The 288358-nt window shown below is 46.5% G+C and overlaps 1 protein-coding gene across 13 annotated transcripts; it reads right to left on the bottom strand.

Moving 5' to 3' along the window:
* Positions 1-94653: 94653 nt before the first annotated feature.
* LOC138300194 (fibroblast growth factor receptor 2) lies at positions 94654-221183 on the bottom strand. 13 transcript variants are annotated; one of them, XM_069239211.1, is made up of 18 exons: positions 220687-221183; positions 169566-169813; positions 152015-152281; positions 146332-146406; positions 143813-143982; positions 142019-142142; positions 132744-132934; positions 131357-131507; positions 126132-126331; positions 122020-122171; positions 118664-118785; positions 117155-117265; positions 116543-116733; positions 111445-111567; positions 103698-103768; positions 102038-102175; positions 98991-99096; positions 94654-98227 (listed from the first exon to the last, which is right to left on the bottom strand). In XM_069239211.1, the coding sequence occupies exons 2-18, from the start codon at positions 169729-169731 to the stop codon at positions 98063-98065; spliced, it is 2523 nt and encodes an 840-aa protein (XP_069095312.1). In that variant the 5' UTR covers positions 169732-169813; positions 220687-221183; the 3' UTR covers positions 94654-98062. The 13 variants fall into 13 exon arrangements, with proteins under 13 accessions (XP_069095312.1, XP_069095314.1, XP_069095315.1 ...); XM_069239213.1 differs by lacking the exon at positions 131357-131507 and adding an exon at positions 129376-129520; XM_069239214.1 differs by lacking the exon at positions 131357-131507 and adding an exon at positions 129376-129520 and having other exon boundaries at positions 126138-126331.
* Between the last annotated feature and the right edge of the window lie 67175 nt (positions 221184-288358).

The raw sequence follows: 288358 nt of genomic DNA, 5'->3' as shown, positions 1-288358 counted from the left end.
ACCACTGGGCCCAAAGATTCATCGACCTAAAACGAGTCCTGATGTGTATAAATTGACATAGACGAAATTCTGCTGTCAACAGTTTCACACACTCACTTTCGACTGCAATTTGAAAATAATGCACTTTTCTGTGAAACTTTACAAATACGGGCTTAGAGAGGATGATAACTGTTGGAGATGTGGGCTTGGGGAAGCAGATTTTCTGCATTTAGCTTGGTATTGCCCATCTGTCTTGCAATAGTGGCTGCATGTTACGCAGCCCTCACAAACATGGTATCAGAGAATGTTAGATGTGACCCAGCGGTCTGCCTTCTGTGATTGATTAATGACCTTCAATCTATAAACTGTAGATTTGTGTTAGTGGGCATCCTGCTAGCCAAGAGGCGAGTCACACTACATTGGGGCGGTATAGGGCCAGACCTACTCAAAAGGCCTGGCTGTCAGATATGGCCTACTGTCAGTCCCAGATGAAACTTTACTCAGAGGAACGGCCAACAGCATCGAGGCCTAAAGATAAATGGGGCCCTCTGACCACATACTTAATATCACTGCTGACTGACACTTATGCAGGGGAGGCAGAAGATGACATATAGCCATGTGAGCGGGGGAGCTGTGGGTGTTATGCAGACACTCTTAATGAGACAATGTTCCTCTTTTCATATGAGCTTTGAGGGCACAGGGGACAAGCAGTAAGTTCTTTTGACATTAACATGCACATCCCCTCAGTTACTGAGATACTGTGGCGTCAGTAGGGGAAGGTCGTATGGGGCTTGTCCCTCTTGCGCCCCACCAGAACAAAAACAAAAGACGTTGAATGTGCAAAGAGTCAACAGAGTCCATCTATCTTTCAATGTCTGTTTTAGGCAATGCATGAACCTTTTTTTTTTAATAAAGTATTTAAATCAGACTTTATATGCATGTGTGTTAGTTACAGAGACGTTATAGTTAGGTTCTGGATTTACTCGTACAAAACCATAAAAACTCTGCATTTACAATTAGAGTTATTTCAAGAAAGAGCGAGAGAGAGAGAGTGTGTGTGTGTATATATATATATATATATATATATATATATATATACACACACACACACACACGCGCTCCTTACGATTGCCCTTTGCAGGTGGACCCCCCAGTTTTGTGTGTGTGTGGTACAGCGTGTGCACCACCTAAAAATGACTTCTAGAAACGCCACTGTTGAGCTAGACGGGCAAATACGAGCGGATAGACGCTTACATTAGAAGCATCGGCCCGCCGCCGCCATGACGTAGTTGGCTCCTATCTGAAGAATCCTGAGACGCAGGGCGCGGGAGAAGGTATAGTGTGACGTGATCCCAGGTGGCCAGGCATGAAGTGAAGTGGCTGCATGCTGCCATTCGCCCCTTAGCAGGGCACCGATGGGTGAAGACTGTTTTCGAAGAAGCTGGCGTGCTAGCGGGGCCTCCAGCGCTGACATATACAACTCTTTCCATATGCTGGAGTCTATTTGAGATTTGTAAAGTAAATATTCCTGCGGCAGAGCCTGGCTGCGGCTCAATCCCACAGAAAGTGAGAATGTTCTCTGGGAGGAAGGCCCGCCGCCAGCGAGGCTCCTATTCTCGTGGGAGCGACAACCCGAGGCCGCGCTAGGCCAAGGCGCTTTGATCTGGCTGCAAGTAGAGAGGGGTCCAAAATACGGGGCTGGCACATGCGCCCCCTAAAAACCACAGGTACCCACCACCCACACACAACTACCTATTATATCTGCATAAACCACTGCCACCCTGCGATATTTGAACAGCCACAAACACCTATCAAAATACGACCCACCGCAGATGCGCATGTAAGAGAATAACACAATACAGGCAAGCAGGTCTCATACACGCAGAGCACATGTGTAGTCACAGACCCCGAGACGACGGACAGACTTCCGTATGCTATGCAAAGGCTGACACAAACATGCACACCTGCCCACGCGCGCGCACGCACATATACCCCCCTACCCACACACACACACACTCCTCCGTAAGAACATACAAACACCCATCGAGCCTTACTACACCAGACAAAAGCAAGAACTGCAGTCTTGAACATACATCCACAACTTCTTCTCACGGCATACGTGCAAACAGCCACGAGCACGCATAATAAGCACACAACTATACAAGAAGGAGAACAGACAAAACTTGCATCTGTATGCATGCATGTCGACTTATCTTCGACAGAAAATCCCCCCTCAGTACATAAACGAGGAATAAAGTTATAAAAGCCTGCACCACTAATCCACTACATATGTATAAACAGGCCGTCACAGCCATACATTCTTTTTGCCCTCACACGACCATTACCAGCAAACGAACTAATTCAGACACCCTGACTACAAACAAATGCGACCTGACCACGGATTAACAGGCATGCCTGCACATCTACATGCCAACGAATCCTCCGCACACAAGCATCCCTAGCACAGGAGCACCCACAGTCTGCCTCGCCAATCCATGCACAGCCGAACACGATATGCGCGCTTCCGGCACTCACACAAGCGGGGCCCGCTAGCACTCAGTTATGGAGACCTGCACTTTACTTTGGATCATCAAATTTGGACCCAAAACCAGAGCGAGAAAGGCAGAAAAGGAGGGGGAGGTTGTGGAGAAGGAACAAGGACATGAAGGAAGAAAAGTGCAAAGGCAGAAAACAGATGAAAAATAACCCGCAGTCGCGAAGTAAAGGGGCAGGAAGTGTTTTGACGGCTCGGTATTCGGCAACTCCGCCGAGCTGGCATCTGGTTTTTAAGAAAAAACTTAGGGCATGGAAGTGCGCACTGCATACAAGGGCCGGGTCCGGCCCACACACAGCTCCCAGAGAGACTTGAGGGCAGCCAGCTCTGGAACACGATGAACCAACAAGCCACCGCCACCCTGGTCTTAATTTCCCCATTTACACTAGTTCCCTTAATAAATAAGTACCCCACGCAACCATCTAAAAGTGTCTCCCTGTCACAGGTGTCGTGTCTGAATACATGATGCTGCGCTTCAATATAAACAAACGCAGTTGCTTTTTTGTACGAGCGCTCAAACGGATGGTCGTGGTCTCCGGCTCATCGGACCTATACTCTCTTGACCACACCTCTCGTTTGAGCCTCATTTATTACTTACATCACATGACCCTTGGGCCACGCTACAATATACAAAGGGAAAGGGGTTGCGTCCGCAACACCCCTCTTGACAGGTCATTAATAGTAGTGCCCACGTTCCCATTCAGTCCCGGGCGCAACACTACATCGCTCCCAAAATTGCAAAACAAAGCAAAACAAACTAATTCTGAAACAACAACAACATTCACAATTGTCACTTAGTTATTCCAAATAATCTCACAGCCTCGTAGGTGAGGGGTTGCTTCTCAACTGATATCATGACTGGGGCGCTCCCCCTTAGGTGATAGCACCTCACCCGGCTGATGACTGGCATATTGTCGGGCCTCAATGGTACCTGGTCATTATCACCGAGTCATTATCAGTCAGAGAATTCTCGTGTTCATTGTCTGCCATAAGGGAATCCTTTGCTAAGCCGTCACCAGGTGCCACCCTAGGAGGTTGAAACTTTTTAAACCAGGAGACATTTTGAGCAATCTGCTCCGATCCTCTTTCCGCCACCACTAGGGATCTTTGGCGCATAGTAACTGTCCAGGGCTTATCCTCAAACGGCAAATGAAATTTCCTACCAGGGAACCTGTCTCGGATAAGTACACAATCTCCAACTCGGACATTCGATGGCCGTGATCGCTGGTGACGGCTCGCCATCTCGTTAGATCGCTTCCTCTTAGAATATTCTCGATCTTCATTCATAGGGATGGGCTGTCAAGACTCATGATGTGGTATGACGTCTGTCACCACTCTGCCCATTGACATGTGACTAGGAGCTACTCCAGCCGTGGAAGGTGGAGTCATGCGATAATCACGGAGAAAGGAATACACTGCTCTCTCCGGTGTTTCACTTTTGGCTAGTGCAATACGGACCACTTTATTCAAAGTTCTCATAAATCTTTCGACCTCTCCATTGGCTTGAGGCCATCGGGTGTGATCTTTTGGTGTTTGATGCCCAATGACCCCAAGTATTCTGTGAATTCATTTCCATGAAATGGCGGTCCATTGTCAGTCTTAACCTCTTTGACCAGCCCATGGGTGGCAAATACCTTCTCCATCTTCGGGATCACTTCGGCTGCTGTCAGGGTTCTGACTAGTTCCACTTCCGGGTAGCGAGAATAGTCGTCAATCATTACCATCATATGATTTCCATTGGGTAAGCTTCCAAAGTCAAGACTAACTGATACCCAAGGCTTGTGAGGTCGTTTCTATATCTCTATTGGGACAGGCGCATTAGTTTCTCCGGTCGCTTGACACCAATGGCAGGAACGCACCAACTCTTCGACCCTCTCATCCATCATCGGAAACCACACTTTTGTTCTTAGTCTGCTCTTGGTCTTTATCATTCCTTGGTGGCCAGCATGAGCTAGCTGACCCACTCGGTTAGCAAGGCTGGAAGGGATCACTAACCGATGACCTCGGAGAAGGCACCCATCATCACTGACTGTCAATTCTTGTTGAACTCTGTGCAGCCCTTACATGGTCAACCGTGCTTCAGGGGTGAGAAACCGCCACTGTTTCTGCCAAGCGTGCCAAGCGTTATTCTTCACAGCTTGCACCGCTCGCTGGAGGTTGTCATCTGCCTCAGTAGCTTGCCTTATAGTTTCCATCGAGATGGGCAGAGGCCTGGACCTCTCTGCCACACACTTTATGTACTCTTCGGTCTCTAAGGCTTCACCTTCTTCAGCGGGGGTGGCAGGCCTGGGGTGTCTTGAGAGATAATCCGCCAGGTTACCTGTCCCAGGGCGATACTCCACCTTGCAGTTTTATTCTTGCAGCTGTAGCATTCGATGCGCGGTGGCAGTTTGGAAGCAGTGCCTTGGAATAACAGGATGAGTGGTTTATGGTCAGTGGTGACAATGAACGGGTGCCCATACACATACAGATGAAAATGTTTGCACCCCAATGAAAGGCGATCGCTTCTCGCTCAATTTGGGAATATCTTCTTACAGTATCTGTCAGTGACCTGCTCGCGTATGCTACTGGAGCACATTCTTCTGCTTGAATTTTCTGGAGGAGGACAGATCCTGTCGGACTGGCATCTACTGCGATTGTGGTCTCCCGTTGGGGGTTGAATTACTGCAGTGTGCTATCTGCCGACAACGCCTCTTTCATCGCTTGAATGGCATTTTCCTTCGCCGGACCCCATGACCAGGTCGTCGCAGCTTTGGTGAGGTCCCTCATGGGTTGGGTTAGTGACGTGAGGTCCTTGATAAAGCGACCACAGTAATTTACCATGCCGAAGAAGCTTCGTACCTCAGTCACAGTCATCGGCAGGGAGAGCGTTCTTTATGTCTGACACTTTATCAGGGTCAGGAGCAACGCCATTTAATGAAAATGTGTACCCAAGGAACTGTATTTTTCTTTAAAAAATTCACATTTCTCCTTGTGAAGGGTGAGACCAGAGTAATGGATGCGTTGAAAAACTTTCTTGCGCTGGGTATGATGTTCCTGAATGGTCTTAGCATAAATTAGAATATCGTCACTGACTTTGATGACACCTGTCAGGTCTCTCAGTAGCTCTCGTATGGTGTTTTGAAAAACTTATGCCGCACTTGAGATCCCAAAATTCAACCTCTTGTATTGGCAAAGTCCAATATGAGTGGAAAAAGTGGTAATATACTTAGACTCCTCTGCCAGGACTAACTGGTGATATCCAGACCTTAAATCCAGTTTCGAAAAACACCTTGCTTCACTCAACTCTCCAATGAGATCGTCAATAGTAGGTGTATTGTGTCGTTCTCTTTTTATAGCGGCATTTGGTAGTCTCATATCGACACAAATCCTGACCTCCCCCAGTTGTTAAGGTTTCTTGGCCACTACAATCGGGGATACCCATTGTGTGAGGCAGTCTACCTTTTCAATGATCCCTGCAGTCTCTAGTTTGGTTAGTTCTCTCTCCACGAGGGGTCTGAGGTGAAACGCTATCCGTCGGTGTCTTAGAGCCACTGGTTGGACTTATCGGTCAATATGCAAGGTGATTTCTTTGTTCTTTAAACACCCTATGCCTTCAAAGACGTGGGCGAACGACTCTAGAATGTCACTAACAGACCCAACATAGACCCAGAAGGCGAATGTCACAATACCTAAGGCTTCAGCTGTGTGACACCCTAAAAGAGTGCGCTGGCCTTCCTCAGCCACATATATGTACGCCTCCGTTTCTTGAGACCCATGTGATACGGTGGTGTGGAATCTCCCTTTCATGGTAAGTGGTTGCGCTTGTCCATATGCAAACACCTTGATATGTGTTGGCGTCAGTGGCAGTAGCGGTTTCAAAGTTTGGTTAGGTCACCTGTGACATGACGTTGATGGACGCTCCGGTGTCCACTATAACTACCACCAGACATCCTGCTACTTTCACCTTGCATTTGGGCAACCTTTCACGTCTCTGTGTGGCAGTGCTGACGGTGAAGAGTGAATGAACCACTTGTGTTTCATCTTCATCATCGTCCATGTCACTACCATGAGATTGTACTTCAATTGCAGTATTCACTGTGGTTTGGGTCACTACTCCTTTTGCTGACCGGCACACTTTGACAAAGTGGTTGAGCTTTCTGCATCCTGCACACTTCTTACCTTTAGCTGGACAACTAGCCATGGGATTAGTCAGTCCCCGGCATCTCCCACATGTTCTCCTTGACTGTATAGGCCTCTGAGGTCTCAGCTTGGAGGAGGTTAGCATCACTGCAGCTGCCTGTTCCGTTTTGATCGGGGTCTGGAGGGCAGCTTCCATGTGGGAAGCTTTTGTCCTTCCCATTGACAGGATGTCTGCAAGAGAGCGCCCTGATTCCTCGAGGATGCATTCTCTCAACTTAGAGGACGCACACTCCTGAATGATTTGGCCTCGGATTTCATCATTCTCGTTGTGGAATGCACACGTAGTCATGAGTTCTTTTAGCTTCATATAGAACATGTCAATTGACTATTCTGTGTTTTGGCGAGCTTGCCTAAATACGAACCTCTCATAGTCAACATTGACCACTGGCGCAAAGTGTGCTCGCAGCGCTCTAATGAGTGTTAAGTGCGTCTTCAGCTCTGCCTCAACTATTGTTTTGGATATGCAAAAGATGTCCTTTCCACCTAAGTGCACCAGCATTGCCCATTTTTGTTCATCTTCAGTCTATGTGGCCTCAAAGTAGAACACTAAGCGCTCCACCCAATCATTCCAACGAGAGGCTTGTGCAGACGGGGCCCCCTCCACTATGAATGGCTCAATGGGGGGTAGTGAGTTCATCATGTGGCCGGTGTGTGCTTGGTGGCTGGTAGTCTCTCTCTCATGAGTCCAAAAGTCCTCCTATATGCCTCTCTTACCGTGTGGGACAAGGCATCAGCACAGGAGTATTTCTCTATTGGCCTGGGACAGGTAATTAATGGATCAGGGCTCTTCCCAACTATGTGCCAGTGTTTCTGGTCCCAAAAGTGCACTGTGCCTTTAAGACAGGCCTGGGGGCGTGGCCAGCCACAACACAGCCTTTAATGAAACCGGCCTGTGTGCCTTTAAGAGAATCCAGGGGGGCATGGCTAGCCTTCTACAGCCGAGAGAGTTCCTGAACTAGGCCTGTGTGCCTTGAGGACGATCCATGGGGGCGTGGCCAGCCGGCCTGCAGTGAAGGGCAGCCTCCTTCCCTGGAAACGCTGAACAGGGAGTATGAGGGCGTGGCCTGCCGCTCCTTACCGGCAGAAGTTGCAGAGGACCGAGAGGCTCGAGACTGGAACCGAGGCAGTTCCCAAGTTGTCACATGCTTGGGAGCGAGCAGCAGGAGCAGCCGAGGCATGAGCACCACGCTACAGGAGCAACTAGCGGCTGCCTCGCCGAATGCAGGTGGGTGGTGACCTCCTCGACGCCAATGTCGTGTCTGAATACATGATGCTGCCCTACACTTCAATAATAACACACGCAGTTCCTTTTTTGTATGAGCGCTCAAACAGATGGTCGTGGTCTCCGGCTCATCAGACCTATACTCTCTTGACCACACCACCTCTCGTTCGAGCCTCATTTATTACTTACATCATGTGACCCTTGGGCCACACTATAATATACAAAAGGAAAGGGGTTGCGTCCGCAACACCCCTCTTGACAGGTCATTAATAGTAGTGCCCACTTTCCCGTTCCGTCACAGGCGCAACACTACAACAGGCACCCCTAACACCCAGACACCCATTAAACCACTAACTACAGAAAAGTCAGCACCTCAGGAGTACGTGTACCTGGCATACGACTCTGTCATTATATCCGGCTGAGGGATGCATAATTGTCCTCCGATGGTCACCGCATACTAAACCCGTCCTGCACAAATACCCATTACTCTCACTTGAACAGACACCAAACAACCTCCTTGCACACACAAATGTGATCCACAGACAACACACTATTTTTACTTGCATGCGCAGCACCCCAATACACAGGCTGCCTTGTTGACTTAGTAACATGTAAAGCCTCTGATACCTTTCCAGAACAAGAGAGGTCCCTCCTCCTCAAAGCCCTCCCATCAGGCGTTCATCTTTACTTGACCTCCCATCATCCTCATTGTTAAAGGCACCCACAATATAGAGGCCAGGCTTACGCTCCAACCCCAAGTGGCTCATACACTGGAATTATGTGACTGTGCGGTTGTGGCATTTTTCACAGAATTATAGATTTGCTGCATTTGCCATGTAATCCATTATCTGCTGCATGATCGGTAGATTTTAGCAAACGTTTCTAGCTCAACACACATTGCAACTCAGTAGAAGGCTCTTTGCAAATGTTGACTGGCCACCTTTCTGTTGCTTATTGCTATATTTGAGTGTTAAACTAATACTAATAGGGCGTAACCAATACCCATACAGTGTTAACATGTGTAAAAATGACAAAATAATGAACTAGTACTATTACAAAATGTGTTGATTACACTACATAATTTGCCTTTTCTTGTGGCATAATTTACTCAACCCTGCCACATAATTAGGCCTTCCCCTGCTACATAACTCCAGTGGCCCTGCTCATACCCCAAATAGGCAACGTATCCAGAATTCCGCAGCCAGGCTACTATTACATGTAAAGCCGCAAGCCCACATCTCCCCTGCCTTGAGAGCACTACACTGGTTACCACTTGCCAGAAGATGTACTTTCAAGCTGCTTTGTATCACCCACAAAGCTATACATGGAACAGGACCGCTTTTTATCAGAAACAAAATTACCAAATACATCCAACAAAGAAACCTCTGCTCAAGATTGGCACCTCGCCTTAGAACACCACCATACAAGAAAAAGACTATAGGTGGTACATCCTTCTCCGTCCAAGCAGCCAAACTATGGAATTCATTACCCCCAACTATAAGAGCCACAGATAACTTTCTTGTCTTCAGAAAACTACTCAAGAGTTGGCTCTTTCCTTCATAACCAGCATATTCAAACAACTATGAACTGCATATGCCTATGTTGATAAATATTTTTTACAGATTATGTGTATATTTCTATTTATTTATAGTTTCTTTAGAAAATATGCATCGCTACTATGTCATAACAATAAAATACACACACACTCTTTAAACCTGTTTGACTGAGTATATTTTACCCATGGTTCTAATTATGTATTGTATGTGCATATGTGTGTGTATTCATGTGTGTGTGTGTGTGTGTATATATATATATATGTGTATATGTTGTTTCTGTGCTTGGCATGTTCGTGGATCATTGCATGGCTCCTGGGTGGGTTGTTATACTAGATATCTATGAATTCCTGCTCTCATCTTATCACACTTATCTACTCATCATCATATGTCATGTCTCTATCAAACTATCCTCCATTCTCACTCTGACTCATCCCACATCCCTTCTACTACTTTCATCTCCTAAATAACTCTGCCTAAGCTCTTCCCTCCGCTTCCACATCTAACTCACCAAACCTCACTCTACTACTGTGACCTCCCACACAGACCTACTGAATTCTCCCACATTTATCTCACCCTGCTACTATGCTCTCCCTAACCCTTCCACATACTCTTCCCTCCTCCACCCCCCTTTACTCATCCCAAGCCTTTGGGTGGAGTAAATGAAGGATATACTCCCAATTAACACTTCTGGATTTCTTTCCTCCTCCACCTCTCCATTACTCCAGTCAATCTAACTAACAAACTCTCATATCCGCGGCTAAAGTTAACTCATAATAATACTAAAATCATTATCTCCCGATACTAATCCATCACTAATTCTTGTTGGGTTCCAGAGTAGCGTGCTACTCATCGAAAAGCGCTTCAACGCCTCATCAGGGGTAGTAAGCGCTATATAAATACGATTACAATACAATACAATACAATACAATAGCAATGACACAATGTGCTCTCCATAAATATGTGGAGCATAACATCTTCCTAACCACCAACAGCTCATGTCCGACCCTCCCCTCCACTATCCTACATACTTCATCACAGAAAGCCCACTTCACCACTATAACAACGTCACAGATTCCAGCATTTCAAGACATAGTAAACCAACAAAAGCACTCATCTAGGTGGTACAAGCTAACAAGACAGCTCAGTGGGTAGTGATCTATGTGTACACTGCAAGCCATGTGCTGCAGGACAAATAGGTGCCCAATAACCGTTCATCCTTCTGAAGTCGACAAACAGAGGTACCTTTGAGTTGGGTAAATATAAAAGCCCATTGTTTAAGAATCAAGAGACATTATGTTGGTTGATGTAAGTTGTACAAACAATAAACAGTACCATTAAACCACCAACAGCCAGTAGGTTCTCATTGCACACCAACACAATTCCCTCCCAAGAGGAGCACGTGGTGTTACCACAGCTCCACGCCACCAGGAACCACGTATCGCAGTTCTGGCCTTCTGTTTACACCCAGTGCATTTGGGTGGGAGGGGTGGTTAGTCATGTTAGTTTCACAAGCACCACATGGACCAGCAAACTCAAAAATAATAGTAGGAAGATTCAGAACTAAGCCACATTCCTCCCAGGAATTGGAACATGTGATTATTCTCGTGGAATTGGGCGTTATAGGTTGGTTATTATCAAAAATTGCAGTTTTTTTTATTGATTCCTACACATAGAGACAGAAGACATTGGTTTCCTGTCAGAATTTTTTTTTAACTTGAAAAAAAGACAATTGGTCTTCTTTGGAGTGAATCTCAATACTGTCAGTCATGAAGGCAAAGCCCATTCCTGTGCAGACTGACAGGAACAAGCGTTTAAACAACTACTGACAAAGCCAACAAGTTTGGCTTTAATGTGATAATGCATACAAACTGCATTTGTGCTTGCCTGGGTTAGAATACATTACCACATTAAAGCCAGGCCTACGAGCTTTGCCTCTGCTTCATTTGTTTTAAGCAGCTGGGTCGTGCTCCCTTTCACACGTGTGTGGCAAAGACTTATGTGTACATGTTTATGTGACTCGTATTTGCTTCCTGGCTAAAACATTAAAAACACCTACTGCAGTGAAAAAACAAAAAGTATTGCATGTGCGAGTTAGAGCGTTTCCCGTGTTACGATTCAGTATTTTTTGGCTCTAACAACAATCTCATGAATTTCTAAGCAGGCAGTCCATAGAAGACAGAATGAGACACAATACAGACAGTGGCATGATGAATGAGAAAAACCATCCTCTGGATGGAGCCAAACCAACTCTAGATCCATTTTAAAATATTGCTAAGAATAAGTAATGCAAACAGCTGTGCTGTCAAGCCAGGCCTTCTGAAAAGGCAGAGGGGGTTAAGAAGCTGCAGATCAGCACATATATGAACTACAGTGTGAACATTTTCAGATGAGTGTATTGCATATGGCTGCTTTTGTTGCTAGAGTTTGTCACAGCTCCAAGTGGCAGAGCACATTTACAGATCAAATAAATGTAAACAAATATTAGCTGTGGCTTCCTTTTTCCTCAAAATAAATATGGATGAATATAGATAAAATAAGTACAATTTTAGTTAAATGCATACACACGTTACAAAATAAGCACAATAAAAAGGAAGCCTTGCTTATTATGAAGGGTGCAAAGTTTAGGGTTTTCATGGAAACAGGATGCACAAACGTGAACCGCTGTGGTTATCGTGTTTTCATTTTTCATTACATACTTAAAACAATGGTTCACCTGGAATTAATTTGTAAATAAGCAAATAAAACATTCTAAGCATACAATTCATATAGTAAAACCACTAATGTACTCTACCCTTATCGGTACTTTTAATTAAACCAAAAAAGTATAGTAACTACATGTATAGTGTAGTAATTTGTAGATCACGTAGAAATTGTACAATGGCCACATACCAGGTGCAAAAACCAGACAAATCAACAAATGTGTACTGTGTCCCAAGGTGAAACAACACACAGAAGTGAAGAGGTGACAATTTTCCATATGTGTTTATAAATGCACACATATGTGAATCAATGGAATTGCAAATTCTTTTAAGATAGCAATAATTAGTGTGCTTTGATACGAATGATGTTTCAAACTCTTTAGAAATGTCAAGTTCTCTTCAGCACAGTGCGATAACGGGGATACCTGATAACAGGGAAGTCATGAGGTTGTGATTGGATGAAAGAACCTGTTGGAATGGTAGGTATGATAGATAAAGGTATTGTCACAAAGGGCGAACAATGAAATGGGCTTGTGACAACTGAGAACTCACCAGGATATGTAAGAGTTCCAGTGACACCCAAATTGAGATGGATAGAATGTACTCACTCAGTTGTGCTTTAAAGCGAGTGGTGTAATCACAGGCAACTGTTGTGTCCTATCACCCCTTCAGTCAGATAGTAAGGGACAAATGTCCTCTTAATAACAAATGTATCATTTATCATTTAGCTAGTGCAGAATCTGGCTGCTGCTGGCTAGATAGGTCCAAAGGCCGGAAGTGGGAAATCAGTGCTCCATCACTATCCCCGGCAGTGATTTCACAAGAGCACTGGCAAGCCCAGAACTGCAACCTTTGGAGTGATGTACCCAACAGCCGATGAATTGTGCCCCGGCTTTGCATGGGATACATTCATTACTAAGAGGACATTTGCCTTTTACTAACCGACCAAAGGGTTGTAGCGCACCTCATTTGCCCAAAGTTAGGTTGGGTGCCAAAAAATGCTGCGCACTGCCGATGGTAGGGTGTTTACAGGGGTTGAGTGCAAGGCTTGGTCTCACAGTGGAACCAACATCTTACTTTGTGTTTGAATAAAGCATAGAACTTCACTAAAAAAAACAAAGATTAAAGTGATGTTATAGTTGAGAATTTCTTCACATTTCAAAAAACCTAACAAATTCACAAAAAAACTAAAGGTTAAAGCGATGCTATAGTTAGGTGGAAATGTCAGCTAAAACATACTGTTTTAAACAAACAAAACCACTGGAATTCACAACCTATAGTTACCTTAAGTAACTATAACTTGTGCCCTAAAGTAACTGGTGGTCCCCTCCGTTTTCTGCTGAATTTGTTATTGTTGGCCTCAGGACTCTCTGTACTTTGCCACTGCTAACCAGTGCTAAAGTGCTTGAGCTCTCTCTCCATAAAACATGATTTGATTGGCTTACAACTGACTGGCATATTTAACTTACTGGTAAGTCCCTTGTAGAGTGGTATACCATATACCCAGGGCCTGTAAATTAAATGCTACTAGTGGGCCTACAGCACTTGTTCTGCCCCACACTTAAGTAGCCCTTTAAACTTACCCCAGACCTGCCTTTGCAGCCAGAATGCAGTGTTAAATTGCCATGTTGACATTGCATTAAAACCATCTTGCCAAGCACTAAGCTCCCCTTTTATTATATATGTGACCCCTAAGGCAGGCCCTAGGTAGCCCATAAGTCACAGGGCTGAGTAATTAAAAGACTGTATATGTACTTTTAAGTCTTACATGTCCTGGTAGTGAAAAACCCATACATTAATTTTTCACTATTGAAAGGCCTACCACTCCAAGAGGATAACATTGGGGATTCCTCATTTCCCTTAATAAGCTGTAATTTCCAATTGGAAGCTGGTAGGCATGTCATATTGGGAGTCTTGGGAATTGGGGTTAAGAGTCCTATTTAATAGTAAAGTAGGGTTTTTGATCATGATTATAAAGATGCCACTTTTAGAAAGTTGCCATATTTCTACTGTTAGCCCTTTTGTGCCTTTGGCCTGGCCTGGATCACATGAATGGGTGTAACTGGTAGCTAGACTTTGTGAATTCATCCCCAACAGTCACATAAGCAAGGATTAGGTGTGCCTGAATTGGCCATCTACTGGCAGGATGGCAGGAGGGGGCGATCTGAGCACAGATCCACTTGCAACTAAATAGCCTGTGTTCTGCCTTCACACAAAGGGCCTAATGTCCCTGCATTTTCACTTCAGCCAGCACGGAGCCAGGGCAGGGGAGGAAAGGAATTCCATGCACTTCAAAGCCTCAGTCTAGAAGTCTCTCCCATTTTCCAGAACCAGGACTCCAAGGTATGTAGAACCTCAGACACCAACTCTTCAGTACACTTATGGACCTGTGAATACTCTGTCAGGAAGCAGGACTGCTGTGCTGCTACAAGGACTGTCACTCTGCTGGACTGCTGCTCTAAAGGAACCTCTCCAATGCTGTGCTGATCCGCTGGCTGCTTACCTCATGCCTGGGGAAGAACTGGCCTTTCTACTTCATCTTGAATCGAGAAGCCCTGAGTGACTTAAAGGGCAAGTCTGCTGGTCTGATCTGAGCCTCAGAGACATAAAAGACTCCACAACGAGCTCCTGGACCCAGCTGCAGAAAATTCCTGACACCCCAAATGGTGCCTCCTGGACTCTTGGTGCAGCTCACAGGCTCATGAAATCAAATTCTTGTGCTCTTCGCAACCGGTCTCTTCCCACAGCAAGTGCCGGTCACCCGTGGAGGGCTACCACTGCGAAGCTCCAGCCCGCCTGTCTGTGATCCCAGCCTGCTCTTCACGCTAAACTGCCTACAACACTCTTCGTGCTCCTTGAAATCCTCTCCAATCCGAACTGAACTCTTGGCACAAAACTTGATAAGGTAAAACTTCTGTGGGATTAATCTGGAACTTGATCTGACCTGCGCTCAATTGAGGTCTGCCTGAATTTTTTACTTTGTCCAGGTCCAGCGCGACCAGATAGCCACGATTACGCTTTATGATTTTGGGCACTATATTGAAGTTTATTCTTTAAAATTCCTAACTCCAGTTCTACTGATTGTATTTTTGTCGTTTTGGTCTGTTTATATTTATTAAATTGAGCTCTATTTTTCTAACCTCACGTATTATCTTTTTGTTTGGTGTTTTCACTGTTTTGCTGTTTGAAGTGTTGAACAAATACTTTACATATGTCCTCTAAGTTAAGCCTGACTGCTCTCTGCCAAGCTACCAGGGGGTTGAGCACATATTAATTGGGATTTGCTAGTGCGTTACCCTGACTAGGATTGTGGTTGTTGCTTGACCAGGGCTCACACCCCAGTCATCCAGTAACTTAGTTTCTAACAATAACCATAAGTTGCATCCTCGCTATGCACTGCTAATTATCTCACATATTGCATAACTCATGACATGTTCTACGACATCATTGATAATATCACTACAGCAACTGAAATTATATCATTCTCAACAACACTATGCACATGCAGGGGCATGAGTTATAGTTAATTTAGGTGATGAATAATAGTTACATTTTGCTGTGCAGTGCCCCTTTCAGGTTAGATTTAGAGACTGGCCACCAAGGTGCACCCAATTCCAGCTGTGCAAAGCCTATGAAATTCACTGAAATAAAACACAGTCAAAAACTAGGATATGGGCATAACTGAAACAGTTAAACCACTGAAATTCACCCATTATGGTTACGTGCAGGCACATCGTGTGACATAACCACTGTGTAGTTATAGTAAGTTCAGATTTTCCATAGGAACAGCTTTTGTTTGTTTTGTCAATAACTTTGGCACTGTTTGGCAAATCTTCACAAAACTTTCCAAAAAAAAGTACACCCATCTCAGCTCCTTCCTGGAAAGTTTCAGGGTGATTTGTCAGGCGGGGACCGAGAATAGGGGTGGACCCAAAACACATTTTTCCCATGCAATTTCTCACAGGAATATTGGGAAGCAATACAGAAAAATTGGCTTAAAAAATTACACCAAATGTGGCTTAAAGCTAGATCTTTACTCTAAAAGACTCAGGAAGTGTGCTTATTGTGATTTGATGTAAATCTGTTCAGACATTTTAGAGAAATTCAGCTTCAAAATATAGTGATATCTGAACGATGATCCAGTGAGAGTCCTGCGGTACTCCAGTGGTACCACAAACTTAAAAAATAGAGCAATCAGATCCGGTGAGAGTTTTTCCTCCGTAAGTCCTTTTGGTCCCACAGGAACAGTACTGCTGGACCAAGAGATCTGATTGACCAGCTGCAACATGAAGAGAAATGTTGTAGCTGCCTTTTCAGGGCTTGGGACCCGGCTCCCATGTCCTGTGCTTACAAAAATATAGAGAGCACACAAGGAGGCAGGGTAGTGGTACTCTGACCCCCTGCCTGTTTTGTGGCCCAAATTAAAAAAAATCATGCTGCAGGTACCCTGGTACTCCAATGGCCCTTGCATGTGGTCCCGCTGGAGTATGAAAGTGAGAAAAAGTGAACTCTGCACCATCTTGCAGTAATGTAGAGTGCCAGTAATATGCCAGTTTCACAGGAGTATTGTAGGGGTAAAAGGAAAATGTGGTGTTGGTGTTCATGGGGGGTGCCCAACTGTGGGGGGTTGGTTAGAAATGGGGCATTGGCTGCTCCTTAGAACGTGGGGTACAGTGCTGGCCCCAGGCAAAACCCTATGACCGACCCGAGCTGCGCATGGCCAAAGGCAGTGCACAGAGGAGGGTTGGTTATTTGCACAGGTAGGTCCAAACCCCTACTGTGCACGATCAAATGATCAAAAGGTATGCTTAGTGAGGAGTTGGGTAAATATGATCAAAATCCCGAGAAACTCACTGAAAACACAAAGGTTAAGGTGACATTATAGTTAAATACAGTGATAAGATTTTGCTTTAGGTTAAAAAAAAAATCCTAGAATTTCATTGAAAAGAACCTAGGTTAAAGTGAAGTTGTAGTTTGTGTGTAATAATATCTTACTTTACGTTAAAAAAAACTCAGATATTCACTGAGAAGCAAAGGCTAAAGTGAAGGTATATTCAGGTAAAGTACTAAGATTTTAGCTTGGTAAAGTGGTGTTATAGTTATGTCTTGAAAACATCAAAAAATAAATGTTTAAAACACAAACAAAATAAATTTACCAGTTAGAGTATACTGAGCTAACTATAACGTGAGTCTCCACCGTGCACTTCTTATGGGCTCACTTATTACATCGCCTATGACATGTTAAATGATGTCATCAACAATATGTGCGTATATATATATATATATATATATGTGTATATATATATATATATTCAATTAAAAAAAACAAAGGTTACAGGGACTCGTGCCCTAAGGTAACTGTAACTCACGCCCTCTCCATTTTTCATCAAAACTTTTACTGCAAATATTACATTGATATTATCAATGATGTTATGAAAGATGGCATGAGTGCCATAATTTGTGGGGTAATTAGTAGTGCATGGTGAGGGCACGAGTTATAGTTACCTTCGGGCACGAGTTATAGTTACTTGAGGTAAAGCTTACCATAACTGGTGACTTTCTATGGATTTGTACATTTATAATGTGAGCCTAACTATAATGTCTCTGTAACCTTTGCTTTTTTAAGTGAATTTCTATGTTTTTTTTAACGTATAGTAATTTTGATTCCAGTACGTTAATCGAATCTCTGCCACGCACAACCCGGCCAGGCCTTGAGGCAAACCCCCTATAAGCACCCAACCTTGTGCCGTGCACGACCTTCACCCATGTGCAGGGTAGGTTGCCCGCAAGACCAGGCCTGCAGCCAGACCCTGCGCCCCAACACCCACTAACCCCCAAACCTATGCTGAGCACAGCCCTTGGGCTGTGCCTGGCGGGAGTTGGCCACGGCTACTCTTGGTGTGAGAATAGGTGTGAGAGGGTGTATCTGGGGGTGAGAGTGCTTGTCAGATTCTGTGTGGGTATGAAAGTGCGTGCATCAGTGTTTTAGTGGGTACGTCAGTGTGTGTGTGGGTCTGTGAGTGGGTGCATGAGGGTGTCAGTGGGTCTGTGAGTGGTTGGGTCAGTGAATGGGTTTGTGAGTGGGTGTGCGAGTGTCTGACTGGGGGAAATTGGTTGAAAGAGAGACAGAAAGAGAGAAAGAAAGCGAGAGCGAAATGTGAATTTTCTTAGGCTTTACTATCTCATATGCTTAGAGTCAGATATTTGTGTTCAATTGAAAATAAAAAATGTATTTGTTATTTAAAAAGAAAACTATAATAATTTTTTTTATTAAAAAAATAAAAAAGAGGGGAATTAGTCCAGGTGGACTCGAACATCCAAAGCTCAGTGGAAAGGTCTGCGACCTTCACACAGAGCTATGTTTTTTTTAACCCTTTATGGGCTATCTGGGACCGTGAGGGAGCCCTCAAGTGCTTCCCTCACAGTCCCTATATATTTATATATTTATTTAATTTAAAAAATATATATAATCTTTTTTTAATTAAAGTGGTCTTTACGGGCTATCTTGCACTGCGGGGGAAGCCTCAAGGCCTCCCCCGTGGTGACATTGCTTCAACGAGCACAAACCTGCTTTGACAGCAGCTCTGTGCTTGCTGAACCATTTGATCTCTGTTCCCTGCACGCGTGCAGGTGACAGAGATGAATGCTTTGGATTTTTTCAGCGGGACCTGATTTACAGGTCCCGCTGTCAAAACCCAAAGTGTTTGATGTGCTTGGCTATATAAATATATATATATATATATAGCCACTAGGCAGTTATAGTTAGGACCATGTTTCCATCGAAAAAGCACTTGACTTGCCTATATCTTTGGCACAGTTTGATGAACCTTCACAAAATGTTCCCAAAAAAAGTGTGCTTGTGATTCTTGTTGCGCATGGGAAGTTTGGGGGTAATCCGTCAAGTGGGGGCCAAGAAAAAGGTAGGGTCAAAAAACATCTGCTTCCCATGTTAATTTTCATAGTAGATTTGAACACAACGGCAGCCTGAACAGCTGGACGGAATTACACTAAATTTGCCAGAAAGGTAACATTCAGTACCCATATTGTGTTTTTGGTTACTTGGTGTAAATCCGTTCATTAGTTTTCAAAAATAATAAAGGGAATAAATTTGTATATCTGAGGTTGCAACAACTTTGGGAATATTAACAAGCTTGTGCAGGGAAATGCAGAGCTCTGATTGGCAGCCATCTTGGGAATCGGCTTCAGCCAAGTTACAGAAAAAAATTAAAAGAATAAGACAAGGGGCCAAGTTAGAATCACCCTGACCCCTTAGCTCTGGTGCTGGGGTCCCAGAGGCAACCCACCAGAACTAAAAAAGAGACTCCTGCACTTCTTTTTACGAAGCCCCAGGGTGGGCCAGGTCCCAGGGCTATGTAAAGAGTAAGGAGGGGGGCGCATAGGGCCCCCCTCCCAGGGCAGTTTTATGCCTGAGGACCGCCACCTCCCAGGGCTTATTAAAAATGTATTGCAGTGTGGGCCCACTGAGCCTGCCCACAGCCCTGGGGCAGCCACTTCCCCGAGGCCAATGTGATATGCTATGCAGGGGTTACGTGGCTCACCCGCAGCGTCGGGGACTGCCATCTCCTAGGGTCCAATGTGATATGCTATCAGGGGGGCTGTGCATACCCCCGCAGATCCGGGGACCATCACCTCCCCAGAGCAAAAATAAAACAATGAGAGGGGCCTGTTTCAGTCCCCTGGCCCCAGGGACCACCACCTGCCCAGGGTAAAACACATTGAAGGGGACCCATACGGCCCCCCTTGAGGAGCCAATGATGGCCCTCGAGACGGGCCGGCTCCTGCTATGTCCCGGGGTGCCCACCCCTGAGTCATAGCTGTTTGCTTTTGCTTGGTGAGTGCTAACGGCTCCTAGCAAACAAAGTCTGCTTTCTGCCAGCAGGAGTTGTCAAACAGCTCCCGCTGGCAGAAAGCAGAGTTTTCATCTGTTTCATCAAATATGCGTGCAGGGAAACAGATGAAAACATTGCTCCTGCAAGCAGGGAGCTGCAATTTGAAGCAGCTCATTGCTTGCAGGAGTAAAGCCAGCTCCCACAGGCCGTAAACTGTGGCATAGTGGTTAAGGTCTCAGACCGTCACACTAAAGGTTGTGGTTCCTAGTCTGGGTGTGACTAATGTAATTTCCGTATTACAATTTTTTTTCCTTCAAATACTTAAGGTACATACCGAAAGGTGATCTCACTCTACTTACTTGACAAATGCATTTATTTTCATTTTGTCTGGAAATATCTCATTCTAAGTATATCATTCATCAAAGCCTGAAAAAGCGCTTTCTCAATTTTTCTCTGAGTGGTTATAGGGTCTTGACCACAGGGTCTCGCTGCAGGCCAGGGCCTGTAGCCAACCCCCTTACTGCACGTCCAAAGGCCATGCTCGGCGCTCACTTGGGTGCCTATAGGAACGTGGCCGACCCCTGTTGTTCACAGTGCAGTGTTGGGTGGCTATAGGGGCTTGGCTGAAGGGACTGGCCGCAGGACTGGCCTTGGAAAGAAAGGACAACACAGGCACATCTGCACATTGTTGTATATTGTTAATGGGGTAGTGCTTATATACTTTTGGTATATTGTTAATGGGGTAGTGCAAGCAGCTATCAGCAGATCTATTATACTAGTAGTGGAGGCTACAAGTACTCCTCATAAGGGCTGCTATACTAGTAGTGGAGAGTACCAGCACTTCTCAGTAGGGCTGTGATACCTTTAATGGAATAGTGCAGGCAGGTCTCAGCAGAGATGTTATACTATTGGTGGAGAGTACCAGTACTTCTCAGCAGGGCTGTTATACTTTTAATGCTTCTCAATAGGGCTTTTACAGTATTAATGTTGAGTACCAGTATTTCTCAGCAGTGCTTATATACTTTTGATAGGACAGTGCATATATGTTTCAGCCGGGTTGTTATGCTACTATTGGAGAATACTAGTTTTTCTCAGTTAGGATGTTATACTAGTAGCAGACAGTACCAGCAGTTCTCAGCAGGGCTGTTACACGTTTAATGGGACAGTGAAAGCAGGTCTCAGCAGAACTGTTACACTAGTAGTGCGGAGTACCAGTGTTTCCTACCAGGACTGGTATATTAGTAGCGGAGACCAGAAGTATTTTTAAGTAGAGCTGTTTTAGTGGGGCAAAGCCAGAAGCTCTCAGTGGAGTGACAACACTTTTAATGGGAATTTGCCAGCAATTAACTGCAGTTAGCAAATATTTTGCGACTTGCACCAGCCTCTCATTTTTATTTAGCGTGGAAATCAACAAAGATATAAAATAATATATTAAGAGGCATGAATGAATAGGTCATTTGTAAAGTGGGACAGTTACTTGCATAATTGAAAGAATCACAACTAAAGATATGTATTGCAGACAGCCCCTTTGTACAACTAAATGTATAAATGCATAGTTGGCATGTCACTGTTGCTGAAGAAGCAGAAAAGAAAAGGGGTTGGAGGCCATCCAGAACTAGTGGGTGGGTCTTTACAGGGGTGTAACAAAGGTCCCTGAAGCCCCTGCAATGCGGGGCCGAGCTCCGCCCCCCCTCAGCACAGCACCAGTCCTGAATGAGTCTGGAGGGCCCCACTCCCTCTATGTTCTGTGCAGGGTGGTCCCCTTCCGGGTTTCCTTACACCACTGGGTCTTTGCCTGGGATTGTCAATCATTCCTCTAGCATGAAAGGTTCTGGTTACATGCTGTACGCATTCAGCTACAATGCATGTATAACCTGGCACCATTCGCCTTATCTCCCCATTCCACCCATATAAACCTGAACTATCCCTAATAGCAATATTGAGTTCCTTGTAGCCGCCCCCTATTTCAAACTTTCTTCAAAAGTAGGTCAGTTTTTCGGTTCTAGGAGCTAAAATCTCAAACAGCCTTCAGTACAATTTAAGATGTCTAAATTCTTGGAGCAATTGAAAAGACAACTAGAATGGTACTTATTATATATTGGCTTGCACAGATGTAGGTTGGAATTTCTGATGTTGACCAGCATCTACAGACTCCAGGGTATTAAACATTATACAAATGTAGTTAGTAGCCGCAGTAGTAGGGATGAACAAAAGGTGGGGTGCCGCTAAAAGTGTAACTAGAAATCCTTTCCAAGGCGCATGGGCAATGAAATTAAGGATGTGGTGTAAAACATGTAAACTAAAATCCATTGCTTCACATAGCGTGCCACCTCACCAGTATTTGGGTGCTTCTCTGTGATATTTCTGTTGTTTGCATCCAGACACATACCACAATAACGGACAGATGCCTAAAACAAGCCAGACCCATTGACTTTGCCAATGTTTCTTAAAAGTATCAAATAAATGAATAACAACAATGATTTCATTGTGAATAATCAGAATTTACGAGACTTCATTTCTGAAGCTGTGAGACTATTAAGTTCTATGTGTGGTAGTGTTCTTCAGGTATCTCAATCTTTCCAGTTTTTCCACTTTCTTCTGCAGTTTCTTAGTCTGTTAGGCACTTAAGCCCCTTTTTATCTCTACAGTTTTCTGAAGTTCTCCATCTGGATACTTCACACATCATTCTTTCCTCTTCAGCACCCTTTTTGTTCTCCCTTTCTTAATTTACTTTCCTTTATTTACTCCATTCGCCATCCCTCACGCACAACCCACCCACTCACCTATAAACAGTGCATTTTCTTTTCCTTTTTTGGTGTCTATATTTTGACATCTGTGTACCTTCTTCACACACTTTCCAATAATTAAACTTGGTACATATGGGACAATCGTAATATCTGCTCTAAAAAGAGGCCCGGGATCCGATGTGCATGTAGCCGGACTATCTTTATGGCCACTAAAAGGCACTGTGAGAAACTAGCATTGCCTTCAGCCTCGACTCCAAAGCTCTCAATCATGGCCCGTCATAAACACCACCCGCAACCTGAACTCACAGAGACTCCTATAGGCATTTCACAGCATGCACTACACTAGATTTATATGTTGCATGAAAAAAACTACAGAAACAAACATCTATAAGAAGCAAATATGTTAAGGGAATGCAAGAGAAAGCAAAATGTAAAATGTAAACATTCAAGGTATCGGTGACATTGATTACCTTAAGGGTTTTCAGTAAGTGTTGAGAAATTTATCAGTTTTTTGACATGTAATTTAAATTTAATGAATATAAAGACCTGTTACAACACGTTTCGAAATGAGTTTTTAATTCCTGCTGGGTCTAAAACCCAGTAGATCCCACCCCACATAAAGCTCTGACTGAAGTAGTGGCCTGCTGCTCAAAACCAAAGGCTCAGGATGCTTCAGGTCCTGGACTCCCATGATCTCAATCTAACACCATATTTTAGCCTGTTGAAGGGGCTTTGCTGGACCAGTAGAGAAGAAGCCACCCAGAAGGTCCCGTCTGGTATTCAATGACCAGCTAGCTTATGGCGGTAGGCCCTGTGCGCCAGTAAGCTTGAATGATGCAATAGAGTGCTTCGAGGACTGGCTTGACATATTTCCATCTCTATAAATGTAGCACACTTTGGATCCCTGGCCTTGCACTCTTTGACATCTATTTCTAAATTTTTTGGGTGATGTGGCATAGACTGCAGTGTAATAATCCTGGTGAATTACGTTGTATTTGTTCATATTTTAAGTGCTTACATTAAACTTCAGAATACAGGAAATGAGAGTTCCACCACCTCATTTCACATTCACACTCACTTGTTTATTGAATGAACCTAAAATAAAATCAATGTAATCAAAGCTATGTGCCAGCAGGTGCTGTTTTGGGCAGGGCCACCTACAGTGAAAACCAAGGGAAGGTCACAATATTTTGTGTGTTATGTTATATTGGTTCATATAGCGCACTAATCACCTGAGAGGGTATCGATGGCGCATGGGCAGGAGTGTAGTTTTATGGTTCCCCAAAATGCTTCTACGAAGAGCCAATTCTTCAGGTTCCTGCAGAACTCAGGAAGTGAGGAGGAAGCTCTGATGTGTAGAGGGAGGTTGATCTATGTCTTGGGTGCTATGTGGGAGAATAAGTGACCTCCAGTTTTGATTTTGCAGATGCAGGGAATGTGTGCGAGTGAGTGTGAGGCAGAGCATACATGTCTGGTGGGTTGGTGAAAATGTATGCAGCTGTTCATGTATTCTGGTCCTATGTTCTGTAAGACTTTTTATTTGTCCATGTAAAGTTTGAATTGGCTGCGCTTGTGATTGGGGAGCCTCCTGAGGTGCAGTATGATGTGGGTGTGGCGTGGGAGGTCAAGTATGAATCTTGCAGCGGTGTTCTGGGTGGTCTGGAGTCTGTGTAAGAGTTATTTGGAGGTTCCAGCGTAGTTCAGTTTGCTGGTGATGAGTGCTTCTGTGACATTCTGTCTGGTGTTCTGAGGCAACCATGTGAAGATTTTTAGTAGCATGCGTAAGATGTATTTGTGAGAACATCAGGTTTGAAGTGAAACTATTCAGATTTCACCAAGATAAAGGTTGTGTGTGCTCCATGATGCCCTAGAACACTCCTTGTGACACGAGTGCCCCCACCAGGTAGCATCAGGGTAGGCGCTACCGAGGACCTTTTACATCTCATAGTTGTTCCAGTCTCTGTGAGTGCCCGAGATGTGCCCTCTAAGCACACTGCACAGGGACAATTCGGGTCCGATGGATGCCAGCCCAGAGTGCCATTCTAGGAAGAGAACTAGGCCTCGTCCTGCCTGCCAGCTTCCAGTGTTTCAAAGTATTTCTTATGACTGATTCCGATTTCTGTACTAAGCTGTCCTACCCTCCTTTTGAAATACGGAAGGCTCCGAATACTCAGCATTAGCCCCTGCCATTCCATTTTAGGGTCTCCCAAGAATTGATATCACCTCATGCTAGTCCACTCCTGCAGCCTCATGGCTCTCATGGACATCATGATAAGGTGCTTGCCTCGTCATTATCATCACCTCCAGTCACATCTTCCTGTTCAGCATCTGCCCAGCTCAACCATCTTCTGCTCTAACAAGACCACGGCAGCAGCCTCCTGGTAGGCGCCGGCATTACTGTGTCATCCCCAGAGAATCCTTCACATACGATACCTATACACAATTCAACAATCCCAGATACACCCCACCCACAGACACCAGGCTGGCGTCCAGAGCTTCATGGGTCCCTTTACGAGTTCCTCGGTTGAGTCTTCAAGTCTGCCCTTGCTCTCACCATCTTACACTTTTTTAGAACTAGTCCCTCGAAGCAACCCCTTTAGCTCAAATGCAAAGCTCAGTTCTATTACAAAAAACCTGCACCTCTCTGGATCAGCACCTCCAAACTCATACACCACTGCCTTCATTTCAAGTCCCCACCACCCGATCTCCTGGCCCCCCAAGGAGAACGTTAGGCAGGCGGATTAGCCTTTGGTCAACCCTGGATTTGAATGTATAAAGTTCATTGTATCTGAGCGACTTGCCCTGCAATGCCTCACTCACCACCATTACTCTTTCCTAAACACTGGCTTTCAGTTACCAACCACCAATTCCTACGCAACCTGTTTAATGTAAACTCTATGCAGCATTTCAGTTAGAAACATTCTGCAAATAAATACACATAAGGCCCCTTTCAGTATCTGCTTGGCTCTGCTGTCAGCCCGACTGATCGAGCATCCTGTCTCCATCCACCGACATGCAGAGTCTGGAGGGCGCGGACACAGCTGAAGGGAGGAAACCTACTTTTCTTCACTGTCCACCATTGAAAACACTGATGAGGTCTGGGAAAGAGGTGGACCCCGACAGTGTATACTCGAGACACCGCTCCCCACAAGTAAGAGGCCGGACATCAGTCATGGGCACCAGGGTCCACTCTTTATTGGTGGGGCCAGGTCATGTCAGCAGTTCCTTGAAGGCGCAAGGCCGAGCGTGTCCTCCCGCATTCCCTCACTCAAACACACGATGGTCCAAGGAAAAGACCAGGAGTGAAGTAATTCACCCTGACTCAAGAACAATAAATAACGTATGAATCCATTTTTGTGCAGCATCAAACCGGTACTGGATGACTAAGCTTTCCATCCCTTGAAACCTGAAAGTAGGGACCAGGTCCCAGAACAAATAGGTAGTGAATAATTAGCTTACGCAGTGTGCATCGATGACATTTCACCATTGGAAGCGATGTCACAGTCTTATTGACACCCCCTTTAAAGTCATAGGATAGGTAAAAACGTAGCAGTGTTTATTATGTATTCAAGTAAATATACGGTTTCCGGGGTATATTTTCACATATGAATCATATGCAGGGATCTCAGAGGTTTATGATCAGATTTTGTTTTATTGGATCACTTTACGGACCTCTTTTTTAATTCTATTAAAAACAAACTAGTTATTGTCCCAAATGATAACGTTAACAGTTGTTAATTTACCTCTTGTAAGTCACACGCATATTTTCCACGTATTAAAGAGTTGAACTTGTAAGAAAAAATACATTTAAAAAAGGGGGTCACTTCTTGGTGCTTTGCAGTTTTTCAATAAGGAAATGCTCTGCTTCGAAATGAAAAGAAATAAGAGTTGGCTTTGAAACGCACCCTTAAGTTCGTCTCCCACACACCACCTCAGTCCCGTTGGAAACGTTGAATACTTGTTCATTCCTTGTCTGTCAGAAAGCAGGCGCCTGGTAACACACGACCCTTGGGTTCTTACTTTAAATGATTGACGGGCCTAAGCTCTGCAAGTCCCGATATCCTGGTGCCTCTGGGGCAAAGGCTGCACAAGCTGCACTCACACGTGCCTCTGACTTCACCACAACCGGCAGTGACGCAGGAGGGCTGGAGGCAGCACCGGCAGTGACGCAGGAGGCCGCATCTGCAGTGTCCCACCCTGAGAGGGGCATAGGTTGCTTGGCTGCTGGTGTGCAGGTGTTGGTTACTTCACTGACCCATTTAAAGATGCAAAAAGGTCGCAGACATCAGGCTCTTTGGATTTAGTACCATCTAGAGCTCCCCACCGATGTATCCTCCACTCCACCGCTAGCAGCAGTTAAAGGTTTATAGGCAAGACGAGGGAAAGAGGGAGGAGGCTTGCAAGGGCATCACTTTTAAGGGAATGGCTTGGAGAAGGGTAATGCGTGTATTATAAAGTCCACTCCAAAGCTTCTTTACTTCAAATTCAGACTTTATTGTTTCTTCTCCACTCTGTGCCTTCCTTCTCCTCCTTCATCACCTTCTCTCACAACTCCAACATTCTATCATGCACTCCAGATCCCAACCACCTACAGATCATTCCATCTTTAATCTCCCAGTAGGGGAAGGCGGATCATACCATTATGAACTAAATCTTATCAGTACCTAATACAGTTTGATGTCAATGATATTAATAACCAGATAACCATACTTATCTACCGACTATACCTTCATGGAACTACACACATATAATTTGGTCTACATACGTATAATTTGGTAAGTATAACATTGAATTAAAATATAACACATCTTCCCCTCACAATAAAATAACCAAAAACTGGAAGAGGAAGAGTTTACACTAACAAGGAGTCAATTAAATTTAAATTGTGATATTTGCAAGAATTTGAACATAGGATAGATCCCGGAATTCAGATGTGTTTCATGAGATTGCTGGACTATCTTACATAATCCTTGCTCCATGCAGGCGGCTTGGTCACTCGACTACTGGGTGATCTCTGTACGTTGTCCCGGACCTTTAACCGTGATGGTTCCTTCCAAGTTGGAACTTTGTCTGCAACCTTAACAGTGATCGGTACATATTTTGCAACTCTGTCCATGCTCCAGCATTGTCCATTTTCTAAAATAACAACATTTTTTTTTACTTTTGAAATGCAATATGGTCCCATGAATTTGGACTCTCTCAACCCCTTTCTCGAGCAACCTGCTGGTTTCCTGATCATCACATCATCTCCCACCCTCCAGCATTGTTTTTTAACACCGAATTTGGCGTTATACCTTTCTCTATACTTTTCCTGGTACATTGCTACTTTTGTTTTAGCCCCTGGAGATGTATTTTTGCATTGTCTTCCCCCCCCCAACCATGAGGGAAAGAATTTGGTACATGGTACTCTGCCTCGTAATGCTGAGAAAGGTGATATTTTCGTTATAGAGTTAGGAGAGGTGTGATAGGCCCATAGCATTTCTCTAATGGCATTCTCAATGTTCAACCTGTTAATACTTGCTAACTGGATACACTCCTTTATCATTCTGTTAGCTCGTTCTGCTAAGCCATTGGCTCTAGGACAATATAAGGCTGTGGTATAATGTTTTACCCCAATAGAATCCAAAAACTGTTTCATTGGGCTTGAAGTTAATTGGACCCCATTATCCGTTATAAGAAATTCTGGAATTCCTTCTATGCTAAACACATCTTTCAGGAAGTTGATGACTGATTTGGTAGTAATTATGTTAACTAATTTGGTTGTGATCCAGTGCGATTGATAGTCTATAAGTACAATTACAAATTTCGTAGGCAGACCAGTATAATTAAGGGGCCCAATGATGTCTAACGCTAACTTAGTCCATGGCTTGTCAGGAACCTGTACTGGGGAAATGGGTGTCTTGCGTGTAATCTTGGACTTGTCACTTAACGCACAAAAGGTGCATTCTTTAACTTCATTCTCAATTGTGGAATCCATATTGGGAAACCAAAATCTTTCTCTTACTCGGGCCTTCGTAAGACTTCTCCCTAAATGACCCTCGTGAGCAAGTTTTATTATTTTTTGTCTGAGATTCTGAGGAGGTATTATTTTGTCATTCCTGAGAATATAGTTGTCTTTTCCATTAATTTCCAATCTCACCTCCCAATAGTCTTTGATGATGTCCTCTAAGTCTTTTTTCATCTTAGGCCACCCCTCTCTCGCCTTCACCCTCAAAAGAGCTAAAGACTCATCTTGTTGATATGCAGATTTCCACTCCTCATCACTAATGGATGGTACGTCAACTGCTAAAATAGGGTGCTCTATGGTGTCAAAGTTTTCGATACAGTCAATTGGGCTTCTCGAGAGAAAATCAGCTGCACAGTTCTTATACCCTGGAAGATATTCCACTGTAAAACAGAAGTTTTCTAAGGCTAGAATCCATCTAGCTATCCGGGGTGTGCTACTATTAAACCCCTTTGTAGAAAATACATACACCAATGGCTTATGGTCAGTGCGTAATATGAACTGAGTGCCCCACAGTAAAAATTTAAAATGTTTCACTGCCCAGAAGCATGCGAGAGTCTCCCTTTCGATTACCGAATAATTAGCCTCAGCCTTGCTCAAAGTCCTCGATGCAAACGCTACTATTCTTTCCTCTCCATTGATAATCTGCGATAAGGTGGCACCCAAACCTAACTTGCTGGCATCGGTTGTAAGGAAGGTTTTCCTACGGTGGTCAAAATTGCACAAATATGGGGCATTCACAATGGCTGACTTGATATTCTTAAACGCTTCGTCCTGGACATCCTTCCATTCATAAGGAGCTTTGTTTTTCAACAGCTCTCTAAGACTCGCAGAGACCGCTGAGAATTTTTTTACATATTTTGCCATAAACTCGGCAAGGCCCAGGAAGGATTTTAGCTCATCTTTGTTTTTAGGTGCACTGGCATTCTCTACTGCGTCAACAAGAGAAACTTTGGGTTTAAAGCCATCTTTTGATATAACATGCCCTAAGTATTCTACCGAATTTACCTTCAGCCTACACTTTTCTTTCTTTAATGTGAGTCCTGCTGCTTTTAATTTTCCTAGGACAATCCTAAGTATTTTGTCATGCTCTATTTCAGTCGCTCCGTATATAAGTTCATCATCTTGGAAGTACAGAGTGTTGGACACATTGCCCAGAATGTTCTGCATAATTTTTGGGAAAACTGCTGCAGCTGATGCCAGCCCGAAAGGCATTCTATTGAACATGTAGGATCCAAATGGAGTGGTGAATGCTGTAAGCCATTTAGACTCCGGGTGCAGTTCCACTTGATGGTATGCACTCGAAAGATCTAACACAGAAAAGTATGAAGCTTCCCCCATAGTGCTCAGTATTTCGTGTATTCTTGGAAGAGGATGCCTCTCAACCCAGATATTCTTGTTTAGGTCTCTTAAATCCACGCAAATTCTAATTTCATTTTTGTTATTTTTCTTGGCCACCACAATGGGGGCCAACCATTCGGAGCATTCGATGGGTTGAATAATTCCCTGTAACTCTAGCTTTTCTAATTCTTCTTTGACTAATTGCTTCAGCAGGTGTGGAACAGGTCTGGTTTTATGCACCGTGGGCTTATTTTTTGGTTTGAGTTTGATTTTATGCTGGAAGTTTTTTAGTAATCCTAACCGCTCACAAAAAATATCTGGGAATTCTTGAACGAAAGCTTCTCCCAAATTAGAATTATCAATACACAGAACTTGTTCAGAATTGTTAGGATCTAATGTTATCCCCAGTTCTCTTTGGTGTTGCCAACCTAATAGATTGGAACCTTCCTCTACCACATATACTTTACCAACCGTGGATCTCTCCTTAAAGGAAATTATGCTTTTAAACATGCCTTTCAAGATTATTGGATCTCTGTTGTAACCTTTTGGACTTATATCTGGATTCTGTAGTTCAATTATACCATTCTTTTGAATTTTGTGAAAGTTCATTGCATCTATTATGGTGAATGGAGAACATGAGTCAGCAAACATTCTTATGTTCTCTTTATCAATTGCGATTGTACACACAGGGTATTGAGTATTGATTTTATCCTCACTGTTCACCTGTAGAATAATTTTTTTAATTAATTGCGGTGGTTCTTCAGATTTTTTGTTATCCCCATTCTTGGAACTATCTTTACACACCCTTGCAAAGTGACCTCTACGATTGCACTTCCTGCAAATTGCGGATCTAGCTTGGCAGGATGTGGAATTGGCAAGGTGATTGCTGCTGCCACAGCGATAACAAGTGAAATTTGTTTTGTTACTATTATACCTTTGGTTTTGTTTCTCATTACCCTTAATTTTTAGAATTTTCTCCTCTTTTACTTCCTCCACTATTTCATTTACCTGTGTTTCAGAGGAAGTGGAATTAATTTCCTGTAGACAAATAGCCCTATGTTCAATTGATTTGGCTAATTCAACTGCTTCTACCAACCCTGGTTGCTTCTGCAGAAGCTTTTCTTGTATTTTAATATTGTTAGTACAACGGACTAACTGATCCCTAATTAGAGAATCATTCAAATCTCCGAACTCGCATAACGTACTCAATCCTCTTAAAGCCGCAATATAGTTTATTACACTCTCCTGCTTGCCTTGACATCGGCAAAAACATTCGCAAAACATTCGCTTTGGCTGACGAACAATTTTGTCTGAGAGAATTCCCTCGCAAATTGCCGCGGTGCTGCTTCGCTTCCAAATTTCACCCCCGAATGCCGTTCACCATGGTTCTGTGTAAAATTACCAGAAACACGGCTTGACTTCCTGACACTAAACACACTCTGAACGCGCTTAGTTTCTTACTCCATATCTTTTCTTTGTAAGCATTTGCCGCTCCAAAACATTGCGGTGCAGATTACACTTAGTTTTTTAGTCAGATGACAGGACTTTCTACATGCGTGTTTACTGTCAATTATGAAGGTATATTTAACTCGAATACTTGAAAGAGTATTTACATTTTCGAGTTGTTTGTTATGTAGATTACTTATTCCAGAGTCAAATAGAAGGACACAGGATAGGTGGAGTGTCACCAACCTGAAAAAAGGGGTGAAGAAGAATGTGCCCCCTTACGCACTCCTCGTCGCCAGTATTATAAAGTCCACTCCAAAACTTCTTTACTTCAAATTCAGACTTTATTGTTTCTTCTCCACTCTGTGCCTTCCTTCTCCTCCTTCATCACCTTCTCTCACAACTCCAACATTCTATCATGCACTCCAGATCCCAACCACCTACAGATCATTCCATCTTTAATCTCCCAGTAGGGGAAGGCGGATCATACCATTATGAACTAAATCTTATCAGTACCTAATACAGTTTGATGTCAATGATATTAATAACCAGATAACCATACTTATCTACCGACTATACCTTCATGGAACTACACACATATAATTTGGTCTACATACGTATAATTTGGTAAGTATAACATTGAATTAAAATATAACAGCGTGTCTTCTGCGGCATCAAGGAAACTGCAATGTGTGTGAACTGAGCATCACCTGCAGACTGGAGCCTTCTGAAAGTAGCAACGAGCGTAGAGTGGGGCACTGTGGAAGCAGGCCAGGTTTTTAACGGTGGCATTATGTAAACTGTCAATGTGTGTTAAATGGGACACTTGGAAAAGTTGGGATGTGAGCGTCCTGGAGCATTAATGAAATGACCTCTCTGTGTATACCGCGGGCCTCTAAAATAAATCAGCGTGCGTACACACAGGAATCCTGAGCAAAGGCAAAGCATTAACATCTAACATTACGGAACCTAGCACAATGTGCCAATTGGGATGATTCGGAGATTGGCACTGGGCACAGGCTGATGCTGAATGGAACCTGGAAATGTATGTGTTCACGACAATAAGCAAAAGATGAAATGTACTTAGACTGGGGCACAATGGGGACTGGGCACACTACGGGTACTGGTGGGGATGGCTGGGGTCTGAGTTTATCCTACTCACGGTAGAACCTTTGTAGGAACTGATGCTAATCCTCCTCACTGTATGTGCACTTCAGTCCAGAGCCCTTTCAGTACTGCACAAAGCACTCTCATTTGATGCCAGGCACTCATGGCTATGAAATAAAACAGTCACTCTTCTACACTAAGCTCGCCATCCTTCCCACTGCTTTGGTCTACCACAGGCACACAGTTTGTTGAGTCTTGCACATGAGGCTGCGTGGGCCATCAATCCTCTGACTCACAAGAAGGGCTGTCATTCAGTTGTGGCTGCCTGTCCCAGGCAGCACGGTCCATTCACCGTCCCATCATGGCTACATTGTTTGCCCCCCAGTAGATTCTGAAAAAAATCATCTTTGCAGCTTTTAGGCCTGCGCCTTCCAGTCAGGGGCGTCTTGTTTCTCCAAAATACATGCAGCCTTGAAGCTGTGCTTCAGTGCTTTACAACGCCTTCAGCCTGCTCCCGTGAACCATCGGGTTTTAAGCTTCAAAATCTTTCTACATCTTCTGTCTGATTTCACCGACCAAGTGTTTACTTAATCTGTACTTCAGTAGAAGGGCTCTGTAAAAAGTCCACTGTTTTAAATTGTAGTTTTGCAATAAATTCTGCTTGAAGTGCAACAGCCAGGTCTGTATGTGGTATTTGTATAGTGCTTATGTAGCCAAAAGTAGGGTCAGAGGCAGAGAAGAAGTGCACTTGTGATTGAACAATTGCTGGTTTATAAGGGCAAGAGTGGGCTGTTCGTGTTCTTTAAAAAGGTGCATCTTTAACTCTTTACTAAACTGGAGCAGCTTTGGAGCAGTCATGGTTGATACAGGGATGTTGTTGCATATCCTGCGTGGATAGATTGAAAATGACTGCTGCTTGTTTTCAATTTTCATCATTTCTTGGTCTCCAGCCCGATGGTGTCCTGGCTGCTGGTGCCGAGAGCTACTGCAGATGGTGCTGACTGTGATAGCTTTGTAAATGATACAGAAGGTCTTGAAGATGGTGCAGGCCGGCAAGTGGAGTTCCATCAGGGTGATGTGGTTGTGTCTCTTCAAGCCTTTGATGGTGCTGGCTGTAGGGGTGGGATGTCCGGGGGTGAGGATGGTGCAGGCCCCCTGGGCTCACTGTGGCATTTCCGTCATCTAGATGTGAGAGCTCAAAAGCTTGAACGGCAATTCTGAAGTCACTTCTATAAGGAAGAGTTTTACTTTTTTAGTACACAAGTGAGTCTCATATTCTTACATCATACGGTTTTTACAACATAATTACGCCAATTCAGAACTGAGGGAGTAGCAATAATTTACTAATAGGAAATATCTTTGCAAGTGCAAGCTGTCAAACATTCAGTTCCCTGGTACAAATCAACTGGGAGTATGAAGTGAATCACACATCATGAATTAATGAAAAATATAGGGTGAAATTAGACAAATATGCCAGCAAGTTTAGTTTCATATACAAAAATGATGTAGAATAACTAACGTACTTTTTCTTCTCTAATTACTTATGAGCTCTGTAAAGGGCTGCACACTGCTAAGGCAACTTCAGAGCACTGGAAAAGAAAGAAAAATCAAAAACTCAAGCATACCAGGAACAGGGGAGTTGGCATCCAGCCAGATGCATAGAACTAGCTTAGATCATCTGGAATTCCTTTGACACTTGCAAAGTCGAATTTCGAGTCAGTTGAACGTCTGTGTGAAAGTCAATTTTTTGAGCAGTTTCCTAAAATCACTGTAACTAGCTTCAGTTTAGAGTCGGGGGCTAATGCAGCTTTATAGATTCGGAACCCAATGATCTTCTGCCATACGCCAGGCGTTTAAAGGGGCATTGCTGGACCGGACCATATGGGTCACAGAGGAACGCAGGTTTCGGGCTAGAACATAGTGGCGTGCCAGATTCTGAAGGTGACCAGGGCCTCTGTCCAAGTCTGCTTTGTGCAACATGTTGTGAATTCAGCTGAGAGCCAGTGGAGAGTGTAATGTGGCCACACCATGGGAATGTAGACACAAACTAGCTGTCTAATTTCCTGCACTTTGCAGTTTGAGGATGAGTTTTTACGGATACGCACATAAACAACACTACTACATTATCGTAGTGCAAACAGAGCATCTGTTTTTTCTATTCTGTGGTTGGCTTGGAGCCACGTGAGGCTTTTCTAAAAGGTTAAGAGTTAGTTAATGTGACAAATGCTATGATACATAAAGCAAAGTTGAGGTCCAATTCAAAAAAGGTGCCTGGATTAATGATCTTTTGAGAGGGGAACAAGTTTGGTTGGGCATTCCAAGTCGAGAAACCACGAGTCAAATCATCCTTCATTTCAGACATCAGTCAAATAAAAGATACTTTCTTCATCCAGAAGTAAACACAGTCACTGCACTCTAAAAAAGAAGTGTGCTTCCATAAACGGTTCTCTGGGTGGACGTGCCCTTGGGTAACATCTCCCAAGAGCTATTGTGGAAGGATCATTGCTTAATTTGTGCTTGTTGTTTCTGGTGCAGAGCACTGGCACTTTTTTTGAGGACCGGCACTTATTTTTCTGTCTCAAGCATTTACTGCAAGCAAAAGACACATATGGGAAAGATGGAGGAAGAGAAAAACGAAAAAGCGTCACAAAGGGAGAAAGCAGAAAGCTGCAAGAATGAGCTGAAGGGGAAGGGAGTGGCTGTAAATGAATTGAAGAGGTCCGAGATGACTTCAGGATTATGCTGCCTCGGTATTCTGTGTTTACATATTTAATTGCAGCAGCTGCATGTTTAAGAGGAGGGCTTTGGGTACCTACACCTTTTTATTTACATTTTGAGTATAGGGAGGGATGTATGCTACTCTCCTGATCACTTGTGTATCTTCTCCGTACAACTGCAACTTTACCTGGTGTTGGTCTAGTACTGCAGCCAATGGCTGCATGTTGATATTGGGGAGTAGGGAGGAAAAAGAGAGTCTCGAGAACAGGGAGGAAAAAGAGAGTCTTGAGAACTTCCACAGTACACTTTACGATAGGTTAAATCATAAGATCCACTCAGGCGCATCCCAGACACCTTGACCAATCCATATACCTGCTGAAGAGGATTTCTGGCTGTGAAGTAGGTGACCAAGAGGTCAAGAATCATCAGGCCTGCTTGTTGACCTTCATGAAGAGCAACGAGGAAGTCATCCTGAAAGTTTGCCAGAGCTGCTTCTGTCCTTCAAGAGGGCTTGAAACAGACTGGTGATTGTTCTGGATAAGGGTCTGCTCTACGTGATCCTCTACTTGATTGACTAATTGAGATATTTGTATAGCACTTGTACACCAATATAGTCATCATGGCACTAAGAACCAAGAATATAAAGGAGAAAAGAGTAGATAGCCAAAGCAAAGGCATACAAAAGTAAAGTTTGTAAAGTATCTCTAAAGGCATGGTGAGAAAAGAACATTTCTATTTGTAGACACAAATCATTTAAACCTTGGGATGAGATAAGGGAGAGAGCGACAGCCTAAACAAGAACATTTCACACACTGAAAACATAAACAGATGCGCTGTGGATCGATCTAGTGGTAACCTACTGAACAAAGTGTTGTAATTGGAGATTTCTCCGTTTCATAGAAAATAGTCAAACAGAGGGGTTTGAACATAACTATTTGTTTTACTGGAAGCCAGTGCAGCCCAATTTGGGGTTATGTGACATGATCAAAAAGTTTGAATACTTTGGAGTTTGGTCAACGAGGACTCTGTGCATCCTGGATCTAGAATGTTAGTATATTGTAGCCTGGAACCGATACAAGCAGAAACTACTTTGTCATGCAAGTTGCTAGATAAACATGGAAATACCTGTCTCAGCAACTGTAACAAATAAAAACAAGATGAGACAGCATTGGTTTGGGCTGAGAGGCAGAGACCAACCAAGTCCGACTTCTAAGCATTTTATTTTATTTGCAGGGGAATTTCCCAGCAGCTGGGCAACAGAGGATGGTGCCAATGATCTCTGTGATTCACACAGTTTAAGGTCTTTGTTTTGTTGACATTAAGCTCAAAAATTGCAAAAAACAATTGCTTTGCAAACACGTCGATAGGTATGTAGCTGAGATTGGAGCAGAATGATCTAGGCGGATAATCCACTGAGTAACATCAGCATAAAAAATGGGCGTACAGCAAGATGACCTGATTAAGGAGAGCAAAAGCTAGGTACAAAGAATAGGAGATAGAGACAATTCTTGGGGGACCCCAAATGTGATAGGACCGATAGGTCAAAAATGGAAAAGGATTAAGTATAACAGATTGAGTACATGCGCCAAGAAGTAATAGATCCAGGCTGCTACTGAGTCTTTGATACCAATGTCAGAAAATCGATTTAAAAGTATGGAGGGAATTGATCACATCGAAGGCTGCCAATAAATCAATTAAAATAAGGACAGCAAATACTGCTTGATCAGAAATAAATCTGAATGAATCGATGCAAAAACCAAGGTGACAAGAGTCTAGAAGGTTGTAATATTCTAGATACTTGGAAAGTTGTTTTGCAATCACATCCTCAGGGAGCTTTTTCAAACAAAGTAGCAACTTAATGGATCTACAGTTCTCTAAAACCGTTCTGTCCTGATTGCTCTTTTTTTTAAAACAAAAGTGTAACTACGCCAGCCTTCCACTCAACCGGGACCATGCCACAGGAGACAGATTTGTGACTGGAGTTATCAGAGGGCCCATGGCCTGTATGCAAGATGTAGAATGGAAACTGGACTGTTATCATCTGGAGAACTAGACTCAATCGGATGAAGCAAAGAGGTAAAAAAAACTGCCAACTGACATGGTGCCACCGTGTCACACAGTTTCGGCTCCCCACACACAGTCACATGATGAGGAGCCGAAATCACATGATGGCAGGAAAGGCAAGCTGAAAAACCACTGCATATAGTGGATTTCCAGCTCGTCATTTGTGGCTGTGAGTAGACGATGTACATTGAAAGGTGTGAAAACACCCCATGACATTGGCAGCGACAGCCTCAGACACACTTTGTGGTTTCCTTGGGGTAGAGGGCAAAGTGCCTCTTAGGTTAGGGTTACTTGTTTTGGAGATGCAAAAACCAGGACAGGTTGAAAATAAAAGTAGTCTTATTTCTATATCTGGCATGTGTCATTTTTGCGTAGCCCTGTAAATTTGTGTCTGTATGCATATATATGCATAGACATGCATGTAAATATATATAAATATATATATATATATATATATATATATATATATATGCATGCATACTATGTATGCATGCAAGGCTTCTAAATCTTCTAATTGTGTACATATTTACACACACACATACAGCTATGTTTACATACCCTTAGCAATGGCAGGACCTCGACCTGCGCCTCCCCTGCACCCCACTTGATCTCTCTGCTGGGAGCAGATAGCAACCTCCTCCAGTGCTGTGTGGCCGAAACCAATACATTCACAGAGACATCTGTGAAAGGTGACCATACCTCTCAATTTTGCGTCATAGGATGGCCTGGCCATTGTCCCAAAAACCAGACATGTATTTAAAATGAACAAAAGTTTTGGGACACTTAGAGAGTACTCTGAAAACATTGGGACTGTCCTGGGAAATCCGGGACTTAAAGAGCACGATGGCATAGAAAAAGGGGGATTGGTGAAGTTATGGTGTGATTCACTTTGAAAGACCTCGCTATTTCAGTATTTTTTTAATTTGTGATGTAAAAAACGTGCCAGACCTTCAGAAAATGCACAAGTTGATGGGGCAGACACATTGGTACAGGAAAGTGTGCAAATGGGATTTAGAGTTTTGAATAGTGTTTTTGCAGAGTCAATGGCACGAAGAATTTGATTAAGAAGGAATTCACATTTGGAAGTAGAAGTGGATTTTTATATGGTTGCCTATTTCCATTCCATTCCAAGAGTTTGCTTGGATATGAGAAGGTTGAATTTAGTCAACAGCTGGAAGGAGTGGCTTGGACAAGCTTGACTATAGCTGCAGTCTGAGAGTCCATAACCGTCCAGATAATAATCGTCCTCAGTGCTAGAGCTAATCTCAGGACAGGTGCTGTGAACAGCCTCGGATAAGAGGAAGATAAGGCTGCATCAAGGGGTGTGTCTGACCAGATGGACCAAGAGACCTTCAGTCTAGCAGACGACAGCAAAGGCTTTGGTGAAGTGGACTGACTTATAGATGTATCACTCCCATGGGAAAGAGGTGTCTTTACCCTAGCATATAGGGCCGGACAACACTTACCAGTGATGGAGCTTGGGAATCAGCCATAAGATGCTCTGCTGGATGATGTTGTCAAATCTTAAAGGTTCTGTCTGATGGAAAACTTTGGATAGTGGTGTTTGCATGCACACGTTTCAGAAAGAATTAGGAGGAGTAGATTGAGGGGCTGAGAGGTTTCTAGGGGCTGCATAAAGTGTTTCTCAACCATCTTCTGCTCCCTGTGCAAATGGAGGTGCATTACTGGAGAGTGTTTGAGCCCACTAGACCTAGGATGGTAGAAATAGTTCATCTGGTCATTGGTCCCAACAGCACAGTCTACGAGTGCCACAATTAATCAATCAATCAATCAGGATATATAAAGCACGGCTAATCACCCAATAGAGTATCCAGGTTCTTGCAGGTCCCTAAAGCTTATTCAAACAGCCAGGTCTTGAGGGCCATTTAGAATTCCAGAAGTGAGGTGCCTGGGGAGGCTGCCCCAGGTTTTTTCTGCAGTGTGAAAGGAGCATCCTCCACTTCTGCTTCAGTAGATGAGAGGAGTATGGGCAAGTGAAAGGGTGGCAGGGTGTAGTCTTCTCGAAGGTTGCCAAAGATCAGTACTTCCATCTTGTCTGTGCTCAGCTGCAGGCAGTTGTTCTCATCCAGTCAACGAGGCTTGTCATGCATCCGTGGAAGTTGGTTCTGGTGGTGGAGAGATCATCGGTAAGTGAGAGGATCAGTTGGGTGTCGTCTGAGTAGGAAATTATATTGAGACCATGGGATCTGATGACTATGGCCAGCATGGGGTCATATGTGCACATAATCTCAGTGCCCAGGTTAGAAAAACGAAATGCAACTCTGGGGGCAACAGAATGTGCCAGTGTGGAGTTATTTGAGTGTCAGTTTGGACAGATTATATACTAAATTACAAATGTGGTGAAATTAATAGGTTTTGTTAGGATATGTTGATTTGTATAGCACACTAATCACCCCTAAGGGTATCCATGTGCTCTGGCAGGTGTGTAGTTATGAGGTCCCCAAAGTGCTTACACAACAAGCCAGTTCTTCAGCTTCTTATGGAACTCAAGAAGAGAGGAGGCTCCGATGTGTTGATGATCTAGACGGTAATCTTACCTTCTCCTTTTGCCATCACTGTTTGATCCTGAACAGATTACTTAATCTCCATGAGCTTCAGTTCCTTTACCTTTAAACATCTATAGTGTTTAGAAATAGGGTGTTATCAAGCATCATATACCCAACATAACATTTATATTTCTCTTCAGCAATCTCAGAGTGGCCAAGGACTGTTAGGTTTTTGATCTTCTCCCCCACACCCTCCTTCTTAAACAGGTATGTTGCAGTACAGTGATGGAATGAAGCTAGCAGCGCTTCTCATGAGGTCAAGTACATATCAGCTGGCAAGTTGGTTAAGCTCTTTGGGGCTCACATAGGCATTCGGTGTGACCTCCAAGTGACACTGCACATGGGCTCTGACCCAATCAGCACAGTGGCTCTCTTTACAGTGGCCCCCTCCCCCCGGCATACAGGGTCGCTGGCTTATCACCGCACACAGGCTACAGCCCCCGGCACAGCAGTACTCTTCACAGTGACCTCATGTGGCATAACGAGTCACCAATTTAACCTACACATGCAGGCCGACCAGTTCAGTGCAGCAACAATCACAGCTCACATCATGGTGGCCCTCCTCTGGAATATGAGGGTAGCAGACTTCCCCTGCATACGGGCAACAACCAGACCAATGTAGCAGCCATCTCCTGACAGGGATCCACTTGTAAGGAATCTCCTCTGGTCCTCACTCCCTCTAAAGCTCTCTTCTTCCTCAAAGGGCAAGCAGGCAGGCTCTGGGGCTCCAGGGCAGGTGGTCTTGGATTCCCTGGGTGATGTCCCTCACCAACAGGGAGACTACCAGGCTTTAGCCCCCATTTCCGGTCACAATCAGAAATCTTGCATAACTTCTCCATCTTGTAAAGTCCAACTGGTGCTTGATAGCTGACATTTTTTGGGGTCACAAGCTCCCCTTCTTATATTCCATTTCCGAGCACCACAGTTGATTCAGAGTCTAAGTCTATGAAATTTATGTTTGGGGCCTGCTTCCTTTTAAAGTACCCACCTCTTTGTTCTCTCTTCCTCCTCATAGCAGGTGCAAATCAAAATCTGATAGATCCACAACACAGGTCATGGGAGTGAATAAAGGTTCACACCTGGATGTCAGCCACAGTGATATGTGTATCAAAAAGTTGCCCTAAGGCCACAGCACTACTCTTTCTGTTTCTCTAATCAGTGCCATTCTTCTTCCGGAGATGTACCCAGGCCCTGTCTTTGTGACCCCTTCCTCTGAATAAAAGAGTACCCTTTAAAGTGTACTTGAGAGCCTGGCTCTCCCTTCCTCCAGTGTGTCCCACCCAGCTTATAGGAATGCAGAAATACACAAAGCTGACGGGGGGAGATTCCTCTACCTCCTCCCCTCATGTTTCACTATGCAGCCCTGGGACTCCCAACATGGAATCTAGAGAATTATGTGTATAGTACCATTCACAGGCACATATAAACCCAGCACATGCATACAGCATACATGCACTGCACAGCACTACATGCTTCATGTATTGTACCATTAGCAGGCACACATATACCAATCACTTACATAAAACATACACAAAATGGTCAGCACAACATCCTTTTGCATTGTACCACTCATAGACACACATAAACCCAGCACATGCAAATAACATTCCCACACTGCACAGGTACAGCATTGCCTCTGTATTTTACCATTCTAAGGCACCACACACCCAGAACGGGTAGTAGTCCTGACCTTTTGGTCCGTGTGCCACTCACCCCACTGCCAGCTCCTCCTGTCAAGGCACTGCACACTCACAGCACGAGCATCCGGATCGAGTCAGCTGTCAGGCCCCTCCACCGGTATCTGCTGATCCATTTTGGGCTACTTTTAGATGTTTCTGCAGGTTACTTTAGTATTTGCTCTTCATATTGCACAGGTTAATCTTGTGGTTTTTGGTCCTTTTCTGCACCTTGTCCCACCCGTTTTCTGCAGTTTTTCAGACTCCCTGTGGCTTTCCACTTCGGCTCCCCACCTCCCAGACAGCCCCTCCTATGTCTCAGGACTAATTATGCAGGCCGCTGCGTGGCCTCAGTGAGTAGCCCCAACCTTTCCGTCTGCGTGCGGCTCTCCCCATTGCCAGCTCCTCCTGTCAAGGAACGCGAGCCTCCGGATTGAGCCAGCTGTCAAGGCCCTCCGCTGGTACCTGCTGAGCCATTTTGGCAATTTTTTGTAGTTATTTGTGAAGGTTAGCTGAGTATTTGCTCTTCATTTTGCTCAGGTTAGTCTTATGGTTTTTAGCGCTTTTCTGCACCATATCGTGCCCGTTTCCTGCCGTTTTTCTCACTTCCTGTGGCTTTCCGCCTTCAGCCCGCCTGTCTCCCTGACAGCCCCTCCCATATCCCAGGACTACTTATTCAGAGCGCTGCGCAGCTGCACGCTGCAGGCGTGCCACTGAGGCAAGCCCATCTGCACCAGTTCGCACTCAGCAGCAGGAACCCTAGATCTACCACTATCTTTCACTACTCAAGCTCAGAACTCATTGCCCTCAAACTAACCCAACTCTCCCCCCAAAGAGGAATGCTGCCGCACCTCACCACAGATATTTTTGCCTGCTGCCACTGCCACTTTACCTGCCACTCTGACCCACCTTCACCCAACAAGTCAACCACTTAAAAACACCTTCTACTACAATGTATCCAGCTCAACGTCCGATCCCTCTGCAGGCACTTAATCAGGATATGGGGCACAGTCTATTCCCTCAAGCCTGGCCTCACCTTTCAAACTGAGACGCGGCACATTGCCTCCTCCACACAGGATATCACCACAGCCATTCCTTATGGTTACAAGATCAGCCACCGCAACCACCCGACAAACCAGGAGTCAGCATCACCATCATTTACAAAGTTACTCTCCAGTGCACCATTTGTACGGTCCATGACACACAGCTCATGAAATACCTCAATTTTTAGATCTGCATAGATCCCAAGACCACCCTTAAAGGCACCCTCGTCTACAGGCCTCCTGGACTATGAGCCAACTTTTGCAACACCATCCCAGGACTCATTGCCACCACTGCCATCGACACTGAACACTACAGCTTCCTAGGAAACCTCAATTTTCTCCTTGATGACCATAATGACACTAACACCAAAAACCTCCTAGACGGCATGAACATCATTGGTCTCAATCAAATAGTCACAAACGCATTGCACACCGGAGGACACACACTTGACGCCATCTTGACCTCCAGCAACCACATCAAATCTAGTCACACCAAGGAAGTCACCTGGTTAGACCACTCCATTGTCCATTTCACCTATGTCACCACTTCAGTCGCCGCCCCATGCACCACCCAGCGGAGCTAGAGCAAGATCTCTGAGAATTAATGGACAGACACCCTCAGATGCCATCCCCCCAGAGATCTCTTTCAACATCAACATTGCTGTTAACATTTTTAACACCTTGATCTCAGACTGCGCCGACAGATTAGCACCCTGCAAAATGGTCATACACAACAGAACCACCAAATGAGCAAAATCGGTACACCCCAGAGCTCTGGCGTACCACCAAAGCTCTCAGTGACAGAGCTGCCTTCAAACACTCACTCAACCAATACCACAACACCTGAAAGAAGCCAACAAGCTAGACCTGCTAACATGAATCCAATCCAGCACCAATGGAAGCAAGGACGTTTTCAAGATCGTCAAAGAACTCTCCAACCCGTCAGCAACAGAAAACAGCATTTCACCATTAGAAGACCTCTGCCACTCCCACGTCAACTACTTCCATTGCACAATCTCCACCATATACAGAAACTTTGCACCCCAACCAACGGCCACCGACACTCAACCTAATCAACTCCAACAACCCCCCAACCAACTCCACTCTCCACAACTGGAGCCTACTCACCACACAATCCACCAGCAACATCTTGAGATCCATCCACTCAGGCTCCCCCATGGACCCATGTCTACATCACATGTTCAATCAAGGCAACAACACCATCAACATCAAACTCACTGACATCCTCAACATCTCCATCCGAACATCCAGACACCCCGAAGACTGGAAACATGCCAGAGTCAAGCCCCTCCTCAAAAAACCATCTGCGGACCCAAACAATTTAAAAAACTACTGTCCTATCGCCTTGCTTCCTTTACCAGCTAAGGTAAAAAAATAAGCAGCTCACCACCTACTTGGAAGACCACCAACCTCTGGACACCACCCAATCTGGATTCAGGGCCAACCACAGCACCGAATCTTCACTAATCACTACCGCAGATGACATTAGAACCCTTCTTGGCCAAGGAGAATCAGCGTCACTCATTCTCCTCAACCTCTCAGCTGCATTTGACACTGTGTCCCAACACACTCTGATCAAGAGACTCCACTAGATAGGAATCAGAGGCATTGCCCTGCAGTGGATTGCCTCCTTCCTCTCCGGCAGAACTGAGACAGTCTTTCTCCTCCCCTTCACCTCACAACCTAATGACATCATATGCAATGTACCCCACAGCTCTTCCCTCAGCCCCTCCCTCTTTAATGCCTATATGACCGCCTTGGCCAACACTGTCAGAAATCATGGCCTAAAAATAATCTCCTATGCAGGTGACACCCAACTTATTCTCTTGCTTGCCATAGAGTACCTTCCAACTCTGCACGAATTCTATTGCCAAATGGATGAAGGACACCTGCCTCAAACTCAACACCGACAAACCAGACGTCCTCCTACTCCTAGTGATCTGCTGATCTAGGACCACCCCACACAACCTCAAACTTCACCAGTAATCTGGGCATCATCATTGACAATGCAGTATCTGCCACCTTCTTCCTCACTCTTCGAATGCTACAGAAAATCTTCAAGTAGCTCTCCTTCATCACAATAAGAACAGTCACACACTAACTCATCACCAGCTTTCTGGACTATGACATTGCTTGCTCTCTACGCGGGAATCTCAGCACACCTCATGAAACTCCAAGTCATCCAGAACTTAGCCGGTAGACTCATCTGGATCTCCCTAGACGGACCCACATCTCCCCCATCCAAAGAACCTCTACTGGCTGCCTACATACAAGCGCTGCCAGTTCAAAATCCTGACCTATGCATACAAGGCCTTGCACAACCTAAGACCCACCTACCTTAACCATCAACTGGTCTTCTACCAACACTCCAGATACCTGTGCTGTGCAGCACTCTCTCTTGCTCACACCCCGCATATGTTGCAGCTCCTGCAGAAGACACACTTTCTCCTTCATGGCAGCCAAAGCTGAGAACAGCCTCCCATCCCACCAGAGAGCACCTCCGTCCCTCCAGGACTTCAGGAAGGACCTCAAGACCTGGCTATTCGAATAGAGCACAGCAACTGCCCAGTGCTTGGATACCCTCACAGGTGACAAGTGCGCTGTACAAATCCACTGATTCTTTGATTGATTGATGTAGATCATACATGCACTGTGCAGCAATACACACCAAACTGATGTAGGCAAAAGGTGATTTAAGCACACAGAAATGGTAACTTAAATGGGGCAAGCGCGCAGGCCTCACTCCAGCGACACAGGTAAAAGGCATCTGTTCACCCCTACTGATCAATACCCAGTATTCTGCCACCATTGCACTCGTGCTGCTAATTTAACTCTTAAAGGCAATAACCTTTCACCACTACAAGGGTAGTGCTTTGGGTGACCTTCCAGGTCAAACAACACTGCAATCCGTGAGACAGGCCTATGTCATGGTGCACACACTTAATCCATGTTGGCCTATCACAAGAAATCAGCATTAGGGATCCAGACATCTGTACAGTTAGGGCACTCCGGGAAGGGGTTCACATCCATCATTATGCTAGGGACTTTTCCGTACCAACAGGATTACAATTTGTTTTAGAACTGAGTGTATAGTAAAGGACAATCTTCAGAGGACAGGTAGCATATATGTATTTCATGTGCTCCTTTTTGATACCTTCTATTACCGACCGACTAGATCTGATACACTGTAGGAGATTTTAAGATGGATTGACTATCCAGATGGTAGCTACTTTAACAGACAACATATTGGAGGTGACATGAAATGATTTTGCAGCTAGCCCTGCAAAAAAAGTGTAGTCTTTGTAACTATTGCCTCCTGGAGACAACTGATACTGGCTTTTAAGTATACGAGCACCTGCTTAATTTTGTAATGTTTCAGTCAAGCATTTAGACCTTTAATGTTAAGAGTAGCTACTCTCGGGAAACTAGGTATGTAGTGGCCCTCATAGGATATGGAACTTGTGCATAGAGATGCCCAATGTTCATTTTCTACATTTGTCCATTTTCCCATATTCCCCACTGTCTGCAACCCCATCATCACTGCAGTTCATCACCTTGTTACTACCCCTTACTCCTTTTCAGCTGTTCCTGCTTTGCCAATAAGGAAAAATTCCCACCTTCTACCCATTTAGCATATATTCACTACTGTGCATCTTGAAACTGTAAGACTCCTCTCAAAATTCCCTAACCTTCAGAGAGCTCCAACAACAATATAACCTCCTAGATATAGATTTTTATGACTTCCTCAGGCTCAAATCGAGCATTGCCAAAATCAAGTACAGCAATAGAGACCCCTCCCTCCTAAAAAATATTTCTCACTTTTAAAAAAACGGTCACCGATCCTCTAAGTTCTACCATCTTCTAAAGCCAAACGCAACCTGCTTAACACCCAAGGTATTGAGAAAGTGGGATCCCCAGGAAACAATTTCTCCAAAAGCCTGGAACTCAATATGGAAGTCAGTAGTTTTGTACAAAATCACCCGCTCCTTATCTCAAATAAAATGCTGGCTTCTACACAGAGCACTCTGGACTCCATCAAGCAATCCATAGTATGTCCTTTAGACCACCCCAACATGTTGAAATTGTAATAAAGAAATTGGTGACTTTCCATACCTGCTGTTCCAATGCAGATTTGTCTCCTATTTTTGGAACTGTATCTTTAACTTCCTCTTCACTCTTTTCGGCTTCCATTTAAAAAAAAGACTTCCAATCACTCGTCACTGGATTTCTGCATCCACAAACCAAATCAAACAACAACAGCCTCCTGATAGACATGCTTCAGTTGTAAGTTAGTCCTTAACAATGGCAAGAACACCGCAGCAACCTCATTTAAAACTTGGCTGAACTGGGTATCCTTTCTACGAGGTGCAGATAACATTTCACTTAACAATTCTCCCTGACGCCCACAGATCAGGTCCTTCTGGAGGACACTAGGGCCCATATTTCAACTTTTTTAGAGCCGAATTTGCGCCGCTGTTTGACGCAAAAATGGCGCAAATTTACAAAATACAATTGTATTTTGCAAGTTTGCTCCATTTTTGCGTCAAAAAAATGACGTAAATGCCGTGCTAAAAAAGTATAAGTATGGGCCTAGATAACTACTGTGCCAACGCCAAACTACCATAAGAATGAGTTACCCAACGCTATACCCTGTGGCAGCCATTTGAGATATTCCACTATCTTCCCTCACCTAAATCCAGGCTGTTCTACCATTGTCCTGCTATCTCTACTTTTATGATTTACATAGACTTTGAATAGCTTAATTGACCATATACCCTTTTTCTTTTTTACTTTCCTCCCCCTTTTATTACTGCTTCTGTTCTTTTAGGTATTCATTTGTTGTGATTAATCTCATGTACAGAAACCTAAGAATCTTGTACTCCATTTTCATCCAACAGCTTGGATTGTGACATCAGGACATATCCTTGTTTGTATTGTTTTCTTTATTCTAAACATTCTTCATTAAAACACTTTAAAATAGAAAAAGCACCATACATGATGCAGCAAAACAGCAGACCATTTGCCAAGGTTAACTGCCACCTTAAAGCTCCTGTTTGCTGTATTTAGGTGTTAACCTGGTAGCAAAACTAAACTTTTACTCAGGCAGTGTTAATGTGTGTTAAAGTGACAAAATCTCAAAATCATAGTACCACAGAATGTGCTGCATAATTTACCTTTTCTTGATGCATAATTTATCAACCCAGCCACATAATTTGGTATTCCGTTGCTGCATGCCATTGGCACTATCTAAGAATGAACGAGCGAAGCATGCTTGGAGCGTGCACAAGTCCTCTCTTTAACTAGAGGGATCAACTTCTTTGATCTTAAATAGCTTATTTTAAATAGTGTATGTGAAGTGAGAGGCTCTTTCACTTGTCAGTGACCTCCTTACATGAACTACACATTTATGAAGAATTTAGGCGAATAGAAATTCACTTTTCCTGTATTAGTAGTTTCCTAATGTCCATTTTCAACCTTGATTTTCAACACTGTTATTTCCAGAAATATGTATAGACATGTACACTTTCACATCAGATTTGTTTTCACAATCCTTGCTTTATTTTTATAGCTCTTTAAGCAATAGTCATTTGATTCAATATCCCTATGTGCCAGTTATTCTCCTAGTTTTATCGTTTTGTATAGTTATTTAGGTTCAAAACTCAGGCCCAAATTTATACTTTTTTAGCGCCGCATTTGCGCTGCTTTTTGATGCAAAAACGGCGCAAACTCACAAAATACAATTGTATTTTGTGAGTTTGCGCCGCTTTTGCGTCAAAAAATGGCGCAAATGCAGTGCTAAAAAAGGATAAATATGGGCCTCAGTGTTTTCCAAGTGCTGACACTCCCTACAATGAAGTAAACAAAAGACTGTGGACTAAAGTGAGTGTTTATTATGCACTGCATTAGCCACAATGGATCTGGGCAAACTGTGTGCTGGAATGCCAGGTAGTGTACTCCCGCCTCCTTCTGTGATTGGCTCCTTGTTGCGTTGGTGAGCTAGTACGCTCTGGAACGCACCTGCACTCTGGGAGTGGTATAGAAAGTTGAGAAGACCGCGAGCAAACATTGTCAGCACCTCCAAGTTTAACTTGTTACTCTTACTGAAGAAGAACAAATGTCCTGAAACACATCCCTATACTCACAGCACTAGCTGCATCAACAATAATGAAAAATAAAGAAATTCAACTAAAATGAGTGTTAATATGCACTGCATTTACCACAGTGCATCTGAGCGAATTTTGTGCTGGTATGCCAGGAAATGTGTTCCTTCTTTCATTTGTGTTTAGCTCGTTGCTGAGTTATTGTGATGACGAGGTCTGGGATGCACCTCTGCTCTGGGAGTGGTACTAAACCTGAGAAGACTGTGAGCAGCATTGCCGGACCCCTCTCCCCAAACTTAACTGATTACTCTCTACTGAAGAAGGACAACAATTGTAAAACACATGTCTAGAGATACACAGCACTGGCTTCACCAACTATGGTGAATGCTAAAGACTTTGAACAGAATTGAGTGTTATTATGCTATGCATTTACTGCAATGTATCTGGACAAACTCTGTGGTGGTATGCCAGGCAGTGTGCACACTCCCCCGTCTGTGAAAGCGAAATATGGACACCAGGGCTGGAAGACATGGTCATAGGGAAACAGTCAGTCCATGAAACAGGAAGGTACTATTGGGCATATTTTTGATGCCCCTAAGACCACTTTACGCCACGTTTGTGCCACCTTTTTTATGCAAATGTGGAATTAAGGTATTATTTCCCACACGCCATATTTATAAAGTGGCACAATGCAAGAATTGCCCCACTTTGTAAACCTTTGCGCTACTTTATTCCTGCAACCAGGCATGATGTATGCAAGGGGGCGTTTCCGCGTATGGAGGTCTAGAAAAATGGTGCACTGAAATTTGCTAGATTTCACTGTGCCATTTTTAGAGACAGTATTAATGCCTGCCTAAGGCCGGCGTTAAGATGACGCTCCCATTGAAAACAGTGGGCCTCCCTGTGCTTTGCTGCATTAGCGCCATAATTCATGGCTCAAATCCAGCAAAGCGCCACATTGGCGACATAAATTATGACGCTAATGTGGACACGACCACCATGGTGTGCCGTATTATAAGTACAGCACACACATGGTGTCATTAGGGGGACGCAATGGGACGCTAGAAAAGTGGCACATCATGAATGATGCACCACTTTTCCATAGATATGGCCCGTTGAGTGGTACAGTGAGACATGAACAGATGGACAGAAAAATACAATCACAGATAACAGAGTTATAGGAGAACCATACATTGGAAATGGCAACACTAGAAGACACACACTGTGTGTTTGTGTGTGCATACAGTCATTATTGTAGGGAGATAAAGACCCTGGGGAGGGAGGCGTATACACTAGAACAGAAAGCCAAGTACACCACAGTAAGAAGACACTGACACGAAGACAGAGAAACACAGGCATGCAAACTGCTGACAAGGAGACAGACATGGACACTGGTAGAGGGAGATACTGACATACGCAGCTAGTCAGGGACACAGAGCAGGCTGTCAGGGACAAGAAGACACTGTTATACACAAACTATATACTAGGAGAGCAAAACACTGAAATGCACACTTAAATGGGGAGGCAGAAGGAAAGAAGAAGACACTCACACATACATAGTGAAAAGGACACTATAATAGGGAGATACAGGCATTGTGTGAGGGAAATCTTCCCACTTCTAATGAAAATGAATATTCTGCCTGACATCACCAAGGCACTACCACCTCCAGCTCTTTCGAGCCTAACCGCACTGTGCAAAATTAGGCAAGGCACGAGTATATGAGTGCCACGATATGGTGTGTCTCTCCCCAGTGCTATGAGGGAATGCCAAAGGAAGATATGGGCGATATTTGCCATACAAATACCCAAATAATATAGCATTACATACCCATATGCCAATGCTGGATTGACAAAAATAATTTGCCACCTGGCAACGTGACTGCCACCTGGTTAAAGCCCCACAGTGCAGAAGATATTGTAGAGAGTGGTAGGTCATTTGCCATTACCACACTGGTGTATTGGCTCCCGGTTGTCAGCTTTGGGCCTCTTCCCAGTTTACAGAAATAAATAATCATCAAAAAACTCAAGCTGTGTTTCTCCATTTTTAGGTCAAGCACTCAAGCGCTTTGACCTGTTGTAAGTATTGTGGGCTTTTAACCATGCCCTCCTCACGCCCTTCACTTTCTCTTGTTCGTGGGCTTACATTTCAAAAAACCCTTGATGTCATTGGTAACTGCTTTACGTTTGTCCCACCTTGGGGCGGTTTTGTTACCGCCTTGCAGACTGACCCTGTTACATAGATAATTGAACAATTGGCAATATACTTCTGCGTGGCGAACTATTATTTTCTTTAGTCTCTGCCCTTTGTGCTCCATGGCAGCCATGGCCCTCACAGCGCGAAAAGCGTAAACTCCATCAGCGGTATACACACTGTTTCTTAATCAGAGTAACTTCTTTTGGCTCTCACCGTCACGCTCCATCGCTCTCTGAAAACACTTAGAATTGATAAATGCTTTACCAAACAAAAACAGAAATCCCAAACGCGGCTCTCCTGACACAGTGGGAGAGCTGATACTACAATAGTCACTGCACTCTGGAAAAGTCGCCCTATAATACTTTGCAAGCATCCTTTTTTAAAAACATGTTTGCCTATAACACAACCTGTGGTGGTCCTGGGACAATGGGACTACCACCAAAACGTTCAACGTGATGCACTCTTTCTATTTAGGTCATCTCTGGTTAGTGGGGACCCAAAAATAATAACCTCTCCCACCATTCAGGTGCTTTTTAAGCTCTGTTATGGCTGGAACGTTTGTTTTACAGCTTGGACTAGTTAATGTTGTAAGGGCCTTAGTATTGCAGTAGATCTGCTAGGCTTGAAAATATGTAAAGCACTATGCCTTTTAGGGGCTAAATATATGGTTGTACTACATTTCTTTGTGCCTTTCTATTTTCATTAACTCTAGGAGTTAATTATATGGTTAAATGACCATAAGCCAGATGTATGTCCATTTCATTTTGTGACTCTCTAGTCGCAATTACAGACTCACAAAATGAAATGTACAAATGTGTCTCAGACACACTTAGCGATTCCCAATGGGGTTGCAAATACCTAACTCATCAATATTCACGAGGTAGGTCGCAATTTGAGACCCCTTTGGGAATGGTCACACTCACAGGAATGGTGGCCTGCAGTTTATATTTTTTTAAATGCATCCCGTTTTCTTTTAAGGAAATCGGGATGCATTTCAAATGAAAAAATGAAAACAATTATTTAAATTTTTTCAGAGTAGACAGTGATCAGTGGGACCACTCCCTGCTCGGAACAAATATTTATGCTTCCGTTCACAAAGGGTAAGGGCTTACCACCAGTGCTTTTAATGGGAAAAAATAAGTGCAGGTACTCACCACATTAAGCCATAGACTGAGGGTGGGGTTTTGGGCAGAGTTTAGGGTGGAGCTAGGGGTGGGGCTAAGAGGAAAGGACTTATTAACAAAACTAAGACTTTCTCAGTACACAATTGTGCATGAGGATACAGAAACATGTCTACTATCTGTATTATTATTTTTGCATGTGCAAAAGGGTACATTTAGCATGGTTTTTAAAATTTCATATGCGTGCAGATTGTTTCTGCACTTATGGCTTCTGAACAACTTTTGAATTTTCACTTATCCACTATAATGGATACTGTTTGCAGTATGAGAAAGAAACCTAGACAAGAACATACCATGATCCCGTTCTTGTTGACAGATTTTGCCTCTCCTTATCTAGATTGTTACTATTTATTCAGCTTTGGTGCTGCCTTTAAAGAACCTTTTGTAAATCTCTTGAATTCATTAATAATGTTTATTCACCTAACATGGTAGTTTTACGAAATAATGATGCACATTAATGTAAAGTATTTAAAGAACAAAAAACGAAGGTTGTGGAACTCTATGTGGTGACTAAGAAAATAAGCATTGATGATTTATGTATTTTTTCATTTCTTTACTTACTTATTTATTTATTTATCTGTCCTATTATGTTGCAAGCCAATTGACTTCCTGGCAAAGTTGAAATTGTTCTCACAGTTCCTCCTGTGTGGTTTTATTTGTATTTAAAGGCCCCAAGAGCCTCTTTTTAATATTTAACATGAATAGACGTAACTGTTTCATTTTTCCTTCATTTCAGGATGTAACTTTGAAAGAGGACAAATAGTACTTCAATAAATGTTGGTCCAAGCTACTTCTTCAGAAAGTGGTACCCCCTTAAAGGGATGCACTTTAATTCATTTTGAAATCAAAAACTGTAGGTTTCCCATCTCCTTTTCCCTCATTCTTCCTTTTCTTTCTGCTCTCTCATCCTTTCCATCAGTCCCTTCCATCCTCCTTTCTCTAAGTATATTTCTGTGACTCCCTGTCTGAATCCTTCTGTCTTCTACTTAATAATGCTTGTCTTCACCCCTCATTCTTTCTTCTATCACTTTTTCTCATCTATATCTTTCTCTTTCTTTAGTTCCTTCCCTTTTCACCTTCTCCAACCCTTATCTTCATTCCTGTTCCTCCATTTCACCTTATCTCCAGACTGTTTCTCCTCTCCTTTCTATCTTCATCTGCTTTCAAATGGTATAAATGTGCACGTGCAAAACTCGACTGACAATAATATATATCATATACCAGAAAGAGCTATCTGCCAGAGAATTAGTGGCAAACAGAATTAGCCTTGTCACAGAGGTCAAACCCCGGCACATGCATTTCAGGGCACTGGTTTGTAACCCTATTTTCAGGGACACTGGAATTATGGAATTCTGCAGCTCAGGCATTTTCCGCATTGTAATGGAATTGCTGCATTTGTCACATAAACCATTATCTTCTGCGTAATCTGCAGATTATACCCAAAATAATTGTTTCCAATTTAAAGTGTTCAGAAGTTGCTAAAAACATGGTGACAACTGCTCCTGTGCAGTGGAAGGCCCTTCGCAAAGGTTTGCTGATCATCTTTGAGTTTCTTATCGCTGTATCAGGGTAGTAAACTGGTACTAATAAGGTGAAATCCTTTCCCATACAGTGCTACTATATGTAAAAATATCAAATTGTCTAATAATACTATCATAAAATGTGCTGCATTAGCTCTCCTAATTTGCCTTTTCTTGCTGCATAATTTAGTCATTTCCGCCTCATAATTTGGTCCTACATTGCAGCATAATTCCAGTGGCCCGGGTTATAGTGCAAAAAATCCTTCTAAAAAACACTAGGGCTGGACACAGAATGAAATGCACCATGCTGCAGCAGAACCAATTTAAAGCATGACTATGGCTTAATTTGGGCGCAAGTGCATCTCATGTATAACGTTTGAAATATCTGAAAATAAAAGAATGGTGCTGGAAGGGAGCTTAATTGATATTTCACAGAGAGTTACTGTTTGATTAAATCGTGCCTTATTAGGTGTTGATAAATTCCATCAATGTGGATTTGGTTATATCAATGTCTCTTGCTCTCCCTGTCTGCACTCTGCACACTTTTTATCTCTTTCTCCTTTCATGCTCTTCTCTCACATATTTCTCTCCTTCTCTTCCGGGGCGCTGAGGAAAACTAAATGCAGCTTCATTATTTGCCCTTGTAAAGTTGCGTCCACACAGAACTGGAATGTATTTTTCACCCTGTCTCTTACCTTCCAAACTCTACTGTGGCACAAACCACTTAGATCTGCTAAAAAACATAACATTGCACACGTTGGATTTAATGTGCTGTTTCACATGGGACAGGCAACAGGCCCTGCATCGCACATGTACAATAGGATTAACTGCACAGGATCAATGGTCCCTGCAGTGTGAATCACTTTACGATGAAAGCTGTCTGAACCGCATGGAGCCCTGACAATGCAAATGAGCTGCTGATGGTTCATCAGCAGCTCGGCTTTGAAAAACACTGATACGTAACTGTGGACTGTCACGCTCACGTTCTCACTGTTCCTCTGAGTACCTGTACTCTCCTTTGTGAAGGAGAAGTTCCAGTACTCAGAGGATGAAAACTGAAAAGTGCCGGTACTTAGTTCTGGTGAGTACCGGCCCATTTAAAGCACTGGTTGCCACCAACTTGAATTTGGTGGTAACTGCGAATGTTTTGCAACCGCATTCCCTGTCGCAAAACTTTCCTACATGCCAGTGCGATTGGGTATTAGGAAGGGACACCCTAAACACGATCCTTCCTAATACTGATTCGCAAAAACAAAATGCGATTTGGTAAACAAATTACCAAGTCACATTTTGCTTTGGTACATAGAAAAAAGCATTTTTCTGGTTGCATCGGCCAACATTGCCAATGGGCCGCTTGCGACCGGAAAAATGTTTCGTACATCTGGCCCTATGTTTCTTTCAAATTATATTTTTATTGTGGTGTCTTCTAGGGGCTGTTCTGAGCATTACAGTCAACATGATACAATATGTGCTGCACTTGGTCGACCCATAATGCTTTGCAGGGCATTCTTTTATAAAACATTTTTGCTCATAACTCAGCCATTGACGGTTTTAGGACAATGGGACCACCTTCAAAATGTTCACCGCAACCTGTTCTTCCTTTCTAGATCCTTGGGGTCCCCACATTAGGTTAGTGGGTTTCCCAAAATAATAAACCTCCCTCCATGCACTTTTTTTTTTTTTTTTTTTACTTTTCTCATGGCTGAAACTTTTGTTTTATAGTTGAGAGCAGTTTGTGTTTTAAGGGTTTTGTTTGTAATATCATTGCAGTAGGCCTTCTAGCCTTGAAAAGTTGTGATGTACTACAATTTCTAGGGGCTAAATATATGGTTACACTGTAATACTTTCAGTCATGTTTTTCATGTGGTAATGCTCTCTAGGGGCTAATTATATGGTAACATGATAATGTTTCTTACAAATGCCTTTTTTCATTGTGGCATCATCTAGAAGCTGATGTGAGCACTACAGTCTAATGCCAAATGTCTGTTTCAGAAAAAAGTTTTTATTGGTTTTATATGATAATTGTATATGTTTTATTAATCTCTCCTTATTGCAATTATGACCATGATTCAGGGCAACTTAACATCCTTGTTACACTATGACTGTTTAAACACTCTTGATATGTTTGGGTGACCCTTATAATTTATTTCTCTTGTTACTCCCCCGTGGCTGTCTTGTTTTGGGAATTGTGTTAGCCAGCCAGAAACTCTGATGGTGGGGTGGTGAGAGTGGTATTCTATTGGAATGAGCATGGCAGATTTAAATTAGGATGCTAAATGGCAACATTTTCATTTTTGGCAGCAGATAGAAGAAGAAGGTAAATGGAAGTGCTTTAGTTATATGCACAGCCACTGGAATTATGTGGTAGGAAAATACCTAATTATGAGGCAGGGTTGACCAATTTATGTTGCAAGAAAAGTCCAGTTATGAATTTACGACGCCAATATCTGTAACTCAAGCAAATGTGAGACCCATTGCATTGCAAATGCTTGTTATTCTCTTCTCTGCCGCACACCATGCACACTCTTCCATCTCTACGTCGCTCTTCGCTTATACGTGATTGCCCACTGTGATGAGGCCCAGTTTAAGATTCTGCATGAGTGCGCAGTGTTTTTCCTTCATATTTAAAGAAAAGTGTGCCCAAACTAGAAGATGCACTTTTGTTTCAGCTTTCTCCTCCGTGCATTGGTGCGTTGAGTTGGTGGGTAATCACTGCAACTCGCTGTTGGAAGGTCGCAGGCATGTGCGCATGCGCCTCATTCACAGTTACTTTTACTGTCCTGCCTGTCTCTTAGCGGATGTAGTGTTGTGACCAAAGATGCTGTCTTTGGAGCTGGGGAGCCAGATTCAAGTTTCTGCGTCAGTTCAAGATCTCTGATTTTTGTCAAATCATTAATCTCTCCTTGCCAACAAAAAACAAACTGATCACAGAAATATTCCCAGAACTGGTAAAGGGCTGTGTACACAGACCAACCACAAGAGCTGTATTGCACAAGCAATGATGTGTCTGGGTTGTACTCCGTGCTGTGGGGTGTATCCGGTGAGGCTCATTGGTCAGAGTGTGTACTATAAGCATTTTTATTAAGGGGTAGAGTGGGTAAAATGATGACGCTGGCCTACTGGGCCCTAGTACACACTGGGGTTCAAGGGACCCACCTTCACAGTGTTTCAGGGTTCTTCTACTTGCCCTGTGTGTCCTTGTGTTTAGTGAACACTGAACAGACTCACCCAAAGGGCTACATCAAGTTTTGCTGTTCCTGAAATGAGCTAGTACATTAAAAGCAAAAAGAATGCTGCTTGGAGGGAGAGAATCCTCGGCTGCTATAGTGCCTTGAAGTTTGATTCTTCTTGCCCCGCTTTATCATCGAGTTCTGAAGGTCATATTTATACTATACAGCAGTGGTTCCCAACCTTTTGAATTCTGGAACCCGGTGACCCCCACTGGATCATTATTTGAATCCAGGAATCCCCCACTGAGTCACTGCTGGAAGCAGGGGACGCCAGCCTAAACATTGTTGATGATTTGAACTGCAAAACAATACACAAAAAATACAGAAACAAGCATTCATAAAACACATACACAAATAATAACACTTTTAAATTAATACCAAACAAATATAAATAAAAAAAATACAAATGTTAATTTGGAGCTTTTTTTAAAATGTAATTAAAGCCACACATCGTCCATGCTCTATAGTGTTTGATGCAACTGCACTGCACCCACGCTTCAATCTCAGGATACTAATTTTAAATTGCTTGACATTTATAGTATGCTTTAAAATTCTCATTTGTACATTTAGCCACTTTATTAATATACACTTTATTAATCTGTTAATATTATTATTAATCTGTTAATATTATTTAATTTTCTAAGCACGCGGACCACAAGTTGGTCAGCACTGTATACAGGTCTCTGTGCCAATGGTAATCCATTTAGGGTGACGTGGGTGGAACCCAGGGGCGTAACTCCAGGAGGGTGTTTGGGGTGTTACACCCCACTAACAAATGTACTATGCAATAAATTGTTGGCTACAAGTGCTTTGGAGTGTCTCTCGAATTTTACCCAGGAATTTTACATGCCCACACTCACGAAAAGCACACGCACACACTTTCTCGTCTATGCTTTGAAATTCTTGAAAATGTTGACTAATTTGAAAAATATTGTATATTAAGTACCCCTAACAATTTGCACTTCTCTCTTTCCCCTCTCTTTCCCCTGTCCTTTAAGCCCCCCACATGTCATGTTTCTCATATAATGTGCTTTAACAAGCTGTCCCTGTGTGATTATTGGGAAATCTGAATCTCACACCCAAATTCAGCAAACTCTTGACTGTTGAATGGAGGGCCGTTGTCTGCGCCACTTTGTAACCTTTTGCACCAGGCATAATGTATGCAAAGGGGGCATTCACCCATTAGGTGGTCTGAAAAAATGCAGTGAGGAAATCTCTTAGATTTCCTTCCATCATTTTTCTCTGCACTTTTAATGCCTGCTCAGAGCAGGTGTTAAAAGGGGGCATACCATTGAATACAGTGAGCTCCTATTGGCACTACTCCTATAGAGTACATCAATAGCGTAAAAATTATGCTATTGCCCCCTACCCTGCGCCATGGTATGCAGTAATTTAAATATGGCGCACACATCATGGTGATAGGGGGTTGCTTGGGGGCGAAAGGAAAGTGGTGCTGTACTGGGTGCCCCTCTGTCCGGTAGTTCGGCCATTTGCAACTGTGCAGGAGGTTCTTCTCGGCTAACCAGTTGACATTGTGGACAGTACTTTACTGTAGCTTCAACCATCATGTCCACGGAAGGGAACCAGACATGCTCCCGTAGGACTCTTTTGGTGGCTACTATGCCTCGATGTCCCTCCTGGGGTAGGTTGACCACGCCTTGACGTAGATTCTTCAGAATTACATTTATTTTTTATCTGAGCAGTAGACCATCCTCTGCAGTGGACAGTTCATCCTTTATGTGTCAAAATGATGTTAGCTCTTTGAGTCTGTGAGTTGGTTGTTTCTGGATTCTTCTATGTGGCCCCACCAATTTGTTCTTATGCGTTGCGTCATGTCTTGTAGTGTGGCGTCCGCTGCTGTGGCCTCAATGATGGCTTCAAGGGGGACTGCCAGTGGTCTTGCTTGAGCAATGACAAAGTGAATGTACTCTTCTACTAGTTATGGGCTTGTTGTAGCGGATGCTCCAGGCTTATGTATGATGGTGTATGTGTATTGTTGCAGTAAAATTCTCCATCGCTCGATCCTGAGAGACATCTTGGCTCTGGGATTTCTGAATATGGTTATCAACGCCTGATGGTCCATGATGAGTGTGAAGTGTTTCCCGTATATGAATATGTGGAAGTGCTCACAGGCCCAGACAATGGCCACACGTTCCTATTCCGGCTGCGAGTATGCTCTCACAGAATCAGTCAGGCCACGGCAGGCATATGCTACCATGTGACTTTGATCTCTATCTTTGTCATCCTGTCCTAAGATGGCACCGAGTCCCACCGGACTGGCATCTACAGTGATCTCGGTCTTCCTACGGGGATTGGAATACGCCAGATTGCTGGTTGACTCAACAGTGTCCTTGATTGCATTGAACGCTTGATCACATCTCTCTGACCTCTGAAATGGTTGACCTTTTTTGGTCAGCTCCCTGAAGGGATAGCTGATGGTAGCGTAGTCCTTGATGTACCAGGCATAGTAGCTGGCCATTCCCAGAAATGACCAAACATCCCCCACGTCCTGGGGATGAGAAGTGTCTGTGAGAGCCCTGACTTTCTCGGGATCTAGCCTCATCTTGTCACCTGACAATATATGCCCATAAAACTTCAGAGTGGACCTGTGAAATTCACACTTGTCCTTATTGAGAGTCAGGTTGGCCTCCAGAAGAGCCTGACATTCCTGATCCAGGGCTTTGTCATTTTCTTTGACCATGGCTCGAAATATAAGGATGTCATCGCTATATTTTAGGGTGTTGGGAATGTGTCAGATTACTCTCCTGATCACTTCTTTAAATATCTCAGCTGCCGATGAGATGCCTAAGCTGAGCCCTTTGTACCGTAATAGCTCTTGATGTGTTGAAAACGTGGTGATGTAACGCAAACTTTCATGCAGTACGAACTGGTGATAGCCCTTGTTTAGATCCAGCTTGGAGAATATTTTTGCCTCATTGAGTAGTGTGATCATGTTGCTGATGTGGGCTCCTGGATGTCTTTCTCATTCAATGGCGGTGTTTGGAGCTATCATGTCCACACATATATGCACTTTGCTGCCAGATCCTTGTTTGGGCACCACCACCACCAGGGACACTCACAGGGTGGGTCCCGCAGTTCTCTCTATGATGTCGGCCCTGAGGAGGTCTCTTAGTTTGTCCTCGACCACCTGTTGAAGGTGAATGGTAACCTTTCTGTGATGCTGAGCCGCTAGTGTTATTTGTTCCTTTATGTGCAGGTGGACTTGGAAGTGAGCCAGCTTTCCTAGTCCCGTGAATAGCTTTAAAAACCTATGTACAATGTGTGATTCGTCCTCCACTCAATATAGTATCTCCACCAGCCTCAGTCATTCCGCAGTGGGCAAGCTGAGGAGGAAATCTGCTTCAGACCCTTTGATCACGTGAATCTGTGCTTATATGATCCTGTCTTTGTAAGTGAGAGGTGTTTGAAACTGTCCTAGACATGGCAAAGGAACTTTGGACATCCACGTGTAGACTTGCACAGTCGCTTTGTGTAGTTTGGGCTTCAGGTTCATCCTGTTGTACTCTGTGACACTGATATAGTTGAAGGATGCACAAATGTGGTAGAGAGTGTTCCCATTCAGAGATTCACCCTTGGCTATTTCTTTAGTCTTTTGTGGTTGGCGACCATGCAAATGTACTACTCGCTGTCTTGTGAGATTGGTGTGAGAGATCGTGACTCACAGGAGTCAGAGCATCTTGATTCGTATGTGTCATGCGCGTAACAGCTTGATCTGGATGAGCTGATGAAACAGTCTCATCGGTCACACACAGCTTTCGTATGATGACGCAACATGTGTTCCGGGATTTTCATTGTATGCTCTTCTGTGAGGCCTGGCACACCTTTTTGAAGTGGTTTCCTTTGCCGCAGCAGCGACACTGCTGACCCATCCCTGGGCACGAATCAGTGTGCGGGAATTCTTGGCTGCATTGATATCATTTCAACTGGGACTCCATTTGGCTCCGTTTGTCGGGCTGTGGCGATGTCCTGTTGGTCAGGGATAATTTGTGGATATGGCATCCTCTGGCATTCTGGTGACTGGCATTCCTTCTGACGACTTTGAAGCCTGAATGCCTGTTCTCGTTTCTCTAGATTTCCTACTTCTATTTTCTTTGCATGTTCCTAAGCTTGCTCGTTAACTCTCATCATTTCCTCTATTTCGTCCAACAAGTATTGTTTCTTTAAGAGGCGTCTGTGCAGGGACGTGGATTGGCATCCTTTAATGATCTGCAGGCGAAGAGCGTCTTCAGTTGTGAACGTGTCAAACACACAGTATTGGGCTAAGCATTTTAGTCACAACATGGATTCATTCCTCTCCTGGGATGCTATGCTGAAACTGTAACGTTCATAATCGATGGTCCTTTTGTAAAGAAATTTCCTGTTAGGTGCCTTGTGGATCCCTTGTTATGATGACACAGTGTCTGTCGGCATTTCCTTGATGATCTGCCCATCCTCTTTCCCAATGAGATTACGTAGAGCAATGAGCTGTTGCACAGGGTCAGTGATTTGTGACCCTTTCATAAAGTCTTCGAAATCTTCCAGCTAGTCATGCTAGCGGAGGCCCTTTCCCCTCCAGAAGAAAAGGCAAGCGGTTCCGGTGGGCGTAGAAATGAAACCCCCAGTATGGCTGGTCTGAGCATGGCATGAGTTGGAGAGCTAGGCGCCACCGTGGCCCCATCCGTGTTGTGGCTCGTGCGTCTCCTGGAATCTGATGACGTGAACATGGTGTGCACATTAGCGGTTGCGTCAGTCAGTTGCGGAGCAAGGTAGGTCATGTGGGAAGTTGCACGGGTGGCTTGAGACCTGCAGGCAGCGCAGTGATCGCAGTGGCACACTGGCAGTGTCGGGTTGGGCCTGCACGTTTGTATGCCTCTTTAGTGCCCTTCTGTGGGCATTGTATGGCATCTGTACATCCATCCAGCGGGTCTCCTGTGGGTTTTGTATGGGCACCTGATCTCAAAATGGCCGCCCTCTAGTTCTTGCAGCCGCCTGACTTCAACATGGCCACTGGGGAAAGCTGTAGTCTTGTGGGAGTTTCTGTGAGATTTGCAGCATATTTGTCCAGGAGATGTGGAGGTCGGTCCTCTTACCTCCTGCTGGGCGCTGCTGCCGTGGGCCGGATCCCAGTAAGTAGAGGTAGCTGGGGTGGGCTCCCGGTGCCTCTTCCTGGAGCCTGTAGGAAAGCATCTTCAGCACGATCTAAGTGGGCTCCCGATTCTGTGCTATAGTCAGCAGTGTGAACGACAGACTGCGAGCCACGCCGTATGCAGATGTGACCGGGGTGGGCTCCAGAAGTCGCGGACTCCGTGTTAGTTTACCTTCGTAGCCAGCTGTCAAGTCGGCGAGAAACCACCGCACACGAAGGTAGGATAAATATTTCTTTATTCAGTGCTCAGACGCGCGCATGTGACCATCCCCAACCTTCTTGCTTTCCCCAAGTACCTCCCCTTTCTCTTCCTGCGCTTGGCCCTCATTGAACATATCCTGGTCCCCGAGGTCCTAGCGCACTTGTGTCGTCGCTTTCACCACAACACTACACAAGCTACGCCCCTGGTGAAACCTTGGGTACAGCCCTCTCTGAGATGCAATATGGCATTGATTCTCCAGGAAACAGACACTTTCAACAATAAAACCACCAGCTAAAAGCAGGCAGATTGAAAATGCACTCTCTCAGCTTTGTACAAGATTTTCCTTCTTCCGTAAATAGCCGGAAAGAGGATAATGTGAGGAAAGACTGCGGGGTCTTGGAGTCAGCGTCCATCGTTTCTCCAGACATTATCCCCCCACGTTTTACTCCAACATACCTCAAGTTTTGGAACATAAAAAACACCCATTTAGTGCAGCAGTGGAGTGACTGAGATTGTGAGGAAAAACTGTGAATCCAAACTGTATTTTTCCTCGTATTCTCCATGTGTGTTCTGCAAAGGGTGTCAGTGTTTTCAGAATCTTCAATCATGATGAATCGTGCCTTCCTCCCATAAAGGCTCTACCAGTGCCTTCCCAGTACAGAAAGTACTCCAGATCACTCCTGCCCCACCCTTTTAAATTAATTAAAATCTCTTCCAACACACCCATTCATGTTTGCAGTACAATAGAAAGTGTGTAGTTGGCATAGTAAATGAGACCGATATTGCCAAAGTAAATACCTCTACTAAATAAAAATACTGGAATTAAAATTGTACACTTCACTGTACACCATATTGTTGAGAGCTCTGTATGAGTGAGGCAGACTTTGCCTCCCTTTTAGATATTGCCTACACACAGCTTTAACTATATGTGGATTTACTAAGCCACGTACAGCCACCTTGCCTGGCTCTGCGTGGATTTATTTGTCCTGAGTAACGCAAGGTAGCGCAAATCGCTGCAAACTCTGCACAAACTAATAGAAGAGGCAAACTGGGGTGACATTACCAAAAAGAACTACGACATTCTTAATAAATTGATTGATGAATATGAGGAAGACATAAGCCAATGTAAAAATAGAAAATTTAGAAGAGATCTTACAGATTATCAGCAGGGCAGAGTGTACACGTTTGGGAAGAAATATGATAATATTAAAATTTAGTTTATGATAACTTGACTTGGGTGGACTATTGCATTGGAGATATTAACGATTTATTGTTAGATTTGGACTATTTTTCTGATTTCTGACAGAATGTCAATGTTATTATCTACAGGGGATGGTGCTGCCAGCCTTGAGCACAATATTGTATTCTCCTTTATCTCTTGGGATTATTTCTTGCTTGTCCAATTCACTGTTCTGCTTGTTTATTTTATTCGCTAGCACCATCATTTTGAACTATATTGATTTTAAATTTGCAGCGGTGTTCACTTCGTTTAGTAATTTTTTATACTATTTTATGAGATGGCTTCTCACTAGTCAGACTTTTGGCAATTGTTTTTTTTCCTTTTCTTCTTTTTTTTGTTGTCTGCACTTGGGTGATACTCCGTAATTTTCTCTCTTGCCTCTTGACAAGAAGAATGTTTGTTCTCAATTTTTTCTTGTATTCTTACAGCCTTGAGAAAGCCCCAGGTGTATATACCACTAGGGGGCAAAACACGTGTTGGCGTTTGTTCATCTCTTATGCAGGTTATAATGACTCTTCATCATCTACGTACATCAAAATAAATTTTCGTTGGATGTACCGACCTGGCTGGATATGTTAATTTAAACTGGAACTGTGAAAGTGAAGATATGAACTAATTAATTGATATATGGGTTCACCAATACTCTGTTGCTAAACTTTATATACTGAGGCCAACATAAGGGGTCCACACCTCTTTGATAGCCCATACCCCTCGAAATAGGGCATCTAGAAAGAGGGTGCTGGACCCTCCTTGAAGTATACATGTTACTCTGCATTGTGTAGGCGTTCCATGGATGGAGCGTGGGTGTTCCCATACCTCCACCCATGGTTCTTGGCTTTACTAGGACCAGAAAACCTGGGAATGAGTCAGAATGGAATGCATCCCAATAGAGAAAGGAGAAATATCTTTAGAAAGAGAAAAATTCCACTATGACGTATTTTTGTGCAGACATTTCTTCCTGTAACTCAGGTACCCTTGCACCATGGCACAAGGTTACTTGTGTTGGCATAAGGCAGCACAGAGGGCGCCAGCACCGAGAGAGCAGGAATGCACCATATCTTAGTAAATATGGCACATTTCTGCTCTCTCCATTTGACGCAGTGCAGCAAGCTGTCTTGTTGCGCCGCATTGAGCCAAATCTTCAGAAATGTGGGCCTTATTCTCAACAATGGAATATGCATATAATAGGATTTGGGTCAGACATTTGCTCATGATTTCATGGCGTTCCTATCTACTCCAGTTCCCTGATCCTTATTCAATGGCTTTCCTGCCTGTTCTTGTGCGACACCTGGAGCATTACAGCTTTACGTTGTTTCTGTTGGATCACTTGCATCCTTCCACTCCTAATGTACGGGGACTACTTTGTATTTGTCTTTCAGCCCTCCATTGGAGTCCCTGATTTTCCTTTTGCCCTCCCCGTCCGTTCACTATCCCCTTGCCCCTATTGTCATCCATTGCGCTTCCATCCCTCTTGTTCCCACACCTGCCTCATTATTTTATACTTTTTCACATTGCCTTTGTGAGGTGCTTCTGGGCCACTCGTTTACCTGCTCGCCCAATTCAGTGCTTTGTTCCCCTCCCCTTCCTGCCCCACTTAATGTTTGTTATCATTGTTAATATTTGTTTTTTGGAGTACCTGCACACTGCTTCAGAACAATGTCTTTTGGTTCTCAGCCACACGGGTTTGTGGTTTTTCATTTACCATTTGATAATATGGTCAGCCATTTGCAACAATAAAATGCCAAAATTGCCACTAGTACAACACCAAGTAGATATAGGAGGTTATCTTGCTTTTCAATAATAAAAACATTAATGATGGCTACTAGTGTGTGAGCATACACAGTGATCAATGTTCCCTCTAACTTTATTTCCCCATGTGCAGCACAATACCGTCTGTGTTTGAATATCTCTTGTCCACGTACAAAACTGAGGCGCAGTTTGGGTCACTATGTCAGCGACCTACTCCTCTTTGAGGAGGCTAGGTGTGCGGTTTGGAGAAAGATAAGAGGGGCAAGTCAGAACTATTTTTTCCTTCTTTGTGCAAAACTGCAATTTTAAAGTATTGTTAGTTTGTCAAACCAGTATACTTTTTAAACAAATTCTTTGACATATCATAAAAGAGCATTCAGTTCTAATTGGTATGCCTTTTTGTTTCACAAACATTGTTGGGGGTCCTCACCTCAAACATACAATTGCGATTTATTTTTTTAATTGTTTCAGCGCTGTTAGTATCTACCATTTGTGGTTTGCAGCATGTCAGCAATCGGCAATCATTACAGCGCGCTGACAATGCACCCAAGCCAGGGGATGCCTTCACTCTTCATTCAGACTCCCCTGAAACTGCACGTCACTGACAGAGCCCCCCTCGGTCTGCATTCACACAGCTCTGCGGGTGCTCCTCATTAGAGGTCCACCCTCTGCCGGTTCTCATACAGCTTTAATGATGCACCTCGTTCATGTCATTCGTGGAGCTACCCTTGATCTCCATTCGCACACACAAGGCCATTCATGTACCTTATTCACAGAAATGCCTCAGACAGTGTTCAGGTGATGCACCTTTCTCATAGAACTGCCATCAGTTGTCTCACTTGTTCCTGTCACTTTGACGCAAGCCAAAGTACATTGGTATATATCCTGTAGTCACAGAGCAGGGCTGCTCTAGTTTCATTGGTGTGTGGACCTTCACACCAGTTCATGATTTTGGGGCTTTGGGTGCCTGTAATCAGAGCAGGCCTGGGGGTAGTTTTACTGTCACCACTGGATCATCTCTGAAGAGCATTTAAATCACTGCATTCATCATGTGCAAGGCATGCGCACTTAAGCAATTGACATGAAACACAATGATACCTTGAACTGGCCTGACTGTGACTTGCAAAGTTTATAGAAGGGGGAACATTCGAACAGGACTGGCCTGAGCATGAATACGAAATTTCCTAGCTATCGTGAAGGAAAGTTTCAATTCTATTAAGGACACGGAGGCGAGGATTATGCAAATCTTTCTTCACTCTTTATTCAACAGCAAGTTCAAAGTTAAACAAAACATGAACAGAAAAACTACAAGTTCCATGAGCCCGCCGCCATGGTAACGAGTATCCAATGAGGTGCCCTCCTTCACGTCAGTATAAATGGCCCGAGACACGTCACACTTCCTCGACTTCACTGCGGAAGGAATCCTGGTAGAGTCAATTGGTCGTAGTTTCGGAACCTAAAAAATAGGTGTAATTAGATGCAAGTCCGATAGAACACAGGAAACCTACCAAAGGCAACAAAGTTATGAACTCTAAAACACATATAAATGAAAATATATCTGAATCAAGTGTTTACCTGAAAAATTAAAAATATGAGCAGAATAACCAATAAACAAAGGCATAAACGCAAGTATACCACCTTGCTACGCAGATAGATGTAATCGGGAGGGAACATATCCGCGAAATGTATGTGGGTGGGATAATCCTCGCCTCCGTGTCCTTAATAGAATTGAAACTTTCCTTCACGATAGCTAGGAAATTTCGTATTCTATCACAGGACCGGAGGCGAGGATTATGCAAGTTCAAAGCTTACTTACCACCAGTGCGGCTGCGTCGTGAATTGGTTTAAAGTAAAACTTCTTAAAAGTAGACTCTGAAGACCAATCAGCAGCATGCATGATGTCCTCCAACCTGCCCCCCACTTGTATGGCTTTGGAAGCCATAGCTCCCCGAGTAGAATGAGCCCCAAAAACTCGAATATCTATACCTGCCTCAGAGAGAATCCACCGAATCCATCTGGCAATGGAGGGAGAAGAAACCGCCCTAAACGGCTTCTTAATAGAAATCAACAATTGAGTCTCACCTGGAGGTCTACAAGAACTGGTCACTTCCTCATAGACTTTGAGACATCTAACCACACATAGCCTCGGGGAATCAGGAAAAACGGGATAGGACACCGACCTGGTATTATTCTTTGTTCTCCTTGCAATAGTAAACGTGACTCCTTCTGGAGTAAAGACTCGAGCGGAAACATCCAGTGCTCTGATATCTGACACACGCTTACAGGAAATGAGGCAGAGAAGCATGGCTAATTTTGCCGACAATTCCTTCATCGACAAATATTGGTTGTCCCGCCAAGAGGATAAGAGATTAAGAACCAAGTTCACATCCCAGAGCTCCGAATATCTAGGTTGTGGAGGTCTGGAGAGTCTAATACCCCTAAGAAGTTTACAAACCCAGGGATGCCCCCCAATCGGGAGATTATTCAGGGGAGGATGGCCCGCAGAGATGGCCGAGCGAAAAGAATTGATGGTGCGATACGCTAAGCCGGATGCAGCTAATTCCGCCAGGAAATTGATGATGTCGGCAATGCTGGCCCCCATGGGATCGCAGTGTTTGCCCACACACCAACTAGACCACCTATTCCATGCTGATCTATATCGTTTGCATGTACCAGGGGCCCAGGCCTGTGCGATGAAGTTATTAGCTTCCTGCGAAAGCCGGTTGTTTTGCCAATGATGCCGGAAATCTTCCAAGCTATGAGGGGAAGATGACCTTGAAGGATTAGAGGGTGGCAGAACCCCGACGGATCCAGGAGTATCGAGGGAAAATCCGGGAGGCGAAGAGGACACTCGCACGAGAGTTCCAGCAGAGTCGGGAACCATGCCTGTGATCTCCACCAGGGGGTTATTAGAATCACCGTCGCCTCTTGGCGGCGAACTTGAGCAGCAACCCGCGGGATAAGAAGAAACGGGGGAAAAGCATAACCCTGAAGAGTGCCCCAATGTTGGAGAAACGCATCTACTGCCATCGCTCCCGGATCCGGACGCCAGCTGAAGTATAGGGGAAGCTGGGCATTCCAACGAGACGCAAAGAGATCCACTGAACAGGGACCCCAATGATCCATGATCGCCTGAAAAACCGAGCGATGTAGTCGCCAATCGCTGGGATCCCGGAGAAACCGAGAATTCCAGTCTGCCCACACATTCTGGGTTCCCGGAAGATACTCCGCTGTGACTGAGATTTGGTGTTGAAGGCAAAAATGCCAAAAATCTATCGCTAGCCCCGCTAGGGCTCTTGATCTTGTTCCCCCTAAACGATTTATGTATTGCACTGCCGATACGTTGTCCATCCGTAGTAGAACTACGCATGAGACCTTGTTTCTCGTGAGAGACTTGATTGCAAAAGAACCCGCCAGGAGCTCCAGGCAGTTGATATGCATGGTTAGTTCCTGCGGGGTCCAGCGTCCCCCCAACGAGATGTCCCCGCAACGAGCCCCCCATCCCTGGCGACTGGCATCTGACTCGATCACCAGATCCGGGGCCGCCCCAAAGATGGCCCTGCCATTCCATGCCTGCATGTGGTCCAGCCACCAACACAACTCCGTCCTTGCCTCTTGAGACAGGGAGATCAACTCGGAGTACGTCACCCCTCGGCGAAGGTGAAATGCTTTCAAGCGTTGCAGGGCTCTGTAGTGTAGGGGACCCGGAAAAATGGCTTGAATCGAAGACGAAAGCAGGCCTACCACTCTGGCTAACTGGCGTAGAGAGATCTGGTCCCGTTGCAGGACCTTTCTCAGTTCCTTCTTTATTTTGGAAATCTTCGTCGCCGGGAGACTGAGAGACGCTGAGCGGGAATCCACTAGAAACCCTAGGAAGACTAACGATTGAGTCGGAGTAAGTTGCGACTTCTGTTGGTTGATCACAAAACCAAGGTCCTGGAAAAGCGCAATAGTTGTGTTCAGATTGAACATCAACCGAGACCTGGACTGATCCATCAAAAGGATGTCGTCCAGATAAATTATGAGGCGAATGCCTTGTAACCTCAGAGTTTCCACTACTGGTTTGAGAAGTTTTGTGACGCACCACGGCGCCGACGACAGGCCGAAGGGGAGTGTGGTGAATTCGAACACCTGGTTGTTCCATAAGAATTGCAGGAATCTGCGATGGGGTGGAAAAATAGGGACCGTGAGGTACGCGTCCTTGAGATCTAGACGAACCATCCAGTCCTCTTGTAAGAGGAGGTCGCGGAGCATGTGAATACCCTCCATTTTGAAATGTCTGTAAACCACCCACTCGTTGAAAGCACGAAGATTGATAACGGGACGAAACCCTTTGTCCTTCTTTTCCACCAAGAAGATGTTGCTTACGAAGCCTGTGGGGTGAAGGGAAGTAAAGGAAATGGCACCTTTGTGAAGAAGGGCCTGAACCTCTAAATCTATGAGTTCTGTAGGGGAGTGTTTGCTTGCTTGGCCCGCTCCGCCAATTGAATAATCTGTGTGAGGGGACCTAACACATCAAGAAGTTTATCCTGGCATGCCCTCCAGGAGCGATCAATCCCTTTTTTGGGATCCTTGGTGTACTTGGAAAAAAACGTACACATTTTTGGGTCAATAACTGGCGTGAAAGCGACCTTATCTGATAAAGACGGGCGTGGGCACTCCGCCCGTAGACGAGCGCGCACCTCTTTGTCCAGAGGTTGCCTAATTTTACTGGCGACATATTCAGCCACCTTGTGGTCTGGACGCCACTCCGAGGAACGCGGATGGTAGATACCCTCCGGCTCAAACATATCGGAGTCAGAATCGGCGTGATCCGAAGGATCTGGTAGGGTAGCACCCGGACGCCAAGGGCGACCCGAGTCGTCATCTAAAGATGATGAGTCCTCATCTGAACCTCCCATGAAGCCTTTGGGGGATCCCAGATCAGGGTTCCATAGGTGGTGAAGCTTGTCACCCAGTACTCCGGGCAAACGGTCCTCCCGGGAGGGTACGCGCTTATGCGCGCGCGCACTCTTGGGATTGGGTGAAAATACACCATCCCCCAGGTGCCCCGCGTCGCGCTTGCGCATTTTCCTGGGGGCCGAAAGGGTAGAGGAATCACCCTCTGCTCCCGTCACACCAAACATGCCCGTACCTCTGGACACCTGTTCAGTAAGCTTAGCTACAGTATCCCTAAGAGGGGCTAAAGCGTGAGAAATAGCCTGGGAAAACAAAGTGTCCACTCCGGGGGGAAGGGTACGGTGAGAGGGACCCTCACCTGGGGACATGTTGGTAAAAGGTTCATTCTCTTGGGAGGAATGCATAATGAGGACTATGACAGAGTGTACACCCAACAAAAAATATACAATATATAGGGTAAAATCCCTACCCTCTCTGTCACTGATAGTAAGTCAAGAAGTAATGCCTTCCCTAATGGGGTAATTCTTACCCAAACGGGTGTCAGGGTAGGGAAGAGAAAAAATGCACCAGGGTGCCAAACATGCAATAGAGGAGAAACCCTCAATTCTGGGAAGAAAAAGCAAAGTGATTAATGCAGATATGCCTGCTGAGAGACTGAGTGTGTCATCTGGCAGGCCTGGGAATTGAACCCTGCTTGTCTGGGTGAAAGGCAGGAACCTAACCCCCTGGACCAAACAGGCTTCCCTAGAAAGAAGCAAACGCGAAGCGCGAGCCACGCACTGAAAGAGGCACGCTCTCCGATAACGAAGAACACAGCGCGCGCTCCCTCTGGTGGGCCCGACGTGTATTAAACACGCCGAGGGCCGAAAGGAAATTAAACGCTCGAGCGGCCCGTCCGTTCCGGACCGCTCATGGCGATAAAGCTGCTACAACAACAGAAAGCCCCGCAAAACAATTGAGCGGCAGCGCGCCAAGTTTAGGAAAACAAACTCCCAACGGAGGCAGAAAAGGCACTTATCTGAGCAGTGAAGAAAGAGGAAGTGTGACGTGTCTCGGGCCATTTATACTGACGTGAAGGAGGGCACCTCATTGGATACTCGTTACCATGGCGGCGGGCTCATGGAACTTGTAGTTTTTCTGTTCATGTTTTGTTTAACTTTGAACTTGCTGTTGAATAAAGAGTGAAGAAAGATTTGCATAATCCTCGCCTCCGGTCCTGTGATAGAATTTACATCCTCTGAAAGGAGATGGGAAACAAGCTAAATTGATCCTCTTCCCTTCTACCGTCAGTCATTCTTCATAATAATACTGTGTATTTTATACAGTGTTACATATCTCACTGGTGGCACCCTAAATAATAGATGTTAACCGTACCTCTCTAATATTACTGGATTTACTTTTCTGGGGATGTTCCCTTCTTAAAGGCACTCTTCTCGCCTTTATAACCAGCACTGAATGCAGTCAGTACCTTCTTTCTGAGCTTAACACAGTTAGGAAAGGGATGTAGGCGATGTGAAAGGTGTCAAAGGGTTTGTTTTTATATTATCAATCAATTTTAGTGGATTCCTCCTGCAGAAAGTGAACTAAAAAGAGACTCCAATGTGGACAAATGTGACGTCACCCACAAATTATAGAGCAAAATGTACCTTTTCCCTTCTCCCACATACTGGACCCTCCCTTCTTTCTCTCTCGCTCTGCAACCTCAGTCCGTCCCTACCTTTTGTTGTACTTAGCTTAGACTTCATAGACTGTGTCACTTAACTTCACACTGGCACCGACCTTGAAAGTGCCTGGAGTTTGCAACACCTCTGGTGAACAGGAGCTGAGTAAATTTAGGAGCATTTTGGGAAGAAAGGGCTCTTGCTGCCTGCCAGAAATCTCTAGGTCTTTTATCCTGCTGTCAAACTACACTCCTCTATCTCCCTCCCAAATAAAATGAAAGGATTGCTAAATAGGAAAAAACTGATGTTTCTGCTGTTCTCCCCCTTCCCAAAACAGCAAGAATATTTTTTATTGCGTGGTTAAGAGCTTTGGAGTGTGCACAATGATGTCATCAATTATATCATTTCAGTGTCATTGGTAATATTACAAATGATGATGTAAAACATGTCATGATTGCTGTAATATGTGAGTTCATAAGCAGTGCATGGTGCTCCCCGGCGGGAGTAGTGGTGTAAAATGAGCAGCTACTCCAATCATTTTTTAAAAAGGTATTTTATATTTGGGTGCCCCGGTTCCAGTGAATGTTGGGCGCTGCAGGGTGGAGGCATATGACCCATAACCGGTGCGCAGTGGGGCATGAGTTATAGTTACCTCAATTAACTATCATTGGTAAAGTTCAGAGTTATTATTTAGTGCTAAACGTTTTAGCCCAGAAGCAGCGTGCAGCTGACAGAACCTCACAAGAGCAATTGTGAACAAATATAAAATAATGAGGCAAGTGTGGGAACAAGAGGGGTGGAAGAGCACGGGGTGGCCAGAGGGGCAATGGGGTGTTACTATTTAGCTGACATTTTCACATAACTATAACGTTGCTTTATTCTTTGTTTTTGTCAGTGAATTTCTGATTCAACACCGTCAAAACTGAGGGGTCATGTCTTTCAGCAACTGACACAGAGCTCCTGGCATTGCTAATGCTTGCTTGACTTAGCAACACCTTAAGTTTTAAAAGAAAGAATTCCAAAATCACCCCCACTTGCTGATGCTCATAAGGTCATTCTGCAAATCTTTTCCAGAAAAACCATTCCAAAATGGCCGCTGGTGCATCATCAACTATGTTCCAATTTCTTTACAGTCTGTGAACATCCTTGCATTACTTGTACCAAGGCCGCAGTACAAATAGTGCAGTGCTTCTAGGCGACGTGAATGTGCGACTGCACTAGACGTGACCAATCCCCCGGACTGCACTAAGCACAGAGCACAAATGGATGTGTTTGAGCATCTTTTCTCGGACTGCTGTTGCTAGGTAAAGCCTCCCGATCTTCGGAGCGTCTCCTTTTTTTGATGTTAGCCCATTTGTGTTCCTCCTACACCACTAGGTCACTGACGGTGTTCCAGCACTCTCGCACTACAAAGCTGTTGACAAGTGCTGGAAAGCCGCACTTAGGCACCCCTCCCTTGTGTCTGTTTGTGGGTAGCTCGGGCCCTGCTGATCTCAGTCAGTCAAGCTAGGTTGCCCTGAAGTGAGGCGCAGGGCCTCCGTGAGCTATCCCTTTCTTCTGAGAAATGTCACCCTGGGCTTCTGGGCCCGGCAGATCCTATTCCCAGGTGGCTGCACCGGTTGGGGACAGGGTGCTCATTGTCTGCCGCCTTATGCAATATGTTCTCTTCCAAGTGAGCGCCCTCCTGACAGCGACCTTGAAGGGGTGGGGTGTTGGGCGGGGAGTAGGCGAAGCGGATTCCGGGAGAGGTTGGAGCGCACGTGTGTGCGCCTGGATCCGCAGCTGTGGAGGCAAGGCGCAGGGTTCAGCTAGAGATTGTACTCATTTTGCACCATTAAGTATGAAGGCTCTTTTATTGCACAAATGCCTCCAGTGGGCCTTAGGATGCTAGAAAAGGCTGTGCTGAATTTTCCATCACTCCTACGTCTAGTGTAGTTACAGCATAGCGCCTTGGAGCGTCACATTCGTAGGCGACTGGCTATTTATTGGTTTCGCACTTTTACGACGTGAAAGTGTTAATTAATAGTGAGTGTGCACGGCATATCAGCAGCCTGTATGCAGTGCTGCTCCTTTGCTTGTCTCACGAACAGTAATAATAAGTGACCATTCATAGACGGCAAAGCACAAAGTTGTCTCGTGGGACCAAATCAGGAAACAGATTTTTGTCAGCGGTATTCGCATTACTCGAATGGTATACTTACAAGTGAATGTAGAAAACAGGAGACTGTACTCGTATCACCGTTCGCCATCGGCATTTACTGTAGGCTTTCACAAGGATTAGAGACACTGAAGTATTTGTATAGTGTGATTAGTGTAACAAGGCGCACAAACTGTAAACACTGCATGCTTTGTATTATGCACTTAGTATAAACGGTCACAAATAAAAACATGCACTTTGTGTATGCAAACAGAGAGCCTGCAAGCACTACTCTGCTCGTATAATAATTACAGCGTTGGCCAGCACTCTGATAGGCTGCAAAACCAGTACTGTTTGTATCATGCTTAATGTGCAGGGTTTTGGGGATGGATGCTTTGTAAACGTTGCCGCCCTGTGCACAAACTGCACTTTATGGTGCGGTTACTACAGTAGTACTACCCACGTATTACAAAGTGCTATTCACAAACCCACACATGGAGGTCTCTGCCTCCGCCTCTCATGACTTTTCAGTGTGGAGCCCCCGCAAACATGCACCTATGTGTTAGTAATAAATATGGGGTACAGTGGAGTGTCTTGAAAATGGGAGTGCCTATTACTAAATACATGGGGTTTAGGGAGAATTTAGATGGGGTTAAGGAAGGTCTAGGAGGAGTGTAGGGAGCTACACCCAAAAAAAAGGAAGCCCATTGCTGTTCACAAATCATACTAGTCAAAAAACGACCCAGAACATAAGTACGTGTACTCCAGTTCAGACCTAGAGTAAGGCCAGCACCACACATGGTCAACCAATGGTACTGCAACACCCTCCCATAGAAAACAAGCATTTGCAGTGCAATGGGTCTTGCGTTTGCTTGAGTTAGAGCTATTAGCATTGTAAATTCCTAACTGGACTTTTCTTGACACTTAAATTGAAAATAAAAAGTAAAACAGTTGATGTAAGTGTGTCAATTCAAAGCGCCATGGCCACCATGAGTATGAGGCAAAGGAGAGACACAAAAGGAAAAAGAAGTTTGCTCACGGTCAAACACATTGGCAATTGACCAATTATCCATGTAACAGGGCAGCCTGCAAGGTGGTAACAAATCTGCCCCAAGGAGGGACAAACATAAAGCATTTAACAATAATAACAAAGGATTTTTGAAAGGCAAGTCCGGGAACGAGTGGAAGTGATGGGTGTGTGGTAGACATGGTTAAAAGCCCGCAATACTTACAACAGGTCGAAGCTATTACGCGCTCGACCTAAAAATGGAGGCAAAGACTTCAAATAGAACCCCAGAGGAACTAATGTCAAAATAAATCAATGTATTATGGCTCCTTAAAAATGTATATAAATTTAATTTCATGTTAAAAAAAATTAGATATAGAATAAAAACACTATTTCATTTAAATTATTTTAATAACCTTTTTTGATTTAAAAATGAATGTCCATATTTTTTAAATTAAGTTAATTTAAAATAATTCTATATGTAACATTTAATACTGTTAATACATAGTAAATAATAACAAACATATTACTTTAGGTGTTTTTTGTTAATACATATTTAAAAAGATAATGTTAATTTAATTTAACATTTAATTCAAAATTAATTTAACGCCTAAAGTAGTACATTTACTACACAGTGTAAGAGTATACTTACAAATGTAGATTTATGTATCTGCAAGTTTACCTCTGTCACTAGCCCCCTGCCTATTTTGTACTGTCACCCTAGTGTAGGTGAGTACAGTGATTAACTTTAATCTGCACTATTCGCTTGTAGCTCTCAACTTGCTTGTGTCATGATGTGGGGGACATCCAGTCAGTACTGATAGGCACATAAATACATCACTACATGTGCTAGGAACATACAAAATGCAAAGTCTGAATGCTAGTACAATATGCAGAGTGTAGGTAGACATGCTGACATCCTATAAACACTACAATTATCATGTGTTGAATTTATGCAGAAACATGGATATTCTACAAACAAAGCTTCATTTCTATCTCATGATTAGGGTAGGAAGGCTCATAGAATGCACCCTTGATGGAGTAAACACAGGTAAAACACTGCAGTTCTTTTGACTTTTTAGAGTATACAGAAACGTAAAATAAAAATACTTTACTCTTTATCGCATGTGAATAATGTAATCAGGCGCATCAACAGACTTTTAAAAATCCACTGTATAACTCATGTGCACATGGTAGTATGATGAATGCAGCCTGATACAGACTTCATCCAATGTAATTGGAGTAAAGGCATTTCCATAGACAGACAAAAGACTAAAACACTTCACAGTTCGTATGATGTATTTAGTAGAACCAGGTACATACATATTTTAAAGACTGCACTTTTACTAATACCTGCACCGTGTAGGTAAATGCTCAGAGCCCTATTCACATATGGAAATCTACAGGCAGCAACATCCCCACATGTAAATTTTTATCTCGGCCTGGGCAGAAATTTCTGCCTGCATGGTATTCTCCATTACCAGTTCAACTAATGTGCCCCGTAGGAGGACTTTTAAGTCCCAACCCCCTTACACTAGTAGCTTTATGATCAGATTTTAGATGTACATCTATAGGTGGAGACCCTAGGGAGAGGCCGAGATTTTGGCCTCAGCTATGGAAAAAGTATAAAGGAAAAGTATAGAAGAATAGCATTCACCTTACTTAAATTACAGAAAATTGATAAACATGAACCCTGCAAGCACTTAAATGAAGCCTATGTCCGAGACTCTGACATCCACCCCATGGACTCCATTACTTTAACGACTTCAGAGACCTACTAAAGCCTCCATGATATAGCCTGCACCACTCTAGAGAAAGACAAATTTTAATAAGGAGAAGACAGACCTTGAAGGTACCTTTGTTGTTGATCACTATAAGCAACTACATGCTCTGTCTCCGTATTCTTTCTGTGGAGCAGAGAAAAGAGCCACATGGCAGGAGCTGACAGACTCTGTAAGTGCATTGTGGATGGGTTACGTTCTATGGTGGACCTAAAAATAAGTAGCAAGATACAATAAGGGTGAGGGGCAAAGTGCAAAGGCTCTTCCTGGAAGCAGATCAGGATCTGTGAGAAAGTAGCCTCTTTCTAGCATGGTTACCCACACTTTGTGACCTGTTTGTCAGTGTGTTTGACTGTGTTCATTGGGATTCTGCTAACCAGGACCCCAGTAATTATGCTCTCTCCTTTAATCCTGGTTGCTGGAACCTTTTCCCCCAACATTTGGCAAACTGGGACCCCCATGCAAGTCCCTAATATATGGTACTTAGGTGCTCAGTGCATTGGGGTACCAGGGGATCCCTATGGGCTGCAGCATGTATTATGCCACCCATAGGAAGCCAATGCAAAGTGTTCTGCAGGCCTGCCATTGCAGCCTGCGTGAAAGGGTACATGCACCTTTTCACCAACAGGTCAAGTCACCTCTATGGCAGGCCTTCCTAGCCCAGAGGGCAGGGTGCAAGTACCTGTGTGTGAGGGCACCCCTGCACTAGCAGAGGTGCCCCCACAAACTCCAGTGCCATTCTCCTGGACTTAGTGAGTGGGGGACACACCATTTTAATGTGTAAACTGGACATAGGTCACTACCTATGTCCAGCTACATAATGGTAACTCCAAACCTAGGCATGTTTGGCATCAAACATGTCAGAATCATACACCAATACTGTTGCAAGTATTGGAAGAATGATTCCATGCATTCTGGAGGCTCCTTAGAGAACCCCCAGCATTGCTACCACCAGTCTTACAGGGTTTTCCAGACAGCCCACGCTGCTGCCACCCCTCAGACAGGTGTCTGCCCTCCTGCCGCTTGATCTTATCAAGCCCAGGAAGGTAGAACAAAGGATTTCCTTTGGGAAAGGGAGATAACACCCTCTCTCTTTGGAAATAAGTATGACTGGCCTGGAAGGGGTAGCCTCCCCAAGTCACTGGAATGTTTTGAAGGGCACATTTGGTACCCTCTGTGCATAAACCAGTGCACACCAGTTCACGGACCCCCCAGTCCCTGCTCTGGTGCAAAACTGGACAGTGGAAAGGGGAGTGGCCACTCCCCTGTCCATCACCACCCCACGGGTGGTACTCAGAGCTCTTCCAGAGTGTCCCTGGTTTTTGCCAGCTTGTTTCCAAGGTTGTCAGGAAACTCTGGGAGCATCTGAGTGGCCAGGCCAGGCAGGTGACATCAGAGCCTCCTCCTGATAAGTGCTTCCCCGGCTAGGTGATCAATCCCCCTTTCAGGGCTATTTAGGGTCTCTCTCTTGGGTGGGTCCTCAGATTCAACTTGCAAGATTCCAGCAGGACTCCTCTGCAACCTCCACTTCAACTTCTGGCCTCCGGAACTGCAATGGGAACCTCCAGGACCCAACAAGCTGCCTCTATGAAGAAGAACTCTTCTGCAACATTGTTTCCAGGGCTCCTGCCAGTAATTGCAATGGCTGTGCATCTACTGAGGGTGGTGTGTCTTCAGTCTTCACTAGAAGAAAGAAGGAATCTCCCTTGAAGTGAAGGAGTCACTCCCCTGCATCTGCAGGCACCTGCTGCAACGACGATCGGCTGCGTGGATCTCCTCTCATCCTGAGCTGCGTGGATCCTGAATTACAGGTGGTTGTCCGGAGTAGTTCTCTTGGTCCTCTCTACTAGCTATCCAATGGTGGTGGAGGTAAGCCCTTGCCTTCCCATGCAGGACAGTACCCCCATGCATTGCATCTCATGCAGCTGCCAAGAGCTGTTTGCATCTCCTCCAAGGGATCTTCAGGCGACATGTAGCTCCAGTCCCCAGCACTCTTTCCTGTGATGCACAGGCCTCTGTGTGGTTCTCCTGCAGCGTGGGATCCCTTTCTGTAGTGCTGCGTGAGCTCCTTTTGCAACTTCTGTGTCCCCGTCCTATGGGTGCTGCCTCTGCTCCTGTGGGACATCTCTGCAGCTGAGGGCCCCCTCTGACTTCCCATCCTGGGTTGAGTCCTCCTGGGCCTTGCTGGTCCGCGGCAGCTCCACTTTCCACTAACCATGAATTTGCCTTTGCAAATTCATGGTTAGTGGAAATGGGTGTTTCTGCGCCTACACCTATCTGCAATCTTCACTCCAGCATGGGACATCTTCTGTATCTATCAGGAACTCTTCTCCTGCTCCAGGGCTGCAGTGCTGACCTGTTCTTCCTCACCATTTACCAACTCCTGCAAGTACAGCTGGGTGGGTAGTAGCTCCTACTCCTCCTGGACTCCACTGACACTTTTGGACTTGGTCACCTCTCTCCACAGGTCTTCTTCTCCAGGAATCCACCGCTGGTTTCTTGCGGTCTTGTCTGGGTGTCTTCTTTTCCTTCCTTTTGGGTGGTTTGGGGAAATTCCAGTGATTTACTCCTGCTTTCCTGGCCGCTGGGGGGGTACTGTGTTACTTACCTCTGTGGTTTTCTAGTACTCCCATCTCCCTTCTATACATTCCACTTAACCTAGGCGGGAGTCCTGTGTTCACATTCAATTTTTAAAGTATATGGTTTGGACTCCATTTGCACTGTTTTCTAACCTTTTTAATGCTTATTTCTGTTTACTAGTGTATATAATTAGTGTATTACTTACCTCCTATTGGAGGGTTGCCCTTTTAATACTTTGTGGTATTGTGTAACCAAAAATAAAGTACCTTTATTTTTGTACAACTGAGTGTTTTCTTTCATGTGTGTAAGTGGTTTTGCATAAGATTTGCATGTTTCCTAGATAAGCCTTGGCTGCTCATCCAGAGCTACCACTAGAGAGCCTGGCTTCTAGAAACTGCACTTCACTAAGAGGGGATACCTGGACCTGCTATAGGGTCTAAGTAGTTTGGGTACCCACCACACACCAGGCCAGCTTCCTACAGGATCCCATCTCCATCACAACCTCCTTGACAAAATTATCTTCTCCACCATGCACTCTCACCTGCTGCATGGCCTGCTTGATCCAGGATATCCCAATGTTCTGGTCAAATGAGAACCTAAACCCCTCTCTTTTCACTATATTGCAACAATACACTCACGTCTCACTCTCCTCCCTCCTCACAGATAGTAACACATCTCACCCACATTCAGCCTTATCACCCTTTTAGAGTGTACATTGATTGTAATTATTTTCATGCACTCCAATAACTTTGTTATGTTCAGACTCATATCAAGTGCATTGGTAACAGCAACAGAAACAGGAGTATTCTCTAATTTGTCAGTGCGAGAATCAGAACCCACAACTAAATGCATCTCTAACACATTCATGTATGCCACACTGTTATCAATGTCACTAACATATTCTCCAGAATTGTATGACTTTGTTTGTTGTGCCACAACGCTAACATTAATGTACTTTTTATTTTTATAAATGGTGACACAAAATGTACTCAACACAGACATATATTAGAACATAGTAAGACTGTGATATGTTAAAAAATGTCTGCCCATCCACAAGCTGCCACCGCCTCCTCGTCTGCTCCAGCCAGTGAACCAACATGTGGACTGGCCACTGACATCAAACATTTGACAGAGCCTGATAAGTCTTCAGCAATATCAACTCAAATAGGTATAATCATATTTCTCTCTGCATAAGTGCTAGGATATTTAAAATATTATTCCGTAACATAATCAGTATGTTCAGCAAGTGTCAAAACAATTTCTAAGGGGTGAACTTAAAAATCTAGTCTCTCCACATGTCACTAAATATATCCATGTGTACTATCACTTCATAGGTAAGTATATGTACATACCTCTTATCACCCACGCTATCCACCTATGTACATATTGCATTAATTTGTTGAGTGGTATATTTTGTTATAGTGGTTCACAGTCTGTCACAGCATGTCAGTGTATGCTTACAAATAATGACTTTATCCTACTAAGTGTGATCCAGGAGACATTTATCTTGTTGTTTATGGTATCAGTAATATTGGACTATCCCCTTATACTCTTTGTGAAGTGAAATCTCAGTAGTATATGTATGTCTTTCTCAATAGCCTCAGTGATAAAACAGCACCTGGGACTACCTGACACTAATAGCCCCAGGAGCACCATTAGCTTATGTAAATGGGGGACTTTAATATTACAGAAGGGGCCACATGTAGTACCAGTGCAATAACAAGTGGCCTTCCCATGTAAATGAGGGAACATGTTGCCTTGTGCCATATTATAGATGTGGACACAGAGGCAAAGAGTCTGTCAGGCAGCTCACTGAGTGTGTGCCACATAGAGGTGTCACACACGCAGCGTGCCTCTGAGGGTTACACTAAGGAGTGGTGCCCTTCACACCTATTTAAAGTTGTGCCATAGCACAAACAGGGACAGGGAACCCTAAAAGCAAAGAGGGTTGTGGTGTCCATTGTACATTCCACCAATGTGTAAAGGAAAACGAGCTGCACTTAAAAAAAAAAACGAAACCTTTAGTTTCGGTATTTTTTCAGGGCAGGCAGTCCCTTGGACCACTACCTGCCCTGAAAAAAATGTTTTGGGTCCATTCACAAAGGGGAAGGGGTCCCGTGGGGGCCCCTTCCAATTTGCGAGTGGGTTACCATCCACTTGAAGTGGATGGTAACTGCGACACCATTTGCGACCGCATATGCGGTCGCAAATGGTATTGCATACCACTCCGAATCGCAAATAGGCAGGGAACACCCCTTCCTATTTGCGATTCTGGAATGCATATTGCGAGTCGGTCCCAACTCGCAATATGCATTTCTGCATGGCAAAGAGGCATTTGCGCCTTGCAAACGGTGATTTTCGCAGTTTGCGACGCGCAAATCCTTTGCTACATCTGGCCCCATATCTACTAAGAAATGGCATTATCCAACTCTCTGCTTTGTGTTGGCGCACAACTAGGGTGCTGAGTGCCACCACACTCATTTGTGCCACAGTGCAAATGTGTCTGAACAAGTCTAGCATAAGTTTTGTACTAGAAAAAGACCCTTCCAGTGCAAAATACTATGAAACTTTAAAACACATGCACATTAGAAAAGCTTAGAAGAAATAAAAGCATTCTCCTTTTCACACCAGCTTTCAAGTATTGTTTGGTGCAAAACACTGTCCACAATTGTTTGTAGATAGGTTTTTGTGTCAAAAAACATGGGTGACTGTATGGCAGTGCCCATATATCACCCACAAAACACATATTACTGCAATGCAGTGACTTGCTCTGCTTTGCATTACTTTCAGGCTACTTTCCAGCATGAAAGTAGATTAAAAAACTTTGTGCAAGTTGAAAAAAATCACTTTGTACATTAAATCGCCCTGTATGGCAATGCATCACCAAAATAACCTCACCAGAAAACCTAGAGCATCAGGACCTTCTTAGGCTTCTTTGAAACCATTAACTTTCTTATTATTACACCACGACACATTACCTGAATTCACTCACTTGATCACAGCTGCGGGCAAAGGTGCTACTGATTTCCTTCACATTGATCTCCTTTATCCTGAACTCCTGTACACTATTACCTCTCTGTGAGGTTTTTGCACTGGAGATAAGGGAGCGATCATGCACCTCTGGTGTAGCTGCAAAGGCCACATGAAAGCGATTCTTCTGGGTGGAGACAACCTCTTTTTCCAAACGCCAAATGTTGGTTATGTAGACCTATGCCTAGGTGAATTATCTGAGATTTTAGTTTCACAATGAAATCCACTCATGGATTTTAAAAGCATCAGTAAATAGTATTTCTTGAGCAGCATGAGTCCAATATTTTTGGAAATATTTGAGAGTTGATTAAAACCAGTTACAATTAATTATTGCTAAACATTGGTAAACTTTAAACGAGATGGGAAGAATCACATTTGGGTTTTGTTGAGAGGGTTGCATTAGCCAGAATGATAACATTACCTAGTGTGTTACTTCTTTTTCAAAATGTATTCTTCCGCAGCAAACTATTTACAAATAGTCCTTTAGATTATCTGCTAGTGAACTAATGTGTTGCAGGGAGAAATGGGATGGGATCCAAGAACATTACTATTTATTGCCATGGCTATTGGCGTTGCTGGACCTGTCCGCCACTTTTAATATGTTTCAAAATTAGATTTTGACGGACGTTTGAAGACAGCATTAGGGAAACCTGGTGGATTTCTGGGTTGGTTAGGCTTAGGTCATTTTTGAGACAAAGGTCAACCCTGGTCCATTGAGAGAGCACCAATGCATCACCAGTGAAATGTAATTGGGGTGCTTCCCTAGGCTCCCTGTGGTCACGGTGCTTTTCAAAATACATGTTGAACTGATGCGATCTAACAGGAGTAGGTGAAACCTGGTCTTTTATAGACTATTTAGTTTCTGCCCAGGTTGCTAACCTGGATTGCGTTTCCATGTCTGCAGCATCCCTGCCTTTGAAAAGGTTCTTGGCCACTGCTCAAGTTACAGGTTTTCATGTATGCCCATTTGCCATCTCTCTTCTCATTTGATGTATCTCTGCCTTGTTCATGTTGCCAAATAGATCACTGGGCCTTCTCTTATTACGCAACTGTTTGTGGACAGGCTCAAAACACCCTGCTGCCGCTTTACCTATGTTGCTACTATGTCGCTGCCTAGATATTCCATTTACCTCCTCCTCCGCCACCAAACTGGAGCACCAATGCCTGTAACACAGGCCATCTCCTAGATTTCTGCCTCCTTCTGCTACCTCTTTCTCTTTTCTTCCTTCCTCCTCCTGTCCTCCTCTCAGACGCACAGCACTGCACAGAGTGGCCGGCCACATCGGTGCAGTCAGAACGGGACATCAACTGAAAGCATCATAGAAGCCATGAAGTATACCACAGGATCTGCAGCGTAAAATACATCCGCCAGCTAATTACAAGTATAATTTGCACCCCTGTCTCACCTTTCCTTCTCCATTATGCTGCTATGCATTGCACCCCTAAACAAGCACCTCAACGATCACGTATTCATGGCACCAAGACTCTTCATACATAGATTCACAACAAATGAAATTTTACCAGCCATGGACTCCCCCACTGTGTAAAGTTCTTCCCGTCCGAACATTACACACAGGGACAATGGGCTATGTGGTGCTATATAAATCCCATACTAAACACCAATAGTTTATGATATTTTTTACCTCATGAAAGAAAGTTACTTGATATCTGTAGTCAAATGTTGACTTACAGTACGTTTTCATACGGTTGTTTTTTTTTATGTACGATTATATAAAAATGGGAAATAAAAAAGACATAAAATCTGGGCACTGCTCCTTATTTCTTTAGTGATTCAAGTGCAACGCGTGATCCTCGCTCTCCTACCAAAGGGAGAGTGTTTTTTTTGGAGCTGAATTTATAAGTATGATTTCATCAGCCATTACATCACTCAATTTTGGCGGGACACCCAACCAGTTTATTACTAAAAACATGCTATCCTCTACTCTCATTTGAAATGAGGGATATTCTATTCCCAAATTAAGTTACTGAAAGTGTTGTGTTAGTTGCCAATTCCCACACAATACTGTACAACACATGCTTAGTGTACCCTTTGCACACGATATACACATACGAGCATGGTTCACAATGGTGACTTTTGCCCCTTTTCCATTTCCTCTTACTGCCTCGTGCATCCGATATGAACATTATGCACGTATGGGGTTTATAAAATGCAATAATTTAAGTATTTGTACTTTACATGTTTTTTCTAAGAAAATTCCTTAAAGGGCTCTCCTTTCTACAAATATCCTGTATATATTCTTATTTATATAGCGCAGTTTTAGTTGAGAAAGAAGAGTGTTCTTTAGGAGAATATGGCCTGATTGAGCATCATGTATTTAAGACAGGACAACGTGCCTTGTAGGCGTGGCAGGACTGTCCTCTTACTTCAGAATAGGTGTGGAGGAACAAAAGGCAAAGGATCTAGAAATATCATCAACAGTGAATGCGGTACCGCCTTAAAAGGTGAGCTTTCAATTTATTAGGTCCAGCTTTAGTCAAGACCTTTTTGTTTTTACTAAAATTATATGTATATTATGCTTAGTTAGAAAGGTTTTCAGCCAGCCCTCTTCATCTATTGATCTCTTGTGTTATTCACATTTTCCTTCTGCCCACTACAGCATACAGCATGAGGCAAAGGGTCAGCCTATGCCAACCTCTGGTGAACTTCACTGAGAGTGAGGGCATTCTGCTCTTTTACAAGACCCACGTCTGCACGCAAAGTAGTTCCCTTTCTTGTCAGGGACTACTATGGTAATGTGTGCTTTTTACATCAAAAAATTATGTTTGCTTATAAACATTTTTTTAAATAAATTGATGAGGCTTCGGCATCTCTCCTAACCAGTGTCACATTTAGGATTTGTCAGGCCCTGGGTAATATGTATTTTGGGAGCCTTATAAGGCACAAAAACAGTGCAAATGTCTTATCTGGGACACCAAAAACCCTAAGATGACACTGGTAAGAGAGAAATAGTCAAAGGTGGATATAGGGAAAGGGGTTTAGATAAAGAAATAGAATAGACGGAGGTCAAAGACTTTGTCCATGCCTTAAAATGTCTCTGCCTCCAACAACAAAAACTTTTACAAAACGTATGACAAAACAAAACAAGCTTTGATACAGATTGGCCCACACCACTTCTATTAGCTTTGCCAGCGGTTGCAGGACTGATGGGGCAATCATTCTGAGTGCTCGGATGATGCTCTACATTCAGAGCACATAAGACATCCTTCATGTTTGCCATGGATATTTTAACTCTCATTGTGGAGATGTGTATCATTATAAGTTCAGGAGCACAGACCATACACAATGTTTTTAGGGCTGTTTCAGTTGTTAAAAGTGTAGTTCAGTTGGAGTTTGGCAGAGAGGACCTCTGTCATAAATCAGCAGAGAGCGCACCCACCATGCTCACGAAGACTTCTCCTTTCAATGAGAGGTGGGGGAGTCACTAGGGGGCCTATTTATGAGCCCCGTGTGCAGCAGAGCATCACTTTTTCTGACGCTCCAGCAGAGCATACTACATAATCATATCTATGAAGCCACGCAAAGCCATAGGTATGGAGTAAGGCAAGGCAGTGCAAGCCACTGCCTTGCCTTACTCTGCACCAGGGAGGCATTCCATGGGCATTGCACTGGGTTTTCCCATGTAACACCCATGGACATTGATACTGCCCAGATTTACAAAATCATGTAAACCTAGGGAAGCGCCAAAATCTTATACCTCCGGAGTTGAGGTGTAACGAGGAGAAATATTTATATTTCTTCTCATTTTTCCATCTTGCCATGTGTCCTGCATTCTACGGCACACATAGACACAAGAAAACACATCATATGATTGTTTTTGTGCAGAAAGGTGCCCCTTCCTGCACAAAAACAATCCTGCATGCAACATAGGCACCCTTACACCATGGTGCAAGGGGGCCTGTGTTGGCAATAAGCTGCCGAAACAGCACCAGGGCAGGGGGAAAGGATAGGCATGCACCATATTGCATAAATACGGTGCATTGCTGCCCTTTCACTTTGGCGGACAGCACCACAGCAAGATGACTTGCTGTGCTGCCCTGCGCCAAATCCCCATAAATATGTCCCCTGGTTTCCAATGTCAGATCCTTAGCATGCCCCATAATCAGAAACTCATGACCCAGTGGCCCGTCCACTGTATGACTGCTCGGTCCATGCATTGGAAGGTCTACCATTTTTAGGATGAGTCTCCCAAAACATCTGTTTCCTGACCAGAGCTATCATGCGAGGCACGGCAGACCTGACAAGGAAAGATGATCAATGGACCCCACACACTTGAAAAACAACCCCTGCTTCCCAGGGCCATTGATTTGTTTGTATTTTCAAATCAAACCGCAGCTTGTGGGGTTTGTCTCTGAAATTCCAAAAAAGTGCCAACCAGCCAAAGTGGTGGCTGGAATTTGGGGGAGAGGGGTCGATGAAAGTGCTCCCTCCATGCTAGTGGAATCACTTTCAGATAAAACGATCGCTGACCTGCCAGAGGGGATCTCTAGATCGGGCGTGATGGTCAGCTTGGCAAGAGGGTGCAGGGCACCGGCGGACTGGCAGGTCACTGGCCAGTCAATAAATGACCTAAATAGATACATGTTTATAATTCAAACTAAATCCCTCCTACTGCGGATCTGTAGTCACAAGGCAAGCCAAAAGGCACGATTCATCGAGAATACATAGAGCATGCAACTAACAAACGTGGCAGATATTTTTAAGTGACAGGTAGGAAGTAGAAAAATTATGGAAACCGTAAAAATGACAGGCAGAATGGATGAAGTGCTTCATCCTTTCCATGACGACTGCAGTGCTGGCCCAGACAGAGGATGAGTTATGCCCGCCATGCCCATCGCTGTAGCAACCCTGTTTCCAAAGAGAAAACATGGTCTGGCGAGAAGTCCTCACCGAGCGAGCAGAAAGTCCGTCAAGATGCACCCTGGCCAGCAAGGCTTCCGAAGAGCCCGTCGTCTCCCGCTCTCATTTTTGAGGCACTAGCTTTCAAACTAATCTTGTGCCAAAATCCTCATTGCCTTTTATGTGGCTGGCTTTGCACCAGCCCTTCTGACCTCTCAGGTGTACTGACCTGTGTGGAAATCTCCCAAATTCCATGCACCCCAAGAAGTGTCAAAGCCTAATCCAGCGCTTCTGAAATTTTAGGCCCATATTTATACTTTTTTAGCCCCGCATTTGCGTCATTTTTTTACGCAAAAGTGGCGCAAACTGACAAAATACAATTGTATTTTGTAAGTTTGTGACGCTTTTGCGTCAAACTGCGGCGCTAAAAAAGTATAAATATAGGCCTTAAAGTCTGCACCATGCATGGGCGAGCTTCCGTTAGTGCAGCAGGGGCAGAGGCACCGGAGCACAGAGGCATGAAGGCCCACTGAACTCTGATCATTGCTGTATGTCACAGTTCAAAGAGCGGCCGGAGAGGCTTGTCCTTCCTTGCACTAGGGCCCATGACACGCTGGCTACATCACTGGCACCTTGTCTAAAAATGTTCCGAATTCCCTACATAGCAGTTCAAAGCTACCACACTTTGTTCCTGTTATTTGTTCCTATTGACAACTTTTTCCCTCAGACATAGGGGGTCATTACAAGCGCCGTGCGGCAGCCAATGCGGCCGCACTCCCGCGGACCCCATTACAACATCCCCACTGGGCCGGCGGGCGCAAACCTAGTTTACGCCCGCCGGCCCAGCGGGGATGCGACCACAACATAGGAGCCGGCTCCTAATGGAGCCGGCGGTGTTGCGGCCGTGCGACGGGTGCAGTAGCACCCGTCGCGCTTATCACTGTCTGCTATGCAGACAGTGAAAAGCTGCATGGGGCCCTGTTAGGGGGCCCCTGCACTGTGCTGCCCTGGCGGATTATCACCGCCGGGGCTAAAACGGCGGAAAACCTCCGGCCCCGGCGGTGCGACCGAGGCGCTACCGCCGCGGTAGTAATATGGGTCTCCGTACCGCCAGCCTGTTGGCGGTACGGACGCCACATTACCCCAGGCGGTCTCCGACCGCCAGGGTCGTAATGACCCCCATAGTCTTTTCATCGATCACTTGCAGTTGTTCAAAGTTTTTTAGCCGCATAACATGATGCCAGGATCCGACTGAGACAAAAATAGGCTCCAGCACCAAAATAAAAGTGGCCAACATTAACAAAGCCTTTAGTTTTAAAAAAGTGGCAATATTTAAGGGGAATCAACAGTGAAAAGCGGCCCATCTGTCTATAAAACCGGCCCAAAACTGCTAAAGAAAAAACAGCTCAGACACTGATCTGTCAGACCAGCCCTTCAGGCACTGCCTGATTGCCTTGTAGGCTAGTCCGTGCCCTGAACATGGCACATTGACTATACCAATGTCGGTGTAACTTAGATTGCATGTACTGGTGTTGTGTTCTCTAAAAGCACATTTCAAGACTTGTTAGCATCTAATGGACCTACATGCATATTTGGGATTCCTGTCATTTTGTATTGGGAGGTTTGGTTTAGGTGTGTCAATTCCTTTTGGATTTCCTTGAGGTATGTAGCGAATGCACGTGCATTGTGAAAATAAGTTTTCACTTTGCTTTCAAAGACGGGGTGCCATGTTCCTCTTGTCGATTGTTTTTTCACCCACAATCCTATTGTACCTGACTCTGTCTGGACTCCAGGTGGCCTCTCTTATTGGCAGCTTTATCCTGTAGCGTGGACACATCTCTCCCTGAATAGATGATGGTAGCCCACTACTCTCAAGAAATTAGGAAAATAGCACAAACCTTGCATTGAAATTTGGAAAAAATTCACCAGGGCTCTCTAAAACACAGTATGACCATATTGTTGAGGTTACATTATGACATAAACGTGCCTTGTCTTTCCTGAAGCTCATTATAAACTCTGACAAGAGATTTCTGAGTTTGTAAGGTGTAGGTTATTATTCAAAGAAAGAAAAGACACAAAAATACTACAACAATATTTCAGAACGGTCGACCCCGCTGTTTGAAAACATGCAAAACTTTGACATTCGCCTCACTTAGCCGTCGAAGTGTTTTGTTCAAATCCTCTCTAAAATATATCAGTGCACTTCCAGGTCTCCCAGGAAATTGACCGAAATCGCCATGAAACTGACACCTTTGTTGGCAATAACAGCTTCCTCTGGAGATGAATTAATAGTGCGGTTCAGTGACTACCTCATAGTTACCATAATTATGGCGAAACAAGGCCCTAGTCTCGAGAAGCTGCATTCAACTTCCCGAACTCAAAGTTTACTCAATTTGCCTTAAAATGTTCCGATTTCCTGCTCCTGCTCGTGCACAGGACGGATATTTTGGAATATTTCCCCCATGTGGTTTCCATTTCCAGCACTGTAACAGGAGCCTGTGTGGGAGACCCCTCCACCCCGTGCTGTCTGCCCCCACTGCATGCTTTAGGAGAGGACATACTTTCTCCCAAACTGAGTGGTTTTGTGTGATCCTTTGAAGTCATGCAACAGGAAGGGTGGGTTGCCCGGGATAACGTGGGCACTGCTCGCCCATTCACCGGCTTCCAATGCGGACCCTTCAGCAGGATATTTCACCCGGAAACTAAACTCAAGGAGAGGGAGCGCGTGTGGAAGTTCTAGCCAGAGAAGCAATCCTAACTTCCTTTTTTATGTTTACATTTTAATCAAGTATTGGCCATTCCTTAGATGATGCGTGCCTCTTCATGGTACCAATGATTAAGTTTAAATTTAAAGAGAGTGCCCAGTAAAACAATCTCTGTGAGCCAAAGTCAGACGTCACTCAGAAGCTCAACAACCACAGTATTGTTTGTCCCATTTAAGTCTCATCAGCTCGAGACTTCTGTTGACAACTATTCTCCAGTGGGGTCTCCAACATTTTTTGTATACTTATGTTGGTGAAAAACATCCAGTGCTAAAAACATTATTAGAATTTTAATACTGACCACATCAAACAAGTTTACATGTTTGTTTTATACATAAACTTTTCAGTTTTAGTAGGCTGGGCTATACACAGGAGAGCTATTTATGGGTAGCTCAAGAGCTATTAGTAGCTCACAAGCTACTCGTTGGAGGCCTCCAAGACCCTTTCTGTCTCCAGATTGTCCACCACGCAGCATCCAGTCTGGTTTAAGAATATTTCAGATATGAACATTTTACTCCAGTTCTCTGATCATGTAATTGATTACCTATCCACAGCCGAGGCTACGACTATGTTACACAAAACTATCAGAAATCCCCTGCAAGGTTAGCCTTTAAATATTCATCGTATGCTCTCACCACCATATGTTTACACACAAAAGAGAACACTTGGTACATATTCCCAAATCCAAATGGGTCTTTTATGGAGACAAAGCCTTCTTAGCCACAGCACCAAGAATTTGGAACTCTATGTTGTTGCATTTCTGTTCCGACTTTTGCATTACCTCCTGCAAGAAACGTACGAGAACCTGTCTTTTTATACAATAGTTATTTTATTTCATTTCTGCTCTAGGCACCTGCAGCTCTTTATTGACCGAAGTTACAGCGCCAAGATGCCCATGTGTGCATGCACTTACAAATACACTTAAGAAAGAAAGGCATTGTTTGTGCTCTCCTTTTAGTAAGAAAAAGGTGCAGGTATACACCATACTTACTAGGGGTGATCTGATGAAGGTGGATTGTAAGGCTGCTTTCAATAGAGGTGAAGCATGTAACGAGCTTACAGATTTTCTACTTGTACATGCTGGCTAACAAAATTACATTTCTACTGCAGTACACTTGGGATCTATGCACAATAAATCATCTGCTTGTCAAGAAAGCATTTCCAAAATGGCTTTGTTATGTTTGTCAACCTTGTTGCCATTCATTTTGTTGAAAGTTTAGGTTGTTTTTTTGGTTATGGGGTAGAGATTTTCACATAATGTTGTGCACATGGAACTACCTTTGTGCACTTGCTTGTGCAGGGAACACCAATTAACTATTCTCTTTGCTCTGCTCAGCATAGACACACCCCTGCTCACCATTTCTTCAGAGTAGGAAAAAGCTGAGTGTTATATTAGTCTTTCATTTTTTTCTACCTTTGACTGGGGAGATCCCTTTCACCGTGTGTCCCTCAAAGGTCAGCATATGCTTGTTTTGTTAGATAGGATACAGGCAACACCCATTTTCCCATGCTCACAAGTGTGAGTCCTAAATCAAGGCATTTGGAGTGTTTTCTCAGATTGCCCTCTCTATTCTGTAGGCCTTCCTACTTAGGTCCTGATAGCTTTTGGCCTGGTCAATTAAGAAATGTGTGGTAACTCCTGTTTCCACACCCGGCACAATTACTAGTGGTGAGATATGCACCGCACCCTCACATACATTTCGGAGGCCAAACCTGACCAAATTTCCTGGGCGAAAAATGCATAATAAATAATAGAACTTGTGTTTTTTGGCGCAGTAAGGCCTCAAGCCCACATTATTTGCCCCCATTTTGAGGTCAATATTTGTAATTGGGTGCTATTTATTGCACCAGAAAACCTGTGATCCCTCCAGTGTGGAAACAGAGCAGATGGGATAAATATTGCACCTTTTCGATGCCGACAATTATCAGAGCCAACATTTCTCTATTGCTATCGGTGCTGTATTGCAGTGAGCAGTTTTCTTTATTACTTTAATGCTGTTCATGTTCTTGATCTCATCTCGAAGTCCCGGGTCTCACAACAATGCCATTAGTGAACTAAGAGTCAAGTCAGTTGTCATGTGAAACTTACATATGCCCTACCTTCTTGTAATACATAGAGCAACCTTATAGTGTATTAAAGCACAGAGGGTTTTGTACAGCACACATCCTAAACCTGCGTATTTCGAGGTACTCTCATACGCAAAAATGAAGAAAAAGGAGAAACAGTGAAATAAAAATATTTGGCTAGGAACACATAAATTGATTACACAGTGACACTGGGACTGATTCCAGGTGGTTTTCTGGTATCACACTGTGGAACTCAGCCAGTCAAGGGGTTTCTCTTTCTCTCACCTTTTTTCCGTCAAAGGTTAATGCTTTATCTTTAATTATTGGTGAATTATGTTTGAGCATGGGTGGCAAGCAGAAGCCACATGAAAGCGCGATTCGTTTTGGGCTCAATGTTTCAAGAAGATACCGGGAGCCTGGCTAGAGTTTTCAGTGGCTTGTCCACCTCTAATTGAAGCATGAAGATTTACCTCTGGTGTACAGGCCTTAGTTGAAGAACCCTTGAAGTTGGAATCTTTGTTTCCTCATCTCCACCCACTCCTGATGCTTTTGCACATTGCATTTTTAACTATCTTCTGGTCAGTGTCATAAACTTGCATTTTATTGGTTATAGTCTGGAACTTCAAGAACTGATTATCAATTTACCAGAATATCACAAGCAAAATAATGGCAACCAAAATACTGATGATAGAGGAGTGAGATGTCAAGGGAGTGCATGGGAGCAGCGGTGAGGAGGGAGTAAAGCTTCATGAGAGTGCACAGGACCAGTGACGTGCATATAGATAAGTATAAATTTACTATTCCCCACTCAAAATCTATGGACCTATACTTAACTGTTGATATTTTGGTCCTCCATATTTTGGCAATTATTTTCTGCTAAAACAACATTCCCCACTCAGCCTACTTGAATTACATTTAGGGCAAATCAAATAAATAAAACTCCTTTAAGAAAGGTTTTGTTCGTTTTTGTAATTTTATCTCTACGTTCTTGACAGGAATTCTACTTCTCTAATAACTTGAATACATTGTGTGACTTTTTTATTATTTGTCATGTATTCTGATGCCTTGGTTTGTTTCTTTGATATTTTTTTCGAGCGCCGTCAACGTGAATTCTGTTAAACTGTGGCATCTTACTAATAAACAAAATGTAAACAGCATTAAAAGCGCTTGACAACTTTGCATATTGCATGTCACAGCATATACATCATGCATTCATTAACAGGACAATTAATATAATTGTACGATGGAAGTCCCTTGCTTCATAATTGTGTTAAACCAAGTTAGCACTTTCTTTTACAATACTTCAATCAATCAAATGATTTTGACCCGTTTGTGGGAGTTATACGTCAATGAGTGATAAATGTTTCTAAATTAGATTTGGCAGAGTTTTCATTCAATTTCACAGACTTGAATAGGTTGCTATGGCCGCTCCTTAAATAAATGCTTTGATTCTGAGAGTGATGAGTTTCAATACTTTGTCACATCATTTTCTTCTGCACAGATTCAACGCATATTCATTATAGATTGCACATTGCAATGCATACTCAAATAACTAGTCAGCTCCTTGCTTTACACAATTAAGTTCACATTTACTAAAGATTTGTGCTGGCGCTCATCCTACACAATGCTATGCAAAAGGCTTTCAGGGTGATTTAGACTTTGGCAGAGAGAGAACTCAGTCACAATGGTGACAGAGTTCCCTCTCCACCAAACTGAAGGTCTGCCCACCTGACTTACAGTCAGGAGAATGTTAAGTATGTTAGTGACGGAGCCTACTCTACTTTTGTTGCGGACATAGTGCTCTGACAGCCTGACGAAGTAAGAGCCATGGTGGGTTCGGCCATTCGACCCCCGGCCCTATCTAGAGTGGGAAGTTGAGTGGCTAGTTTTCATTACTCTTTACCCTCATGAAGAAGCCTGGCAGCAATGGGCAGCAAAAATGTTTAAATGACCGACCCACCCACCCCCACACCATGAGACAAAACTTCAGTGGTATGGGATCACACTCAATACAAAATACCACTTTCAGATTTTGTTTACTAAGAAATTAAAACAAATTAAAAGTTTAAAGGGCTGCAGTCGTGTTTGATGGAGACATCTGTCAAATTTTCAACTCCGTGATAGGAACCACCAAGACAGCAGTTCCTGTCAATGAGGTAAATAACGACCTCTAAACTCTAAATCAGGCACTTTGTCTATTTAATAACCATGTAAAGTCTAGCATTCTCAGTGTTAAATTGAGTTGCACTGCATTAGTACCCACTAAAGCTATAGTAAATATGGTCCTTACTTTCAGTGCAGTTTTTAGTCTACTCAAGAGTTTTGTGTGGCAGTGATATTTCTTGCCTGCCTTGGCATTATTGTGATGGAAAGAGCTTTGGTTAGTAATCAGATACAATCCTAGGTACACTTGTGCCACACACCACATATTTAGAGCACAATCCCTCACTGCCCACACATGCCACCTGTGCAGAACCAGTGGGAGAGATAAGCTGGACTTGACGTCAAAAAGTAATAGTCTGAGGCGCAAATATTCTTTCCATAGAAACAATTTTATTGCCAGTACAAAAGTTAACAGATTTTAATACTTTGTTGTTTTAATTTCCAAACAGCTGCCCTGAGCAGGGAGAAAGAGAGATCCACAAGGGAGAAGGAGAGTTACATGGACCCAGGTAGGAGTGAGCTCCCTTCGGAATGCATGAGACCCACTAAGAATGGGAAGGAGTGAAACTCCATAGAAGTGCATGAGATCTGTGTGGGTGAAAGATGGGAAGTGCAAGGAACCAGTGATGAATGTGGAACTAAACTTTATGGGAGTGCATGGGAGCAGTGATGATGGGGGGGGCGGGGAAGGGCGAGACTTCATACAGGACAGTGATGATGGGGATGTGAGACATCATAGGAGTGCATGGGAGCAGTGGGGGGTGAAGCTTTGTGGGCATACACAGGATTAGTGATGAGGGGGAGCGAAGCTTCAGGCGGGACAGTAATGTGGGAGTGGGGCGTCATGAAGTCCACAAGACCACTGATAAAGGGGAGTGAGATGTCAAGGGAGTGCATGGGAACAGCGGTGAGGGGGGAGTAAAGCTTCATGAGAGTGCACAGGACCCGTGACGATGGGAGGGTGAGATGCCACAGAAGTGCATGCGAACAATGATGAGCGAGGAGTCGGACTTCATGGGGGTGCACAAGACTAGAGATGATGGGCAGGAGATGAGACTCAATTGGAGCGCACAAAACCAATTACCAGGTAGGATTAAGGCCAGAGATGAGAAAAAAGTACTTTTCAAGTGCATGGGACCAGCAGAGAATGAACATGTGACAGTCCACGGAAGTGAAAGTGCTTCAATGGTCAAAGACTGCATGAACTTTGGGTTGATCTAAGAGGTTCCATTGACGTGTACGTGGTCAGCGACGGGGACAGGTTCAGAGTCACAGGATGTGGGACCTGCTGGCAGGTGTGACTCCGTGGATCAGAAGCCGAACGGCCTATGGGTAGAATTAGGTTTCTTGGGTGTCTTGTGCTTCTGAAATTTTAGCAGACTGTGACCGCTGTGCTGGCCCCCCCCCCCAGCTTACCACCCCTGAAACACTTAATACTCACAACATATGCTGGCAAAGAGATTCTGGGGTGTCTGGGTGTAACCTGGGTTACTCACAATTAACCATAACTTAGTTTCACAACACTGCAGTTTCAAATGTGTGCTAGATTACTTTTTTGGCAGTGATCGGGATAGGCCAGCTCTTCATTACATTTTATTCCAGAGATGTTTCAGCACCATTAGCTGTATGGTTGGGTGAATTTCCTGTAATTGTCACACTGTGTGAACCCCTTACAGGGGACCCCACACCTAGAAACGGAAAGGGCAGTCCCACCCAAGAAGGCGAATTCCCACTACCTGCCAACATTCCTCTTGAATTAAGTTACATTACTTATTTAGGAGTTACAGCTTGATTTGCTTACTAAAAAGTCATACATAGTTCTCTTATCAAACAAGTCCAAACATTTGGAAGTTATTTTCAACTTTAACAAATAATGCAACATTTTTAAAACTCACAAATATGTTACCCAAAACGTTGCCAAACAAGTGTTTTTGCAGTTATATAAGTAATGTGTAGCTTCCGCACAAAAAAGTCAAAAGATGCATAAAGTTATTTATAACTTTTAACAAATCAACCCCATGGATTTTAAGTTTGTACGTGACGTTTATGCAAACAATTTCAACTTTTAAAAATCTCCAAAAAACGTTGATAACTTTATAAAAGTCAGTAGGGGTTAGTTAAAAAAAAGTACACATTTGTTTTATAAACTGTCCCCATGATAATATCAATCCTGCAGGAGGGAAGTAATCTATGGATAATCACATTTTCTCGAACATGGATGGTCAACGTTCCCCATTATCGCTTTTGGGTGGGAAATTCACCCCCCAGGTTAGGGCATACACAAGTCATTCTTCACAGCTTCCACTGGCTTCCTTGATACCAAGAGAGGTGGCTCACATCACCTCCCAACTTCACAAGGAACAAGGCGCAGCCCTTAAAGCAGTCATCAAAGGTAGACCCTATCAGTCTGCTGCCGAACATTCTCATATGGTACGAGACATCATTCACTTCATGAAGTACCCTTGTACCATCAGTAAGAGCACTCTGTCAATCAGCGCAAGATGACATTTGTTAGACCACAGAGATGTCACCCCCAGAAGCCTTTAACCTCCAGCCAACACAAGTCTAACAGAATAGGAGAGGTCAGCCGCCACCTACCACTGCAGCACATGGGATCGTTGATCACAATGAATTCAGAGGCCAGTGCCCCCTCCATACTGCACTTATGATACAAGTGCTCCTGGTACCTAACTATTTAAAGCAAGCATGGCTTTCGATGTTGCCAGTTTTGGTAGCTGAGGGTATGTGCAAAGAATCAACCACTGATCATTAACATTGAGTGCCTGAGTTTCCAAGCAAAGTGCCTCTTCCTGTGATGGGGTCAGAGGGCACCTGATGTCGTCTCTGCTGCCCCTCTGATGAAACGACACTTCAGGCTTTATGTGCAACATGGCAGTTTGAACACATTAGTAGGTCTCTCGGAAAGCGAAAAAGTAAGCTAGGTTCGCTGTCACCAGATATGACGAGAATGTCTTTCAAAAAACAGATAAGTCACTGTTAATCGTACCTTACTTAATAAATTAATTCGATACCGTTTTCCCTGAAACTAAAACCTGACATCTTTCCTTTCTTTCCAGAGAGGTCTAGGGAGGAGGGGTAGTTTGGGTGGGCGTGGAAAAATTTGCAAGGTGTTTGAGGAAGAAAGGGACTAAGTATGCCCCTCCCCACCCCATGTGCGCACTTAACACACTGGCTGTACTCCTCAAATGACTGTTAAAAAAGAATCTCCGAGATGCATTTTGAAATATCACTTTCTTTTAAATCAATACAAAAAATAATTCATTGTAAATATATAATATATATTTATACATATCTTGAGTATATTTACATACATCCAGCGCCATACTTTGCCTGTGCTCTGTGAGTGTGTGCTGGCATAGAATATCTCCCAAATCTTACATAATTCACAAGAAAGTCCCAGTCCGTATCTGCCTCCGGTGCAGCAGGCCTGGGCAACGCCCCGCTAGCCAGGACTTGGGGGCAAAGGCTGGAGCAGTCCGTCCGCCCTCTGAAGGGCGTCAGTCACCATCTTTTGGTGACGTTTAAGAGCTTGAAACAGTGGGGTGCAACCCACTAGTGGACTCTGTCCTCATCCCCCATATGTACAATCCAAGAAGCTGGGGGATCCATGGCAGAGGCTCCCACACTCCCTGGCTGTTGGAGGCACCACCAGGAAGTAAGAAGTTCCAAGTTAGTTTTCTTCTGTTTTTATATATTTTTTGGGCAAAAAATATATACGGTTCTTGGTGGGACGGGAAGTCTATGCTGGTTGTGTGGCCTCATGTTTTAATGGTGCCATTTGTGTGTTGGGATTTGGGAAGGCAAGGTTCATAGGACATTGGATCCGGGGAGAAGACAGAGTCGTCCCCAGAAGAGCAGGAACTTCTGGTGTCCGGATAGCTTGGCGAGTACTGCTCCAAGGGGTTGTTGAGGTCCAGGTACTCCTGTTGATGAGAATGAAAGAATGAGAAAAAATGAATGATTATTTCAGTCCCAATAAAACCAGTTGCTGCTTGCGCAGTCTGTGCTACAGCAGTGTGTGATGACTTCATAGAGGCAGAGTGATACAAAACAGGCCTAGTTAGCGTTTAATAACCTAATGAAAACCAACTGAAGAAAGGAAGTTTCTGAAAACACTGAAAAGAAAGCAAGTCAGATTCATGGAATGAAGGCTGCAAGAGAGGTGCCGATATCATAGAAAGTACTTGGGGATGGCCAATATGTGGTGTTCACCACAATTGTTCCAACGACGCATGATAAGTGTGTCTCAGGGATAGTGTGACCCATCTGTCACACTCTTCACGAGAGGATGGTGTGCATCACAGGGACTTGAATAATTATGTTACTAATTTTAAAGTGATGCTTTGGTTTCACTTGTGTCTCAGCGATGATGCGCGTCACTCACATCCTATAGATGATATATGTCAGCCATGTCCACAGCACTGTGTGTGTCACTTGTGCATCATTAGCATCTTAATGGATGTGTATGTGTCCCATGCTCTAGCTCAGGTGTGTGTGTGTGCTATTTTCCAGCCATAGTTTATGTTCATCAGTTACCACGGGTAGTGTGTCACTTTTGCCCCATGTAATGAGAGTGTAACTAGTGTCTCACATATTGTGTGTGCTGCTCTTGTATCATGGATGATGTGTGCCAGTGCTGCCACTCCGGGAGGTGGGTGACTTGTGTCCCAGGGAATGAACTCTCACCTCATTGGTCGTTTGTGTGAGGATTCGGTCTAGATCCTCAACAAGCTGTTTGAAAGTGGGTCTTTGCGAGGGCACAGCACGCCAGCAGTCCGTCATCATCGTGTACCTAGAAGAAAAGAAGAGCATAGAGTGACCCTTGGCTCAGCCTTCCTATCTTCTTCCCCACGCCCGAGTGATCTATCACTACAACATGGACAAGACTTCTATTTCCACATTGTTATATCGTCGGCCAAAAACCCTCATCTCAACCATCCTCTTAACCAGCTCATTCCCCTTCCAAACTATCATCTGTCCATCCGCCACTTCCTTTCTGCCTCGTGTTTCACATATAAAATAGATCCCTTTTTTCCTCCCGGTCTACTGTCCCTGCACACCCCATCAATATCTTCAGTTCAGTCCCCTCTCGCTGCCACCTCAGAAGCAGAGCTCTCTTCCTTCCTGAAAGAGACCACCACCTCTACAGCTCCTATGGACTCACTACCTACCTCTGTGATCACTGGGATATGTCCTCTCATTCTAACATGGTTATGGCCATGATCTAGAATGTTCTTGGTCGTCCTACTCTGAGCAGGGCATACATGCTACAATTCAACCTCTCCCTAAAAAAGCTTCTTTCAGTCTCTCTGTCCCTGCTGAGCCTGGTCCCTTCATCCTTCTTGACTCCCTAACTTATCAGCTATCATTGATGCCTGGTTTTAAATCTGTCATTTTTCACTTTCCGATCTGCGTTCTGTCCCACAGTGCATTACAAGAGCGTTCATTGTAACCAGCCCCATCTCAAACTCGCCTCTTCATGCATACCCCTATCAGCTGGGCTTGGAACTGCTGGGAAGGTTATTGTCATAAAAACACAGCTCTCTGGATGTTACCCTCTCTGCTCCCCTGTGCGAACCCCTCTACTCACTTCTACTCTGTGCCTTGGCCTGGTGAAACCTATCCATCTCCTCCTTTACCCTTTGGTGTCCCTAGTGGTTGTTTTAAGTCCTTCTGCTTTTCCGTGTGCACCTCTCCTTGAGCTGCCATTGACAAGTCTTGGATTCCTGACACTTCTTGGCTGATGGTTCACAACTGTTTTTTTCCAGCTCTTCATGGTAAATCTTGAGGCGTCTGGTACAATCGTAGATGTCTACTCACTTCATACATCCAAACCCACATACCCCTGAAAACCTGTTCTTATGCTCAAAAATCTGTGACTTTCTGTGATACCCCTCTGCCCATCCACCCAGCACCAGATTTTGTAATGAGTTTTCACCCATTCCTGGTCTTTTTCGTTCTCTTTTCTTCCACCTCCACATTCGACACCATCACTTTCACAATATTATTAAGATTCATCCCCTCTTTACCTTTCATGCTCCAAGATCTTCTTGTGCTTTGATTACTGCCCCTCTGATCTCACTCGGAGCTCCTGCCAGCTCCATGAGTCACCTCAAATCTAATCTTTAATACGGACTTCTTTTTCTTCTCAAGCTCCTATTCCCTCCAGTATCTTAGTTGCCCTGATTTTGCTTCATTTGCTCCACTTTCCCTATCGACAACAGTATTTCCACTGTATAATATTAAACTGTACTCAGGGTGTGGCTCTACCCTGCCATTCCTGATAACCATTGATGGTCACCCTCTCCCAATTGGCTACGCGTTCAAAATCCTACCAATAGACCCTACAACACCATACCCCCTCTTCCGGGTCTATTACTTCTGCCATTGTGCCACTGGTATATGGAACCCAGTACCATGTACTCATTCGCATCCTATCAACCTTCTCTGAAATGTTATCACCTTCCAGTCACCTTTCTTGACCAAATTCCTCCTCTGATGTAATTCTTGCTTCTCTCCCCCTCCAATATTACATTTAAATTGTACTTACTCATGATATAAAATGTTTTATGTGAAAGTGATGAATAAATACTAATGAGTGAATACCCCTGACCTCCCACAGCTGTTACCTGCATCGCTGCATACCTATGCAGTGACATGTAAATTATCAAATCAAGGCACCCAATCAACTGCTCCGGGAGCATGTACCAGCATGCGGCTGTGTATTAGGCTTTCTTCCCACTGAGTCACTGTCATCTGATATCCTCCTTCCTCTCAGGGTAACAGACACCTGAAGGTTCTACTTCAAACCGCATCTGATGGCCTTCTTCCCTTTAGCAGCATTGGTCAAATGTGGGCGTTCCTCTCACAAGGCCATGGACAAGATGTACCTTTTAATTGTTCTGTGCTACTGGTCTCTATACCCTCAGGGTCGACGACAGCTGAAAGCCTTCATTTCCACTCGACCACAGGTACCTGATCTCTGTCCCAGTCACAGGCATGTGGTCTTCCCTCCAAATCAGGCACATCTTCTAGTCTTCCAACAGTTTGCTTTACTACTTTAGGTCAGTTTGTTGTCAGGCATCAGGGTAAATCTCTTGGTCAGAGGCACCTCTGGATCAGTGGTAACTTGGAAGCTTCCACTCCCCTCGGTCACTGGCATCGTGTTTCCTTTCCTGTTTGAGACATGGCTTCCTCCTGGTCCATGGCACCTAAAGGTCCTCTCCTCCCTAATCTGTCACCTACATTGGAATCGTGACACTGGGTCATGCCCCCCCCCCCAACCCGGTCTCCCTGGTCAGTGGATCCTAGACTTCCAAAGTTAGAACAGTCTGTTCCGCTGTCAGGGGTTCTTGGTCTTGCCCACCTCTTTCTGTTATTGGCGGTCATTTTCCACAAAGGGCAGTGAAAACTGGCCCTACATTCACCCAGGTTAGAAATATTTGGGCTTTTTCCTTCTTTCAGGGTCAGTGTGCATCTTGTTCCACCCCTGAGTTAGTGACACCTGGTCTTGCTGAGTCTGTGGTATCCAGTGTCTCTGAGTCTGTCGCAACTGGTCTCACACTGAGACAGTCAACTGCCACCACCACATCAGCATCATTGGCACCTGGCCCCTCCCAGAGTCAATTTCAGCTGTTCTCTCCTAAAAAAAACACAACTAGGTCTCCCCAGACACTCTAGCAATCCCTGACTAAACTACACCAGTTGAGCAAGCAAACAGCATGGATCCTTACAGCTCATTGGTGCAGTTGCCAGGTTTGTCCATTCGGTGGCCTTCCTTAAGGAGCTTGAAAAGTTCTTCCACAGGAATTCCTGGGTATGGAGAACCCCCCAGTGTGAAGATCTCCCACATAAGCACGCCAAAAGACCATCTGCAGAGAAAAAGAGAGGAAAGAGACTGGCGTTAGATGAGGGACCTGTTGAGCACAGCGCGACCCTAGAGAACAAGATAAAGCAGGGAAAAGGAACACAACATCACAAAGCCAGTTCTGATTGAGAAATTGCCACACTCCAAAGACTGAAAGGCACAAACCCCTTACCACCAGAGACAAGGACATTTTGGTAGGATGTTTTCAACCATCCATCTAAACTGCCTGTGCTCTTAACACCTCTTCTTGTTCCAGGCCCAACACTGCTGTTCACACCTTGCAACAGTGACTACTCTCACCTCAGCACTGGTCTTTCAGTTAATTTTCTCAAAATATAGAGTTTCTCCCATATCTTACATAATTCACAAGAAAGTCCTAGTCCAGTCAACAAGGCTTCCCATGCAACGTCCCATCACTGTTCTTCTGAATATGGAGGCAAAATCCTAAGCCCATAAGTGCCTGTGCAGAAGCTACTACCACTTAGTGGCACTTACATAGAGGAAGCATAGTGGGTTGTCTTGGTCCTCGATGTGGCCCATCGAAACCTCATGAGTTTTCTATAACTGCTCTCTGAAGCATTAGCACAGGGCTTACCACACCCAACCAAATCTTCATCTAAGGGCCGTCCGGGATACCAGCACATCTCTGCAAAGAGCGACTGAAAGGAGCAAGGATTGCTATGCATTCCACCTCAAACCTAAACAGATGCCATCCCATTGCTAAAAGACTTCTCTAGTGTGTGAGCTATCATTTCTTCCTTCACCTCACAGCCCCAGCAATAATACATTCAGAGATGCTTTCATAGCTTCCGAAGATTAAACACATGCAAATGCGAATCACACAATGTGCTTCAGGAGCTACCACCAATATCCCTACTCTACAAGGACCAAACCGAGGAGTCTTCAGCCTTGTGAGCCCCATTGCACAGCCACCCCACACCCAAGAGATACTCAACAAAGATTTAAAAAAGCAGCATGACTCCTTTTCTATGCGCAGACACCCCAGGGAACCCCCCCCCCCCCCCCCCCCCCGTTACCACTGGTACTCTCCAGTGATTCCCAGACTAATGAAGCAATCATCACCTCGTGGATTCGTGACATGTACTGGTTTTGAGCTTGCCAAGAAAACCAAAACTGAGAGCACTCACGCACAGACACAGCCCCAGACAATCCCCATTCGTTAAAAATAGGAGCAGACACAGGAGAGCGCGCCCATGGATTAGGTCTGCCCACCAGGAAGAGGGCCACATTCTGTCTGCATAAGACCTTGGGGAAAGGCGGATGCATGGCAGACCGTGGGGACTTCCGCTCGGACTCAAGGGTTTTAGCGTTTGGGTCCCACTGACGTGCTTTGAAGTCGAGCAGATTAGTAACGGGGCATTAGGTAGCAGTCTAGCAGAAAATCATGGCCGTCTAAGCGCGGCACCCCCGGTGCGTGTGCGCAGTCCGTATGGGCACCCTGTCATGTCTGCCCTGGTGCTTTTGTTCTTTCAGTCGGCGATTACAGAGCGTAAGGAGTTGCGTACACGTCACTCTGATGTGTGTAGACTCTGTCAAACAGCGCCTCGGGAGCCATCCACTTCACGGGGAGCCGGCCCTGCGGAGGAAGGGAACAAAGCAGCGCTGTTTACCATAACTTCGACAAGTGCGCCAGGCCTGCGCCCTCACAGAGCAGCTAAAGCGATGGGCTGCCCCATGGAAGCCACACGAAGCCATGGCTGCTCGTCATACCTCGTGCAGAGGGCAGTCGAAACAGGTGAACAACACAATGCAGCCGTGTAGCGCGCTAGGGCGTAGCTTCATTCAGCAAGATTGTGAGGGGTGGGGGGAGCGTCAGATTTCCCAGCAATCACACTCTGGTATCTTGATAAAACACATTATATGAGAAGCAGGTAATGAGGGGCATGAGAGGTGGTAGAAAGAGAGAAGGGCGGATTTTTAGGGGCACTTAAAACACAAAAATTTTCAAACTAATCAACATTTGTTAAGACCTTCGAAACAGGGACGAGTGTGTCTGCTTTTGTCAGTGTGGACATGTAAAATCCCATGTGAAAAAAAGCGACCAACTGAAAGCACTTGTACTCAACTATTTACAAAGGAATAACATTTTCAGGAGAGGGGTGTAACACTCCAAACATGCCTCCTGAAGACAGGCCCCTGATAGCGCGACTCAAAGGGCCCAGAAGGCATACATCACAAGCTGCTAAAGCAAGGGACAAATGCACCAACCCAATGTGTCTTTTTACCATACGATCAACATGGGCATCAGATGCAACCTTAAAGCGGCCTAGCCAACAGCACTGCATCAGAGATTAAACAGCAACAGCACAGCAGTGGTCACCACAAGCTTGTCAAAACAAACGGCCACTCCACGGACATGGGAGTAAAAAAATGGCTTCTTAACAACATTTCAACAATTTTTCTCAAGTAACTGAAACAAAGTACTACAGCCAGAAAGATAAAACCTCTCAATAACACTAGTGGGCAGAGGATTGCTGTATTCACATGGCGGCTGAAGGAAGGGCAGCTACTTACAATAACACAGTTAGAGCACCAGGCCTAGAGCTCTAGAAAGCAGACAGGAAGAGAAACTGCACCATGAACACAGAAAAAGAATAAATAATGAAAATGTCACTTACCCAGTGTACATCTGTTCGTGGCATCAGTCGCAGTAGATTCGCATGTTCTGCAATAGCTCGCCATCTGGTGTTGGGCCGGAGTGTTACAAGTTGTTTTTCTTCGAAGAAGTCTTTCGAGTCACGGGACCGAGTGACTCCTCCTTTTGTCTCCATTGCGCATGGGCGTCGACTCCATCTTCGATTGTTTTTCCCCACAGAGGGTGAGGTAGGAGTTGAATTGTAGTAATAGTGCCCATGCAATGGAGTGACTAAGTATGCACTTATTTAAGGTTGAGATGATACATATATAAATAATTGAAGGTAACTTCCAAACTGCTACAGGCTCCCGGGGAGGCGGGTGGGCACATGCGAATCTACTGCGACTGATGCCACGAACAGATGTACACTGGGTAAGTGACATTTTCAGTTCGATGGCATCTGTCGCTGTAGATACGCATGTTCTGCAATAGACTAGTAAGCAGTTATTTCCCCAAAAGCGGTGGATCAGCCTGTAGGAGTGGAAGTAGTCTGAAATAATGTCCTTAATACAGCTTGACCTACTGTGGCTTGTTGTGCGGATAACACGTCTACACAGTAATGCTTGGTGAATGTGTGAGGCGTAGACCATGTGGCTGCCTTACATATTTCTTGCATTGGGATGTTTCCTAGAAAGGCCATGGTAGCACCTTTCTTTCTGGTTGAGTGTGCCCTTGGTGTAATGGGCAGCTGTCGTTTAGCTTTAAGGTAGCAGATTTGGATGCATTTAACTATCCATCTGGCTATACCTTGTTTTGAAATTGGGTTTCCTGCATGAGGTTTTTGAAATGCAATAAAGAGTTGTTTAGTCTTTCTGATGTTCTTTGTTCTGTCAATGTAATACATTAATGCTCTTTTGACATCTAATGTATGTAGTGCCCTTTCAGCTACGGTATCTGGCTGTGGAAAGAACACCGGAAGTTCCACTGTTTGATTTAGATGGAACGGTGAAATAACCTTTGGCAAAAATTTAGGATTGGTCCTTAGGACGACTTTATTTTTGTGTAGTTGTATAAAAGGTTCCTGTATAGTAAACGCCTGAATCTCGCTTACTCTTCTCAGGGAAGTAATGGCGATGAGAAATGCCACCTTCCAGGTTAGGAACTGTATGTCGCAGGAGTGCATGGGTTCAAAAGGTGGACCCATAAGTCTAGTTAGGACAACATTTAGGTTCCATGAAGGAACAGGTAGTGTTCTTGGTGGTATAATTCTCCTAAGGCCCTCCATGAATGCTTTAATGACTGGTATTTTATATAGGGAAGTTGAATAGGTAGTCTGCAGGTATGCAGATATTGCTGCAAGGTGAATCTTAATGGAAGAGAAAGCTAGGTTAGATTTTTGTAAGTGAAGCAAGTAACCCACTACATGTTCTGGAGTTGTGTGTAATGGTTGTATTTGATTAATATGGCAGTAGCAAACAAACCTCTTCCATTTACTTGCATAGCAGTGCCTGGTGGATGGCCTTCTTGCTTGTTTTATGACTTCCATACATTCTTGGGTAAGTTGTAAGTGCCCGAATTCTAGGATTTCAGGAGCCAGATTGCTAGATTCAGCGATGCTGGATCTGGGTGTCTGATCTTTTGGTTGTGCTGTGTCAACAGATCTGGCCTGTTGGGCAATTTGATGCAGGGTACCACTGATAGGTCTAGCAGCGTTGTGTACCAGGGTTGCCTTGCCCAAGTTGGTGCTATCAATATGAGTTTGAGTTTGCTTTGACTGAGTTTGTTTACCAGGTAAGGAAGGAGAGGGAGAGGAGGAAAAGCGTAAGCAAATATCCCTGACCAGTTCATCCATAGGGCATTGCCTTGGGATTGTTTGTGTGGGTATCTGGATGCGAAGTTTTGGCATTTTGCGTTCTCCCTTGTCGCAAACAAGTCTATCTGAGGTGTTCCCCAGAGTTTGAAATAAGTGTTCAGTATTTGGGGGTGAATTTCCCATTCGTGGACCTGTTGGTGATCTCGAGAGAGATTGTCTGCGAGTTGATTTTGTATCCCTGGTATAAACTGTGCAATTAGGCGAATTTGGTTGTGAATTGCCCAATGCCAAATTTTTTGTGCTAACAGGCTTAACTGCGTGGAGTGCGTCCCTCCCTGCTTGTTTAGATAATACATTGTTGTCATGTTGTCTGTTTTGACGAGAATGTATTTGTGAACTATTATTGGTTGGAAAGCTTTTAGTGCTTGAAAAACTGCAAGAAGTTCTAGGTGATTGATATGCAGTTTTGTTTGATGTACGTTCCATTGTCCTTGTATGCTGTGTTGATCGAGGTGTGCTCCCCACCCTGTCATGGAAGCATCTGTTGTTATTACGTATTGTGGCACTGGGTCTTGGAAAGGCCGCCCCTTGTTTAAATTTATGTTGTTCCACCACAGAAGCGAGAGGTAAGTTTGGCGGTCTATTAACACCAGATCTAGAAGGTGACCCTGTGCTTGAGACCACTGTGATGCTAGGCATTGTTGTAAGGGCCTCATGTGCAGTCTTGCGTTTGGGACAATGGCTATGCATGATGACATCATGCCTAGGAGTTGTAATACCATCTTTGCTTGTATCTTTTGTGTTGGATACATGCGTTGTATGATGGTGTTGAAATTTTGAATTCTTTGTGGACTTGGAGTGGCTACTCCTTTTGATGTGTCTATTATGGCTCCCAGGTATTGTTGTACCTTGCGTGGCAGAATTTTGGATTTTGTGAAATTGACGGTGAACCCTAGTTTGAAGAGGGTTTGTATGATATGATTCGTGTGATTTGAGCACTCTATTAACGAATGGGCCTTGATTAGCCAGTCGTCTAGATATGGGAACACATGTATTTGCTGTCTTCTGATGTGTGCAGCGACTACCGCTAGACATTTGGTAAAGACTCTTGGTGCGGTTGTTAATCCGAAAGGCAGTACCTTGAATTGGTAATGTATTCCTTTGAATACAAACCTTAGGTATTTCCTGTGCGATGGGTGTATTGGTATATGGAAATAAGCATCCTTGAGGTCTAAAGTTGCCATGTAGTCGTGCAGCTTTAGCAATGGCAATACTTCTTGTAGTGTGACCATGTGGAAGTGGTCTGATTTGATGAAAGTGTTGACTACTCTGAGGTCTAGGATTGGTCTCAGTGTTTTGTCCTTCTTTGGTATCAGAAAGTACAGTGAGTAAACTCCTGTGTTTATTTGTGTGTTTGGCACTAATTCGATTGCATTCTTTTGCAATAGTGCCTGCACTTCTATCTCTAGGAGATTGGAATGGTGTGTTGTTAAATTTTGTGCTTTTGGTGGTATGTTTGGAGGGAACTGTAGAAATTCTATGCAGTAACCATGTTGGATAATTGCTAGAACCCAAGTGTCTGTAGTGATTTTCTCCCATGCTCTGTAATAATGACCTATTCGTCCCCCCACTGGTGTTGTGTGGAGGGGGTGAGTGACATGTGAGTCACTGTTTAGTAGTAGGGGTTTTGGGGCTTTGGAATCTTCCTCTATTTCTAGGGAATTGCCCTCCTCTATATTGTCCCCGAAAACCTCCTCTATACTGTCCTTGGTAACTGGACGGTGTGGCTTGTGAGGTGCTGGCTTGTGTGCTTTGACCCCGAAACCCCCCTCGAAAGGGCGTTTTACGGAATGAGCTGTAATTCCCTCTGCTCTGCGGGGAGTAGAGTGCGCCCATGGCTTTGGCAGTGTCCGTATCTTTTTTGAGTTTCTCAATTGCTGTGTCCACTTCTGGACCGAACAGTTCTTTTTCATTAAAAGGCATATTGAGAACTGCTTGTTGAATCTCTGGTTTAAATCCAGACGTTCGGAGCCATGCATGCCTTCTGATAGTTATAGATGTATTAATTGTCCGTGCAGCTGTATCTGCAGCGTCCATGGAGGAGCGGATCTGGTTGTTGGAGATGGCCTGTCCCTCCTCAACCAATTGTTTTGCCCTATTTTGGAAGTCTTTGGGCAGATGTTCAATGAGATGTTGCATCTCGTCCCAGTGGGCTCTGTCATAGCGCGCAAGTAGTGCCTGGGAGTTCGCGATGCGCCACTGGTTTGCAGCTTGTGCTGCGACTCTCTTACCAGCTGCATCAAACTTGCGGCTTTCTTTATCTGGGGGTGGTGCATCTCCAGATGTGTGAGAGTTGGCCCTTTTTCTAGCTGCTCCTACAACAACAGAGTCTGGTGGCAGCTGTGTTGTGATGAAAGCCGGGTCCGTAGGAGGCGGCTTATACTTTTTTTCCACCCTTGGTGTGATTGCCCTACTTTTGACCGGGTCCTTAAATATGTCTTTTGCGTGCCGGAGCATACCAGGGAGCATAGGCAGGCTTTGGTAGGAGCTGTGGGTGGAGGAGAGTGTGTTGAACAAGAAATCATCCTCGACCTGTTCTGAGTGGAGGCTTACGTTGTGAAATTGTGCTGCTCTAGCCACCACCTGAGAGTACGCGGTGCTGTCTTCTGGTGGAGATGGTTTTGTAGGGTATGCCTCTGGGCTGTTATCTGACACTGGGGCGTCGTATAGGTCCCATGCGTCCTGGTCTTGGTCACCCTGGCTCATGGTGGTGTGAGCTGGGGAGTGTGATGGCGTTTGTGCTGGTGAAACGTTAATCACGGGCGGAGGAGAGGGTGGTGGTGTAACTCTTTTCACCACTTTTGGTTGTGGTGCTTGTTCCGTCTGGAACTCCAACCTTCTCTTTCTCCTAATGGGGGGAAGGGTGCTTATTTTCCCTGTCCCCTGCTGAATGAAGATACGCTTTTGCGTATGGTCCGCATCAGTTGCTTGTAGCTCTTCCTCAAACCTATGCTTCTGCATTTGGGAGGTTAGCGAGTGCTCTTCTGTATAAGAGCCTGAAGCTGGGTCGCTTGCAGTTTGTTTCGGCATCGAAACTTTGTCTGCGTGTTTTTTCGGCTCCGAGGTGACTTTTTTCCTTTTCGGGGCCGAAACCTCTCGGCGTCGATCTGTTTCGGTGCCGCTGTCTCGGCGTCGAGCCGTGTCCACACCGGCATCTCGGTGTCGAGGCTTCTCTCCAGCACTTTCTCAGTCCCGAGAAGGCTGCGTGCCGGTGTCTCGACCGGAGTCGGACGATCTCGGCACCGTTTGGGCCTTTTTCGGTGCCGACGGTCGGTCACCGATTTTATGGGTTGAGCCATGGCCTGGTGGCAGTGGCGTCCCCTGGGCCTTGTAAATGTTTCTTTGTGTGGTTTTCGACGTCTTACTCACGGTTTGTGTATCGTCGAATCCTTCGGAGTCTGAGTCTTGGATCGAGAAGGTACCTTCCTCTTCCTGTTCCTCGAACTCCCGTCGGGCTGTCGGTGCGGACGCCATTTGAAGTCTTCTGGCTCGACGGTCTCGGAGTGTTTTTCGGGACCGGAACGCACGACAGGCCTCGCAGGTGTCTTCGCTGTGCTCAGGTGACAGGCACAGGTTGCAGACCAAGTGTTGGTCTGTGTAGGGGTATTTATTGTGGCATTTGGGGCAGAAACGGAAAGGGGTCCGTTCCATCGGCGTTCCTCAGCACGCGGTCGGGCCGACCAGGCCCCGACGGAGGATCGAAAAACTACCCCGAAGGGCACCGGAGCTCTTCGATCTTCGATGCGGTGTTGAATGTAAGTACGCCGATCCCGAACGCAACAATACCGACGAAAATCTTCCGAAATTAACTATTTTTTCTGTTCCGAAACTCGGAGCGACAGGAACACGTCCGAACCCGATGGCGGAAAAAAAACAATCGAAGATGGAGTCGACGCCCATGCGCAATGGAGACAAAAGGAGGAGTCACTCGGTCCCGTGACTCGAAAGACTTCTTCGAAGAAAAACAACTTGTAACACTCCGGCCCAACACCAGATGGCGAGCTATTGCAGAACATGCGTATCTACAGCGACAGATGCCATCGAACATACAGTTTTACCTAACCCAGCACCAGGCTTCAATAAAGGATGACGACAAGGAAAGCAACAAAATACCAACCACTGTGCGCCCTACCTGTAGAAATGGCAGTTACCAGACCACTGCCTTCATAGACATACTGGGGTGCAGAACAACAACAAAATGGCAACAAAGCACAACTCCTTATAGTAGTTAAACAAAGGAGTCAAACCTGCAGCTTTTCAGTGCAGCTGAATCAAGATAGAGTAGGAGGTGTGAAACTAAACAATAGTGCTTGGCCAATTCCTTTACAGTGCAACAAAGACAGGTAACACAACACTAGACTTCAGTGGAGTTAAAGGCATGCATTGAGACCAGCTAGTGTGGGATACAAGCATATTAGAACACCAGATCATGGAAAGTTATATGTACATCAAGGCAACGACCTGGTCTTGTTTAAAGCTACAGGCAAATCTTGATATCAGAAGTTAATAGAGATGAAATTATGTTGGGCACCAAAAGCACTGCAGTCACCCACAAAGCTGCAGGTCAGTCACATCGGTGCTTTCAGAGGACATTTACGTTATTAAACGAGACTCCAGTAAAGTTGCAAACGTGAAACACAAGAAATGCAATAGTTTCCAGTGGAGCTGCCAGTATCACAGTTCTCTAAATATGCAAGTATGTCATGACACTGGAGCTTTGAGCAACACTTGCTACAAATCCCTGCATCGCAGATTAACCATAGAACCTAAATCCAACTCACACGTCACTTGAGACTCAACTCACATTGGTTGTTTTTTTGTAGTAGTCGATGTTGTTGATGTCTCTGGCCAAACCGAAATCTGCAATTTTCATGACATTGGTTTCTGTCACCAAGACATTCCGAGCTGCCAAGTCCCGATGGATGCACTGCAGAGGGAGAGACCAAGGCGGACAGTGAAGAAGGGGTACAGCGAGAAAGGGAACTATGAAATGTACTCTCAAGATACCATCCAACAGTGTCCTTGTAAAACCGGCAGAAAGCAGGCATCTGAGCCAGTGGAAAAGGGTAACACGTACTATACTCACTTGTTGGATTTTTTAGTTTTAGGAACAAAATGCAATAGAATATGTCTGAATGTTCCAAGTTAATCATTAGTGAAATCTAAGACTTCTAAAAAGACCAACCATGGTTGCAACAAGGGACAGCAATTATAGCCAGTGGTCGCAGTTGTGACAGCTGGCCTCCTTCATGGCAACTTGCTGTTTGTTGGAAATGTCCCTTTCTTCAGCGTTATCCCCAAACTTTCTGCCTTTCTCCTCCTGCTTTTCAGACCCTCTTTCTGTTGGCTTTAGGACTCTAGGCACTTTACCACTGCTAATCAGTGCTAAAGGTCACGTGCTCTTCCCCTAAAATTTGGTATGATTGTCTTACACCTGTTTGGCATATTTCATTTACGTGTAAGTCCCTTGTAAAGTGGTATACCATATACCCAAAGCCAGTCAATTAAATGCTATAATTGGCCTGCAGAGCTGATTGTGCCACCCACAAAAGTAGCCTTTCAAACTGGTCTCAGGCCTGCCACTGCAGTGCCTGTGTGTGCAGTTTAATGCCACATTGATTTGGCAATTCAAGCTAATTGCCAAGGCCTACACTCTCCTTCATTACACCTAAGTCACCCCTAAGGCAGTCCCTAGGTAGCCCTATGGGCAGGGTGCTGTGCAAGTAGAAGGTAGGACATGTACCTTTATGTTTTACATGTTTTAGTAGTGACAAACAGCCCATTTCGTTTTTCACTACCACGAGAGCTGCTTCTCTCATAGGCTAACATAAAGAATTCCCTTATATATTTTTAAGTGGTAATCTCTGATGTGAGATAAATGGCATGGGCATGTTTGGCATGTCTGGAATGGTAGAGAAAAATCCTGCTTACTGCTGTATTTGGATTTTACATTACTGTTTCAGAAATGCCACTTTAGAAAGTGGGGATTTCTCTGATGCTTATAACTCAGTGTGCCTTGCAGCCTGACTCCAATCCATGTCTAGGGCAGAGTGACAGCTACACTTTGTGAATACTTGCTAGACAGCCATAACACAGGAGGGGCTAGGTGTGACAAAAGAGGAGTCTGCATCCACACTGCATACTAATAGTCTTCCTGGGCTGGGGAGAGGTAGGGTCGTTCACACCTTACATGTCAATAGGCTGTGTCCTTCCCTGACACAATGGGCTGATTATCGCCTACTGATGTCTGGAGATACGGCTGGGTTGGAATGGGGTTGTGTTTCACTTGAAAGGGTTCCTTCTAAGTCACCCCATGAACAAATACATTTTTTTAGTATAAGTACAGGGGCTCTGACCCCATGATTTTAGAGCACTTTTGGGAACTGGGACTGAACATCTGTCAGAAGGACTGCTGGACTGCACAAAGGACACATCTGGACTGCTCTTCTGTTGTTGCACTGCTGTCTGGCATTAAGGACTCACTAGATTACTTTTCTGCTGGTTGACCTGCTGCCAGCTGCTCCCTGACTCTGTTCTTCCAAGGCACTGGGGTGCAGACAAAAGGGACCGCCATTGGAACTACCCACTTGGTTGGGCTGCGAAAAGGACTGTCACCTTGTTACAGGGACCCTGATGTCTTGGTCTGCCTGCTACCCCTTCTATGCCCTCTGCCCAGAGTTCGCCAGGGCGTGGTTGGCCTGACCCCCACTCCTGTAATTTCAGGGCCCTAATAGATTGCCTGGAACCCCCTCTGCTGTGGGACCATACCCGGTGGAGGTCCAACAGCAGTGTGTTAATTGGGGAGCCGTAATTGCCTACTACTCACTATAATTCCCCAGGCCAGCTCAGGGCAAGCACTGCTTCATTGTACTAGATAGCGTGTGTCGAGCGCTTCTAGCTTCAGAGACAGCGGCAGGTGCTTCCCTCAAGGCAGGCCATCCAGCAAAGGAAATTATGACATGCAGTAGTCCTGAGCAGGGTGTTGTGCCAAGGCACCCTCCCCTGCCAGCACTGTTGTAGCAGGAAAGAAGCTGTCAGGTGGTTGCTAGGCAATGGCGCAACACCTCCAGCCCTGTGGGTCTGCATGATAGAGACAGTCACCTCAGATCACCGAGGCCGCTGGGCTCCTCTCTTCTCCTGAGGTATTCCTGTCCAACGAGGTCCAGTATGGAGTGCAGCCGCACCCCTCTTTGGAGCGGAGGAGGTGGGTCCCATCCCCAAGGGCACCGGGGTCCCTACAGAGCCTTCCCCTACCAGCTGTACCGGGTTCCATGGGAAGTTGCCCTTCCTTCATTCTGGCCACGGTGGAGCCAGAACGGTCTACCTGCCTTTGCCCGCGGTTTGTGTCGTTCTCCCACTCTTCCTCGCGTGGGACCGCTCCCCGAGACAGGTTTTACATACAAGGAATTCCACTTGTGGCAGAGTGCACCATGTAATACCTTGCCCTAATCCATCTAATAGATGTGCAAATACTCTAGCAACACACCCTCCGATATCCACTACACACTCAGTAGTGGACGCCCAGAGGACCTGCTGTAATTGCCCTGCTAGGAGCACGGGTGTCCTAGTGCCCAATAAGTGTATGTAGAGATTTGTGTGTCTACATGGCCATGGCACATTATGCATGCTAACCTTTGGAGATTGATGTATTTTACCCACTACCCATTGCATTTTAGGTGTTTTGGGAAGTTATATGGTCATTAATATATCCTCTGGCTCAGAGGTACAATGTGACACATAGGCTCCTGTGTTATGTAACAAACTACTATATTTCCTGGCATACAAATTCAGTGATGTTAGGGAGTAACTGATGAATCCTGCACTCATGTGGTACTGTCTGTGATGATACTTATGCTTTATTACTTCATGTCCCACTGTGGATATGGGGGGGGTTTCTGATTCCGCACAGTACAGTATCGATGGATCATGTCACTTTGGGTGATATCTAAATGCAATATAGGAACATATTTGTTTATATAATTCCATGTGACGTCCCTTTTATGGTGTAGTTATTGTGTCACTGGTGTGTGTGTGCAGTGCAAACGCTTTACACATGACCTCTGGAGAGAAGCCAGACTGCTGTGCCAAGCTACCAGGGGTGAGCGCAGGTTATCTTTGGTGTGTCATTTACTTGCCCTGACTAGAGTGGTGGGTCCTGCCTGGCTTAGGTGCATATCCTTGCCAACAAGAAACCCAATTTCTAACACTACCCCTAGTCTCAGTGTCATGAAAGTAGCAGTAAGAACAGAGAAGATCTTGGGCTTCAGAAACCCTGCTTATTTTCAGTAGGTTCTACTCCTTGCCAATCCACTGACCCCTTAACAGCAACAAGAAGGCTACTAAGTGGCTACATGTGGAGGAAGAGTTCAAGACTGTGAAGTAGAGTATCAAGGGGTGCAGGATGTCACTTCCATGTCCCTAGCATTTTAGTAAACGGACATTCATATTTAAAATTGTGGAGAATTCCATATTCAAGGAGCAGGAACAAAAGCCCCACTAGCGCCTCTGCTTTTGTTCTGCAGCTAGGATGAACCGAAGCTCCTGTGAATATTGCAAGACATTATTGTGGCACCCAAGCCATTGTGCCAAAGCTTCAGGCACAAGGACCTACAATTTTCAGCATCCAAACTTCTTTATCTGACTGATAGATCGCTTCATCTAGACCTGAGGGAGCAGACTAGGAATGGGATCCATGGGTCTTTATGTCAAGAAACTGGAAGTGACACAGCCAGAGGCCTAGCAAGTGTGTGGATAATCCTAAAGAATTCTGAGCAAATGGCCTCCTCACTGCTTAGATAGTAATATAGAATGATAATTCTTGTGCTGTGGGCCCTGCCTACTAAGTAGGTCACAGTGGATCTGCCCCTGCTGCATTAATGACTGCTGCGCCTCAGGGTGAAGGGATGATCTCTATGCTATTGTACTTGTTTCTTTCCTTAAATATTCTAGACCTCAGGTCCAAGAAGGATGGGTGCCTCCTTCCTCCTCTTAAATGATGATGGGTGGGGTAGGGTGGTTTCTTGGAGACAGCTGTAGGGGTCTTTTGTGAAGAGGCTTCAGGAGCTGTCCTACAGGTGATGCAGAGTTGTGGTTGGGAGAGTATGATGTCTTTGGTAATTGAATTTTCATCTATTCTCCATTGAGAATGGCCCAGAGTGTATGCTTCTAGGACCCCTTTACCTCAAAGAAGCATCTTAGAGGTGGTGGTAATTGAGATGCCTGTACACCCGCGGTTGTGAGCTACTGAGAGCCTGATGGACCCCCTGGATGCAGGTCCCCCTGTTTCCAGGTCCATTATTACCTACAATTTGGGGTCTGTCCATAGAACAGGGCCAAGAGCCCCCCAGCATGGTGGCAGTCTGGTGGAAGCTGCTCATGTTTTCAGAGTGGAGGTGTTCAGGTTTGTCAATGGCTGTAGTCGGGGTCAATGTTTTACTGCAGATAAAGTATTGTGCAATTCTAATCCCACTTCCTAACACTCTACTTGAGTAGTTGTGTGCAGCATTTTTCATATAATCAGGATTTGTGAAATCAAATATTTACCCTTCAGTAATATTTCTGATTATACCACTTATTTAACTGTGTGTACCTTTCTCAACCCAGAGGCAGGCCAGAAGCCTCTTGCGGGTGCAAGGGTGTATACATACTCCTGGAACCTGAAATGTTCAGGAGTACATAAACAGTTTGCACAAGTGGCTCCTTGAGAGTGAGGCTATTTTTCACCTTAGGGACTGCACCTTGGAACAAAAGGGTGCGTAGTCTTCTTACCCCATGGCACTCCAGAACATACATGCACAGTGACAAATCCATATTGGAAAGGACAGGAGTGGTCAGGTTAACAGCTTGACAAGTTCAATGCTATCATACACACTCATAAAAGGGGAGCATGCCCAACTCCTCACCTTCTGGGATGCTAGGTACTCCATGCCCCTGGCGAGTTGGTACGTGCAAGACACTAGGTCCTTGAAGGTCATCTGCTCTTCAGGAATTCTGTTGATGTCAAACGAGTACTCCATGCCAGGTGGGCGGCGGGTGCGCAGGTACTCACGCAGGTTCCCCTTGGAAGCATATTCGACTATCACATACAGTGGGCCTAAGAAACAATGAATAAGGTTCTTGTTAACAGTCTCAATGTGGCGAATAAACAGTCAGGAGAAAATTAGCATTTTAGGACAATAGCAGATCACATGAACAAGCACACCTAGTTTGGTGCATGTAGGTAATTGGGCACATTACCATACAATCAGGTCCGATGCACAGACTGTTGCAGGTTCATATGACAGAAGTAGAGGCGCGAGCAGAGAAAAGTAGTTCTTGGAAGAACTGTGACACTGGCAGTAGCTCAAGACATGAATTAATTTGAAGCACACTTTGCCATAGTCCTTGCCGCAATGTCTTTCTACTGTAGCCAGAAGAGTGATCGCACCTGGTAGGCCCGTCCGTGAAATTAACGTATGCTATGATCCTGGGTTTATGATTTAAGAGCTAAACTCCATGGAGCGAGCCTGACTTACCATCTTGGGTGCACGCTCCAAGAAGATTGATGATATTTTTATGCTTTCCGATCATCTTCATCATTTCCATCTCAGACACCAGATCAGAAAGATCCTTCTCAGTTGCATCGTCTGTGGAAGGAAAAGGAGAGGGTCAGTGATGACATTCTGCACAAGAGGGTGTCCTTATCACTCCACGCTGCAAAGAGTGCATTAACAGCGAGCATACCAGTAGCATGGTGTGTCCCAATCTTAGACCCAAGTCCCTGCTGCCACATGGTGAGCCTTAACGTTCCTACCCAGTTATAACAACTACTCCTTTTAAAATACTTTTTTTGTGGTTTTAATGGGTGAGGTAACCCTTCAGGCTAAATTGTTCTAGAAGATTAAACAAAATCAGGATACACTTGTGTTTTTTCAAACAAACTCCATAAAAATGGATTGACTATTCAAAAAGAGACGACATACTTACCTAGTCTGCATCAGATCGGCCATAGTGAATAAAATACACACTAATACCAAGAAAAACAGACAGAAGAAGAGAATAACAGAATGACACAAAGAAAGGAAAAGAAATGAAGAGGAAAGGCTGTCAAAGGAAGAGAGACACAAGAGATGGAGACACTAACAGGGAGAGAAATAGAGAGACACAGAGGCACTGAAAGTGGAAATCCAGCTGGCCACCTTACCTCCATGCCGACATAGGGGGACAGCATCTTTAAGTTGCTCCCCTGCTAGACCAGGATGGGCAGTATGTCCTAGTAGGGCTACCATAGCTCCTCTCCCTCTGCTTATTGCCTCACAGCGTCACAGTGTCAGAAATGGGGGGGTGAAGGCCACAGGGTGGTCAGCAAGTAGGGCATGGCCTCTTTTGTGCTCAACATCTGGTGGTGATCCATTTTAGTAGCGTTCAATATTTGAGCAGTGATCAGATCAGAAATTTTGAGCACGTGGTGAGGTTTCGTTGAGATGTGAACCTGGGGTTTGCATACTCCAGGCACCTAAGGGGCACCCATTGATCCCCCAACCACAGCCCCGGTGGCTGGGTCTAGAGGTGCAACGTGTGTCTTTCACCCCCACCCCAACGCCACCACCACCGCATCCCTCAGTACAACTGTGCTCTTCGCTGCTAAAAGGGGGAGGGGGTTAGGGTTATTAGTGGCAGAGTGCATGTGTGGTGACATAACGTCCTGGGGGTGGTGCCTGGAATGCAGTGACCATCCAAGGGGCATGAGCAGATTTTCGCGCGCCACAAGGATTAGCAGTGGATAAGCGAGGGAGCCATTTTTGGTGCACAAAAAGGGGATGGTGTCAGAAAGAACCTTCATGCAACTTTTCAAATGCTACACCAAAATACAAACTAAGCCATTCTACTGCCATAAACGTCTGTCCCGTCTTCCTATCTGAGCCCTGGAACACATCACTGTCAAGATTGTTAATGTATTCATGTCAACCCCGGAGGTCAGCTATGTGACCTCTGAACCCAGGTCATGACAAGGATCAGCTGGCAGCGACGGCCTGCCTCCATACCTTTCAGCATCTTTACTGCCACGGTCACTGCATCTTTGGGCCGGTCCTTGTCGATGCCTACCGCCTCTGCCATCACCACCTGCCCGAAGCAACCTTCGCCCAGGGGCTTCCCCAGCGTGAGCCTGTGGAGAAAAAGTCTGGTCAGCCACTCAGGAGAGGGACGGCACAATAGCCTCGACAGAGTCGGAGGGTGTGGAGGACATGGTGAGCAGGTGAGTCACAGCGGACACAGAGGATGTATCAGCACAAGGCACGGCTGCAAGAGACAACCACAGCAGAGCGAGAGCGCCCACAAGCCAAGATGGAGAGACAGGAGGTGCATCAGGTATGGCGGGGAGAAGGTGACATTGAGAAAAGAAGACGCATCAGTGCTGACGGACAGGGAGGGGCACGTCAGACACTGCAGGGAGAGAGGACACGTAGCAGAAGGGAGGGAGGCATCACGCCTAATGCAGAAAGAAAACACACCCCTCTCACCTATAATAGTTTGGAGGTTGACCAAATGACATAAATCTCTTTATGTGTTGTGCATAATTCAGCCACACTGAGCTCGACTCTGCTCAGTATCTTGCTTGCTTTTTTTACAACGTGGAAGTTAACCATAGCCATTTCTCCAATGATGTTGACCTAATGCATTCACGTATTACTCGTTACTTGTTAAATCAGGTTTCTGCAATGGCAAACGGGGGAGCAAGTCAGGCACTAAAGGGGGCATCGGCCACCAGGAATGGAAGGAGTACATCCTACAGGTGACGGTTGGCAGTGAGAACACAACAAAGGGAGGGCACATCCGACGTGGTGGGAAACAACAGCAGACATCAGCCACAAGCAGTAGGACACGTCGGCCATGATGGGGAACCAGGGTGCACATAAGCACCGCAGACGGAGAAGACACGTCATCCATGGTGGGCGCATCATACATTGCAGCCACTGGAAGACGGCACTTGGCATGGGAGAGGAAGTGCAAACGAGCAGATAGCCATCTCTGAGAGGGCGCACAAGCCATACTGGGCAATCACAGGAATTATCAGCCACTGTGGAGAGAGAGGGCAGGGTGCAGATGAAGAGGAAACTTCAGACATGAAGGAGGAAATCAACTTTTCTAGAAGAGAACAAGTGGGCATGGATCATCATAGACAGAGTGAGAGAGGGGCCAGGATGAGCACAGAGGGAGCGTGGCATTCAGTGAAGAGAGAAGTGGCTCGTTGACCATGTAGGGTCAGTGTCCGTCCGCTATCCTGAGCGGAAAACAAAGCCACATCAGTTAGAGAGGGCAATTACATCACTGCGGTCAGAGAGTATCCACATGCCAGCAGCCATAGAGAGAGGGCAAATGGGCCATGGAGGGAATATCAGGTACCAGACAGAGAGGGGCATGTCAGCCACGACAGGCAGAAAGCGAGCACATGTCAGTCCCTATGGAGGAAGTAGCCAAGCATAATTGCAAAACAAGGTAAATGGCCCCATTCAGCATGCCCAATCCATCAGTGACCTTCTCCGGTCCAGGCCTCAACGTCCCTCAACATATCGGTCCACACTATCCAGGTACCTCAACATCAACCATCTCCTCATGCACTGAATAATTGCAAGAGAGATTCTGAGATCTTGTACCAAGGAATGAACCATAGCCTTTTGACCACTGGTAACCATGGCCAAGTAGCAGGAATGGATATGTTATGGAAGGGGACCTCAGAACATTGTGTAATAAAGCTGTCCCTTTCCAATGTGTCAACAACAACCAAACTTTAAGAACTTTTAGGTCAAGAAGTGTCAAAAGATACATCTTAAGATAGGACTGCAGTGAATACGCGCATTTTTGGTCAGAAAGAGGGACATTTTCTCAATTACAAATAACACATTTTGAAGATTTTATTTTTCTGTTACACAGTTGCTTGTCAGCAGAACAGCCATTGACACAAATTCTGCACTTGAATCCCTGGCACATGCTCTCTTATCTCCCAGCACAAAGGTAGAGATGGCACCACACGTGCTGACAGTAGTGGTCCAATACACTTCACTTCTGTTAACTAGTGCTAATGACTGAGCTTTTACCAACAGACATTGCCATGATGATTGAGTCAGTTGTGTTCTGCGCTCAGGCATAGTGAGAAGTTTTGTGATTGAAAGTAGTGCACCGTCATCCAATTACAAAGTGATGAACAGCAGTGTATTCCCTGTGCCGCGTGAGTATATCACCACCCTTGATTCGTGACGGGCTCTGGGGCTAGTGTACACGATCCCTGCACACATTTGGTAATGCAAGTTCTGCTTTGAGTCTGGCTCTGTCACTGACATTTAGACCCTCAACTAGTACTTCCAAAACACAAAGACGTCGAGCCAGGACAAAGACAGCAACTATCACAACATAATCTAAGAAGGAGGCTCAGTAACTACGGCACTTGGGCCATGGACATTCTAGGGTCCCTCCATCCTCTGGTCCCTGGTGCCACTGCACCAAATGACTAATGAGAGCTCTCGTCCTGGGCACAGTGCTGAAGTGTGTCCATCCTTCTTAAGCCTAAATCTGGGAATTTGCCAATCTTTCATGGGCACAGACAAAGGCGAGTCCTGTTTTCCCACCCGGCTTGATCATAGGATGCCTTTCCTCCAGGGTGTTCTCTTCCTCGATTGACATGTGCCTGCGGTGTGTCTATCCTTACTGGAAAGAAAGCAGGAAAGAACCATAATAGTTTATGTTCGTCCTTGGCACAGGCCCATGGTGTGCCACTCCTGCTTTAATATAGGCACAGATGTCCTGTCTTCCCTTGGCAGAGATCTGAAGTGCGACCCTTGAGAGAGACCACAGGTGCACTAGTTCTCTGTTTGTGGGCTTGTCATCCGATCAGCTCCATCGACAGACGTTTACCTTAGAAAATCCCCCATGTACCAACCAGGAGCACCCAGCTGTGTGCCATCAATGCACGTTATTGTATTCAGTCCTCTCTTCCTGGGACCTCCACCTCTGCTCCCCATCCTCGATCAATGGTTCTCCAAGGTTGGCTTCTCTGGCTTCAATGCTCACCATTCATCAGCTCTCCCCATCACCCTCCCTGCCCAGACACAGTGTGTCAATGTTTACCCAATCTCATACTTTCTACATTTGTTACATAACAATTTAAGTGAACTGACCCTGACAGCATCCTCCAACGAACCCCTCTATAGACAAGGGCGGAAGAGAACAGACCTACACTAACCACCGTCTGCACCATTCACACCACCCCATCAAGTGGGCATACAGCCCCTCCCAGTACCTGCATCACTCACTCGATGTTCAGTACCCTCCCCCTGAAGCACGTACTTGCTGTATCACTGATTACAGCTGAGTGCCCCTTCTCCGCACGCAGTGCTATACTCACTTGTCCCTTGGATACTCCCACTTGGGGTCCTCTGGCAGCTCGTACTCGGATACCCCGGCCAGCAGGTGGGTGTCAGTGTTGGACGACAGACGAGTGGTGATCCGGACCAGTGGAGTGTTGGAGTTCATAGAAGAGCTGGAGTCAGCAGACACCTGTTCACCAGGAGGAAAGAGCAGAAGAGGCAGATGTGATCACAGCCCCAAGCTCAGAGCATGACAAGGATTGATCCAGAATGCCAGCCAGGGCCTTGGACCCAAGAAGAAAGGTGTGAAAAAGTCCCATCTCATCTCATCTGGACTGCCCCCATCTTCAACCTTTATCAAGGACTGCAATCCCTCCCACTGCATATCAAGTTCGCCCAGTCCTACCATTACTTACAAAAAGACCTCAAACTGGCACTACTTTCAGAGCATCATCAGAACAATATTAAAGAAATCAGCGATTATGGAATTTGGGGGGGGGGACTAGAATGGGATGTGTATTCAAGCCATCTCAATGCTGGAGAATGCATCAGAGTGTTACAAACATGCCCTCAAAACAAAAAGCCTAAAGTATCGGACTAGAGAGGAACATATCCCTGTGGCCTCAAACCATTGTGCACCCTAGAGCCAGCATCCTATAATGGAAGGGGTGAAACCGGTGAGATCATTACACGCTAGAGAAACTTATTTAACTATGTTACTTTAAAAGACCAAAGCCACCAAAATCATGTGGGCCATGGCTATGTTCTAGGGAAGAGGGAGTTGTTATTGTGGGAATATGGTGTTTTCAGATACACATATATTACAAACTTTGCTGGCGATACAGTGTTCTGCTCCATACGATGATGCTTTTTGTATCATAATGTAAACCGCATAACACGCAAGTTGGAGGTACTGAACAAGCGACTTGAATAAGTGAGCCTCCCTCATTGAGGGGCGATACCTACATCCTTACTTGTATTTTGTATGACAAACTGTGAAAACAAAATCAATAAAGTTTTAGTATGATATTTGTACAGTGGCGTGCCTGTATTGCACTTGCTCTAATGCACTGGTGATTTCAAGCTTAGAGGTCTGCACTGTCAGACCAAGAGCTACACCATGTACGCAACGAGGGCAAAATTCAGTGGCACACGATTAAGATCAACCATGATGAGCTTTTAAGACCCTTGATTGAGCCTCTCCCATTAGATGACCCAGCACCTTTTACCTACATGGGATGTATGAGTCAGCAATCCCTCCCAAGGAAAGCTTTCCCTCTTATAGCACCACAGACCCTGGAGGAGTCAGTTGGTGGAACAAATGGGGATCGAGGAACAAATGGTGATCGAGGAACATATCAAAGCTGCCCACATGTCACAAACTTGCTTATTAGAGGGTAAATTCAAGCTCTACTCAAATGGCAAGGAAATTAAGACTTTGACAGCAAGCCACTCACCAGAGGCACCGTTGGATGTGCACCTTTTTCAATTAAATGGCTCCATTAAAATTGACACTGCATGGGTCAGCTCTACTGACATCCTCTTTGGATTGGTCAATCCATGACCAGAGATTTCAAGTTGTGGGGTGTCATGTGTTGGGGCACAGTAGCAAAATAATATTGTTAAACATCTCCTGACATAAATGTTGTGTACTAAATATAATTTACAAAATATCGCCCCATTGAAGTTAATAATAGGAAATCAACACTCAATGGGATGATATGTTTGTAAATATTTCCAGGGCACAATATAGTTACAAGTTAGACATGTATTAGCTACAATAACTTGCAAAGCAATCGTGCATTATTTCCTGATTCTTTCCACCTGTACTCTTGAATGCCTCCTGTCTGGTAGTACAGCACCATGCTTCTTCTGGGATGGCACACTTCTTTTCAGCTGGTGAGGCTAGGCATATATACTAGGCCCTATGCACAATAAACAAGACTCATCGCTGACTAACCCAATCCGATATCCATATGCCCAGTCACCCTTAAAAGTTGGAAAAATGTCTACTGTCCCAGTTACCCGCTGACTTTCTTAGGTAAATTATGTCACTCCCTTTGTTAATTTCCGGAATGGCCCGCAATGGTATCTTTATTTCCTCCCCTACCTCTCTGATACCAGTTGAGCCAACACTGGTATCCTATCTCACCCCTTCTCCTTTTAAACTCTGTGCCCGAAACCCGCAAGTATTCTTCTTTCGCCTTGTCAAGCCCAGCCTAGGCCAGATAAGCCAGCATTATCATTCCCCCTTCTCTTCACAGCTCCTACTCTCAGTTCACCTCCATCCCCTTATCTGCTTCAGTGATGACCAGATAAACAAGCATTTACAATGCAACGGGTCACGCGTTTGCTCATGTTAGAGCTGATCGCGTTGAAAACTCCTAACCCGACTTTTCACCTATCGGGCAAAAGTGGATTTATGTACTTAACCCGAAAAAGTGAAATCAACTATGTAAAGCGCTCGACTTCTGCCAAACGAGATCGCGCTCATAAATTAGAGAAAAAGAAGTCCACGAGCCCGAAGAAAACAGCAAGCCTTGCATGTTTTCTGTACTTGGTCGCTGCGCTTGAGGAGGGCTAGCCACCGGAAAAGGCATGACGTATGCGTGCCTTCGACTAATGAAAGCAAGCAGATTTTATTAGGCAAGCCCACGAACCAATAAAAAACACTGACGTGAAGTTGACAGGGCTCCGAGCCCTTTTCCAAATACTAAAGCGTCTCGCTGCAATACACATGTGCGAGCGCATGCAACGCAGGCTCGACCCTAAAAAGGACTGGTACACTCTCGCCTCCTCGTCAGCCCAAATCTTGTCAGATCCTCCTTCTGTTTCTGGGAAGGTGAACATGATACCTTCAACATTGTTCAAGTCTGAATCGCCCTAATCACATAGGAAACAGTGCATGTTTGCGGCAAAACTGGCAGAAGTCGACAGGGCAGTAAGTTTGTGTATTTGAACTAACTACCCCAGAGGGAAAAAACCCTATATATGGTCACTATTTGGCAGTGGTTCTGGAGAGCTAAGAAGAGAATCATACCAAAGTAAGACATATCAGTCCCAAACAAGGGAAGCTGCTCTTAAAAACAGATCACACTCTTATGGTACCACATGTATAACCTATGAAATTCGGCATCATATCATAAGCTACATTAGTGATACACATTGCAAATTAACTCCTCGAAATTGACTTTTTCATATTGAATGGATTAAGCAATTTCCGTTCTGCATTTTTTTTTAGATGAGTACCAGATTTTGTTAGTTTTGCTCGCTGTGGAGTCATTATGATATTCATACTAAGTTAGCTAAAGCATCCACCATGTTTTTCATCATACTTTTAGCAATTGTTCAAATGATGTTAAAATGTCAAGTGTGCTTGAGAGGCTGATCTTCTTTGTATACTTTACATTTGTGTTCACACTGTAGATGTGCTGGTAGGTTAGCTTGGGAGTAGTAAGGTTCTCAAAGCAGAGAAGCCTTAGGAGCCTCTCTTACTCCACTGGTTTCCAGAGGGACGTGGGCTGTACCTGCGGTGCAAGGAGCCCTAGTACAGTAATGACTCCTGTTCCACAGCAGGGTTGTGACATAATGGTTCAATGACTCCATTCATTTGGTCAAAAATGGCTGCTCTACCACAGCAACTGCTTGGACACAGGGATGCACAGGATCTTCGTTGTCTAGTCCAGCCGTAGTTACTGCACCATGATACAGGAGGCTCTAGAAAATTGCTTGGTCTTACATCACAGCGGGGTGGACAGAATGGTGGATTCTAGGTCAGTTGCACAGTGATGCCTCCTGCCCCACAGCAGAGGACGGGACATTATGGTAGAGGGCCCTGTGGGACAATACGGTGAAGCTTCCCGCACCACAGCTGAGCACTGGACATGAGGATAGACAACCTTTGGTACATAATGCAGCGATGATTTTTGCATCACAACAGGACATTTGACAGGTACTCCACACTGTTATAAATCCATGCCCTTCTCCTTTACTCTAACGTCTTCCTAAGTCTATACCCACTGCTACCCACAGACTTTGAGGCCCGGTGCGGCCCGGGTGGGGCGTGCCCTTGGAGAAGTCGGCCTGTACAGGTGAGAATGAAAGGCTGGCTGTTAGTAAGTAAGGGGTTTTGAACCCTCTATCTACTTTCTGTTACCTGTCTGCGCAGTGGGAGGCGCTTGCTCAGCTTGTGCACAGCTGGTTGGCTGCTGAAGTCAGACTTCTTGCCTCTGCCCTTCATATGGCACATCATGATGGTACCAATCATGCAGGCGATCAGGAAGCCTCCCACACAGTAGATGGCGATTTCTGTATACTCCGAGGATGATGAGTCCAGTTGCCGTTCTTCATCTGCAGGGCAGGTATAAGGAATGAAGGTAGAGTCAGGGGTGCATGTCTGGGTGGCGTGTCAGAGAACATGAGGGCCGGACAGAGGTAAGGCTGACAGTTATGGGACGCAGGCACACACTAAGCACAGGCCAGTTCATTCACAGGCCAATCATATGCAAGGCAAGCCTGGTCGCTCTGCCAGATGCAACCTAATGCCTTGGGAGTTTCACATCTGACCTGAAGATAGCTTCACGTTGCTTCTCATTCTAACTAGTTTGTGGCGAATTCCCAATGTATCCGAACGCAAGCTCACCATTCATATTCAGGCAATAACAAAATGTATCTCAAATCACATCCCAGGACGCATTCTCATTCTAGCTTTGGGGAGTCTCGCTGCTGTTTTAGGGGTTATTATAGCACTCTCACGGTTTATCTACAGACAATTTAACATATTGTCTCAGGGCAGTAACACATCTTACCTCAAGTAAGTCAACATTTTATCAAAGCATTTCATCTCAGGGTATTCTCCCTTTTTCGGTGGAATCTGAGTTACGTCAAGAGAATCTCACACTGTATCTTCCAACCATGTCATAATGTATCTTGCTGTAATAGCACATCCTATCTCGGAACAATCATGCATCTTTACACATATTTTGTCAAGAAAATCATTGGATCTTATTATCTCAGGGCACTCGTGGATCTCATTTGGATGCAATGGCTCATCTAATCTCAGGCAATCGTGCATATTACCTTCAAGCAATCGCACATCATTTACAGTGACAATCACGTGTAATATCTCAGGAAAACTTCACATCTAACCTCGTGGGATCATCACAGTTGAGTTTAGGGCAGTCTCGCAGCTCATCTTCCAGCAGTCTCCCATCTTATCTCTCGACAAACTCACATTTTATTTCAGGCCAAGCTCACTGAGTAATCCTGGATTTTTAAGGTGCAATCTCACACTACAGCTCTGGTATTCTTATCTCTGGGCATTCTCACGTCTTATCTGCACATTATTAAATATCGTATCACATTTCCGTTTCTATTTTAGATGAACATTGGTCTATACGGTCCCTGTTTATATGAACATCACATCTCACCAGTGACAATCTCACATCTTATCCAATCAGTAAGATTATTCACAGCAAGCACATAATCAACCCCTGTACGCTCCAGTACACACAACGCTTCCAGTTAACATACGAAAGATAAGAAACCTCTACAACAGCAGGAGGAGAGAAGTGTGAGACATGACATAGAGGCAAGAGACTGACACTGACATAGAACATTCACAGAGACAAGACAAAGAAACATGCAATGATAAATCAGAGGGCACAGAGATTTGCAGAGAGGGCAACACCAGAACAACAAAGAGCAACAGCAGCAGAGGATACTTGAGACAATATGTAGGAAATAATTATTACAACACGCAGAGCTGAGATACAGATGCTACCTGAGACAGAGGCCCACACATCTGGAGAAACATGGAACTGAAAAGAAACATGAAGACCTACAGAAATAATATACAAAAACCACGGTGACAAGATGCTGAGGCAAGAAGCACCGATCCACAGAGCAAATACACCAACCAACCAGAGACTCAGACACAATTATGTAGTGACAGGGACTGTACATAGAGATCAACAGATTAGACAGGTGACATTGCTCCCCATGAAGCAACGTCCCCCCCAACAAATACTGAAAATAATGCAGTAGAAGAGACAATGTACTGTTTCATAGATAGGCAGAAAACACCAAGGCCTGGCATGGCATCCATCAAGAGACCAGCATAGAATGCCATGGTCATGTTATAAACGGCTTTCACTCATTGATCATGTCCTAAAATGCACTGAAGACCCATGGCAAGAACCAAAAGAAATGCCTCAGACCAGCCGTCAAGCCAACCGGACTTCAGGGAAACCTCAGTGAGTTCAAAGTCATCTTATAGCCTCTTGTGAACCTGGAAGTTCTACCCCAGTAGCAAGGTGTAGTGCATGTCTATGTGAAGAAGAGATGCCAGATATAGAGCATGTATGCCAGAGGCAAACCTCTGGGAATGAGTGGCATGCTTGAACAGTGAAGTGTTCATAGCTGGAAAACAGAATGAACCACCTTCCCTGTTTAATGGTGTGGGTACATGTTTTACTCTTCAAGAGAAGGACTCTACCTCTCGAGTGTGCAGCACACCACACAGATCTCTAGAGCTGCAGTGGGAACTCATACTTTTGCCTTCGCTAATGGTTTGTGCAGTCGTGTACCCATTGCTATACTTTTGACTGCGGTAATAATTTAGTTCAGTGTTGAGTTCACCCCACACATTTCCAGGTGGATCCGGTTGGCAGTGGTGCTGGCCTGATTTGGCTCTTGTGTCTTCAATGTGCTGCTTCTGCATCTCTCCGAAATCATTAAATTGAGATTTTAAGGGTCCAGCTTACAAAGTTCATCAGCAAGGCACATGCTGTGAGGTCAGTGCGGATATGGAATATATGGTCAAAAGAACACACAGAATATGCTGTTTGATGGATGCCGAGATTAGAGAAATAAGAGGTTGCCTTATTAAAAAGGGCCAAATAATGTATACTGAGAGGGGGCACTGAAACCGTGCTTAGTTGGATCACAGATGTCATGACTCTAAAGGGCATGTACTGCATGGTAGTGAAGGACCCATATGGTCTCCCAGAGGGCATAGAGTGACTGGTTAATGTGGGCATAGAGTCTTAAGCGAGAAAGCACACTGTACCTTTGCAGCCCTCTGAAAGGGAATGGGTTATTTTGCTAGGGGGCTGCATTGACTGAGTGACCACATGCACCAGCAAGGGCAAAGGTTGTCTTGTGATTGGTCAAACCTGATATTAACATTAAAAGTGAGGTAGAAATCTCATTGACAGAATATTGACTGCTAGCCCTGTAATCGAAAGGACCGGTGGCTACTGGAAGGATGCAGAAGCAACAACAGTTGTAATGAATTGAGCAGAGGAAGAGGAGGGGATTGGGAGTTAAGGGAAGCAATTGGAGGGTGTGAGACGTAGAGGGTACTCGGGCTGAGAGAGACACAACATAAATACCTGGCAGAACGGTCAACCATGCAGAGTGATAGGAGATCCCGATAGAATTACCCGCCAAGCACGTATACTCCCCAGCATCCTCAAAAGAGACATTGCGCACATAGAGGACTTCGATCTCTTTGTCCGTGGTGTTAACACCCGCCGCCTGGAAGGAAAAGGAGCGAGAAAACAGAAAGTAGGCACCATAGTGGCAGAGGTTGTGGACGGAGAACCATGAGCTCCACAAGGAAACGCCAGCTTACATCTAGACTGCTTAAAGGTTGTTTTTATGTAGCTTTTAGGGATGTTACATGTGTATAATGCCAATTTAAATATGTGGAGTGCTATGTTTAGTAATGTCTTTTCAATCCACTATGGGGTGGTGCCCCTGAAATTTCATTAAGCTGAGATGGGACAGTGTCAGTCATGTATTACGTATAGCTTGACTTGATTGACTCTGCTCCAGCTCAACCGACCTTTCAGATGCCCAGTCTGTCAGGGAAGTCAGGTGATGTTGCTAGAGGTATATCAGCTTCTGAGTAAGCCAGCGTTAGCACTCAGGTTCTTTGGCGTCCATAAATCCTTCCACCAAAAGACAGATTTCACCCAACAGGTTCCCCACTCACCACCCAAGATCAAGGGAAGGAGAATCTTAGCCCCACCACCAGCATGGAACAGACCACTTCAATATACATGCAATCACAAGAGGGAGATCATGGAGAAACACCTCACGCCGGGAGTTCTGTACCGGGCTGCAGGAGAATGTGAAAAACAGAAGACGGTGGAGAAATATTCAAAGACGAGACAGAAGATAGAAACTGGGGGGAATCAATAAGTAAAAATAGAGTGAATCAGAGGACAGCATCTAAGGGCTGAGAGGACTGCTACTAGAGGTTCAGGGAAGCATTGTCTAGGTGAGAGGATCATCATCAGTGGGGAAGTGGGTTCCAGTAGAAAGAATTATACTTTGTTTGAATTGTCAATGGAAATATAAAGGTATAAATTAAGCTGCATTTTTTATGTGTATTTGTTATTACTTAAGTAGTTTGGGTTATATAACATCAGAAACATGTCATCATATGTTTAAAATGTTATTTATCCCTTCTAGAAAAAGAGTTTTGGTTAAAAAAAAATTAGAACACACATTTGTGGCTTTATAAAATTTGGATAGTTTGCATGTTAAATGTAAACTAATAAAGTGTATAAACAATCAATATTAAGATTATTAGTTACACTGTATGTGAAATGTAAACTAAGAAAATGTATAAACAGTAAATATTAGGATTATTAGTTACAACGTTATAATGGATATTTAAAAGTTTTAAAATGCTAGAGTTGTGAATTGTCTGAATTCACAATTTTTATATCCTGGAATTGTTAAGCAGAGAATTACCAAATATTTTTTAAAGTTGGTATTCACTATAATTGATTAGTTTAATAAACTTTGGCATTATTAATTGAAAATAAGATAATATTGCGTCAAAATAATTTACGATTTGTAATTTAAATTAATACAAAAAATGTTGTTACAAATAGTGGATCTGATTTCTTATGAAATGTGATCACTTGGTGAAGAACCACCTAAAACTAAAACTACCTGATTGTGAAAGCCATCTTCATGATAACAGTAATTCTAGCTCCCTTTAAGTCTGTCTTCCACTGTCATCAAGGTGACCCATGGCTTTATTAGAGGTCGGTGTATGAAAGAAAATTCCTGAAAACATCTCAATTCTGAAGACGTGGAGAGGAATAGAGAGAGCTTAGACAAGAAGAAGTTAAAGAGACAGAAAGAGAGAGAGGTGGGGTGAGGTGGGGTACAGCAGAGGCACGTCCGGCGTAGGCAGTATTTTTCCATGGCTGCTGGCCACCCCGACCAACAGCAATACCATGAGGAAACCAGGAACCCTATTGACACCAGATGAGGCATAAGAACCAAGACGATCTTTCAAACCACCGCAGCCTGCGGTGGGCGTGCCTGTGGACCACCACACAGTGGCATTACCTTTCTCTGATGCAGGCAGTACCGTGAGCCAGGCAGACTGGTTGGCCTCCCCAATATAATTGGAGACTTTGCATGTGTACTGGCCCTCGTCCGCCTCAGTCACGTTATGCAGGGTCAAAACTTCGGCATTGGAGCTATTAATTCCAGAGCGCTAGAAACAGAGCAACACAGGACATGGTCACGGCAGCCTTGTGGCAGCACATGTATCAACGGCCCCGTCACCAGATCACCAGCGCATGCGCAGGACACGCGGTGCCAGCAGGCGCCGCGTACTGGGGAAAGGATGAAGAATAAGTCCAATGCTGCATGGGAGTGACTGCTGCTGCAAAGCGATGGAATACCTGTTCTACAGGAGAACCGCTGCTCTACCGTAGAATATTGTCTTACAGATCCTTTTGGGTATCCTGATAATAGATAAACATAGGTCCAAAGCTCCCTCCAAATGCCCCCGTTTCAGATAAATATTGTTAGAACTAATTTTGGACCCAGCCATTTCCAATGTCAAAGCCAGCTGGAGCCATATCTTTTACCCACGTCCCTTCTCTCTCGCCCACGTCTACATTTTCCCTTAGCTTCAGCTTTCCAAGGTCTCTGTCAAGTTTTTCTTCTAATGGTTACTTACAGCTATCTTAGCGATTGCTGTCAGGGTCGAAGGAGGCTTTGGATGTTTTTGTGATATTCCGGCAATCATATAATGAATCTATACCCCTTCTTGCGTTTTCACGTCCCTGTCATTCAACAATTGATTTTCTGGATTTGGCTCTAATAAACTTTAACTTTTCAAATTAAAAGTCTAAGTTATTCTTCCTTTGCTGCGTTTAAGTCCCCCCACCCTTATTTATATGTGTCCTTAATATTCTACAGGATGTGATGCTTTGCATTCTGCCTGCTACTAAAAGGAGATCAGAAGTTGTTTTGGGCACTGCTTTCCCACTTTGTGAAAGATTAGAACAGCCAGATTGGCCAAGAGACATGTCTTGGGGTTGCTGTGCCTCAATTAACTTTAACTGAAGACTGGCTTTAAGCCTCACAATAGGCTCCCATGCAATTACCTGATTTCGATAAACGTTCGTCCACAGGTCACTTTAGTGGTCCTTATCGTAGATAAAAGTGTTAAAATGCTACTGATAAGATTCCTATTTTAGATGAACATTGGTCTATAGGTGACTCATAAGGTCCCCGCTTGTATGAACATTGAACTATAGGCTAATCTGGATGTCACTGTTCTAAACAATCATTGGTCAACTGAACAGGGACCTATGTCCAGGATGCCTGAAGTGCTGCATTGGGAGGAAAGTAGTCAAACTGGACTTGCATAGTGTTGTGTTTAAACCTTCTTAGCGTTCAACGTGACTTTCTTTGTATCAGTTCCGACACACGCTCTTACCTTTAACACTTTCAGGTATGGATTCCCATCAGGTCCAATTTTACTGCCATTCAGCTCAATATGTCTAATCCATTGGATATGAGGCTGTGCGTCACTGTAGACTTTGCAGACAAACTCTGCATCACCCCCAACTTTTGTGGTTGTGTTTGCTGGAAGCCCAGCTTGGAGTATTGGCCGGTGGGGTGACCTCTCTAGAAAGCGGGGGAAAGAGAATCAATACTGGCACTTTTTATATCTCTCAATACAAACCAAACTGTTTCGTTGACAGAAGAGGTTATTAATTACCAGCTTAATAGTACTTATTTCATCAAACATAGAAGAAGGACAGACTAAGTCAGTTCTACCATGATTCGAATTTGTGCTTTGCGGGAGACACACGGATCAGCCCTGGTTTTGAGATTATACAAAAACAAAGTCCCATTGCAGCCCAGTTTTCCATTGCTCTGGCATTTCCTTCATCCATCAACGTACGGGAAATAAATGCCCTTAAGGAATTATACACTTAAGGGCCATAAACTGGACAAATATCAAAAAGGTTAATGCTTATTAATGATTTAACTTAGAAAAAATTACCCAATCGAAAGTTATTTCCATCTATATTCATTTTAACTAATTTGCAAGCGTTTTCATTACAAAGGCTAGCTCCGATGTTATGAGCTGTTGTAAACCATTATAGCCAAAAGTGACTTCTGAGGGGGACAAGATGTGAGGCTCAGAGACCTATCACAGCAGTAAATGTGAAAAGTAAGCAGTTGTATTTTCTTGAATTTTACCACCAACAACTCAGTCAGTCATGCGTTAGTGATATATTTTACTTTGCATGGTTGCTGTGGAATGAATCTGCATCTACACTTTCTGTGGCATCACTTCCAGTGACTGAGCGCAGTTTACAACACTGAGAACAAACAGCCCAATAACGAAAAGGATCCAAAAGCGTAAAAAGTGACCCTGATTGAGAAATAAAAACAATGATATTAAAGAACAACCTATTTTCTTTTTCTAAAAAGCCTGTGTGGACCTTTAAACGTCCTCACTCCACTGCAAGTAGAGGAGGTACCCGAGGTGGCTCTGATTTCACAGTTCTGCTGTTTGAATATCTGGGCAATGAAAATGCATGCTGGGTTTAATGATACAAAAAAAAACATTTTAAAGAAAGTAAAGGAACCAACCTTCTTCAAAAGTGGTCACTAAAACCCTCTCAGACAGTCATCACTATCAACTACAACTTTTGAATTTTCTTTTAATAAGGAACAGAAATCGAAATAATATACACACTCCTTGTACAAAGGCCGCACTGTGCGATGAAGCAGCCTTGGAAAAATACAACATTCCATGAAATCCACATCCTGCATATAATGGGTGCTTTTTAATAAATAGCATTCAAACTCACAAATTCCTGGTTTTACAACAGGAAAAACGGAAGGAGGCTTGTCTATAGGCCAATTGGAAGACTCCTCACATGAGCGTCTCTCTAAAAGACGCCTAGGGTGGCAGAAGAGTCAGCCACGTGTCACGTCGTTTAGGTCAAGCCCACCTGCTTGCAAGAGGCACCCCAACCAGTGCTTTAAATGGGCGGTACTGTCCGGTACAGCGTACTGGCACTTTTCTATTTTGATAGGGAAAGTACCTGCACTTCTCAAGAAAAATGTAATACTTTTAAAAGGAGAATATCAGCACTGTTCAGAAATAAGCAGGCACTCTGGTGCAGAGTGCCTGCACTTCTATTTTTCAATTTCAAGTACTGGCCCCAACTATTCCTTTTTCCCTGTAAGCCTCCACGCCATAGGCTCCTCTGGACTTGTTCAAGCTCAATAGTTCCCAACTGCACTTAAGCTCTCCCTGGGCAGGCCGGGCACCATCATATGGACTGGCTCCAGTATATCGAAGCGTTTTCTCTTTCCAAGGTGGAAATAGGGTGCCTAGAAGGTAGGTTCTCTCCAATAGCTCCTTGTGCCTTTATACACTCTCTGCAGCCCCTGTGCTGCAATCGGCTTTTACTGCACGTGTTCAGTGTCATGAGAGGCCTTTGCTAGACCGGCCCCACTTGCACTTCCACTCCGGCCATTATCTTCGCAGCCCGGGTGCCACGACAACTGACGTCATGCCGTATTCTCTACTCTTGTTCTGTGCCAGCATGCATTTTGCACTCGGGAGGTGCCGGTGCCTTCCTGCTCCTTTGCCACTGGTCCCAGTGCTGCACTTTGCTTTCTGTGCCAGGGTGCTGATGCCACCACTCATTCCCCCTGTGGCGGTGGAGTGCTATGGCACGCTTTGTCTCTGCAGACGGTTTTCCCAGGTGGCTCTGTTGCTGCAGGTTCGGTGCCAGGAGACTCGTTCTCTACCCAGGCCCAGTGTCACGGTGTGCAGCCACACCACACTTTCTTTCCTTCAGTACCCGGCCACGGCTTGCACTCTCTGCTGACCACGTTACCACTGCATGCTTCTCTGACACAGGGCCTGGTGTCATGGCCCATGTTTTCTCGGCACGTATGGTGACACGCAGTGCTATCTCTCCACCAGCCACATTCCTTCTCTGTGATTAGAGTGACATGAAGCTCTCCCATGTGCAGGTACAACATGCACTTTCTCTCTGTAGACGTGCCAAAATGTGTTTTTTTGCAGAAGTTCAGTGCATGAGGTGACTCCTTTGCACAGGATGTGGTGTCAAGGCACAATTTTTCTGTTCATGGGGTAATGCCAAACATGTATATTGAAGGTACTGGTACTGCTGCTGGTGCCAAAAGTCATTTTCGGCTTGCACGTCACAGTTTCATGTCATGTGTTAACTTCCAAAGTCCCGGGACCAAAACATGCTGTTTTGCTACCACTAGGAAGACCTGGTTCGAAGAGGTGATTTCTCTGTTTGTGCCACCGGGGCCACATCATACAATCTGTGCACAACCTGCTGCCACAACATGCTGTGTAGTCTGCTGGCCCCATGTCTTTGGCATGATGGCTTTACTAGGTCTGAGCAGGTGATTCTCCGCAAATGGCTCTGTGCCACAGAATGCCTTCTCTGTGCAGTTGCGGGTGCCACAGAACTGTTATACATTCTTCGAGCATGTACAGATGTTGCAACTAGGGTGGCCAACTTTCTATTACATGTTTGCAGGATACTTTTAGCGCTTAACGGCACTTTGCACACACAGGGACATCAGAAAGCATTTTTGGGATCTAGAGGAAGTAAGAGTGGTGTAGCAAATTTTGGGGGTTTTATTCTGTACTACGGCCTCCATATCAGGCCATCTTAAAAGATATAACTCAGCCGTATATTACGTTTATTGAGTGTAATTACTTTTAAAATGTATCTGAATTTTAAACAATTTACCTCCTCCTGGAGTAACCTTGACTGCTCGCTACAGCTACTTTTGACAGAACTTTACAACATGAACAATTCTCTTACTCAAATCGAAAGATATAGTCTTAAGCCTTGAAATACCAATCGTAAATATCAATTTTCACCATCAGCACTACCCAGTAAACGCCTACTACCACAAAACCAAATAAAAAAAGCTTGTATTATATAAAAATATTAGGGGGGGCTTAGAAATATGCTGAGTACAGATAATGAGAGCTATAAGTAAAACCATTGGCTGAATCACTAATAAGGTGGTGCCGATCATTGGGGAGGGGATATAGCAGAAGTCACCATGGTAAAACGAGTGCCTCTTAGCCACGGAACTAGAATACTTGACATCTGATTCTTGGCTTTTCCACTTCACCTACATTTGCAGGAAATAAACGCTGCATTCCAAAGCTGGGCAGGACCCACAATACAGCGGCATTTCCTAGGCATGGTAGTCTGTTGGCCTTGTCACCAGAAACAGTTCCACCCCAGTTGTGGTCTAGTTGGGCACCGTGGAACCAGGAGCCATGGTGGCTCACAACAGGCTTTCTTGTCCACAGGGCCTACAGCCGCCATCAGCTTACTTTATGCAGCTCGAGGTGCCACCGTGCGCTTTCAGGTACACCTCAAAATGTTCATCTGCACAAGCCCAGGAGCAGTGACAACCTTCTTTTCACAAGCATGGTAATACATTTTAATGATATCGGTACAAGCAATAATGCTACAAGATTGATGTCCCTATGCAGGCCACAGTGTCCCAACATGATTTGTCTTTGCGACGACACACCTTCTGTGCACGTGGTCCGGTGTCATGAATTGAGCACCCTGCCTAAATCCCGGTGCCACCGCGTGCTCTTTTGACGCAGGCCACACGACCAAGGCGGACTCTCTTTTTCTCGCAGACAGGGTGCGCGACGTTGTGCTGTTTTCCGCAATCTCATCGCCCCAACATGGCGCAGGGGCTCGCAGGGGAGCACAGTGTGCGAGCCGCTCCGACCCGGGAACAATGAGCCCTTTCAGGCACTTGGCAGCCCGATTCTCTGCAGGGATTCCAGGCCCCGACATAGGCTGGCACAGGCCCTCCAAACAGACAGCCTGTTTAACTAGTGGTTGCAGAAGAACTCCTCGGTGCTGCACTCATTAAATTATTCCATTGCGGTGCCTGTTATTTCTAAACGCTGACATCACTATGCATTCGCTTTTTAAACGTTATTTTTTTATTACACTTTTTTTTTATTTTATTTTTTACAGTTAATGTAAACATCTTTCCCAAAATCGTTTTAAAAGTGAGCCAGACACCTAGAAAAGGTGTTTATTTGGCCCCAGCGGATTGCAGAGGCCGCCTTTGAAGTGGGCTGTTTTTCCCCTGCGGTTACTGACCCTACAAAGGTGCCTCTGACGGCCAGAAATTTCCACAGGGCACTGCCATGATCCAGCTGAAGGGCAAGCTGGTTCCCTTTTCACCTGCGCGTTTAAATGGCGCGCGTCTTGGGTGGAAGGTTCCAGTATTTTCCTACTACCCTTTTAACCACTTACAGGTGCTGCGTGACCGCGGTAGAGCAAACCCGGCACGAAGCCCAGCGAGTGGAGGGTGAAACACAGGTGACCTCCGCTTCAAAACCCAAAGAAGGGACCAGACACTGGATCGGACTGGCCTCTAGGGCAATCGGGCAGAGTCCAATGGGCTGGGCTGGTGGATGAGTGTGTGGATGGTGTTTAGCAGTTTGTGGACCCACATCAGGAGGAGCTCACCTGTGTGGTTGACATGGACACGCAGTGTCTATTTGTGTAGGCCGCAGGGCACCAGAAAGGTGGCTTTAAGATCGTTACCAGCCATTGCGCTGTCTGGGAGACCTGGCCTCTACATTCAAGCACACGTCGAGGGGTGCATCTTTCTAGCACACGATACACTGACGAGGCTTTACCAAAAGCTCTGATTAAACTCTGGTCGCCTTTCATACTTGAATTGCGCCTTCTGTCTCCCAGGGAAGAACCTCAGGGGGTACTTGACAAAATGTAGGGCCTGGTGGCTAAGCAGTCCAGCACAGATGAGGGCGTGGTCTGTTTACACGTGGAAAGGGATCCTTTTAAGCCCAAATGGATCTCATGGGCAGGTGTCTTAATTGGCATGATTAAAACTATCCACACAGAAGTCAATGCTCTCTGAAGTGAGCCCAGAACCCCAGCCCTGAGCTCTTCGTCTCAGACACAGTCCTCCTGAGAATAGAAGCTACATACAGTCCTATGACTGCGGATGCGCGTGCACCCATACTAAGCCAGCCCCACCTGTGCACAGTGGCATCTCAAGAAGTGACTTTCGGGGGAGTAGGTTTTAGGGGTGGCACATCGTGTCACAGATAAAACTGGCAGGGCCAACTGCAAAAGGCAATTGCAAAGAGCCTGCGTGCATATGTGTGTCTGTATGTCTGGCATGTGTTTGCTTAACATGTTTAAATATGACTTTATATCCGTGTGTATATATCTGTATCTGTATATATGGAGCGCTGTGTATTGCTTCACACACTGCTTTGCAGTGAAATGCAGATAGATGCTGGTGGCACGGTGCAGTGCTGTTTCCTTTCACCTGATCTGGGTCAGGGGTCTTCGGAGGGCATGCTAGCATTTTTTCACACTTAAGTCGTAGGTAGGTGTGCAAACCGTTTGAGAAACGGGGGCCACGGTCGGAGATGTTAGGCGCGCACACACATACGAACCCAGTTTAGCCAGCAGTCACTTTTTGACCCTGGTTTCTAAGCAGGACGTAAAGGAGGCACTACGGATACAGCGTACAACGAAAGTCCCTAGGGCACCAGGGCGATATGAAATAAACTGCACAGTAGTCAAGTGAGGCAACCAAACACGATTATGTTAAATGCACATTATGTGCGTCTTGGAAGAAGTAAACGCCTTACTATTTATTTCCCCCTTAAGGGCACTCCAGTTTTAGGGGTCGAGGCAGCGTGTTCATGGCTCAGGGGTACCCGGGCCCGTGCTTCTTCCACGCACGGGAGAAATGCAAGGCCCGTGCTTTTGTTTGAAAAGAACACCGGCTCTCCTTGCAGTGTGCTCTGGACATCTATTTGCACACCCAGTTTCACCCCAGCCGCCGCCCACCGCCTTCTCTTTGCACACACCTCCTCTCTCTCTCCTCTGGTCTCTGCATTCTGCCCTATACCACCCACACCCCCAGACTGCTCTCTCACTGTGCCCATGACCTCGGTCTACTCAGACTCTGGAGGGGGCGCGCGCCCTGCAGGGTGTTCGCGCGCAAGTGCTCATTCGGGCCTCTTAGTTCTCCAGAAGCAACACCCGCCCTGGCTGGGGGACCTGTCTCATCTTGTCCTAGACATTAATAAATCAAATTCACTCCGCCTTATTAATGCCAAGAGTGGCTGGCAGGCACAACCAGAGAGAGTGCAAGCTGGGGTGAGGCGGCAGGGCCCAGACACGCAAGCACCTCACTCACCCAGAAGTGCGCAGGACTGGCCTGTGGAAAAAACGCGCGAGATTTCCATAGGAAAGCCGGTGCCACTGAGGTCACCTCACACGAGGGAGACTCAATTGGTTTCCCGCCCACCCCTGGCAGGCAAAGCCAAGCGCTCAGTGGCACTGGGCGTGGACCAACACACTTCCGTCCTCTGGAGGGCAAAAGCTCAGTGCAGTCTGGGAGGGTGTTGTGTTTGCGAGGGAGGCGCAGCAGGCCGTAGGTGTGTTCCAACTGCACAAATAACACCAGCCCCGCCATGAAGGGGTTTGCTGAGGCGCTGCAAGCAATGGCCACTGACAACCAGCCATGGTTCCTTGTCAATACCGGGGGTGGCTCCTGTCGGGGCAAAGCGGCGTGGCACATTGTCAGTACAAGGGGTGGCTCCTGTCAGGGCAAAGCGGCGTGGCACAAAACAAAGACAACAACATTATAAATAAAAAAAAACAAAAAAAAAACTTACCTGACCCACCACATCGCCGCCACTCTTCTGCCTCCACCCACTGCAGGCGCAGGCTTCCAGGCAGATTGTGAGCATCACAGTGCTGGGTTGGAGACAGATTAGTCCAAATGTGTGTTTGGCCATCCTGAAATGAACGGCCAAACACACATGCGCACTGAGGGGAGTGCACACCAAACCCCCTCTGTCCCCGTCACCCTCCCCTGTCATCCCCCATGGCTCCACCCCATGAAAAATAAAAACGATACTAAACATTGTTCATTAGCAATTTTATTTTTCAATTTGCAGCTGCTGGCGATGGACGACGCTCCTCTGCCATAGCGGAGGAGCCGCCGATAGTCAATACATTGCTTATTTCAGTTCTTGCTCACAGACTTTGGGAGGATAAGGTGTTTTTCTGAGCATCACCTTACGCTAGGAATGACTTGCCTAATAGCGTAGCCAGTGTGACATGCGACCTAGTGTATGAAAAGAAATGACACCCCCGGCTGTTTGACTTAAAGCAACAATCAGGATCCAGAGGGGCCCTCAGACCTCTAGCCCTGGTGCCACTACACTTGGGGCCCTCAGACCTCTAGCCCTGGTGCCACTACACTTGGGGCCCTCAGACCTCTAGCCCTGGTGCCACTACACTTGGGGCCCTCAGACCTCTAGCCCTGGTGCCACTACACTTGCAGAGCCACCGAAAGCCGACGTTCACGCAGCCCCCTATAATACAGTCTCACAGAACTTTTTCTAGGCTACCACAGCAACAAAGCAACAAAAAAATAGACACTTCTCGGGGGCAGAGTGAATGAAAAATAATGATATCAGTGCTACGTTTTTAATTTTTCAGCACATCAATACAGTAAAGAATATGTTTTAGAGTCTGTTTATATATTTTAAAACAGAAAAAAACAGAAAGTTTATCCTCTTCGGAGTATCTGTCTGTGATTAAAGCTGTGCACATTGGCAGCACGGGGAATGAAGGGAGAGGGATGAGATTTCCTATTGAATCTTAAAAGCTGCAGAGGTACACGTCTATATTACCATGTTAATATTTTCAGATGAAGGTAATATAGATGGTTACTTCTCATGCTAAACCCACACACTCCACGTGTGTGTATACCTTGATAAGTTAATTAAATGTGGAAATATACCAATAGGAACTTTTTTTTTCACTAGACAAAAAGTTAATTTGCTTATGTGCGAATAGTACAGGGACAAATAAATATGGGTAAACACAGATGGAAATGTAAAAAATAAGATCCACTAAAAAACAGCCCCTTTCTATAAGCAGCTGGTAAATTCCTGTGCAATAAATGAATATTGCTGCATAGTGATTTTTTATCCCAGCACAGAGCGAACATCCTGGCATAGTAGAGCCATAGTAGTAGAAAAGCAGAATATTATCCTACAGTAAAGAGGAAATGTTGGCCCTTTGAGGGATGTTCTGGCACTGTGGGTGGAAATCAGTGCACTACGGCCACCACAGTTGGGCACAGAGGCAGAGACATCCAGGTACAATGCACAGATATTCCAGCACAGTGGCATGGACAGTACTAGGTATGTTCACATACAGCGACAAGGAATGTATGGCCACAGTGACAGGAATATGTTGGCAATGAACCACTGTACACCAACCACGTGACTGACTCAGTCTCAGTCCCACCACCCTGTTGGTGAATTTCCTGATTTCAAGTGTGCCCAGGACACTGAAGATGAGGTTTTAAAACTGCTCCTTGGCACTGTCCACCGTTCCATAAGCCTTTGCGACCACACCACCAGGAGCAAATGGACAGTGACACACATGCGGCAAAGTCACCAGCACTTGTCGCCATCTACTCGCTCGCGGAAGGCGGAACCGGGGATGGAGAAAGGACATAAATACAAGGAGCACAGCTGATGAGGGAACTGCAAATGATTACAGTACCAAAAACAAGTCGGACTGAGCATAAAGCGCTATACAGAAGGATGACATTGTTATGAAAGCAGCGGGTACTCACCAACAACATCCAGGTGGTAGGTGTGGTTGATGGAGCCATACTCGTTCTCCATTATGCAGGTGTAGTTGCCCTTGTCCGAGGGAACCACGCTCTCCATGATCAGGCTCCAGTGTTGACTACGTACCTGGGGAGGGAATAGACTCAGTGAGTGAGGGCCCAGGCTCGCCATACTGGCCGGGGGGAGGGGGTTTGGGGCGCGGGCTATAGAGTGATGACCCAATACGGAAATCTGGCCTGATGGGATAGGACAAGAGGGATACGTGAACATCTAGTGAAGAACACTCTCTGGTTTACATCGTGTGGCCCTCATGCTGAGCATATCTTGGAATTCAGAATTTGACGCAAATGTGTTTCCACCTGTCAAGGTATGCGGTATTACTGCACCAACGTCATCCTAGGACATTCCCCCAGGGAAAACCTAGATGAATATATCAGTGCATGCGGCCCGGAATCTAGAAATAACCTACAGAAATCAGCGTTGAAACACTAACCAGCAAAGTAGTAACTCAGTTCATTGGAAAAAAAAACGTGGAGTGATTCAGTATTTCCACATTTCAGAGTTACCTACCACAACGGTATTAATAATTCTGGGTGCAGAATTACTGCCGCAGTGTTCCGACCTGTGACAGTGTGCGCTTTAATTCTATCAGCATATCATGATCTCAAGGCCTTGATGTCTCACACTGTCAGACAGCTGCACCCTCCTTCAATCGCTCGGCCCCCTATACCGGTTATGCCCACTCCTTACCTCTCATGCCCCCTCCTTACCTCTCAAGCCCCCCTAAATTTTCATGCTTCCTTCCTACCTCATTGTTCTTCCTGACCTCTCACGCTCCCGCCTTCAGTCTTCCACACCCTCCTGTTTTTCTCATGCTTCCTCCTTCAATCTCCATCCCTCTCCTTACTTCTCGTGTCCCCTCCTTACCTCTCCTACTCCACTGTTACCAGCCTCGCTCTCTCCTTTCCTCTCCTGTTCCTTCCTAATCTATTGTGCTTCCTCCTCACCTCTCTTGATCCCTCCTTCAGCCTCCAGCTCCATCCTTCAGTCCTTTTCTCCTCCTTCCGTGTCATGCAGCCTGCTGCCTTACCCCCCAGCTGACCAGCAGCCCCAGGCCAGTGATCTGCAATGCTCTACGGCGCCCTCTGCCGAGAGCCAGCCTTTTCAGGGAAGTTCATTCCATTCACAAAACTTTCTCCTACTTCCCTCTCTTGCAGCCTCCTTTCCTACTCTCTTGTTCAGCCAATGCTTTCAGAAGGACTTAGGGAACATCAGTGGTCCCCCCAGGACCCACGGCGCAGTGGGGACCCCTGAGGTCCAGGGGCCCCCTCAGCACAGTACACTGGCCTCCGAGCTCCTGCGTGAGTCCGGGGTTGGGAGGTGCTTGGGGCCTCATGTACTGTGTAGGAGGATTGCCTCAAATTTGGTTCCGCCACTGGGGAACATATAGCCCTATATATGAAACTGACGTAAGATGGCATCACAGCACAAGCGATTGTATTATTTATGTGTATTTGGTAAGCCCTTTATTAGCAACTTGTGCACAAAGACACCCTCCACCTCGGATATGCCTGGATTAGTGCATAGCACTCTACAAGATATGCAGACCCGAAAACCCGCCAGCAGAGCCTGGGTGTGGTGGCTGTGTCCATTTCCACTGTTGTGCACAGCACGTGCTACCTTCGTTGACGTGCAATGCACGTGACCGCTTTCCATATTGCGCACAACACAGAACACAGAGTACAGACTGCACGCATCTTTAAAAACATGGCCACCCTCGCATGGAGTTTCCTCACCTTGAAACCACCAATGCGGTGCTCTTGCTTGAACTCCTTGCCGTTCTTCAGCCACCTCATGGAGGGCAGAGGGTTGCCACCGGCTGGACAGCGGAACTTCACAGTGTTGGCAGCGGGCACAGCATGGAGTTTCTTTTCTAATTTTTCTGTGTTTGTCCAGTACGGAGCCCCTGTTGATCCAAGCAAAGAGACTTTCTGTTAGCAAAGACTGAAATCCTCCATATAGAGACCTTGGGTATTTTAATAAAGTTATCTGACAGTGCTAAAATGGAAGAACACACAGAACTTTGCCCTGGCGAGGCATCTTGGCCTCCCTGCCAGTGGCACTGCCTCAATCTCAGTCAGCTACATAGGAAACAGAGTACCCAATGTGCCAACAGGTACCTGGATACACAACAGATGGAGCAACAGTGGTTCCAGTGGGCATTTTTAAGTCTGCTTATAAAATTATTAAAGAAGCAGCAGTCAGTCTGTTCTAGTTCAGTACATTGCTGCAAAATATGTTGAAAGAGTTTTAGAGGAAGTGTGTCGCCTAAAGAGTGGATAGTAACTGTTATAAAAGTGCAAACCATAAAGGAAAATCAAAACGCCTTTATTTTTACATTTCATAAATTATTTGAAAGGCAACCAAAAATGCTGCAAAATTTAGCAAAGTGCTCAGTTCTAGTAGGCAAATAGGAGGTAAATAAACATGAATAAATAATTCAATTGCACGGTATTCATAATGATATAAATGCCGGGAAAACAAAGAAATTGAGTCAGATCCTACATAGCCATAGCCCTAGCTATCTATCCTGATTATTGTATGTGTCGGTGTTTCAACTCAATATGGAACTTTTAGGGTCATCATCAGGACAGAAATGGTTTAAGTAAGCTGCAGAAATGTCTGTGCACTGAATGCAACAGATTAATAGTGAAATAGACGTTGTGTACATTCACTTCACTGGAAGGATTTTGTTCAGGAGAGAAGTGTACTGCCTCCTAACTGTATATAGTTTAGTATGTGCTTTGCGATAAAGCACCTCCGAAACTCACGCCTCCATTTTCTCCAACCAGCACCACCTCAACCTCTGACCCACAGCACCACCTAAACTCAGGCCAGTAACACTACTGCGGCATCGCCTTGACCCCTGGCCAGCAGCACCATGTTGGTCTCAAACTAAAGAACTATTTCAGCAGGCGACCTGCATTACCGCCACAGCTCCTAGCAAGCAGCTTATCAATATCATTATGCGGCACATCTATACTGGTATACTGCACCCCCTACTGATCTAGAACTGAGACTCAGATAAAATCATGACAATGCACCATAACACTTTGCTACAGCCCCCAGGGCTATTCCACTGCTAATGCCCACACAAATCTTTTAACGCTCCTCTAGCCTGATCCCCCAACATGCCAACTATTTCACTACTGAGCCTTATCCAGAGCTCTCCCAGTGCAATCAAACTTTCTAACACCAAATGCTGTTCCAGTACTCAGATGCACACAAAACTCTAACAATTCACCTCAATTTGACCTTCAGCTCCCCTTGTTATTGCGGTCCGGACGTTCACACACAACTCTGGTCTTGTGCTAGTACCGACATACAGTACCGCCTGCAGCACCACCTACTATCTGCAGAAGCACCACGGCCTGCTGTGAAGAACCTGCACACCTCAGGGATCACAGGAAGAGAGTTGGCCCCTCCTGCACTCGAAGCAAGGGTGCACATAGCGCCTCGCTAAGTGCAAAGAACATCTCTCCTTGCTTCCCCCCACCCACCCTCACAACAGAAGAACAAGAGCCAGCTCCTTTAAGAAGGGGCTGGCAGCCAGCCCCGGCTGCTTCAGCAACAATGGTTTCTTCCTGAAATAAATCTAATTAACATGGAATTTGAAAAAAAGAAAGGCGGTGGAGGCCAAGGGAGGGTAAAAATAATTCACTTTCTAAACCTCATTTCCTCCATTAACTGGATCCACTATAAATAACAATGCCCCTCCTCTCTCCACTCCTAACCCTACACTCTTTAAAATATTTTGTATTTATAGGCAGGCTTGAACTCTTGTAAAAAATCTGAAATCCCTTCTCCTCGGCCCTTTCCAAAAAATAATCGCACAGTCTGAACCCCAGATATCAACTCCAGCAAGAAACACCCTTCACACAAAAAACATTATTTCTTCCTAAAAAGACCTAGAGCGCATAAAACAGTACATCCCCAAAATGCATATCCTGCAAACATCTGGCCTCCCTCCCCAAAAATAACATAAGAACAGCTCCCCTCTCCCTAAAACACATACCTCTTAAAAAAACACCCCCACCTCTGGAGCACCTTCCTAACACAGACCGCTTACAAGAATGGACGGACGTAACCTCCGCTCCCAAATCTGATGTGTATTCCACAAATATATGGTATACTCAATCTCTAGAAAGGCTCGACCTCAGAGTGAGAAAATGGGTGGCTCTTCGAAGCCTGCTCGACACCGGTAATAGGCGCTGTGTAAAAGTAAACATGCCAAGACACTGCTCTAGTAACTTACTCTTGTGGTTGTTGTCGTTTGTGAAATCTTCAGAGCCGTCGTTGTCGTCTTCATCATCCCCTGATGAGTTTCCATCTGTACCAAAAATAGCACGTGTCACCTTAAAAATAAGACTTTGCCAAAAATACTTCATCATTATTTTATTTTCGGGCCTTTGTAAGTCCCCAGTAGCACTGCGCTGGTTAATAAGGTTGCTGCGGCTCAGAAACCATCAACCCTCGACTGCAGCAACCATGTCAGTATTGAGAGTGGGGCCCTATCACTCCTCTGCCAATGAATCTCACTCTTGATGGGTACCACTGCCATCATCTCCACACTGATGGATCTCCGTGGGATGCCCTTGCCAGACCGCACCAGCTTCAAAGCCAGCTGCATCATCTACAAAGCCATCACAACCGGCACCCCCACCCATCGGCCTGACAAGCTATCACCAGTGGCTCTTGGCGTGTCAGTAGCCAGGAAACTACCAGACTGGAGACAAGTGCAAATTTGTTTAAAAGAAAGCAACAGGCCTTCTCCATCCATTCACCCAGGATCTGGAACAACACCCAGCTATCAGTCAGGACTGCCTGAACCCTGCTGCAATTTAGGGAAGAGCTGAAGACATATGTCTGTGAAGGGCACCATGTCATGGTGCAGTCTCAGCACACTGCTCCCTGAAACCAGCGAACCCTACAACCACACGTTGACTGTGTCTTTGCCTTAACCCTATAAAGTGCTCTGCCGCCTTTGAGCTAGAATGGAGCTATGTAAATACCTTATACATATAATATATCCAACCACCTCTTGTTACTTCCGTACTGAAGGCCAGCCCCATGCACAGCACCACCAATGCACCTCACTCTTGACCAGTACAATCTCTTGTTACCGCGTTATTAAGACTCTATTCACACACAGCTCTGCTGAAGCACCTCACTCTTGACGGCACTATTGAGGCCCAGGTCACCCACAGCTCTGCTTAAGCACCTGACACCAGACCTGCATTGTTCCCTGCCATTTCTTTTAACCTGGGCTATGCAGAGCTCTGTCAGTGCATCTCGCTCAGGACCTTCTGATGCCCCTGCTGTTCCACTGGAAATACACTGTATTCAACAATATGCTCGTTTGTTTGTAGCTGTGGGTACCAGGCTCTATTAAACATGTCTATTACCCTTAATACGCCCGGAACATCCAATGGTTTGCTCTTAAAAGCCCAGAAAGCCAATGCCACATGTTGTCTGCAACAAAATGCACCATCATGGTCAGATGCAGGTGCTGCCTTCAAACCGCTCATGACGTCAAGATCGCGGCCCTGGACGAGAGCCGACCACAGACACAGAGTCAGGCAGTACTGGCCCGACTTCCCAAGATAATCAAGCCAATCAGCATCCTGTTTAGATCACCTCAACCTGCGTACTGACTGGCCTCTCTCCTCTGCCTCTCCTAGAATGGATTCTACTAAGGGCGTCTGCTCCAGATAAATGGCTGCGCACCTTTGTCAATGTTTTCATTTAAAAAGCAAGCTCACCCTCTCTGGCGATTCGCGCTCCCCTAGCAGCAAATCCCAACTATGTGTGAGCATTCCCTGCTCACACGAGCCTTCATCTGCCTCCACCTTAGGATCTGAAACTGTCACATGAAAATCTGCGCCATGTTTGAATTCTCTTCTTGAGTTACTGCTGAAGCTGAAAGTGCTTCCCGATTCGTTTACATCCACACTGATATTTGTTCTCAGGATGGTGGCTGATTAGGATTTCACAGATGGAAATCTTAAACCGGAAATGCCTAGAAAGGGCAGGTGAGGTAAGTCTGACCCCATTACACATGGCCCTGATCCCCGTCCTTTCCCTTGGGTCCCTGGAATTCCTTGTGGCTCTGAGGTTCACTGGACAATGCAAATCCACTAGCTACGTCTCAGGATCTACCCGAGTCGATGACGTCACTGGAGGCTCTCTGGTGGTGACTGTCAGTGGATGCCCTCCTCCACACTCCCGCTCTGCCGGGGATGCATCCAACAATCCAGCCCTTGCATCATGCTGGAGCCCGGTGTGGCCGGAATGTCTTACGGACCTGTGGCGTGTGCACCAGGACCTGAAAGGATTATGTTTGGGACACCGAGGAGACGCAGGCTTCGGCCCAGCCACCGTCCTTATGGCAGCAGCCATGTTTTTCTGATTAGACTGCATGGAAGAATCACCATGCTGTGTGCCCTCACACGAAACCTCGGAAGCCTACCAGGAGGCCATCTTTGGTCAGGAAAGTTGCCCTCACACACCAATAAGGGGACGTTTTAAGTACTATTCTACTGGAATCGTGTTGGAAACTTGTGGTGAAACCTTCAGATGTAAACTGCTGTTATGTGGAAAGAAACTTTGTACTTTTGCTTCATCCCTCGTGAACCTAATTCTTGTGTCCACTGCTCTGATGCACTTTATAACTGTTCTTATGTAAAACCTCCAGCGAAACAGTTCTTATGTTACTACCTTGTCTGCTGTTGGAAACTATTCCTAAGTAATGAGTCTGACAACAAACAGGTCTTATAAAACCGCTAATAGTCCCGATTCCACAGACAGCAGGGTCCAGTGGTGCAAGAGGAGAACTGCACCCCTATTAGACCTGTTTTTAAAAAAAATGACCAAATCAAGTTTAGAGGGCTCTTTTTTTCTTGCCTGTTCTGGGGTGGGTGGAACTATAGATACAACTATTCCCTTCTCCTTTCCTCCTGGGCACCCCCACTGATTCACTTGTTCCCCTGCCATTCGGTCTTGTTCTCCGCAGAATGCACTGAAGTACAACTGGAGTATTCAATCCTCCAGAAATAACGCAGAAAGTAAATTATCAAATGAAAAGCCCACAGGCAGCCCTATCAGTGTGCCTAACTGTGGCCCTCTGTGCGATTCCAGCACGGACACAAACATACACCTCTGCTGGAGCATCTCAGAGCACTGCCTGCTATTTCAGTACTGATGCCCACTCACAGCTCTGCAAATGCATCTCAGCACCCTCTGCTGGACAGGCATAAACACAGCACCGGCAATACACCCAACCTCTGACCCGCAGCACCCTCTGCTCTTCCTCTACTTGATCCGCTACCCATCCTGCCGGTGCACCTCATCGCTGCTCTGCATGATACACCAACATGTGGACCTCCAAACACAGCACAACCAAAATACCCACCTCATAAGCTGCATCAGCACCCCTCCACTGCAGCACTGCACCAGTGCTCCACCCGGGCAGCTGGAAGCTACACGCCCTGACAACTCAGTACTTGAAGTGTCAAACAGATTGGTCAATGCACTTCACCCTGGCCCAGAATACCACATCTAACTCCATTACCGTGGCCACACACAGCTCTGCTCATGCACTCCCACCAGACGCTCCAAACATTTACAGTCAAAACGACGACACAGCTGCCCTACCCCATTCCAGCAGAGACTGTGGTACAACTTGACTAATGCACTCAGTCCTGCACTTCCACCCTTATACATGTCCTGTTCTGGTGTCCCAAGAAGCTCTGCCTAGCACCTCAGTCACATATGAAAAGACAAGCGAGGTTTCTGCAGTTTGTCGCAGAGCTGTGCCTAGGAGATGCAAACGAGTAAACAGTCGCAGCACTTATTATGCCAAATTACATGTCTGAGGCTAAGCCGGGGCGTAGCTTCAGTAGGGGTGTTTGGGGTGTGTCATCCCCTCAAAGTAATACTTTCCAGGCTTGGTAGTTGGGTCTGGGGGCACTGAGCAGGGTCTGCTATGTCTGTGTTGGTTTTTCTTGTTGTCTCGTATTTTGGATCAATAACTTAAATATGTATAGTACCAGGTTTACCAAACAAATAGCAAATCTGCATCCATAGAAGTATTTCTTGAATAGATGCAAATATACTACTTTTTTGAATTTTAAAAGATTGACAGTGGCAGGCCTGGAAAGCTGCACCAGTCTCTGGCACTCAAGCATACTACTGTCAATCAAACACCCAAAAGGGAATGGAACTAATGCTTTCAAATAGTGTAACCACTGGCCATCACTAAGGGTGACATTCTGAACCAGAATTGTTCTCCTCCTGTGCTACACTAGACAGAGGGCCTGATTCAGGGTTTGGTTGATAGACTAAAGACAGACAGAGGACTTACGTCTGCCATCCTGCCTTTACTCCGGCCACCAAATTTGGAGATGTCCACTGGACCCACAAACATCTCTATACATTGACAGGAACCGCTGTCATGGCAGTTTCTGTCGATATAGGAAAAGCTTAACTGACAGCTACATCAAATATAACAGCCAGTCATCAAACTTTTCCAAGGTTTTTATATTTCAAATAAAATAATGCCCCCGCACCATGGGAGTTTCCTCTCATATTGTAGAGGTGATTTTTCTTTTTTCATTGTCCCTCACAGCTAGGATATACCAGGCAGTGACGGACAGAAAAAAAAAAGCCATCCGATCATTCACTCTAAATAGAGCAGACAGCCAAATGACTTACCTCCAAAGGCCCAAACTCCTATTTTTTAAGTCAGTAGCCCCATTTTCCAATCACTTTCCCTCATCTCTCCCACATTTACTACAAAATGTGTACTTATGTGCTTGGAGGTCTCTGCCATTTTGGCAGTGATCTCCGCATAGGAAAGATAGAAGGGGAGGAGGTGGAAATCTCCGCCCGAGGGGTTTGTGAATAGCATTTTGTAGTACGCAAGTAGAACTACTCACCTACTGCAAAATACAGTTTAAGAATAGGCCCCATGGTGTTCTGGAGATATAAGGTCTTGTAAGGAGGTCTCTGGTAAGAGGCCCGATAACTCTGCCCTCATGAAGTATCGATACCAGAAGTAACTTCTGGGTGCTAGGGGCAGAGTTAGAGGGCATTAAATGTGGGATCCCAACAGTCCCCATAAAATGAGAATTACTAGGAGATTCAGATAGGTCCGATTCTGCTGTTAATTTTCCTCTTCTCCCCAGAGTTCACCTGAAAGCTGCAGTTGCTAAAAGCAGTCCTAGTTCTTGGGTGATTAACAACAGGCCCGCGGAGCTAATGCAGACCTTGTATATACAACAGGACCTATTATCTTTCACTACCGGACTCATTGTAATTACCAGGGAAGGGATTTCCTAATGAGGGATATGGTGTCCTTTTTTTCTTGCATTTGTATAGTGCAATTCTGCCTGCTATGGTCTCGTTGCACATTTAGACATCGTTTTTCCTGCAAAATTGAGTTTTTTTTTTTTTAACTTGACAATGTGTGGGTGTCCTAGGTCACATCTCCTCATGATCATTTCTAACTAGCGACTTTCTTTGCCCTTTACCTTTCAGTTTGTCTGTGACTTCCCAGATCCACGTCTGTTTTGTTTGCCATGTCCTGGTATTCCCAAAGTATTCACAAATCCATGTTTCTGCCAGCCAGCCAGTGTTGCTTGGTGTCTCCCTGTTCCCTTAGCACTAGCCTTCAGGGAAATAATTCGATTTCCCAACAATCCTACACTCTTCGACTACCTCAGTGAGAGCAGCTTGTCCAACAGTCAGACTGTGTTAATTACCGCAGGAAAGTTACCAAATGCCCAACTGTCCTGTTCATTTACCCACTGCAGTGACTACTCTGTGTGAAGCTCCATCTTTGTTTTTAAGCTAGGGTTAATCCTGTGTCTGCCTAGTCATTTGATCTATGAATTCCGATTGGCCATTTTGGATGCCACCATTTTGTGCCTCTCACTCACCTGTGATGTTCACAATGAAGTAGCGGGTCTCGCTTTGGAGCGGCCTGGTTGCACTGCACGCGTAGAGGCCGGAGTCCCGGGGAGCAGCCTCCCTAATCTGCAGGTAAGGCCCGATCAGCAAGGTGCGATTGTTGCTCACTAGTTGGGCGCCATCCTTTGTCCAAGTGACCATAATGGCGTCGCCTAGCAGGCAGCGCAGCTCAACCGACTCCCCAGGCAGGGCTGAATGAACGTCAGGCTGGGATATCTGATATTTGGTTGGAGGTTCTGCAGGATGAGAAGCAAAGGGAGGAAAGGAAGCATAGGAGGGGTGGGAAGCCAGGAGTCAGACATGTAAGCAGTGAGAGACAGCGATGAGGAAATGAGTGAAGTACCAAGAACGATGATGAGAGAGAGGTAAAGTGACCGTAAGATGAGAAAAGGGAGTGAAGCACCAGGAAAGTTGAAGAGAACGAAGAAACATGACATATTTAGGAATGGATAGAGGTACAAGGAATTGTGAACAGAGAGAGGACAAAGGAAGAGAGAGATGAGGAAACGGGGCGAGGTATCAAGACATATGAAGAGGGAAGGCATAGTGGAACAAACAGAAGAGGAAAGTGAATAATATACCAAGAAAGATGACGCGAGGGATGGTGGCAGAAAGATGTGAGGAAGGGAGAGAGAGGTACAAAGAAAATTGAAGAGTGGGAGGAACAATGAGATATTGAGAAGAGGGAAAGAAATGAGGCACAGAGGAAGATGGGGATTGGTAAAGAGATGCAAATGATACAAAGTGGGAAGAACAAGGAGGTAAAAAAAAAAAAGGTATAGAAAGATGAGCAAAGTATGCAAATAGAGACGAGGAGAGGACAATAGAGAAAAGATGAAGCAAATGAGAAGTATGGAAGAAGTAGAACAAAGAAACGTAAAGTTAGAGGTGAAGAAGAGGGAAAGAACGAGGGGATGCAAGGTACAGAGGTGATGTGACAGACATATACAGCGAGAAAATAGTTGGAAGAATGAAGTATAGAGGGGGAGAGAGAAGAAGAAAGTGAAGAGAGAGGAGAGGAGAGATAGTCAGTAAAGTTGCCCTTGTACCACAAAGAGTTAGGTCAGCACACCGAGTAACAAACCCCCAAGCATTGCATTAGTACATGCACTTGTTCAGCAGTCTGCTAAAGAGATATTCACAACCAGGATAGAAGCTCCCAAAGAAGTCAAAACTGTTGGGTAACCAGGGGCGGCTCCTCCGCAGTGACGGAGTGGGGTCGCCCCCCTGGCTGAGCCAGCAAATGAAAAATAAAACAATAGCTTGCTATCATTTTATTTTTCATAATTTTTCATCTGCTGGCTCAGCCAGCAGACTGTACAGGGTGGGACGGGGGCACGGGAGGCGGGTGATGGGAGGGGGTAGGAGGAGAGAGTGCACTGAGGCCAAGCCAAACACACATGCGTACTTAGGTTTCTTCAACCCCGCTGTATACACACCCAGACTGGAGAAACAGCACAGTGAATGCCACTCAGACCAATCCTGATGCTGCCAACATGCTATGTTTAGCATGTAAGCAGCGCCAGAATTGTTGGGGAGCCTGTGCTGGTGTCACAGCGAATGCTGGCAAGGCAGCAGGAGATGGCGGCGGGAGACGGGTGATGCGAGTTAAGTGTTTTTTTTTCATTTTTTTTTTTTAATGATGTATCCCACCTCGTCCCCCGTTGTCTCCCCCCAACCCTCTCCGCCTTGACATATGCAGCGGCCACCACTGTGGGTAACACTGGGCACTTGGCACAAAAGGTAAATTCTCACAGACTGCTGGTGATAGATACAAATTGAACGTGTTGCTATTAGGCCTGTGCTATGTTGCGCCTACAGTAGCATTGCAACTTATTCAAACTTTTCTTTTAATGCAACTGCACCAACTTTGCCAAACTGGTGAAGTTTAAAAAAAAAAAAACGATGGCTAACAAGTAGCTCTGCTCTGCCGTGGGGACCTTCCCACCGCCGTACTGGTAGCTGCAGCTGCTATTTTCTTTCATCAATTGTGCCCACTCCATCTTCGTTCCTACTCCCAGAAGTGCCAGGGTATGGCTTCTAAGAGTACGGAAAGGAGATGACAAAGGTGAAAAGCGGGCATTTTGTTTCTTCACTGCACTTAGGTTATTATTGTCTCCTGTTCACGTTGGGGAGGACATCTCGGTGAATAGATGGTCAAAGTTAATCTATGGGAGAGTCAGACAAATTTGGGAAACTTTGTACTTCTTCATCGAGGTTGGAGTAATTAAAAGTTCACCCAAAAGCAATATGAAAAACACACATATTGAAAAGGAGGGGAGGAATCATTGCTTCCTTAAGGACAGGAGAGGGGTGACTAGGATGATGCAAAATTAATGTGGGCGAGAGGCAGGGGTGCTCTGCTAGTGGCCTTAGGACTGAGGAGCTGGGCGGTACTGCTCGATACCTGATGATGCGTGCCTTGAAACAATGATTTATTAACCACGTCTCTTCTGCAGTTACGTAATAGGCTCACCCTATTACATCTAGGCACTAGCTGAACTCCAGAATGAGCTGTGGGCCTTATCTTTTGCAGCTGCCCTGTGCTATTCCTAGCAAGAGGGCCCAGTTCTGTCCACAGCATAAAGCATGCATCACTGCTGGAATGAAGAATGAGTTTATATAGGAATATCACTTTGAAGAAAATACTATCAAGAATTTGGTTTTATAAAAAACTACTTTTCAGTTAGCGATGGACTACAGTAGCAAACCCCTCTGAGAAGGAAATACATTTCACCCACCCTAACGCTAAACCAAAACCGAATCGTAATCCTAATTCTTAACATTTTTTTTCGGCCCTAAATTCATCCTTTAACCTAACGCTAGTACTAACCCTGTGTCGGCACCTCTATTCCTTTGTCACATTCTACCGAAAATATTATTTTTCAGTCATTAAGATTGGTTTTAATTACTTCTCCTCATAGTGGTTTCTTTATGAAGGTATAGCTGAAAAACATCTTCATAGTGATCAATTAATTCCACCAGGAGGGTATAATTTATAAATCCAGTCTGTGACCCACAGGCACCCTAAATTGAACACTTTAAAAGCAGTGCAAAGCCAAGTCCGGGACTATAAGAATGTCTAAACTTTCAATGTGTTTCCAGAGTGTGGAGCCGCGGTATGAACTGCATCTTGGATGAAGACCGTCAGGATACGCCTAATGCGGCAAGAAGATGTCCACACCAAGCCCACAGAGGGCATAAGACCGTCCCCGGGAGTTGCTCTGTCTCTCCATAGTGTTAGAGAATCCATGTGCTATTTCCGTCTACTACCTGACCTCCCCCTTTGATGGACCTCCCTGTTGACTTGCTGAAATGGTTTCTGTTCCATCCAGTGGTTACGTATTGCTTTTTAGCGCACCAGCTGTCCAGCGGAAAAACACATGGGGACATTTTACTGCTTAAATAAAAACACTATCTGACACCATCAGTTACCAAATATCCATCTAATAGGCAACAGGAATAAACCCAGAGTACAATCCTTCACGTAGTGTCCGCACGTAGGTACAATACTTCAAATAATCTCTGCAGAGCCGGGTACAATACTTCAAGTGGGGTCTGCGGAGCCGGGTACAATACTTCAAATAATGTCAGCAGAGCTGGGAACAGTACTTCAGATAGGGTCTGTGGAGCGGGAACAATACTTCAGATAGGGTCTGCGGAGCTGGGAACAGTACTTCAGATACGGTCTGCCGAGCGGGGAACAGTACTTCAGATAGGGTCTGCGGAGCGGGGAACAGTACTTCAGATAGGGTCTGCGGAGCGGGGAACAGGACTTCAGATAGGGTCTACGGAGCGGGGAACAGTACTTCAGATAAGGTCTGCGGAGACGGGAATAATATATCCAAAGTGTCCATTGACTATATTAAGAGCAGGATGCAGCACTCCAGCTGTGACTTCCTTCACGGTACACAAACTACCCGGTGTGGCGCAGAACTGAACACAACACTTCAAACACGGACCCACAATTACCTCAATCCTGTGGATGGGACGTTTATAAATGAAACACAGTACTCCAGGTGTGGCTTCAAATCACAATAACATGGATAGGGCCTCCAGAACTGGGCTAAATACTCTTGAAAGGGCACCTGAATTGGAACCAATGCACAAGATGTAGCATCCAGAACTGGCCAAAATGCCTCCCATGCTGCCCTCTAACTGGGTGACATATGATGAGTATGGCTCTCACAAAGAGGCACAGAACTCATGACGAGAACTCAGGAATAATACAGAATGCTCCACATATAGTCCCCAGACATGGATACAATGCTCCCAATCTGGTCTATCAAATAGGCAATAACACTCGAGATGTGGCCTTCCTCATTGAATACAATGGTCTAAATGTGGCTTCCAGGACTAAACAAAATACTCTATATGTAGTCATTAAACTTGAACTCTTTTCTCCAGATGTAGCCTTCTGGACTGTCCATAATATCCCAGATGTAACCTACAGGACTGAACAAATACATTGTGTGTTACCTTATAACTGGATAAAATACACTCGATGTCGCAACCAGACCAGGACAGAGTGCACAGATGTGGCCACAGGAACTGAACTCCATACTCCAGATGCAGCCACCTGAGATGGACACACATCTCCAGATGTGACCACCCCTACTGATCGTATTTTTCAGATGTGGCCTCTAGAACTGAACACAATGATCCAGATGAAGCCTCGTTAGTAATATGCACAGATGAAATAACTTTAAAAAAAAAAAACCTCTATCTGGGCACAGCAACATGCCTCTTGCTATCCACACACTCTTGTCAGATTGTGCAGTTTCTCTTGCTCTTTCCAAATAGTAAACTAAAAGCTCTTAGCAGGGCACCAGGGAAGCACATCTGGCTTTACCCACAAATCTTCCACACTTTCAGAGGCTATGCCCTGCCTGGAAAAGTCCCATTTTATCAATACATCAGCACCCTTTGGTTTACCCGTCAGCCATCCTAAACTAATACCACAAAGGGTGGCATTGTGGTTCTCTAAATTCCACGTCAGTAAGAATGACTTGAAAATCAAGGGCCAGTCAACCTGCCATCTTAAACTCAGAAGCTTTTCCCAGCCACAGTCAGTGTTAACTTGCACTATTTAGCTCCTTAAGTATTAATGCGCTCAACATTGTCACAGAGGCCTATTGAGTATTACTGTTAGCATTAGTACACAAGGTGCCACTGATCGACTTGTTTTGCCTGATGCGGCTTCTCTACTGATCTTGCCATACTGAGTCCCCTGTCTGTGCCCTGTGTCTGCTTTCACCGAGTCCTCTCAGAATTACCTCATCGGCTCATTGTGCCTGCGTCTATTTTCACTACTGAGCACTTCCAGCATCAGTGTGCTCACCACTGTCCCTGGGCCTTTGTCTCGCTGTGCCCTATGCTCGAGCCCCTTCACCAGGGCGCCAATGTCTCACTGCAGCATAGGTCCACTTTCAGCAAACGGGCCCTTTCAATACTACCTCATTCACCACTGAAAAGAACTGACTTCTATCACAGAGCCCTGGGCCTTCTTTCAGCACTGAGCTCTTTCAGAGTTAATGTAGCCAACATTACCTATGCACTCTTGTCTCAGTCTCTTGTCCTAGGCCCACTTTCACCAATGAGCCCTCACAGTGTTACTGCAGTTATCACTGACATTGAGTCCCTTCTCCGCGGAGACCCCTGCGATACGTTAACCTGGCCCTGAAAGACACATGTTCCGCTGCCTGTGTCCCTGTCTGGTGCTGTTCAGGTGTTAGAGCCCTGCATGCCCTGGCTGCTCTCTTAGAAGGTCCACTTTAACAGGACAGCAGAATTTGCATATATGAGTCCAACAATCCATCCAACTCTGGATATTTTTTTGTGCATTAGAATAAAAATAGATTATTTTGCTTTTTGAAATTCAATTTATTCTTCCTGCCTGACTCCACGAAGGCAGACTCTTCTACTATTTTACAGGTATTTATTTGTGTTAATAAAGTGATTTTATACCACATTATCGATCTGCCGGGCAAAGCTGTCCTCTGGGTTTCCTATGGGCATTTAGAAATCAGACAGGAAACCCTCAAGATATTTTAATGCCAATATCTCACAGGCCATTAGTCTAAACCCTAGTGCCTGATTTTACAAACTACTCTTTTATCACTTTATATCAAAGTCATATTAATTTCTGTATAATTTTCAGATTGATCCTATCAGACACAAAGAACCGGCTTTCCCTTAAGATTGTGAAGATTTCCCGCTGGCAAAACACGAGGAACCCAACAGAATTCCTTTGCAACTCACTATGAAATGGTCTTAAGGAAATTATATCTAATATTTGTCATTAAATTTGACCTTGGCCAGCTTATTGGTCCTTATGCTCGCCAGCTTGGAGTGCAAGTCGTAGGCATTATGGGGAGCTCTCTGGGACAGCGGAGAATATCACACCTTCTCTTCGGGTGCCTCAGTGGGTGTGATGGACTCTTAGTGACTCCTGGGCTTGTGTCCTTGGCGAAGGGCGATAAGGGCTGGAGCGGGCCCGTCCCTGTGTCAATATGCTGTGTTTGTCAGATATGAAACTGTTGTTGCTGCTCCACAGGGCTGAGAAAACAGTGCAATGCTTTCAATAGTCCCTGATGATAGAACAACCACACTGGATAAAAAAAACAAGCAGTGGGCTTCTGTGCGCTCCATAGTGTTAGAAGACTTTTTGAGGGAGAACGTTCACCCCATTGTACCGTTCTCTATAAACATCAGTACAGTTAGTGACCAGCTTCAACACAAAAAATATGTGTCTGGATAACCTCATCTGTGCTATCACTACACAAAGACAGTAAAACAAGGACCACTGCTCGCCCTATGTGAACATTACAACATCTCTAGGGTTAATATTACAGACAAAAAAGCCTTACGCATCCCTAAATCTGAAGAATGATGAACATCCAACAATGCATGTGGAAAAACCAACTTACACCCACCCTGATTAAAAAACTAAAACAATTCAGAAGAAAGTATAAATCCAGGATATCAGTTGCCAAAGTCAACGTCTTAAAGTCCAAATAAAATCAAAGTATCAGACAAAAACTTCAGCACTGCTAAAAGGCAAACTACTGCTAAATCAAAACCTGATCGAATCCGCAAGGAGTGCTGCTCAGAAACAGCAAACTCCGTCCACAACAAGATCTAAACCAACTGTAATGCAATTGCCTCCACTCTTACTAATTCTGGTCCTATCACATCTGAACCGGAACCGAAAACAGCCTCGGATATCTGGGCCTCTCTTAACCTTCTAACTCTGAGTCTCTGTTTTCTTCACCGTGCATTCAGATACCCCCTTGAACATTTATTACTAACATAGCCAAAGTAGTCAGTTTCCCTCTCCTCTGAGTCTGGAAATATGTCTTCAACACCTCTGTCGACCGGTGCCTTATTCACACATGGTAACAGAAAGGTGTACCAGGACCCATCCTCCAAGACCAGAAAAGCCCAAAAGCTGACCCACCCTGACAGGAATGAAAGTTAGCACCCCAAGCCTACCTTTCTTTGGTTAGATTACCGAAAGATGGGCAGTGAAACAACTAACCCAATATACAGACGAAAATGGACAACTGGCCAATTTTCATTGGCACATCACTGACCGGCTATGATCGAATGTCTAAATGAACAATTCTAGGCTGAGAAGATTAACGAAACCGTTTTACAACTAGAGATCTTTAGATCTCAGAAAAAGCTCAGCACTTGCACAAGCCCTATTCAACCTGCCCCGGGAACCAATAGGAAATTTCCTATCAAACTTTTCGTCTTTCATAATATAGACGTAAGGTACCAAGATCCATGCAAAAACCAAGGATGGTTTATCCACTAACTACATTGAAAAGTGCATATCTAACATGCAAAACTGGGCATCCTTTCAACAGATGAAGCTCATTCAGAATAAGGCAGAGCTTCTGGTTACCAGTTGTGACTCAGGCATTAATATTCCAAAACACTGGCAAACTAAACTATTTCAAACTAGCTTGGTTCACAGTGCGGAATCACTGAGGATCACACGCGACAACAAACTCAGCTTGGATATACACCTGGCCAAGATGTCAAACGGTGTATAACACGTTACAAAGCTACCGAAATCAATTAAGAGTTTCACATCTACTGAAAACCTGAAACAGGCAGGACTGGCTTTAGGGATATCCAGCCTGGGCCACTGAAATTATGCAGCTGCACTGACTTAAATCTGCAGGAAGACATGGTGGCTGATGCCGCACAATGCACCACATTGGGGAGTCTTAATTTGCATTTGTTTTTTTATTTTAACATACATAAATACTTTCTGGGCCTGTATGATACCTCATTAGTCCAGCAAGCAGCAATTTTCACCCGATAGTTGGCCGGTTAACCTTTGCGAAGGACTTGACACTGCAGTCTAGCACTTGTTTTTTGCAAACATTAGATGTGGCTGGGATAGACACATTTCTTTTAGGTGCCCAGCACCCTAAATCGATAATACTAACTAAAATGCCAAAGCTGCAGAATGACATAATTCAGTGGCCCTGGTTATACCACAACTGGAATGTGTTATAGCCACAGAGAAAGGCTTCTTTGCAGTAAGGAAATGACTTACTAAAAACCATCAGTAAAGCTACACTGACTTGTGTCATATAAAATAATGAAAACATTACACCAATCATAATTAAACTAAAAAAACAACCCATTCCATCTCCTCGGACATCTCCTCTGGACAAATAACTTCCTCCTCCAAACGAACGATGCAACAGGCACACAGTATCATCTCATTCCTACCCAGGTTTTACTCCAAAGATATGGAATAACATCCCTCCCAAAATAAGACGGCTCACTTGTTTAGCTCCTTCAAAACAAGACTGAAAAACACCCACCCCTGACCCAGCTCAGTACATCCTGGTCCACTATAACGTGAAACGTGAAACTTTTTATTCAAAATATAACTATATATTGAAATAAATTGTCCTGCGTAACTAGTGACTACCTGCTGACACTTTATGTAAACGTTATAAGCAATATAATAATTCTGTGATCCTTCATGGATATGTTCAGTTGATATAATAAAGTTGTGTGAGGGCGGAGGGCTTCTATTAGGCTGGCTTAGACTCGGTAGAAGGTTAGGGTCGACGTGTGGAACCACTCAGAAGTAGATGGAACTTCGAGCAAGTGATGGCAGTGGGTATGTAAAGGCGCCTCCCCACTCCTCACCATGTGGTATTCTAACATACTACGAGTTTTGGGAGCACTTCTTCCTCCTTAGTTGTCAGCACTTACGCACTTTGCTCTTTCTCTCACACTTGTGGTCGACCTCAGTCGTGCTGAAACAGTACGTCGCTTAGGGGGCAGCAGAAGCTTTTTTTTAGAAAAATATCTTTATTGTATTCTGGAAAAACAAACAACAATATCAAATCCCTCCAACACCGAAGGGGTGTGGACAGGTTTTTGTGCAAAAATGTACAGAAACAGCCTGAAATGACCACACTGGATTCCTGTTCGCAGCCATAGCCCTAGAGTCTTTCAAATAGACTCCACTCCCTTGGTTTTCTGAGCTGGGTTCCTGGTATGCGCCCTCCCTATGTAGCTCGAGCCCTCCTCAGGAATTGTACCTATTGCCTTCCCTCAAATCCACCCATGAGGCCAACACCTTGTCGAACTACTGGGGGCGCCCCAGAGCCTGATATATCTGTCTCGGCCTCCATGCACTAATCCATTTCCACCTCATCGGCAGCGCCTTGGCACCCCAATGTTTGAGGAGGTCTCTACGGGCCACCATCAGGGCCAAGTTACAAAAGAGCTGGCCATACCTGTCCAGAGACTGCTACCCCAAACACCCAGCGCAACCAAGTGGGGTGTCAGTCACATCTCATAACCTATCTGTATCTCTGACACTTTCTCACCAATCCATTCCCAGTATGCCTTCATCTTTGGACATTCCTTCAAGGTGTGAAGCAGGGTGCCCCTCATATGCGGGCAGCGCAGGCAAAGGTAGCCAGTTGCTCTGCCAATTTTAAACAAACAAGTTCTCGTAAAATACGGTCTATGCAGTATCTTCAGCAGAATCAGCCCAAATTCTGCCCTAATAGCCACCTCATTAGGGTATCTCTACACCGGACTCCAATCATCGTTCTTAACCCTCCCCAAGAGTTTCTCTCAATTCTCCCTCAGGGAGTTCGGCTGGAGGCTATTACTCACTAGGGTAGAATAAATGCAACACACTGTGTGATCTGTCAAAGGGGCCCCAAGCACTCTGTATTCCAATGGGGATTCCTCTTCCTTGTAACCCAGAATGGCTCCACCCTTCCAGACTCTTAATTTTAATTTACTTCATACACAAAGGCCTTAGTACAGATAAAATAAAATGAAAATGAAATTAATCTAGCACTTGTAGGAGCTGCTCCACCCTAAGTTAGCTTCTGAGAGACAGATCAGGGCACCTGGAAGTCACTTGACTCACCTACAACACAGAACTCAGTGAGACACCTTACATGTCAGGAGGCTACCAAGAGACAAGCCAGATGTCCTTGGTGCCCTTGAAGGCTGAAGTGAAAAATAATGGTCCTTCCCTAGACTTTGTGAGCAAATGCACACCACTTACCTTGCAATGGTGGATAGTTCCTTATGGCCTGTGATCCACTCTCCCAGTGGCCGTGGCTTTAACAGAAATTCTTCGAATGCAGAAAATCAACAGGCAACAATCCAATTTCCATGGTGAGTCCGTGATGTAAAACAAAAGATTCCATTTCCATCACGTTGGACACTGGGTGCCTCGAGACTGTTCTATAGGTGCTTTGGGAATTGCTTTCTGTGCGTATCATGTCCATTTTGGTGCTTCTGGCACTGCCCCAAAGACAGTACTTTTGTCTCTTTGGTGGTGTGAGAAGTGCTTTAAAAATAGCTGGTGTTCCCTTGAGTTACCCCAAGACTATCTACTGTCCTACTGTGTGTTGCTAGGGTTGCTCTGAAGAAGGTTCCATGGGATTTCTCTTTCTGTGCTTTGAGAACTACCCTCTGCCTTTCTCCGTGTCCCTTCAAATGGCCCTTCTATGTGCCATTTGAACCTCTTGCTTGGTGTCCCATAGGGTCCTCTGAGGAATGTTCTGTTTGGTGTCACCTTGGATGCTCTGAGCGCTGTCCTGGCTGCTCGTCTGGGTGCTCCCAGCATTGCACCATATGCTTCTTGAAGTCCCTTCACAGCCCCGGAGTAGGGTGCCCCCATCTTACTTTTCATAGCATCCTGCAGCTCCTCTCACCCTGTCCAGACACCAGTGGTTATGTGTCTGCCCACGCATGAAGCTGCAAGTGAAGGTGGTAGCTGAAAGGTGATTGCCCAATCAGAGCAGAGATGCTGGAACAGGCCCGGGCTAGTCCTTGGATAAAGTTATTTCTACTCCAGATTTCATCACCTTTCCTTATCAGAGCTATGGGAGGGGCCCAACCCATGTCGTGGTGTTTGCCTTCCCCAGTCTGCATGTTCTCTGGAGCTAATCTAAACCCTGAGCTTGTCACATGCTGGTTGCCTGAAGCAATATCCGGGTGTGCCATACCTGTCCCGTCCCCATGCAGCCGCCCCCTACTAGGCAGCACTTGCATGATATAAGGTTAGTGCCAGCTCAGAGATGGCTGGGAAGACCAGCAGAGCACCATCAAGTACAGCTTGCATTGTTTACATCTCTCTGAACTCATCCTCAAATGTCAGCACCGACAAATCCCTGTGCCTTTGACGACCATTCACCCAGCATGTGACCGTCTCGCCCTCAGTCTTCCATGCCTTTAAGAGAAACATGGGTACCCGTCCAAAGCATATAGTGACTGGAACTTACTGCCAACCCCTAATACATAAGAGGCACTGGCACGTGACTTTTTCTGACCCCGCGATGCCAGTCATTGAAAGGCACCTGCCAGCTTACTCCTGGTGCTAATCAGGCATGCCCCAAACCACTAGTTCATCTTCACCAGACATGCAACTGATTCTGCTCCTAACTTTTTCCCTTAGAGAGACTCTAGCGAGTCCCTATGCTGATCACTGAACTGACTATCATCAGCTCACCCACTCTTCCCAACACACGTGTTACAATGTCCACAGTTTGTAGCCCATCAGTGTGTGACAGCTTCTTTCTTGGTGGCCAAAGTCTTCATTTGATGTCCATGACTTATTTACAGCCTTTTAGTGATCACTAAATATTCATATATAGTCAAATTGTAATACGAAATAATATGTGATTGCAAACACGTGGCAAACATAACTTATATTAATGACATAATGGCTGAGATTAAGTAAACTTGAATAAACACATAAAGAGGGAACCAGTTGGGGTTATTTGCACCACCAGAACCACAAACCAACTACGGTTATTCTTGAATGGGAAAAACTTTTGATTTTGGGTGTATCTGGGAGAAGGTGGTGCCCATTACCACCACTGGCCATTTTCAGTGGTTCTTAGAGGATAAGATGATCTCAAATGGAATGTGTCTTAAAATTTGTTTTTTTCCACTGATTATATACATACATATATATTCAGTGGAAAAAAACAAAACATTTTAAGAGACATTCCAGTTCCAGTTGAGATCTACTTATCCTCTAAGAACGACTGAATATATTTATATATAAAAAAACACTGATGTGTGTGTGTGTGTGTGTGTGAGTGTGCATGCTATATGGAAAATGCTACTTATCCTGTAGGCCTCTGTTTGTACAGTGTAGTGCTGTAGGTTCACATGATTAGCATACATTTGCCATTTAGTGCTGGGCTCAAACTTTTGCAAGCTGTTTTTCTTCGAAGAGGTCTACAAGTCACGAGGTGAGGTGTGTCTCCTCCTCCTAGTGTACATTGTGCATGGCACCAGCTCTATGTTAAGATTGCTTTCTCCACAGTGGGTGAGAGGGCTATCAGATGGCTTGAATTGTTCTTGAAGGAGAAGAAACAAGCGGTGGCATTTCAGGCAGCCTTGGTCCTTCCTTCGCCAGTCCATTTGGGGTGGCCTTCAAGGGTTGATACATTCACCTCTACTTTTTAATTTGTATGTAGACCCTCAGGCTACTGCCATATCAGACATGGGGACCTCTTTTTATTATATGTAGGCCAACGACATTCAGCTACTTTTTAAACTTCACCCCAATTTTAATGGGCATAATTTCACGGCTAATACTCTTAGATGTGTTAGGCTCTGGCTGAAGACTAACTATTTTATAGTCAATCAAGAAAAGACTGAGATAGTTATGACTAAAAACTCGGTTGGCAGGTAAATATTCTTAGGAAAATCTTGCCTTGTATCTCTCGAGACTATCACAAACAAGTTACTTCGACCTTGGAACAATCACGTCTTCATTATAACAATTCCAAGTACCTGGCATTAAAACCCAAGTCTAAAAGAATGCTCGAGCAGATTCAAAGCACTGCAGCCCAGCAGACTGATAAATCTACTTTTAGGGATCACACATCACTAGAACTAAAACATCTGCACTGGGTTCCAGTGAAATACGGGATCCTGTCCAAGTCCATGTTTATCTTTCATAGTATCACACACCACAAATCTCTCCCCATCCTAGCTAGAAAGTTTTACCAATATAGCAGCACTGATTTCTTCTCAAGGGTGAAGGAGCATCGTCCTCCCTCCACCAACTGCAAGCTGTGCAAGCAAAAATAAAATGGTAAAGAAAAGATGTCATTGCCATTAAATTTTGTCTGGTGCAGCTCGCACCAGCCCAGAAAACTGTTGGCCGTGTCCTCTGCTACCAACTGGCAGCAGAGGACTGGGGCAGTGGCTTGACTGGATGCTCAAAAGTGCGTATTTCACTTTAGCTGGTTGTTTTGCACCGGCCAAAATGACATGCGCACTTTGAAGCTCTCCGCTCAGCTGTCTTAAGACAGCTGGGCGGAGACCAAGCACAGGCCTCAAGGGCCTGAAGGAGCAATCCAGGTGCATCTCTCATGATGGTTAACAGCATGACATCAGCATCTGAATTGGTTAGGGCAGCTCTTTCAGCATTGGAGGAGAAGAGCTTCGAGAAGGACACACTGCCCATGAGTAAGTGCTGTTTTTTTATTTTAAATGTGTAATGCCTGTAACTGTGTGGTTGTGCTTATTTTGTAGTTAGTGTTATGGTTTTATTTGGGCTTTGGGGGGGGGGTTACATTGGGGTTTTGCAGGAAGGGGTGTTTTAATCATTTTTGGGGGGGAAATGGTGGGGCACTTTACTCGCCCCACCACTTTCAAAAGGTACAAGCCGCCCCTGCAATCTGCCCCTTCTTTACATCTTTATTCATCTGGCAAGTTTTTACTTTCCATGCCTCGGATCAGGACAAGTTCCTGTGGCGGACGTGCTTTCTTTCTATACTGCTGCAAAAGAATGGAATAAACTCACACATTAATTAAAGTCTTCACCTATCACTATATCTTTAAAAGAAACTTTTGTAAACCTATTTTTAGACTGGCATATAATGTTTAGTTACTTCGTCTACCATTCACCTCCTTTAGAGCTCCAAGAAGTTTCGGTGTACATAGCACTTTATAAATAATAACTAGAATTAGAAATAGGACTCATAGTAGAATCACTAGGAAAAAAGCAAATAAACTCAGCCTGTTGACCGGCACCAGGGACTGTCAGTGTCCTTTGCCTCCAGTGATGGTGTTGTAGGGTGTTTGTGTTGCCGACCTCCGGTCTCTATCAGAGCACCCCACCCCCTCACTCTGTCTCTTGTACTGAGTTTGTAAGTTTTTAGCTAGCCCCCCCACTCACCCCATACCCGACATGAACGCAGAAAACAAAACTGCTTTAGAGTCTCCGCATATACACGAGAGGCGCCATACACAAACAGTGCACATCCAACCTTAGCTTGTCGCGCTTGGCAGCAGTTTTTAAACTGCTAAAGTGATTATTACAGAGAAAGGAGAACGCTGTCAGTCCAACGAATAACTCAACGCCTGAGACGTGGGAAAGATGGAGACTCCAGTGTAGTAAGAGAAAGTAGATATTTCCCCACTCCACAGGTGGGGAATACTTAAACCAGTTGTTCATTTAATTCGTATTTTTAATGCGGGCAGTTTTAAATAGTACTTCACAGAAGTTCCTCAAACTGCTGTTTTTGACTGAAAATGCCCGAGTTCAGGCAGCAGGGGCCGAACCGGCCCCCGGAGCTGAGTGAACATGACTGAGCTGGTCTGACTGCTCCCAGCTGAAAGAAAACAGGAAAGGACACATTTTTGCAATACCTGACTAAAAACATAGTCTGAATTCTGCCAGTGTCTGGGGATGGAGAAACCTTTGCAATAACAGAGCCCGGGCCCCAAAGGCTGTGAGGGAACATGAGCCGCAGTGGATGAAGGAAGGTCACTCATCACTCACTCCGCGCATGTGCTGGGGTCTGGGGAGGGCATATCCAACCCCTTCTAGTCACACCTCCCCTCCTCAGGGACACCCCCTGCATAAACAAGGTCCTTCCTGAGCCAAGAGGTGGGTGACCTGCCTCAGCTCCAGGTGCTTCCTGTCCCGGGGAGGGGAAGATTCCAGCCTGTATGGAGGAGTCACTCACTGCGAAGAGTGACTCACAACAGCCGGTGTGGGGGCCACTCAAGCAGGAGAGCCTGAGGGGCTCGGCTTCGTGTCCATTCGGGCCCGTCTCTGGCAGTCCACGTAACAACCCCTCCCTCCCCGTACTTCCCACCTTCAGCCGGGTCTGCTCAGCTCCCCTTCCCCGTAACCCCCCCCCCCCCCCCACCAAACACACCACTCCCTCTCCTCAAATCTGCCCAGCACTCTCCTACGTCCCTGTCAGAGCGCACTGGTCTCTGTTAAACCGAAGCCAAAGCCCTGTCAGACCCTGAGAAAATCAATAAAAGACACGTCGCGTTTTCTAACCCTCTGTGTTCAAACCATAATTATTGCTATTTTTCAACTCACGTTTTCTTCGGCACAGGTTAAAAATGTGTCGGGCCGCTGCAGCTCACAAACCAACCAGGTCTACGCAGGGAGAGCGCGTTCCTTTCGATGTGCCTGATACTTGCAGTACGGACAGTCAGGTGGTCCTCTTTCTGACGCCGTCCTTCCCCACGGAAACATTCGCACTCTAGGCAATCGTGGGTCCAGTCTGGCGACCCCTTGTGGTGCAGCGTAATGCAGCAGCCTACTGTCGCTTTACTTCCCCGCACCTCCACCCTCCCGAGTCTTCTGCAGACTGCATGGACCTGAAATGCCAACTGTCCCCATGCAGAGCAAAGTGCAGTGGTAAGGAGCGCACAAACATACTCCATTGTTCTGTTTACATACTGTGGGGCAGGTGAAATACCTATCAGGCCTCCTCTGTGGCTGGAATGGAGAATGATGCAGGTGCGGATGGTCTGGGAGGGAGCATTGGCAGTGAACTGTAAAACATTCAGTGCATGCTTTCTCCACAGAAGCAGGACGTAGAGGAAGGCTCAGCCAGGGCATCCTACCACGCGCTCCTGGGCCACTCTTGTTTCAACTCATTAGTCCCTTTTGCTTCTGCAGCGGACAGCACGAGGACAATAGAATCAACCCTTCCTCAAAAGGTCTAGGTTTTGGCTCTGCAGCTGTCAAAACAGACTTACTGCTATAAACATACATAGAGTGGCTTTGGGTCATCCACTTTCAACCACTGGCTTTCGTTGACCTGCTTCTTTCAGACATTGGCTTGAGATTTTGGCAATCGTGCTTTAGTCCAGCTCATTTGAGTGGCCATCTCTCACCTAATGCTATTGGCCGTTTGCACTTCCACTTCCACTCAAGTGCTTGCATTGGACTGAATGTGGGATCGCTTTCTTTGACTGCTCCAGTCTGCTCCTGCTGGTGCCCTTCCTTGGAGCTCACTGTAATGTGCTAACATTGCATGTGTTAGAACATCCAGCCTAGACCTATTGACTTTGCCAATGTTTGTTATTGAGTCCCTTTTATGCCCACTTTCCTCACAAACTCCGCTGACCTCCAACTGACTTTCTCCTCCAGACGTAGCAGCATCAGCCTCACACCCCAGTCCATCTCATCATGAGTTCAAACGTGGATGAGCCTTCTTGGGCCTAGGGTCTTCTGGGGTCGAGGGCGGGCTGTCGGCTATAGTTCTGCTTTTCATTTGAGCATTGTAGTACTTGTAGTCTTGGCCATAAAGCGGGAAAGGTGAAAAAGTTTAAAGAAAGTACAGAAAATTACTCACACCTGATACAGACTAGCTGAAGTTTCTGTTTAGGAGGAAGGTCCCGCACCCGCCAGTACTGGCCCACAGGGCACACAAGGCATATTTGAGAACACCGGAAAAGAGCACCTAGAAGACAGTGCTACAGTCCGGAGTAATAGATAATAACTAGAAAAAACATTTACTACAAATTCTTCTAAAGCTGAGCTATCAGTGCTTCGAGACCCTGTGCCAACCAAGGGAAACATGACAGGCTAAAGAATATGTAAAATGAGCATGACTCGCAAAGTGTACAAGGCCAGTGATGTTTCTGAGACAGAGATGGACAAAGAGAGTACAATGTAGTGTCTGAGTGATTGTGATCTGACTGGCCCAAACATCTGGCACTGAGCTCACTCACCTTCTGGTTCCAGTGTAGTGTCTTCTGCAATGTTGTAGGATGGCCTTGCGAGAGAAAGTGTTGCCGTGGCAACCATGACCAGGCCCATAAGATAACTCCAACTGAACATCCTTTCAGTGCCACGCCCCAGTCCTGACCTGCATCTCCATGTGGACTTTCTTCCCATCTGAAGGCTTCTGCGCCAGCATGAGCTGCAACCAGGGTCTTCACCACCACAAATCGGAGACCCTCTGAAGCGTGCACCACCTCTGTGAGGGGGAGAAAAAGAACAGGAGTCAAAAACCAAGGCAAACAGGAACTGTATGGAGCATGAATACATTTTACCAAATGAACAATATGGAATATCAAACACGCAACAATATTGACTTTTTGAGACAAAATATGAAGAAATCAAAAATACAAAAAAGCAGAACGGAGACTGTAGTCAACTTCGGACCATGAGCCTGAACCATATGGCACCTCAAAATCATCATATGAACTGGATGAACCAGAACTTGAGATTATCTAACTAAGGTAAACATAAATTATATCACGCATTACACCCGTACAATGTGAAATATGTGGACCATAAAAACCAAAACATGGCCCAGACGAATGGTCAAAACCAGCTCATGAACCATACGGGCACTCAAAACTAAAGCATAAACAATATGGACAGTTAAAAAGACAATAGGAAACATGCAGGCTGTGAATACAAGTACATGAAGGGAGATTGTCAACCACAGATAAAGGTATAGATTATGAAATACATGGTCAAACAAAAAAAAATTATGAATCATGCAGATCACCAAAACATGAACCAACAGAATGATCAAACCCATAACATGAGCCATGAAAACCATCAAAACCAATGCACTAATAATATGCATCATGAAGATCAGAACATGAACCATGTAAACCTTCAAACCCAAAGCACAAACACTCTGCACGTGAAGATCAGAACATGGACTATACAATCCATCACAGCAGGAAATGGCAGAGTGGAAGAATGGTGAGAATCGGCCAGAGTACATTGGAAACAAACTCCGCTAACCTCTGTGAACGACTTCCTTCTCAGGGTTAACACTCACAGACAGGACAGAGCGGCCCCTGGTGCTGTGTCAATGTATTATTTTAAGCATGCGTACCCCTTCTCTTTTGGTTTGCAAAATATACATTTCTACTTTTTAGGTCAAGCACTAGCGCTTTTCGACCTGTTGTAAGTATTCTGTGGACTTTTAACCATACCCATCTCACGCCCATCACTTTCATTAGTTCCTGGGCTTGCCTTTCAACAATCCCTTGAGGTAATTGGTAAATGCTTTACGTTTGTCCCGCCTTGGGGCGGTTTTGTTACCTCCTTGCAGACTGACCCTGTGAAATGGATCGCTGATATACTTCAGCGTAGGTGAACTATTTTTATCTTTTGTCTCTTCCTTTCGTGCTCCATGTTGGCCATGGTGCTCACAGGCACACAGCTGAGAGCAGCGGGAACTCCATTGGCGGTATTGAAGCTCTGGTCACATTGTTCATACTGTTACTTAATCAGTCATGTCTTTTGGCGCTCCCCTTCATGCTCCATAGCTCTCACAAAAACACTTGTAATTGATAAATGCTTTACATAAAAAACACAGAAATACGCAAAGTGGCTCTCCTGACACATCGGGAAAGCTGATACTACAATATTCACTGCAGTTGGGAAACCCACCCCATAATGCTTTGCAGGCCATTACTTTTAGAATACATTTTTGCTCATAACCAAGCCTGTGGTGATCCTAGGACAATGGGACCGCCACCAAAACGTTCATCACAATATGCTTTTTCTGTCTACACAATCTCTGGGCCCCCAAACTAGGTTAGTAGGGACCCCAAAATAATAACCCCTTCCATCAGTCAATGACTTTTTAAGTATTCTCACGGTTGTAACTTTTGTTTTACAGCTGGGAGTAGTTTGTGTGTTAAAGACCATGTTTGTAGTTTCATTGCAGGAGGCTTGCTAGCCCTAAACATGTGACAAAAACACAGCTGTCAGGGCACCCATGAATATGTAATTCCAAGTGAGTAATATATCAATATGTAATGTATAATGGCATTAATACCATGGAGAGTTTCAAGCTCAATTTATTCTTCAACAGAAAAGTTCATCATAGTAACCACAGAATTGTCCTTTGACATCCATGTTCATGTAGTAAACACAGTATTGAAGTCAGTATCCATGTAGCACATACAGCCACAGCCGCTGGGGGTCGCGTAACTAGTTAGCATGGAGGAGTCTCGTTCGTTATCGGAATTAACCAGACAAATCGCTCCACCAACTAAGAACGGCCATGCACCACCACCCACAGAATCGAGAAAGAGCTATCAATCTGTCAATCCTTTCCGTGTCCGGGCCGGGTGAGGTTTCCCGTGTAGCCCTAAACATGTGTAATGTGCTATGCTCTCTGTGGCAAAATATATGGTTCCAGAGCATTACTTTCTGATATTTTATTTTCACATGGTTATTCCCTCTGGGGGATAACTATATGGTATGTTTCTTACAAATGCTATTTTAATTGCAGTGTCCTCTAAGAACTGTTCTCAGCACTAAGTTTATTTCTGATAAAGGTTTTTTATTGGGTTTACATGATAATTGTATATGTTTTATTAATCTCTCCTTATTGCAAGTAGGACTATGATTCAAGCTAACTTAACACCCTTATTACTCTATGGCTGTTTGAACACTCTTGATATGTTTGGGTGACCTTCAAATCACCAAATCAGCAACCTATAAATGAAATCAATTAACTGTACAGCATTTGATGTGTACACAATCAGCTACTGCTCATGTCGGTAAGCATACTTCTTAGAAGTCATTTATAGGTACTGATTTTCACTGGTTGGGATATTTGGAGTAAATATTTGTTAAGTAATTGTTTGTTTAAAGTCGGCATCCTAGTCTGTGCAGTGGAATCTCTTTCTCCTATTACACTGTGTCAGAGTTGGCTCATTTATTGTTAGAGTAATGATTTATTTGCACCTTGTTGGGAAGAGTAAATAACTTACTCTCATTTAGTTTCATGAGTGGTATTACACAAGACCGGTATGGTAAGAATACTGGCACATTGTGTGCAGAACAAGACAGAACAAAATGTTGCAGTGCAATCCTTAAGTAACAGGCCTCTTTGGTTACACTAAACAAAATGTTTTTCTTATAGAACTAGACCACAAGTGACAACTGAAAGTAATTCTGCTGAAGAAATGAATCCAACCATAGCCAGGACTAATTGTCCTAAATCATTTTTGTTTCCTAATTGTTTGAGTCTCACTAGCTCCAATACATTTCTGAATATGACCAGTAAATGATGCCATTCCTTTCGCAGACTGGGCTGTCACAATAATAAAAGTGTCTGAAACACATGGGGTTTCATGTTTAAAAGGTAGGATACAGACAATATAGTCCACCATCAGTACTGCATGTCTTAGCTGTAATGGTGACTCTGCCGTGTATTGGCTCTCAGCACCAGTTCACTCCACTGAGGATAAGTTTGAGCTCCACAAAACTCTGTAAATTAACATAGTCTGAAAACAAACTTAAGCTTCTTGTTTTTAAAAAATAGCACTACAGAGGACATGCATTTAGGTGGCTCCCTCAAAGCCACTGGCCATCACCGCGCCTTTAGAAAATCGATAGACCCTTTCTTCGGGGACTAGCTTAGCAGTGTGTCTCTGATGACTGTCTCGGCGCCACAACACTCTTCTGGGTATCGGTTTGCGCTCTGCAAAGCTATGCAACCCCCGATATCCCAGATTTGCCCGGTGAGATCAACTGCTGTAAACAGCAGACGGTGGTAAATTCTTCATCCTCTCGCTCCCAGACGTCTATGCGGCACTTGGCTCCATGAACCAGGAAGGCGTTGACTCGGCGCACATTCTAAACTGCCCCGAAGATGGATGGAGCCAGAACAAGGTTACTGAGATGATCAGCCTTTGAAGGACGAATGTCGGGGGTGGTCCCCTATTATATCAATTGTTATATTTAGATCTACTAGCGCGAATGTCCCGCCCAAACCTGTACCATACCCCCCCAACACACACTGCTTTCTGTGGCATGTCTCCCTCGAAGTTCAAATTAGGGCAAAACATCCGGAGACAGGGTGAAGGAGCTAAGGGATGAAGAGGGCTAGGCTACCTCCCCAACAGCTGCGGACCAGGACGTTTTCAGGCCTGCATCATCCAAACGTGCTGCATGCAGACGCCGCGTCATACGCGCTGCACTCACTAATGCACATGGTGCATTGTCAGGCGTCTGAGATCAGTAACACTGGGAGACCATGTGATGGCGCTCTTAGGCTTGGCTTTACGGCGCTACCCGAGAGCCAGGTGTGCTACATATAATAATAATACAAGTGATCAGGGGATCCAAGGTGGTCTCTCTACACTGACGCTTCAGAGGATGGGCAGGGCAGGCTTACCTTGGACAAGCACTGAAGACTGGGCTTCAACTGAGGAGCTCTCAGCTCCCAGCCGTCTCTCCGTGTGATCCTGGCTTCTCTCTTGGTCATTCTATGTTATATGTATTCAGTCATGCAAAAGGAACAGTGTTATTGGATGGGAGACCCTACTGTCTTAGACTGTCAGATAGCTCTGCTGTCCGAGTGCTGGGTCGGTGAGACACCTTAGCTGCCTTTGACATGCTCTTTGAGGGATAGCTGTGCTCTCCTTTGCCTCAGCCTCAGGGAGCTCTGGTGTATTTTGACACAGACTGAAAGAGAGCTATAGTTTGCCAACAGCCCGTAGGCTCTGTCAGCCGAAGGACAGAGCTGCCATTTGAAGAAAAGGCCACAGAAAAAGCACCAAACCAGCGTTTCCTGTTATGTCACTTAACTGATACTCAGATCTAGTCATGGGTGTCCTAGCTAGCAGTTCTGGGAGACACATGGCAAGTCTCCATGACCCTGAGGGCATTTCTTCCCCGTGACCTAATTCCAATCATGCCACACATCTCCCTGAAACAAGCACTGGCAATGCCAATAGCTCTGGTTTGAATGTGCTGCAGCCAGCACTTTCAGAAGCACCTCACGCACCCTGCACCCACACGGGTAGAGCCTTTCACCTCTGCTGCCTTGGGAATAGGTGTGAGAATCAAGAAAGCATGTCCACCTGCTCCGGTGGGATGGAGCATGCACCCAAGCGGTGAGAAGCAATGAGAAGCGAAATGAAGCATGAGGGAGGACACAGGGCTGAAGCCAAGAGCCATGGTACTCAGGACAAGGGTCAACAAGTGCCTGGTGCACCATGCAAAGAATCTTAAACTGGATCTCTAACTTCACTGGTAATCTGTTAAGGAAGTGTAACTGGGATTTAACTGAAGAATGCTTGGGTAGCTTAAGTAACAGACATGGCAGCTAGATTTTGCACAATCTGCATGTGACAGATAACAATGTAGGTAAACTATGCTAGACTGAATTCATGTTATCCAAACAGGATGCCTGGATCACCAACCTTCTCTCCTCAAGTCAGAGACAAGGAAGGATTTTTTAAGGTTCATAATAAGGGAGCACAATGTACCAGCAATCTTGTTTACATGCGGGCAGAAGGTAAGATCAGTGTTGATGATAAAACCAACATTTTTCATCATCTATAAAATAGGAGGAGGTGGGGGCAAGGAGTCAGTGACTACCAAACAGAGGCCCAGGTCTAAGGATGATTCCCTACAAGAAACACCTCCGTTTTATCTGCCTTTACCTTAAAAAAATGTTTGGTCATCAAACATGTGATGGAAACAAGACCTTCCCAAAGTTTAAGAGCAATGTCAGAGTCACTTGCACTTAGCTGTATCAAGAACTGAATATCAAAAGCATGGTTCAAAAAACTAAAGCCAAAAGAGTGAATTAAAGCAGCTAAAGAGGTGAATGAACATTATAGAAGTCCACTAACTGCACAATAAATCTTAAGATCAATGTTCAGTGTCTTTACTTTTAGAAAGGAAAGGTAGCTCAATTGACCCACAACTAGCTAGTAAATATGAAATCATAAATATACACACTGAAAACGAATCCCCTCTTGCACCACATGAACTAGATATTTGTGTCAAAAGGTTTTATAGCGTTAAATAAAATATTGCCCAGGCTTCTCCAATGAGTAGCTCGTTAGCTACTTGTAGCTCTCTCTTTGTGCAGCCCAGCCTACTAAATTACAAACTTTTGATTGTCTGAATGTATATATGTATACCAAATCGAATTGTGTGTACTGAAGCAGAAAATGTGTGTATTTTCAGAACTGATCAACTGTTGTTCAGATAAAAACGTTGAATTAGCAAATTATATTTATAAACTATATCTATAGCTGATATTTGAATGATAAATCATGTGGAGTTGGGGAGTCTTACTTCTAATACTACCTTGGAGACAGTGGCATTGCAGCTATGGCTGTGTTGAGTTACCCAAGTAAAGGCATTACAAAGGGACAAAGCTTTTTCATACTTTGTAGCTGAAAACCTTGCCTGATGCACCGAGGTGATCACTGCTGGTAACCTTGCACGAGGCAATCACTAATGTAATCTTGTTTGATGTGGTCACTATTACAACACTAATAATATTAGTAGCTTGGGATGACTTTCAATGAACATGAGTAGCTCTTTTTACAGAAAAGGTTGGAGAGCCCTGGTATAGCCCCTCTCTATGGTGTTGACCTTGAGAAGTTTTTCCTATTGTACTTCACACAGGGTTGTTAATCTGCTCCTTCTCACACTGGTCACTAGTGATGTTGGTACCTATTCTCACACTGGGCATGATGTTGATGCCTGCCTTTATCTAGAAATGCCATTTTGGTGCTAGATCTCACACAAGGCATGATGGTGCACCTTCTCTCATACGGGGTATGTTGTTGGTGCCCGCTGTCACCAGGGAGCAGTGTTGGTGCTGCTTTCATCTTGCGCTGATGTTGGTGCCAGCTCTAACCTCAGGAACAAAGATTGTGTTGGGTGTGATATTGGTGCCCGCTACCACACAGGAAGGCAATGTTGTTGCCACCTCACACATAGCGTGTGACATTGTACCTCTCACACAGGTCAAAATCCCGGTGCTCATCTTTGCTCAGGGGCAATGGCAGTGCCCATTTTTTCTCAGCCGTTCATGGGCACCCCTCTGCACATTATGGCGAACCAGAGTCTGTGAGGGGGGATTGTTCGAAGGGAAAACAGAAAATGTTCCACTACCTTGTGTTTTTGCAGCTGGGCCTGTAATTCCTGCCTCGCACCTCCGCCTGGAAAAACCAAAACCTGAATAATGTGTGTCATAGAGCGAAATGTGGGCTGAGTATGCAGCGGGCAGAGGTTTACTTTGGAAGGAGCGTTCTGCGAGAGGAGATGTGAGGAGAGACAGAATGGGAGAGGGATAGAGAGAGCTTCGAGATGTATGTTTGGGGGGTGAGATGGAAAAACAGTGAAGGGGAAGACATGAGAGGGGGCAGCAGAGATGGGGCAGTAGGAGGGAGTTAGAGAGTGAAAGAGAGCAGAGGAACGGCACCAGGGGCCTGGGTTTAATTTATTGCAGTGTGCTGAGCTGCGGGGTTTCAGTGGGCAGAGTGTGTGACAGAGGTATGAGGAGCAGGGGGTGAGAGGGGAGTTGAGATGTAGGACGTAGAGCAGAAGTAAGTGAGGAGAGGGACAGAGAGAGAAGACCAGTGCTTAATTTGTGCTTGTTGTTTCCAGGGCTGAGAACCAGCACTTATTTTTGAGGGCCGGGGCCTATTCTTGTGCTTCAAGCATTCGCTGCGACAAAAGACACATGTGGGAAAGACAGAGGAAGAGAAAAATTAAAAAAGCGTCACAAAGGGAGAAAGTAGAAAACTGCTAGAGTGAGCTGAAGGGGCAGGGAATGGCTGGAAATGGATCGAAGAGGCCCAAGATGACTTCATGATTACGCTGCTGCCTCAATATTCAGTGTTCCCACATTTAATTGCAGCAGCTGCGTGTTTAAGAGGAGGGCTGTGGGCACCGGCACTTCATTATTTACAAATTAAGCACTGGAGAAGACACATTTGAGGGGGGAAGAAGTAGAGCAGAGGAACAGAGCTAGACAATGGCCTAATGCAAAATGATGCCCCTCATCACCCCAGAATGTATGAGGGCCCCTGAGACACCCATAGCTCACAGGTATTCATGCACAGACTGACCAGGGCCCACCCCCCGGCGCTGCACGAGCTGCAGACAGAACCACTGTAAGAATCTAAGGGGCTTCAGCAAAGCATCTTTTCTGGTCCCATACCAGAACAAATTAGAAGCTGTGCCCTTGTGATGCTAAACAATATTTATATTTTACCATTTTCAGAATGGGGGTACACAAACTGTTAAAAGTTCCAGCTGCTGACCTATGTCAGCCAAATGCTACAAAATAAAAGCTTCACAAGATGTGGCTAAAACCATCTCTTTTTGTCATTTATCTAGATCTTTTTGGCTTGCAACAAAAACATTTTATGAAAAACGTCAAAGAGCACTTGATAGACGTGTAGCGGGCATAGTAATAAAATACGACATTGGGAATATCCCTTACATTTGCATCTTTACTTTCCAGTTATCGATAATCATAAATCGATACATCAGGGCCTCCATCTCCCTTCTCGAGTTCCCCAAGAAGCTGAAGGCCTGGCTCTTCCAGTAAGCGCGCGGGGCACCTCACACCTGCCCATGTGCCCGGACACCCTCTCGGGCGATCAGTCACTATACAAATCAGTATAACATAACAAGTAAATCGCCTCTCACAACTGACCCTCCTGCGTCCACATTGAACATCGAAGCCCAGCTCTGGGTGTTTCTCCCGTCCCACCAGTGAAGCCGGACCGGTTTCTCTTTCGTGTTCTTCCCTTCCCGCCTGTCTCCTTTCTCCTGCTTCAGGTGTAGCATCTCTGGTGAGACGGTGACCCCGGCTACTGGGTAGAGAGAGGAGGCTGGAGGCAGGACAGATGGCTTAAGACAAAGTACAGTGCACAGAGAGAGATGCAGAGGGCAGAGACGAGATAGGGCGATACCCATCAGCCAGCAAGAGAGATGCAGAAAGGAAGAGGCTGGCACAGAAAGGTAGCCCATGGTGTGGTTTCAGACTGCGGAAGACATAGCGAGAGGTCAAAATTAGACAGAAAATGCTACAGGTGTAGTGGCTACTGAGGGGTGAGGTAGTGCAGGGGTAAGGTAGGAAAACAGGACGAGTTATTGAGAGTAGGACAGAGACGCATGCTAGAAGCAGGGCAAAGGGAGAGAAGAGCTCATGTCTAGTAGGGGGCGGAAACAAGGCACGGAGAGGGGGTGGCGGTAGAAAGAGATGGTGTGTAGCGAGGGAGGGTGAGGTGCGGTAGAGAGATGGAGGTGACGTGGGAGAGAGGGTGAGGTGCGGTAGAGAGATGGAGGTGACGTGGGAGAGAGGGTGAGGTAGAAGAGAGGGAGCGGCACAGGTAGAGTAATCATGCGAGGGAGGCAGTGAGTTGTGAGGCGGGGATCAGAGAGGTGAGGTGGAGTCAGAGCAGGGATGCAGGAGGAGGGATCGGGAGGCAGAGAGGGCAGAGAGCAGGCGGTGAGAGAGAGCTAGGTATAGGAGGCGTGGAGAGAGAAGCGGGGACCCCCTGAAAGGTGGGGTCCTGGGCAGGTCCCCCTCTCCCCGTGCTTTGAAGCGTCTCTGACTGCGGGGGCCGGACTCCCGCCCCCGCAGAGAGGCCCGAGGGGCGTACGGAGGGGGGAGTGGAGTGACCTCACCTAGGGCAGCGTTTACTTAAGTGAGGGACACGCAGAGAGGCCCGAGGGGTGTACGGGGGGGGGGGGGGAGACCTCTCCTAGGGCAGCGATTACTTAGTGAGGAACACGCAGAGGCCCGAGGGGAGAGGAGGGGTGAGAGAGATGTCCGGAGGTGGAGCGGAGGGAGGAGTGCACGAGAGCGCATAGCACAATCACTCGGGGCCGAGTGTGCTTGGGAAGGAGAGAGCTGGGACTTTCCAGGTGTGAGAGGGAGACGGGGAAGACAAGTGGACAGGAGATGTCCCGGGACGCGGAGTGCCGAGAAGAGAAGCGAAAGAGGGAAACGCGCTGAATAGCTAGCAGGGTCTGCTCTGAGGGGCGGGAGGGGCCATGGAAGGCGGGGTTCGGGGGTTGAATGGAGAGGGGGAGACAAGCGCCACTGAGGATTTAGACGACAGAACGAGGCGAGATGATGAAAGTTTGTTTAGCTGGAGGACGAACAAGGTGAGAGCGAGTGAGAAGGCGACGTTGGAAGGGAGAAAAGTGCAGCAGGTGAGGTAGAGCAGTTTAGTTAATAGGCGCGACCCCCCCGGGGGGGGGGGGCAGAGAGAAGAGGAAGGAGTGAGGCAGAGAAACAAGCGAGTCAGTGGAAGAAACTGAGAGGCAGCCAGGAAATAAATATTATGGGTGGAGGGGTCGAGAAGGATTAAAAAAAGAAAGAAGATGGGGATGAAGGATGGTGAGAGTGGGAATATTGGCGGCAAACAGTGACGCGAAGGAAGAAAGAGCCGCGCGCGCGAATCGGCGAGTGACGGGCGAGAGGAAGAGGTGAGAGGAAAAGAGGAGACAAGAGGCAGAGAAAGCGAGTCCGAAAACAGATGGGGAAGACAGGGGCCACAAAAGGAAGAGAACGTGAGACTAAAAGACGGCAGGAAGCAATAAACAATTACCAAAAGTGACTGTCAGGGAGCCCTGTCTGCTCGCGGTTTCCACCTTTTTCTACCCTGAGGTTTCCACCCAGATCCCGTGTACTCCGCAAGCAGAGGACCCCCTGCGCTGCCCTGTCACTTACGGGATGTTTCCAGTCTGGGGCTCTAGGGTTTATTTCAAACAAATGGCCCCAACCAGATTCGTTAACCAAATTGGTTTAATTAAAATATTATCCTCAAATATTTCCTGTTCTGCGGATTTAGGACAGTGTTGACTCAGTCGGTGTCAGTTTAATTTGCAGCCTGTGTCTCGGTGCCAAGAAGACGTCCTCGGTGCGCACTCTGCTGCACGAGTAGTAAAATCATAAACCATCACCCCGAAGCGAAGAGGCATGTTCCATGTTTCTGCACCTAACTGAATATGTTTGTGTTTTTTCCCTTCACCAGCTCTGTGAGCCAATGCCATCTGATGCCACACAGCCACCCCAAACCCCAGGAACAGAGATGCTCTCTTTTGGATCAGGCTAGACCCATGAGCTTAGTACCCGGTAGTGGTGGGCACTGGCTCCTCCTCCTTGGAAGTAAACACAAGTGCAATGTACGCCGCGAAGATGCTGCGCCCCGTCTTTGTTCCCCTGGGATCCCTCCGTGCCTCCTAGTACCGTGCCCACGGCTGCGCTCCTGGGGCACGAAGCCCCGCCCTCAAGGCCCTGCATTGGTTACCACGAACACGGATCTCTGCGGCGTCTATGGGACAGGACCTGGCTTCCTACAGTACACATCCTGCATGATTCCGTAAACATTTCCGAAGAGCTGACGATAATAAACAAACACCTAAAGTCCAGAAAAGCAGTGGCCACCAGGCTGTCCCCAAAAACTTGATTTGAACTGGACTCAGGCTCTGAGATGGACTGGTTCGCAAATTTCAATCCTATCTCCCACACTATTTGCATCTCACGTTGACTAATAATTCCCCGTGCCTTACTTGCTGCACACTTGTGAAACTCATGCACCACAGCATCAACAGCAACATATCCATGTACCACAACTCATCTTCCAACCAATCATAGCGAAAGGGGCAGCTACTTACTAGCCCCTCCCAACACTGCTTTGGGATATTGTTGGCCACAGGAAATCACTTGACGAATGCTACTACAATCAGTCCAACCAATCTCCTGTCCCTGCTGAGAAACAAACGTTTGCATCTTCATGGGGATGCTGGTATCTTTCTCCTACCCCCACACATCACCCCGACCTTCGTGGGTAAGTGTGCATGTATACATTCTGGGGCCCCACTCAATGAATTTGTGTTTTCATCTAAGTACTATGTTGGTGCATGCTTCTGTCCCTTTCTTTTTGCTGATGTGGACTTTACATCTGAACAGAATTCTCCAGATATGGCCTCAACACCTGGACACAATGTTCTAGATGTAGCCTCAGGAACCACAAAGAATACTCCAGATCACGCTTCCAGAAAAGCAGTCTTCAAGTTCATGCTGACACACCTGCACGCAGGGTTCTAATTTAGCCTCCAGTGCCTAATTTGAGCCAGTGCCTGCAGGTGGGGCCCACTGGAACTCATTTTTGGGGACCAGCACTTATCTTTCCTCATCATACTTTGACTCAGAGAAAGAAAAAGAAAAACACAAAAGGGTAAAAGAGTGAGAAAGAGCAATGCGGAAAACAGAGACAAAGTAGAAAGCAAAGAGGAAAAAGATCCTAAAAGAGAAAGGGGCAGGGTGTGTGGGGGTAGGTCAAAGAGTCATGAAGTGGAATCAGGACTACTCTCTTTGCATTCAGCACTCCTGTGTGCATCTGAGCAAAGCATTGGGTCCCAGCACCTATTCTTTTACAAACAAGCACTGGTAACCTTAACAACTGTGCTCAGTACTCCAGATGAGGCCTCAGTACCCGGACGGTGCTCTATATGAGGCATCCAGAACTGGGAGCAATACTCCAGATGCAACATTAAGGCCAGGACACAATGTTCTTTTGCACGTCTTCTATGGGCAATGAATCAAGTTTTTCACGATTCCAATTAGAGCACATCTCTTCTACGCCTCAAGCTGTTTACTCTTTTTCCTGGAAAAAACTTTTGAAGAGATTCGTCTGGCATAACTTTCTATATGTGAGTTGCTAAGACTGTGGGTGTGGTCATCCACCTTTAAGGTATTGCATACGGGTATACTCAGTAAAAAAAGTTAACTACCAAAACTACGTTTATACAAAAATAATCTTCACTTGAGAACAAGCCAAGATTCATCATGAAAATATAATAAAGTAAGGAGGAAAATGGAACAGAGAAAAAAATGAAGGAGGAACATGGAAAGAACGCAACAGAAAGAAGAAATGAACACAAACAATAGAAAACAAAGACAAGAAAACAGAAGACAATAAGCAATAGTACAGTAGAGAATAGAAAATTGAGAGAAGAAAATAAGGTGTGGCTGGAGTACGGAATGAAAGTCAGAAAACCAAGGAAGTTAAGCAGAAGAATAAACTCAGAGGTACAGAAATAAATCATAAAACCGGAGGAGAAAACCATAGCTTAAAGCCAGAGGAGAAAAACAAAACAAAAGCAGAAATGAAAACGGAAGAGTAAAGACATGAGAATAGAAAAGACACAAAAACCAAGAAAATAAGCAAAATTGAAAAGAACGGAATATGATAAAACAGACATTGAAGAAATGAAGTGGAGTGTAGACACTGAAAATGAACACAGTGCTAAGCACTTTCTTTCCCTAAATGTTAGTAAAAACAGATAAAAGGGTGTTTCTACAAATGCACTTCAGCTTTGTGATGCTAAACAATATTAATGTACACATTAAACTTTCCACAATGGGGGCATGCAAAAATTGACAAAAGCTCAAGCAACTTGGAATTCAGGCTGTTTCAGCTAAATGCCAAATGCAGGTCAAAATGCCATTTTCATTTAAATTGAACACTCGTTTTTAGAAAAAGAGGAGGAAAGAGTCGCTGGTTTGCCATTATTTTTGGCAAAGTATTGTGACGCTTCCTTGTCCTGGCTGCTTGTCAGTATTTATGAATGAAAACAATTTTTTAAACGATTGTTTTTTTTTTTTTTTTTTTTGCATGGAAAGTTTTACTTCCCCAAAACCAGTTGAAAAATCAATCATAAGATAGCAGTGGTTTACGAAAAAAGTGCCCATTTCATATTTTTGACACAAATAAATATGGCAGATCTGAAAAAACAGAAGTAATTTGTTCTACGTGTGTTCTTCTTTTTTCTTTTTAATACCCCATCTGCTGTGAGGAGGGGAGTAAGGTGCTTTGACACAAATTAATTAGCATGTATCCCGTGTGACACCATTTGGCTGCTTTACAGGCGATTTGCTCAGAATCACACAGTTTGTTGAAACGTAAAAGTGAGGATTCAAGTTTAAGGGCTTCATTTAGAGTTTGGCGGAGGGGGTTACTCCATCAGAAATGTGGCAGCTATCCCGTCCCAAGTATTACAATCCCATTATAGCCTATGGAGAGCACAATACGGCGGACTGGATTTTCATGACGTAAGTGCTGGAGTAACCAGTCTGCCAAACTTTAAATCAGGCTCTAAGTCCCCGGGTTCCACAGCCAAGCGGCCACTAGAATTTATCTCCTCTGGCAGTGGACAGTTCGCTCCTCCGCCCGCGTTCCCACCTTTCCGGGGCCGTGCACATCCTGCAGGAGGTCCTGAACCAGGAGTGCTCGTGTACACAGTGCTTGGCAGGGATCTGCTAGCAGGAAGCGTTCCCTGGGCAAGGCACCGAATGTGGATGGAAAGGCAGGAGCCAGGTAATGTTTAATGCACACTCCACTGAGAGGGGGCACAGGGTGTCTGTGGCCAGTGGAAAGGGGGCGGGGACTACTGGGAGGGCTGAAGTGGAGAACAGGTGCACATGGTGAGATCGGATGTAGACGAGTAGGAGAGATTTTGTGAAGACCAAGGGGAGGCCAAGGTGGGGAGAAAGTGGAGGTCGGGGTCTGGGTTGGCCTGGGACAAAAAAAATAGGGCCCTTTTAATAAACAAGACAGCTAAAAAAAAATTGGCCCACATTTGCAAATCAGGCCAGTTTTGAACTTGTAAAAACAAGCTGTATGAGTATTTTGCAAGGTATGGGAAACTGCATGCATGTGTGTTTGATCTAGGAAATGCTTGTGGTAATACCAGAGAAATCAACAGTAACAACCAGCCCAACAGACCATAAAACATGCCCACACTCTGCTAAAAAACGGCCCACACACAGATATGTGAGCCCAACCTATCCAGCACGGCCTGATTGCCCTAGAGGCCAATCCGACCCTGGTGGGATCGAGAACAAGTAGACAGACGGGATGGAGAGCAAGCGAAGTGACAAGGTGGCCTCCAAAATGAGTGAATTAAGAGTTTTTGCAACACACATCCAAGTTTTAGTCTTTTGGTCCATCTTTTGCACCTCTACACAGCACACACAGCATAAGTGTGCTCGGTTGTCTGTGGGCATCCAGGAATGCTGCAGCTTAATTTACCATTGGATGCCAGTTTGTGCTGCTTTGGTTTGCTAGACTATAAGAAGCCTCTGTTTGTTAAATGACATTCCAGCACACATGGTCCTGACCGACAAACAAAGGATTCAAGGGAAGATGGCACTCGATGCTGGACTCTACATCGGCCAATAGTCTGGACCTATGGTTTCTTGAGCATCAAGGATCCCCACACTTTTCTCAGATAGTCAACTTCAAACCGTGCAGAACCATCCAGCTCTAGCCCCTGGAAAAACGGGTGCAGACCTTTGGCCTAGGTTAATGCTAAATAAATGTGAAGAGCACAGAAATTCCACAACATAAGACACAACACACATTTGTGCCACACAGGATACCCATACAGCATACAAAGAAAATAAAGGCATATCACCAAATATGGTACCCAGCTTGTATTGGGGTACACAGTCACTTAGTGCCAACCCGGTCAGCACATACAAGTAGCCCAGAAACATTTATAGGAGCATATTTGTGTAGAGAATTCATAGTGACCTATGAACAATCACAATACCCAAGCAGCACGGAGAGTACGCCGAGGTCTGCTACCGTGCACAGCACCCTGCATGCCAAACAAGTGCATAGTGACATATATTGTTTCACCTATATACAGACTATCTAGCAATTTACAAGCACACACAGAGTACACATTCTGTATAATACGTGCACAGGGGCCCAATGCCAAAGAACGTGCCCAGTGTGCATAAGTACCCAGGAGTCTCCACATAGCCACCAAAAATCACCCAAACTGTACTACATAAACTATGAGGCACCATATGCTTGATCAACATTGACTCATGGCGACCATATGCTTTGTTTTCTATTGTGAAGAAACATGTTTTCACTTCTGCTAAATTTACCAATTAAAACTCTTTCCAAGTTTCCTATTTGTAATTTTTTAGCGGATATGTTTCTTAACTAGGCTTTCCTTCGTTTTGTGGATTGTCTTCGATCCTTAAAAGAGAAAGTGACATCAGACAAAGACCGGAAGTGCACTCTATAGATTTGGCTACTTTTTTTTTATAGATTCGACCAACAAAAAGTCCATACTGTTATTGTGTGCCTTTAATGTTGTAACGAATAAACAGGCTGAACAAACTTCATGTCGTCCTGTAATGTCACTTTCTGGTTAAAGGTGTTGACTGCCATTCACAAAAGTGGAAATATTTAGAAAAACAAAATTCTCACCAAAAAGTAAAATATGGTGATAGCTAGAAAAGGAGTAAGGGAAGTCAGGCAGAACTTAAAGAAACACGATTAAGGGATGTGATTTTTTTTTATTTTTTTTTTAAACCTGTTGGCCACCTTTAACCATTAAACATTCACATTGTCTCCAAGTACCATAGACTTAGCAGAGCAGAATGCTTAGCTCCGAAAATGTCTCTTTATTGTTGTGCGCTCTCACTGGATAGCTATCTGTACTTGGCATGGAGCTGATGTCTGGCACGGAGGTGGGCATGTTTTTGATACTGTTGGCCTACACTGATCCTAGCTATCTGAGCTCCCATTGCAGAAATCCCTGCAGAAGGCTCCAGTGTTGCAAGGGTTGAAACTTCATGTCCGCCCACAGGAGAGACGAGCATCAGAGGAGTGGTGAGTGTGGGGGCGAATAACAGCAGCCAGATTCCGTTGAAAGCTCAGGGTGCCGACCCCCTTCCTGCCTTCTTAATACCACATACTACTCGTCCACACCCTACTCCATCCCGCCAACTGCAGGGCAGTGCCAAGCCACTGCCGCCGTGCAGCCTGGGAACGCGCCCCAGAACCCAGCGCTCCCGCCAACATTCCTTCATCATTGTTTTCATACAAGTCGCCACGTTCCCTATGCTTGGAAGCGCTGACGGTCATTAATTTTATCCCCTGATGTTTACTGCCCTTTTGGTACTCTTATAAACCATTCAGAAGAGGAGCAATCCCACACGGAAAGCACACAACTATGTAAGTCAGTAGTAGACAAGAAATTGCCAGTGTGGAGCCGCACATCTATTCTCTTGTGTGATCTTCGTCGAGGCACATTCCTATGTCGCAAACACAGTTGAAGTTACCAGATAGCGCCAACTGAATCGACACATGGTGGGGCTCAATCAATGGTGTTTGTCCTGGCAAAGCTGCCCTACAAGGAGTGGTGGTTTCAAGGTTCAAGTTGTCCAGTGGCAGAAGGTGAATTCCGGGGGTAGTGTACCAACCAGGCCAAGGGTCGGGAGCAGTGGCGGTTCGTTCTTTAGGGTGGAGGGGCCACGCCCCCCCCACCTTTTGCCCCTCATGAAGAGTGTCTGTCAGGCTGAACAAAGGCCACTCTTCATTTTCAGCTCAGACAGCCAGGAGTGAGACAGGCACAATTTGTGCAGACTCCTGGATGCCTGAGCTGAGCTTTGCTGGGCTGAGGAGGTCACAGCTCCTATGGGCATGACCTCCTCGGCTCCGCAAAGGTGTCTCGAGGCCCTCTCGTAGGTGACGAGGAAAGCGTCACCCATTAACTTCGACCTGGGTGCTTTAGGTTTAAACCCTGAAGCGCCCAGGGCGAGTGTCAATCAGTGACACTTCGTCACAGAGTGGGGTGGGGTCAGCAGTCTCACTGCCCCCATCCCACTCTGTGACGAGGCTGGGACTGCTGCCTTCCCTCATTGGCTGACTTAAGGTCAGCCAATGAGGGAAGGCAGCAGTCCCAACCCTCCTGGGACCTGGAGGCTGAAGGTAAGTGTGTGTGTAATCTTTTAAAATGAATTTTTGGTGCATGCGTGCATGTTTGAATGTTATGAGTGTTAATGGATGTGCGTGCGTGAGTGTGTGTGTGATGTTTTAAAATGAATGTTTGGTGCGTGCGTGTCTGTGTGTGAAAGAATGAGAGTGTGTGTGTGCTTCCCACCCGCTCCCCTCCCTCCTAAAGCTGCCGGCCGCCACTGGTTTGGAGTTATCTGAAGAAAACCTAACCAGAGGCTACGTGCCCCATATTTGCCAAGTGCCCTTCAGTTAACAGAGAAATGCATCAGACGAGGCCCAGTTATCAGACTCTCCCTATAACCTGTAAAGGTATGGTTTGTTTCATTCTATTTTAAACCAGAACAAATGAGTTTAACTTTCTTCTCTCCCTGGGTTATTTTATGGCGCAAACATTTGTGTGTGACTGAGTTAAGGTGGACATGAGGTTGACCTGGTGGCGGGTGGATTGCTGGGCGCTATGTACCACCCTTTCCATCAGAAGAGCCTTTTGTGAAGTAGCAACTGCACAATAGCTAGACATTAAAATTGCGCACCGATAAATACAACACCTTATTTAACTAGTATATTCAGGTGAAAACCTGTGAACCTCCCCAAGAACATAAACATGATTTACCTACCAAGATATCAGTCTAATAACATTTAAAGATTCAGATGTGAAGGGAAGAATCAACAATGGCTTAATCGCACAGATCATGTGTCCTTATAGGGTTTTTTCCAATACCACCAAAGTAAGATGTAAAGACTCCAGGAATAGCTTGATGCTAGAAACAGATCAGAGATTGGTGATGGTATTTGTAAAAAAAAAAAAAGGTGATCAAATGTAATATAAAATAATGGCCTACAAATAACCCTTACCCATGTTCATAATGAAAGGATGACATCGCCAGCAATGGAAGCAAGCCACCTTTTGACTCTCCCAAACAAGATGGCCGCCTCCACAAAGGAACAAGCCACAGCCATCTTTGTATAGACACTCACTGGAGCACAGTCTTAGTCTTGCCTGTCAAATGGTCCAGGTAGCTTTGGAGCCTCCCAACTGGAATCATAATTCTTTTGTTCAAACATTTATTCCAATGATCCTCTGGACAGCTCCTTCCAGTAATTTACTACATAAGTAGGACACAAGGAGGGGCTGTGAAGAAGCATATTTTCTCTGGTGAAATAACACACCTTTAAGTCACACTGATTCTGTGGAGAAAAGAGCGTGCCACCAAGACAAATTCATTTCCAACTCTATTTAATAAAAACAAGGTTTGTGGTAAGGGAGCAACGCCAGCTCAACATCCTCCACCAACCACTCCGCAGCAACTGCCACCCCCAACATTCTCCTCCTTGCCCGGCCATTCCATCCCCACATTCTACTCCGATTGCAGCTATCCAACATTCTGATCACCACACATCTTCCCCCCAAAACCCAAAAAATAAATAAAAAAAACTTCAACACAAAATTACTAATGTTACCTTACAAAGCTATATACCAATTTGCACTTTGCAGGAGCTATATTTCTTCATCAAACCAGATTAATAATATTCACATTACATTAGTATTGCTCAATGTCCCATGACAAATTCTTGGAGATGCCCAGGTAATCTCTTTTCCATTTGACTTTGTCAAAGAGGTATGCCATCGGTGGTTGAAACACACTTGTTTGCCTCATGACCAGAGTCAGCACATGTATCAAAATGAATATCAGGACCCACAACTAGTTGCAACTGGGAATCACTTCCAAGCAAATACCCCTTGATTTCATCCTCGTTTTCACGCATGTTGACTCCTTCACACAGACTCAGATGCCGCAGATTACATATTTTACCATCCTCAAGCTTGACAGCTCCATCCAATACCTTTACTATTTAAATAGGACTTGACCAACGGGCTGCCCCTTTTTCTTTGAATTTAGGGTTCCTCACATGTACATACTGCCCTTCAATGAGTTTAGGCATGGTTCTTCTTCCGTTGACTCTACTAAGCACATTCCTGTGGTGTTTTAGCACACGTTTCCTAATTAGATCCTCATTGTTGGTCAAACCCTGCTCCTTTTTTTATTTTTTAACCACCATGAAACTTACTTGGAAGACGATTTCCTTCCCCTTAATAACTCAAATGGGATTTTCCCTGTCACCGGATGGGGCGTAATTCTATAAGATAGCAACATACACTGAAAAGCCTTCTTCCATGACAGGTTAGATTTCAGAGCTAACTGCATAGCTTCCTTAGCTACCTTATTGAACCTTTCAACTTGACCATTTCCCTCTGGATGATATGACACCTTTAAATGATTCACACCATAATTTTTCAAGAATAATTTCATTTTACTAGATGTGAGCTGCACATCATTATCTGTTACTAGAGTCCCAGAAATCACTTCCCTGGAAACCATATCCTCTAAAAAGTTGATGACCACATCCGTGGTCACATTGCCAACCATACAAACTTCTTGCCACTTAGAATAATAATCAATAAGGACAATGGCATATGCCTCTCTGGAAGGTAAGGTGGCGAAAGGCCCCATAAAATCAATCGCTACCTTCCGTCAAGGTCCTTCAGGGAATTCGACCATCTGCAGAGGTACTACCATTGGCTTGACAGACTTGTCACTTGCCTTGCACGCATTGCATTCCCTCACCCAACGATACACCATACTATTCACCCCTGGCTACCAAAAGCTTTCCTCAGTTTTCCTTCTGGTACTTGCTATACCACCATGTCCTACATGTCCTAACCTGACAATAAGTTCACGTATGCCATAAGGAGGTACTATTTTATCGCTCCTCAAGACGATGTTATTGCATATGGATAACTCATCTTTGATCTTCCAAAATGTACTACATTCCCTTGAAGCTGCCGCTCAGATGGCTACCCCTTCATAAGGAATTCCTTTACCTTTGCTAAGATTCCATCTTTTTGCATTTTCTTGATCCACTTATCCTTGGAAAACTCTAAGTTCCATCCCATGATCTTCAACAAATATCACATCATCATACGTAAATGCCACACCACACTTATTATCATCCACTTCCTCACAATTCGCATTCGTCAAACGCAACCGTGATAATCCATCCACCACCCGATTATCTTTTCCTGGCAAATGCATAATTTCATAATGGTACATTTGCAGTTTTGAAGCGAGTCTCGCTAACCGGTGGGGGAAGATTTCTTCCACCTCCAGGACTCAGGATATTTACCAAGGGTTTGTGGTCCATACATATCTTAAATTTGCCACCCAACACATACATCCTAAAACGTTGTAAAGCCCAAGTCGCAGCTAGTAATTCCCTTTCAATAACAGAGTAGTTTGTTTCTGCTCGTGTTAGAGTACGGGATGTATATGCGACCACCCACTCGTACCCATTCCTTTTTTGGGATAAGACAGCACCAATGCCACACACCCTAGCATCCACAGAAATTGTACAATTTGCAGCTTCATCAAATGATCTTGGGTATGATGCATTTACAATTTTTGTTTCAAGTACAGCAAATTCTTCAGTATGTCTCTGTCCCCAGCAAAACATCGAATTTTCCTTAGTAGCGCTCTAAGATTCTCGACCTTGGATGTGTAATTTTCTATGAAACGTGCATAAGATTCTGTCAACCCTAAGAAGGATACCAACTGTTACTTGCTCTTGGGTTCTGGAGCATCACAAATGGCTTTCACATGGCTAATTTTTGGACGAATGCCATTCTCTGAAATTTTGTGACCCAAATATTCCACATGTTGTTTCCCAAATTTGCATTTTTGTTCTTTCACAGTTAATCCATTGTCCATAAGTGCTTGTAGAACTTTCCTCATTATGCAATCGTGTTCCTTTTTATCCTTCCCAAATATCAATATATCATCCTGAAAAAGTTTTGCAACAGTTATATTTGATAATACTCTAGATAATTCCCTTTGGAACACAGTGGATATACTGTCTAAACCAAATGGCATCATTTTGTACTGGAACAAACCTTCAGGTGTTATAAAGGCTGTGCAGTGCTAAGAGGTCAGATCCAGCAGTATTTGAAGGTAAGCGCTAGCTAAATCAATTGTTGAGAAAGTTTTAGCCACACCAATGGACGACATTAATTCTCACAAATCTGGTAACAGGAAGGCATCCATCCAAATAGCATTGTTTAAAGAATGTAAGTCCACACAAAGCCTTAGATCGCCATTGGATTGCAAGGAAATTGCAATTGGAGAACCCAATCAGAACTTTCAATTGGTTCTATAATGTCCCTTTCACATAAATCACGCAACATTTATTTTAGTTTCCCTCTGTCACTCAAGAGAACATTTCTAAACTTTTGCCTCACAGGTATAGCATTCTCTTTTAAGATTGTTATGTTTACATTTTTCAAGGTTCCTAACTCGCTGCTAAAAGCATTAGGAAATTCCTCCCTTAAGACAAAATATGTATCATTTGTACTTTTAGTATTACCCTCACCCACTGTGTACACGGTGGATCAGCTTTAGGGTCAAAGTCACTCCAAGTTCAGTCATGTGTGGCCAAACTAAAATCAAAGCTCCTTTTTCTGCTATAAGCATATTTTCTAAACATATTTTTCAGGCAAATCCAATTTCAGCTTGCAGAAGCCCCACAATAGAAATTGTATGACCAGAATAACTACATGGGCCTGAATTAGTATTCTCTAACAATCTGGCAGGCCATAGTTTGTCAAACAGCCTTCTTCCCATTACAGTGTACTATTCACAAGAGTCCACCATAGCTTCGACCTGTATTCCATCTATACTTAATGTACACTTAGGCATTTGGACATTCTTCGCTTTACTGTTCTCGCTCTGCACACTTAATACCACATCACACATTCCATACTCAAGCTCTTCATCATTAGGATCCTCCACGATACAATTAACTTTTTTTCCCTACACATGTACACACACGCGAAAAATGTCCTCTCTTCTCACACACATTGCATGTCTTTCCAATGGCAGGGCACAATTTAGAACTAGCTAAATGTGCATTAGCTCCACGTCAAAAACACAGTAGCCCTTTAGTTTTACCAACCTCAAGATTCTTTTTTTCCTTACCACTCTTCTCACTCCCTACAGCACACACAGTACCATTGTCTTTATTTCGATTCCTCACTGCCTGTATACTTCTCTCAGTAATCTCAATTCCATCTTGCCACTTCTATCGCATTTTGTAAAGATAATTCACTGGAAGACCGTAGTTTCTCTTGAATTTTTATTTTATTTTGTGCTCATCAATAGCTGATCCCTTAAAACTTGGTCATATGTCATGTTTTCGAACCCACAAGTTACAGCAAGTCCTCTCAACACTGCCATATACTGATCAATTGACTCATCTTCTTTTAGCCCTCTTGAGTAAAACTTCTACGTTAAGTTTCCTATCATACCTTTCTTGTATCAGTTTGAGAGCACATTTATACACATCTTCCTCATCAATGTTGTCCAACCTCAACAATTTTTAAATTCTCTAAGACCTATTGCACCTACTCTGTGCTTTAGTAAGGACAAATGTCTTTCCGGTGTACATTCTCCATCCTCTAATACTTCCACATATGCCTCAAACAAATCCAACCACAATTCCCATGGAATATTTGGGTCTCCATGCTCAGCTAAAAAGAAAGGTGGTGGTTAAATGCTAGACATATCTATCCCACGATAAGAAGTAAATCAATAAAACTCCACATGTAGCCTCAATTTCCACTGCCTCAAGTATGTGCATATGGCCAGTGCATGTTACCCCTTCAAAAGTATTATTTTCCGTGTTTTGGGTGTGCGCATCACCGAACACGCAGATTCAAAGTAAATGGTTGTACAGATTGCCGTACAACCCAGCTGATTGCTGATCCTTCAGTAATCAAAGGTGTATGCGTCACACAACGTGCAGGAGAGAAGGGAAAGTCGGAGTGAATATCCTTATCAATTGCTGTACAACCAAAGCTGTAAAAAGGAATCCTCCAAAACAACAAAGATGGCCGCCAAGGCGTAATCTTACATTTTGTCCGTAGGCATTGGGGCTTGTTTTTACCCAGAATGCACTTCATTGTATGCATCAATAAAGCCTCCTGCACAGCTCCACACACAAAGTGCAACTTCACTGTGCGTGTCAATAAATGCTCACGCACAGCTCCATGCACAAGTTAATGGTCCATGTTTATGGTCCATGCACTTCCAAAACGTACTCCTCGAGTTTCTAGTTTGTAAGCACTTAGTCCTCCGCTGGCCATCAATAGTTCCTGGTTTGGAAACACGTGACCCTCCTCTGCCCATCAAGAGTTCCTGGTTTGTAAGCGCTTGACCCTTCCTCTGCCCATCAATAGATCCTGGTTTGTAAACACATGACCTTTCCTCTGCCCATCAATGGTTCCGGACTTGTAAGCATTTGACCTTTCCTCTGCTTATCAATGGTTCCTGGTATGTAGGCACTTGACACAATTCCTGGTTTGTAAACTCGTGGCCCTCCTCTGCCCATCAATAGTTCCTGGTTTAGAAGTAAATGGCCCTGCTATGCCCATAGATAGTTCCTGGTTTGTAAGCACATGGCCTTCCTCTGCTCATCAATAGTTCCTGGTTTGTAAACACTTGACATTTCCTCTGTACATCAATGGTTCTTGGTTTGTAGGCACATGACCCTCCCCTGCCCATCAATAGTTCCTGGTTTATAAGCACTTGACCTTTCTCGGCCCATTAATAGTTCCTGATTTGTAAGTGCATCACCCTTCTCTGCCCATCAGTAGTATCGGATTTGTAAGCACATGGACCTTGTCTGCCAATTGATAGTTAATGATTCATAAGCATATGACCCTCCCTGCCCATCAAGAGTTCCTGATATGTAAGTGCATCACCCGTATTTGCCCATCGGTAATACCTGGTTTGTAAGCACATGAACCTCCTCTGCCCATCAATAGTTCCTGGTTTGTAAGCACTTGACTCTCCTCTGCCCAACGCTGCTTCCTGATTCGTTATCAAGCAGCCCATCAGTCATACCTGGTTTGGAAGCACATCTCCCTCCTCTGCCCACTAGCACTTCTTAGTGTAGAGCGGTTTTACTACTGTTTTAGTTCTTGCCTTTAAGACAGTTTTATTGGTCTCACCAGAATGTTGTTCTTCACAAAAATCATTCCTAATATACATGTATAAAGAGGTGGGCTTTATCCATTGCTAAATCGCCATTCGCATGGCGATTCTGCCCAGCACAGCACAGGGCAAGGGTCTGCCACCCTAAACATTGCCACTCCTCACTCTGAGCGACTGCACAAAGCCTGTGCGCAATTTTCACATCTCTATAGTTCCAAAGCTCTTTGTTTTTTTGTTGTATACATGTCATATTAATTTTAAATACTGGCTATTTCTTTATCTTGCACTCATTTTAAAAGTTTACACTGTACCTTCTAAAGTTTATATTGTAAGTGACATTGTAACATTGCAGCTGCCTCTGATTCAAGTGCTTAGATTAGGTGGTGACCTATTATTGTACCCATCACAAATGATATTAATAACATCCAGATGGAAGTGAAAGGCTTCTTGTTTAAAAAACATCGCTAGTAAAACAGGCGCATTGGTGAATGCTTTTGAATTAAACATTTTTGCTGCAAGCATAAAACAGCGCGTTTAGGGGACTGCAGCTTCTCTTTTTTCTTTGTAATTTTTGTGGGACGTGCATGCAATAATAAAAAAAACACTTTCCCGTCAGCTTGCTCAGGCCACCCTACTGACTTTGCTCGTTTGCTTCAGCAACAACCTCAGGGCATCAGCCTTACAACCTTTCAACAGCGTTTTAAAATACGTAGGGATTTATATACTTGAGTCAAAGTTTTCCGAGACTAGAGTTAGATTAATACAAAAGCCTTAAGTGCAGTTTGGGTGAACGATGTACTTTTATGAAATATTACAGGTCTGAAGTTAGCATTGAAAATACATTCCAACAGGCCCTGCCTTAGAGGCACATCACCCTCTTTGACAGTCACAAGCTCCTCTTTTAGAAGCACAGCGCTCTCTTTCTCCCGTCACAAGCTCCTGCTTTAGAAGCACAGCGCTCTCTTTCTCCCGTCACAAGCTCCTGGTTTAGAAGCACAGCGCTCTTTTTCTCCCGTCACAAGCTCCTGGTTTAGAAGCGCAGCGCTCTCTTTCTCCCGTCACAAGCTCCTGCTTTAGAAGCACAGCGCTCTCTTTCTCCAGTCACAATCTCCTGGTTTAGAAGCACAGCGCTCTCTTTCTCCCGTCACAAGCTCCTCTCTAAGAAGCACAGCGCTCTCTTTCTCCCGTCACAAGCTCCTGGTTTAGAAGCACAGCGCTCTCTTTCTCCCGTCACAAGCTCCTGGTTTAGAAGCACAGCGCTCTTTTTCTCCCGTCACAAGCTCCTGGTTTAGAAGCGCAGCGCTCTCTTTCTCCCGTCACAAGCTCCTGCTTTAGAAGCACAGCGCTCTCTTTCTCCAGTCACAAGCTCCTCGTTTAGAAGCACAGCGCTCTCTTTCTCCCGTCACAAGCTCCTGGTTTAGAAGCACAGCGCTCTCTTTCTCCCTTCACAAGCTCCTGCTTTAGAAGCACAGCGCTCTCTTTCTCCAGTCACAAGCTCCTCTTTTACAAGCACAGCGCTCTCTTTCTCCCGTCACAAGCTCCTCTCTAAGAAGCACAGCGCTCTCTTTCTCCCGTCACAAGCTCCTGGTTTAGAAGCACAGCGCTCTCTTTCTCCCGTCACAAGCTCCTGCTTTAGAAGCACAGCGCTCTCTTTCTCCAGTCACAAGCTCCTCGTTTAGAAGCACAGCGCTCTCTTTCTCCCGTCACAATCTCCTGCTTTAGAAGCACAGCGCTCTCTTTCTCCCGTCACAAGCTCCTGCTTTAGAAGCACAGCGCTCTCTTTCTACAGTCACAAGCTCCTCTTTTAGAAGCACAGCGCTCTCTTTCTCCCGTCACAAGCTCCTGCTTTAGAAGCACAGCGCTCTCTTTCTCCAGTCATAAGCTCCTGGTTTAGAAGCACAGCGCTCTCTTTCTCTCGTCACAAGCACCTCGTTTAGAAGCACAGCGCCCTCTTTCTCCCGTCACAAGCTCCTGGTTTAAAAGCACAGTGCCCTCTTTCTCCCGTCACAAGCTCCTGGTTTGGAAGCACAATGCCCTCTTTCTCCCGTCACAAGCTCCTCTCTAAGAAGCACAGCGCTCTCTTTCTCCCGTCACAAGCTCCTCTCTAAGAAGCACAGCGCTCTCTTTCTCCAGTCACAAGCACCTGGTTTAGAAGCACAGCCTCTCTTTCTCCCGTCACAAGCTCCTGCTTTAGAAGCACAGCGCTCTCTTTCTACAGTCACAAGCTCCTCTTTTAGAAGCACAGCGCTCTCTTTCTCCCGTCACAATCTCCTGGTTTAGAAGCACAGTGCCCTCTTTCTCCCGTCACAAGCTCCTCTCTAAGAAGCACAGCGCTCTCTTTCTCCCGTCACAAGCTCCTCTCTAAGAAGCACAGTGCCCTCTTTCTCCCGTCACAAGCTCCTCTCTAAGAAGCACAGCGCTCTCTTTCTCCCGTCACAAGCACCTGGTTTAGAAGCACAGCGCTCTCTTTCTCCCGTCACAAGCTCCTGCTTTAGAAGCACAGCGCTCTCTTTCTACAGTCACAAGCTCCTCTTTTAGAAGCACAGCGCTCTATTTCTCCCGTCACAAGCTCCTGCTTTAGAAGCACAGCGCTCTCTTTCTCTAGTCATAAGCGCCTGGTTTAGAAGCACAGCGCTCTCTTTCTCTCGTCACAAGCACCTCGTTTAGAAGCACAGCGCTCTCTTTCTCCCGTCACAATCTCCTGGTTTAGAAGCACAGTGCCCTCTTTCTCCCGTCACAAGCTCCTCTCTAAGAAGCACAGCGCTCTCTTTCTCCCGTCACAAGCTCCTGGTTTAGAAGCACAGCGCTCTCTTTCTCCCGTCACAAGCTCCTGCTTTAGAAGCACAGCGCTCTCTTTCTCCAGTCACAAGCTCCTCTTTTAGAAGCACAGCGCTCTCTTTCTCCCGTCACAAGCTCCTCTCTAAGAAGCACAGCGCTCTCTTTCTCCCGTCACAAGCTCCTGGTTTAGAAGCACAGCGCTCTCTTTCTCCCGTCACAAGCTCCTGCTTTAGAAGCACAGCGCTCTCTTTCTCCAGTCACAAGCTCCTTGTTTAGAAGCACAGCGCTCTCTTTCTCCCGTCACAATCTCCTGCTTTAGAAGCACAGCGCTCTCTTTCTCCCGTCACAAGCTCCTGCTTTAGAAGCACAGCGCTCTCTTTCTCCAGTCATAAGCTCCTGGTTTAGAAGCACAGCGCTCTCTTTCTCTCGTCACAAGCACCTCGTTTAGAAGCACAGCGCTCTCTTTCTCCCGTCACAATCTCCTGCTTTAGAAGCACAGTGCCCTCTTTCTCCCGTCACAAGCTCCTCTCTAAGAAGCACAGCGCTCTCTTTCTCCCGTCACAAGCTCCTGGTTTGGAAGCACAATGCCCTCTTTCTCCCGTCACAAGCTCCTCTCTAAGAAGCACAGCGCTCTCTTTCTCCCGTCACAAGCTCCTCTCTAAGAAGCACAGCGCTCTCTTTCTCCAGTCACAAGCACCTGGTTTAGAAGCACAGCCTCTCTTTCTCCCGTCACAAGCTCCTGCTTTAGAAGCACAGCGCTCTCTTTCTACAGTCACAAGCTCCTCTTTTAGAAGCACAGCGCTCTCTTTCTCCCGTCACAATCTCCTGGTTTAGAAGCACAGTGCCCTCTTTCTCCCGTCACAAGCTCCTCTCTAAGAAGCACAGCGCTCTCTTTCTCCCGTCACAAGCTCCTCTCTAAGAAGCAAGGTGCCCTCTTTCTCCCGTCACAAGCTCCTCTCTAAGAAGCACAGCGCTCTCTTTCTCCCGTCACAAGCACCTGGTTTAGAAGCACAGCGCTCTCTTTCTCCCGTCACAAGCTCCTGCTTTAGAAGCACAGCGCTCTCTTTCTACAGTCACAAGCTCCTCTTTTAGAAGCACAGCGCTCTCTTTCTCCCGTCACAAGCTCCTGCTTTAGAAGCACAGCGCTCTCTTTCTCTAGTCATAAGCGCCTGGTTTAGAAGCACAGCGCTCTCTTTCTCTCGTCACAAGCACCTCGTTTAGAAGCACAGCGCTCTCTTTCTCCCGTCACAATCTCCTGGTTTAGAAGCACAGTGCCCTCTTTCTCCCGTCACAAGCTCCTCTCTAAGAAGCACAGCGCTCTCTTTCTCCCGTCACAAGCTCCTGGTTTAGAAGCACAGCGCTCTCTTTCTCCCGTCACAAGCTCCTGCTTTAGAAGCACAGCGCTCTCTTTCTCCAGTCACAAGCTCCTCTTTTAGAAGCACAGCGCTCTCTTTCTCCCGTCACAAGCTCCTCTCTAAGAAGCACAGCGCTCTCTTTCTCCCGTCACAAGCTCCTGGTTTAGAAGCACAGCGCTCTCTTTCTCCCGTCACAAGCTCCTGCTTTAGAAGCACAGCGCTCTCTTTCTCCAGTCACAAGCTCCTCGTTTAGAAGCACAGCGCTCTCTTTCTCCCGTCACAATCTCCTGCTTTAGAAGCACAGCGCTCTCTTTCTCCCGTCACAAGCTCCTGCTTTAGAAGCACAGCGCTCTCTTTCTCCAGTCATAAGCTCCTGGTTTAGAAGCACAGCGCTCTCTTTCTCTCGTCACAAGCACCTCGTTTAGAAGCACAGCGCTCTCTTTCTCCCGTCACAATCTCCTGCTTTAGAAGCACAGTGCCCTCTTTCTCCCGTCACAAGCTCCTCTCTAAGAAGCACAGCGCTCTCTTTCTCCCGTCACAAGCTCCTGGTTTAGAAGCACAGCGCTCTCTTTCTCCCTTCACAAGCTCCTGCTTTAGAAGCACAGCGCTCTCTTTCTCCAGTCACAAGCTCCTCTTTTAGAAGCACAGCGCTCTCTTTCTCCGGTCACAAGCTCCTCTCTAAGAAGCACAGCGCTCTCTTTCTCCCGTCACAAGCTCCTGGTTTAGAAGCACAGCGCTCTCTTTCTCCCGTCACAAGCTCCTCGTTTAGAAGCACAGTGCTCTCTTTCTCCCGTCACAAGCTCCTGCTTTAGAAGCACAGCGCTCTCTTTCTACAGTCACAAGCTCCTCTTTTAGAAGCACAGCGCTCTCTTTCTCCCGTCACAAGCTCCTGCTTTATAAGCACAGCGCTCTCTTTCTCCAGTCATAAGCTCCTGGTTTAGAAGCACAGCGCTCTCTTTCTCTCGTCACAAGCACCTCCTTTAGAAGCACAGTGCCCTCTTTCTCCCGTCACAAGCTCCTGGTTTGGAAGCACAATGCCCTCTTTCTCCCGTCACAAGCTCCTCTCTAAGAAGCACAGCGCTCTCTTTCTCCCGTCACAAGCTCCTCTCTAAGAAGCACAGCGCTCTCTTTCTCCGGTCACAAGCACCTGGTTTAGAAGCACAGCGCTCTCTTTCTCCCGTCACAAGCTCCTGCTTTAGAAGCACAGCGCTCTCTTTCTACAGTCACAAGCTCCTCTTTTAGAAGCACAGCGCTCTCTTTCTCCCGTCACAAGCTCCTGCTTTAGAAGCACAGCGCTCTCTTTCTCCAGTCATAAGCTCCTGGTTTAGAAGCACAGCGCTCTCTTTCTCTCGTCACAAGCTCCTGCTTTAGAAGCACAGCGCTCTCTTTCTCCAGTCACAAGCTCCTCGTTTAGAAGCACAGCGCTCTCTTTCTCCCGTCACAAGCTCCTGGTTTAGAAGCACAGTGCCCTCTTTCTCCCGTCACAAGCTCCTCTCTAAGAAGCACAGCGCTCTCTTTCTCCCGTCACAAGCTCCTGGTTTAGAAGCACAGCGCTCTCTTTCTCCCGTCACAAGCTCCTGCTTTAGAAGCACAGCGCTCTCTTTCTCCAGTCACAAGCTCCTCTTTTAGAAGCACAGCGCTCTCTTTCTCCCGTCACAAGCTCCTCTCTAAGAAGCACAGCGCTCTCTTTCTCCCGTCACAAGCTCCTGGTTTAGAAGCACAGCGCTCTCTTTCTCCCATCACAAGCTCCTGCTTTAGAAGCACATGGCTCTCTTTCTCCCGTCACAAGCTCCTCTCTAAGAAGCACAGCGCTCTCTTTCTCCCGTCACAAGCTCCTGCTTTAGAAGCACAGCGCTCTCTTTCTCTCGTCACAAGCACCTCGTTTAGAAGCACAGCGCTCTCTTTCTCCCGTCACAATCTCCTGGTTTAGAAGCACAGCGCTCTCTTTCTCCCGTCACAAGCTCCTGGTTTGGAAGCACAATGCCCTCTTTCTCCCGTCACAAGCTCCTCTCTAAGAAGCACAGCGCTCTCTTTCTCCCGTCACAAGCACCTGGTTTAGAAGCACAGCGCTCTCTTTCTCCCGTCACAAGCTCCTGCTTTAGAAGCACAGCGCTCTCTTTCTACAGTCACAAGCTCCTCTTTTAGAAGCACAGCGCTCTCTTTCTCCCGTCACAAGCTCCTGCTTTAGAAGCACAGCGTTCTCTTTCTCTAGTCATAAGCGCCTGGTTTAGAAGCACAGCGCTCTCTTTCTCTCGTCACAAGCACCTCGTTTAGAAGCACAGCGCTCTCTTTCTCCCGTCACAATCTCCTGGTTTAGAAGCACAGTGCCCTCTTTCTCCCGTCACAAGCTCCTCTCTAAGAAGCACAGCGCTCTCTTTCTCCCGTCACAAGCTCCTGCTTTAGAAGCACAGCGCTCTCTTTCTCCCGTCACAAGCTCCTCTTTTAGAAGCACAGCGCTCTCTTTCTACAGTCACAAGCTCCTCTCTAAGAAGCACAGCGCTCTCTTTCTCCCGTCACAAGCTCCTGGTTTAGAAGCACAGCGCTCTCTTTCTCCAGTCACAAGCTCCTCTTTTAGAAGCACAGCGCTCTCTTTCTCCCGTCACAAGCTCCTCTCTAAGAAGCACAGCGCTCTCTTTCTCCCGTCACAAGCTCCTTCATTAGAAGCACAGCACTCTCTTTCTCCAGTCACAAGCTCCTCGTTTAGAAGCACAGCGCTCTCTTTCTCCCGTCACAAGCTCCTGCTTTAGAAGCACAGCGCTCTCTTTCTCCAGTCATAAGCTCCTGGTTTAGAAGCACAGCGCTCTCTTTCTCTCGTCACAAGCACCTCGTTTAGAAGCACAGCGCTCTCTTTCTCCCGTCACAATCTCCTGCTTTAGAAGCACAGCGCTCTCTTTCTCCCGTCACAAGCTCCTGCTTTAGAAGCACAGCGCTCTCTTTCTCCCGTCACAAGCTCCTCTCTAAGAAGCACAGCGCTCTCTTTCTCCCGTCACAAGCTCCTGGTTTAGAAGCACAGCGCTCTCTTTCTCCCTTCACAAGCTCCTGCTTTAGAAGCACAGCGCTCTCTTTCTCCCGTCACAAGCTCCTGGTTTAGACGCACAGCGCTCTCTTTCTCCCATCACAAGCTCCTGGTTTAGAAGCACAGCGCTCTCTTTCTCCCGTCACAAGCTCCTGCTTTAGAAGCACAGCGCTCTCTTTCTCCAGTCACAAGCTCCTCGTTTAGAAGCACAGCGCTCTCTTTCTCCCGTCACAATCTCCTGCTTTAGAAGCACAGCGCTCTCTTTCTCCCGTCACAAGCTCCTGCTTTAGAAGCACAGCGCTCTCTTTCTACAGTCACAAGCTCCTCTTTTAGAAGCACAGCGCTCTCTTTCTCCCGTCACAAGCTCCTGCTTTAGAAGCACAGCGCTCTCTTTCTCCAGTCATAAGCTCCTGGTTTAGAAGCACAGCGCTCTCTTTCTCTCGTCACAAGCACCTCGTTTAGAAGCACAGCGCTCTCTTTCTCCCGTCACAAGCTCCTGGTTTAGAAGCACAGTGCCCTCTTTCTCCCGTCACAAGCTCCTGGTTTGGAAGCACAATGCCCTCTTTCTCCCGTCACAAGCTCCTCTCTAAGAAGCACAGCGCTCTCTTTCTCCCGTCACAAGCTCCTCTCTAAGAAGCACAGCGCTCTCTTTCTCCGGTCACAAGCACCTGGTTTAGAAGCACAGCCTCTCTTTCTCCCGTCACAAGCTCCTGCTTTAGAAGCACAGCGCTCTCTTTCTACAGTCACAAGCTCCTCTTTTAGAAGCACAGCGCTCTCTTTCTCCCGTCACAATCTCCTGGTTTAGAAGCACAGTGCCCTCTTTCTCCCGTCACAAGCTCCTGGTTTGGAAGCACAATGCCCTCTTTCTCCCGTCACAAGCTCCTCTCTAAGAAGCACAGCGCTCTCTTTCTCCGGTCACAAGCTCCTCTCTAAGAAGCACAGCGCTCTCTTTCTCCGGTCACAAGCACCTGGTTTAGAAGCACAGCCTCTCTTTCTCCCGTCACAATCTCCTGGTTTAGAAGCACAGCGCTCTCTTTCTCCCGTCACAAGCTCCTCTCTAAGAAGCACAGCGCTCTCTTTCTCCCGTCACAAGCTCCTGCTTTAGAAGCACAGCGCTCTCTTTCTCCGGTCACAAGCTCCTGCTTTAGAAGCACAGCGCTCTCTTTCTCCAGTCATAAGCTCCTGGTTTAGAAGCACAGCCTCTCTTTCTCCCGTCACAATCTCCTGGTTTAGAAGCACAGCGCTCTCTTTCTACAGTCACAAGCTCCTCTTTTAGAAGCACAGCGCTCTCTTTCTCCCGTCACAAGCTCCTGCTTTAGAAGCACAGCCTCTCTTTCTCTAGTCATAAGCTCCTGCTTTAGAAGCACAGCGCTCTCTTTCTCTCGTCACAAGCTCCTCGTTTAGAAGCACATTCTCCCGTCACAATCTCCTGGTTTAGAAGCACAGTGCCCTCTTTCTCCCGTCACAAGCTCCTCTCTAAGAAGCACAGCGCTCTCTTTCTCCCGTCACAAGCTCCTGGTTTAGAAGCACAGCGCTCTCTTTCTCCCGTCACAAGCTCCTGCTTTAGAAGCACAGCGCTCTCTTTCTCCGGTCACAAGCTCCTCTTTTAGAAGCACAGCGCTCTCTTTCTCCCGTCACAAGCTCCTGCTTTAGAAGCACAGCGCTCTCTTTCTCCGGTCACAAGCTCCTGGTTTAGAAGCACAGCGCTCTCTTTCTCCCGTCACAATCTCCTGCTTTAGAAGCACAGCGCTCTCTTTCTCCCGTCACAATCTCCTGCTTTAGAAGCACAGCGCTCTCTTTCTCCCGTCACAAGCTCCTGCTTTAGAAGCACAGCGCTCTCTTTCTCCCGTCACAAGCTCCTGGTTTAGACGCACAGCGCTCTCTTTCGCCCGTGACAAGCTCCTGGTTTAGACGCACAGCGCTCTCTTTCTCCCGTCACAAGCTCCTGGTTTAGACGCACAGCGCTCTCTTTCGCCCGTGACAAGCTCCTGGTTTAGACGCACAGCGCTCTCTTTCGCCCGTGACAAGCTCCTGGTTTAGACGCACAGCGCTCTGTTTTGCCCACCCCTAGTTCAAGGTCTGGAAGTGCACCCCCTCGCGCGCCCACAATTAGTCCTTGGTTTGGATACATCGCCTGCTTTAGCCAAGCACTACTTCCTGGTCTGGAAGCACTTCGCCGTCCTCGCCCTATCTCTGGGTTCTGGTTTAGCACACATCCTCCTCCTCGCCTCATCATCAGCCCCAGGGTTAGAGGACATTGCCAGCATCTGTCTGTTACTGGTTCCCGGCTCATAGCCCATCTGCCTCCTCTACCCACCCCTGTTCCTGGTTCACAGCTCATCTCCCTCCTGTACCCATCCCTTGTCCTTAGCACTTCTTCCTCCCCTACCCATCCCTTCTCCTTGTTCTTAGCACTTCTTCCTCCCCTACCCATCCCTTGGGCCTGGTTCACAGCACATCTGCCTCCTCTCATTGATTGGCCCCGGTTTATACCACATTCGCTCCTGCCCTCATCCCCTGTCCCTGGTCCATAGCACATCGCTCTCCTGTCCTCACCACCAGCTCACAGTTTGTAGCACATCTCCCTCCTCATCTCATTGCTTGTTCCTGGTTCACAGCAAATCTCCCTCCTCTACCCCCACCCCCATCCCCCCTCTACCCCCCGTTGTGGTCCACAGCACCTCTCCCTCCTCCGCCCGCTCTGCTCCTCAGGAGATGTTCCCTCAGAGTGGGCTCTGCCCCTGTCTTTAGGAAGGAGCTATACACAAGCTCTGCTGAAATCCACCCCGCATCCTTTCTCCCCCGAGGGCCCCTACGCTGTTTATTACACCAACCCTGACAGCCGAAGACAGAGGCTACGGGCCTGCTCTGGTGATGCGAGGAGGAGCTGTGGCACTTCCAGGAGCTTGGAGGCCCCTCTCCGAGCTGCTCCAATTAAAGCGCATAAGAAGGTCAAAGGTACGTAAAGGCGCACATTTGTCGACGCTTGCCAACTTTATTTTACAACAGTGCGCCCACTCAGGCTCGATGCTTGAAGTGAGCTAATACCTACGATGCAGTAGGGCGCTACCTCACGTTAAGTGTATGGCGTTACTTCTAAACAGAAAAGAGGACTGAATATAAAACTCAAACACCCCCACGTGTGTACAGTCTGTGTTCTGCAAATGCGCGACCGGGAGTAAACCAGTTAGTTACTTCAGCGCAGGGCTCCCCGTCTAGGCACTGCCGGAGCCCGCGTAAAGGTGAGGACTAAGTTATCCCCGACAAGGAGCTAAATCTGGCATTCAGTTGATCGGTAGGGTGAGCAGGAATTGTCTGGGGTATACTTTCCATCATTTATTTAGAAACTGCCTTCAGGGACAAACAAGAGCTGCTATACTGCAGCGCCCCCTCCATCCATGGCAGACAGCGCCACCAAGAGGAAGGGGCCCCACTAGAGGGCAGACTCATCTGGAGGGCCACCAACGCCAATCGCCCTCCTGCGCCCCAATCGGGGCACACAGACTGGCCATGGCTGAAGGGTACAGGGTCTCACCTCCTGGGGCCGTCTGTGTGACTCGACCCTTCCAGCAGAGACCTAGGACTCACATAGATGATGAAATAACGTCCTGCACCCGAGCGACGTGACAAGCCCAAACGATGCTGGCAGCGGTACTCACCTGAAGGAAATGGCGCCTGTCTGTAGCTGTAGGACAGCATCGAAGCCCTAATGGAGGGTACAGTATGGAAGATCCCGGGTACCTTATGTGTACACCAAGAGAGGATGTATATTACACCGAGGGATGATTTACACTTCGCTTTACGCAGCACATACTCACGATTGCATTCCAAAGATGTACAATTGAAGTACATTTCACTCATATATATTGAGACACAAGGAAATTGAGTGATTTGCCAGAATCACAAGGTTTTCGCTACAGTGCAGCGCTAGGATTCGAACCCAGGTTTCAAAGTGGCTTGTGTCAGCCACGATAGTTCATCTATCGCGGAAATTAAGCCCGTGCGCTACGAGCCTGAACGCCTTTTAAGATACGAGTGGACGCGGCACGCAGGGGGTGGGGCCACTTTGACAAGAGGAGCTTTCAGCTGAATGGAATCTCTCGTACACAGGTGCAACTAATCACTCAGTTACTTTTTACACGCGGACTCAGCTTTATTAGGGGTGTTTTAGTAGAAACAATTATCGGATTATTTGCAAACTCTATGAGAGTACAGTGATTGAGGATCTACTGCAAAACTACGTGCCAAACCTGCAAGTCCTGGGTGCCCATCATGGCAGGGCTGACTTAGCCTTTCATCGTCTAAGGTCGATAGAATGACCACCATCAAAACAAGTTATAGACAAAACTGTGATGGAGTCCAAACAAAATGTGCACTAATATGTACTGCTAATTGAGCAAATTGCCTTAATACCCCCGAGTCTTTCCTTCTGATTATTCACTAATGGTGTGGCGTCCACCTCCCCACGTCTTTCTGTGCCTCTTTCAGTGCCCATCCAGCACGGGCACATTTAGAGGGACTGATAGCCCCCATCTCCTGGTTCTGGTCCACAATGCCTTTGTTCTCTACGATGGGCATGGTCAATACATGGTCAGAGGTGCAGTTCAGAAGCATATGCAGGACTGCCACTTGGGCATCAGCCAGAACCTTTGTGTGGCTTGAGCAAACTGTTTTTTTGCAGCGTTTCGCCCCTGTGTGATACTGTGCGACAATCCAACCTTAGCAACTTTCAAAGAGGTGCCAACCCCTGACTGGAACCATTTAAGGTTACTCCCCATTATAGGAGCGCTTTCTGGTGCCCTGCACACTAGAGTCACTGCCTTCATAAGTGTGATGACAAGAATGGGCCTGGTCACTGAGTAAGGGGTGCGGAGTTCGACACATTCACAGGCACCACTCCATGCTTTTAATGCCACGTTATTTTGTGGTCTAGGATATTACAAGGTGTTTCCGACTAATTTGTATTTTTTTTGTCTTAAGGCGAAGGGCAAAATAGCTGCCTAGGTCAGCACTTTTCTGATTTCCCTGTTTACTTTTGTAGCTTTCTAAAGTGCCGCAATATCTCAGAGCGCATCAATCAGTCTGCATCTCCCTTTCCACCAGCCACCTCGCCGTGAGGACCTCGGGTGTGCCAAAGCCGCAGCCCTCCTATAGCTCTATTCTTTACGAGTACTCTTAGGAAGGCGCTATACAAATACTGAGCAAATATAACGTCATAAAACAGCCTGCGCCCAGTTCTCTTCTAACTATAGCACCCTTAATCTGTCCTCTGGTAGCATTTGTCATGTTTTTCCATCAGGGTGGGCCACGGTTGTTTTTTCTGTGATGCTATCAGAATCTGTGGAGCCTGGTTCTGCGTGGGTTTCCTCCCAGGGTTCCCTGGGGCCTTCGGCAGGCTCCTGGGCACTGGCATCATTTTCCTTTTCAAGGGGTCTGTGCGGTGTCCCGATCCGTGTTTGCTCAGCAGGGCGACTGCACTGTCCCCGAGCTTGTAAGCGACGTTTATGGGGCACGTTGTGTCTCAGTGAGTAGGCCGTTGGCACGGGTGGCACTTAGGTTTCGGAAGGTTCAAAGCCCGGCCGTGGGAGCTGGGTTTTGTTGTTAAGAGGCGTCTGTCGCAGGCAGTTTGTGTTTGGTGCCCTGCTGTCTGCGCTTGAGGGTGTGGACGTTTGGACTAGCATGTTGTGTTGCTCGACGTGTGGCTGCTCCGATCTTTCTTTCTTTTCTGGTGGTCCACTTTATTACAAAGTTCTTTTTTTGTTTTTACTGATTCTGTTACTTATTTTTTCTTTATGTTCTACTAAATTCAGTCCTCTGGCTTTGTAAAAGAATTGTACATATTTCTCCATGAAAACAACGCTTTGCCTTTTCTCCTTACATCTGAGGCCCACTCTGTGTATATGGGTCCTTCTCCGTTGCCAGGCCTGTTTATTGATCCAAGATGGCGCCCGTAGTTCTTGCAATATCAACCATTAATGCTTTTGATGTATTTGCTGATGGACAGGAATCATTTTTATTCTGGGACAGGATGGGGGTGGAAAGCTCGTTTAGGCCTTCCATTCAGGTGTGTGCTGCTAAAGAGTTATATAACAGTACTTTCAATCTTTTGTAGTATTTTCGCAAAACGTTTCTCTGTAAATAAATTCTCTGTAAATACTCCGGGTTTCGGTTGTGCTGATGCCCATTCCAAGGTCTCAGCAAGGCACCTCTTGCATGAGTTTCTTTAGAGCTCTGTTCCTCTGGGGGAATGCGGTCACTTCAGGTTTTTGCCCTTTGGATGACCGTTGCTTTTGCACATTTTTCACGGCCAGCCTCTCCATCTGCAGCTGATTTTGCCTAATGAGCAACAGATGCAAAGTACTAGAAAGAGATGCAACCCCATTTATTGGCACTTTCCCTGCCTTCCCCAACCCTCGAAGGGCTCTATGGTGGCGACTGTCAGTAGCTCCCACTGGACCAGCGCCGGGCATCAGGATCACGTCTCCCGCCATGTAGGGGATGCTCGCCCCGTTTTATCAAAATGCTTTGATTCTCTGACTGCCTTGTGCACAGAAGTGCCATTATGTGCTCTAAGGTTCCCTCTCTCCCCAAGATTCACAGATCCCCCTCTCCCCAGAGTCTCCCCAAAGGAACCCCTTAAATGTTGGAGCAAGGGAAACCATTGTCACTCTAGCAGATCCAACAATCCTAGACTGGCCCATGTGCTCACCGGGGTTCGGTTCCACTACCGTGTTATGGATACCACCCTGCACTACTCCCACATCAACCCACCCCACACTACTCCCACATTAACCCACCCTGCACTACTCCCACATAAACATAATCTACTCCCATATCAATAGATGGTACTCCACATCAACCCACACTACACTACACCCACATCAATCCACAGAACACCCTCCAATATTAATCAACACTATACTACACAATTCCCACACCAGTTCACATTGTGCCGCTCCCACGTCAACCCACACCACACTACTCCCACATAAACCTACACTGCGCCCATATCAATCTATACTGCTTCCACGTCAATCCACAGAACACCCTCCAATATTGATCAACACTATACTACACCATTCCCACATCAGTTCACATTCCACCACTCCCACATCAACCTACACTGCACTACTCCCACATAAACATACTCTATTCCCATATCAATCAATGGTACTCCACATCAACCCACACTACACCCACAGAACACCGTCCAATATAAGTCGACACTATACTACACAATTCCCACACCAGTTCACATTGTACCGCTCCCAAGTCAACCCACACCGCACTACTCCCACATAAACCTACACTACGCCCATATCAATCTATACTGCTCCCACATCAATCCACAGACCACCCTCTGATATTAATCAACACTATACTACACCATTCCCACATCATTTCACATTCCACCACTCCCACATCAACCCACACTGCATTTCTCCCACATTAATCTTTGCTACCTCGTGTCAATCTGCACTGCTCCCAGGTCAATCCATGCTATGCTATCCCACATTAACCAACAACGTACTTCAGAACTCGCAAACTCTGTTCACAGGACCTCTTCGGGTGTACTGCACAACAAATCATTCCAAAAATCTTTTTTTTCTTCTTCCTGGCAATAATGTACATAACACACCAAAGCAGACAGTAAACAGGGGACTCAGGCTAAGACAGAAAGGATTTGGATTATTGAACTGCAAAAAGAACAAACCTATGCCTTTTCTTATTAGTTTGTGCCTGCAGTATTTCCTACACTCCCTGTTTAATCACAGCACATCTTAATATTCATCTTTCATTGCAAATATTCGACTTTCATTTTAACTTCTTGGACTGTGTAGCACCTTTGACTTTATTCACCCCATTTAAAGCGTTTTCCTACTTCTGTGGACCCCAGACGTTTTATGCATCTTTCATGCATTGGCAGAATTATCATTTACCTGACTCTTTTATAAACGGTGCAATCATTTTCTTCTTTAATTCCATTCACCATGGATAATATACATTCAGCATTACCCGAGGTGTTGCCCCATTGAAGGTCCCTATTTCAACATAGTGACCAAGTTGTGACAGAAAGATTATGCTGTGCCCCGACACTGGTGCCACTCACTTCACTTGTGAGTGATGTAACTCGTCCTATCACTTTATCTCCTTCAACCTTAACTCATAACCACATCATGTATACTTTCGCAGTTCCTATGAAATTGACCCTGAAACCTCCTCCATTTTAAGATGGCAACCTGTTGGTAAAGCACGTGTCACATAAGTGCATACACAGCGTGACTAACACATACTGTGGGCATGATGTCTGACCTTCAGAGCCATCCCCACATCCCAGGACTCTCTTCATTGTGGACTTTCCCCGGACATATGAGTGCTCGTCTTAGGACCGACCCGTTAAGCGTGGTTTCCTCTCCTCTGCCTGCTCAGTTTACCTTCTTTTGTAAGCATCCTTCCCTTTGACATCCCTTCCGTGTCTTCCCTTGCTTACTCACACATTGCTACCCCCAGGGTCAGTCTGGCCATTTGAGCATTCGGGCATTACCCTCCATTGCACTGTCGAAAGCAGGGCAGGTATAAAAGTTTTTGCCATGGTTGCCAAAAGCTGATCCTTGTCGCTTCTTGTGGCATTTGAGACTTTCTCCTTGTAACAAGCATTGTGGTACCAATGTATGACAAACAGAGCATATTCCATTTTTTATTTGTAACCACAAGGAATGCAATGTACTCACTCTACTAAGATTTGCATTCTATACAGTTATGTAAATCTGCTTTACGTGCACCATAACCTTCAGCAGCGCCTGGCTACATGGAAAAGCCTCCATGGAACCAAGGCTGTGGTGGGCATGGCTCGGTTGTGATATGACTTTCATTTATTAACACCACAGGCGTCACTATGCAGAGTCACACAACATCCAGCCCACGCATTCGGAAAGTGAGCTTCGTGTGCATTAAATCGTGTTCCATTTTCAGCAGCTAGACTTCTGCGTGTACCGAGAGAACACTCCTCTCGTCGCCATGTACTTAGGATGGTGAAATACACAATTTCTGCACCACACTACTGCCACAGCAGCACAGCCACACTACTCCCACACCAACCCACTACAACTCCGCCCGGTGTGGCCCCGCCCTTTCAACGCACTAGTACAGGCTCCGCTGTTGTACACCTCTGAAAACGTCACGTCCCCTCTTCCTGAGAGCACAACTCCGTCTGACAGCCTTCAGGGAAGTTTTCGTGTTTCTCGGTTTCATTGCATAAAGGCATGCCATCGAGGTGGGCTCGGAAAGCACAACAACCGAGGTCTGCTCTTGAAAGCTCACAGCGCCACGGAAAGCGCAATTAACGCGCCCTCCATTTGTATTCCAAACTTGTTAATGCTGAGGCCTCTGTGGAGACAGTTTGCAGCTCCTTTGTTCCCGGGCGCATTGTGGGATTTCTCTGAATGCCCCTCCAGGCCTGGGAGACCGGGGCTTATACCTCAGGCTTCCCATCCCAGGCCTTCAGCTATAGAGCAGGGATCAGAGGGGGAGGGGAGGCCTTGAAATCTACATTTAAATTGACATTCCAGGGAGCAGTACAGGGGCTGCCAGGCTGCCCTCTATTCAAACCAGGCAGGCCTTTCAGATGCCAGAGAACGGAGATTGGGAGTGGGGGTAGTTTTTTTGGGGGGTTGGCGGTAGAGAGCGCAGGCTCGGTACACAGCACACAATAGTGGGGGTTAATTCTGCACAGCACAGAGGAACGAGGCCCCGCTTTCCGCAGCTCAGCCTTGACAATGTGAGCCCCCCTGGCTTCCCTTCTCAAGCAGCCCTAGATCAGGATTGGGCTCCTGGCAGACCGCTACCCCCCTTTGTGAGGACGAATAGGCAGGAAAAGCAGCCCTCCCCGGCACCCCCGCAAAGCATGAGGTCAAAGCTTTTGTTTTTACAGAAACGGATCTGTACCGAGTGTCAGCCACAGTTTACGAGGGGACTGTTTGCGTGAGCACAAAGAGGATTCAAAATGGCTGCCCTTTTTGGGGGCGCTGTCAATTAAATGGAGTAAAATTGGGGCCGCAGCTGGTGTAATAGGCAGCAGTACACAATTCCTGTGAAAAATTATACAAAGTTGACTAAGAAAAGGGAGACACGTATAGTTTTGAAAGGAACTACCCCCGTATACCCTTTGACAAATGAGTAGCAATGGATTATAAATGTTTAAACCTCACACACCCTAAAGGAACACGCCCAGTTTGTACCTAAGCTCTGCGCTCAACACCAGGCGCATGCAATGATAATAAAAGAGATATACGTGCCACTCGAAGGGCAGACCGCGTATGTGTGCGAGAGAGGCCTAGGGAGTGTGCGTGCCTGCGTATATTTACGTGGGCCACAGCCCTTCTCTCTGACCAAAAGAGCGTCACTCACCGGAAGAGCGTCAGTCGTGCCGGATAAGGGTGACAAGCACAGAAAATACGGTAGTCCATGTATGTCTTAACGGGGCTTCAGCAAACTTCTACAAAGCAATCACCTTATTAGACAATAGGAACTCAGGGTGGCGTTATGGGGCGATAGACCACGTTGACCATCACTTATTCTTACAAATAATTGTAACATCTGAACGTTGTCTACGTCGATCCAGTGAGGTGCGGTCCCAACCACACAACGCATCGGTCAGAGGTGGGGAAAGATGCACGTGCGTTTGACCAGGAGTCAGATGAGTACAAAGGGGTCTGATGGCAAACTCTTTGTACCAGATTCTTCGCAGCCTACTTGGATTTCACGTTGTGCATTTTCTTATATTTTCCGTGCTTTCTAAGTTCCCTGGTGTAACATCACACTTCGGTACTGCTAAACAGTTACAAAAAAACAAACAAAAAAAAACGACAGTGCAGGTTGAAGAAAAAAGTGTCGCTTTGAGAGAGCCACCTCCCCATCCCGTCAATAAAAACAGAGCGAACACCTCTCACACTACACGTTTGGAAACTGGGGGTCACATTCCATCAGGGACACCCACAAATTTGTTCTTTAGTATACAACTCAAACCTTTCTTTTCGGAGTTATTATTCATTGCTTTTCCCTCTGTGCGCTTGTGGGGGGCTCCCGGGGTGTAACTGTGTCTGTCAGTATCCTCATGGAAGGTTTGGGAGTCGCCATGATGTATTCTTCCATATCCACAGACTCACGTGAGACACAGGGGCTGCCTCGTCCTTCGGGGTAGCTAATCTCCGAGACATTTGCGGGTTTCCTGGCGGCACGGAGATACAATCCTTGGAAAGTAAGGCTGCCAGATAACTACACCTCACAAAGATCTGTTCCAGTCATGGGGTTTATTTAATAACCTAATGGATTCTGGGAGTTGTAGTTTGTGGTCACTTCATTTAGTACACTTGAACTAATTCAGCTGTAAAGAAATGATTTGTAAAAGAAAATCCCAGGACTAGAACGCTGTGTCCTTGGTGACTTGTGGAGTCATCACTAATGTCACGAGGACGAAAGGCGGCAGCGCGGACACTCACTCTGGGGCAGGTGGGGCGTCGGGTACAGGCAACCTTTCAGTGAGGGTCCAGTGCAACTATCTGTCACGGGCAATCCTTATATCATGAAAGGATCCCGGAAGACCCATATCACCAAAACACAATGCTCCTGTGCAGTATTTTCATTTAACGATCTGTTGCATCCTGGGAGTTGTAGGCAGGGTTGCCTTCTATAGAACTAATTGAACTAGCATGCATGAAACTCCATCATTCCTCCTCAGCTCTCGGCACGAGCAAGCATCAGTGCCTCATGGGCCAGTGCTGCACAAAACTGGAAAAAAAACGAAAAGAAAACAGTGCTCGTGACTGAACACTGCATCCACTCTAGTGTGGAGTTATTTGATATCCAGGGGCCCAGTCTTGCTAGGGGGCGACCTATCCCAGGGATAGCTGTCGTACTACTCATCCAGGAGGCAGGGGGCGTCATCCTGCTTGAATCGGGGCTGGTTGCAAGCTAGCCAAGTCACTGCCGGTAGATAATGGGTCAGTGAGCGTCCGGAGGGCAGGATTCACATTGCAAGCACTTACTGTGTGTGTGGGGCGGCTCTTGGTGAGGGCTGGCATCGGGGCGCGATGCCAGCTTTGTGCTAATACCAAGAACGGCTCGTATGGGCTAGGGACCAGCACCCTCTGTTGCTTCTTGAATCACACCGACCACAGGTCTGACAACCACCTCCTTGGGTCCGGGACAGACAGCAGCAGAGGTGGCGGCAGTCGGATGGATAAAAGTATAAATCCTTTTTGCTGAAGTTGTGACGCTAGGGGATGAGTTTCTGATTAAAGCAGGCCTGGCTCTTAAAATATTCTCACCCTGTGTGGCCTCCACTATCTTCCTGAGGGTTCTCTAGTCATTTATTGGGACACTCCCACCCCTCTCAGGGGTACTTGGTATCTCCCTCCCCCTCTCTCGGGGTTTTTCATCCCTTAGGCGCCCTTCAGTGGATGTTTTACTCACATATAAACGTCTGACATAACGTTGAAAGAATCTGTTTCCCTTCCCTAACAAAATACTCACTGACAACGTGCTCTCTCGAAGCTGAATTCTAGAGAGGAAAAACAGGGCGACAGACCCAGTTTGGACACCAACGAGATGGGGAAGGTAACTCAGGTAAATTGAAGGGTAATGTGCCACCCAGCGTACCAAGAGTTTGAAAAGTAGACCCGAGGCTCCAAGCCGAGCACCCGCTTTCTGCTCCCTGCCTGCTGAGGTGCGGTCTGCGGAGAGACGTTTCATTTTTCCTACAGACAAAACTTTCCATGAACCTGGTGCCCGATTTTCAAAGTCTCGCAAAATATTGTGTGTGGTCCGTGGAAAAAGAAAACGGTTTTTAATATTACATTTGATTATCATGCGCCGCGCGCCCAGGCGTGTGGTGAGGTGGTTTCTGGGATCCGGGACAGAGCCGGGCCTCAAACCCAGAGACACCGCCGAGAAGTCATGGAGACCGCCTGACTGGCCAAAAGGGGGCCTGGCAGGCTAGTGAGATATGTCAGTGCTTCTGAAAAGCAAGATGGCCTGGCGTAAAGTCAGCCACCTGCAACAACAACAAGGCGCTGGAATGCTTGAGTTAATCTCAACCACTGCCCATCGCTTCGGGCAGCATTTCAGTCCATCATTTTTCTGCCCACCATGCCACTCTAGCCTCAGGCATGCCTTGTGCAAAGCAGTACCAACCCTGCTTCTCATGGGAACAGTCCGTCCAGATCTGCCGGAGGAGACCCCTTCCAGAACGGACCACAAGCAACCCCAGCCCAGGTTCTACCTACTTACCTCTCATCAGAGGAGTATAGTTTGAGTCCTATGCACAGTGAGCACGGGACCTTCGTCTGTACAGTGCACTCAACATGAAAACTACAAGAACAAGGTGATGGATGAAATTCTTGCTCACTCAGTCACTGGCAAGCTAATCCCTAAAAGGACACAAGCGCTGCAGCGGACTGCTGGCTGTTACTTCTGAAAGGAATTTGGGGGGGCAGGCTGAGTCACATGCAACATCGTTGCTGATGAGAAGCAAGCGGGGCTGGTACTGGGTAAGTTGCATGTCAGGATCACTGTCAAAGGATGCTCAGACTACGGCAGAGACATGTCAGGCTATGGTCCAGAGCTTTGGAAAAGCATGTAGACCTGGGACAGCGCCAGGAGAGTATATGACTGCCGTGTCAGGACGCAGCAATGCTGGGTAGAGTTAGCGCGTCAGGCTTACTCATGAAAGGGCACTGTGGACCTCAGGTGGATTTCTGCCACCCCCACACCTTAGAGGAAGTGTCTGTCATATGTTATACTGGAAGGGTGTACTTCCAGTACAAAGCACTATGTTTAGACATAGTTGAAAACTTTTGTAACTTTGTGTGTGTGCTCTACATTGTAGGATGCATGCAAAGTTTGAAAGATTTTCAGAGAAGAAAACTTCTCTCAAACAATATGCCCGCCTCAAGACGGCATAAATCTATGATGCATGTCCTGTCTGCTTGCCTAGAAAGGACTTTACATAAAAACCCATGGGTGGCTGTTTGAGAACGCCCATATACCACCCCTGGGATGCCCTCTTGATATAAAGGAGCAGTACACTAAGGTGGAAAGTAATCCCCAATTCAAGTCTTTTCACAGGTTTGCATCACTTTTTGTAACACTCCTCCAGCACAGAGCCTTGAAGAATCTTGTCCTATGTCTACAGCAGAGCTGGACACATTCCTTAACACTGCACTGCTGAAAAGCAGGCATGGCTGGGGCACAGTCTGTTGTGTGTCAGGCCACTAGTCGGTGCTTCTGAAAGGAAGGCAGGATATTTCTGGAAGGTTAGTAGGTCTAGGGAATCTACCCTAACCCCACCAGCCTCTGAGAGATCACACCCTGCTAAGGAAGTCTTCCCACCACCTTGTCCCCTCCCCAGCCCCACCAGCCTCTGAGAGATCACACACTGCTAAGGAAGTTCCCACCACCTTGTCCCCTCCCCAGCCCCACCAGCCTCTGGGAGATCACACACTGCTAAGGAAGTCTTCCCACCACCTTGTCCCCTCCCCAGCCCCACCAGCCTCTGAGAGATCACACCCTGCTAAGGAAGTCTTCCCACCACCTTGTCCCCTCCCCAGCCCCACCAGCCTCTGAGAGATCACACCCTGCTAAGGAAGTCTTCCCACCACCTTGTCCCCTCCCCAGCCCCACCAGCCTCTGAGAGATCACACACTGCTAAGGAAGTCTTCCCACCACCTTGTCCCCACCCCAGCCCAACCAGCCTCTGAGAGGTCTCAATCTGCTGAGGAAATCTCCCCATCGCTTACCAACTTGCCCCCTCCCCAGTAAAGAGGGCCTCAGCCTGAACCAGGCAGTTTAAAGTATGGAACAATGGGCAATTGTGCAAACATCAGCTGCAGATGTGTAAAATCAGTCCAGACTGGGAGGGGTGTTTATACAGGGCAAACACCACCAAGAGCGCCCCCTCCACTCCGTGCTCTGCCAGGAGCCGATGCCGTCCGTGCACGGAGACAGGGTCGTCGCAGGCACAAAGAGTGGATTGTGAGCCTGTTAACCACAGGGTCGGTCGTGAAGTTTTGAAACACAAACGAGCTGGAGCCCAGAGTTTACAGATCGTGTCACTGCTGTGGTGTCCGCGAATAACAAAACCGAACCGATGCAGCCACGTGACAGTGACACCCCGCAGCCACACTCAGCTTCTGTCCCCGAGACACCCACGGCACCCCGTCCGCAAGGAGCTCTGTCCCTGGGACCCCCCGTCACATAAAGCTCTGTCCCACGGACTCCCCCGTCATATACAGCTCTGTTCCAGGGACTCCCTTGTCACATACAGCTCTGTCCCTGGGACTCCCCCGTCACATACAGCTCTGTCCCTGGGACTCCCCCGTCACATACAGCTCTGTCCCAGGCACTTTTCACGTCACATACAGCTCTGTCCCACGGACTCCCCCGTCACATACAGCTCTGTCCCTGGGACTCCCCCGTCACATACAGCTCTGTCCCAGGCACTTTTCACGTCACATACAGCACTATCCCAGTGACTCCCCCTTGTCACTTGGAGCTCTGTCCCATGGACTCCCCCTTGTCACATACAGCTCTGTCCCAGGGACTCCCCTTTGTCACATACAGCTCTGTCCCAGGGACTCCCCCCGTCACATACAGCTCTGTCACAGGGACTCCCCCGTCATATACAGCTCTGTTCCAGGGACTCCGTCACATACAGCTCTGTCCCAGGGACACCCTTGTCACATACAGCTGTGTCCCACGGACTCCCCCGTCATATACAGCTCTGTTCCAGGGACTCCGTCACATACAGCTCTGCCCCAGGGACTCCCCCTTGTCACATACAGCTCGGTCCCAGGTACTCCCCCGTCACATACAGCTCTGTCCCAGGGACTCCCCCCTCACAAACAGCTCTGTCCCAGGGAATCTACCGTCACATACCACACTGTCCCAGCTACTCCCCCTTGTCACATACAGCTCTGTCCCAGGGATTTTCCCTGTAACACGCAGTTTTCCACAGCGACTTCTCCTCTCACATGCATCTGTTCCATGTACTCCCACCTTTCACACGTAGCTCTGTCCCAGAGACTCCCCTGTCACACGTAGCTCTGTCCCAGACTCCCCTGTCACATGCAGCTCTGTCCCAGGGACTCCCCTGTCACACAAAGCTCTGTCCCAGAGACTCCCCTGTCACACGCAGCTCTGTCCCAGAGACTCCCCTGTCACATGCAGCTCTGTCCAAGGGACCCCTCTGCCACACGCAGTTCTGCCCCAGTGACTTCCCTGTCACATGCAGCAGTCAGTGTCACAGGGGACTCTATGCAACTCCGTGCGAGGGGCCTCAAGTCCCCCCGACCCCCCCCCCCAACCCCCCTCCCCCATACGAAGCCCTATGCCAAGTACAATCCTTGTAACACATAAAGATGTTTTCCAGGACCAACCTCATTGCCACATAGTGCCGCATGTGTCCTGAGCCACGGTGCCACACGCAGCCCGCTCTGGCGCCCCCACCTGTCACACGCAACACCTGTCACCTCTCAAGGCTCCCGCTCGCCACATGAAGCCCGTGGCACGCGCGGTGCCCTGCGGCACGGGCAGCTCAGCCACGTGCACTCCCGTGCCAGGAACACCCTTACCCACGCGTAACATGTACCACCTACCAGGGGCTACTTTTGACTCCTGTGCCAAGTGTACTCGACCAAGTGTGGGACGCAGCCATGTGGGAAAGCGTCCTGGACCCACCCTCTCTCGGGTAGGCCTCCCTCTGGTTGGCAGTTTGATAAAGCATTCTTGTAGTATTTTGGAGTAAGCTCGTGACGACTTACCAGAAAGTGAGGTGAAACGGGGTTAATAAAGCGTGCCCTCTAAGCGCCAACCCCTCGACCTGCACCATCTTCCGCACTCCCCCCTCTGCCAAGGCTATCTTGGGTACCATCTCCAAGAGAAGGGTTGAGGTCCAGCAATGAACAGTGCCCCTCAGGCCTCGCCGAGGCAGGAACCACGGGGAACCAGAGCGTGTTTAGTGCTGGGAAGACGAAGCTTCTCTGCGCAGCAACCCCCGCAGCAACAGTGTCCCCGAGAGCCCCTTAAAAAAAGAAACCCATCCATTGAAAAGTCATAGGTAACAGCCCGAAGTAACACCCCCGAGTGCTGATCGCAGCTGTAGTGTGAAGAGATGATCCCCCTGAAGCGGAGGGGACCTCGACAAGCATTCCGCACGCGCAGCTTTATGATCTAAGCTGATCCTAATTGATGCATCATAGCTCCTCTTGTCAAAGTTCTTAGTGAAACTGCAGCAAAGCCTCATTAAAATGAATCGTGAGAGTAAGACAAGTACGAAGAAAGATTAACACATTAATACATCTATGAATACGGGCAGAGGTATTTAAATTGGCCCAAAATAACATGATTATTGTAAGTTCTACAAACACAAGGCTCTCGGTGTCCCTCACTGCCCCGGCTGTCTGTACGCGCTCCATCGCTCCACATCTGGCACGTGGAAGCATCGGATTCTGTAAAGCGTCGCAAGTTCATCGGTATCCACTTCTTGGTGCTAAATCCGGGGCGACCGGCTCCTAGCGCTACCTGCAACACCAGCCTCATCCCCCCTAACTACCCACTAGCCCATTCTCTGTTTAGTGCAAAGAAGGGTGAGTGGGCTAGACACGTTTCTATTTGTACCAAAGTCCCACAAAGGGTAAACAGGTAGTAAAGACGCCAGTCTGCGCGGCGCTATACTTTGGAATAACGCGTAGACAGAATGCTGGTGTACCGCAGATATTGGATAAACCGCAAACTCGTTTCAGTTACACGTACAGCACACACTGTGAACTTAGACACATCATAAATCATAAGTCACAACCCTACAACACACAAGGACGTACATTGCAAAGCACTCGGCATCGCTATCAGGCGCAGTGTGTTTGTGTAGCGCACACATTTCGAAATGTGGTAAACTGCTTTTTGTTTTCTTTGAGTCTTGCTTGCAGTACACAATCTTACACTCGAAGCGCACGATCAGCACAGATCCGACACTAGACAATAGTGGCGTCACCAAGAAAGGTGCGTTAGCACACACTTTCCAACTCAAGCAAGTTGTGATTGTTGAGAACGTCACATCAAGCAGAGTTACACTGCGGTTACATACTTCAGCTTGGAATGCAGGCGAGTTGTAGCTGCGCGGCGCCCATGTTCGAACCTAGGTGTAATTGCATTGTAACACTTTCCAACTGTTAGCACATAACGTAGGGTCTCGTTATATCGTGATCGTCAAAAGACACCCTGATTCGGAATCAGGTGAGATGTGATCTGACAACGGTAGCGCCAATAAACCATGATCTTAAAGCGCCTAACGTAAAACCAGGATACGTTTCGGCTGTAAAGCAGATGGGGAAAAAAACTATCGGTAGTTTTATAGCCCGCGACATCAAATGTATATTACTAGTACATAGCGCACAAGTTCAATCATTAACGAATAGTGACTGTATAGCGTACAACTTATAAATTCAAGATCGTTTGGCGTGGCATAGCTCCCACCGGGGTGAAGCACCTTTGAAGTCAAGTTAAAGATGTTTCAAGGCGCACGAGGTTGTTTCATTGGTTTATGTTCATTGGAAATTATAGATGCATGTTTATTGTAAACTTAATCTAACTTTGACGGTTACAAAATACTTATTCAATACGTTTTTTTTCCACGTCAACAAAACACTGTTTAAAAACCAAAGATAAAGCTATTCGAGGGTTATTTCTAGGACAACATTCGCGAACCTGCGCACAATACGCTTCTCCCGGAGTTGCGCTCAGAGCGCACACTTCACTATTGCAGCGGAGCTGGGCTCCCTTCGCCCCCACCCGCGAGCCAGGCTCCCGTGACCCCCCCGCCCCCCAGCGGGCGCTGGCACACCTTGGAGAGTCCAGCCAACCGGCTGCGGGCACAAGACGTAAGAAACACGAGAAATTCCTCAGCGCGCAGGGGAGCGTAAAGAAAGCGCCGCGGTCCCTCCTCCCAGCCGCAGAACCGGTTCTCGGCCGGAGCTAGGCGCACCGGCGCTCTGCATCTCACTGCCATAACCTGGCACGCTTACCTGGCGTGGAAAGGGGCCGGGGGGGCGCAGACCGGCGCAGGCCCCCACCTCTGGGGCGGCCGAGGTACAGGACGTGCTTCTATCCAGAGCTAGGTGGGGGGCGCGTCCGGCACCCCCCAAAACTGATAGGAAGGGGAAATGCTGGCAATCCAAGAACCTATTCCGCGGGAAACTGTTGGGAATGCGGGATCCTCAGGTAGCCATTGCCAAGTGATGGGGTCCGGGGGTTAGAAGGTCCAAGTCTGGGAAATGCCGGGCTGCAAGTCCCTGGCTCCAAGGCCGTACCTGCCAACAGCTGTCCAGATCCAGTGTTCACGACTCTCTTCAAACTTTGGGACGTCAGGATCCCACAAGAGATGGAAGCTCCACAGCACTCCTAGAAAGTTTCCAAAAGTTCCCAGAGTTGCTGGTAAACTTTCCAGCGATGAGGCAGGCGCTCGGGGGACTGTGGGGACCGGCTCTCATCACGGTCTGGGCCAAGTCTGGGACTAGATGCAGAGCCTCGACTCCCCCAGCCTGAAACCCGAGCAGAGCCGCGCCCACTACCCCGTTGCCCAATCACAATCCAGCCCTCCGAGCCTCTTGTGTCCCAGGACTTGGCACCGAGCCCTCCACCGCATCCATGCAGGGGACAGGCCCTGCTCTCCTTCTCAGGGGGCGCCCCCCTGAGGCTGCAGAAGGAAGCGCCTCGTGAACCAATAGCTGTACCACTTTCAAGCATCCCAGACGCAGGGGCTCTGTAGACAATCATAGCGCACACTCGCAGACAGAGCGGGTGCAAAAACGTGTCATGCAAAGTGGTCAGCATTGCTTAAAAAACACGGGTTTACTTCAGAGGCGAACTGCAATTCACGTCACGACCGAGTAGGACGGGAACGCCACTCGCTGCTTAAAAGGTGTGTGTGTGGGAGAGAGTGCGACGCATATGTTTATCAGGAACACCAGTAGGCTACCACCCTGCGAGATGGACAACGTATTACCCTTGAGTTGGGTAATGTTCTGAGAAAGGCTGATTGAAAGCCTTCACATTCTGGCCATGTGCCTAAGATCACACGTCGAGCCTAGCGTTGCAAGCAGCAAAGCTAGGGCTTGGCTCTTTCATTTGCACACGTAAGCGCTGGACCACATCTTCAGAAGCTGAAGATTACACACACTCCAACAATAAACGGCGTGAATTCTAGCACCAATCTCCAGATTCGAATCAAATCAGTAAGGGTCTCAAGGCGCTGAGGGGGTCTTTGGCAAACAGAGGAACCGAATGGTTAAACAATGTTCCCAGTATCGCAGCAGATTCCTACCAGTCTCCGCACAGAAGCACTCACGCCCAAACACCCCCGTCCCTCATACTTGCAGCATCCACAGGTGACCCACCATGTGTCTGCAGGCCGCTCTGAGGCTGAGAAAGCCGGCTCCATACTAATGGAAAGAAGTCCCATATACATGACACGGACTGTCCATACGGCCAAAAATGGACACGTTGTCCCTCGAAGCCGCCATATTTAACTGTTAATGCATGCCCTCAAAGAGCCAACTGGTTAATGTCCTCTGTAGAAGTTTCAACTGATCACCTTGTCGTTAGGACCCCAAGCTGAAGAGGAGGACGCATAATGTGGGGGAGGGCGATTAACAGTGATTAAGGCCCGACAGCACGCGAGCAACGAGCCTATCAATGCCAAAACACCAGTAGCGCACAAAAGCATCGCCGCCGTCTCAGCCAATCATAGCACTCGGTTCAGGTACCGAGGGGCGTTGCTAGCCAAATCAATGGTCCACATTTCATCAACCTGTAAATAAACAAAGAGTAAGTCAATCGAGCGTGCTGATTATCATTACTAGCCAGCTCGGTGGTACTCATTTCATCATCCGGTAAACATAAAAACTCTGTCTCCTCGGGGTGCTCAGGGGGCACTGCTGCTCGACTCAGCAGTACTCGTTTTAGCAACAGGTAGATACCAAGTACTGCCGAGTCGACCGAGCATGCTAGTGACTGTCGCCAGCCAGCTCAATGTGCCCCATTTCATCCACCCGTAACTAAAGATTCAGCCGGTTCAGCATGGGTCGAGCTTTAAAACCCGGCCCAGTGGCACTCATTTCATCCACCCGTAAATAATCATCCCGCCGTTCAGCATGCGGGTGGGCGCTACTAGCCAGAGTAACGGTTGTCTGCAGAGTCCCGGCTTCGATTCGCGATCCTTTGATTCTGGGCAAATCATTCATTCTCCCCGTACCCAAAGCAACGGAATCCGGTTCTCGTGTAAAGCGCTCGAGTGTCCTCGGCCACGTTTGAGCTACATAAAGCGTCAAAAACAGCATCTAAGGAAAGGCTGAGACAAGTTAGCGCGCTGAAGGGAAGTACCACCTTCCTCGCTGCTCCTCATTTCATCAACCGTAAGTGGAGAAAGGCTGAGTTCAGTCCATGCTGGTGGTTGAAACAAACTATCAGTAAACACGTTGATACAAATAACTAGCGATGCCTCACTGCGCTCCACTGCTTTACATTCCACAGAACATACACACTAGTTTACAAGTGTCACAACACCGGCAGTTCCCCAAACAACCGCACTGGGGCGCCTCGAAGGAGCTGTGGTAAAAAGAAAAAAATATATCCCAGAGATGCTCCAGTGCAGAGGGCACCTCAGGTTCGACCCGCTCGCCCCCCCTTCCCCCCCCCCCCACCCTATCTTCCACAGTGGATACACGAGTCCTGATTTAAACCAAGTAATATAAACACTATATACAAATGTTCTCTGCCAAGTGTTTCATGACAACATTGCAATCTAAGTACTACGAGGCGATGCAGTTGGTGGTGCATGTATTGGGTTTAAATTACAAAACATTTTGTGGTTGTAAATCACATTTACAAACACAATGGTGTGGATTTAGGTCTGCAGCGCAGTGGCACAAACTGAATGAGAGGACTTTCCAACCGCAAATCCCAGACTGGGGTTGGGGGCTGGGGCATTTTTAGCAGCTGTAAGGTTAGCGCTGGAAGCCGGGGTTTCTCTCGAGGGAGGGGTTGTGGCTGAGCACTGCTTCGTGTGTGTTCCCACACATTCTCAGTGACTTCACACGCAATAAGAGACTGGCACTTTTTATTTCACTAAAAATCGAAAAACTCATCGGTTTCTCCTCCACCTCAATACCCCTGACCTAGTTCTCCTAAATAAATGATACATCGCCACACGAACATTTCCCAGAAGCACATCCCTGTTTTATTGTAAAATTATTCAATCCTATTCAGTTTTGTTTAACTTTGGGTTGTGAGTTGTAATTTCCCACTCTGTGTAAAGCACTTTATAAAACTCATACATAAATAAATAAAGGATGATAGACCAAATAGGATGGCGCAAGCGTGCGAGGAGTGTGGCGGATTCTTTCACATGGGCTGGGTCTGTGGGCGTGTAAGGGGGGTAGGGGGGTACCAGGAAAGCACAGACCCAGCTAGAGGGCAGCGAGGACCCCACAGGTACCCTCCAGGATGGGGGCCAAGGTGTCCGGGGGACTCTTTCCATCACATGGAAACTATTTTGCACGCAGACTTGAAAAGAGAGAAAAGGTTCTCTTCTCTTCATCAGATTTTTCTCAGTGCAGATAATCTGCACGAATAAGGGGAAGGAAGTCACAACAAGCCAGGAAATATACTGGTTAATTTCCAAAGTGTAGTCCTTGGGATTCTGCAAATCCCTTGAAAAATTCAGGAATTAATCCGAAATCTTTGACGCACAAAGTTCTGTTTCTTTCTGAAACAGACGACGATTAAATTGTGAATTATTTTACAGTGGTCGGAGGTGCCTGAATGCTGAGCATATCAAATACTCGGAAGGAAAATGAAACGAATTACAAGTATGTTATGGAAATGTCTTAAATCGCTTCTTTCGGAGGTACTTCCATGCACAGAGCTGCAGGTGGATTACCCAGTGCTCCCTTCCTTGACTTCAGAAAACGAATAGCTGAATGAACTCAGGCGGATTCAAGCCCGTGACCCGCAAGTCCCGGGCGAGGCATCCACGCGCCGAGGGTTCGACCTGGATCCCACCCCGTGTCCAGCATCCCATTAATTCATAGTCCTGCATGAAAACTGGTCTGTGCTGGTCTGAGGCTGAAGGGGGGCACTTTACATAAAGGGAGTCAAAAAGAAGAATTCAAATAAACAAGTTCAAGTGATGGGGTACTGCCCGGGAAGGAGTACCTGCGCCTCTTTATTTTGAAAGGAAGGGCACCCGCACTTCGCAGGAGCAGACAGGAACTCTAAGTAGTGACGACGAGCACTTCTATGTTCCCATGTAAAGCACGGGTCGGAGAGCTACGCGGCACCGCCATTGACGCCTGAGATTCCACCAAACTGTCTCCTCTCTCACTTTACAACAGCAACAAACCTGAATGAATACATCAACTTCCTGCAAACTCGGACCACATGCCAAGAAATTCAGCAACTCACTGGGGCTAAACAGGATACACCTGCATTTTCCGTCGCATCAAGCAACCCCAAAGGATGCAATGCCACGTCCAAACACAAGGGATCAAATGAAGGCCAGACCCATCCGGGTGTCAAATACATGCGGCGCATGTGGGCGCATCCGTGGCCTCCACAGAGGGGACGTTTTTAGAGGAGCCCTTCATTCACGCAGAAGAGGCGCGAACTCTTAACTCTGATAATCTTGTGGTCCCCTGTGCGTGCATGTTCTGCAACACAACACCAGTACCTGCAACAGTGTGACAGGGAGGAGGGTGTGGATTCCCGCACCAACACCACCTCCTAACAGCTTCATATCATAATCCACACACAGGACACTGCACCAAACTAAGCCAAACCGACCTTCCATCTAAAATTAGAGGCACATGTTAATTGTCAGTAGAAATAGCTCCTCGAGCTGAGTTAAACAATTTCAAAAGCCCAAATCTTTTAAACATCCTCAAACAGAATGGAGAACTGAAACACAACACAGCCACTAGACCTAATCACGAAATGTTCTTGTGAATGACAGCCGTGGCGGATTTGAAATCAGTTACCATTCATAGAGCATCACATCGTCCTGAGCTGGTTTCATACAATGGAGAAGGTCCCACAACCACAAGAAATAAAGAGGTGGAGCACACAGTAGACGCAGGCATAACCAATTACAAAAGGTTTGAGTTGAATTTTGAGTCCTGGCTAAAAAATATATATATAAAAAAAGCCTACTGCAGTGATACAAACAAAAACAAAAACTGGTTTCTGTATAAAATGCATCTATAAAATAAAGAATTTAGCATGTGATGACTCAGCGTACTTCACCTTCAGTTATTTCAATAGAAGTACTCTATAGAAGGCAAAATAATTAAACAGCCAATGGCACGAGGTGTGAGGGTAATACCCCTGTGCAGATAGAGACAAGGCTTACTTTTTGTATATGCTACAGAATTGGTAACAACAGGCCATGCAGCTTGGCCTCCCCCTTCAAGACAGAACTAAAATGAAACAGAAGATGCAGAAAAAAGGCTTAATGAAACAGCAATGAGCTCCTCCAACTCACAAGCCAGGCTGAAATAAACTCCAACATTGATTACATTTGGCTCTTAGGGTGGGATATTTAAAACACCATCAGTAAGTCCATAATAAAGAAGCTTCTGGAAAACAGATCAGATATCTTGTAGGTTGGGTGCACCACACTATCCTGTGGGCGCAAAACAGTACACCAATTTTTAAGACATCTCAAGATGCAGGAACACTACAACTTCACCTCACATGGTTCTTCCCCTGGAAATAATTGTACAAAAAAGCACCCTCCCCATCATCAATTTAGCAGAGTAGCAAAAAGAAGTAACTGTGACCACTCAATAATTGAGTTCTAGATCAGGGAAAAATACAATACTCTCAAAATCAAGCAAAAAAAGACTAAATAAAAAAAAAAACAATTTCAGAGTTATACGGAATAGTGAAAAATCAGAAGTAATCCTGAATTCCAAATGAGCAGCAAAATCATAAAAGAGTCGGGTAGCATCCCTATTAGAATGGGAAAATCTTCATTGATCCTCTGGCTCACCCGGAAATACTGGGGTTCTTATACACAATTCTTGCAAAACGAATTAGTTAAAACAGCAAAGTCATCATGTTTTGATCATAAGTAACAATTCTTTAACAAATCAGAAATGTGAACTTCATTACTGTAACACATGAGCATTACCCCAATTTAAGAAGGCATCCGGCATCTTCCGTGCTTCTGCCATCCAGAGATGTTCGAACAAAATATGAACTATTTCAATAATATAATTTCACACAGATGAATAGGACCTGTCTACACTGTGGAGCTGCAGCAAAAAGACCTTGAATGTTGTAACACATCAGGAACACTGGAAAAGTCATTGAAAGCTTTGCATTCATAACTGTAGGAATGAACCATCGGTCAGCTACGTTCTGTCTGCGGAGCCTGTAACGAGAGAAGACGCACAGAAGGGCAAGATTGGAAAAGGTGAATAAAGGAGTGAATTACAGAAACAACATCTATTTTATCCAAGATGGTGTTTTCACATAAATGTGGCACAAAAAATGATATCAACAAACACACTTCCATACATCATATTAAACTTGCGTACTACATCCATCCTAAAAACTATTTCTATTCATTATTATTTATTGCACAAAAATATACATTTGGAAAAAAATGCTTCCTCAGTTCCCCCCTCTGATTATTTTATAATCACTAAAACCCACCAATAACGTTATTAACCCCTTCGCTGCCAGGCCTTTTCCCCCTCCTGTGCCAGGCCTTTTTTTGCCTATTTGGGGCAGTTCGCGCTTAGGCCCTCATAACTTTTTGTCCACATAAGCTAACCAAGCCAAATTTGCGTCCTTTTTTTCCAACATCCTAGGGATTCTAGAGGTACCCAGACTTTGTGGGTTCCCCTGAAGGAGGCCAAGAAATTGGCCAAAATACAGGGAAAATTTCGTTTTTTTCAAAAAAATTTGAAAAAGTGGCTGCAGAAGAAGGCTTGTGGTTTTTCCCCTGAAAATGGCATCAACAAAGGGTTTGCGGTGCTAAACTCAGCAGCTTCCCAGCTTTCAGGAACAGGCAGACTTGAATCAGAAAACCCATTTTCCACACAATTTTGGCATTTTACTGGGACATACCCCATTTTTGCAATTTTTTGTGCTTTCAGCCTCCTTCCAGTCAGTGACAGAAATGGGCATAAAACCAATGCTGGATCCAAGAAACCTAAACATTTCTGAAAAGTAGACAAAATTCTGAATTCAGCAAGGGGTCATTTGTGTAGATCCTACAAGGGTTTCCTACAGAAAATAACAACTGAAAAAGAAAAATATTGAAATTGGGGTGAAAAAAACATAGATTTTTCTCTACGTTTTACTCTGTAAGTTTTCCCTGCAATGTCAGATTATCGAAAGCAATATACCGTTACGTCTGCTGGACTCCTCTGGTTGCGGGGATATATAGGGCTTGTAGGTTCATCAAGAACCCGAGGAACCCAGAGCCAATAAATGAGCTGCACCCTGCAGTGCGTTTTCATTCTATACCGGGTATACAGCAATTCATTTGCTGAAATATAAAGAGTAAAAAATAGCTATCAAGAAAACCTTTGTATTTCCAAAAAGGGCACAAGATAAGGTGTTGAGGAGCAGTGGTTATTTGCACATCTCTGAATTCCGGGGTGACCATACTAGCATGTGAATTACAGGGCATTTCTAAAATAGATGTCTTTTTTACACACTCTCCTATATTTGGAAGGAAAAAATGTAGAGAAAGACAAGGGGCAATAACACTTGTTTTGATAATCTATGTTCCCCCAAGTCTCCCGATAAAAATGATACCTCACTTGTGTGGGTAGGCCTAGCGCCCGCGACAGGAAACGCCCCAAAGCGCAACGTGGACACATCCACATTTTTGGAAGAAAACAGAGGTGTTTTTTGCAAAGTGCCTACCTGTAGATTTTGGCATCTAGCTCAGCCGGCACCTAGGGAAACCTACCAAACCTGTGCATTTCTGAAAACTAGAGACCTAGGGGAATCCAAGGAGGGGTGACTTGCGGGGCTCGGACCAGGTTCTGTTACCCAGAATCCTTTGCAAACCTCAAAATTTGGCTAAAAAAACACATGTTCCTCACATTTCTGTGGCAGAAAGTTCTGGAATCTGAGAGGAGCCACAAATTTCCTTCCACCCAGCGTTCCCCCAAGTCTCCCGATAAAAATGATACCTCACTTGTGTGGGTAGGCCTAGCACCCGCGACAGGAAACGACCCAAAGCGCAACGTGGACACATCCAAATTTTTTGGAAGAAAACAGAGGTGTTTTTTGCGAAGTGCCTACCTGAAGATTTTGGCCTCTAGCTCAGCCGGCACCTAGGGAAACCTACCACACCTGTGTATTTCTGAAAACTAGAGACCTAGGGGAATCCAAGGAGGGGTGACATGCGGGGCTCAGACCAGGTTCTGTTACCCAGAATCGTTTGCAAAGCTCAAAATTTGGCTAAAAAAACACATGTTCCTCACATTTCTGTGGCAGAAAGTTCGGGAATCCGAGAGGAGCCACAAATTTCCTTCCACCCAGCGTTCCCCCAAGTCTCCCGATAAAAATGATACCTCACTTGTGTGGGTAGGCCTAGCGGCCGCGACAGGAAACGCCCCAAAGCGCAATGTGGACACATCCACATTTTTGGAAGAAAACAGAGGTGTTTTTTGCGAAGTTCCTACCTGTAGATTTTGGCCTCTAGCTCAGCCGGCACCGAGGGAAACCTACCAAACCTGTGCATTTCTGAAAACTAGAGACCTAGGGGAATCCAAGGAGGGGTGACTTGCGGGGCTCGGACCAGGTTCTGTTACCCAGAATCCTTTGCAAACCTCAAAATGTGGCTAAAAAAACACATGTTCCTCACATTTCTGTGGCAGAAAGTTCGGGAATCTGAGAGAAGCCACAAATTTCCTTCCACCCAGCGTTCCCCCAAGTCTCCCGATAAAAATGATACCTCACTTGTGTGGGTAGGCCTAGCGCCCGCGACAGGAAACGCCCCAAAGCGCAACGTGGACATATCCAAATTTTTGGAAGAAAACAGAGGTGTTTTTTGCGAAGTGCCTACCTGTAGATTTTGGCCTCTAGCTCAGCCGGCACCTAGGGAAACCTACCAAACCTGTGCATTTCTGAAAACTAGAGACCTAGGGGAATCCAAGGAGGGGTGACTTGGGGGCTCGGACCAGGTTCTGTTACCCAGAATCCTTTGCAAACCTCAAAATGTGGCTAAAAAAACACATATTCCTCACATTTCTGTGGCAGAAAGTTCGGGAATCTGAGAGGAGCCACAAATTTCCTTCCACCCAGCGTTCCCCCAAGTCTCCCGATAAAAATGATACCTCACTTGTGTGGGTAGGCCTAGCGCCCGCGACAGGAAACGCCCAAAAGCGCAACGTGGACACATCCACATTTTTGGAAGAAAACAGAGGTGTTTTTTGCTAAGTGCCTACCTGTAGATTTTGGCCTCTAGCTCAGCCGGCACCTAGGGAAACCTACCAAACCTGTGCATTTCTGAAAACTAGAGACCTAGGGGAATCCAAGGAGGGGTGACTTGCGGGGCTCGGACCAGGTTCTGTTACCCAGAATCCTTTGCAAACCTCAAAATTTGGCTAAAAAAACACATGTTCCTCACATTTCTGTGGCAGAAAGTTCTGGAATCTGAGAGGAGCCACAAATTTCCTTCCACCCAGCGTTCCCCCAAGTCTCCCGATAAAAATGATACCTCACTTGTGTGGGTAGGCCTAGCGCCCGCAACAGGAAACGCCCCAAAGCGCAACTTGGACACATCCACATTTTTGGAAGAAAACAGAGGTGTTTTTTGCGAAGTGCCTACCTGTAGATTTTGGCCTCTAGCTCAGCCGGCACCTAGGGAAACCTACCAAACCTGTGCATTTCTGAAAACTAGAGACCTAGGGGAATCCAAGGAGGGGTGACTTGCGGGGCTCGGACCAGGTTCTGTTACCCAGAATCCTTTGCAAACCTCAAAATGTGGCTAAAAAACCACATATTCCTCACATTTCTGTGGCAGAAAGTTCGGGAATCTGAGAGGAGCCACAAATTTCCTTCCACCCAGCGTTCCCCCAAGTCTCCCGATAAAAATGATACCTCACTTGTGTGGGTAGGCCTAGCGCCCGCGACAGGAAACGCCCCAAAGCGCAATGTGGACACATCCAAATTTTTGGAAGAAAACAGAGGTGTTTTTTGCGAAGTGCCTACCTGTAGATTTTGGCCTCTAGCTCAGCCGGCACCTAGGGAAACCTACCAAACCTGTGCATTTCTGAAAACTAGAGACCTAGGGGAATCCAAGGAGGGGTGACTTGCGGGGCTCGGACCAGGTTCTGTTACCCAGAATCCTTTACAAACCTCAAAATTTGGCTAAAAAAACACATGTTCCTCACATTTCTGTGGCAGAAAGTTCGGGAATCTGAGAGGAGCCACAAATTTCTTTCCACCCAGCGTTCCCCCAAGTCTCCCGATAAAAATGATACCTCACTTGTGTGGGTAGGCCTAGCGCCCGCGACAGGAAACGCCCCAAAGCGCAACGTGGACACATCCAAATTTTTGGAAGAAAACAGAGGCGTTTTTTGCGAAGTGCCTACCTGTAGATTTTGGCCTCTAGCTCAGCCGGCACCTAGGGAAACCTACCAAACCTGTGCATTTCTGAAAACTAGAGACCTAGGGGAATCCAAGGAGGGGTGACTTGCGGGGCTCGGACCAGGTTCTGTTACCCAGAATCCTTTGCAAACCTCAAAATTTGGCTAAAAAAACACATGTTCCTCACATTTCTGTGGCAGAAAGTTCTGGAATCTGAGAGGAGCCACAAATTTCCTTCCACCCAGCGATCCCCCAAGTCTCCCGATAAAAATGATACCTCACTTGTGTGGGTAGGCCTAGCGCCCGCGACAGGAAACGCCCCAAAGCGCAACATGGACACATCCTCATTTTTGGAAGAAAACAGAGGTGTTTTTAGCGAAGTGCCTACCTGTAGATTTTGGCCTCTGGCTCAGGCGGCACCTAGGGAAACCTACCAAACCTGTGCATTTCTGAAAACTAGAGACCTAGGGGAATCCAAGGAGGGGTGACTTGCGGGCTCAGGCCAGGTTCTGTTACCCAGAATCCTTTGCAAACCTCAAAATGTGGCTAAAAAAACACATATTCCTCACATTTCTGTGGCAGAAAGTTCTGGAATCTGAGAGGAGCCACAAATTTCCTTCCACCCAGCGTTCCCCCAAGTCTCCCGATAAAAATGATACCTCACTTGTGTGGGTAGGCCTAGCGCCCGCGACAGGAAACGCCCCAAAGCGCAACGTGGACACATCCAAATTTTTTGAAGAAAACAGAGGTGTTTTTTGCGAAGTGCCTACCTGTAGATTTTGGCCTCTAGCTCAGCCGGTACCTAGGGAAACCTACCAAACCTGTGCATTTCTGAAAACTAGAGACCTAGGGGAATCCAAGGAGGGGTGACTTGCGGGGCTCGGACAAGGTTCTGTTACCCAGAATCCTTTGCAAACCTCAAAATGTGGCTAAAAAAACACATGTTCCTCACATTTCTGTGGCAGAAAGTTCGGGAATCTGAGAGAAGCCACAAATTTCCTTCCACCCAGCGTTCCCCCAAGTCTCCCGATAAAAATGATACCTCACTTGTGTGGGTAGGCCTAGCGCCCGCGACAGGAAAAGCCCCAAAGCGCAACGTGGACACATCCAAATTTTTGGAAGAAAACAGAGGTGTTTTTTGCGAAGTGCCTACCTGTAGATTTTGGCCTCTAGCTCAGCCGGCACCTAGGGAAACCTACCAAACCTGTGCATTTCTGAAAACTAGAGACCTAGGGGAATCCAAGGAGGGGTGACTTGGGGGCTCGGACCAGGTTCTGTTACCCAGAATCCTTTGCAAACCTCAAAATGTGGCTAAAAAAACACATATTCCTCACATTTCTGTGGCAGAAAGTTCGGGAATCTGAGAGGAGCCACAAATTTCCTTCCACCCAGCGTTCCCCCAAGTCTCCCGATAAAAATGATACCTCACTTGTGTGGGTAGGCCTAGCGCCCGCGACAGGAAACGCCCCAAAGCGCAACGTGGACACATCCACATTTTTGGAAGAAAACAGAGGTGTTTTTTGCTAAGTGCCTACCTGTAGATTTTGGCCTCTAGCTCAGCCGGCACCTAGGGAAACCTACCAAACCTGTGCATTTCTGAAAACTAGAGACCTAGGGGAATCCAAGGAGGGGTGACTTGCGGGGCTCGGACCAGGTTCTGTTACCCAGAATCCTTTGCAAACCTCAAAATTTGGCTAAAAAAACACATGTTCCTCACATTTCTGTGGCAGAAAGTTCTGGAATCTGAGAGGAGCCACAAATTTCCTTCCACCCAGCGTTCCCCCAAGTCTCCCGATAAAAATGATACCTCACTTGTGTGGGTAGGTCTAGCGCCCGCGACAGGAAACGCCCCAAAGCGCAACTTGGACACATCCAAATTTTTGGAAGAAAACAGAGGTGTTTTTTGCGAAGTGCCTACCTGTAGATTTTGGCCTCTAGCTCAGCCGGCACCTAGGGAAACCTACCAAACCTGTGCATTTCTGACAACTAGAGACCTAGGGGAATCCAAGGAGGGGTGACTTGCGGGACTCGGACCAGGTTCTGTTACCCAGAATCCTTTGCAAACCTCAAAATGTGGCTAAAAAAACACATATTCCTCACATTTCTGTGGCAGAAAGTTCGGGAATCTGAGAGGAGCCACAAATTTCCTTCCACCCAGCGTTCCCCCAAGTCTCCCGATAAAAATGATACCTCACTTGTGTGGGTAGGCCTAGCGCCCGCGACAGGAAACGCCCCAAAGCGCAACGTGGACACATCCAAATTTTTGGAAGAAAACAGAGGTGTTTTTTGCGAAGTGCCTACCTGCAGATTTTGGCCTCTAGCTCAGCCGGCACCTAGGGAAACCTACCAAACCTGTGCATTTCTGAAAACTAGAGACCTAGGGGAATCCAAGGAGGGGTGACTTGCGGGGCTCGGACCAGGTTCTGTTACCCAGAATCCTTTGCAAACCTCAAAATTTGGCTAAAAAAACACATGTTCCTCACATTTCTGTGGCAGAAAGTTCGGGAATCTGAGAGGAGCCACAAATTTCCTTCCACCCAGCGTTCCCCCAAGTCTCCCGATAAAAATGATACCTCACTTGTGTGGGTAGGCCTAGCGCCCGCGACAGGAAACGCCCCAAAGCGCAACGTGGACCCATCCAAATTTTTGGAAGAAAACAGAGGCGTTTTTTGCGAAGTGCCTACCTGTAGATTTTGGCCTCTAGCTCAGCCGGCACCTAGGGAAACCTACCAAACCTGTGCATTTCTGAAAACTAGAGACCTAGGGGAATCCAAGGAGGGGTGACTTGCGGGGCTCGGACCAGGTTCTGTTACCCAGAATCCTTTGCAAACCTCAAAATTTGGCTAAAAAAACACATGTTCCTCACATTTCTGTGGCAGAAAGTTCTGGAATCTGAGAGGAGCCACAAATTTCCTTCCACCCAGCGATCCCCCAAGTCTCCCGATAAAAATGATACCTCACTTGTGTGGGTAGGCCTAGCGCCCGCGACAGGAAACGCCCCAAAGCGCAACATGGACACATCCAAATTTTTGGAAGAAAACAGAGGTGTTTTTAGCGAAGTGCCTACCTGTAGATTTTGGCCTCTGGCTCAGCCGGCACCTAGGGAAACCTACCAAACCTGTGCATTTCTGAAAACTAGAGACCTAGGGGAATCCAAGGAGGGGTGACTTGCGGGGCTCGGACCAGGTTCTGTTACCCAGAATCCTTTGCAAACCTCAAAATGTGGCCAAAAAAACACATATTCCTCACATTTCTGTGGCAGAAAGTTCGGGAATCTGAGAGGAGCCACAAATTTCCTTCCACCCAGCGTTCCCCCAAGTCTCCCGATAAAAATGATACCTCACTTGTGTGGGTAGGCCTTGCGCCCGCGACAGGAAACGCCCCAAAGCGCAACGTGGACACATCCACATTTTTGGAAGAAAACAGAGGTGTTTTTTGCGAAGTGCCTACCTGTAGATTTTGGCCTCTAGCTCAGCCGGCACCTAGGGAAACCTACCAAACCTGTGCATTTCTGAAAACTAGACACCTAGGGGAATCCAAGGAGGGGTGACTTGCGGGGCTCGGACCAGGTTCTGTTACCCAGAATCCTTTGCAAACCTCAAAATTTGGCTAAAAAAACACATGTTCCTCACATTTCTGTGGCAGAAAGTTCTGGAATCTGAGAGGAGCCACAAATTTCCTTCCACCCAGCGTTCCCCCAAGTCTCCCGATAAAAATGATACCTCACTTGTGTGGGTAGGCCTAGCGCCCGCGACAGGAAACGCCCCAAAGCGCAACTTGGACACATCCAAATTTTTGGAAGAAAACAGAGGTGTTTTTTGCGAAGTGCCTACCTGTAGATTTTGGCCTCTAGCTCAGCCGGCACCTAGGGAAACCTACCAAACCTGTGCATTTCTGAAAACTAGAGACCTAGGGGAATCCAAGGAGGGGTGACTTGCGGGGCTCGGACCAGGTTCTGTTACCCAGAATCCTTTGCAAACCTCAAAATGTGGCTAAAAAAACACATATTCCTCACATTTCTGTGGCAGAAAGTTCGGGAATCTGAGAGGAGCCACACATTTCCTTCCACCCAGCGTTCCCCCAAGTCTCCCGATAAAAATGATACCTCACTTGTGTGGGTAGGCCTAGCGCCCGCGACAGGAAACGCCCCAAAGCGCAACGTGGACACATCCAAATTTTTGGAAGAAAACAGAGGTGTTTTTTGCTAAGTGCCTACCTGTAGATTTTGGCCTCTAGCTCTGCTGGCACCTAGGGAAACCTACCAAACCTGTGCATTTCTGAAAACTAGTGACCTAGGGGAATCCAAGGAGGGGTGACTTGCGGGGCTCGGACCAGGTTCTGTTACCCAGAATCCTTTGCAAACCTCAAAATTTGGCTAAAAAAACACATGTTCCTCACATTTCTGTGGCAGAAAGTTCGGGAATCTGAGAGGAGCCACAAATTTCCTTCCACCCAGCCTTCCCCCAAGTCTCCCGATAAAAATGATACCTCACTTGTGTGGGTAGGCCTAGCGCCCGCGACAGGAAACGCCCCAAAGCGCAACGTGGACCCATCCAAATTTTTGGAAGAAAACAGAGGCGTTTTTTGCGAAGTGCCTACCTGTAGATTTTGGCCTCTAGCTCAGCCGGCACCTAGGGAAACCTACCAAACCTGTGCATTTCTGAAAACTAGAGACCTAGGGGAATCCAAGGAGGGGTGACTTGCGGGGCTCAGACCAGGTTCTGTTACCCAGAATCCTTTGCAAACCTCAAAATTTGGCTAAAAAAACACATGTTCCTCACATTTCTGTGGCAGAAAGTTCTGGAATCTGAGAGGAGCCACAAATTTCCTTCCACCCAGCGATCCCCCAAGTCTCCCAATAAAAATGATACCTCACTTGTGTGGGTAGGCCTAGCGCCCGCGACAGGAAACGCCCCAAAGCGCAACATGGACACATCCAAATTTTTGGAAGAAAACAGAGGTGTTTTTAGCGAAGTGCCTACCTGTAGATTTTGGCCTCTGGCTCAGCCGGCACCTAGGGAAACCTACCAAACCTGTGCATTTCTGAAAACTAGAGACCTAGGGGAATCCAAGGAGGGGTGACTTGCGGGGCTCGGACCAGGTTCTGTTACCCAGAATCCTTTGCAAACCTCAAAATTTGGCTAAAAAAACACATGTTCCTCACATTTCTGTGGCAGAAAGTTCTGGAATCTGAGAGGAGCCACAAATTTAATTCCACCCAGCGTTCCCCCAAGTCTCCCGATAAAAATGATACCTCACTTGTGTGGGTAGGCCTAGCGCCCGCGACAGGAAACGCCCCAAAGCGCAACGTGGACACATCCACATTTTTGGAAGAAAACAGAGGTGTTTTTAGCGAAGTGCCTACCTGTAGATTTTGGCCTCTGGCTCAGCCGGCACCTAGGGAAACCTACCAAACCTGTGCATTTCTGAAAACTAGAGACCTAGGGGAATCCAAGGAGGGGTGACTTGCGGGGCTCGGACCAGGTTCTGTTACCCAGAATCCTTTGCAAACCTCAAAATGTGGCTAAAAAAACACATATTCCTCACATTTCTGTGGCAGAAAGTTCGGGAATCTGAGAGGAGCCACACATTTCCTTCCACCCAGCGTTCCCCCAAGTCTCCCGATAAAAATGATACCTCACTTGTGTGGGTAGGCCTAGCGCCCGCGACAGGAAACACCCCAAAGCGCAACGTGGACACATCCAAATTTTTGGAAGAAAACAGAGGTGTTTTTTGCTAAGTGCCTACCTGTAGATTTTGGCCTCTAGCTCTGCTGGCACCTAGGGAAACCTACCAAACTAGTGCATTTCTAAAAACTAGTGACCTAGGGGAATCCAAGGAGGGGTGACTTGCGGGGCTCGGACCAGGTTCTGTTACCCAGAATCCTTTGCAAACCTCAAAATTTGGCTAAAAAAACACATGTTCCTCACATTTCTGTGGCAGAAAGTTCGGGAATCTGAGAGGAGCCACAAATTTCCTTCCACCCAGCGTTCCCCCAAGTCTCCCGATAAAAATGATACCTCACTTGTGTGGGTAGGCCTAGCGCCCGCGACAGGAAACGCCCCAAAGCGCAACGTGGACACATCCACATTTTTGGAAGAAAACAGAGGTGTTTTTAGCGAAGTGCCTACCTGTAGATTTTGGCCTCTGGCTCAGCCGGCACCTAGGGAAACCTACCAAACCTGTGCATTTCTGAAAACTAGAGACCTAGGGGAATCCAAGGAGGGGTGACTTGCGGGGCTCGGACCAGGTTCTGTTACCCAGAATCCTTTACAAACCTCAAAATTTGGCTAAAAAAACACATGTTCCTCACATTTCTGTGGCAGAAAGTTCGGGAATCTGAGAGGAGCCACAAATTTCTTTCCACCCAGCGTTCCCCCAAGTCTCCCGATAAAAATGATACCTCACTTGTGTGGGTAGGCCTAGCGCCCGCGACAGGAAACGCCCCAAAGCGCAACGTGGACACATCCAAATTTTTGGAAGAAAACAGAGGCGTTTTTTGCGAAGTGCCTACCTGTAGATTTTGGCCTCTAGCTCAGCCGGCACCTAGGGAAACCTACCAAACCTGTGCATTTCTGAAAACTAGAGACCTAGGGGAATCCAAGGAGGGGTGACTTGCGGGGCTCGGACCAGGTTCTGTTACCCAGAATCCTTTGCAAACCTCAAAATTTGGCTAAAAAAACACATGTTCCTCACATTTCTGTGGCAGAAAGTTCTGGAATCTGAGAGGAGCCACAAATTTCCTTCCACCCAGCGATCCCCCAAGTCTCCCGATAAAAATGATACCTCACTTGTGTGGGTAGGCCTAGCGCCCGCGACAGGAAACGCCCCAAAGCGCAACATGGACACATCCTCATTTTTGGAAGAAAACAGAGGTGTTTTTAGCGAAGTGCCTACCTGTAGATTTTGGCCTCTGGCTCAGGCGGCACCTAGGGAAACCTACCAAACCTGTGCATTTCTGAAAACTAGAGACCTAGGGGAATCCAAGGAGGGGTGACTTGCGGGCTCAGGCCAGGTTCTGTTACCCAGAATCCTTTGCAAACCTCAAAATGTGGCTAAAAAAACACATATTCCTCACATTTCTGTGGCAGAAAGTTCTGGAATCTGAGAGGAGCCACAAATTTCCTTCCACCCAGCGTTCCCCCAAGTCTCCCGATAAAAATGATACCTCACTTGTGTGGGTAGGCCTAGCGCCCGCGACAGGAAACGCCCCAAAGCGCAACGTGGACACATCCAAATTTTTTGAAGAAAACAGAGGTGTTTTTTGCGAAGTGCCTACCTGTAGATTTTGGCCTCTAGCTCAGCCGGTACCTAGGGAAACCTACCAAACCTGTGCATTTCTGAAAACTAGAGACCTAGGGGAATCCAAGGAGGGGTGACTTGCGGGGCTCGGACAAGGTTCTGTTACCCAGAATCCTTTGCAAACCTCAAAATGTGGCTAAAAAAACACATGTTCCTCACATTTCTGTGGCAGAAAGTTCGGGAATCTGAGAGAAGCCACAAATTTCCTTCCACCCAGCGTTCCCCCAAGTCTCCCGATAAAAATGATACCTCACTTGTGTGGGTAGGCCTAGCGCCCGCGACAGGAAAAGCCCCAAAGCGCAACGTGGACACATCCAAATTTTTGGAAGAAAACAGAGGTGTTTTTTGCGAAGTGCCTACCTGTAGATTTTGGCCTCTAGCTCAGCCGGCACCTAGGGAAACCTACCAAACCTGTGCATTTCTGAAAACTAGAGACCTAGGGGAATCCAAGGAGGGGTGACTTGGGGGCTCGGACCAGGTTCTGTTACCCAGAATCCTTTGCAAACCTCAAAATGTGGCTAAAAAAACACATATTCCTCACATTTCTGTGGCAGAAAGTTCGGGAATCTGAGAGGAGCCACAAATTTCCTTCCACCCAGCGTTCCCCCAAGTCTCCCGATAAAAATGATACCTCACTTGTGTGGGTAGGCCTAGCGCCCGCGACAGGAAACGCCCCAAAGCGCAACGTGGACACATCCACATTTTTGGAAGAAAACAGAGGTGTTTTTTGCTAAGTGCCTACCTGTAGATTTTGGCCTCTAGCTCAGCCGGCACCTAGGGAAACCTACCAAACCTGTGCATTTCTGAAAACTAGAGACCTAGGGGAATCCAAGGAGGGGTGACTTGCGGGGCTCGGACCAGGTTCTGTTACCCAGAATCCTTTGCAAACCTCAAAATTTGGCTAAAAAAACACATGTTCCTCACATTTCTGTGGCAGAAAGTTCTGGAATCTGAGAGGAGCCACAAATTTCCTTCCACCCAGCGTTCCCCCAAGTCTCCCGATAAAAATGATACCTCACTTGTGTGGGTAGGTCTAGCGCCCGCGACAGGAAACGCCCCAAAGCGCAACTTGGACACATCCAAATTTTTGGAAGAAAACAGAGGTGTTTTTTGCGAAGTGCCTACCTGTAGATTTTGGCCTCTAGCTCAGCCGGCACCTAGGGAAACCTACCAAACCTGTGCATTTCTGACAACTAGAGACCTAGGGGAATCCAAGGAGGGGTGACTTGCGGGACTCGGACCAGGTTCTGTTACCCAGAATCCTTTGCAAACCTCAAAATGTGGCTAAAAAAACACATATTCCTCACATTTCTGTGGCAGAAAGTTCGGGAATCTGAGAGGAGCCACAAATTTCCTTCCACCCAGCGTTCCCCCAAGTCTCCCGATAAAAATGATACCTCACTTGTGTGGGTAGGCCTAGCGCCCGCGACAGGAAACGCCCCAAAGCGCAACGTGGACACATCCAAATTTTTGGAAGAAAACAGAGGTGTTTTTTGCGAAGTGCCTACCTGCAGATTTTGGCCTCTAGCTCAGCCGGCACCTAGGGAAACCTACCAAACCTGTGCATTTCTGAAAACTAGAGACCTAGGGGAATCCAAGGAGGGGTGACTTGCGGGGCTCGGACCAGGTTCTGTTACCCAGAATCCTTTGCAAACCTCAAAATTTGGCTAAAAAAACACATGTTCCTCACATTTCTGTGGCAGAAAGTTCGGGAATCTGAGAGGAGCCACAAATTTCCTTCCACCCAGCGTTCCCCCAAGTCTCCCGATAAAAATGATACCTCACTTGTGTGGGTAGGCCTAGCGCCCGCGACAGGAAACGCCCCAAAGCGCAACGTGGACCCATCCAAATTTTTGGAAGAAAACAGAGGCGTTTTTTGCGAAGTGCCTACCTGTAGATTTTGGCCTCTAGCTCAGCCGGCACCTAGGGAAACCTACCAAACCTGTGCATTTCTGAAAACTAGAGACCTAGGGGAATCCAAGGAGGGGTGACTTGCGGGGCTCGGACCAGGTTCTGTTACCCAGAATCCTTTGCAAACCTCAAAATTTGGCTAAAAAAACACATGTTCCTCACATTTCTGTGGCAGAAAGTTCTGGAATCTGAGAGGAGCCACAAATTTCCTTCCACCCAGCGATCCCCCAAGTCTCCCGATAAAAATGATACCTCACTTGTGTGGGTAGGCCTAGCGCCCGCGACAGGAAACGCCCCAAAGCGCAACATGGACACATCCAAATTTTTGGAAGAAAACAGAGGTGTTTTTAGCGAAGTGCCTACCTGTAGATTTTGGCCTCGGGCTCAGCCGGCACCTAGGGAAACCTACCAAACCTGTGCATTTCTGAAAACTAGAGACCTAGGGGAATCCAAGGAGGGGTGACTTGCGGGGCTCGGACCAGGTTCTGTTACCCAGAATCCTTTGCAAACCTCAAAATGTGGCCAAAAAAACACATATTCCTCACATTTCTGTGGCAGAAAGTTCGGGAATCTGAGAGGAGCCACAAATTTCCTTCCACCCAGCGTTCCCCCAAGTCTCCCGATAAAAATGATACCTCACTTGTGTGGGTAGGCCTTGCGCCCGCGACAGGAAACGCCCCAAAGCGCAACGTGGACACATCCACATTTTTGGAAGAAAACAGAGGTGTTTTTTGCTAAGTGCCTACCTGTAGATTTTGGCCTCTAGCTCAGCCGGCACCTAGGGAAACCTACCAAACCTGTGCATTTCTGAAAACTAGACACCTAGGGGAATCCAAGGAGGGGTGACTTGCGGGGCTCGGACCAGGTTCTGTTACCCAGAATCCTTTGCAAACCTCAAAATTTGGCTAAAAAAACACATGTTCCTCACATTTCTGTGGCAGAAAGTTCTGGAATCTGAGAGGAGCCACAAATTTCCTTCCACCCAGCGTTCCCCCAAGTCTCCCGATAAAAATGATACCTCACTTGTGTGGGTAGGCCTAGCGCCCGCGACAGGAAACGCCCCAAAGCGCAACTTGGACACATCCAAATTTTTGGAAGAAAACAGAGGTGTTTTTTGGGAAGTGCCTACCTGTAGATTTTGGCCTCTAGCTCAGCCGGCACCTAGGGAAACCTACCAAACATGTGCATTTCTGAAAACTAGAGACCTAGGGGAATCCAAGGAGGGGTGACTTGCGGGGCTCGGACCAGGTTCTGTTACCCAGAATCCTTTGCAAACCTCAAAATGTGGCTAAAAAAACACATATTCCTCACATTTCTGTGGCAGAAAGTTCGGGAATCTGAGAGGAGCCACACATTTCCTTCCACCCAGCGTTCCCCCAAGTCTCCCGATAAAAATGATACCTCACTTGTGTGGGTAGGCCTAGCGCCCGCGACAGGAAACGCCCCAAAGCGCAACGTGGACACATCCAAATTTTTGGAAGAAAACAGAGGTGTTTTTTGCTAAGTGCCTACCTGTAGATTTTGGCCTCTAGCTCTGCTGGCACCTAGGGAAACCTACCAAACCTGTGCATTTCTGAAAACTAGTGACCTAGGGGAATCCAAGGAGGGGTGACTTGCGGGGCTCGGACCAGGTTCTGTTACCCAGAATCCTTTGCAAACCTCAAAATTTGGCTATAAAAACACATGTTCCTCACATTTCTGTGGCAGAAAGTTCGGGAATCTGAGAGGAGCCACAAATTTCCTTCCACCCAGCCTTCCCCCAAGTCTCCCGATAAAAATGATACCTCACTTGTGTGGGTAGGCCTAGCGCCCGCGACAGGAAACGCCCCAAAGCGCAACGTGGACCCATCCAAATTTTTGGAAGAAAACAGAGGCGTTTTTTGCGAAGTGCCTACCTGTAGATTTTGGCCTCTAGCTCAGCCGGCACCTAGGGAAACCTACCAAACCTGTGCATTTCTGAAAACTAGAGACCTAGGGGAATCCAAGGAGGGGTGACTTGCGGGGCTCAGACCAGGTTCTGTTACCCAGAATCCTTTGCAAACCTCAAAATTTGGCTAAAAAAACACATGTTCCTCACATTTCTGTGGCAGAAAGTTCTGGAATCTGAGAGGAGCCACAAATTTCCTTCCACCCAGCGATCCCCCAAGTCTCCCAATAAAAATGATACCTCACTTGTGTGGGTAGGCCTAGCGCCCGCGACAGGAAACGCCCCAAAGCGCAACATGGACACATCCAAATTTTTGGAAGAAAACAGAGGTGTTTTTAGCGAAGTGCCTACCTGTAGATTTTGGCCTCTGGCTCAGCCGGCACCTAGGGAAACCTACCAAACCTGTGCATTTCTGAAAACTAGAGACCTAGGGGAATCCAAGGAGGGGTGACTTGCGGGGCTCGGACCAGGTTCTGTTACCCAGAATCCTTTGCAAACCTCAAAATTTGGCTAAAAAAACACATGTTCCTCACATTTCTGTGGCAGAAAGTTCTGGAATCTGAGAGGAGCCACAAATTTAATTCCACCCAGCGTTCCCCCAAGTCTCCCGATAAAAATGATACCTCACTTGTGTGGGTAGGCCTAGCGCCCGCGACAGGAAACGCCCCAAAGCGCAACGTGGACACATCCACATTTTTGGAAGAAAACAGAGGTGTTTTTAGCGAAGTGCCTACCTGTAGATTTTGGCCTCTGGCTCAGCCGGCACCTAGGGAAACCTACCAAACCTGTGCATTTCTGAAAACTAGAGACCTAGGGGAATCCAAGGAGGGGTGACTTGCGGGGCTCGGACCAGGTTCTGTTACCCAGAATCCTTTGCAAACCTCAAAATGTGGCTAAAAAAACACATCTTCCTCACATTTCTGTGGCAGAAAGTTCGGGAATCTGAGAGGAGCCACACATTTCCTTCCACCCAGCGTTCCCCCAAGTCTCCCGATAAAAATGATACCTCACTTGTGTGGGTAGGCCTAGCGCCCGCGACAGGAAACACCCCAAAGCGCAACGTGGACACATCCAAATTTTTGGAAGAAAACAGAGGTGTTTTTTGCTAAGTGCCTACCTGTAGATTTTGGCCTCTAGCTCTGCTGGCACCTAGGGAAACCTACCAAACTAGTGCATTTCTGAAAACTAGTGACCTAGGGGAATCCAAGGAGGGGTGACTTGCGGGGCTCGGACCAGGTTCTGTTACCCAGAATCCTTTGCAAACCTCAAAATTTGGCTAAAAAAACACATGTTCCTCACATTTCTGTGGCAGAAAGTTCGGGAATCTGAGAGGAGCCACAAATTTCCTTCCACCCAGCGTTCCCCCAAGTCTCCCGATAAAAATGATACCTCACTTGTGTGGGTAGGCCTAGCGCCCGCGACAGGAAACGCCCCAAAGCGCAACGTGGACACATCCACATTTTTGGAAGAAAACAGAGGTGTTTTTAGCGAAGTGCCTACCTGTAGATTTTGGCCTCTGGCTCAGCCGGCACCTAGGGAAACCTACCAAACCTGTGCATTTCTGAAAACTAGAGACCTAGGGGAATCCAAGGAGGGGTGACTTGCGGGGCTCGGACCAGGTTCTGTTACCCAGAATCCTTTGCAAACCTCAAAATGTGGCTAAAAAAACACATATTCCTCACATTTCTGTGGCAGAAAGTTCGGGAATCTGAGAGGAGCCACACATTTCCTTCCACCCAGCGTTCCCCCAAGTCTCCCGATAAAAATGATACCTCACTTGTGTGGGTAGGCCTAGCGCCCGCGACAGGAAACACCCCAAAGCGCAACGTGGACACATCCAAATTTTTGGAAGAAAACAGAGGTGTTTTTTGCTAAGTGCCTACCTGTAGATTTTGGCCTCTAGCTCTGCTGGCACCTAGGGAAACCTACCAAACCTGTGCATTTCTGAAAACTAGTGACCTAGGGGAATCCAAGGAGGGGTGACTTGCGGGGCTCGGACCAGGTTCTGTTACCCAGAATCCTTTGCAAACCTCAAAATTTGGCTAAAAAAACACATGTTCCTCACATTTCTGTGGCAGAAAGTTCGGGAATCTGAGAGGAGCCACAAATTTCCTTCCACCCAGCGTTCCCCCAAGTCTCCCGATAAAAATGATACCTCACTTGTGTGGGTAGGCCTAGCGCCCGCGACAGGAAACGCCCCAAAGCGCAACGTGGACCCATCCAAATTTTTGGAAGAAAACAGAGGCGTTTTTTGCGAAGTGCCTACCTGTAGATTTTGGCCTCTAGCTCAGCCGGCACCTAGGGAAACCTACCAAACCTGTGCATTTCTGAAAACTAGAGACCTAGGGGAATCCAAGGAGGGGTGACTTGCGGGGCTCAGACCAGGTTCTGTTACCCAGAATCCTTTGCAAACCTCAAAATTTGGCTAAAAAAACACATGTTCCTCACATTTCTGTGGCAGAAAGTTCTGGAATCTGAGAGGAGCCACAAATTTCCTTCCACCCAGCGATCCCCCAAGTCTCCCAATAAAAATGATACCTCACTTGTGTGGGTAGGCCTAGCGCCCGCGACAGGAAACGCCCCAAAGCGCAACATGGACACATCCAAATTTTTGGAAGAAAACAGAGGTGTTTTTAGCGAAGTGCCTACCTGTAGATTTTGGCCTCTGGCTCAGCCGGCACCTAGGGAAACCTACCAAACCTGTGCATTTCTGAAAACTAGAGACCTAGGGGAATCCAAGGAGGGGTGACTTGCGGGGCTCGGACCAGGTTCTGTTACCCAGAATCCTTTGCAAACCTCAAAATGTGGCTAAAAAAACACATATTCCTCACATTTCTGTGGCAGAAAGTTCGGGAATCTGAGAGGAGCCACAAATTTCCTTCCACCCAGCGTTCCCCCAAGTCTCCCGATAAAAATGATACCTCACTTGTGTGGGTAGGCCTAGCGCCCGCGACAGGAAACGCCCCAAAGCGCAACATGGACACATCCACATTTTTGGAAGAAAACAGAGGTGTTTTTAGCGAAGTGCCTACCTGTAGATTTTGGCCTCTGGCTCAGCCGGCACCTAGGGAAACCTACCAAACCTGTGCATTTCTGAAAACTAGAGACCTAGGGGAATCCAAGGACGGGTGACTTGCGGGGCTCGGATCAGGTTCTGTTACCCAGAATCCTTAGCAAACCTCAAAATTTGGCTAAAAAAACACATGTTCCTCACATTTCTGTGGCAGAAAGTTCGGGAATCTGAGAGGAGCCACAAATTTCCTTCCACCCAGCGTTCCCCCAAGTCTCCCGATAAAAATGATCCCTCACTTGTGTGTGTAGGCCTAGCGCCCGCGACAGGAAACGCCCCAAAGCGCAACGTGGACAGATCCAAATTTTTGGAAGAAAACAGAGGTGTTTTTTGCGAAGTGCCTACCTGTAGATATTGGCCTCTAGCTCAGCCGGCACCTAGGGAATCTTACCAAACCTGTGCATTTCTGAAAACTAGAGACCTAGGGGAATCCAAGGAGGGGTGACTTGCAGGGCTCGGAACAGGTTCTGTTACCCAGAATCCTTTGCAAACCTCAAAATTTGGCTAAAAAAACACATGTTCCTCACATTTCTGTGGCAGAAAGTTCTGGAATCTGAGAGGAGCCACAAATTTCCTTCCACCCAGCGTTCCCCCAAGTCTCCCGATAAAAATGATACCTCACTTGTGTGGGTAGGCCTAGCGCCCGCGACAGGAAATGCCCCAAAGCGCAACTTGGACACATCCAAATTTTTGGAAGAAAACAGAGGTGTTTTTTGCGAAGTGCCTACCTGTAGATTTTGGCCTCTAGCTTAGCCGGCACCTAGGGAAACCTACCAAACCTGTGCATTTCTGAAAACTAGAGACCTAGGGGAATCCAAGGAGGGGTGACTTGCGGGGCTCGGACCAGGTTCTGTTACCCAGAATCCTTTGCAAACCTCAAAATGTGGCTAAAAAAACACATGTTCCTCACATTTCTGTGGCAGAAAGTTCGGGAATCCGAGAGGAGCCACAAATTTCCTTCCACCCAGCGTTCCCCCAAGTCTCCCGATAAAAATGATACCTCACTTGTGTGGGTAGGCCTAGCGCCCGCGACAGGAAACGCCCCAAAGCGCAACGTGGACACATCCACATTTTTGGAAGAAAACAGAGGTGTTTTTTGCGAAGTGCCTACCTGTAGATTTTGGCCTCTAGCTCAGCCGGCACCTAGGGAAACCTACCAAACCTGTGTATGTCTGAAAACTAGAGACCTAGGGGAATCCAAGGAGGGGTGACTTGCGGGGCTCGGACCAGGTTCTGTTACCCAGAATCCTTTGCAAACCTCAAAATGTGGCTAAAAAAACACATGTTCCTCACATTTCTGTGGCAGAAAGTTCGGGAATCTGAGAGAAGCCACAAATTTCCTTCCACCCAGCGTTCCCCCAAGTCTCCCGATAAAAATGATACCTCACTTGTGTGGGTTGGCCTAGCGCCCGCGACAGGAAACGCCCCAAAGCGCAACGTGGACACATCCAAATTTTTGGAAGAAAACAGAGGTGTTTTTTGCGAAGTGCCTACCTGTAGATTTTGGCCTCTAGCTCAGCCGGCACCTAGGGAATCCTACCAAACCTGTGCATTTCTGAAAACTAGAGACCTAGGGGAATCCAAGGAGGGGTGACTTGCAGGGCTCGGACCAGGTTCTGTTACCCAGAATCCTTTGCAAACCTCAAAATTTGGCTAAAAAAACACATGTTCCTCACATTTCTGTGGCAGAAAGTTCTGGAATCTGAGAGGAGCCACAAATTTCCTTCCACCCAGCGTTCCCCCAAGTCTCCCGATAAAAATGATACCTCACTTGTGTGGGTAGGCCTAGCGCCCGCGACAGGAAACGCCCCAAAGCGCAACTTGGACACATCCAAATTTTTGGAAGAAAACAGAGGTGTTTTTTGCGAAGTGCCTACCTGTAGATTTTGGCCTCTAGCTTAGCCGGCACCTAGGGAAACCTACCAAACCTGTGCATTTCTGAAAACTAGAGACCTAGGGGAATCCAAGGAGGGGTGACTTGCGGGGCTCGGACCAGGTTCTGTTACCCAGAATCCTTTGCAAACCTCAAAATTTGGCTAAAAAAACACATGTTCCTCACATTTCTGTGGCAGAAAGTTCGGGAATCTGAGAGGAGCCACAAATTTCCTTCCACCCAGCGTTCCCCCAAGTCTCCCGATAAAAATGATACCTCACTTGTGTGGGTAGGCCTAGCGCCCGCGACAGGAAACGCCCCAAAGCACAACGTGGACACATCCAAATTTTTGGAAGAAAACAGAGGTGTTTTTTGCGAAGTGCCTACCTGTAGATTTTGGCCTCTAGCTCAGCTGGCACCTAGAGAAACCTACCAAACCTGTGCATTTCTGAAAACTAGAGACCTAGGGGAATCCAAGGAGGGGTGACTTGCGGGGCTCGGACCAGGTTCTGTTACCCAGAATCCTTTGCAAACCTCAAAATGTGGCTAAAAAAACACATGTTCCTCACATTTCTGTGGCAGAAAGTTCTGGAATCTGAGAGGAGACACAAATTTCCTTCCACCCAGCGTTCCCCCAAGTCTCCCGATAAAAATGATACCTCACTTGTGTGGGTAGGCCTAGCGCCCGCGACAGGAAACGCCCCAAAGCGCAACGTGGACACATCCAAATGTTTGGAAGAAAACAGAGGTGTTTTTTGCGAAGTGCCTACCTGTAGATTTTGGCCTCTAGCTCAGCCGGCACCTAGGGAAACCTACCAAACCTGTGCATTTCTGAAAACTAGAGACCTAGGGGAATCCAAGGAGGGGTGGCTTGCGGGGCTCGGACCAGGTTCTGTTACCCAGAATCCTTTGCAAACCTCAAAGTTTGGCAAAAAAAACACATGTTCCTCACATTTCTGTGGCAGAAAGTTCTGGAATCTGAGAGGAGCCACAAATTTCCTTCCACCCAGCGTTCCCCCAAGTCTCCCGATAAAAATGATACCTCACTTGTGTGGGTAGGCCTAGCGCCCGTGACAGGAAACGCCCCAAAGCGCAACGTGGACACATCCAAATTTTTGGAAGAAAACAGAGGTGTTTTTAGCGAAGTGCCTACCTGTAGATTTTGGCCTCTGGCTCAGCCGGCACCTAGGGAAACCTACCAAACCTGTGCATTTCTGAAAACTAGAGACCTAGGGGAATCCAAGGAGGGGTGACTTGCGGGGCTCGGACCAGGTTCTGTTACCCAGAATCTTTTGCAAACCTCAAAATGTGGCTAAAAAAACACATATTCCTCACATTTCTGTGGCAGAAAGTTCGGGAATCTGAGAGGAGCCACAAATTTCCTTCCACCCAGCGTTCCCCCAAGTCTCCCGATAAAAATGATACCTCACTTGTGTGGGTAGGCCTAGCGCCCGCGACAGGAAACGCCCCAAAGCGCAACGTGGACACATCCAAATTTTTGGAAGAAAACAGAGGTGTTTTTTTCGAAGTGCCTACCTGTAGATTTTGGCCTCTAGCTCAGCTGGCACCTAGGGAAACCTACCAAACCTGTGCATTTCTGAAAACTAGTGACCTAGGGGAATCCAAGGACGGGTGACTTGCGGGGCTCGGACCAGGTTCTGTTACCCAGAATCCTTTGCAAACCTCAAAATATGGCTAAAAAAACACATGTTCCTCACATTTCTGTGGCAGAAAGTTCAGGAATCTGAGAGGAGCCACAAATTTCCTTCCACCCAGCGTTCCCCCAAGTCTCCCGATAAAAATGATACCTCACTTGTGTGGGTAGGCCTAGCGCCCGCGACAGGAAACGCCCCAAAGCGCAACGTGGACAGATCCAAATTTTTGGAAGAAAACAGAGGTGTTTTTTGCGAAGTGCCTACCTGTAGATTTTGGCCTCTAGCTCAGCCGGCACCTAGGGAATCCTACCAAACCTGTGCATTTCTGAAAACTAGAGACCTAGGGGAATCCAAGGAGGGGTGACTTGCAGGGCTCGGACCAGGTTCTGTTACCCAGAATCCTTTGCAAACCTCAAAATTTGGCTAAAAAAACACATGTTCCTCACATTTCTGTGGCAGAAAGTTCTGGAATCTGAGAGGAGCCACAAATTTCCTTCCACCCAGTGTTCCCCCAAGTCTCCCGATAAAAATGATACCTCACTTGTGTGGGTAGGCCTAGCGCCCGCGACAGGAAACGCCCCAAAGCGCAACTTGGACACATCCAAATTTTTGGAAGAAAACAGAGGTGTTTTTTGCGAAGTGCCTACCTGTAGATTTTGGCCTCTAGCTTAGCCGGCACCTAGGGAAACCTACCAAACCTGTGCATTTCTGAAAACTAGAGACCTAGGGGAATCCAAGGAGGGGTGACTTGTGGGGCTCGGACCAGGTTCTGTTACCCAGAATCCTTTGCAAACCTCAAAATTTGGCTAAAAAAACACATGTTCCTCACATTTCTGTGGCAGAAAGTTCGGGAATCTGAGAGGAGCCACAAATTTCCTTCCACCCAGCGTTCCCCCAAGTCTCCCGATAAAAATGATACCTCACTTGTGTGGGTAGGCCTAGCGCCCGCGACAGGAAACGCCCCAAAGCACAACGTGGACACATCCAAATTTTTGGAAGAAAACAGAGGTGTTTTTTGCGAAGTGCCTACCTGTAGATTTTGGCCTCTAGCTCAGCCGGCACCTAGAGAAACCTACCAAACCTGTGCATTTCTGAAAACTAGAGACCTAGGGGAATCCAAGGAGGGGTGACTTGCGGGGCTCGGACCAGGTTCTGTTACCCAGAATCCTTTGCAAACCTCAAAATTTGGCTAAAAAAACACATGTTCCTCACATTTCTGTGGCAGAAAGTTCTGGAATCTGAGAGGAGACACAAATTTCCTTCCACCCAGCGTTCCCCCAAGTCTCCCGATAAAAATGATACCTCACTTGTGTGGGTAGGCCTAGCGCCCGCGACAGGAAACGCCCCAAAGCGCAACGTGGACACATCCAAATGTTTGGAAGAAAACAGAGGTGTTTTTTGCGAAGTGCCTACCTGTAGATTTTGGCCTCTAGCTCAGCCGGCACCTAGGGAAACCTACCAAACCTGTGCATTTCTGAAAACTAGAGACCTAGGGGAATCCAAGGAGGGGTGGCTTGCGGGGCTCGGACCAGGTTCTGTTACCCAGAATCCTTTGCAAACCTCAAAGTTTGGCTAAAAAAACACATGTTCCTCACATTTCTGTGGCAGAAAGTTCTGGAATCTGAGAGGAGCCACAAATTTCCTTCCACCCAGCGTTCCCCCAAGTCTCCCGATAAAAATGATACCTCACTTGTGTGGGTAGGCCTAGCGCCCGTGACAGGAAACGCCCCAAAGCGCAACGTGGACACATCCAAATTTTTGGAAGAAAACAGAGGTGTTTTTAGCGAAGTGCCTACCTGTAGATTTTGGCCTCTGGCTCAGCCGGCACCTAGGGAAACCTACCAAACCTGTGCATTTCTGAAAACTAGAGACCTAGGGGAATCCAAGGAGGGGTGACTTGCGGGGCTCGGACCAGGTTCTGTTACCCAGAATCCTTTGCAAACCTCAAAATTTGGCTATAAAAACACATGTTCCTCACATTTCTGTGGCAGAAAGTTCGGGAATCTGAGAGGAGCCACAAATTTCCTTCCACCCAGCGTTCCCCCAAGTCTCCCGATAAAAATGATACCTCACTTGTGTGGGTAGGCCTAGCGCCCGCGACAGGAAACGCCCCAAAGCGCAACGTGGACACATCCAAATTTTTGGAAGAAAACAGAGGTGTTTTTTGCGAAGTGCCTACCTGTAGATTTTGGCCTCTAGCTCAGCTGGCACCTAGGGAAACCTACCAAACCTGTGCATTTCTGAAAACTAGAGACCTAGGGGAATCCAAGGAGGGGTGACTTGCGGGGCTCGGACCAGGTTCTGTTACCCAGAATCCTTTGCAAACCTCAAAATGTGGCTAAAAAAACACATATTCCTCACATTTCTGTGGCAGAAAGTTCGGGAATCTGAGAGGAGCCACAAATTTCCTTCCACCCAGCGTTCCCCCAAGTCTCCCGATAAAAATGATACCTCACTTGTGTGGGTAGGCCTAGCGCCCGCGACAGGAAACGCCCCAAAGCGCAACTTGGACACATCCAAATTTTTGGAAGAAAACAGAGGTGTTTTTTGCGAAGTGCCTACCTGTAGATTTTGGCCTCTAGCTCAGCCGGCACCTACGGAAACCTACCAAACCTGTGCATTTCTGAAAACTAGAGACCTAGGGGAATCCAAGGAGGGGTGACTTGCGGGGCTCGGACCAGGTTCTATTACCCAGAATCCTTTGCAAACCTCAAAATGTGGCTAAAAAAACACATATTCCTCACATTTCTGTGGCAGAAAGTTCGGGAATCTGAGAGGAGCCACAAATTTCCTTCCACCCAGCGTTCCCCCAAGTCTCCCGATAAAAATGATACCTCACTTGTGTGGGTAGGCCTAGCGCCCGTGACAGGAAACGCCCCAAAGCGCAACGTGGACACATCCAAATTTTTGGAAGAAAACAGAAGTGTTTTTAGCGAAGTGCCTACCTGTAGATTTTGGCCTCTGGCTCAGCCGGCACCTAGGGAAACCTACCAAACCTGTGCATTTCTGAAAACTAGAGACCTAGGGGAATCCAAGGAGGGGTGACTTGCGGGGCTCGGACCAGGTTCTGTTACCCAGAATCCTTTGCAAACCTCAAAATTTGGCTAAAAAAACACATGTTCCTCACATTTCTGTGGCAGAAAGTTCGGGAATCTGAGAGGAGCCACAAATTTCCTTCCACCCAGCGTTCCCCCAAGTCTCCCGATAAAAATGATACCTCACTTGTGTGGGTAGGCCTAGCGCCCGCGACAGGAAACGCCCCAAAGCGCAACGTGGACACATCCAAATTTTTGGAAGAAAACAGAGGTGTTTTTTGCGAAGTGCCTACCTGTAGATTTTGGCCTCTAGCTCAGCTGGCACCTAGGGAAACCTACCAAACCTGTGCATTTCTGAAAACTAGAGACCTAGGGGAATCCAAGGAGGGGTGACTTGCGGGGCTCGGACCAGGTTCTGTTACCCAGAATCCTTTGCAAACCTCAAAATGTGGCTAAAAAAACACATATTCCTCACATTTCTGTGGCAGAAAGTTCGGGAATCTGAGAGGAGCCACAAATTTCCTTCCACCCAGCGTTCCCCCAAGTCTCCCGATAAAAATGATACCTCACTTGTGTGGGTAGGCCTAGCGCCCGCGACAGGAAACGCCCCAAAGCGCAACTTGGACACATCCAAATTTTTGGAAGAAAACAGAGGTGTTTTTTGCGAAGTGCCTACCTGTAGATTTTGGCCTCTAGCTCAGCCGGCACCTAGGGAAACCTACCAAACCTGTGCATTTCTGAAAACTAGAGACCTAGGGGAATCCAAGGAGGGGTGACTTGCGGGGCTCAGACCAGGTTCTATTACCCAGAATCCTTTGCAAACCTCAAAATGTGGCTAAAAAAACACATATTCCTCACATTTCTGTGGCAGAAAGTTCGGGAATCTGAGAGGAGCCACAAATTTCCTTCCACCCAGCGTTCCCCCAAGTCTCCCGATAAAAATGATACCTCACTTTTGTGGGTAGGCCTAGCGCCCGCGACAGGAAACGCCCCAAAGCGCAACGTGGACACATCCAAATTTTTGGAAGAAAACAGAGGTGTTTTTTGCGAAGTGCCTACCTGTAGATTTTGGCCTCTAGCTCAGCCGGCACCTAGGGAATCCTACCAAACCTGTGCATTTCTGAAAATTAGAGACCTAGGGGAATCCAAGGAGGGGTGACTTGCGGGGCTCGGACCAGGTTCTGTTACCCAGAATCCTTTGCAAACCTCAAAATGTGGCTAAAAAAACACATGTTCCTCACATTTCTGTGGCAGAAAGTTCGGGAATCTGAGAGGAGCCACAAATTTCCTTCCACCCAGCGTTCCCCCAAGTCTCCCGATAAAAATGATACCTCACTTGTGTGGGTAGGCCTAGCGCCCGCGACAGGAAACGCCCCAAAGCGCAACGTGGACACATCCAAATTTTTGGAAGAAAACAGAGGTGTTTTTTGCGAAGTGCCTACCTGTAGATTTTGGCCTCTAGCTCAGCCGGCACCTAGGGAAACCTACCAAACCTGTGCATTTCTGAAAACTAGAGACCTAGGGGAATCCAAGGAGGGGTGACTTGCGGGGCTCGGACCAGGTTCTGTTACCCTGAATCCTTTGCAAACCTCAAAATTTGGCTAAAAAAACACATGTTCCTCACATTTCTGTGGCAGAAAGTTCGGGAATCTGAGAGGAGCCACAAATTTCCTTCCACCCAGCGTTCCCCCAAGTCTCCCGATAAAAATGATACCTCACTTGTGTGGGTAGGCCTAGCGCCCGCGACAGGAAACGCCCCAAAGCGCAACGTGGACACATCCAAATTTTTGGAAGAAAACAGAGGTGTTTTTTGCGAAGTGCCTACCTGTAGATTTTGGCCTCTAGCTCAGGCGGCACCTAGGGAAACCTACCAGACCTGTGCATTTCTGAAAACTAGAGACCTAGGGGAATCCAAGGAGGGGTGACTGCGGGGCTCGGACCAGGTTCTGTTACCCAGAATCCTTTGCAAACCTCAAAATTTGGCTAAAAAAACACATGTTCCTCACATTTCTGTGGCAGAAAGTTCGGGAATCTGAGAGGAGCCACAAATTTCCTTCCACCCAGCGTTCCCCCAAGTCTCCCGATAAAAATGATACCTCACTTGTGTGGGTAGGCCTAGCTCCCGCGACAGGAAACGCCCCAAAGCGCAACGTGGACACATCCAAATTTTTGGAAGAAAACAGAGGTGTTTTTTGCGAAGTGCCTACCTGTAGATTTTGGCCTCTAGCTCAGCCGGCACCTAGGGAAACCTACCAAACCTGTGCATTTCTGAAAACTAGAGACCTAGGGGAATCCAAGGAGGGGTGACTTGCGGGGCTCGGACCAGGTTCTGTTACCCAGAATCCTTTGCAAACCTCAAAATTTGGCTAAAAAAACACATGTTCCTCACATTTCTGTGGCAGAAAGTTCTGGAATCTGAGAGGAGCCACAAATTTCCTTCCACCCAGCGTTCCCCCAAGCCTCCCGATAAAAATGATACCTCACTTGTGTGGGTAGGCCTAGCGCCCGCGACAGGAAACGCCCCAAAGCGCAACGTGGACACATCCAAATTTTTGGAAGAAAACAGAGATATTTTTAGCGAAGTGCCTACCTGTAGATTTTGGCCTCTGGCTCAGCCGGCACCTAGGGAAACCTACCAAACCTGTGCTTTTCTGAAAACTAGAGACCTAGGGGAATCCAAGGAGGGGTGACTTGCGGGGCTCGGACCAGGTTCTGTTACCCAGAATCCTTTGCAAACCTCAAAATGTGGCTAAAAAAAACACATATTCCTCACATTTCTGTGGCAGAAAGTTCGGGAATCTGAGAGGAGCCACAAATTTCCTTCTACCCAGCGTTCCCCCAAGTCTCCCGATAAAAATGATACCTCACTTGTGTGGGTAGGCCTAGCGCCGGCGACAGGAAACGCCCCAAAGCGCAACGTGGACACATCCAAATTTTTGGAAGAAAACAGAGGTGTTTTTTGCGAAGTGCCTACCTGTAGATTTTGGCCTCTAGCTCAGCCGGCACCTAGGGAAACCTACCAAACCTGTGCATTTCTGAAAACTAGTGACCTAGGGGAATCCAAGGAGGGGTGACTTGCGGGGCTCAGACCAGGTTCTATTACCCAGAATCCTTTGCAAACCTCAAAATGTGGCTAAAAAAACACATATTCCTCACATTTCTGTGGCAGAAAGTTCGGGAATCTGAGAGGAGCCACAAATTTCCTTCCACCCAGCGTTCCCCCAAGTCTCCCGATAAAAATGATACCTCACTTTTGTGGGTAGGCCTAGCGCCCGCGACAGGAAACGCCCCAAAGCGCAACGTGGACACATCCAAATTTTTGGAAGAAAACAGAGGTGTTTTTTGCGAAGTGCCTACCTGTAGATTTTGGCCTCTAGCTCAGCCGGCACCTAGGGAATCCTACCAAACCTGTGCATTTCTGAAAATTAGAGACCTAGGGGAATCCAAGGAGGGGTGACTTGCGGGGCTCGGACCAGGTTCTGTTACCCAGAATCCTTTGCAAACCTCAAAATGTGGTTAAAAAAACACATGTTCCTCACATTTCTGTGGCAGAAAGTTCGGGAATCTGAGAGGAGCCACAAATTTCCTTCCACCCAGCGTTCCCCCAAGTCTCCCGATAAAAATGATACCTCACTTGTGTGGGTAGGCCTAGCGCCCGCGACAGGAAACGCCCCAAAGCGCAACGTGGACACATCCAAATTTTTGGAAGAAAACAGAGGTGTTTTTTGCGAAGTGCCTACCTGTAGATTTTGGCCTCTAGCTCAGCCGGCACCTAGGGAAACCTACCAAACCTGTGCATTTCTGAAAACTAGAGACCTAGGGGAATCCAAGGAGGGGTGACTTGCGGGGCTCGGACCAGGTTCTGTTACCCTGAATCCTTTGCAAACCTCAAAATTTGGCTAAAAAAACACATGTTCCTCACATTTCTGTGGCAGAAAGTTCGGGAATCTGAGAGGAGCCACAAATTTCCTTCCACCCAGCGTTCCCCCAAGTCTCCCGATAAAAATGATACCTCACTTGTGTGGGTAGGCCTAGCGCCCGCGACAGGAAACGCCCCAAAGCGCAACGTGGACACATCCAAATTTTTGGAAGAAAACAGAGGTGTTTTTTGCGAAGTGCCTACCTGTAGATTTTGGCCTCTAGCTCAGGCGGCACCTAGGGAAACCTACCAAACCTGTGCATTTCTGAAAACTAGAGACCTAGGGGAATCCAAGGAGGGGTGACTGCGGGGCTCGGACCAGGTTCTGTTACCCAGAATCCTTTGCAAACCTCAAAATTTGGCTAAAAAAACACATGTTCCTCACATTTCTGTGGCAGAAAGTTCGGGAATCTGAGAGGAGCCACAAATTTCCTTCCACCCAGCGTTCCCCCAAGTCTCCCGATAAAAATTATACCTCACTTGTGTGGGTAGGCCTAGCTCCCGCGACAGGAAACGCCCCAAAGCGCAACGTGGACACATCCAAATTTTTGGAAGAAAACAGAGGTGTTTTTTGCGAAGTGCCTACCTGTAGATTTTGGCCTCTAGCTCAGCCGGCACCTAGGGAAACCTACCAAACCTGTGCATTTCTGAAAACTAGAGACCTAGGGGAATCCAAGGAGGGGTGACTTGCGGGGCTCGGACCAGGTTCTGTTACCCAGAATCCTTTGCAAACCTCAAAATTTGGCTAAAAAAACACATGTTCCTCACATTTCTGTGGCAGAAAGTTCTGGAATCTGAGAGGAGCCACAAATTTCCTTCCACCCAGCGTTCCCCCAAGTCTCCCGATAAAAATGATACCTCACTTGTGTGGGTAGGCCTAGCGCCCGCGACAGGAAACGCCCCAAAGCGCAACGTGGACACATCCAAATTTTTGGAAGAAAACAGAGATATTTTTAGCGAAGTGCCTACCTGTAGATTTTGGCCTCTGGCTCAGCCGGCACCTAGGGAAACCTACCAAACCTGTGCTTTTCTGAAAACTAGAGACCTAGGGGAATCCAAGGAGGGGTGACTTGCGGGGCTCGGACCAGGTTCTGTTACCCAGAATCCTTTGCAAACCTCAAAATGTGGCTAAAATAACACATATTCCTCACATTTCTGTGGCAGAAAGTTCGGGAATCTGAGAGGAGCCACAAATTTCCTTCCACCCAGCGTTCCCCCAAGTCTCCCGATAAAAATGATACCTCACTTGTGTGGGTAGGCCTAGCGCCGGCGACAGGAAACGCCCCAAAGCGCAACGTGGACACATCCAAATTTTTGGAAGAAAACAGAGGTGTTTTTTGCGAAGTGCCTACCTGTAGATTTTGGCCTCTAGCTCAGCCGGCACCTAGGGAAACCTACCAAACCTGTGCATTTCTGAAAACTAGTGACCTAGGGGAATCCAAGGAGGGGTGACTTGCGGGGCTCGGACCAGGTTCTGTTACCCAGAATCCTTTGCAAACCTCAAAATTTGGCTAAAAAAACACATGTTCCTCACATTTCTGTGGCAGAAAGTTCGGGAATCTGAGAGGAGCCACAAATTTCCTTCCACCCAGCGTTCCCCCAAGTCTCCCGATAAAAATGATACCTCACTTTTGTGGGTAGGCCTAGCGCCCGCGACAGGAAACGCCCCAAAGCGCAACGTGGACACATCCACATTTTTGGAAGAAAACAGAGGTGTTTTTTGCGAAGTGCCTACCTGTAGATTTTGGCCTCTAGCTCAGCTGGCACCTAGGGAAACCTACCAAACCTGTGCATTTCTGAAAACTAGTGACCTAGGGGAATCCAAGGAGGGGTGACTTGCGGGGCTCGGACCAGGTTCTGTTACCCAGAATCCTTTGCAAACCTCAAAATTTGGGTAAAAAAACACATGTTCCTCACATTTCTGTGGCAGAAAGTTCGGGAATCTGAGAGGAGCCACAAATTTCCTTCCACCCAGCGTTCCCCCAAGTCTCCCGATAAAAATGATACCTCACTTTTGTGGGTAGGCCTAGCGCCCGCGACAGGAAACGCCCCAAAGCGCAACGTGGACACATCCAAATTTTTGGAAGAAAACAGAGGTGTTTTTTGCGAAGTGCCTACCTGTAGATTTTGGCCTCTAGCTCAGCCGGCACCTAGGGAATCCTACCAAACCTGTGCATTTCTGAAAATTAGAGACCTAGGGGAATCCAAGGAGGGGTGACTTGCGGGGCTCGGACCAGGTTCTGTTACCCAGAATCCTTTGCAAACCTCAAAATGTGGCTAAAAAAACACATGTTCCTCACATTTCTGTGGCAGAAAGTTCTGGAATCTGAGAGGAGCCACAAATTTCCTTCCACCCAGCGTTCCCCCAAGTCTCCCGATAAAAATGATACCTCACTTGTGTGGGTAGGCCTAGCGCCCGCGACAGGAAACGCCCCAAAGCGCAACTTGGACACATCCACATTTTTGGAAGAAAACAGAGGTGTTTTTTGCGAAGTGCCTACCTGTAGATTTTGGCCTCTAGCTCAGCTGGCACCTAGGGAAACCTACCAAACCTGTGCATTTCTGAAAACTAGTGACCTAGGGGAATCCAAGGAGGGGTGACTTGCGGGGCTCGGACCAGGTTCTGTTACTCAGAATCCTTTGCAAACCTCAAAATTTGGCTAAAAAAACACATGTTCCTCACATTTCTGTGGCAGAAAGTTCGGGAATCTGAGAGGAGCCACACATTTCCTTCCACCCAGCGTTCCCCCAAGTCTCCCGATAAAAATGATACCTCACTTTTGTGGGTAGGCCTAGCGCCCGCGACAGGAAACGCCCCAAAGCGCAACGTGGACACATCCACATTTTTGGAAGAAAACAGAGGTGTTTTTTGCGAAGTGCCTACCTGTAGATTTTGGCCTCTAGCTCAGCCGGCACCTAGGGAATCCTACCAAACCTGTGCATTTCTGAAAATTAGAGACCTAGGGGAATCCAAGGAGGGGTGACTTGCGGGGCTCGGACCAGGTTCTGTTACCCAGAATCCTTTGCAAACCTCAAAATTTGGCTAAAAAAACACATGTTCCTCACATTTCTGTGGCAGAAAGTTCTGGAATCTGAGAGGAGCCACAAATTTCCTTCCACCCAGCGTTCCCCCAAGTCTCCCGATAAAAATGATACCTCACTTGTGTGGGTAGGCCTAGCGCCCGCGACAGGAAACGCCCCAAAGCGCAACTTGGACACATCCACATTTTTGGAAGAAAACAGAGGTGTTTTTTGCGAAGTGCCTACCTGTAGATTTTGGCCTCTAGCTCAGCCGGCACCTAGGGAATCCTACCAAACCTGTGCATTTCTGAAAATTAGAGACCTAGGGGAATCCAAGGAGGGGTGACTTGCGGGGCTCGGACCAGGTTCTGTTACCCAGAATCCTTTGCAAACCTCAAAATTTGGCTAAAAAAACACATGTTCCTCACATTTCTGTGGCAGAAAGTTCTGGAATCTGAGAGGAGCCACAAATTTCCTTCCACCCAGCGTTCCCCCAAGTCTCCCGATAAAAATGATACCTCACTTGTGTGGGTAGGCCTAGCGCCCGCGACAGGAAACGCCCCAAAGCGCAACTTGGACACATCCACATTTTTGGAAGAAAACAGAGGTGTTTTTTGCGAAGTGCCTACCTGTAGATTTTGGCCTCTAGCTCAGCCGGCACCTAGGGAAACCTACCAAACCTGTGCATTTCTGAAAACTAGAGACCTAGGGGAATCCAAGGAGGGGTGACTTGCGGGGCTCGGACCAGGTTCTGTTACCCAGAATCCTTTGCAAACCTCAAAATGTGGCTAAAAAAACACATGTTCCTCACATTTCTGTGGCAGAAAGTTCGGGAATCTGAGAGGAGCCACAAATTTCCTTCCACCCAGCATTCCCCCAAGTCTCCCGATAAAAATGATACCTCACTTGTGTGGGTAGGCCTAGCGCCCGCGACAGGAAACGCCCCAAAGCGCAACGTGGACACATCCAAATTTTTGGAAGAAAACAGAGGTGTTTTTTGCGAAGTGCCTACCTGTAGATTTTGGCCTCTAGCTCAGCCGGCACCTAGGGAAACCTACCAAACCTGTGCATTTCTGAAAACTAGAGACCTAGGGGAATCCAAGGAGGGGTGACTTGCGGGGCTCGGACCAGGTTCTGTTACCCAGAATCCTTTGCAAACCTCAAAATGTGGCTAAAAAAACACATATTCCTCACATTTCTGTGGCAGAAAGTTCGGGAATCTGAGAGGAGCCACAAATTTCCTTCCACCCAGCGTTCCCCCAAGTCTCCCGATAAAAATGATACCTCACTTGTGTGGGTAGGCCTAGCGCCCGCGACTGGAAACGCCCCAAAGCGCAACGTGGACACATCCACATTTTTGGAAGAAAACAGAGGTGTTTTTTGCGAAGTGCCTACCTGTAGATTTTGGCCTCTAGCTCAGCCGGCACCTAGGGAAACCTACCAAACCTGTGCATTTCTGAAAACTAGAGACCTAGGGGAATCCAAGGAGGGGTGACTTGCGGGGCTCGGACCAGGTTCTGTTACCCAGAATCCTTTGCAAACCTCAAAATTTGGCTAAAAAAACACATGTTCCTCACATTTCTGTGGCAGAAAGTTCTGGAATCTGAGAGGAGCCACAAATTTCCTTCCACCCAGCGTTCCCCCAAGTCTCCCGATAAAAATGATACCTCACTTGTGTGGGTAGGCCTAGCGCCCGCGACAGGAAACGCCCCAAAGCGCAACGTGGACACATCCAAATTTGTGGAAGAAAACAGAGGTGTTTTTAGCGAAGTGCCTACCTGTAGATTTTGGCCTCTGGCTCAGCCGGCACCTAGGGAAACCTACCAAACCTGTGCATTTCTGAAAACTAGAGACCTAGGGGAATCCAAGGAGGGGTGACTTGCGGGGCTCGGACCAGGTTCTGTTACCCTGAATCCTTTGCAAACCTCAAAATGTGGCTAAAAAAACACATATTCCTCACATTTCTGTGGCAGAAAGTTCGGGAATCTGAGAGGAGCCACAAATTTCCTTCCACCCAGCGTTCCCCCAAGTCTCCCGATAAAAATGATACCTCACTTGTGTGGGTAGGCCTAGCGCCCGCGACTGGAAACGCCCCAAAGCGCAACGTGGACACATCCAAATTTTTGGAAGAAAACAGAGGTGTTTTTTGCGAAGTGCCTACCTGTAGATTTTCGCCTCTAGCTCAGCCGGCACCTAGGGAATCCTACCAAACCTGTGCATTTCTGAAAACTAGAGACCTAGGGGAATCCAAGGAGGGGTGACTTGCGGGGCTCGGACCAGGTTCTGTTACCCAGAATCCTTTGCAAACCTCAAAATGTGGCTAAAAAAACACATATTCCTCACATTTCTGTGGCAGAAAGTTCGGGAATCTGAGAGGAGCCACAAATTTCCTTCCACCCAGCGTTCCCCCAAGTCTCCCGATAAAAATGATACCTCACTTGTGTGGGTAGGCCTAGCGCCCGCGACAGGAAACGCCCCAAAGCGCAACGTGGACACATCCAAATTTTTGGAAGAAAACAGAGGTGTTTTTTGCGAAGTGCCTACCTGTAGATTTTGGCCTCTAGCTCAGCCGGCACCTAGGGAAACCTACCAAACCTGTGCATTTCTGAAAACTAGAGACCTAGGGGAATCCAAGGAGGGGTGACTTGCGGGGCTCGGACCAGGTTCTGTTACCCAGAATCCTTTGCAAACCTCAAAATTTGGCTAAAAAAACAAATGTTCCTCACATTTCTGTGGCAGAAAGTTCGGGAATCTGAGAGGAGGCACAAATTTCATTCCACCCAGCGTTCCCCCAAGTCTCCCGATAAAAATGATACCTCACTTGTGTGGGTAGGCCTAGCGCCCGCGACAGGAAACGCCCCAAAGTGCAACGTGGACACATCCAAATTTTTGGATGAAAACAGAGGTGTTTTTAGCGAAGTGCCTACCTGTAGATTTTGGCCTCTGGCTCAGCCGGCACCTAGGGAAACCTACCAAACCTGTGCATTTCTGAAAACTAGAGACCTAGGGGAATCCAAGGAGGGGTGACTTGCGGGGCTCGGACCAGGTTCTGTTACCCAGAATCCTTTGCAAACCTCAAAATTTGGCTAAAAAAACACATGTTCCTCACATTTCTGTGGCAGAAAGTTCGGGAATCTGAGAGGAGCCACAAATTTCCTTCCACCCAGCGTTCCCCCAAGTCTCCCGATAAAAATGATACCTCACTTGTGTGGGTAGGCCTAGCGCCCGCGACTGGAAACGCCCCAAAGCGCAACGTGGACACATCAAAATTTTTGGAAGAAAACAGAGGTGTTTTTTGCGAAGTGCCTACCTGTAGATTTTGGCCTCTAGCTCAGCCGGCACCTAGGGAAACCTACCAAACCTGTGCATTTCCGAAAACTAGAGACCTAGGGGAATCCAAGGAGGGGTTACTTGCGGGGCTCGGACCAGGTTCTGTTACCCAGAATCCTTTGCAAACCTCAAAATTTGGCTAAAAAAACACATGTTCCTCACATTTCTGTGGTAGAAAGTTCTGGAATCTGAGAGGAGCCACAAATTTCCTTCCACCCAGCGTTCCCCCAAGTCTCCCGATAAAAATGATACCTCACTTGTGTGGGTAGGCCTAGCGCCCGCGACAGGAAACGCCCCAAAGCGCAACGTGGACACATCCAAATTTTTGGAAGAAACAGAGGTGTTTTTAGCGAAGTGCCTACCTGTAGATTTTGGCCTCTGGCTCAGCCGGCACCTAGGGAAACCTACCAAACCTGTGCATTTCTGAAAACTAGAGACCTAGGGGAATCCAAGGAGGGGTGACTTGCGGGGCTCGGACCAGGTTCTGTTACCCTGAATCCTTTGCAAACCTCAAAATGTGGCTAAAAAAACACATATTCCTCACATTTCTGTGGCAGAAAGTTCGGGAATCTGAGAGGAGCCACAAATTTCCTTCCACCCAGCGTTCCCCCAAGTCTCCCGATAAAAATGATACCTCACTTGTGTGGGTAGGCCTAGCGCTGGCGACAGGAAACGCCCCAAAGCGCAACGTGGACACATCCAAATTTTTGGAAGAAAACAGAGGTGTTTTTTGCGAAGTGCCTACCTGTAGATTTTGGCCTCTAGCTCAGCCGGCACCTAGGGAATCCTACCAAACCTGTGCATTTCTGAAAACTAGAGACCTAGGGGAATCCAAGGAGGGGTGACTTGCGGGGCTCGGACCAGGTTCTGTTACCCAGAATCCTTTGCAAACCTCAAAATGTGGCTAAAAAAACACATATTCCTCACATTTCTGTGGCAGAAAGTTCGGGAATCTGAGAGGAGCCACAAATTTCCTTCCACCCAGCGTTCCCCGCAAGTCTCCCGATAAAAATGATACCTCACTTGTGTGGGTAGGCCTAGCGCCCGCGACAGGAAACGCCCCAAAGCGCAACGTGGACACATCCAAATTTTTGGAAGAAAACAGAGGTGTTTTTTGCGAAGTGCCTACCTGTAGATTTTGGCCTCTAGCTCAGCCGGCACCTAGGGAAACCTACCAAACCTGTGCATTTCTGAAAACTAGAGACCTAGGGGAATCCAAGGAGGGGTGACTTGCGGGGCTCGGACCAGGTTCTGTTACCCAGAATCCTTTGCAAACCTCAAAATTTGGCTAAAAAAACACATGTTCCTCACATTTCTGTTGCAGAAAGTTCGGGAATCTGAGAGGAGCCACAAATTTCCTTCCACCCAGCGTTCCCCCAAGTCTCCCGATAAAAATGATACCTCACTTGTGTGGGTAGGCCTAGCGCCCGCGACAGGAAACGCCCCAAAGCGCAACGTGGACACATCCAAATTTTTGGAAGAAAACAGAGGTGTTTTTTGCGAAGTGCCTACCTGTAGATTTTGGCCTCTAGCTCAGCCGGCACCTAGGGAAACCTACCAAAACTGTGCATTTCTGAACACTAGAGACCTAGGGGAATCCAAGGAGGGGTGACTTGCGGGGCTCGGACCAGGTTCTGTTACCCAGAATCCTTTGCAAACCTCAAAATGTGGCTAAAAAAACACATATTCCTCACATTTCTGTGGCAGAAAGTTCGGGAATCTGAGAGGAGCCACAAATTTCCTTCCACCCAGCGTTCCCCCAAGTCTCCCGATAAAAATGATACCTCACTTGTGTGGGTAGGCCTAGCGCCCGCGACAGGAAACGCCCCAAAGCGCAACGTGGACACATCCAAATTTGTGGAAGAAAACAGAGGTGTTTTTAGCGAAGTGCCTACCTGTAGATTTTGGCCTCTGGCTCAGCCGGCACCTAGGGAAACCTACCAAACCTGTGCATTTCTGAAAACTAGAGACCTAGGGGAATCCAAGGAGGGGTGACTTGCGGGGCTCGGACCAGGTTCTGTTACCCTGAATCCTTTGCAAACCTCAAAATGTGGCTAAAAAAACACATATTCCTCACATTTCTGTGGCAGAAAGTTCGGGAATCTGAGAGGAGCCACAAATTTCCTTCCACCCAGCGTTCCCCCAAGTCTCCCGATAAAAATGATACCTCACTTGTGTGGGTAGGCCTAGCGCCGGCGACAGGAAACGCCCCAAAGCGCAACGTGGACACATCCAATTTTTGGAAGAAAACAGAGGTGTTTTTTGCGAAGTGCCTACCTGTAGATTTTGGCCTCTAGCTCAGCTGGCACCTAGGGAAACCTACCAAACCTGTGCATTTCTGAAAACTAGTGACCTAGGGGAATCCAAGGAGGGGTGACTTGCGGGGCTCGGACCAGGTTCTGTTACCCAGAATCCTTTGCAAACACCAAAATTTGGCTAAAAAAACACATGTTCCTCACATTTCTGTGGCAGAAAGTTCGGGAATCTGAGAGGAGCCACAAATTTCCTTCCACCCAGCGTTCCCCCAAGTCTCCCGATAAAAATGATACCTCACTTGTGTGGGTAGGCCTAGCGCCCGCGACAGGAAACGCCCCAAAGCGCAACGTGGACACATCCAAATTTTTGGAAGAAAACAGAGGTGTTTTTTGCGAAGTGCCTACCTGTAGATTTTGGCCTCTAGCTCAGCCGGCACCTAGGGAATCCTACCAAACCTGTGCATTTCTGAAAACTAGAGACCTAGGGGAATCCAAGGAGGGGTGACTTGCGGGGCTCGGACCAGGTTCTGTTACCCAGAATCCTTTGCAAACCTCAAAATGTGGCTAAAAAAACACATATTCCTCACATTTCTGTGGCAGAAAGTTCGGGAATCTGAGAGGAGCCACAAATTTCCTTCCACCCAGCGTTCCCCCAAGTCTCCCGATAAAAATGATACCTCACTTGTGTGGGTAGGCCTAGCGCCCGCGACAGGAAACGCCCCAAAGCGCAACGTGGACACATCCAAATTTTTGGAAGAAAACAGAGGTGTTTTTTGCGAAGTGCCTACCTGTAGATTTTGGCCTCTAGCTCAGCCGGCACCTAGGGAAACCTACCAAACCTGTGCATTTCTGAAAACTAGAGACCTAGGGGAATCCAAGGAGGGGTGACTTGCGGGGCTCGGACCAGGTTCTGTTACCCAGAATCCTTTGCAAACCTCAAAATTTGGCTAAAAAAACACATGTTCCTCACATTTCTGTTGCAGAAAGTTCAGGAATCTGAGAGGAGCCACAAATTTCCTTCCACCCAGCGTTCCCCCAAGTCTCCCAATAAAAATGATACCTCACTTGTGTGGGTAGGCCTAGCGCCCGCGACAGGAAACGCCCCAAAGCGCAACGTGGACACATCCAAATTTTTGGAAGAAAACAGAGGTGTTTTTTGCGAAGTGCCTACCTGTAGATTTTGGCCTCTAGCTCAGCCGGCACCTAGGGAAACCTACCAAAACTGTGCATTTCTGAACACTAGAGACCTAGGGGAATCCAAGGAGGGGTGACTTGCGGGGCTCGGACCAGGTTCTGTTACCCAGAATACTTTGCAAACCTCAAAATGTGGCTAAAAAAACACATATTCCTCACATTTCTGTGGCAGAAAGTTCGGGAATCTGAGAGGAGCCACAAATTTCCTTCCACCCAGCGTTCCCCCAAGTCTCCCGATAAAAATGATACCTCACTTGTGTGGGTAGGCCTAGCGCCCGCGACAGGAAACGCCCCAAAGCGCAACGTGGACACATCCAAATTTTTGGAAGAAAACAGAGGTGTTTTTTGCGAAGTGCCTACCTGTAGATTTTGGCCTCTAGCTCAGCCGGCACCTAGGGAAACCTACCAAACCTGTGCATTTCTGAAAACTAGAGACCTAGGGGAATCCAAGGAGGGGTGACTTGCGGGGCTCGGACCAGGTTCTGTTACCCAGAATCCTTTGCAAACCTCAAAATTTGTCTAAAAAAACAAATGTTCCTCACATTTCTGTGGCAGAAAGTTCGGGAATCTGAGAGGAGGCACAAATTTCATTCCACCCAGCGTTCCCCCAAGTCTCCCGATAAAAATGATACCTCACTTGTGTGGGTAGGCCTAGCGCCCGCGACAGGAAATGCCCCAAAGCGCAACATGTACACATCCAAATTTTGGGAAGAAAACAGAGGTGTTTTTTGCGAAGTGCCTACCTGTAGATTTTGGCCTCTGGCTCAGCCGGCACCTAGGGAAACCTACCAAACCTGTGCATTTCTGAAAACTAGAGATCTAGGGGAATCCAAGGAGGGGTGACTTGCGGGGCTCGGACTAGGTTCTGTTACCCAGAATCCTTTGCAAACCTCAAAATGTGGCTAAAAAAACACATATTCCTCACATTTCTGTGGCAGAAAGTTCGGGAATCTGAGAGGAGCCACAAATTTCCTTCCACCCAGCGTTCCCCCAAGTCTCCCGATAAAAATTATACCTCACTTGTGTGGGTAGGCCTAGCGCCCGCGACAGGAAACGCCCCAAAGCGCAACGTGGACACATCCAAATTTTTGGAAGAAAACAGAGGTGTTTTTAGCGAAGTGCCTACCTGTAGATTTTGGCCTCTGGCTCAGCCGGCACCTAGGGAAACCTACTAAACCTGTGCATTTCTGAAAACTAGAGACCTAGGGGAATCCAAGGAGGGGTGACTTGCGGGGCTCGGACCAGGTTCTGTTACCCAGAATCCTTTGCAAACCTCAAAATGTGGCTAAAAAAACACATATTCCTCACATTTCTGTGGCAGAAAGTTCGGGAATCTGAGAGGAGCCGCAAATTTCCTTCCACCCAGCGTTCCCCCAAGTCTCCCGATAAAAATGATACCTCACTTGTGTAGGTAGGCCTAGCGCCCGCGACAGGAAACGCCCCAAAGCGCAACGTGGACACATCCAAATTTTTGGAAGAAAACAGAGGTGTTTTTTGCGAAGTGCCTACCTGTAGATTTTGGCCTCTAGCTCAGCCGGCACCTAGGGAAACCTACCAAACCTGTGCATTTCTGAAAACTAGAGACCTAGGGGAATCCAAGGAGGGGTGACTTGCGGGGCTCGGACCAGGTTCTGTTACCCAGAATCCTTTGCAAACCTCAAAATTTGGCTAAAAAAACAAATGTTCCTCACATTTCTGTGGCAGAAAGTTCGGGAATCTGAGAGGAGGCACAAATTTCATTCCACCCAGCGTTCCCCAAAGTCTCCCGATAAAAATGATACCTCACTTGTGTGGGTAGGCCTAGCGCCCGCAACAGGAAACGCCCCAAAGCGCAACATGGACACATCCAAATTTTTGGAAGAAAACAGAGGTGTTTTTTGCGAAGTGCCTACCTGTAGATTTTGGCCTCTGGCTCAGCCGGCACCTAGGGAAACCTACCAAACCTGTGCATTTCTGAAAACTAGAGACCTAGGGGAATCCAAGGAGGGGTGACTTGCGGGGCTCGGACCAGGTTCTGTTACCCAGAATCCTTTGCAAACCTCAAAATGTGGCTAAAAAAACACATATTCCTCACATTTCTGTGGCAGAAAGTTCGGGAATCTGAGAGGAGCCACAAATTTCCTTCCACCCAGCGTTCCCCCAAGTCTACCGATAAAAATGATACCTCACTTGTGTGGGTAGGCCTAGCGCCCGCGACAGGAAACGCCCCAAAGCTCAACGTGGACACATCCAAATTTTTGGAAGAAAACAGAGGTGTTTTTAGCGAAGTGCCTACCTGTAGATTTTGGCCTCTGGCTCAGCCGGCACCTAGGGAAACCTACTAAACCTGTGCATTTCTGAAAACTAGAGACCTAGGGGAATCCAAGGAGGGGTGACTTGCGGGGCTCGGACCAGGTTTTGTTACCCAGAATCCTTTGCAAACCTCAAAATGTGGCTAAAAAAACACATATTCCTCACATTTCTGTGGCAGAAAGTTCGGGAATCTGAGAGGAGCCACAAATTTCCTTCCAACCAGCGTTCCCCCAAGTCTCCCGATAAAAATGATACCTCACTTGTGTAGGTAGGCCTAGCGCCCGCGACAGGAAACGCCCCAAAGCGCAACGTGGACACATCCAAATTTTTGGAAGAAAACAGAGGTGTTTTTTGCGAAGTGCCTACCTGTAGATTTTGGCCTCTAGCTCAGCCGGCACCTAGGGAAACCTACCAAACCTGTGCATTTCTGAAAACTAGAGACCTAGGGGAATCCAAGGAGGGGTGACTTGCGGGGCTCGGACCAGGTTCTGTTACCCAGAATCCTTTGCAAACCTCAAAATTTGGCTAAAAAAACACATGTTCCTCACATTTCTGTGGCAGAAAGTTCTGGAATCTGAGAGGAGCCACACATTTCCTTCCACCCAGCGTTCCCCCAAGTCTCCCGATAAAAATGATACCTCACTTGTGTGGGTAGGCCTAGCGCCCGCAACAGGAAACGCCCCAAAGCGCAACGTGGACACATCCAAATTTTTGGAAGAAAACAGAGGTGTTTTTAGCGAAGTGCCTACCTGTAGATTTTGGCCTCTGGCTCAGCCGGCACCTAGGGAAACCTACCAAACCTGTGCATTTCTGAAAACTAGAGACCTAGGGGAATCCAAGGAGGGGTGACTTGCGGGGCTCGGACCAGGTTCTGTTACCCAGAATCCTTTGCAAACCTCAAAATGTGGCTAAAAAAACACATATTCCTCACATTTCTGTGGCAGAAAGTTCGGGAATCTGAGAGGAGCCACAAATTTCCTTCCACCCAGCGTTCCCCCAAGTCTCCCGATAAAAATGATACCTCACTTGTGTGGGTAGGCCTAGCGCCCGCGACAGGAAACGCCCCAAAGCGCAACGTGGACACATCCAAATTTTTGGAAGAAAACAGAGGTGTTTTTTGCGAAGTGCCTACCTGTAGATTTTGGCCTCTAGCTCAGCCGGCACCTAGGGAAACCTACCAAACCTGTGCATTTCTGAAAACTAGAGACCTAGGGGAATCCAAGGAGGGGTGACTTGCGGGGCTCGGACCAGGTTCTGTTACCCAGAATCCTTTGCAAACCTCAAAATTTGGCTAAAAAAACAAATGTTCCTCACATTTCTGTGGCAGAAAGTTCGGGAATCTGAGAGGAGGCACAAATTTCATTCCACCCAGCGTTCCCCCAAGTCTCCCGATAAAAATGATACCTCACTTGTGTAGGTAGGCCTAGCGCCCGCGACAGGAAACGCCCCAAAGCGCAACGTGGACACATCCAAATTTTTGGAAGAAAACAGAGGTGTTTTTTGCGAAGTGCCTACCTGTAGATTTTGGCCTCTAGCTCAGCCGGCACCTAGGGAAACCTACCAAACCTGTGCATTTCTGAAAACTAGAGACCTAGGGGAATCCAAGGAGGGGTGACTTGCGGGGCTCGGACCAGGTTCTGTTACCCAGAATCCTTTGCAAACCTCAAAATTTGGCTAAAAAAACAAATGTTCCTCACATTTCTGTGGCAGAAAGTTCGGGAATCTGAGAGGAGGCACAAATTTCATTCCACCCAGCGTTCCCCAAAGTCTCCCGATAAAAATGATACCTCACTTGTGTGGGTAGGCCTAGCGCCCGCAACAGGAAACGCCCCAAAGCGCAACATGGACACATCCAAATTTTTGGAAGAAAACAGAGGTGTTTTTTGCGAAGTGCCTACCTGTAGATTTTGGCCTCTGGCTCAGCCGGCACCTAGGGAAACCTACCAAACCTGTGCATTTCTGAAAACTAGAGACCTAGGGGAATCCAAGGAGGGGTGACTTGCGGGGCTCGGACCAGGTTCTGTTACCCAGAATCCTTTGCAAACCTCAAAATGTGGCTAAAAAAACACATATTCCTCACATTTCTGTGGCAGAAAGTTCGGGAATCTGAGAGGAGCCACAAATTTCCTTCCACCCAGCGTTCCCCCAAGTCTACCGATAAAAATGATACCTCACTTGTGTGGGTAGGCCTAGCGCCCGCGACAGGAAACGCCCCAAAGCTCAACGTGGACACATCCAAATTTTTGGAAGAAAACAGAGGTGTTTTTAGCGAAGTGCCTACCTGTAGATTTTGGCCTCTGGCTCAGCCGGCACCTAGGGAAACCTACTAAACCTGTGCATTTCTGAAAACTAGAGACCTAGGGGAATCCAAGGAGGGGTGACTTGCGGGGCTCGGACCAGGTTTTGTTACCCAGAATCCTTTGCAAACCTCAAAATGTGGCTAAAAAAACACATATTCCTCACATTTCTGTGGCAGAAAGTTCGGGAATCTGAGAGGAGCCACAAATTTCCTTCCAACCAGCGTTCCCCCAAGTCTCCCGATAAAAATGATACCTCACTTGTGTAGGTAGGCCTAGCGCCCGCGACAGGAAACGCCCCAAAGCGCAACGTGGACACATCCAAATTTTTGGAAGAAAACAGAGGTGTTTTTTGCGAAGTGCCTACCTGTAGATTTTGGCCTCTAGCTCAGCCGGCACCTAGGGAAACCTACCAAACCTGTGCATTTCTGAAAACTAGAGACCTAGGGGAATCCAAGGAGGGGTGACTTGCGGGGCTCGGACCAGGTTCTGTTACCCAGAATCCTTTGCAAACCTCAAAATTTGGCTAAAAAAACACATGTTCCTCACATTTCTGTGGCAGAAAGTTCTGGAATCTGAGAGGAGCCACACATTTCCTTCCAACCAGCGTTCCCCCAAGTCTCCCGATAAAAATGATACCTCACTTGTGTGGGTAGGCCTAGCGCCCGCAACAGGAAACGCCCCAAAGCGCAACGTGGACACATCCAAATTTTTGGAAGAAAACAGAGGTGTTTTTAGCGAAGTGCCTACCTGTAGATTTTGGCCTCTGGCTCAGCCGGCACCTAGGGAAACCTACCAAACCTGTGCATTTCTGAAAACTAGAGACCTAGGGGAATCCAAGGAGGGGTGACTTGCGGGGCTCGGACCAGGTTCTGTTACCCAGAATCCTTTGCAAACCTCAAAATGTGGCTAAAAAAACACATATTCCTCACATTTCTGTGGCAGAAAGTTCGGGAATCTGAGAGGAGCCACAAATTTCCTTCCACCCAGCGTTCCCCCAAGTCTCCCGATAAAAATGATACCTCACTTGTGTGGGTAGGCCTAGCGCCCGCGACAGGAAACGCCCCAAAGCGCAACGTGGACACATCCAAATTTTTGGAAGAAAACAGAGGTGTTTTTTGCGAAGTGCCTACCTGTAGATTTTGGCCTCTAGCTCAGCCGGCACCTAGGGAAACCTACCAAACCTGTGCATTTCTGAAAACTAGAGACCTAGGGGAATCCAAGGAGGGGTGACTTGCGGGGCTCGGACCAGGTTCTGTTACCCAGAATCCTTTGCAAACCTCAAAATTTGGCTAAAAAAACAAATGTTCCTCACATTTCTGTGGCAGAAAGTTCGGGAATCTGAGAGGAGGCACAAATTTCATTCCACCCAGCGTTCCCCCAAGTCTCCCGATAAAAATGATACCTCACTTGTGTGGGTAGGCCTAGCGCCCGCGACAGGAAATGCCCCAAAGCGCAACATGGACACATCCAAATTTTTGGAAGAAAACAGAGGTGTTTTTTGCGAAGTGCCTACCTGTAGATTTTGGCCTCTGGCTCAGCCGGCACCTAGGGAAACCTACCAAACCTGTGCATTTCTGAAAACTAGAGATCTAGGGGAATCCAAGGAGGGGTGACTTGCGGGGCTCGGACCAGGTTCTGTTACCCAGAATCCTTTGCAAACCTCAAAATGTGGCTAAAAAAAACACATATTCCTCACATTTCTGTGGCAGAAAGTTCGGGAATCTGAGAGGAGCCACAAATTTCCTTCCACCCAGCGTTCCCCCAAGTCTCCCGATAAAAATTATACCTCACTTGTGTGGGTAGGCCTAGCGCCCGCGACAGGAAACGCCCCAAAGCGCAACGTGGACACATCCAAATTTTTGGAAGAAAACAGAGGTGTTTTTAGCGAAGTGCCTACCTGTAGATTTTGGCCTCTGGCTCAGCCGGCACCTAGGGAAACCTACTAAACCTGTGCATTTCTGAAAACTAGAGACCTAGGGGAATCCAAGGAGGGGTGACTTGCGGGGCTCGGACCAGGTTCTGTTACCCAGAATCCTTTGCAAACCTCAAAATGTGGCTAAAAAAACACATATTCCTCACATTTCTGTGGCAGAAAGTTCGGGAATCTGAGAGGAGCCGCAAATTTCCTTCCACCCAGCGTTCCCCCAAGTCTCCCGATAAAAATGATACCTCACTTGTGTAGGTAGGCCTAGCGCCCGCGACAGGAAACGCCCCAAAGCGCAACGTGGACACATCCAAATTTTTGGAAGAAAACAGAGGTGTTTTTTGCGAAGTGCCTACCTGTAGATTTTGGCCTCTAGCTCAGCCGGCACCTAGGGAAACCTACCAAACCTGTGCATTTCTGAAAACTAGAGACCTAGGGGAATCCAAGGAGGGGTGACTTGCGGGGCTCGGACCAGGTTCTGTTACCCAGAATCCTTTGCAAACCTCAAAATTTGGCTAAAAAAACAAATGTTCCTCACATTTCTGTGGCAGAAAGTTCGGGAATCTGAGAGGAGGCACAAATTTCATTCCACCCAGCGTTCCCCCAAGTCTCCCGATAAAAATGATACCTCACTTGTGTGGGTAGGCCTGGCGCCCGCGACAGGAAACGCCCCAAAGCGCAACATGGACACATCCAAATTTTTGGAAGAAAACAGAGGTGTTTTTTGCGAAGTGCCTACCTGTAGATTTTGGCCTCTGGCTCAGCCGGCACCTAGGGAAACCTACCAAACCTGTGCATTTCTGAAAACTAGAGATCTAGGGGAATCCAAGGAGGGGTGACTTGCGGGGCTCGGACCAGGTTCTGTTACCCAGAATCCTTTGCAAACCTCAAAATGTGGCTAAAAAAACACATATTCCTCACATTTCTGTGGCAGAAAGTTCGGGAATCTGAGAGGAGCCACAAATTTCCTTCCACCCAGCGTTCCCCCAAGTCTACCGATAAAAATGATACCTCACTTGTGTGGGTAGGCCTAGCGCCCGCGACAGGAAACGCCCCAAAGCGCAACGTGGACACATCCAAATTTTTGGAAGAAAACAGAGGTGTTTTTAGCGAAGTGCCTACCTGTAGATTTTGGCCTCTGGCTCAGCCGGCACCTAGGGAAACCTACTAAACTTGTGCATTTCTGAAAACTAGAGACCTAGGGGAATCCAAGGAGGGGTGACTTGCGGGGCTCGGACCAGGTTCTGTTAACCAGAATCCTTTGCAAACCTCAAAATGTGGCTAAAAAAACACATATTCCTCACATTTCTGTGGCAGAAAGTTCGGGAATCTGAGAGGAGCCACAAATTTCCTTCCACCCAGCGTTCCCCCAAGTCTCCCGATAAAAATTATACCTCACTTGTGTGGGTAGGCCTAGCGCCCGCGACAGGAAACGCCCCAAAGCGCAACGTGGACACATCCAAATTTTTGGAAGAAAACAGAGGTGTTTTTTGCGAAGTGCCTACCTGTAGATTTTGGCCTCTAGCTCAGCCGGCACCTAGGGAAACCTACCAAACCTGTGCATTTCTGAAAACTAGAGACCTAGGGGAATCCAAGGAGGGGTGACTTGCGGGGCTCGGACCAGGTTCTGTTACCCAGAATCCTTTGCAAACCTCAAAATTTGGCTAAAAAAACAAATGTTCCTCACATTTCTGTGGCAGAAAGTTCGGGAATCTGAGAGGAGGCACAAATTTCATTCCACCCAGCGTTCCCCCAAGTCTCCCGATAAAAATGATACCTCACTTGTGTGGGTAGGCCTGGCGCCCGCGACAGGAAACGCCCCAAAGCGCAACATGGACACATCCAAATTTTTGGAAGAAAACAGAGGTGTTTTTTGCGAAGTGCCTACCTGTAGATTTTGGCCTCTGGCTCAGCCGGCACCTAGGGAAACCTACCAAACCTGTGCATTTCTGAAAACTAGAGACCTAGGGGAATCCAAGGAGGGGTGACTTGCGGGGCTCGGACCAGGTTCTGTTACCCAGAATCCTTTGCAAACCTCAAAATGTGGCTAAAAAAACACATATTCCTCACATTTCTGTGGCAGAAAGTTCGGGAATCTGAGAGGAGCCACAAATTTCCTTCCACCCAGCGTTCCCCCAAGTCTACCGATAAAAATGATACCTCACTTGTGTGGGTAGGCCTAGCGCCCGCGACAGGAAACGCCCCAAAGCTCAACGTGGACACATCCAAATTTTTGGAAGAAAACAGAGGTGTTTTTAGCGAAGTGCCTACCTGTAGATTTTGGCCTCTGGCTCAGCCGGCACCTAGGGAAACCTACTAAACTTGTGCATTTCTGAAAACTAGAGACCTAGGGGAATCCAAGGAGGGGTGACTTGCGGGGCTCGGACCAGGTTCTGTTAACCAGAATCCTTTGCAAACCTCAAAATGTGGCTAAAAAAACACATATTCCTCACATTTCTGTGGCAGAAAGTTCGGGAATCTGAGAGGAGCCACAAATTTCCTTCCACCCAGCGTTCCCCCAAGTCTCCCGATAAAAATTATACCTCACTTGTGTGGGTAGGCCTAGCGCCCGCGACAGGAAACGCCCCAAAGCGCAACGTGGACACATCCAAATTTTTGGAAGAAAACAGAGGTGTTTTTAGCGAAGTGCCTACCTGTAGATTTTGGCCTCTGGCTCAGCCGGCACCTAGGGAAACCTACTAAACCTGTGCATTTCTGAAAACTAGAGACCTAGGGGAATCCAAGGAGGGGTGACTTGCGGGGCTCGGACCAGGTTCTGTTACCCAGAATCCTTTGCAAACCTCAAAATGTGGCTAAAAAAACACATATTCCTCACATTTCTGTGGCAGAAAGTTCGGGAATCTGAGAGGAGCCGCAAATTTCCTTCCACCCAGCGTTCCCCCAAGTCTCCCGATAAAAATGATACCTCACTTGTGTAGGTAGGCCTAGCGCCCGCGACAGGAAACGCCCCAAAGCGCAACGTGGACACATCCAAATTTTTGGAAGAAAACAGAGGTGTTTTTTGCGAAGTGCCTACCTGTAGATTTTGGCCTCTAGCTCAGCCGGCACCTAGGGAAACCTACCAAACCTGTGCATTTCTGAAAACTAGAGACCTAGGGGAATCCAAGGAGGGGTGACTTGCGGGGCTCGGACCAGGTTCTGTTACCCAGAATCCTTTGCAAACCTCAAAATTTGGCTAAAAAAACAAATGTTCCTCACATTTCTGTGGCAGAAAGTTCGGGAATCTGAGAGGAGGCACAAATTTCATTCCACCCAGCGTTCCCCAAAGTCTCCCGATAAAAATGATACCTCACTTGTGTGGGTAGGCCTAGCGCCCGCAACAGGAAACGCCCCAAAGCGCAACATGGACACATCCAAATTTTTGGAAGAAAACAGAGGTGTTTTTTGCGAAGTGCCTACCTGTAGATTTTGGCCTCTGGCTCAGCCGGCACCTAGGGAAACCTACCAAACCTGTGCATTTCTGAAAACTAGAGACCTAGTGGAATCCAAGGAGGGGTGACTTGCGGGGCTCGGACCAGGTTCTGTTACCCAGAATCCTTTGCAAACCTCAAAATGTGGCTAAAAAAACACATATTCCTCACATTTCTGTGGCAGAAAGTTCGGGAATCTGAGAGGAGCCACAAATTTCCTTCCACCCAGCGTTCCCCCAAGTCTACCGATAAAAATGATACCTCACTTGTGTGGGTAGGCCTAGCGCCCGCGACAGGAAACGCCCCAAAGCTCAACGTGGACACATCCAAATTTTTGGAAGAAAACAGAGGTGTTTTTAGCGAAGTGCCTACCTGTAGATTTTGGCCTCTGGCTCAGCCGGCACCTAGGGAAACCTACTAAACCTGTGCATTTCTGAAAACTAGAGACCTAGGGGAATCCAAGGAGGGGTGACTTGCGGGGCTCGGACCAGGTTCTGTTACCCAGAATCCTTTGCAAACCTCAAAATGTGGCTAAAAAAACACATATTCCTCACATTTCTGTGGCAGAAAGTTCGGGAATCTGAGAGGAGCCACAAATTTCCTTCCAACCAGCGTTCCCCCAAGTCTCCCGATAAAAATGATACCTCACTTGTGTAGGTAGGCCTAGCGCCCGCGACAGGAAACGCCCCAAAGCGCAACGTGGACACATCCAAATTTTTGGAAGAAAACAGAGGTGTTTTTTGCGAAGTGCCTACCTGTAGATTTTGGCCTCTAGCTCAGCCGGCACCTAGGGAAACCTACCAAACCTGTGCATTTCTGAAAACTAGAGACCTAGGGGAATCCAAGGAGGGGTGACTTGCGGGGCTCGGACCAGGTTCTGTTACCCAGAATCCTTTGCAAACCTCAAAATTTGGCTAAAAAAACACATGTTCCTCACATTTCTGTGGCAGAAAGTTCTGGAATCTGAGAGGAGCCACACATTTCCTTCCACCCAGCGTTCCCCCAAGTCTCCCGATAAAAATGATACCTCACTTGTGTGGGTAGGCCTAGCGCCCGCAACAGGAAACGCCCCAAAGCGCAACGTGGACACATCCAAATTTTTGGAAGAAAACAGAGGTGTTTTTAGCGAAGTGCCTACCTGTAGATTTTGGCCTCTGGCTCAGCCGGCACCTAGGGAAACCTACCAAACCTGTGCATTTCTGAAAACTAGAGACCTAGGGGAATCCAAGGAGGGGTGACTTGCGGGGCTCGGACCAGGTTCTGTTACCCAGAATCCTTTGCAAACCTCAAAATGTGGCTAAAAAAACACATATTCCTCACATTTCTGTGGCAGAAAGTTCGGGAATCTGAGAGGAGCCACAAATTTCCTTCCACCCAGCGTTCCCCCAAGTCTCCCGATAAAAATGATACCTCACTTGTGTGGGTAGGCCTAGCGCCCGCGACAGGAAACGCCCCAAAGCGCAACGTGGACACATCCAAATTTTTGGAAGAAAACAGAGGTGTTTTTTGCGAAGTGCCTACCTGTAGATTTTGGCCTCTAGCTCAGCCGGCACCTAGGGAAACCTACCAAACCTGTGCATTTCTGAAAACTAGAGACCTAGGGGAATCCAAGGAGGGGTGACTTGCGGGGCTCGGACCAGGTTCTGTTACCCAGAATCCTTTGCAAACCTCAAAATTTGGCTAAAAAAACAAATGTTCCTCACATTTCTGTGGCAGAAAGTTCGGGAATCTGAGAGGAGGCACAAATTTCATTCCACCCAGCGTTCCCCCAAGTCTCCCGATAAAAATTATACCTCACTTGTGTGGGTAGGCCTAGCGCCCGCGACAGGAAATGCCCCAAAGCGCAACATGGACACATCCAAATTTTTGGAAGAAAACAGAGGTGTTTTTTGCGAAGTGCCTACCTGTAGATTTTGGCCTCTGGCTCAGCCGGCACCTAGGGAAACCTACCAAACCTGTGCATTTCTGAAAACTAGAGATCTAGGGGAATCCAAGGAGGGGTGACTTGCGGGGCTCGGACCAGGTTCTGTTACCCAGAATCCTTTGCAAACCTCAAAATGTGGCTAAAAAAACACATATTCCTCACATTTCTGTGGCAGAAAGTTCGGGAATCTGAGAGGAGCCACAAATTTCCTTCCACCCAGCGTTCCCCCAAGTCTCCCGATAAAAATTATACCTCACTTGTGTGGGTAGGCCTAGCGCCCGCGACAGGAAACGCCCCAAAGCGCAACGTGGACACATCCAAATTTTTGGAAGAAAACAGAGGTGTTTTTTGCGAAGTGCCTACCTGTAGATTTTGGCCTCTAGCTCAGCTGGCACCTAGGGAAACCTACCAAACCTGTGCATTTCTGAAAACTAGTGACCTAGGGGAATCCAAGGAGGGGTGACTTGCGGGGCTCGGACCAGGTTCTGTTACCCAGAATCCTTTGCAAACCTCAAAATGTGGCTAAAAAAACACATGTTCCTCACATTTCTGTGGCAGAAAGTTCGGGAATCTGAGAGGAGCCACAAATTTCCTTCCACCCAGCGTTCCCCCAAGTCTCCCGATAAAAATGATACCTCACTTGTGTGGGTAGGCCTAGCGCCCGCGACAGGAAACGCCCCAAAGCGCAACGTGGACACATCCAAATTTTTGGAAGAAAACAGAGGTGTTTTTTGCGAAGTGCCTACCTGTAGATTTTGGCCTCTAGCTCAGCCGGCACCTAGGGAAACCTACCAAACCTGTGCATTTCTGAAAACTAGAGACCTAGGGGAATCCAAGGAGGGGTGACTTGCGGGGCTCGGACCAGGTTCTGTTACCCAGAATCCTTTGCAAACCTCAATATTTGGCTAAAAAAACACATGTTCCTCACATTTCTGTGGCAGAAAGTTCTGGAATCTGAGAGGAGCCACACATTTCCTTCCACCCAGCGTTCCCCCAAGTCTCCCGATAAAAATGATACCTCACTTGTGTGGGTAGGCCTAGCGCCCGCAACAGGAAACGCCCCAAAGCGCAACGTGGACACATCCAAATTTTTGGAAGAAAACAGAGGTGTTTTTAGCGAAGTGCCTACCTGTAGATTTTGGCCTCTGGCTCAGCCGGCACCTAGGGAAACCTACCAAACCTGTGCATTTCTGAAAACTAGAGACCTAGGGGAATCCAAGGAGGGGTGACTTGCGGGGCTCGGACCAGGTTCTGTTACCCAGAATCCTTTGCAAACCTCAAAATGTGGCTAAAAAAACACATGTTCCTCAGATTTCTGTGGCAGAAAGTTCGGGAATCTGAGAGGAGCCACAAATTTCCTTCCACCCAGCGTTCCCCCAAGTCTCCCGATAAAAATGATACCTCACTTGTGTGGGTAGGCCTAGCGCCCGCGACAGGAAACGCCCCAAAGCGCAACGTGGACACATCCAAATTTTTGGAAGAAAACAGAGGTGTTTTTTGCGAAGTGCCTACCTGTAGATTTTGGCCTCTAGCTCAGCCGGCACCTAGGGAAACCTACCAAACCCGTGCATTTCTGAAAACTAGAGACCTAGGGGAATCCAAGGAGGGGTGACTTGCGGGGCTCGGACCAGGTTCTGCTACCCAGAATCCTTTGCAAGCCTCAAAATTTGGCTAAAAAAACACATGTTCCTCACATTTCTGTTGCAGAAAGTTCAGGAATCTGAGAGGAGCCACAAATTTCCTTCCACCCAGCGTTCCCCCAAGTCTCCCGATAAAAATGATACCTCACTTGTGTGGGTAGGCCTAGCGCCCGCGACAGGAAACGCCCCAAAGCGCAACGTGGACACATCCAAATTTTTGGAAGAAAACAGAGGTGTTTTTAGCGAAGTGCCTACCTGTAGATTTTGGCCTCTGGCTCAGCCGGCACCTAGGGAAACCTACCAAACCTGTGCATTTCTGAAAACTAGAGACCTAGGGGAATCCAAGGAGGGGTGACTTGCGGGGCTCGGACCAGGTTCTGTTACCCAGAATCCTTTGCAAACCTCAAAATGTGGCTAAAAAAACACATGTTCCTCAGATTTCTGTGGCAGAAAGTTCGGGAATCTGAGAGGAGCCACAAATTTCCTTCCACCCAGCGTTCCCCCAAGTCTCCCGATAAAAATGATACCTCACTTGTGTGGGTAGGCCTAGCGCCCGCGACAGGAAACGCCCCAAAGCGCAACGTGGACACATCCAAATTTTTGGAAGAAAACAGAGGTGTTTTTTGCGAAGTGCCTACCTGTAGATTTTGGCCTCTAGCTCAGCCGGCACCTAGGGAAACCTACCAAACCCGTGCATTTCTGAAAACTAGAGACCTAGGGGAATCCAAGGAGGGGTGACTTGCGGGGCTCGGACCAGGTTCTGCTACCCAGAATCCTTTGCAAGCCTCAAAATTTGGCTAAAAAAACACATGTTCCTCACATTTCTGTTGCAGAAAGTTCAGGAATCTGAGAGGAGCCACAAATTTCCTTCCACCCAGCGTTCCCCCAAGTCTCCCGATAAAAATGATACCTCACTTGTGTGGGTAGGCCTAGCGCCCGCGACAGGAAACGCCCCAAAGCGCAACGTGGACACATCCAAATTTTTGGAAGAAAACAGAGGTGTTTTTTGCGAAGTGCCTACCTGTAGATTTTGGCCTCTAGCTCAGCCGGCACCTAGGGAAACCTACCAAACCTGTGCATTTCTGAACACTAGAGACCTAGTGGAATCCAAGGAGGGGTGACTTGCGGGGCTCGGACCAGGTTCTGTTACCCAGAATCCTTTGCAAACCTCAAAATGTGGCTAAAAAAACACATATTCCTCACATTTCTGTGGCAGAAAGTTCGGGAATCTGAGAGGAGCCACAAATTTCCTTCCACACAGCGTTCCCCCAAGTCTCCCGATAAAAATGATACCTCACTTGTGTGGGTAGGCCTAGCGCCCGCGACAGGAAACGCCCCAAAGCGCAACGTGGACACATCCAAATTTTTGGAAGAAAACAGAGGTGTTTTTTGCGAAGTGCCTACCTGTAGATTTTGGCCTCTAGCTCAGCCGGCACCTAGGGAAACCTACCAAACCTGTGCATTTCTGAAAACTAGAGACCTAGGGGAATCCAAGGAGGGGTGACTTGCGGGGCTCGGACCAGGTTCTGTTACCCAGAATCCTTTGCAAACCTCAAAATTTGGCTAAAAAAACACATGTTCCTCACATTTCTGTGGCAGAAAGTTCTGGAATCTGAGAGGAGCCACACATTTCCTTCCACCCAGCGTTCCCCCAAGTCTCCCGATAAAAATGATACCTCACTTGTGTGGGTAGGCCTAGCGCCCGCAACAGGAAACGCCCCAAAGCGCAACGTGGACACATCCAAATTTTTGGAAGAAAACAGAGGTGTTTTTAGCGAAGTGCCTACCTGTAGATTTTGGCCTCTGGCTCAGCCGGCACCTAGGGAAACCTACCAAACCTGTGCATTTCTGAAAACTAGAGACCTAGGGGAATCCAAGGAGGGGTGACTTGCGGGGCTCGGACCAGGTTCTGTTACCCAGAATCCTTTGCAAACCTCAAAATGTGGCTAAAAAAACACATGTTCCTCAGATTTCTGTGGCAGAAAGTTCGGGAATCTGAGAGGAGCCACAAATTTCCTTCCACCCAGCGTTCCCCCAAGTCTCCCGATAAAAATGATACCTCACTTGTGTGGGTAGGCCTAGCGCCCGCGACAGGAAACGCCCCAAAGCGCAACGTGGACACATCCAAATTTTTGGAAGAAAACAGAGGTGTTTTTTGCGAAGTGCCTACCTGTAGATTTTGGCCTCTAGCTCAGCCGGCACCTAGGGAAACCTACCAAACCCGTGCATTTCTGAAAACTAGAGACCTAGGGGAATCCAAGGAGGGGTGACTTGCGGGGCTCGGACCAGGTTCTGCTACCCAGAATCCTTTGCAAGCCTCAAAATTTGGCTAAAAAAACACATGTTCCTCACATTTCTGTTGCAGAAAGTTCAGGAATCTGAGAGGAGCCACAAATTTCCTTCCACCCAGCGTTCCCCCAAGTCTCCCGATAAAAATGATACCTCACTTGTGTGGGTAGGCCTAGCGCCCGCGACAGGAAACGCCCCAAAGCGCAACGTGGACACATCCAAATTTTTGGAAGAAAACAGAGGTGTTTTTTGCGAAGTGCCTACCTGTAGATTTTGGCCTCTAGCTCAGCCGGCACCTAGGGAAACCTACCAAACCTGTGCATTTCTGAACACTAGAGACCTAGTGGAATCCAAGGAGGGGTGACTTGCGGGGCTCGGACCAGGTTCTGTTACCCAGAATCCTTTGCAAACCTCAAAATGTGGCTAAAAAAACACATATTCCTCACATTTCTGTGGCAGAAAGTTCGGGAATCTGAGAGGAGCCACAAATTTCCTTCCACACAGCGTTCCCCCAAGTCTCCCGATAAAAATGATACCTCACTTGTGTGGGTAGGCCTAGCGCCCGCGACAGGAAACGCCCCAAAGCGCAACGTGGACACATCCAAATTTTTGGAAGAAAACAGAGGTGTTTTTTGCGAAGTGCCTACCTGTAGATTTTGGCCTCTAGCTCAGCCGGCACCTAGGGAAACCTACCAAACCTGTGCATTTCTGAAAACTAGAGACCTAGGGGAATCCAAGGAGGGGTGACTTGCGGGGCTCGGACCAGGTTCTGTTACCCAGAATCCTTTGCAAACCTCAAAATTTGGCTAAAAAAACACATGTTCCTCACATTTCTGTGGCAGAAAGTTCTGGAATCTGAGAGGAGCCACACATTTCCTTCCACCCAGCGTTCCCCCAAGTCTCCCGATAAAAATGATACCTCACTTGTGTGGGTAGGCCTAGCGCCCGCAACAGGAAACGCCCCAAAGCGCAACGTGGACACATCCAAATTTTTGGAAGAAAACAGAGGTGTTTTTAGCGAAGTGCCTACCTGTAGATTTTGGCCTCTGGCTCAGCCGGCACCTAGGGAAACCTACCAAACCTGTGCATTTCTGAAAACTAGAGACCTAGGGGAATCCAAGGAGGGGTGACTTGCGGGGCTCGGACCAGGTTCTGTTACCCAGAATCCTTTGCAAACCTCAAAATGTGGCTAAAAAAACACATGTTCCTCAGATTTCTGTGGCAGAAAGTTCGGGAATCTGAGAGGAGCCACAAATTTCCTTCCACCCAGCGTTCCCCCAAGTCTCCCGATAAAAATGATACCTCACTTGTGTGGGTAGGCCTAGCGCCCGCGACAGGAAACGCCCCAAAGCGCAACGTGGACACATCCAAATTTTTGGAAGAAAACAGAGGTGTTTTTTGCGAAGTGCCTACCTGTAGATTTTGGCCTCTAGCTCAGCCGGCACCTAGGGAAACCTACCAAACCCGTGCATTTCTGAAAACTAGAGACCTAGGGGAATCCAAGGAGGGGTGACTTGCGGGGCTCGGACCAGGTTCTGCTACCCAGAATCCTTTGCAAGCCTCAAAATTTGGCTAAAAAAACACATGTTCCTCACATTTCTGTTGCAGAAAGTTCAGGAATCTGAGAGGAGCCACAAATTTCCTTCCACCCAGCGTTCCCCCAAGTCTCCCGATAAAAATGATACCTCACTTGTGTGGGTAGGCCTAGCGCCCGCGACAGGAAACGCCCCAAAGCGCAACGTGGACACATCCAAATTTTTGGAAGAAAACAGAGGTGTTTTTTGCGAAGTGCCTACCTGTAGATTTTGGCCTCTAGCTCAGCCGGCACCTAGGGAAACCTACCAAACCTGTGCATTTCTGAACACTAGAGACCTAGTGGAATCCAAGGAGGGGTGACTTGCGGGGCTCGGACCAGGTTCTGTTACCCAGAATCCTTTGCAAACCTCAAAATGTGGCTAAAAAAACACATATTCCTCACATTTCTGTGGCAGAAAGTTCGGGAATCTGAGAGGAGCCACAAATTTCCTTCCACACAGCGTTCCCCCAAGTCTCCCGATAAAAATGATACCTCACTTGTGTGGGTAGGCCTAGCGCCCGCGACAGGAAACGCCCCAAAGCGCAACGTGGACACATCCAAATTTTTGGAAGAAAACAGAGGTGTTTTTTGCGAAGTGCCTACCTGTAGATTTTGGCCTCTAGCTCAGCCGGCACCTAGGGAAACCTACCAAACCTGTGCATTTCTGAAAACTAGAGACCTAGGGGAATCCAAGGAGGGGTGACTTGCGGGGCTCGGACCAGGTTCTGTTACCCAGAATCCTTTGCAAACCTCAAAATTTGGCTAAAAAAACAAATGTTCCTCACATTTCTGTGGCAGAAAGTTCGGGAATCTGAGAGGAGCCACAAATTTCATTCCACCCAGCGTTCCCCCAAGTCTCCCGATAAAAATGATACCTCACTTGTGTGGGTAGGCCTAGCGCCCGCGACAGGAAACGCCCCAAAGCGCAACATGGACACATCCAAATTTTTGGAAGAAAACAGAGGTGTTTTTTGCGAAGTGCCTACCTGTAGATTTTGGCCTCTGGCTCAGCCGGCACCTAGGGAAACCTACCAAACCTGTGCATTTCTGAAAACTAGAGACCTAGGGGAATCCAAGGAGGGGTGACTTGCGGGGCTCGGACCAGGTTCTGTTACCCAGAATCCTTTGCAAACCTCAAAATTTGGCTAAAAAAACAAATGTTCCTCACATTTCTGTGGCAGAAAGTTCGGGAATCTGAGAGGAGGCACAAATTTCATTCCACCCAGCGTTCCCCCAAGTCTCCCGATAAAAATGATACCTCACTTGTGTGGGTAGGCCTAGCGCCCGCGACAGGAAACGCCCCAAAGCGCAACATGGACACATCCAAATTTTTGGAAGAAAACAGAGGTGTTTTTTGCGAAGTGCCTACCTGTAGATTTTGGCCTCTGGCTCAGCCGGCACCTAGGGAAACCTACCAAACCTGTGCATTTCTGAAAACTAGAGACCTAGGGGAATCCAAGGAGGGGTGACTTGCGGGGCTCGGACCAGGTTCTGTTACCCAGAATCCTTTGCAAACCTCAAAATGTGGCTAAAAAAACACATATTCCTCACATTTCTGTGGCAGAAAGTTCGGGAATCTGAGAGGAGCCACAAATTTCCTTCCACCCAGCGTTCCCCCAAGTCTCCCAATAAAAATGATACCTCACTTGTGTGGGTAGGCCTAGCGCCCGCGACAGAAAACGCCCCAAAGCGCAACGTGGACACATCCAAATTTTTGGAAGAAAACAGAGGTGTTTTTAGCGAAGTGCCTACCTGTAGATTTTGGCCTCTGGCTCAGCCGGCACCTAGGGAAACCTACTAAACCTGTGCATTTCTGAAAACTAGAGACCTAGGGGAATCCAAGGAGGGGTGACTTGCGGGGCTCGGACCAGGTTATGTTACCCAGAATCCTTTGCAAACCTCAAAATGTGGCTAAAAAAACACATATTCCTCACATTTCTGTGGCAGAAAGTTCGGGAATCTGAGAGGAGCCACAAATTTCCTTCCACCCAGCGTTCCCCCAAGTCTCCCGATAAAATTGATACCTCACTTGTGTAGGTAGGCCTAGCGCCCTCGACAGGAAACGCCCCAAAGCGCAAAGTGGACACATCCAAATTTTTGGAAGAAAACAGAGGTGTTTTTTGCGAAGTGCCTACCTGTAGATTTTGGCCTCTAGCTCAGCCGGCACCTAGGGAAACCTACCAAACCTGTGCATTTCTGAAAACTAGAGACCTAGGGGAATCCAAGGAGGGGTGACTTGCGGGGCTCGGACCAGGTTCTGTTACCCAGAATCCTTTGCAAACCTCAAAATTTGGCTAAAAAAACAAATGTTCCTCACATTTCTGTGGCAGAAAGTTCGGGAATCTGAGAGGAGGCACAAATTTCATTCCACCCAGCGTTCCCCCAAGTCTCCCGATAAAAATGATACCTCATTTGTGTGGGTAGGCCTAGCGCCCGCGACAGGAAACGCCCCAAAGCGCAACATGGACACATCCAAATTTTTGGAAGAAAACAGAGGTGTTTTTTGCGAAGTGCCTACCTGTAGATTTTGGCCTCTGGCTCAGCCGGCACCTAGGGAAACCTACCAAACCTGTGTATTTCTGAAAACTAGAGACCTAGGGGAATCCAAGGAGGGGTGACTTGCGGGGCTCGGACCAGGTTCTGTTACCCAGAATCCTTTGCAAACCTCAAAATGTGGCTAAAAAAACACATATTCCTCACATTTCTGTGGCAGAAAGTTCGGGAATCTGAGAGGAGCCACAAATTTCCTTCCACCCAGCGTTCCCCCAAGTCTCCCGATAAAAATGATACCTCACTTGTGTGGGTAGGCCTAGCGCCCGCGACAGGAAACGCCCCAAAGCGCAACGTGGACACATCCAAATTTTTGGAAGAAAACAGAGGTGTTTTTAGCGAAGTGCCTACCTGTAGATTTTGGCCTCTGGCTCAGCCGGCACCTAGGGAAACCTACTAAACCTGTGCATTTCTGAAAACTAGAGACCTAGGGGAATCCAAGGAGGGGTGACTTGCGGGGCTCGGACCAGGTTCTGTTACCCAGAATCCTTTGCAAACCTCAAAATGTGGCTAAAAAAACACATATTCCTCACATTTCTGTGGCAGAAAGTTCGGGAATCTGAGAGGAGCCACAAATTTCCTTCCACCCAGCGTTCCCCCAAGTCTCCCGATAAAAATGATACCTCACTTGTGTAGGTAGGCCTAGCGCCCGCGACAGGAAACGCCCCAAAGCGCAACGTGGACACATCCAAATTTTTGGAAGAAAACAGAGGTGTTTTTTGCGAAGTGCCTACCTGTAGATTTTGACCTCTAGCTCAGCCGGCACCTAGGGAAACCTACCAAACCTGTGCATTTCTGAAAACTAGAGACCTAGGGGAATCCAAGGAGGGGTGACTTGCGGGGCTCGGACCAGGTTCTGTTACCCAGAATCCTTTGCAAACCTCAAAATTTGGCTAAAAAAACACATGTTCCTCACATTTCTGTGGCAGAAAGTTCTGGAATCTGAGAGGAGCCACACATTTCCTTCCACCCAGCGTTCCCCCAAGTCTCCCGATAAAAATGATACCTCACTTGTGTGGGTAGGCCTAGCGCCCGCAACAGGAAACGCCCCAAAGCGCAACGTGGACACATCCAAATTTTTGGAAGAAAACAGAGGTGTTTTTAGCGAAGTGCCTACCTGTAGATTTTGGCCTCTGGCTCAGCCGGCACCTAGGGAAACCTACCAAACCTGTGCATTTCTGAAAACTAGAGACCTAGGGGAATCCAAGGAGGGGTGACTTGCGGGGCTCGGACCAGGTTCTGCTACCCAGAATCCTTTGCAAACCTCAAAATTTGGCTAAAAAAACACATGTTCCTCACATTTCTGTTGCAGAAAGTTCAGGAATCTGAGAGGAGCCACAAATTTCCTTCCACCCAGCGTTCCCCCAAGTCTCCCGATAAAAATGATACCTCACTTGTGTGGGTAGGCCTAGCGCCCGCGACAGGAAACGCCCCAAAGCGCAACGTGGACACATCCAAATTTTTGGAAGAAAACAGAGGTGTTTTTTGCGAAGTGCCTACCTGTAGATTTTGGCCTCTAGCTCAGCCGGCACCTAGGGAAACCTACCAAACCTGTGCATTTCTGAACACTAGAGACCTAGTGGAATCCAAGGAGGGGTGACTTGCGGGGCTCGGACCAGGTTCTGTTACCCAGAATCCTTTGCAAACCTCAAAATGTGGCTAAAAAAACACATATTCCTCACATTTCTGTGGCAGAAAGTTCGGGAATCTGAGAGGAGCCACAAATTTCCTTCCACACAGCGTTCCCCCAAGTCTCCCGATAAAAATGATACCTCACTTGTGTGGGTAGGCCTAGCGCCCGCGACAGGAAACGCCCCAAAGCGCAACGTGGACACATCCAAATTTTTGGAAGAAAACAGAGGTGTTTTTTGCGAAGTGCCTACCTGTAGATTTTGGCCTCTAGCTCAGCCGGCACCTAGGGAAACCTACCAAACCTGTGCATTTCTGAAAACTAGAGACCTAGGGGAATCCAAGGAGGGGTGACTTGCGGGGCTCGGACCAGGTTCTGTTACCCAGAATCCTTTGCAAACCTCAAAATTTGGCTAAAAAAACAAATGTTCCTCACATTTCTGTGGCAGAAAGTTCGGGAATCTGAGAGGAGCCACAAATTTCATTCCACCCAGCGTTCCCCCAAGTCTCCCGATAAAAATGATACCTCACTTGTGTGGGTAGGCCTAGCGCCCGCGACAGGAAACGCCCCAAAGCGCAACATGGACACATCCAAATTTTTGGAAGAAAACAGAGGTGTTTTTTGCGAAGTGCCTACCTGTAGATTTTGGCCTCTGGCTCAGCCGGCACCTAGGGAAACCTACCAAACCTGTGCATTTCTGAAAACTAGAGACCTAGGGGAATCCAAGGAGGGGTGACTTGCGGGGCTCGGACCAGGTTCTGTTACCCAGAATCCTTTGCAAACCTCAAAATTTGGCTAAAAAAACAAATGTTCCTCACATTTCTGTGGCAGAAAGTTCGGGAATCTGAGAGGAGGCACAAATTTCATTCCACCCAGCGTTCCCCCAAGTCTCCCGATAAAAATGATACCTCACTTGTGTGGGTAGGCCTAGCGCCCGCGACAGGAAACGCCCCAAAGCGCAACATGGACACATCCAAATTTTTGGAAGAAAACAGAGGTGTTTTTTGCGAAGTGCCTACCTGTAGATTTTGGC

The sequence above is a fragment of the Pleurodeles waltl genome, chromosome 6, assembly GCF_031143425.1.
Source record: "Pleurodeles waltl isolate 20211129_DDA chromosome 6, aPleWal1.hap1.20221129, whole genome shotgun sequence".
Lineage (NCBI taxonomy): Eukaryota > Metazoa > Chordata > Amphibia > Caudata > Salamandridae > Pleurodeles > Pleurodeles waltl.
The sequence above is the reverse complement of the archived record's forward strand: the minus strand, read 5'-3'. Positions and strand labels throughout refer to the sequence as shown.

What these genes read in the sequence shown, in the direction of transcription:
- LOC138300194 (XM_069239200.1), bottom strand. Translation starts at nt 178,425, where the DNA reads ATGCTACACCTGAAGCAGGAGAAAGGAGACAGGCGGGAAGGGAAGAAC. An exon ending in CTTCATTGTGAACATCACAG is followed by an intron (nt 146,407 to 152,014) that starts GTGAGTGAGAGG and finishes TTTTTGGTACAG; the next exon opens with ATGGAAACTCATCAGGGGAT. An exon ending in TGGGAGTATCCAAGGGACAA is followed by an intron (nt 118,786 to 122,019) that starts GTGAGTATAGCA and finishes TTTTCTCCACAG; the next exon opens with GCTCACGCTGGGGAAGCCCC.